Source organism: Clarias gariepinus, chromosome 8 (assembly GCF_024256425.1).
Source record: "Clarias gariepinus isolate MV-2021 ecotype Netherlands chromosome 8, CGAR_prim_01v2, whole genome shotgun sequence".
Lineage (NCBI taxonomy): Eukaryota > Metazoa > Chordata > Actinopteri > Siluriformes > Clariidae > Clarias > Clarias gariepinus.
Window position 1 is genome coordinate 21,167,194 of NC_071107.1, and position 288,358 is coordinate 21,455,551.

General features: G+C 38.2%; 12 protein-coding genes across 26 annotated transcripts in view; 7 read left to right on the top strand and 5 right to left on the bottom strand.

Annotated features, from left to right (window-relative positions):
• ccar1 (cell division cycle and apoptosis regulator 1) overlaps window positions 1–16,912 on the top strand; it is an 18,528-nt gene extending 1,616 nt beyond the window's left edge. For both annotated transcript variants that reach the window (XM_053502046.1, XM_053502045.1), the window contains exons 2-26: window positions 864–1,018; window positions 1,188–1,363; window positions 1,562–1,690; window positions 2,536–2,568; window positions 4,811–5,007; window positions 5,100–5,226; window positions 5,361–5,474; window positions 6,866–7,058; window positions 7,153–7,294; window positions 7,918–8,073; window positions 8,193–8,418; window positions 8,527–8,640; window positions 9,069–9,235; window positions 9,975–10,185; window positions 11,288–11,371; window positions 11,450–11,638; window positions 11,791–11,982; window positions 12,192–12,425; window positions 13,195–13,330; window positions 13,413–13,501; window positions 13,596–13,742; window positions 14,625–14,748; window positions 14,883–15,065; window positions 16,226–16,431; window positions 16,557–16,912. In XM_053502046.1, the coding sequence (XP_053358021.1) occupies window positions 907–1,018; window positions 1,188–1,363; window positions 1,562–1,690; window positions 2,536–2,568; window positions 4,811–5,007; window positions 5,100–5,226; window positions 5,361–5,474; window positions 6,866–7,058; window positions 7,153–7,294; window positions 7,918–8,073; window positions 8,193–8,418; window positions 8,527–8,640; window positions 9,069–9,235; window positions 9,975–10,185; window positions 11,288–11,371; window positions 11,450–11,638; window positions 11,791–11,982; window positions 12,192–12,425; window positions 13,195–13,330; window positions 13,413–13,501; window positions 13,596–13,742; window positions 14,625–14,748; window positions 14,883–15,065; window positions 16,226–16,431; window positions 16,557–16,616 (3,741 nt within the window). In that variant the 5' untranslated portion in view covers window positions 864–906 and the 3' untranslated portion in view covers window positions 16,617–16,912. The remainder of the gene's footprint in view (window positions 1–863; window positions 1,019–1,187; window positions 1,364–1,561; window positions 1,691–2,535; window positions 2,569–4,810; window positions 5,008–5,099; window positions 5,227–5,360; window positions 5,475–6,865; window positions 7,059–7,152; window positions 7,295–7,917; window positions 8,074–8,192; window positions 8,419–8,526; window positions 8,641–9,068; window positions 9,236–9,974; window positions 10,186–11,287; window positions 11,372–11,449; window positions 11,639–11,790; window positions 11,983–12,191; window positions 12,426–13,194; window positions 13,331–13,412; window positions 13,502–13,595; window positions 13,743–14,624; window positions 14,749–14,882; window positions 15,066–16,225; window positions 16,432–16,556) is intronic.
• An 11,835-nt stretch (window positions 16,913–28,747) lies between these two features.
• stox1 (storkhead box 1) lies at window positions 28,748–43,909 on the top strand. Of its 2 annotated transcripts, none has more exons than XM_053501446.1 (4): window positions 28,748–29,210; window positions 39,796–39,948; window positions 41,028–43,311; window positions 43,469–43,909. In XM_053501446.1, exons 1-4 carry the CDS (start codon window positions 28,889–28,891, stop codon window positions 43,620–43,622), a joined length of 2,913 nt encoding a protein of 970 aa, XP_053357421.1. In that variant the 5' UTR covers window positions 28,748–28,888; the 3' UTR covers window positions 43,623–43,909. The 2 variants fall into 2 exon arrangements, with proteins under 2 accessions (XP_053357421.1, XP_053357423.1); XM_053501448.1 differs by lacking the exon at window positions 28,748–29,210 and adding an exon at window positions 29,324–29,378.
• A 3,257-nt stretch (window positions 43,910–47,166) lies between these two features.
• Window positions 47,167–53,444, top strand: si:ch211-198a12.6 (uncharacterized protein LOC563253 homolog). 3 transcript variants are annotated; one of them, XM_053502319.1, is made up of 2 exons: window positions 47,167–47,295; window positions 49,969–53,444. In XM_053502319.1, exon 2 carries the CDS (start codon window positions 50,104–50,106, stop codon window positions 51,652–51,654), a length of 1,551 nt encoding a protein of 516 aa, XP_053358294.1. In that variant the 5' UTR covers window positions 47,167–47,295; window positions 49,969–50,103; the 3' UTR covers window positions 51,655–53,444. The 3 variants fall into 3 exon arrangements, with proteins under 3 accessions (XP_053358294.1, XP_053358291.1, XP_053358293.1); XM_053502316.1 differs by lacking the exon at window positions 47,167–47,295 and adding an exon at window positions 48,059–48,345; XM_053502318.1 differs by lacking the exon at window positions 47,167–47,295 and adding an exon at window positions 48,379–49,263.
• Window positions 53,445–61,616: 8,172 nt separating this feature from the next.
• ftr14l (finTRIM family, member 14-like) lies at window positions 61,617–65,308 on the top strand. Its single transcript, XM_053502651.1, has 6 exons — window positions 61,617–62,067; window positions 62,208–62,303; window positions 62,410–62,643; window positions 62,728–62,887; window positions 62,990–63,049; window positions 64,525–65,308. Exons 1-6 carry the CDS (start codon window positions 61,651–61,653, stop codon window positions 65,046–65,048), a joined length of 1,491 nt encoding a protein of 496 aa, XP_053358626.1. The 5' UTR covers window positions 61,617–61,650; the 3' UTR covers window positions 65,049–65,308.
• Window positions 65,309–68,091: 2,783 nt separating this feature from the next.
• zgc:154058 (Transmembrane protein 150A-like) lies at window positions 68,092–95,800 on the top strand. Its single transcript, XM_053502208.1, has 8 exons — window positions 68,092–68,281; window positions 68,514–68,689; window positions 71,139–71,186; window positions 71,682–71,768; window positions 77,955–78,022; window positions 85,978–86,105; window positions 92,152–92,329; window positions 93,256–95,800. Exons 2-8 carry the CDS (start codon window positions 68,619–68,621, stop codon window positions 93,498–93,500), a joined length of 825 nt encoding a protein of 274 aa, XP_053358183.1. The 5' UTR covers window positions 68,092–68,281; window positions 68,514–68,618; the 3' UTR covers window positions 93,501–95,800.
• Window positions 95,801–110,859: 15,059 nt separating this feature from the next.
• mat1a (methionine adenosyltransferase I, alpha) lies at window positions 110,860–118,186 on the bottom strand. Of its 2 annotated transcripts, XM_053501484.1 has the most exons (9): window positions 117,941–118,186; window positions 116,446–116,523; window positions 116,192–116,314; window positions 115,995–116,107; window positions 115,763–115,906; window positions 115,378–115,596; window positions 115,100–115,282; window positions 114,786–114,919; window positions 110,860–114,071 (listed from the first exon to the last, which is right to left on the bottom strand). In XM_053501484.1, exons 1-9 carry the CDS (start codon window positions 118,014–118,016, stop codon window positions 113,969–113,971), a joined length of 1,173 nt encoding a protein of 390 aa, XP_053357459.1. In that variant the 5' UTR covers window positions 118,017–118,186; the 3' UTR covers window positions 110,860–113,968. The 2 variants fall into 2 exon arrangements, with proteins under 2 accessions (XP_053357459.1, XP_053357460.1); XM_053501485.1 differs by lacking the exon at window positions 110,860–114,071 and having other exon boundaries at window positions 114,782–114,919.
• Window positions 118,187–126,333: 8,147 nt separating this feature from the next.
• Window positions 126,334–134,949, top strand: selenou1a (selenoprotein U 1a). Of its 2 annotated transcripts, none has more exons than XM_053501709.1 (6): window positions 126,334–126,439; window positions 129,919–130,098; window positions 130,843–130,934; window positions 131,021–131,161; window positions 132,450–132,614; window positions 134,368–134,949. In XM_053501709.1, exons 2-6 carry the CDS (start codon window positions 129,960–129,962, stop codon window positions 134,461–134,463), a joined length of 633 nt encoding a protein of 210 aa, XP_053357684.1. In that variant the 5' UTR covers window positions 126,334–126,439; window positions 129,919–129,959; the 3' UTR covers window positions 134,464–134,949. The 2 variants fall into 2 exon arrangements, with proteins under 2 accessions (XP_053357684.1, XP_053357682.1); XM_053501707.1 differs by lacking the exon at window positions 126,334–126,439 and adding an exon at window positions 128,413–129,100.
• Window positions 134,950–137,058: 2,109 nt separating this feature from the next.
• Window positions 137,059–146,079, bottom strand: sfxn3 (sideroflexin 3). Its single transcript, XM_053501710.1, has 11 exons — window positions 145,954–146,079; window positions 144,292–144,478; window positions 142,342–142,512; window positions 141,611–141,709; window positions 141,272–141,347; window positions 140,933–141,018; window positions 140,714–140,841; window positions 140,305–140,354; window positions 139,951–140,000; window positions 139,813–139,860; window positions 137,059–139,700 (listed from the first exon to the last, which is right to left on the bottom strand). The coding sequence occupies exons 2-11, from the start codon at window positions 144,453–144,455 to the stop codon at window positions 139,604–139,606; spliced, it is 969 nt and encodes a 322-aa protein (XP_053357685.1). The 5' UTR covers window positions 144,456–144,478; window positions 145,954–146,079; the 3' UTR covers window positions 137,059–139,603.
• Window positions 146,080–148,135: 2,056 nt separating this feature from the next.
• pdzd7a (PDZ domain containing 7a) lies at window positions 148,136–167,898 on the top strand. The gene is made up of 15 exons (XM_053502038.1): window positions 148,136–148,301; window positions 148,450–148,587; window positions 148,906–149,080; window positions 149,826–150,002; window positions 150,130–150,277; window positions 154,708–154,768; window positions 155,407–155,883; window positions 156,743–156,931; window positions 157,592–157,767; window positions 158,125–158,216; window positions 158,370–158,461; window positions 158,656–158,727; window positions 159,974–160,552; window positions 162,159–162,259; window positions 167,339–167,898. Exons 1-15 carry the CDS (start codon window positions 148,136–148,138, stop codon window positions 167,486–167,488), a joined length of 2,793 nt encoding a protein of 930 aa, XP_053358013.1. The 3' UTR covers window positions 167,489–167,898.
• Window positions 167,899–169,474: 1,576 nt separating this feature from the next.
• lzts2a (leucine zipper, putative tumor suppressor 2a) lies at window positions 169,475–222,913 on the bottom strand. 3 transcript variants are annotated; one of them, XM_053502813.1, is made up of 6 exons: window positions 222,801–222,913; window positions 201,665–201,768; window positions 174,480–175,010; window positions 173,192–173,743; window positions 172,729–172,998; window positions 169,475–171,412 (listed from the first exon to the last, which is right to left on the bottom strand). In XM_053502813.1, exons 3-6 carry the CDS (start codon window positions 174,981–174,983, stop codon window positions 170,651–170,653), a joined length of 2,088 nt encoding a protein of 695 aa, XP_053358788.1. In that variant the 5' UTR covers window positions 174,984–175,010; window positions 201,665–201,768; window positions 222,801–222,913; the 3' UTR covers window positions 169,475–170,650. The 3 variants fall into 3 exon arrangements, with proteins under 3 accessions (XP_053358788.1, XP_053358789.1, XP_053358787.1); XM_053502814.1 differs by lacking the exon at window positions 201,665–201,768; XM_053502812.1 differs by lacking the exons at window positions 201,665–201,768; window positions 222,801–222,913 and adding an exon at window positions 187,745–187,926.
• Window positions 222,914–250,985: 28,072 nt separating this feature from the next.
• Window positions 250,986–280,357, bottom strand: sema4ga (sema domain, immunoglobulin domain (Ig), transmembrane domain (TM) and short cytoplasmic domain, (semaphorin) 4Ga). The gene is made up of 15 exons (XM_053502333.1): window positions 280,077–280,357; window positions 272,648–272,962; window positions 265,329–265,474; window positions 264,675–264,737; window positions 264,496–264,594; window positions 264,279–264,372; window positions 263,802–263,915; window positions 263,442–263,596; window positions 258,132–258,307; window positions 256,110–256,257; window positions 255,348–255,570; window positions 254,395–254,510; window positions 254,118–254,272; window positions 253,241–253,302; window positions 250,986–252,671 (listed from the first exon to the last, which is right to left on the bottom strand). The coding sequence occupies exons 2-15, from the start codon at window positions 272,778–272,780 to the stop codon at window positions 251,800–251,802; spliced, it is 2,556 nt and encodes an 851-aa protein (XP_053358308.1). The 5' UTR covers window positions 272,781–272,962; window positions 280,077–280,357; the 3' UTR covers window positions 250,986–251,799.
• Window positions 280,358–283,053: 2,696 nt separating this feature from the next.
• The window catches only part of slf2 (SMC5-SMC6 complex localization factor 2), a 22,199-nt gene continuing 16,894 nt past the window's right edge, over window positions 283,054–288,358 (bottom strand). For all 7 annotated transcript variants that reach the window (XM_053502167.1, XM_053502163.1, XM_053502169.1 and 4 more), the window contains 7 exons: window positions 288,151–288,245; window positions 287,979–288,066; window positions 287,735–287,857; window positions 287,396–287,473; window positions 286,781–286,867; window positions 286,592–286,660; window positions 283,054–284,616 (listed from right to left, as the gene is read on the bottom strand). In XM_053502167.1, the coding sequence (XP_053358142.1) occupies window positions 284,074–284,616; window positions 286,592–286,660; window positions 286,781–286,867; window positions 287,396–287,473; window positions 287,735–287,857; window positions 287,979–288,066; window positions 288,151–288,245 (1,083 nt within the window). In that variant the 3' untranslated portion in view covers window positions 283,054–284,073. The remainder of the gene's footprint in view (window positions 284,617–286,591; window positions 286,661–286,780; window positions 286,868–287,395; window positions 287,474–287,734; window positions 287,858–287,978; window positions 288,067–288,150; window positions 288,246–288,358) is intronic.

Consider the following 288,358-nt stretch of genomic DNA (forward strand, 5'->3'; position numbering starts at 1 on the left):
GCTTTTGAGACTGTCGACTTATATATTTTGCATTATCACAATGGTATTAGTTTTTTTTAAAGCCAGTTGAGAGACAAGCGATCTGTCAAAATTAAGTGATTATCGGCCTATTATCACCCTTAATAATGTCTGCCTCAATCCAATAATTATTTTTAATAAAACTATGTCCTGTGACTCGGATGTTTAGAAATATAGAGCGGCCTGGCTTTGATATATAGAAAAAAAACAAGATGTCCAAAAAGTCTCCATATATAGTTGATGGTTGGATCAGCCTCTGAATAGCCTCTGAGATCTTTGGATCTACAATGCACTTGATTTTTAGCTGGGAAGGCTTATAAAAGCAGTAGGGATTAGAATCACCTGGGGCCACTCAATATGATGATATCACAATACTTAGACTAGATCTTATTGTGATTTTATAATTATGATGATTTTATAAATAATTTCAATTTAATGCAGATTTTTACAGAATTTTAAATAAACCTATTCACTCCTACCACACAGGATGCTGTGCTGCCTGCCAGTCAATTTGACTGATTTGCCATTTGAATTCAATTTCATGAGACAACTCCATGTGAGTTTACAAAAAATGGCAGTTATATAGGTGATGTTTTGTTAAAAAAAAAGTTAGCTTTTATCATACATAGGCATATACTATGCCTGTGTATAGAGACTTTTGGGACACCCTGTACTATTGTGCGTATTTACATAAGACCAATATGTGAACAGTTGCATAATGCACATAATAAATGTGTACAGGGAGATGGTCTGTGTTGTTTTTAATAGCTAAGGGGGTTGCAAAAAGTTTGAAACCATCTGGCCTGTGTGGCTGGTTTTTGTAAGTGAGCTCACCATTTCCACAGGACATAATTTGCTGCTGGTGCATCAACATCGTAAGCCATCCTCATGGCTCAGTTCGGGGGGCAGAAGAACCCTCCATGGGCGGCCCAGTTTGCTGCAACCGCGGTGTCTCAGCCAGGGCATTCTGCACAGTCACTTGACTTGAACAGTTTACACTGTGAGTAATATAAATGACAAATACTTCATTTTGTTTTTTTTTATTATTTTTGCTGGTAATCTCTTTGCATTTTCAAACTTATTGTTTGGTGTTTACTGCAGTGATTTGTGTAAACAGTGTTTGGTGCTGGAACATTGCATGTAACTTTTTTGTGTCATTTCTGCTCCAGCTTTAGGTGTTCAGCAGCCGTCTCTTTTAGGAGCTTCCCCCTCCATGTACTCCCAACAGTCAGCCTTGGCTGCAGCGTCCCTCAACACACAGTCTGCTGCCAATTACCAGATTTCCCAGCAGACCGCAGCCCTCCAACAGCAGGCAGCCGCAGCTGCCGCAGCTGCACTACAACAGGTGAGTTGGTGTGATGTTGTACAATAGTTGCGTTAATAGTTCTGGTATTTAGGCATCTAAGCTCACATTGAGAAATTGCATTCCAACATTTCCTCCCCAAGCGTTGCCTAGCTCAGCGTTGCCTAGCTCAGCATAGCTGTAACTCTATTCACAGCTGCGGTAAATAAACTCGACACTCTGCTGTGTGTTTAATTTTAGTCTCAGATTAATTCAGCCCTGCAGCAGTACCAGCAGCAGCAGCAGCAGCAACAGCAGCAGCAGCAGCCACCGCAAGCTCCCCCACCACAGCCACCACCTCAGCAGACACTTTACAATGTCCCACATCAGGTACTCATCCAATTGTCTTTTTGATAAAAAGAGCTTAATTAGCCATATACATATATATGTGGCATGAGAGCATGTAGAAACTAATCTGCATTCAGTAAATTTTATTACACAATGAAATTTATTACACATAAAAATAATATTGTCCTGGTAGCAAAAACTGATAATTTTTATGATTGTGCGCATCTTAATATAAAAAAAAAACATCCAATTGCTGTATTATTTAGCAATTTGACATCATCTCAGTGCAACACTTAATGGTTTTTGGGTGCATCTTACATATGGACAAGACTTATTTGTCTCTCAAGTAATTATCTGAATAAACCAGGAACTAACCTTTATTACTAAAAGGTTTCACAACAGAGGGCTTATCAGCTTTCCACAAGTAGGGTGAAAAAAATATCCATATGCATAGCTTTTTGCTGTTAACTGGTGTTGAGAACCTGCAGTTGCTGGTTTTAGCCTGAAAGAAACAAAAACATAAACACATAAGTCATCTAAAAAAAAATTTAGATTTAGAAAAGTTAGATTAATTAATTGTAATCACTTATATATGTTAATATAAAAATGTGTTTGTAATGTGATTTGTAAAGGTTGATTTGGACAAAAATTTGACTGCTGGATTTACAAGCAGTTGGTCCAATAGTACAGCCATGGTGATAATTTTGTGATCTTGTAGAACATTTTAGATTTTATTAGACACAGGGTCATGTACTGCTTCAACTTTGGCATTGAATGATGTGATGTTTTTTTAAGCCTCTTAAATAGTTTTTCTTGTTACCTTTTAATCTCTGATGTTTTATTATTCAATTATTTTTATGTCTTTTCTTTATTATTGTTGTTGACAGCTTCCACAGCCTCAGCCTGCTCTGCTTTCACAGGTAATTCTCTTTTTTGAAGCCTTTTAAAATTCATTATGCATATACAATATGCAATACATTATATCGGAACAAATTATATAGTATACAATGCCATATAAAAAAATTATAGGCAGCTTTATAAAAACCCACTATGTACCAAAAGCCACTGTATAGCTTGATTTAGTCAGTGTGAAATAAAACTTAATAATTTCTAACTGATAGAAAATCTTTCTTAAACCTTATTTATCTCATTAAAATTCACTAACTACTGATTAAATATGGCATTGTAGATAATGTCGTTATACTCCTGTAGTTTTTGTTATAAAACCTATACACCTACTTATTATCTAATTAGACAGTCATGTGGCAGCAGTGCCATGTAAAAACCCGCCGAGATATGGTTCAGGAGCTTTGGGTAATGCTTACTTTAACCATCAGAATGGGGAAGATGACATCTCTGTTGTTTTAGCATGATTGTTGTTGCCAGATAGGCTTGTTTGCGTATTTCTTTTATCTCCTAAATACCTGGTATTTTCTTGCTCAAGTCTCTAGATTACTCAAGATTTTCTTTTGTGCAGTAAAGCAAAACCATACAGTGTATGACAATTTTGCAGACAAAATTCTTGTTGCGAGGTCGATGGTGAATGGTCAGTCTGGTTTAAGGAGAAAAATCTTTGAATGTACTTGTTCCAAGAAAAAATTTTCCACACCTTTACCCCACCTAAGCAGAAATTGAGATTCATTAGATAGCCACAGCCTATTTGAGTATCATTTGCATGCATATGTCGACACAATTAAACATCATCTAATGGCTATTTCCAGCATAATAATGAATTATATCACAAAGCACAAGTCTTCTCAAATTGGTTTCATGTGTAAGGCAATGAGTTCATGATCCTCAGTGGCCTACCAGTCACTGGATATGAAGCCAGTAGAACATCTTTGGGTTGTGGTAGAACAGGAGAATCACAGAATAACAATGCAACTGAAAAATCTATAAGAATTACAGTCATGTCAATATGGACCAAAATATCATATAAAGATTTTTTTATGAAGATATTTTTTTTGCAAATATTTTTTTTTGAAAAAAGAAAACAATACAGTACTTGCATTTACATATTAAATAAAATACAATTAACCTTTCTTCATTTTCCCAAATATATATATATATATATATATATATATATATATATATATATATATATATATATATATATATATAATTTAAAAAAACAACTAAACAAAGAACACCCCTGTCCCACACAACCATCAAACATATTGCATAAATATAACAGTAACAGGTATAGATTTCATCAGGCAATACCTCTTGACTGGTAAAATGAAGATAAATGGTTGCCAATTGTGGACCAATTTAGCTGTACATCCTTTCAGCGTATATTTAATTTTTTCAAGTTTAAAAAAAGAACATGACATCTTTAAGCCACTGGGAGATAGTAGGACTTCTCCCAGTATTAGGAGATATTAAGCAGACCTCCAATGCAACAGTATTACACATCTCACTAATAAGGATGTGAAAGCTATGATATCTTTTTGTGTAGAATTAAGTGTAAGTAAGCGATCAGGAATCGCAATCCGAGGACAAGGATGGAGAAAAAGAAACTTTTTAACATATTATGGAATCGGTGTCAATTAATTGAAGCTGTTTTAAAAGCAAAGGAAAGCAGAAAGAAAAATCAAGAAGACAAACAGGTTGTTTTGATTAGTCGAGTGCATATTTTTAAAAAGTATTTACGAATAACTTTAACTGTAGATACTTATGAATTGCTGCAAGGGTGCACAAGAATAAGAGAGTTAGAGTATGCAATATGCATGCAGGTTTTTTATTTATTTACTTTTTAAATAGTGGACTATTAGCCATAATGGACTTGAGCCCACTTTATACATTTCTTTTCCAAGGGCAATTAGGGTACCCGCTTAGTTTGGTTATTTTACAACAGTCAATTGAAAACTGATTTCTGTAATTTCAACAGATTTTTACAATTTGGCTGCCTGAGCAACATTTGGCCTTATCTATGTTTTAAATAATTTTATTCTAATGCATTAAGTGTCATCATGCTGACCACAATTAAGATTTCCATGTTGGTTTTATTTGTGTGTTTTAAGAGTTTTAAAGGTTTAAATATGCTTTGAAAGTTGTTGAGCAGCATCATAAAAAAAATCCCTTGCTATTGCATTTGACCTGCGAAAATAATATTTCTGTATGGTTTTCTGTAATTTAAGAAATCTGTTTTTTGTTCCCCAGCCCCCTGTCGCTTTGCCAACCAGTATGAGTCTGTCGAATCCACAGCAGACAGCACAAATCACAGTATCATACCCGACTCCTCGCTCAAGTCATCAGCAGCAGACTCAGCCACAAAAACAGCGAGTCTTCACTGGGGTTGTCAACAAGTTGCATGATACGTTCGGTTTTGTGGATGAAGATGTGTTCTTTCAGCTCAGGTAAGACATGATGGGACTACTGTAAAACGCTTTTAAACAGCGGAGATTTATAAAAGAAAAATTTAGCAACACATGTTCTACTTTGTCTGTAGTGCTGTAAAGGGAAAAACACCCCAAGTGGGTGACCGCGTTCTGGTGGAGGCTGTCTATAACCCCAACATGCCCTTCAAATGGAATGCCCAGCGCATACAGACTTTACCTCAGTTACCCAACCAAACGGTGAGCAAAACTAGTTTGCCAAACTCATCCTCCACCAGAAGTCTAAGTAACCAAGCAAAATAACTGATTCTACATTGCTTTCTTTAGCTGTCCTTGCCGTGATGTTGATTACTGTGCTTTTAATCCCCATATAGCACCAGGCGGCCCAGTCCTTACCTCAAGTTTCCCCACAGCTGTCCAGCTTTTACTCTGAGGCAGGAGTACAACGCTACACTGACATACACACGGCGGTGGATTCAAGACAAAATGTAACCTTTTGTCTTTTGAAGCGTTCCTTTTTATCTTCTGTCCCTAAAGGTGCATTCATTTCATTTAGCAATTATGGCAAATTGGTTTTAAAATATGGTTTTAATTTTTCAGGTTGTAAAATAAATACACGTCTACGTAGTACTACTAACACAACCAAACAAGCAACCTCATAGCTAAAGGTTACACTTAGCAACATAGCTAAAGGTAGTTAAAAGTATAAATGCTGTATTTTATTTGCTGGTTATAAGATTTTGGAATCTAATGTGCTCTTCTCCACCATGCAGATTAGATAGACTGCTGCTTCAAACTGGGTGAAAATTCAGGGTTGTGTTTTAATGAATACGATGTGAAGAACCAAAACATTTTTCCTGTAACAACAGCAAGTTTCCTAAGCCTGCTTTATGCTCAGTTTTTCTCAGGTAGGATCCACAGAGACCCTGACCCTACAGATGAATAGCCTGTCATTTTCAAGAAATTACTTTGTGAAATAGCACTTAGCATCCTTATTACAAACCGTAATTAAATTTTCTTAATAGCCATTTAGGCATTAAATTATTGCATTAGCATCCAGGTAAGATGAGATGTACAGCTCCATTGTTTTAATTACCTTAATTCTTTCATGGCATAAATTAACTGAAATACTGCTTCTTTTCCTCCGTTATACAGGTGTTAGTTGCAGTTCTTTGCTGCCATTCCTTTGCACTCAAGATGTGTCTAAAATGTCCCTGCTTCTGCTATAGTTAAGAGCTGCGTGTTTGTGTTACGTGTCAGTTTTATTTTTATATATTTTTTTAACTACCCATAGTGTGTTTTTGGCCAAACAGTCTTTAGATGTTAGGGTTTGAATGATTTTTGTTTTTTGGTACATGAAGCTCTTATTGGATGTTTGCACTATATTAGTTTAATAGTAATGGATTAAAATAAGCATAGAGTAGCTGAAGTCTATATTGGTCAATGTAACTAACTAATTGTTTTAAAATGTAATATTCAGGATGCTGCTACATGTCCTAGTTCTGACCAGTCAAGCATGATCTCCTGCAGTCTTTCCCAAAAGACACTGTAAATAATTTGCTAGAAATATTTTTAATGCTGTCCTTACCATTTAATCTGACCTCTGGACCTGAATGATCATAAATGACTGCATGCTTATATTTAATTTCAGTCATTGAACTTTGTTTTTAAGCAATGGCCAAACACGATACATTAGTGTCTATATATTTTTTTTAACTAATTCTCTTTGCATGTTTCTTTATTGTAGGGTTCGTTGTTTCTTATTATTATGGGGTTTTGTGTTTTAACAAGCCAGCACCATAGCCAACAGGCTAGTCCCGAACTGATTGTTGTAATCTCTTGGCTCATTTGATGCTTACTTGTGTACTGCATGTTTCAGAGCCAGCCTTCTGCTCCCAACATGATGAAGCCAGGCCCATCAATGATTCAGTCTCTACCTCCACCCACCACATTCAGCGTGCCAGCACAGGGCCCCCCTCCCTCGTTACTTCAGGCTCAGCTTTCAGCAGCCTCTCTTGCTCCATTGCTCCAGAATCCTCCTCAGCCTCTCCTTCCTCAACCACCTCCAAAAGGTTCGGCAACTTAAGCGAGCTTTCCAACAATTTATGAGTTTGTGCTGTATGACAGAGTAGTCTGTATTAGCTGATTCTTTTGCTTGTCCTGTAGAGTCAGTCTTTTCGGGGGGGCTACTTCAGCCTCCTGTGAGGATGATGCCCCAGCCTCAGCCTGTGAGACGCATAGATCCCTCTCCTCGCTTCCCCAGCCGCAGCGATCGACCAGAACTCATTCTGAGGAAAGAAGACCGAAGGTCAATATCTATGTATTTGCTTGTAAATGTACTAATTATACATTATGTAGGTAATTCTTAATGCCCTTTTACATGTAGCAATAAGATAAAGCAAGAGGACAGCTAAAGAATCGTTAATATTTTATTTTAAAGAATTTATTTAAAGCCCATTTGGAGATGTTCTATAATCATAAGTTGTCTTATGTACACATGAAGGCTATAAAGCTGTATTTTCCACACTTGGTACTCTGCAGATTTGTTGAGACATGTAAGACCACTAAGGCTACAATTGACTTGAGTCCTTTGACTGCCTTTTTAGGGAGAACATTTTAAAGCAGTATTTTATTATTTTATATTTGCACAGATAAAGGCAACTCAGGCTAAAGACTTTCGGGCAGGGTTCAGTTCCATAGATGGCATTTGCATAACATTTATTTTTTCTTTCTTTAACCCTCTAGCTGTAAATTTGGGAGTCTGTTCATGATTAAAAGACAGCAGTAGCATTCCTAGAAACATCAGTTAATTGAATCGTTGGTTAATTATAATTGTAAATAAAATGATTGATTAATTGTAATTGCTTTTTGGTCCAGTTTTGAATCCTCTCATCTTTCGTGTGTGCCATTTAATTGATTATTTGCTTGCAGTCGGGAGAGAGACCGAGAGCGGAGGAGATCCAGAGAGCGCTCCCCAACCAGAAAGCGTTCAAGGGACCGGTCACCTCGAAGAGAGCGTTCTCCTAGACGTCCACGCAGAGTTGTACCTCGATATACTGTACAGTTCTCCAAGTTTTCCCTGGATGGGTAAGTGTTTTGGTGTTACTGTGTAAATTTCCTGTTTACTCTTAAACAGTACTTTAACATAAATACAAAAAACCTATTTCTATTATAGTTGCATGTGTGTGTCTGTGCTCTTTTTGCAGATATAACTGTGACATGATGGAGCTTCGACGAAGGTATCAAAGTCTTTACATCCCAAGCGACTTTTTTGATGCCATATTCACCTGGGTGGATGCCTTCCCCTTATCACGACCATTTACTTTTGGAAAAACCTGTAACTTCCATATCATGCATAAAGAAGTGGACTCTTTAGTAAAGAATACAGCTGTACTGGACCCTCCTGATGCCAATCATACCTACAGTGCGAAGGTGTGAGGGCACATACCTTTTTTTCTGAGTATTTTTTTTTTTCCATAGCATGTTTCCCGTATCATTTTTTTTGTGCATGAATGTCACTTAATGTTACTTGTGGTGTAGGTGATGCTGCTTGCAAATCCCAGTCTCGACGAATTATATCACAAGTCTTGTGCCTTGGCTGACGATCCGCAAGAGCTGAGGGACTCTTTTCAGCACCCAGCCCGCCTCATTAAGGTAAAGCCAGACTTTACATAGTTAACATTTTAATTAACTACAAACTGCAGCCAGCTTAGAGTTAAGTAATTAGTATACGGGTTATTAGTGCCAGTACTGCAGTATCTTACAGGACAACTGCCTCAACTAATATTTTTGTATTAACAAATGTTTCACTAAGGCTATCTAGTTATTCAATAGCCATCAAAGTGATTGTTGTTGTTGTTTTTTCTTCTGCTTCTGTACAATCTAAATGTCAAATGTCTGTTCTGTTTTTTATACAACAATGCTGAGTTTTTCTGTCATTGCTGTTACTGAGAATTGGGTAAACTGATGCCCATGACTTAAATGCTTTAATGCCTTAATTGCTGAATGCTTTAATATCTCTTCAGCACACTAATTTGTATAGCGCTTTTTTTTTTTTACCCCCTTAACTTGTTTCTTCTTAGTTCTTGGTTGGGATGAGGGGCAAAGATGAGGCTATGGCGATTGGTGGCCACTGGTCTCCATCCCTGGATGGAGCCGACCCAGAGAATGATGCCTCAGTCCTTATAAAAACAGCAATACGTTGTTGTAAGGCTCTGACAGGCATTGATCTGAGTTTGTGTACCCAGTGGTAAGTACAACTCTCTTACAAAGTTTTTCTCATTTTGTCTCATTTTTGTGTGTGCATTTGTCAGTACTAGTCCTGAGTAAAGCTAAAATGCTAACTAAAAACATCAGCAGTCTGTGACTCACTGCATGGTTTGACAAAGCTCTGATGTGTCAGGGGCTTATTTGTTTACTTAACTGTAATTTATTTTTTTGCTCCTTTATCTTTACTTTGCAATGTCCTTTTTGCTAATGTGTGTAACAGTCATGCCTCTATGTGGTTGAATGCACTTAATCTGTTGTTAGAAAAGCAGAGCCAAAGGAGGAGTCGCCACCATTACATTCTGTTTTATATGACATTTGACATGTTAAATATCTTATATATTTAACTTGCTTTCACTGTGTCTTTGAATATATGTCTTCCTCTCACAACCCTGTGGTTTATGAGCTATCTCTCACGAGCATCCAGTTCAGACTCTCAGTTTCTATGGGGAGGGGTCTGGCAGGAGGGCAGGCGAAAAATGTCAGATTTGTTGTTCGTTTTTGTTTATTCTGTCTGTCAATTTTCCCAGTACATGGCTGCTGTTCATCGTGAGAACCTACTGTGGAGATCTGCAGATTTATTTTCATGTCCTGTTCTTGGGTCATTTACCACAAAGTGGGCAGTGGGAATGGAGCTGTGTGTGTTTGGAAGTGTGTTGGGGTTAGGCCTTTTGATGTCTGACAGAATGTTTCTTTCCAATGCACTTCTTCCTTTGCGGCAGGTATCGTTTTGCAGAGATTCGCTATCACCGCCCTGAGGAGACTCACAAAGGGCGGACAGTTCCCGCACATGTGGAGACAGTGGTTTTATTTCTCCCGGATGTTTGGCATTGTCTTCCTACCCGCTCAGAGTGGGAAGGGCTGTCCCGTGGACTCAAGGAGCAGCTGGCAGAGAAACTCTTGGCTGAACGGAAGGAGGCTGATGGAGAACAGGCACTGAATGCTAATCCTTTTCTTTTTATTTCCGCTTCTCACAGGCACAGGAATAGACAGACAAACACTCAAATACACAAAAAACAAGTACAGGCATAATACAAAAGCCCCTTATACTGTCCCTGTGTGTCCATCCTTTTTCCTTGACCCCATCCCCTCCTGCTACCTCTACTTGCTCTCCCCCAGCTCTGCCCTCGCCACCACACCCCACCCCACCCAGCCTGCAGTCACACAGAGTGGAACAGATTAGGACATACTTTAATGAGACTGCTTCAACTGGTAAAACAGATTCTAGCTCTGCCTGTTCATAAATTGAATATAAAAAAAACTATCATATTTTATTTAGCACAAACATAATGTTTAAATTCCACTTTTTGCTTGTGTGGTCTGTATATCATTTTAATTGGAAATTGTTGACATGGAATGGCATGCTGGAATCTGGAGAGCCAGTTGTGATAAAATGTGTTTTATAGAATGTTTTGTTATCATTAATTTTATATTTTAAATCAATATCTGATGAAAATTTCTTAGTTTTTGTTTCTTGTCTGTCCTCATTTCTATTTATTTATTTATTTATTTATTTATTTATTTATTTTTATTATATACCTGGAATTGGACTGTACCTAGACTTGTTTACTTGAATTCTCTATGGAGTTTGGTTGATCCAGGGACAGTCCTCCATGACTAAATGTTAAAAATGAGGAAAAAAAACGGCATAAAAATTTAAGTTGCAATTTAAAGTTATAGGGAATTCTTATACACACCAAGTTGAAGACCATCTCTGAGTGCTTCTGTCTCATTTCTTGGACCCACTGTCATTGATTATCTTTTTGTATTCCACAGAACTGGCATTGATTGGCCGATGGGTGGGGTTTGGATCGGTTATAAAAGCTAGAGAGCTCCCATGTATACTAGAATTTGACGCATTTGGTTTGTTTTTTGTTTGTTTGTTTTTGTTTTCAAAATCCACACCTCAGTTGGAGGAGAGAATGAGGGAATATTTTGACCTTGCTTTTTGCACGGATCACCTTTTATTTCAAAGATGAAAACCATTTCAGAGTTGCCGTTTAACTTTTTATTCATCTGTTTTACATTGGTGTAGGAGGAAGAGGACAAAGATGAAGACGATTTAAAAGAGGTCACTACTCCCACTCACTGGTCTAAACTCGATCCAAAGTCTATGAAGGTAAAGTGGTGGTTAATCATGTTGGCCCCATTTGCTGTTGCGCAGCTCCTTTATTTGTATGTGTGAATCTATGTTTAGGTGAACGATCTGCGTAAGGAACTAGAGAACCGATCTCTGAGCTCCAAAGGACTGAAATCCCAGTTAATAGCTCGGCTCACTAAGCAGCTGAAGGTGGAAGAGCAAGTGGAGGAGTCTAAAGAGCCTGAGAAGGTTGAGCCTACCAGTGTGGAGGAGGAGGAGCCTTGTAGAACGGAAGAGGATCGTGAGGTGAAGGATTAATTTCACTTATATCCTGAAGATATGTACTCAATGTGTTTGTGGTTTGTGCTTTCAGATAGAACCCATATAGTAGGAAGTATTTGTCTCTGTGTTTATTTGTAAAATCTGAAGTTGAAATTTAAAGTTTGTTTGACTTTTAGGAGGAAGAACGTAAGCGACTAGAGGAGTTGGAGAGGCAGCGAAGAGAAAGGCGTTATGTTCTCCCAGACGAACCCACAATCATTGTTCACCCCAACTGGGCAGCCAAGAATGGCAAGTTTGACTGCAGCATCATGTCTCTGAGTGTGCTGTTGGACTACAGGCTGGAGGACAATAAAGAGCATTCCTTTGAGGTTTGGAAACCTGATGCACATTTTAAGAACTTCATCATGATTTGTTCAAAAGTCAGTCATGTTAATGTAACATCTCATCGTTTATTTATTTTTTTGAGTGGTGCACATTAATGCAGTACTTTGTTTTCTGTATTAAATGCTGATAACATATAAACTATTAATAAATCTTAAATGTCCTCTTATTGATAAGTTTTCCATCTAATTTCTAGGTCTCATTGTTTGCTGAACTTTTCAATGAAATGCTTCAACGAGATTTTGGCTATCGGATCTACAGAGCTCTTAACGCCCTCCCGAGTAAGGATGAGAAAAAAGAAAAGAAAGATAAGGGAAAGAAAGATACAGATAGAAAAGAGTTGGACCGGAGAGATACGAAGAAGGAAAAAGAGGATGATAATGCTGAGCCAGTCTCAAAAAGACCAAGAGAGGAAGAAGATAAGAAGAGGGTAAGTGGGAGTTTCATGCTTCCCTGTGTGCTAGTATTTACATCAGTTTAAAATTGCACTTAGTCAATTCCTGGTTATAAAATGATTGCCTGCAAATTTCAGTTCCCTTATTCACCAAGTTTCTTTTGTGAGTGTTTGTGTGGTAAAGCATTTGTGTAAATTAAAGATAATCTTCAACACCCTACAAATAGCTGCTCAATTGGTAGTTAATCCAGTTAATATTATCAGTAATTCAGTAACCAGTAAATATAATAAGTATAGTAATGTAAACACTAATAGTAAAATTGTAAATCAGTTATTAGACATACTATATCATTATTAGGTTACTTGAGTAATGGGTGCATTTGTGTAAAAGAGGCACCATAAAGTCCTGACGTGGGTGCAGAGTCTCTCTCTTTTTGAGGTTACTGCATAATTTTACATTTTAAAATACCCCATAGTTTTTAGTAATGTGGCTTGGTTTTATTTGTTTTATTATTTTTTTCGAAATGAAGGTTTGTTTTTGTTTTCTTGTTTCCTGCAACATAAATGTTCAATAATAATATGACACAATATTTAATATTTTAATTCCATTTGAATTACATTTAAATAAAGTCTGACCCGGTCATGTTCTTAAAATTAAAACAGTTCACATATCTGCCTTTGTTACATTAGGAAGTGGCTCAGTTATGTACCTGGTTTCAATTACCACTGCTCTCCAGTGAGAACACGGGCCCTATAGATTTCCATAAAAAAAAACATGCAAACACTCTTTCCTTATGTTTAACAGGATGATGACAAAGAGAGGACTTTGAAGAAAGAGGAATCCAAAGATGATGATGATAATGAAGATGAAAGCAGCAATAATAATGCTGATGAGTATGATCCTATGGAGGCTGAGGATGCTGATGACTATGATGATGAAGGTACATCTTACATACTTGCAAAGGTATGCCTTTTTTTCAATTGTACAACCAAACATCCAAACATTATGGCTATAATTCCCAGATAAAGATGATGACGATTCCAGCGGGAGGGATAGGCGGGATGACCGACGCGATGATAGAAAATCAAGAGAAAGGTCATCTAAAGATAAAGTGAGCTCTTTGTGGTCTTTGGAGGTTTTTTTTTTTAAATCAATGCTTGTTTCCTGCATTTCTAGCTCTAACTAAATGCCTCTGTCTTCTGTAGGAAGACAAAAAAAAGCAGATGGTTACTTATGACAAAGATCTCCTAATGGCTTTTGTATACTTTGACCAAAGTCATTGTGGCTACCTACTGGAGAAGGACATGGAGGAAATTATGTACACACTGGGTTTGCATCTCTCCAGAGCTCAGGTATTATGAATTTATAGCACTTAATTTAAGTATTTTACATCACTTTATAATTAATACACTTCCCGGACCAAAAAAGGTTCACACACTTTTTGCTGGATCACCTTATGACCTATCTTATGCAACATCAAATTTATTTCCATCCATCATGGGTTGATGACAGAAGAATAAAACTACTGCATTAAAGTCTACATCCCAAAGACTTTCAGTGAAGTCAGTCTTCCAGTTAATCTATAAGGTGTCCATTGGGGATGAGGTCGTGGCTCTGTGCAGACCAGTCAGTGGTCGTCTTAATTTTTGTAATTATAAATCGTTCAAAATCCATTGATATGATAAACTGTATAAACATGGTGACAATTCCAGCAATGGGTCACAGTTGGGGTTAAAGAATCAGATAAAATGGGAGGGCTATGTCAGGAAGGCATCCAGGGTAAAAACTTATCCCAAATTTTATGTGAATTGGATGTGAAACAAAGTCACATTTTCCATGTCCATAGGATATGTCTGCCAACATGGGTGAAATAAGAAGCTATGCACTGTATTAGTAAGGGTTAAATGGATTGCTGCCAGCAGAAACATAATATTTACTGCAGTAATTATTCCATCAAAAGGCTCTTGGGTATTTGCTTTTTTTTTTGACAGACATTGTATTTTTAGTATTTTGATTCTGTAGGTGGAAAACATGGTTGTAACTAGCCAGTTGTCCTGAATATACGCTCTTAAGTGATTGCCTATATAAATCCATAACCAAACCTTTTTATTTTGGTCAGCAGTATACTTAAGTTTATTTAAACAGAGGTCTTTATTTGTCTTATAACTGCTTTTAAATAATGTTTGGTTCATTGGTTGTGCTAACATTTTTCTTTTTTTTCTTCTTTTATGTAGGTAAAGAAACTGTTGAGTAAGCCGTTGGTGAAGGAGAGCTGCTTCTACCGAAAGCTAACGGACCGAGCCAAAGATGAACCCAGCTCATTCGGGACAGCTGATTCCCAATTTGAGAACTTCTTGGGTAAGTTAGCATTCGCAACCAAAATAAATTGTTTGGGTTAAAGCAATATCACCTTATAGACGAAGAAAATTAAATATAACTTATTTAAAAGTTAAATTGGTTAATTAACATTGTTTTGTTAATTTGGCATACAGGTAATCGACCTCTGCTGCCCGGTCAGAAGACAAAGCGTGAGACAGAAGACAGTGACTCGGGCAGCCTAATCGTTTACAATGGCGCGATGGTAGACGTGGGCAGCATGCTACAGAAACTGGACAAGAGTGAGAAAGCCAGAGAGGAGATTGAACAGAAACTCATGCAACAGGACACTAAAATGGGTAACACTCATGCACCAAATAGGGTCAATTTTACAGCAAGGGCTAATGTCTAAATTAATATTTCTTTTAATAGATTCCTTCCTATTTTAAGTGTTTTGTTGGCCTACAAATTAGACTAGACTTGTTTGTGCTGAAAGTTTCTCATCAATGTATGACTTGTCCTTGTTTACAAATATAGGATAATGTCTTTTATAAGTAATTGTAAGATTACTATAAAGATTTCTTGCCAGAAATCTTTACAGTGGTCCTGTTTAATGCTATTTATGTATGAACTTTACATTCTTTAGAGGATTTTCATTTTAGTGAAATTTTAATGTGGTAGCTTCTGTTTTACTACATATTGTAATGGCTTGAAAAAGTCCACTGTGGTCAGAGACATACAATGTACGTTTTCACATGTACAAAACGTACTTTGTATGTCTTTGACCACAGTGTTGGTTAATGTTTTACAAGTGCAGTTTCAGTTTTAATTGTCTGGTCAGTTCCCTTCTGTTCTGGGCCACACAAGTGTTTTTTAGTTTTTTGGCCTATTGTTCGTTGATGTTTTGTCAAACCTTTTTTTTTTTTTTTTGTTTAAATTATACAATTTGCTCATCATAACTCTTGAAGATTTTATTTATCCATTCATCATTTTACTTGCATGGTATGGCCTAAAGTGTATGGATATCTGATCATCACCTCCATATGTGCTTGTTGACCGTCCTATTACAAAACCATGGGAATTTATGTTGGGCCTCTTTGTTGTGTTAACAGCCTCCACTTTTTTTGGTAAGAGTTTCCACTTGTTTTTGGAGTCTGGGTATAATGTCATTCAGCTATAAGAGCATTAGTGACTGATGTCAGGTCAAGGGCCCTGGGATGCAGTCAGTGTTCAAGTTAATCTCTAAGGTGTCAATTGGGGTTGAGGTCATGGCTGTGTGCAGACCAGTCAGTGGTCGTCTTAATTTTTGTTAATATAAATCGTTCAAAGACATCCAAGGCCATTGAGTGCTCTCGAAATTCTGGCAATATTTTGTTGAAGAACCACGTATGGGTGTGGTGTCTAAATACTGTAGGTCATGTTGAGCTAATTGAATTTGTTTTGGGCAGTAAAGATTTCTGCTATTGCAGACAGCTGCGATGTTAATACACCGTCTCTGAAGCAGTGCTTTGTATTGCAGAAGAAGATGCAAAACTCATATCAGAAGCAGAGTCGACTAACCGCAGTCTGACGAGAGAACTGGAGCAGGTGAAATCCAATTTGAGAGAGATGGAAAAGAACCTCAGATCGTGTGAACAGCAGAGGACCTGCTACCAGCAGCAGCTTCGGAGCGCCCTGCTAAGCCTCGGCACAGTAATGAAGGACTTGCAGAAGGTTTTACCTGACGTATGTACAACCTCGCACTGAAACCTTTTGATTTAGATATATATATATAATGTGTGTATATGTATGTATGTATATGTATAAATAATGATTTTTCAATGTGTATAACAATATTTTGTCTAACATAGGATGATCATCCGGACGATGGTGACCAGAAAATCCTAACTACTAATGGCTCAGATGACTGAACTACCTTTGTGTGTGTGTTTGTCTGTCCCCAATTAAACATGTTTAAACCTGTAAATAAGCACTAAGCTCATTTATTTAGAAGTTGTTGAGTTTTTTTGTATCATTTTTAAAGGCTGATAAGGTCAAGCTAATTTAGTTTTCTCATCATCATTTTGAAAACTTTCATAAATTGTTCATTAATTTCATTTAGTAAAATTGTCATCTAGTTCTTTTGTGATATTTAAGATATTTAATTCTTGTCCTAATAAGATACGTCATTAATTTCAGAGTTCTAGTGTGTTTTTTTTTTTTTTTGTTTGTTTTGTTTTTTCTTCCCCAGTGCAACTCCATGCCTGGAGTTATTAGTGCTTTGCCTAAGTTTAATTAGCAATAATGATGTTATTTATGTGTACAAAGTATGTAGAACTAAGGAAAAGGTTTATTTCACATTAGGACCCAGGTAGAAGTGTGTATTGGATGCCGAGCCAGGCTCAGGGTTTGATATCTTTTTATTGTACTGATGCCACAGATCACATTTGTTCTGTAATATCTTTGCAAACACTTTTCTAACTTGCTGCTATCCTGGTTTGTTGGTACGCATATATGATTACGCATGCATTTTTGCTTACCCCTGAGTATATTTTGTCATCTTTTGAAATCCTTTGAGGATTGCCCTGTGTGCATGTGTCTTTTTTGGGGGGTATTTCGAAGGGTAATTTTGGCACAAAAGCTCAGTTATGTTTTTGATATAGTGGTTAGTGTAATAAACTTAACTCTTGTTCTGTACACTTAAGAAGAATTCTAAGTACTTAACAGAAAATTCCAGAGTTGTAGTTGGTTTGAATGTGAAGTGATTTTCCCCTTATTTTTTTTTTTTTTCTAGTCAGGTGTCATCTTTTGAAGCTGGCTACAAAGGGTGGGTTATAGGGAGCTTAAAAGAGCCAAACCTGGTAACAATGAGCCCAAAGCAACCAAGTGCATATTATTTTTCTAATCCAGATGTATGATCATGGTTGTTCTGTGTAAAAATAAAATGGTTCATTTTAACATTTTATTAGGCATTATACTGTTCTTGCTGTCATAGCATTCAGTAATTTTATTTATGCATTCATTTTTTTACTTGCTTTAAACGATATTGCCAAAAGTTACATTTTATTTCCACATTAAGAGACAAAAATTAACAATTTCTTAAATTTTAAGGTCACTGCTTAGTCCTATTTAAGCAGTCAAAGAAATGTAATTATGTTTCTTGAGATACATATTTTGAAACAATTAAAACCTTCAGTGGGATTTGAAAAATAAGAGTGATCACAATTACAGAACACGTCCGGATACTTCCCATTTGTTGGTGTTAATTCGGCATCTGGTGCTAATTTCTTTATTCATTCATCTATTTAATTGGCAGCCTATATAAGTTTCCAAATACATTGCAAGATAGTGAGTTGTTCTGAAATGACTGAAACTCTTTGGCAGCAGGTTGTCCAAATAAAGGCCAAAGGGATGATCATTCCAGCCCTAGCAAGAAAAGGTGGACGATCCAAATCTGTGATTTGTGCAATATTGCATCTTTATATTGTCAAAAACCTTATTCGAGTGCCCCAAAAGGATGGTTGTCCAAGAAAGACAAATGCATTCTCATCATACAGTGCCTCGACCATTAAGAGTGAAAACTGGTCCAAAGTTCCCTTTAGTGATGAAAGCAAGTTTAATTTATTTGTGTCTGATGGAAAACACTACGTTCGTTGTCAAACTGGGGAAACACTGAACCCAAACTGTCCTAAGAAGTCAGTGAAAGGTGGAGGGGGATGCTTCATGGTTTGGAGGATGTTTCTGCAGCAGGAGTTGGGCCTCTTATACAGCTAGATAAAAGAGTGAATGCAAATGGTTATCAGACTCTACTTCAACAACATGCGGTTCCTTCTCTGTCCTTCCAATTTTCAATGCCAGACAATGTGCCGTCACACAGCAAAATGGGTAAAGCAGTTCCTTGAAGCTGAAAACATTGAAATAATGAAATGGCCAGCACAGAGTCCTGATCTAAATCCTTGGTGACAAAGTTATGGCCAAGAAACCCTCTACAGTCACCAAACTGTGGAAGAGACTGAAAAAAGAGTGGACCAAAGTCACATCAGAGAAGTGTGAGGGATTAGTGATGTCCCGTGGCCGCAGATGTGCTGAAGTCATTCAGAGCAAGGGCCTGTACACTTCCTACTAGTTGTTGACCGTTATAGCCTTTGCAAATTTTTGTTGTAATCTTGATCCGTGCTACAGTCATTGCTGTTCTCTAATTTTCGTGTTTTCATACTAAATAAATTTTTTGTTGAAGTGCCCTGGTTATTTTTTTAAAGCACTGTTATATGAGCATGGTATAGCCACAACAAAAAAAATCCTTCAAATGTTGGTAGCAATGAAGACATTAATTTTGAAAAAGTGGTGATAATTTGTTCACTAATTTTTGATCACTGCACAATAAAAATTCTTTCATTTGTCTATCCCAGTTAGCAAGCATTTTGAGTTGGGACTTGAACCATCAAGATTTCAATTAGTTACATTTAGGCATTTGGCAGATGCTCTTATCCAGAGCGACTTACGTTTTTATCTCATTATTCATCTGAGCAGTTAAGGGGTTGAGGGCCTTGCTCAAGGGTCCAACAGTGGCAACTTGGTGGTTGTGGGGTTTGAACCTGGGATCTTCTGAACCGTAGTCCAATGCCTTAACCACTGAGCTCCCCCTGGCCCCGAAACAGCGCAGAGACAGAGCCTTAGGCCACTTGGTTACCAATGCCCTAACCATTACACTCACCTGCCTGTGGACCATCCCATTCCCAAACCATGGGCTTTTATATGGAGCTGGTCGCTCCTTTGCTGCGGTAACAGCTTCCACTCTGATGGAGGTTTTAGTCATTTTTTGCATATTGCTGCCAGGTATGTCCGCTAGAGGGCAGTGTTTGACAACGTAAGAGCTTCGGTCTTTAAAGGCGCTGCAAACTTGCAACGGTACTGGTGTGTCTTCCTGCAGTAGTGGAGTAGTGTTTACTTCGAATGTTTTTCATTTAAACGAATCCGGAAGTTTCCAGAAACATCAGTTTAATATGGTTGACAAAAGCCTAGATACCATTAAACAGGGGGCAGATTCTGAGTAGATAAAATTGGGCTTATTTTAATTCCCCGCTTTAGAAACGAAAGCTTCATTGTTCTCCTTTTTAAAATAATAAAAAAAAAGGATTGTGTATTGTCATTGATGAGAGCCTTTTGTTAACTAGACTGAGCTGAGTGTCAGACAGGGAGCTGTTTTGGATGAGAGTGCTTATTGCATTACATCGCAGTGCACAGAGCTGGCTTCAGGGCCTAAAGGAGGATAATGAGGAACGTTTTCACTGCTTTTTGGGCGTGTTTATTCTTGTGTGCTCTTACTTTATTTCCAAAGTAAGGGAATCTTTTTCTTTTGTAATCCAGATTGTTTCTTATATATGATATCGTTGCCATATTAAAGGGTTTGATTTGCTAAGATTCTGTCTGTTTCAAGATTCAAGATTCAAGATTCAAATAACTTTTCCTGAAGTGAACTTGAGAAACATAATACTCATTTCCTGTGAGTCGATATTACGCTGTTCTAAGCTGCTGTAGGAAACAGTGTGTGACATGACATGGTACAACCGGTTAAGGTGATCTAAACCGCCTGCCACTTCGATTTGATTCGACAATCACTCAACCTGTTCCTGCTGTAATAGTATGCCTAGCATATCTGTCCTGTTACATGAGATCTACCTCATTTTCTCAATGTCCTTGCCTTTGCAAAACCTATAAAGAAAAGTCATGTGTAACTAGAGCACTGTAGTACCTGAGCTGATGTCAAATATATTTTTGTTATGGAAACCATTATGGGACATCAGTACCGCTTCATTGATCTCGGCCACAATATCACTCTGCAGTCCAGCTGCAGCAGAGGCAGGCGGAGTGTTGTGAAATCGGAGAGTGTGCAGGTACACACACACACATACACACACTCTGAGACAGAAGGCTTTTGTGCCTCTGCGTTCTCTCAACCTCTCAGGACTGGATAGCAGGCACACATTAAAGAGATAATGCACAATTGGCTTATTTAACACAGGCTTGGTGCTTTTTTTCCCCTCCTTTTTTCTTTTCATGAGTAAGGAGCTTGGGTGTCTCTGTTGATCCAGCTTTAGGAAAAAAAATAAAAAGATTGGATGCCTCCTTGATGGTGCAGACAATTCGTTGAACAGGGAAATTAGCTGTAGCTGTACCCTGCAACTTTCTACAAATAAACACTTGTACCACTAACATGGTAAACCGCATCACGCATGGCAAACTGTCACAAGTCAGTGGTTATAGAATTGAAAGCACTCTAACATACTGTACCAAAAGTGTTTTCTGAAGTCATTTCTTTTTTTCTTTTCTTTTTTTTTTGCCTAGAAGTGCTAACTTTGGATCTTTTGCATTTCTTTTGTTTCTTTAAGGTCATTGTGTGATTGTGGCAGTTGACACTCTTTTGTATACAGCTGGACCCATTAACCACTGATCTGTGTTAGACTTACGTCTGTCTTGGACGCCTTTTTCGTCCACCCCCTTTTGTTCACACCCTGTTTTGCTTTCCTAAATCAAGCCCCTCACCATGTTCAACCCCTTCACCCTCCATTTCTTGCAAGGAATGATTGTTCCATATCATTGTCGTAATTAGCACAACAAAGCTGAGCAGTCACCCTCAGAACTTCTAGACTGCTGGCTTTTCATAATATGTTACGCTTATTTATGAGTTTGCCTTCCGAGTTATAGGATTTATTTACAGCATGGAAATTTCAATTAGAATCATCAGAAATATTAGTAAATTCAGTAAATATTATTATTTGATTTATTCAAAGGGAACAGCATGCAGTAAATCCCACCATTTGATGCAGCATACCAGGTTATAGCTTTAGGCAAATTTGTATCTGTATTGCCTTGGCAGGTCGATTAAGAAATCTATTTCCTTAAACTCAAAAGGATGACATAAATCAAGACATTTTGGCATGTTTATTTCAAAGACCATGGGAACAAAATGAATGCTTAGTCTCAGAAGTATTCTTCCCTGTGTTTCCCTCAACATGTTTTGTTCCCTCTTCCACTATTTTAAAAGAGCAAATAAATGAAACCACATTTCTGATCTGGGGTTGCTTCAGTTAGTTGGTCAGGTCTAGACTTAGCAATGTAAAGTGGCAATAAAATGAAGTCAACTGATGATCTGAATGTACTGATTAATATGGATATTACACTGAATTTTTTATTTTCCTGATCGCACCGGCATACTCCAGGAAGACAAGGCCAAGATGCTGTGACTGTGAAAAAGTGGTTTTGTGGGCTTGAGGAAACATGAAATAGTCACCATAGAGTGCTGACCTAAACCCCATTTAAAAGTCTTTGGGATGCGCTAGAGGAGTCTTATAGTTTGACTTTCATGTCATCAGTACAAGACCTCAACCAAAAATGAATGCGGTTCTGGACAAATAAATGTTGCATAAGTTTGCAGAAATAATTCCACAATTAATGTGTGCCATAATCAAAGCTTAGGGTGGTTCAATGAAATATTAGTGTCTGAGCCGAGTTTCTGTTGTTGTTGTCAGGCAGTGTATTTTCAAAAGCAGTCCCGACCACCATGCAGACATAATGGTTGCCTTATAGTAATAATGGTTTAGCTAGCTGCCTACATTTCATACTCTTCGTTAATAGCATTATTTAAGATGGGAGAGGAATTTGTATTCTCAAATATCATAGACTTTAGAAAAATGAAGGCGCACTGCACAGTTTAAATAGACATGATGACATTGAAAACCACTAACTTATATAACGTTTATTATTTTTGGGCCAGTGATACATAAGAGGAGCCATTCATAGGTGTCTTTAGTGTTGCAATTCTTATCACTAGCTGAGGCCCCTGAGGTGTCTGAAGGTTCCTTATGTATAGCTCTGCCGCTGTTCGACAGCCCCATGACCGATGAAAGTAATGTGGTTGTTGAGGAAATTATCCTGTTTCCTGGCTCTGAGGCCAGGGAATACAGGGTTACAGTGTGAGAAACCTGTACAGTTGTTTTTGCTTGCCCCCTGGGCATCTCTCACTGAGTGGACCACACCTCTGTGCAGTCTACAAGACTCCTGCAGATGCTGACTTTCCCTGCCAGCTTTACATATTGAACGATGTGCTTGCTCGCCTGGAACCGCCCAGAGCTGCAGCCGATAACCTAAAGAAGACTGAGCCATTGCATGGAAATCTACCAAACCAGTGTTGTTGTGTTACTGTAACTTGTAACTTACGGTAAGTTGTTTTGGCGGGAAGAGGTGGGTGAGGGGTTTCTGTTAAATAAAACTTTCAATGGGGCATTGCAGAAAAGGGGGAGGGGAAAATCTCTCTGAAGCACATAACAGTTAACCCACCAAGCAGGCTCTACAGTAGCTGACAATTGTTGGCAGTTATCCAGTTTAAATTAAGCACAGAGGTCATCTGACTACAAACTCTACAGCCTAAACACGAGATCTTACCGATCTTGCTGGAGCATACATTTTATACATGCAAAAAGCTTTTTTTGCACTGTGAACTCGTTTCTCCAGGGTTGAGGGTTCGATTAACAATCAAGCAGATTAGGTTAATTGGCATTCTCGTGTGTGTGTGTGTGTGTGTGTGTGGCCTGCAATGGCTTGGCACGCTGTTCAGGGTGTACCGCACCTCTGGCCCAAAGTCTCCTGGGATAGGCTCCAGACCCTCACGACCCTGTACAGGATAAGTGGAATGAATCAAAAGTTTTCTAAGTTTTGTACATTTGAGCACTTAAAAATTAAAACTATTGGATTTAATCTGCTGGAGATCTAAACCCCTCCTTTATCCTGACCAAGCTTCACTACATTCTGACCCGGAACGCTCCAACAGAGGCATTTCCTGCATGGTTTAAGTTACCCTGGTGCAGGGTCACTGGAAGCAGCAGGAGATATTTTTTTTTCAGATGCCTTAATTTTTATGAACTACCACATTCCATGTTTGATGTTGCTTTAAACATATTAGATAATTTACTTCCACATTATTGCATGGTAAACCCTCAATAGTGCAATAGTGAGATAAAAGTTGTGATAAAGCATAATTTTTATATATATTGTCTAAAGCCCAAAAGAACTGGTATTTATGATAATTTCTAATATGTTGTATTTTAAAACATGATACCGGACTGTTTGGCAGTGGTACACAAGCAGGCTTGCTTTGCACAGCTGTACTTTGGCATGATTTACCTAGCTGTGGGAACTGTTGTCCTCCACCTTCTTGATGCATTCATACTGTTATTCCTGAAGTACTAAAAGTTACACTTAAACTGCGGTCATATACAGGTCTCACCATGCTGCAAACTGAGCTATTGTCAGTGACCGCACAGGCCTCTTCTCTCTCTCACTTTTGTGCAGCTGATTGCAAAGTTGCTTTACAGACAGGGTAAAGAGTAAAGAAAAGTATTAACACATTCATAAATAAAACAGAGATATTTGAATCTTTTTCTCTGCTTACATTCTCAGCCTAGATCATGACAGTCCATAGACAAGCACAATCAATAACACTCAGAAGCAATTTGTAAGTAGGTATTAAGTGAAAACAGAATTTTCACTATCAAAGACTTAAAACATGTCAAGCATGATAAGTTACAGTCTTAAGAAGTAGCACTTTCATTTTTCATTTGGTTATTTATATTTAGAATAATGGGTTACCCTTTGCTGTAACTGTATTATTATAATATAACTGTCTCAAATATTTAATGAGTATTAAAATAAAATATAATTGAATTAAATATGAACAATACTAGTTATAATTTAAAAGTAATCTATCATAAAAGTTAATGCAAAGGCTGTTGACTGTCTTAATAAATGTCTTACTACCTTTAGACCCCCCTGTATATTTAAGTTCATTTTTCAGTGTTCTTTTAAAGATCAGAAACAAACTAACAGTTTAAAAAAAATGAAATTATTATGAACATGCTCCCACATGCCCATTTATTATTAGCCCACATCAATTGGTAGGACATTGATTTTTTTTCCCACTGAAGTTTATTGGCACTCCAGCCTGCTAGTGGCCCCTTATACATCAGTGCGCACCATAAAAATTTAACAATGAGTGGTGAAAAGTGTCTTTGATCCAGTTTACAACCCAATGCTTACACATGCAACCATCATAAAACTGTAATGAGAGAGAGAGAGAGATTTTCTCCAGAAAGCAAATTCACTGTCATGTTCAGCAGTCCTTCTTTACATTTTTTTTTTTACATTTTAATTTTTTCTATTAAAATTAGACTGCAGAAAATGGTCGATATTATATGGTATTTGGGGTCTGTTGCTGTACAACTTAAATCCACATTAAATTAGAGCTGCACGCAGGCTGCATCTTAATTCTTAATAGAAAATAAATTTTAGTGGATACTAGACTACTGATTCAAATATTTCTAAATTCTCACATTTACAAGGCGATATTTTGGATGCATGCTTAAAATGAATTGAAAATGCCACTGTACCACATGGAAAACACAAATACTGTGAACATCAGTGCCCTGAATAAAAGGCAAGACATTGTTCTTGGGTGGGTGCAGCCCGGTGCACCTTTCTCCGAAGCCCTTTATTTAGAATGGGAGATGTAATGTATACTTTACACAGAGGAACTGCAATATCCTATTCCACTAATGGACCCACATTCAATAGTAAAGCATATACAGCAGACCCTGTTTGGGTTTCATTATGCAGCTGGTCCTTTGATTTCAGGGAGCTGATGTATGAGGTGTCTCATTTACCACAGCCGTAAAACACAGATCAAACCCTAGACTTATTTTCTGAGATATACCTTGCGCACAAAAAGCTTAAACTACAAACACTGATACCCCAAAACTAGACTTGGTTAGAGGTAGCTACACCTGAAGAAAAGAAATTTTCTTAAATTTTAATACTAAATTTATTATTACTTTTTGGTTATCATGCATTGTCTGGGGTAAATTTCTTCAGGGTCAACAAAACTTAGGCTAGGGTCTGTATGGATTTTAATTTGCCATGTCAGTGTGGGTTTCCTCTGCGTTTTTCAGATTCGTCCCGCATCCCATTCTTTGTGCTATGAAAGAAACACAGCCTGTCTCAGAAACACTGGGATGAAGCAGGAATAGACCCTATATTAGGAATAGTGTGGAAGCGCAGTCCATTACAGAGCACCATGCACACACATTCACACCTAGAAGCAATTTACTGCAGCCAATCCATTCAATGGCATGTTTTTGGAAAGCCAAAAGAAATCTGAGATGAGGGAAGAATCCATGCACAAAAATTCCACACAAACCCAAACATAGGACTGAACCTCAGATCATGGAGTTTTGAGGCAGCAACTCCACCCCCTGCACCACCTATAGATTGAGTCGCTACTCTAATTGCTCATATGCATAAATGACTGAATTTGTGCCTTGTGATATCCAGCAAACTGGTGACATATTTGGGGGGTATTCCCACCTCATGAGCAGGCTCTGGATCCTGACATGGATGAAGCAGTTATTTAGGATCACTTAATAATTTATTAATCCTCCTGTGCTGTAGAGCACATTGGGCAGCAGGTACCATCGCTTCTTTGGCAATAGTGGTTTTGCAGGGCCGGGTTGCTAACCGCGTTGCTCGCCCAACCTTCCTTCTTTTTAGTCCAGCCTTTAAAACTGGCAATGGGTGAGCGATTCTGTATAACCCTCCAATCAGCAACCAAGAGCCTCAACCACCTGAGAGCAATGAATGAATAAATACATTCTAAGATCATTACCCTACATTATTATTACTATGTAGCATACATCATAGTATATTACTTGTAGGTGGCACAGAGATGTAGTGGTTAGCACTGTGGCCTTGCACCTCCCGAGGGGTCGATTCCTCGGGTATATGTGCGTGGAGTTTCCATGTTCTCCCAGTGCTGGGACACAGTCCCACAGTCCAAAGACATTCACATTATGCTAATTGGCATTCCTACATTGGCAGTATTGTTTATGTGTGTGTGTGTGTGTGTGTGTTTGTGCATGCTCTGCGATGGATTGGCAACCTGTCCAGGGTGTACCCCACCTTGTGCCCAATGTCTCATGGGATAGATTCCAGTCCCCCATCCCCCGCAACCCTGTACAGGATAAGCGGTATAGAAGATGAAGTATATCCCTGGTTTTGATTAAACTCCTGATTTAGTAAGCGAAACCATACAATACAAACCATAGCCTAATGTCTCAAAAATGTTGAACACAATGCATCCCTTCTGGAGCAAAATGAATTTAGAAACATAGGCCTTTTTTAAATGTGCATGTCACAGGTCTTGTTGAGCTGTTTACCTTTATTTAAAGTTTTATGTGTATTTTACAGATTTTATGTGAAGCATTCTGTGACTGTTTTCTGTGAAAAGTTCTATATAAACAACTAGAGCTTTACCCACGGATCCTGACGCCTCCATGCTATCATACCCTGCAATGAAGTGTGCAGTCAACTTGTTGCCTCTTTTCACACTGCTCCAATGTTTCGTCAGGCCGTACTTCTGCCTGTTGTATGCGCACCGTAGACACGCTACAATCTGATCTGGGGTTCAGTAGCTATAAGCACGGCCTGACGTATGAGGTTTTAGCCAATGTCAACGCTGTTTACTGTTACAGTTGGTGAGGAACGTCAGTATCACTTCTGTGATGGAACTACCTGTGCAAACACCACCGGCCAAACAGAATTTTTTTAGACATAGATAAACACTACTTACTTAGTAATATACATCTCAGTAGTTGCACATTCTGTACTTGAGCTCAGATTACACTGAAGACACTAAAGACTGTGTGCAAATTTGTATCTATATAAATAAAAGAAAGTTTTGTCTGTAAATTGGTCAGAACTCGCTCTTTCAATGATATCTTTAAGTTTCATACATTGGAGGACCAGAAACCAGACTCAGAAAATTTTCTATCTGTGTGTCTGAATTTAGGGAAACATTTTGCAGTACTTGGGTATCTGCCTGAAGTAAAATCCAAATGTTGAATAAAAGCGATGCTATGAACAGTTACAGTATGTGTTGGGTTTAATAATCCACTTTAAAATAAGCTACTAATAAGCTACTTGCTCAGTGTAGATAAACACCTGCACCAATAAAAATGAATTAGAAAAATGTATTTTTTTACTAAGATTAATTAACATTTTCCACGCTAATGTGCTGTGAATTTTAATGCACTGGAGTAATTTTAATTTAACTTAATCTTCTTTTTTATGTCTCATTTTTGATTTACTCCTGATTACTGAACAGGGAGTTTATTTGGCTAAGTACAACTTAATAACTTTTTTATATCCTCTCCTTTTCATTGACGTGAAAAAAACGTGATTCAAAATTACTGTCAATTTTCTAATATTTAGCCTGGCAGCACTGTGGGTTAGTGATTAGCAAAGTCGCCTTGCACCTGCAGGGTCTGGGTCCGATTCCTACCTCGAAGTCTGTGTGCAAGGTGTTAACATGTTCTCCCTATGCTTGCTGGGTTTTCTCCGGGTATTTCGTTTTCCTCCCACCGTCCAAAGACTGGCGTTCCCTAATTATGTGTGCATGAGTGTGTATATGTATGTATGCGTGCTCTGCAATGGATTGGCACCCTGTCCATGGTCTACCCCGCCTTGGTTTCATGGGATAGTCTCCAGCCACCCACCCCCAAAGCCTGTATACATGATAAAGCAGTGTAGACAATGAGTGAGTGAATGATATTCAGTCACCAATCCAGTGGAAACCAATATCATATAATGTTGTCACACCAAATTACAGTTTAAGAAAAAATGAAGGGGATCATCTTTATTCCTATTAATAATAATAATAATAATAATAATAATAGTATCACTAAATACATTAAAGCTGATGAGCTTGTTTTTTTTAGCTCCTTTCCCGCCAGGCTGCGGCTGCTAGTGTACATTATTTCATGTATTTCTGCACAGCTCCTTATATTATGCAGTCCGGTTGCATGGGAGAATGTGCTGGGACGCAGCAGCCTGTGCATGCTTATTGGCTCATGTCTGCAGAGCAAGCTTCGTGGCCACGCCCCTCCACTACGTCAGCAGCACTGGTTGCCTTGGGAGCGAGAAGCGCTATACAGACCTGTGCAGCAGCGAGGGCGCGGGCTACCAGCGCGGTCAAGCTGTTTAAGCTTTCTTTATAGTATACACAAAATAGGACGTGCATGTGAATAATACGTGGTTCTAGTGTTCGCGGTTCTATCGAGTCCCACAGTCTGAAGTGAACCATCCTTCAGCAGCAGCCATGTCTCAGCAGCAGCAGCAGCAGCAGCGGGTGGTTCAGCTGTCAGCGCACGCGCTCGCCGTGGTGCTGCGGAAGGACGACGACGACGACTCCGCGAGCTCGAGCAGCGGACACGACGTGTTCATGGAGTTTAAGTCCCAGAATCTGCGCAGCTTCTGGAATAAAAGGCTCGTCAAGGCAATGGCCGAAGTTTACTTCCAGGGCTGGATGGAAAATTCCGTGCTGCTCATTCAAGGGAGCGGCAGCAATTTGGAGGTGCTGAGGGAAGCCTGGATGCGCAGAGCCCTCAGGTCCCCCATGGGGTTCACCATCAGAGCAGTGGGTAGGTCAATACCTTACCTTACCTTACCTTACCTTAACTACCTGGTTTAGAAGGTGCAGACTATTTTTGCTGCAGGAAGGTCTAGCTCCAGTGGCAGTAGGCTGAGAATCATGGGAAGCTTTGTTTACACACACCTTTTCAAGGTCAACATGATGATGGGACATAATGGTCAGTATGATGGTAGGACATAAAAAATGAAAGAAAAAAAAAAATCCCAAAATTGTCTATCCCCTGTTGGTCAACGGTGTGTTCCTGGAGGTTTAAATGAACAAAATACCTTTTTATACTCAATCAGTGTCAAGGTTGTAAAGTGAGAACACGCTTGAATCCCATCTATGCTCAAAGAAAAGCATAAACTAAACACTCACAGAACTGCATGTACATCGCTATTGGCATGAACACAACCATTAGAAATTATCTTTTACCAAGACCTACCAAATAACTAGATTCAAGTTATATTGAACCAAAAAGGCACAGAGAGCCTCAACTTCTGTGAGAACTCAACATGCCAAAAGGATAACTTGTAGGATGGTACGTGTAGCCTTACTGTATTGTTTCCACATGACAGGAAATAAAATGTAAATGGACACTGGCCTTTAACCTCCATGTAGCAACAACACCCTGTCCACACACACTCTAGAGTATTGTCAAACTGTGTGAAATTCTGCTCTGAACTTCTTAGGTATTCAGGGTCTTGGAACAATTACTTTGCGAGAACAACATATTAAGGATCTTAGATCTTGGACACATGTTGAGGTGAGGGGTCTGCGGTGACAGTGTGGTTGTGGCAGCACACACATGGCCGATTGTGTTGAACCCACATAAAGCTGTGAGCACTGTGTGGGATCAGCCATTTGGTCCTGCTGTCAGGGCGATGGAAGGTGGAGGTCAGTACATGCAGTGTATGTGAAGGGAGAGGAGTAGAATGCTGTGGAGTTTAAGAGGCAAGGCCACACAATGGGATTGCTCACAAAGTTTGTGTCGTCTGGCACACAAATTCTTACGCTTTTGCAACTTCAAGTCAGACAAAAAGCTGTTGCGTTGGTTGGCACTTATCCCTATGGCACAGTAATTTACTATGTATTCACAAAGGGTACAGTGCTAAGTTAAACTGTGTCCAGTGACTGTCCAAGAGACCAGTTTATAAGGCCAGGTCTTTTGCTGTGGACATTTCACTTGAACCGAGTGCCTCGGTTGCTATACTGCAACAACAAGAATTAGGTTTTAAGTCCCTGACACTATATATATATATATATATTTTTTTTTTTTTACTTTTTAAATTTTAATCTTTAGCAGTCTCTTTCCAGACCAACGTTTCTCCAGCAGGGGCCGGTTAGTGCCGCTCTGTGATTACGTATCAGCAGAGGTGATGATGAATTAGCCAAACATCCCCCCCTGGTCACTCCTGTCATGATTATCAGTGTATGTGACTGTAAGTAAAGGGATAGTTGGTTCCCTGCTGCATTTAAAGCTGGATTGAGAAGGATGAAGAGTTTCTAGATATGGCATTTAAATTGATCTTTGTCACCCAGGGTCTGTCGTCCAACTGTTTATTGAGGTTACTGTAGCTAAAGACACTGGTTCAGTCTGAACATGTACTGTGTAATTTAATTTGGGGTTGTTTTTGCTTTGAGCAAAGTTCCATTATTAAAAGGCTGGTTTAAATGCTTATACCTACCTAAGCCAACGATCTTCTACTGCAGAAAATTCACCATGAATAATTGGAAGTAGATTTTGAAAAATAAGACTAAATCTTAATGATGTATGCTACAGTATATGTTTTGACATGTTTTAATTCACTTTGGAGTAAAGTCTTGTCAGGACCATCTCTGTAATCAGCGCTTATCTGGTGTAATTTGACGCTGCACCCACAATGGTTGCCTGATCTCTCTGCATTATTGAGTGGCTGCAGATCCAGCTCACAACAGTAGGCAATCTAAGTGCTAAAACATTCACACACAGAGCCATGCAGAATGCAGTAAAGTGTCTGGTAATGTGAACCACCCCGGACTTCTGTGTAATATTTAAGGCTGCCATGCATGTTCTGTCTAAAATTGTTAAATTCATCTTTTCAAGTTTTTGTTTACAAGTAAAATAGTGCCCTCCTCACTGTAAGCTAATCTTTGTGTTTTTTTGGAGAACTCACCCCTGACTGCTCGTCTCGGAGTCAGATTGCTTGGCCCCAGATCCCTATGTTTTGTAAATGTCTCACGTAGAACTGAGGGGTCATTCATCAGTGCGGGCCACGTCTTATACGTCTCCTATATCTCCGCATATTAGCCATGACTAGGCCTCATGCTGGACTGCTGTATCCAGAGGGGATCGTCATGGAGAGCTTACAGATTGAAAGTAACCCTCACAGTTAACTGGACACCAAAGGTCACCCCCCCCCTCCCAGCTTCATGAAGCTTACTGTGGACAGATAAACAGTAAATCCAGGTGTGTCCCAGGCCAGCCATCATACTCTTGTAAAAAACATAAGATTTCTAACTTTCATTAAGGGATAGCTTGCTTTATTACCTGGTCTGATATGAAAATGTTTATGCACTAAACATGCAAATTGTATTAGTAAGCTTTTTGTGTCAATTGCATACTGTCAAAACCGAGTCCTGGTGTGAAATACTTTTCTTAATCAAGATAATTCAAAACATATTAAAAAAAAGGGACTAGAATAATCAAATAAATAAAGCATGTGCACTCTCTGGATACCTTGTGTTGGAATAGAGAGTCTGGATTTGGTTTCTAAAAAAGGCTACTGCTGGAATGTTTTCTTGTGGTAACCAAACACCAAACCACAGTCTACCACAAGCAGCTGTGTGTGGTGCTTTCTTGACTTTACCGTCTTTCTCCAATAAAACCTCGTATCGTTTATCAATCACTGCATTTAAACAAACCTTGACAGCAAGCAGATGGATGAGTTTGAGCCATTAGTTGGGATCACTGGAGTTGTCTTCTCCATGGAAACTCCGCCTCTTTTTTTTCCATGCCTTGACTCAGTTCCCTTTCACAAGCTACCTGTTTTTTAACGTGAATAACAATCTTATTTGGGATTATTCATTTCGATTGTGGACACTTGGTTGGTTTTTTTTAATTTAGACTATGGATGTCTGTTTGTGCAGGAGTATTCAAAATTTGTCTGAATGTTCATTAGCAGGAAATGGGGAGTCTGTGTGGGTTGTTAAGAATGCCTTTTCTTCCTTTCAGGATGTAGCTCTGAGTCTGCCTCTTTTTATAAGCTTTAGTATGGGACGTGACCGTGGCCTCAATTGTAAAAACTGACCTCTGTCTGAAAAAACTCTGGACATAGTTTGCTGCATCCTCTTCCCATTAGCAGAAGCTTTACAATTTTATGGCCTCCAATCAATCAGAGACCTGGGCTGATAAACAAATTTAAATAGCAGACTTCTTTAGAAGTAGCCAGAATTGTTTTTCTGTCTCAAATTGCTCAACTTTTCTTATAGAAGGAATTTTTACTAGTGTAAATTTATAATCCTTCTGCACGGTGGTGTAGTGGTTAGAACTGTCGCCTGGATTCCTGTCTCTGTATGCATGGAGTTTGCATGTTCTCCCTGTGCTTGGTGGGTTTCCTCCGGGTACTCCGGGTTCCTCCCACAGTCCAAAGACATGTAGGTTAGGTTAATTGGTGTTCTCAAATTGTGCATAGTGTGTGAATGAGTGTGTGTATGTCTGTGATGCCCTGTCCAGGGTGTACCCCACCTCGTGCCCTAAGTCTCCTGGGATAGTCTCCAGGCCCTCCGCGACCCTGAATACAGGATTAGGCGGTAATGACAATGATGATAAATTTATAATTCATTGAAGATTTTGACTTCCAAGAAGGAATTCTTCTTACACTGCCATAGTTTCATGCTCTTGCCTGTCTGAAATCAAGACATAGTGTGCTTTTAACTCTAAAGCTGTTCAGGATTTAGACAATGATTAAGCTGTTAGACTGGGATAGGCCTCCCAGTGTAAGGATAACAAACTTCAAATCTGATGTAGTTCAGTCTTAGTTTGAGGAAATAGCTCTCATCTGGTGTGAATTACTGTCATGGACCTTGATTAGTGGTGTGTGAGTGTGGTAAACTTTAGGCCCCACCAGCTTCTCGAGGTGAGACCAGCCTGAAACACCTGGAATGTCTAAACATCTCAAGGAGCGAATCTTGTGAAATTTTCTATGTCAAACAAGCAGTAGAAAGCAAGAACCATAAGGGTGGGGGAAGATGCAGGGGTATGTGGCATTTAATTTTATAACATGCCTATAAAGAGAAATTGTTTTGATTGAAGTATGCATCGTAAAATGTTTATTAATATAAAATACAAGTACCTAATTGCAAAGACACTATACACATAGTCGCCATCATAAGCATTGCATTTGCGCTATCGTTGAACCCAGCTGTCGAATCCTCTTTATAAATCCCATTTGCTGCAGCTGATGCTCTCCCATTGCATGGTTTTTCTTCACTGCCGCTTTTTTTTTTGTTTAAACTTCTTCCGCCTGTGTACATTTCTCTTGCAATGGTGTCATCCCTGTAAACATTCTGTAGTGCAGTGGGAGACCATTGACTGTGACAAAGAGGATTTTGATGACGAAATGCATCGCTGTCATAGAGATTGTGTTGAGTTATTCTACCAACATATGTGATTTTAACCGCCTATGTAAGTTATTCTGACTTATTCAGCCCTCCTATATCCTGCTGATTGTGCAAAATATGTAATGGTAAAATTGGCAGGTAATTTAAGATATACCCTTTACATTTAGAGCTTTGAATTTTTTCAGCTGTATTTGCTAAGGCAAGCCATTTGGCAAATATTTGGCACAACCGTACAAATGTCAGTGACCCTCTTTTTTGTAAAATGATGCCAGATGTTTTGTAAGGTTACTCGTTTACTTTAATACCTGCACAGAATATCTAATAGTTTATTATTTATTATTCATTTTCCAAAATTTAGAAGTAACGTTTTTAAAGATGCTAGTTTTGTACCATTGAACTGATTTAAGTGATAAATCAATAGTGGTAAAGCAATCAAAAAGCACTCAGAGAAAGGTTGTTTTAAATGTTACCTCTTGCCTTTTTACTGCCCAAAATATGGATGTAGTTTTAATGGAACAGTTAAGTAAAACCATTGCCAGTATAACCATGCGAAAGCATATGTTCTCCAGTTATTTACTGCATGTGTCCACACAATGAGTTCTACTTCCTCACTTTTTTATAGTGCTCTTTTTTGTGATTCAACTAATTGACAAACATATTCACGCGTTAGAGTATCACAAAACTAGAGTGGCGAGCTGAAGAACATAAATAAAAAAGTAAAACTTGTGTGCATTATACCTGAGTCAGTGTAAAGTGTAAAGTTTCTATGCTGAAAAGAAATGTTGCCAAGCAGGAAAGCTTTAAATCTTCTTAGTTAAACCTTTTTAGTTTGGTCAGTCCTAGACTAGAATGTTCAGTTCTCTTTAAGAATCATTACTGCATACCGGTTTCAGACAGCTTCTCTTATAATACAAGATAATTATTAACACATGGAAAAAGTCCCTTACCAGTAAGACCTCACAGTTTGAGAGTACAAGGTTTCATCCAGAGCTGCAGGTTATGTCTGTGAAATTTCACATCTTCACCAAAATGTCTTCTAGCTAATCTGGATTCCACCATCAGTTTAAATCTAAAAATTTCTTTTCAAATAGGGTTACAAGAAGATTCATTGTAGTGAGTAAAGAACCATTAAAGGGAACGTGATATGCACTAGTCAGTTTTAGACATTTAAATGGGTCTCCAGTGTGTGCGTACCGACCAAAGACTTGATTATGATTTATTCATTTATTCATTTATTTATATGACACCAATCCCCCCACCCCCATTTGTAATATAAATATGCTCTAATGAAAGAGTTCTCCTCCATGATGCTTCCATGTCGGAGACTGGACTTGGCAGAGTCATTTGCCCATACAGTAGTATTTTTTAAGGGGACAACACATGAACACAAACAGTGGTATTAACATAAAAAAAGGATTAACAGAATTTTAATAATTTTTAAGTAAATGACACGGGCAAAATTCTATCGATTAGAGAGTTTGGATGTTGGTTTAGACTAAATTTCTATCAATTGCCCCGCCCTATTCCCTGATTTTATTTTATTTTTTTCAGTTTAAATCTTAACATGCCAATTAGATTTCCTCTCTAATGTGTCCCCATAAGAGAAATCCTCCCCAGCTTATTGTTTACCCCTGCTGTTCTCGAGTGGGACATGTGGCTCGTGTAGCAGAGCTCACTTACTGTATATAGACACTGAAATAGCAATTGTGGAAGAGGAGTGAAAGATAGAAAGTTTGATGTATAAAATGACTAGAGCTAGAGCATTAACAGATAAACTTTAGGGAACCTCTGAAACCTATGTTAACCAATGTGAAAAAAAGGGAAAATATAGAATCTTTAAGTTTTCCAAATAACATTTTGTGTGTGCGATCTTCACTGAAATACAGGATGTTTCATTACATGCATCCTGCTTCAGGAAATCCCTTGTAGTAAAATAAAAAACCATTAGCGTGCTATTCCACAACATACAGTAAGATGAAAGAATATCAGTGGAAAATGATTAAGACAGCTTATGATTATTTTAAGTAAATAATGGTCATGTTTTCTAAACAGCAGATCAGACAGTAAAAGCTTTGATTTCTAGTCTGCAATGTCGTATAGCGAGCAAAACCGCAGTGGAATTTGGGTGAGGGGTGGTGGGTTTCAACATCAATCCTTTCTTCAAGCAAATCAACTAATCATAGACCTGATGAGGCAGGATTTATTGCCTCTGTTCTTCCTGCATGGTCTGCACGATCAGACTCGTCCCTCTCAGTTACATAGTGAAGTTGGACTGAGACCAGGTGGAATTGCACAACTCCTGGCAGCTGTGCTGATTGAGGCTGAGTGTGTACAAGGCAGACAGAGCTGAGGGGAGACAGATTAATAACAGATTAATATACTGAGGAAAAAAGAAGCACTCGGGATTACATTGGAGATGTATAAAGGGCTTGTCTGGATTAGGATTTCAGCTAATAGTTATATGTAAGGCTGGGCAATATGACAAAAATATCTTAGCAGAATTATTTATGCAATTTCTGCAATACATAATATTTACGTATCATGATGGAACAGTTTGCTCACAAACCTCGACAGTAACACTGTAATAAAAAAATAAAAAACCTAAGGAAAATAATCAATTATCTATATAATGTCTACAGAAATGCTTTTATAGTTTATACTGTACTTTTATATAAATATTTAAAGGAGAAAAAAGTTAAATCTGTCAAAAATTTCAAGTACAAGATCAGCTGCCTAAGGTCATATTGTAATTATGTTCATTTAAAAAATTATAAAAAGATATCAGATGAGACACAATATCTCAGAAAAGCATGTTGTGACATAATTTATCATCATATAAATAAATGGTCCATCGCTAATTCTGCAGTCCAGACAAAGCTCATAAAAACTGACTTCAGAGTATCAGAGTAGATCCAGTTTTATCAAGTTATTATAATTATGCCAGTGCTCTTAGTGTTTGTGTGGTTCAGAAAGACCATAAGCTGTGTATCTCCGGGTCTAAGCACACTGTAGACGTGTGCAGTAGTCCTGAAATAGTTAAATACCATGAGCTTCATATAGGAAGCTTGCACAGGATAGCTTTTATCCAATACCTTCCCCCTCGCAGAGGAAAAAAAGTTACATTCTGAGAAATGCCTTTGCATTTGCTTTTGCTAACTACTTTTAGACTGAGCAGAGAGGACTGAAGGAAATCTTGTTTGTGGTTGTGATGAGGAATAAACCTGACCACATTAAAATGAAATCTTCATTAGCTCAGAATAGTCTCTCTCTCTCTCTCTCTCTCTCTCTCTCTGTTATTACATCAACAGGTTAATTACCTCTGTGGTTTGGTTGAGTGAAAACGGGAGACTGAAACCACACAGATGACTAAATTTACTCTAGCTGGGGTGCATCCTGTCTAAAATTATTTTTCCAGCCCAGATCATATAACCACATCTTTAAAAATGTATAACACAACTATATATAATGTAAGGAAAATAACCATTAAAAACAAACAGCTTAAAAAAAGGCAGAAAACTACATTGCTTTATTATTACCAGAGTCAAAAATTATCTGCATTTTAAATAAATTTATTCTAATTAACTTTTCGAAAAGGCAAATACATACTTTTTTTTGAAGAAGAAGTAAATCTTTGTCCTCCTATGGCTGCTTTTAGGGGAACAAATAGGTTAAAGTCAGATGGAGCAAGATGAGGACTATAAGGAGGTTGACAAAAAAGTTTCAACAGTTTGGGCAGAAGTGTGCGGACGAGCATCGTTCAAGATCATAACACCCTTGGATAACAGTTCCCTGCGTTTAATCCAAAATTTTGGCTTTGGCTCTTCAATGAGCATCTCACTAAGCATCTCACTGTAACATGTTTTTTGGATATTTTTCATTATAATGTTCCAGTACTGGCCCTTGAGAATTCCTAAAATCAGTAAACATCAATTTCCCAGCTGATTGGTTGACTTTTTAATTTTTTCTTGGTGGGCGGTTGATTGTTTCTATTCTACACTCTGCCATTTACTCTCAGGCTTGTAGTAAGACAACAACAACAATATGGTTTTAATTAGTGTATAAACACCACATCAAATTATAGGGTTTTATATTTGCTAGATAACATTCAGTGCTTACTATCCAAAGCTATCATAATGTTTTGTTAGAAAAAAAAACACCCCAAATGGAAGTCACTACTCATATTTCCTTTAGTCTTCTGCCATCCTGTTCATGTTTTTGTGCCATGCTGTGTAGTTACCAGGGTACCTGGCAGAGTATTCCTGATAAATGAGACAAAGGTCTAATAGTCTGATGGCAGCCTCAAGTTACAACGAACACACAAAGTTTGCCCTCTGGGATAGAGTGGAAATTATACTTACCCCTGGTGTAGTCACATAAATTCATTAGTTCACTCATGATTTTCCACCTGTTTCATAATTTTCCAGTGAAACACAAGTAAATTGTGAACATGGTTTTGTAGTCCTTAGCATTACTGTAAGTTGTGGTCATATTCATCTCTAAGGTGTTGTCCTCCACTCATACCCAGGGCTTGTGTTCCTATTAAGATCTGGATGTGCCTATTCTCCAGTTTGAATGATTATGGAAAAACCTAAAGTGTCCTCCTTTAGATGAAAAAATCATCCAAATATACCAACATCTGGATCATGTTGTTGTTACAGCTGGGCACTTTTTTCCGCTCCTGCCAGTGACATAAGACCCACGTTTATAGGTGGTGTGTAGTATTCTTTCCCCTGAATCCTCTCTGAGACTCCCCAGATTGTTGGACAGATTCTGCTGCTGGAAAAGACGGAGTATATTCACTCAGTTTTCAGTCCCCACTTATCTTTGTTAAAGTCATGGTGGATTTGCTGCTTGTTCTAAGCATACTTGCTGAGACACTCGTCCTTCATAAGACACCATGCACACACAAATTCAAACACCTGTTCACACCTTAAAATTTTGGGAGGAACCTGGCAAGAACATGAACAGAAATTTTACACAGAAAGTAGCCTGAGCTCTGGAATGAACTTGGAGCCTTGAAGCTGTGAGGTAGCAAAGCTATCCAGGACAAACATAAATAAGAAAACAAAAATAAGTGTCAGTAAACAAACAACTAAGAATATGAGATGCATTACATTAGTTTTTTTCACCCATCAACAGAGGGATGGCCACTTTTACTCATCTCCTGTATATAATTAATCCATTGTGGTCGGTCATTAATTATAAAAATAAAAAATAAAAAACAGATGATAATGATAGTTGGTTGTAGATTGAAATCCATGCTTTTTTTTTCTTTGCCTTTTTAGCACATAAAAAAAATGCATGATTATTTTTTCCATTGCTGCAAAATAATTTGATGACAAAAAAAATTCTGGTATTAAGTCAATTTACATTTTCCTGTGGTCAGTTGTTAAAAAGGGAGCTGCGTTCCTGGCACACAAAATCCCGTGTGGTGTAAAGTGGTGTGTTATCGTGGTTGGGTTGTGTTGGATTTAAAACTACACACACTCTCTCTCTCTCACACACACACACACACACACGCACGCATGCACACACAAACACCGAAGACATAGACAACTAAGCACTAACATTTGTGATTTTTATTTATTTTTTTACCTTTTTAAGTGTTCTGTTTTCATTTTATAGATAGATAGATAGATAGATAGAATAACTTTGACACTTTAGTTCATGTGTCCCTGATGAATATTTTCTCAAAGTTCCAAAATTCTTTCTGTTTCATAAAAATGTCACTGTTTTATATATTGAAATATTTTCCCTATAATTAAGCTGTATGTCTAGGGCAAAACATTATAATGCTTTTATCTTTTATATCCTAGCTTGGAGCATCAAGGCTGAGAGTCTTTTGTGGTTTTAGGTCTTTTGACATGTATGAAAAATGTTTTTCGCCAGAATGAAAAATGTTCTCAATTTGCTTTGATCATATTTTGTACAAATTAGTACAAGTATGAATGAAAATGAATATTAATAAAAATACTTTTTGTGTTTTTTCCCAGGTGACTTATCTCCAGTACAGATGTCTCCTATCTCTCAGTCACAGTTCATTCCATTGTCTGAGGTACTATGCTCAGTCATATCCGACATGAACGTTGCTCACGTCATGGTCAACCAAGAATCGCTAATTAATCACATGATGAAGGCCCATCCAGGTACGAAGTTATAACAGATCCATTATCAGTTTTCATATTTTTTTGTTTATTCTTTATAATGTTTCAGTCTTTATGGAAAACTTCCATGTACAGTGAAACCTCGGATTGCGAGTAATGCGGTTCGCGAGTGTTCGTTAAAATTTTTTATACATTTTGACTTGGAAAACGAACAAGTCTTGGTTTACAAGTACCGAGTATTGTGTATCATGCGCATGCGCTTCTTGTTTTGACGCCGAGCGTCACGTGATCACAACTGAGCCAATTGCTCTTTTGTGCTGCAGAATTGTGGGTAATTGTCTCCCCTGCTAGGTCTTAGTGCGCGTCTCTTACTGGTATAATCAACATTCGTGCACGGGTGTACTGTTTAATGTGACCACACTGTGCGTGTGCATAAAACATATTTTATTTTGTGTCTGTATGTGTGTGTGTACAGCGTGCGTGTAAAGCAAAAGCAAGTCTCATTAGAGAGGTTAAAAATCTATTTTCTTTCACACACACACACACACACACATACACACACACACACACACACACACACACACACAAAGACCCCTCCTACTTTAGCCTTCACAGGCACACAGACACACACGTACACTCTTTCTCTCTGCTCTACACAGAAATACTGCTCTGTCACAATTCTTTTCAAAGGTAAAGTGCAGGTTAATTTGTTTTATTTTTACTTTACAGCAGGTATTCCATTAGTGTGTTGCTCAATCAAGTGTCATTAGAAAGATTTCTTGTTATTTTTACAGTGTTTCCGTTGTGAAAACACTTATTTGCGGGATTTATTTTTACTTTTATTTAAAGGTAAAGTGCAGGTTAATTTGTTTTATTTTTACTTTATATTTTGTGTAAATTATTTTTGTGTATTTATTGTTTTGAGCTGTGGATCGAATAATTTGAGTTTCAATATTCCTTATAAGAAAATTCAATTTTGTTTATAAGTGTTTTGAAATACGAGCCTGTTTCCGGAACGAATTGTGCTCATAATCCAAGGTTCCACTGTTGTCAGATCTTCAACATTGCAATGTTTAGTTTGTTGTTCAAATGAACATTTATGGCTTTCTTTTGGTTTTAAGGAATGGCCATTCCCACTCAAGAAATCCTCTACAATGCTCTTGGTGCTCTAATTAAAGAGAGAAAAATCTACCACACTGGAGAGGGCTACTTCATTGTTACACCTCAGACCTACTTTATCACAAACAACATGGTGAAGGAGAAGAACTGGTGGACAAGTGATAATGACCCTGTCTCCCCTCCTCCCATCACATACCTGATGAGCAATGAGAGCTGCATAGATGCTGCTACTGAAGTACCCATTATGGCTCACTGCAAGTCCTGTAGTTGTTTCACACCTCAACTAACTGCTGCTCCTTCTGTCCAGGAGCAGTCTATCAGCATAAGTGAATGCACTGGGAAAAGCCTTAAGTGGCCCAGAGAACACAAGCCATCTGTTCAACACCAGTCCACATCTACGGCGGCCGATTACCAGGCTAGTGAAATTAGCAAGTCTACAACCACCAGCCGCAAGGACAAGGAAAAACCTGTGCGCAAGTTTGGCCTCAACTTGTTTCGTCGTAACACAGGAAAGAAGGAGAATAAGCTAAAGAAGGAATATGCCACTTTCTCTGGTCAGTTTCCACCCGAGGAATGGCCAGTCAGGGATGAGGATGACCTTAATAACCTTCCCAGAGATTTGGAGCATGCCATCATTAAACGGATCAACCCTGATTTAACTGTCGATAACCTTGTCCGCCACACTGTCCTAATGAAGAAATTGGAAGAGAAGGCGGAGAGAATGACAAAGGCCCTGACTACTGATAAAGGCATGTCCACAGAGATCCTGGTACCTAAGCAAAGGCACCACTCAACCAAAGCTGTTGGCAGACGATCAGCCTCTAAAGCCAATCGGAGCAAGAGAAGAGGACCTTCGGCAAAAGAGAAACAGAGAACGAAGAGTAAGGACATTATATGTGATGAGGATTTACAGGAAGATGAGCATATCGCATCTAGTCTTAGGCCCGAATTAGTCATAGATGAGCCTTCTCATCATGAGGACTGTGAGGCTTTGGATGCACAATTTGTCTATAAGAAACGCATAGAGGATCCATTTCAATCAATGCCAGGATGCGATACAGCTGTAAATCATAAAGAACAAAGAAGGAGAGAAGGCAAATCCTCTGGCCGGCGAGAGCGAGCAAGCCACAGGTCAAAGTCCTGGGATCCTCATCATGTAAAAGTGGTAGGAGAAGAAGTGCAGAAAGCCTGCATGCTATTCGACAGATCATGTGAACAGCTTCATGAAATAGGGCTGAATTTGGACTCTACAATAGATGCTACAGCAATCAAGGAACTTCCTGCAGACTATAGCTCTTACTATCCTGAGAATAGCACACTGAGGATAGAAGACAAAGTAAAACAGAAAGGCAGAGAGTTCAGCAATGGAAGACTAAAGCAGACAAAACAGGTTTTACAAGAGAGGGATTTAAAAGACGTTTCGAATCAGAATCTTGGTACAGACCTTGCCTCAGTTCCATACCAAATGACAGAGGTACCCGTGTCATGGCCCAAACCTTCAGCTCGGTGTAGAGCGTCTCTTCATCTTGTCAGCAGTAAGGAGGAATCTGACCGTTGTCCTGACCTCCTTTCCTCACATCAACAAACTGGCAGCATGGCAAGCAGTCAACATCTGGCGGACACTGAGAGGGTACACAGAAACACAAGCAATGTAGATAGTGAAGTACACACTGATGCTGAACACCATATTTACAGAAACCTTGAAGACGATGAAGATGGATGCAGCTCCCTCTGCATTAATGAGGAGCATGTCAATGAGTTAATTCACGCTGGCACATCTAGATGCCGTGAGCCGGTCTGTTTCGATGGGAACTGGGACAGCTCTTTTATAGAAGAGAACATATTACCTCTTCATCAAGACACTAAACGAGCCACACAAAGACAGCATGAATACAGATGGCCTCAAACTGAGCAGAAACCTGGTTTGTCCCAACTACCATCAGATGGCAACCCCGGGGCAAAGCCTCAACACATTGATGAAAAGCTAAATAAGCCCAGTCCAGGACACTCTGACCCGAGTGATACCCTGGACATCAGTATCTTTGATTATAGTCAAATGAGTGAGAGGGGCTCAGACACTGAAACAGTCCTTAAGTCTGCAGATGATGACGATGAACAAGCCAGCCACTGGATTTGTCACTCACAGGACTATGACCAGAATCAATCAGTGGATGCTAATAACTTTCAACCAGCAAGTCTGAGTCACTGTGATCGTTCTGGTGCCTTCATCGGTGAAACAGCAGAGAATCAAAGCAACACAGCAGACAGTGGGATTGACTCTCCCAGGTGAGTTGTTTTAAATGTTCTGGAAAATAACAACTATTTAAATACAACTGATAAATATCTAGCTGTGTTTTTAATTGTGTTTAGCCATTAGCTTACGTTTTTAAACTTTATTAGATTTCATTACAAGGACTGTACCTTTGTCTTTGTTCATTTGTAGGACACGTATGAGTCTCATCTCCTCTAACTCTGTGATACTAAAAGGGCTGAAACGGCGTAATTTTCTACAAAACCTTGAAAACCTCCACTCCAAAACCAACGGCATTCATCCTCAAAGTTCCCTTCTTCAGCTCACACCTGTCATGAATGTCTGAATAGCTTTGTGCAGATGATTTACACACTGTGCATTTAAGCTCATTTAGTCGCATCTGTATTATTGTGCATATTTATAGCTATTATGTGTAAATAGTTTTGTTTATTCAACATTGAGCAGTGCATGTGGTATTTTGGGAGTAATTGGACTTCTGAGGTATTAGGGTTTTTTTATTGTTTTTTTTTTATTTGCTATTTTAGTACCAAGCTACTCTGTTTATAAAGAGGGTTACATTAGATAAAATAATCCTTTACACTTCCAAGTTAAAATACTAAGACCTTTGTAAATTGTGACAAAACTAAATAAACAAAATTAATTAGTTATATCTGGGGTTCTGTTTTATTCATGAAGAAGATGAACTAGAAAATCTTCAGTAAACATTAAACAGAGCATCACAGTACACTGATTAATGATTACACAGTAATCTCTACAGAGATCTACAACATGCAGTAATGCATTTAAACACTACTTTTACTGTAAAATGTAACAAACGATGCTGCATGAACAAGGTATAGTCAAGGTTATACATACTGTACAGGGGAGATTATACTGCATAGTTCACATTTTTAGGTGGAAGGATTCAAGTTATTAGAACTAAACATCCAGGTTTCAAATCAGGTTTCAACGCATGACTGTGTAAAACTTTCTACAGAAATTGGCATGAGTGTGAAGAGACTCAAGGCAACGTTTGGCAAATTAACACATGCAAGAAAAATTAGTCCATGCTGGAAATGTTTGTCTTTACTACGACACCTGTATTTAATGGGATGCAATGCTTATCATCATGGTTCCTTTTTATTTTTTAAACTTTGTTCTCTGTTAAATACTAGGCACACTTATTTAGCCTGCAGTGGCTGACGAAACATGCGGAAGCTTTCGGCTGCCAGTGTTAAATTTCATTAGGGTGGGTAGTCAGAGAATAGAAAACTTCTTGTCTTGATTTAGTGGCTGGTCCTTTCTCTTTGCCAGAAATGAGGATCTGTAAAACCAATATGTCCTAAAATTGCTCTATATGACAAGTGTTGTTTTAAGAAACAACAAAAGAAGACAAATGCCCTTGCACAGAGTCACACCTTGTGGGAATAGGAAAAGAATGACATTAATAACAGCATATCCGGAATTATGTCAAGAAGCTCACACTTCATATATGCTATTGGCTACCACCTAGTGAATTTTAGAGTAACCCTCTAATAACAGTTGAGAGTTGGCAACATATAGTCGTCAATCATTTAGTCTAGTAGCTTGTCTTCTGCTTTTAGACATATCTTTCTTCAGCTCTTTTCCAAACATCAGATTTGGAAAAGAGCTCTCAAAAACCATGAAAACTACCTGCAATATTCATTTATTCATTAATCTTTTATACGGCTTATCCTGTACAGGGGCTTGGGGGCTTGGGGGCTTGGATTCTATTCCAGGGGCATGAGGCAGAGTACACTGTGGACAGGGTGTCAGTTCATCGCTACCTACAATATTTATGCTTACCTGGAAAAAATATTTCTTCAATCTGATTGCAATCACTCTGATTAGAGAGATAAAACTGTTTACATGGACGCTGATACGATCAGATGTTTGTTTACAGGCTCAAAGTATCTAATCAGAATATAACTTTTTTGACATCCAAAATGGTTCTGCCTGCTGCGAAGTGTTTCATAGGTCAGAAATGTAACAGAAGAAGAGGTATTTTTCTTCATCTTTGAGGTTAGGATTAAATTCTGTTTCTATAAATCTTCTGTATTATGATTAATTACAAGAATTTAGTCCTGAATCTGTGATTGGATAGATGCTTTGATACTGTACCAGGGAAATGGTGACCCAATCAGTACCCCTTCTTCAGCCAAAGACCAGGAGGACGAAAGTAAACAAAGGTAAAAGAGTGTTGTTCACATGGAGTTTACAGATCAGGAATGGAAGCAAAAGTTTTGATTTATAGTTTAGAGATATACTGTAAATATACATACAGTACCAGTCAAAAGGACACAGGTTTGGATTTATTTTCCACATTCAAAAACAATATTGAATTTTTTCCAAGCCTATTAAATAACACATATGGCATTATTATATAATTAGTCACAAACAACAACAACAACAGTCACTTGTTATTTTAAGATATAACTGTCAGCTGTTCTGGAATAGTTCTTGCAAGAACAGTTGAGTCAAGTGCATTTGCAAAGCCCATTAGGTACCCATGATAAAACTAGCCCTCATAAAGAGCATCCCAGAAATCAAGACTAAAATTTACCTTTGCTGCAAAGAAGTTGATTTAGAGTTGCCAGCCTCAAAAATCACCAATTAACAGGACCTTATAAAGGCTTTACAGAGCATAAGTAGCAGGACACATTTTAATATCAACTGTTGAAAGTAGGTTGTTGCATAATTCAGATGCCTTCAGAATTGTTTTACAACAGAACAAAATCAAAAGCAGAAAAGACTATGTGTGACAAAAAGTTTGACTGGTAGTGTATAAATGCCATTTTCTGCATTTCACTCATTTTGGCAAAATCACTTTTCTCTGGCACACAAGGTTGCTTACAATACAACTTTTTATTCGAAACCCACTATGAATACTTATTTTAGAAGCTTTACACTTGCACAGTGACTTAGTGGTTAGCACTGTGGCCTCTCACTTCCAGGGTCTGGCTTTAATTCCTGCCACGGGTCTGTGTGCATAGAGTTTGCATGTTCTGATCAGGCTTGGTGGGTTTCCTTCAGGTACTCTTGTTTTTTCACACAGTACAAAGACATGCAAATTAGGCTACTTGCAGGCCCAAACTGCCAGTAGTGTGTTTGTGTTTAAGTGTTATGTGTGTGCCCTGCGATGGATTGGCACCCTGTCCAGGGTGCACCCTGCCATGTGCTCATCTCCCATTGACCCTGTATACAGGATAAAGCAGTTATAGATGATGAGTGAGTGGACTTGCACATTTTACTCAAATCAGCAGGTTGTTTAAGACAGCCTAGATCTAAATGAGCAGTGAGCAAAGAACTCATGCAGAGGGAGAGATCAGCAGTCACTGGAACAAGACATAACTTTACTGCAGAACCGTCAGAGCCTCGGTTCCATACTGGAAAGTGCAGGTTTATTCATTAAACTTGTAAAAACGACACAAAAACAATTTGGGACTAGCATTGGAATGGGCGTGGTTTAAAACTGTACCACTGCCAGCCACATAGAGACATTTTCACTTTTCACTTCCTGTTAGGGCCTCAGCGCACTGCTGTAGCATGAGTATATTATAACTCTGTCAGTAATATAATAAATGTAATTAGATTTTAATAGTAGTATAATACCAAAAAGTAAATAGTTAAACATAATAGTATAAGTAGTATAATATAGTAATATAATTAATAGATTCTAAGATTCTAAGTAGCTGTGCTGTGCTTTGTACTACCGTTATATCGTATGTCTTTGAATATAAAAACGATTCACTGGAATAAGTGGAAAGACGTAAACGCTGTAGTGTTTAACGCAACCTCCTCTTTTACGCGTGTCTGATTACGGCACAATCTTGCCAGGGCCAATATGGCGGACGCGTTGACGTACAAGGCAGCGGGCAACGCGGCACCTTGGTGTAAAATGTCTGTGACATAACAGTGGGGAAAAGGCGCCTCATTGTGGCTGCAGCGGAAACACAAACCGTCCGGTGCGCTGTCCGACAAATCTAGCGATATTTAAGGTAAGTTTAGGATCACCTAGCAGTAAAAAACAATAACAACAACAACAACAACAACAAAAAAAAAACCAATTGTATTGTGCAAAACAAGCATGGGAATAATAGAACATTTTTAGAGTTTTTTTTTTCAAAACGTTGATAATAATACAATGCAGCGTGTGTTAAAATATTTTTGTCACATACGCGACCATACACAGTATGATAGATAGATAGATGGATAGATAGATATACCTATCTATATCTAGATAGGTATATCTAAGGGGGGGGGGGGGTGTAAAATATTTAGTAAAATACTTATACGACTGTTAATGTCCTAAAAGCAATAAAGGTAGTGAAAAGACAGAAAGATAGATGAATTTTACTGCAATAGGAAAAATTCCACAGTGTCAATTCATGTTTATTAATTATATAAATATAACATTTAAAGATATAGGGTAAGTGTACAAATTTACAGTATACAATTTACAAAAGTTGCAATAGAAAAATAATTAAAATAGAAAAAATATAAAACAGGCTATGCAGAATTTGCAATATAATAAGATGTGGTATGTCGGTATGACAGTATGAGTGGAACATGAAGTTGACGTTGTTTATTGTTTAGTAGTGATCTATGACCTTTTTTTCCAACTCAATTTAAATTATGGCAAGTGTGTAATATTATGTTTCCTCTAAAGATGTCACTAGTTGCACCATCGTTAATGTGCTGTGACCGTCTGAAGATAGTCATATACTGTATATTGCTCATGTTGACGTGTGTATACATTTTTGGGCCCCATCTGTACAGTTTTGCTTTAAGGAGGACCAGACTCGCGCCGGTCCGCTCTGGGGCAGTAGTGCGCATGTGAGCTGCGGATCGTCTTTTTGCTCATGCGCTTAAACGCACTTGGCGCCAGAAAGTGTAAGGAGCGAGCGCTCGTGCGGACGGAGAGTGTGAGTTTGAGAGCGCAGGAGAGCCGAGAGCACGCAAACAAGCCGAGATCTCCAGGCCGTCGACTACCACCAAAAAGCCTGCACATTACGCTCAATTCTTTGACTCAATCAAACGACAAAGAGGTTGGGAAGTCTACGAATCGTTTTTGCACTATAGAATTTGTAGATTTTTTGCGTATTTCAATTATAATCCGCGGTTTCAAGTTAAAGTTTAGAAGTGAGCCTAGCCAGCTAAGCGGCTAACTAGCGTGCTATAATGACTTATTTGTCTGGAATCCCCGGGTTCACGCGATCAAACATTACTTTATTTTACTCGGTTTTATGGTGCAGATTATTTAGCAGGTTTTGAGAATCGTAGCTGAGCACCCCGGCGGTAAGTCAGCTGTAAACGTCACAGTGTTTAATGGCGGTAGCGTGTCAGTGCGCTGAAGGTAGCGATGTGGTTTAGCAGGACGGAAGGCCATGTTGTTTCTTCGAGCTAAGAATTTGCTCTTTAACTTCAGTATTTCGCCAGCTAGCTGTAGCATTATCACCTCAGACTGAGGGCGGTGTTTAGCTCCTAGCAGCGGGGAATACTTAACCGCTTTCGGGTATTTTACGGCTCTTTTTGAGCACAAAGGGCGCGCGCCGTTGCGCTGGTGGTTATGTAAGATGGGGGCCGCCTTTCCCGGGCTTTTCGTAGGGTGATTTGGCACAGTTAGCCATTTTAATAGATTTGCGTTTTAAACACTCGTGATTCTGTGTGTAGCTGCTTATAAACAGTTGTAGTGTATTTTCCTTTTTCGTCCCAAGATGGGTTTGTGTGTGTGTTTTCCATGGCGATAGCTGCGCTGTAGCCCGAGTGGCGCAGCTTCGTGTGGCTCTGTGAGGGCGGAAGCTAGCGGCGGCCATTTTAGAGCTAGGTTAGCTCTTCCAGTCTGAGCTGCACAAGATGCCCACCGCGTCGTAATTCTCTCAAGAGTCTGAGTCAGAGATGGTAGCTTCAAGATTTAACCACGGTACCGAGAAACAAGATCAAACACAGCGCTGAGTTTAAGCAGTGTAGGTGTTGAGATATAAAATCTGATTTATGTTCTAGCCAAGCTGCTAGTTAGCCAGCTAGTTAGCTGATATTTTGTGCTTCAGGAAGCTAACTAGCTAAGCTATTTAGCCAGCTAACTTAGCCAACAATGGCATCCCTGTATGATTACTCTGTTTATACAGAAGGTAAATGCTGCAGGGTTTCCTGCCGTAAATCATAAAGAATGTTAAAAATTAATTCGTATTATCCGGTTTTGTAAATAATTATAAACAAGCTAAGGCTTGTAAGGTTTGTTTGGTCTTCGCTGTAACAGGTATACCTAGCCAGCTAAGTTAGCTCAAAAATAACTCTCGGCTAACACTAGCCCGTTTTTAGCAAAACAGAAGTTTGCTAACTAGCTTAATGGTAATATCCAGGTAGCCTTGATGTTTTTGTTGTGCTTCATTACTTCTACCTTTTTTGTTTTATATATGAAATCTGTTTCTATCAGTAATTTGTCTAGTTTAAAATGTAGTGTTTGTGTGTTAATTAACATCATAGTAGCCTGATGCTCAAGCAGAGTGCAGTAATCTTCTGTTTTACAGGTTCAACCAGAGCGCTATACAAAAGTCTTAGTTAAGAGCTCCATATGAGGATTGCTCAGGATTTATCCTGAACATACTTTTTTACTTGTGTCTTTTGTGTGCAGGAAGCATTTGTAAGTTTGTGTTTTGTCATCCCAACAGGCCAGATCCCTCCTGGCTCGTGCTGACCCGAAAGGTCCCAAGCATTTCTTTATTCTGAGGAAGCGGTGCTCCTAGAGCAGCGCTAAGTTTCACTTAAACGGGAAGACGGAAGTCGTCAGGCTGGAGTGTGTCCTGATGGCTGAGTCAGAGACTGAGTGTGACACACCAGGCCTTGACACGCTGGGGTCTGAGTGTGTCATAACTCACACGCAAGTCGGTGACTTGCACTATGCAGCGGAAACTGAGATTATGACCCAAGAGGATAAGAGGCTTGACCTTGAAGCTATTCATGGAGATCTTGGGGCTGTGGCCTGTGTGGACGCCGTAACGGAGACGGACCACGACTACATTAAATCCGAGCATCATGATCCGCAGTACAACGAGGCTTTGCTTGGTGAGGTACTGTTGAAGGCAGATATGGGTGGAGCTGCAGAACATGTAGTGAAGGTTGAGTCAGACCATGGAGGAGAGCTGACCGTGGAGTCGGAGAATGGTGTCATCATCCACGAAGCCCAGGGTCTTCAGTGCAACGAGTGCGGGGAGATATTCGGCAGCATCAACGATCTACATCAACACTTCGAAATGCACAAAGCAACCCATCCTTACATTTGTATCCAATGTGGTGAGAGCTTTGCAGTGGAAACTAGTCTGAGGGGGCACATGAAACTACACATGAAGGAGAAGGGCTATGCCACCACCGGTGTGGAGCTGGTTGGTAAAGGGGTGATTGACGCATTCAACCTCAAACCACATCAGATGATGCACTCTCCTGAAAAGCCACACAGATGCTCTGAATGCGGGAAGAGCTTTGCTGCAGCCATCACACTCAGAGAGCACATGAAAATGCATTCTGATGACAAACCCTACAAATGTACTCAGTGCCGAAAGAGTTTTGTCCGCAGGCGCCATCTAAAGAAACATCAGGAGCTGCATGCTCGAGAGAAGCCGTTTACCTGCCCTCAGTGTGGGAAAGGCTTTGCTACTGCTTCTAATTTAAAACAACATCAGAAGACCCATGTTGGTGACAAGCCCCATCGATGCGCCCAGTGTGGCAAGTGTTTCGCCGCAGCAGCCACTTTAAGAGAACATCAGCGAATCCACTCTGGTGAGAAACCCTATAAGTGCAACCAGTGCAGAAAGAGCTTTGTAAGAAAACGCCACTTGAAGAAGCACCAGCTGGTGCACCAGGGTGGCAAGCCCTACCGATGCTCTCAGTGCGACAAAGGTTTCAATCACTCCTCGTCTCTGTCACGGCACCACAAAGTCCACCTTGAGGCCAAAATGTACGCCCAGCCTGATAAGGAGTTCCCTTTTGACACTCCGATGAAAAGGGGCATGCACACAGGTGAAAAGCCATATAGCTGCAACCACTGTGAGAAGAGCTTCAATCACTCTTCATCTCTGTCCAGGCACCAGAGAACTCATTCAGATGGGAAAACCTACACTTGTGCCCATTGTGGCAAGAGGTTTAATCATTCTTCTTCTCTTGCAAGACACCAGCGTGTCCATTTGGACGAGAAGACCTCTTATAGTGCTATTCCTACAGGAAAGGGATTCCCTCCTACTACCATCCTGAAACAGAGGATTCTGCAGAGTGAGAAACCTTACAGGTGTTCTCAGTGTGGAAAAGGTTTCAATCACTCCTCCTCACTCTCAAGGCACCACAGAATTCACATTGATCAGTAAGCCCACTAATAAGGTGGCAGTGGTATTTTACAGTTTGCCCCAGCTATGTTTCAGGCCAACCTCGATTAATTTTTGTTTTCAAAGAACTAGGATAAAAGAAAAATCTAATGTTTATTCTGGGCCTATAGAACAGACCTTGAAGCTATATTTAAAAAAAAAAAAAAGATCTTCTGGTTAAGTCCTTTTAGTTTTTAAGAGCGATGAAATTCAACACCTGATATGATTAACACTGATCCTGCTCAATGTGCATATAAATTTTGCTGCCTTTAATTTGACATCTGTATGATGTAGCAATTTCATGCTTAATGACCAGGCCAGTTACATTCGTGCTCATTCTCCTGGAAAACAAATTGGCTGGATACCCGCAGATCCTTTTGTGAGCTTTAAAAATATAATTGGTGACCAAGTAAAAAACAAAAAAAATTGAACGACTGGAGGAACCTACCACCATACAAAGTCCATGTATCTTTACCCATTGTGTCGTCTTCATGGCCTGTCCAGATACTATCATTTGTAAATAAGTGTTGATTTTTATATACATATGTATAGATGCGTGTGCAGTTCTTTTACACATTAAGCGTTTTTGTATGACCCAGTCTATCCAAACATCTTTATTTTGACATTAGGACAGTGCTTGACAGCTTAACTGGCTCCAGGCAAACTGTTAGCAACAGTGCAAGTCTGCATAAAAATGTTTAAAATTACTTAAAGTTGTCACTGCTGCTTTCAGCAGCAATGAAAATTAGTTGATCAGGGGGATACTTACCTGAACAGGAGAGTTAACTTGTAGCATACATTCAACGATGAGCTTGGGGTCAGGGAGCTTTGTCTCAGATGAGCTGCAGGCAGGTTGGACTCGTCAAGAGTGGCGACTTTCGTCGTTCTGTTTGAATTGTCTGATTTACAGACTGACTTCAGAATGTTTAGTTTGACAGATTATAAATCATTGTATACATAGTGTAATTTGATCTAAATGTTCCCTCTAAAGCATTGCTTAATTTAGTTCCCTTTGGTACTCTACAACTTGTTACTAATGGGTAAATTGTGCATATTTGCGTTCAAACCTAACATTGCTCTAGGAATAGTTCAGACATCCATATATATAATCTGTAGTTAACTTATATTCTGGGTATGCAGCAAATTATCAAAATTTAGTGTAATAGATTGTGTGTAATTATCAGTACAATAAAATAGCTTGCTCTTGATTCATTTCTTGCAAAATTCCATGAAGATACACTTTCTACTTAAAGTACTGTGTATGGGGGAAGATCTTTTACATACTGATGTATTTTTTTAATATGGTTTGGGTTATCTGAAAGGGACAAGAGGAATACTGTTTTTATCGGCGTGAACATTATATTGAACTTTTCTTTCCTTTTTTTTCATTTGAATAATTGTGCTTCAACTCATAGCATAGGCTTTTTCATTGTGTTAGATAGGTGCCTTACTGCATGCTGTGTAGAAATGTATGTTGAGCTGTAATAGAAAAAAAAGGTTTGGCTCTTCTCCCTCTGTTTGCATACTAACCAACATATTTTACTTTTGACTTTAGGTAATTTCCATTTTGCTTTTCTGTATATGAATATATGTTTATGCTGTTACCGCTGTCTTTTAATTTCTGTCCATCAGCTGGTCTCATTGTAGAAAAAAGCTAAAGGTTAAAAAAAAGAGAAGTTACAATGCCTTTGATCCATATTTTCATTGCCCTCTTAAGTGGTCAGATCTTGTTCCATGTCTTTGCTCCATCTTTGAGTGGCACACATATGGATGAATAAAGGTTCTTGACTACCTTTTTGTTTGTTTGCCTTTTTTTTTTTTTTTTTTTTTTGTGTATTCTCACTTTAAACAGCTGTTTTGTAACATCTCTAGTGAGGAAGTCTCTTTTGATGTTTTTTTTTTGTTCTGTACAAAGAGAATGGTTGGTTCTATCACAGGAAATGTTTGTCCACCCAGATTTCTAAACAATGGTCTACTAATTTATTTATTTGTATATAAATGTAATGAAGGACTAACACAACTTAACCTGTTTTAGAGGTTTTCTTGTTTGCCTGAGCTGCAATTTGTTTTTGTTAGTGTCTTGAATTAATGCAACGTTTCAAAACCTTAGTCATTTTTTTTTTGTGTCATAAGAACACCTTTTGAAAGTGCTGTCGTCTTTAATGATTTGTGAAAGAGAATGATAGCAAATGAATCAATCTTTTGTTGAGTGTCTCAGTCAATGGAATCTATGGGTCAGTTTTTCATTTCAGAATGATTCAAACTTTTTAAATTATTTGGGTGAACTTGCAAACGTTATGTGGTCTAAAATTGCAATCACTACAAAAACAGCTTTAGCATTAAAGCTTAAACAATGTGAGTGATATTGTTTGTTTCCAAGTTTATAACCAGCTGGTGCGTTATTGCCACCTACTGGATTGACGGGAGGGTTGAGGAAACTTCCGGCTCTGAATAACGAGTCCAATGCGGAAGTGGCAACACGTGCAGTTTCTAGAATGTGCACTAGGGAGAGTCAATCATAAAGCCATATATTAAAATGACAGTAATAGAAATGTTTACAGAAACATTGTACAAAAAACGGTCTTTGGTAGTCGGGTTTCCCATTCATGCCAACGGGGTGAATGTGTGTTACTCATCAGTTTATTTTGTGTGTGTATGTATATGTGTGTGTGTGTATGTGTATATATATATATATATATATATATATATATATAGTATATGGAATTTGAGCCACAGCTGCATATTGGGTATGAATTACGGAGTTCAAATTCATTAGCTGGTAAAATAGCCAACATAGCATTTTAGCTAAGCTGAAGCTAGGCCCGCTAGCTTGGTGGTGGTGGTGAGTGAGCATAGTAGGCAGGTTCCAGGCAACATTCAGACTCTGTTCGCTCCGCCCACTTGCCCATTTATGGAATAACCCGGGGTTAGGCGAAGTCACTTGCCAAGATGGCGACGCCCAGAGCTCCCACATCTGAGCTCCACAGGTCACATATGACATCACTGATGGTTTGTCCAGTTCCTTTTGTAACAATTTAGGTATGAGTCACTATATTTAAGCAATCGGCGTCACAAGTAACACAATGTCATTACTTATTCGAAGTTTTAATACTTTAAAAAATTCGAAATATAGCTGTTTGACAAGTTAGGGAGTACACATTAGTGTCATCAGATTGAAACTGATTAATTCAAATAGATAGTCTAGCTGTATTGAAGATCAAATCTCTTCTATCTTGAATCACGTTGGCTTTGTGTAAATGCTAGGGCCAAAAAAAAAAAACCTTTATCACAGTTTTAGTGTTCACGTTTGTAGTTGATTTAGTTTGCCAGTCTGTGATAATGCTTTTCCTTTACCATGTTATGATTGTACAGTGATTGTTATAAATCTTCTTTGTATAGATTTGTGTGCCTGTATGTGGCACATCATTTCTCACTCACTCACTCACTCATTGTCTATACTGCTTTATCACTTACAGACTTGCATGAAGCCTTGGGGGATGAGGTGGGGTACACCATGGACAGGGTGCCAATCCATTGCCGGGCACACACACACACCTGCTTATTCACACATTAGATCCAAGGCGACAGTGCTACCCACAACACCACTGTGCCGCCCACATTGTTTCTGAGCTTATGAGATACTTTATGAACAGACTCTTTAGCCTGGTAACTGCAGTCATATGGTTTATATCTTTTGAAAACCAGTAGTTCTAACTCCCCTATATTCCCTGTACATTATCTAATTTGTGTTTTCATGTATCTAGCTTGGCATAAGTGCTAGCAGCGAAAATTCACAAGACCAGTGGATCATGCCGTGTCATAGTAGTACAAAGGGATGGAATGTGTGCATAAACTCTTCTGTTTTCTATTTGCCTAACCAAAGTTTTGAACACTTAGATAGGCCGGCCTTATATAGATAATCTATTCCTATCTGACACCTTGAAATAAAAAATGTGTAGAAACACCCAGTCCCTGTTAAAAATAAAACTGCATGCTATATTTACATCTCTCGCCAAAAAACTTGAGTAGATACTCAACAAAAGCAGAGTAGGTAAAATGTGAATTAATTAATTGGCTTCACTAAACTCTTCTGCCTGCCTCATGTTCTCATGCTCCTTCTGATGATTGACAATCACGAGGCTGACAGATTTTTTTTTTGCCTGAAGCTGGTTCAGGATGACTGGCATGTCAGAGCATTCCTTAACATGAACATCTACAAGATCTTATGGAAATTGATGCTTTATTACTTTTACACAGTAAAAATTATGTAAAATTGGTTCTTGTCATTCCATGAAGAAAAGTCTTAAAACTACTAAATCAAAAAGTTCAATAAAAGTAGTTAGCTAGCCTAGCTAAATAACAGCTAGTTTTAACAGACTAAGAAAGAATATAGAACAATATTAATAAATAAAAATATTGTTCTACAGTTCCACTCAGGTTAATTTTCCCGTTGGATGAAACAAAAATGGCAAAAAAATGACATCATACATAGCGTTGTGTGTTTACCCAACTCATACTGCTATAAAGTTACTGTTAGCTATGTCTCGGTGCCAATATAATTTATTGCTAGATGTGCAACTAAAATAATCAATTGTAGCATAATTGTTCATTTATTCATATTATTATTAACTTTTTATCCTGATCAAATTGCAATGGATCCTAAAATTATCCTAGTTGTGACATAGGAATATACTTTGACGATGGGATATCAGTCCATCGCAGTACATCAATGAAATTAATCTGCAAGCTTTACCAATAGGTTAACAGTATGTGTTTACTTGTCGCTGGTAATTAGAGTGGCACAGGGTCAGCGGGTGGCATTGCTGTCTCATCATTATTGATACTGAGCTCAGGTGACTTTTGTATGTTTTTTCAATGCCTGTATAGCTTTTTTTTTAGTTATGCAGAACTGCAAATATTACATTGCATCCAAGTAATATTAATACCTGTTTAAAATCCCCAAGAGAAAAAGTTTAAATAAATTAAAGTTAGACTAAGCAATCAAACATTTTGATTGAGACTTTCAATTAATTTGATATTGCTTTGCTACAATCTATTACGTCCCAGCCAGTTTGCGAGCTAGGGTAATGGTGCGAAATATCAAATTACAAAAAATTAAGAATTCACGGCTCACTACTTAAGCAGAAATAATACCAAACCAGTGTCTGTTTGGAGGTCTTTCTCTGTCAACACTCGCCGCCTGCTGAAAGCAGAGGCAGTATAAATTTGTATTTTAAATTGAATTTATTTTTATTTTTTCATGTATTTTGTCTGAGCTAATATTGGGCGCTTGTATGCTTATAGTCTAAAGTGACATCTGAAACCAAATGTCAAAATCAAAAACAGCAGTAAAACTGAAGCACATTGATGTTTTGATTGACAGTCATATCCTCCACCCCTGACTAAGAAATTATAGAATTTGGCCTCTATTACTTTAATTGTACTTGTGTTCTAGGTGGCAAATTTCACAATTAGTCTAAAAACCAAACTGTCACTTTAATGGTCCTATTTATAATCGGTAATAGGTTGTTATGGTGATGTACAGTTAAACCTTTTTACCTAAAAGTATATATTGTAGAAACTGTGCCCTTTCCTCAATAAAAATGGGATTAAAATGAACATACACATAAAATATATTACGTTAGTTTATACCAAAATTCCTTGTTTATTTCTCTTTTCATACATATAGCCAATGCCAGTTAAACAGCTGACAAACACAACACAGAACCAGGCAGAACATTCTTAAGTTCTACTTGATCTTCCATGGTTAGTTTTGAAGTGATTTTGGGATTAAAGTAAAAAGATAAATAGTCACTCGTATATAGGAGAAAATGCTCATGGATCCAGACGTGTGGGCCGCCCTGTATACACAAGAATGAGGGCAAGAAAATACCTATTGACAAAACATCCAAAAGACCTTCAGAGATCGGTCCTCACTGTCCTAACGAATGTAAACTATGTTGTCAGAAACACTATTTCAAAACAGAAATCCGTCATAACAGAATACAAGAAGCACATTTAGTTTTTGGGAAAAGAGCTAGCCTCTGTTATTCCATAAAATAGAGAAATAAATGACATTTATTAAGCTGTATACTTTTTACATTTTCCCAAACATTGTAAATTAATCTCCTTCCAACAGAACTAATTTGAGAGTTTTAACAGGACTGGGAGAGCAGGGGTAGCCTGGTGGTTAAGGAGTTAGTCTGCTGATCCAGGGGTTTCCTCATCAAGCCCCAGCATCAACGTTCTTCACCGTCAATGAGTAATTCCACTTATAATGGAACATTAAGCTGGCAACCTGGCTCCATTAAAGATTGTAGGATAAACTGTGTATATCTCCAGCATTGGTGGAGTATTTGTTGCCTGAATGTTTATGCAATTATAACAATCATTAATATTGCATTCAAGTAAAACTAAACCACTTAAACAGTGTCTTAATGTAAAACAAAAGAGATAAAAATACAAATTTAACTAGGCTTAAAGATTTATAATTAGGTTTGGAATAAAGAAATAGACTAGAACTATTGTTTAGCAAGAGTAAATGAAAGGTTGTATCTGAACAGATCTGAAGAAATACTGGACGATGTGAGCTTTAGGATTTTGTATTTATGGCCTTTCTTTTATATTAGTGAAGGTAAACTAATTGCCTTTTCATGTACCTCATAAATGATGATATGCACTGTATGGCAAAAAATATGTGAACACCTGACTATCAAAGCCAAATATACCTGTTGAACATCCCATTACAGATTTAATCTGGATTTTACTATTATACTAAGCTCCATTCTTTTATTCTACAATACGTTTGACTAGAGTGGAGCATGGCTGTAGAGGTTTGTTTGTTCCTTCATCCACATGAGTGAGGTCAAGCACTGATGTTGTCCAGTTCATCCCAAAGGTGTTCAGTGGAGTTGATATTAGGGCTGCTTTGGATTTTCCTCCAAACCAATCTTGTCAAACCATGTCTAAAGAAATTTTGCTTTGTAAACAGGGCCATTGTTAAAATGTATTAGTTCAAGCGAGGGGAAATTATAATGCAGCAATTTGGGAAAGAACAACATATGGGTGTGATGTCTGGTGTCTACATATGTTAAGGCTTAAAATATATTAGAATAGCTACTTTGGTAGTTGAATCTCACAATAATTCTGGGAAATTAAATGAATTTTAAAGTTAATTAAGCTCTATTTAAATTGAAGTTCTAGGTTTATATAAAACATTGGGCTGATGAATTAATAAGACAAATTTAAAAGATGAACTAGACAAGGTGGGGTTTGGTGCTTAGATTTTAAATACGATTAATTATACAGTAAGGTACATTGGTAATTTGAAGATGAGAAAATAAATGAATTAAATTGGGTTTCAAACCCTTTTTTAGGGTGCTACTAAAAATATTGTCAAAAGCCATAATTTCACAAGCGACATTCCTTATTTGTGAATGGTTTAATTCCCTATTGTGCACATAATTATTTTTTTTTCTATTTATCTACTTTTACATATTTTCTGTTACTGTTGAAAATTGGTCATAGTTTCATAAGAAGATAATTGTTTTCTTATATAGATGAAGAAATATTCTCCCTTATATTTTTTATTCTCATCTAAAATGGAAATGGAGAAGAGTTATTAAATAATGCACAAGGTTATTATGAAAACTAAAATTTTATGTAAAATATTGTCAGAAGACTTAAAAATATGACTTCTTGATTTCATATAAATTTTATAACTGAGACAGACACTGAATAGAATAACAGTAAGACTCACTGTGGGATTCCTCTTAACAACAAATCATTATAATAAAACAGACAGGAAACCACGTCGCTTTAATCTATACATATAATAAAATTGTAAAGTTGGTGTGTCTATACATTGAAGATATTTGCGAAACAAAATGGGGGGGGGGGGTGCATAAGATGAGTAATAGAACACACCAAGATGGTTTTTGAAATTTTTGTCTGTCTGTCTGTCTGTTTGGGCACGAATAACGTAAAAATTACTGAACAAATTTTAATCAGGTTTTTATAGATGTATTTGGCCGAGCTTGAGGTAACATATAGACTTTGTTTCATTGCAATCAGCTCATAAGAAGATAAAATATGTTAATATAAAATTAATATAAAATTTAAAAGACACCCATATATAATGAAAAAATCGATATTAAAAAAGTTCATCTCAAAATTCAACAGATGGCACTATATGTTTTTTTAATACTGTACTTGCTTATGAGTGTGCAATTAAATTTCAGGTGAACATCTAGTACTAAATAAATATATAATATGGTGGAATTAATATATTGTAGAAAACAAGGTTGACTGAAGTGTTAGTTTAATAATAAATCTTTTCGGCTTAGATAAAATGTGTGCATTTTCTATTTATGGGATATTTATAAATATCTATCTATATCTATATATTTATAAGATGAAAATTTCATGTGTAGATTTTAAGACAACATTATGTGATTATATTTTGTGTGTATAATTTTGGTGATTTTTTGGTCATAATTTGAAGTGTTCATTTATTTATGGTGTACTTTAATAAAGTAAACTCATTTTGACACACAGATCGCACACAGTTGACACTATTCATGTGAAGGAAGGAATCTTACCTATATACCTATTATTGTTATTAATGTATTCCATTATCCATAGAGACTCTGGAGTTCAGTTTTTAATTTGTTGTCTTATTTACGAAAGCATTTATTTCCTGGACCTTCACACAAGGTGAAGAGTTCTGCCCATGAGTATCCCTGCTTAAAGGGCTAGTTTGGCTTTTTCCAAGTCTGTTTTAGGTCATAATTGTAAGTACATTACCATACATCATGGTTGTTAGAAATGTTCCTGCTTTGTTCACAGACCATAAAGTTCGTCAACTGGTACACAAGTACAGTGTAAGTAATTGGAGCCAAACACCACAACCCTCGTTCCTTGCAAAAATGCATACCAAAGTTCAGCTGAGACTGTTCTTATTTTTGGAAAACATCATGGGAAACTACAGATTATCCAAAATTATAAAGATACCAGATTCTGATTATCTTGGTCTCTGTTTGATAGATTTCATAGAAATATATCATATCAAAAAAATCACATATTTTGACCATATTTTGCTTTATAGTCAATGCAACAAAGATAACACAGAGAAGTGAATATACAGTGGAACCTTGGATTACAAGCATAATTTATTCAAGAAATAAACAAGAAATCTCTCTGATGACACTCGATTGAGCGACACACTAACGGAATCACTGCTGTAAAGTAAAAATAAAACAAATGAACTTTAAATGCACTTTACCTTTGAAAAGAATCGGTTTCTGATTATACCAGTAAGAGATGTGCTCTAAGACCCAGCAGTGGAGAAGATTACCCACAATTCTGCAGCACAAGAGAGAGAAAAACCATTGGCTTAGTTGTGATCACGTGACGCTCGGCATCAAAAGAAGAAGCGCATGCGTGATACATGGTACTCGGTACTCATAAATCAAGACTTGTTTGTTTTCCAAGTCAAAATTTATTTAAAATCTTTACACTCGCAAACCGCATTACTCGCAATCCGAGGTTTCACTGTATATATCAAGCATGAAACATGTTCCATTCTAACTTAAAGAACTATACATTGGTCCCCATCAATTATCATTGATACCAGACCTTTTATTTCTACATTCATTTGGCTATTAGTGGTTGAAAACACTTTTTCCAAACCTTAGCATGTGAAACTGAGTAGAAACCAAATTACATTGTTTCTTTTGGTATTTTGGTATTTTCATATTTCCTCAGTCCCCAAATTTACAAGCATCATGTTCCTTATCTGAACATTTTGTTGGTATTGGAACAAGGTTTCATCATGACACACCCTCTAGGTTTAACCTCAAACAAGGCATACTGGTTTACTCTAGAAAAACTGCATTGTTGACATTCTATTCACTCATATAAAACCTGTCACACAACAGTTTCACTGAAACTACACAACAGTCAGCGATCAAGCCAGTGCATTTTCAAGGAGGAATTAAAATGTCTCGACGAAGCAGTGTGGCAGGCCAGAGCCGTTACAGCTCTTCTGGAAAGTCCCAGAGATCTGAGTCCCATGGGAAATACAGCAACCCCAGATCCAACAAGCAAAACAGCCAGGGAAATGTACTCTGTGATTTCTGCATGGAAAAAAAGATGAAGGCTGTGAAGTCCTGTCTCACATGCCTTACCTCATTCTGCGAGACTCATCTGCAGGCTCATTATGATTACCCAGCTTTAATGAAACACAAGTTGGTGGCAGCGACAGGGCAGCTAAAGGAAAAGATCTGCGCAGAACATGACAAACTGCTGGAGGTCTTCTGCCGCTCTGATCAGATGTGTGTCTGTGTTCTGTGCATCATGGATGAACACAAAAAACACGACATTGTCTCAGCTGCAGCTGAGAGGACAGAGAAACAGGTGAGCATTTCTTCAGCAATACTTTACTAAAGCATTCCTGGTTATGTTTATTAATATGTTCATATTGATATAGCTCTTTTTTAAGAAACATGCAATCCTAAAGTGATGATGGGCCATAAACTCAGTATTATTTCCTGCAGAAACAGCTTAGTAGTAAACTAATGGCTTCTCAGCAGAAGATCAATGAGAGGGTAAAGAAGTGGCAAGACTTGATGCAGGCTACAGAGACTTTAAAGGTGGGGCTTTATGAGAAACTATTAGTCATATTTCTGCCGTACTGTGTTTATATCTTATATAAACTTTAGTAACACAAGTAAACTCACCTTTGCTGATTCACCACAGCACTCATCTCAGAGTGTGTTGGAGGAAAATGAGAGAATATTCACAGAGATGATGCAAGCTCTGGAGAGGAGGTACGCTGACGTAAAGGAGATGGTCCGAGCCCAGGAAACAGCCCTGATGATTCAGGCTGAGAGACAATTAATGAGAATGGAAGAAGAAATCACATTACTGAGGATGAAACACAATGACCTGGAAAGGCTTTCTCACTCTGAAGATCACATACATTTTTTACAGGTATGGGTTCCTACATTGCCATTAAAAAAGACAGTTGCAAGCTATTAAATACTCAACATCATTAACTCTCTATTCTGGCCACAGAGCTGGCAGTCTCTTTCAACACCCTCAGGATATGAGGACTTGTCCAAATTGACATTGGCCCCACTTCACTCTTTTGATAACGTTAAGAAAGCTATCTCTGAGCTTAAGGTGCAAGTAGAAGATGTAAGCAAGGGAGAACTGAATAAGATCTCAGCTGCAGGTTGGTAAAATACAACATCATTTGTGTAAATGATTCCTTTTCAGTGATTTTAAAAGTAATTAGTTGAAAGTATTAAAATGTGACTTGCCACTTTCTTTACAGCAAGAGAAGTTCAAATTCTGCAGATTCTGGACCCCAAAAAAAGAGAGGAATTTTTACAGTGTAAGTTGGTTGGTTCACTGCAGTTATAATATACTGCATACGAGAGCACAGCCTTAACAAATATTGGAATATAAACTAGAAACCAAAATTTTGGGTAAACATAACTTAAGTGATATTCACAACTGCAAGTATTCAGGTCATACATAAAAAAGCCACTTATAAGTATTTAAATGTACCTTAAAGAGCATGAAATGGGAGAGGAGCAAGCGAGAACAATTTTAACATCTTCTGGAATAGAAACTGAGAAAAATGAGAAACATTTATGTAAGAAAGAAAGACATTTATTGTCACAGAAACAAATCCCACAGTGCATTTTTTTTTGCATAACTAACTAGTTAGGAATCTGTGGTTTGAGAGCAAAAACAGCCTCTGGAGCAGCTGACTAGGATTTAAACACCTTTAACAATAAACAGCTGTGTTCTGTTTAGGCTCCAACCTGGATTCAAGCGGTGAAAAAATCTTAGAGTTGGGTTTTATACCCTAAGAGTCTTAACAATCGAAGAACCATCTAAAATATTTGCGAAGCCCAGGTATACAGTACAGTATAGGATCCAGTATGATTTTAAACATAAAACATCACCTTTTGTTAGTTATTAGCGCCCCCTAACGTCCTAAAGTTTGTTTGGTGCTTAGTAAAAAATTGTGTTCTTGAATGTGGTATTTAAATGCATTAAAAAAAATTGCTAGGCATATCTCAGTCAACTTGTTTTACAAAGAAGTACATGAGAAAGTCAGAGTTAACATTGCAGGTCTGTGTTTACAAACTAAAGATGGTGTTCAACAAAATTCCACATGTTCCCCATAAAATGTCAGTAATGCTGTTGTGCAACATGAACAAAAACAGTGGCTAAATGGCTTTAATTCAATCCCAGCACTCAACAGATCTTGGCAAATTAACCTGCGAACCTAGTTAGGACACTAAAATACATGCTTGTAATAATTTGTTTTGTAAGTAAGACTTTTTAGGGACACAAAGTCAAACTATAAATGCACAAGAGGGGCATGGTGGCTTAGTGGTCAGCAGTGATGCCTTGTACCTCCAGGGTTGTTGGTTTAAATCTTGCCTATGGCCTGCGTGCATGGAGTTTGCAGGTTCTCCCTTGTTTTGTTAGTTTCCTCTGGGTACTCTGGTGAGAAAGTATGAGTATGCATCCTGTGATTCAAGGCTTTCCCTGCCTTGTGATCTAAACTTCCTGGGATGCATACCAGGCCCCATAAACCTACCCAGAGTAATTGGTATGGAAAATAAAAAAGATATAAGTACATGTAAGCCCTTATTGAAATCCATCGATCAATTGAGGAACCTCATAGAGACCTGAAGTGGGAATCAAACCTCTATCCTGGAGGTAAAAAGCGACAGTGCTAACCACTAAGCCACCTTGCTGCCACTAATACAAATACATTTACAATACATGTAATTAATATATGTAATACTAGCTTTTTAGCCATCAATTGCTTTTCTGTTTTATATGCAGATTACTGTCAGCTTTCACTGGATCCTTTAACAGTTCACCCAAACCTACACCTGTCCAAAGGAAACACAGTGGTGCAAATGAGCAGTGAGCAAAATTCTTACCCTGACAACCCAGAGAGATTCGACCACTGGCAGCAAGTGCTGTGTAGAGAGGGTATGACCGGCAGCCGTTACTACTGGGAGACTGATTGGAGCGGCACAGAAGTAGACATTGCAGTGACTTATAAGGAGGCGAGCAGAAAGGGCAGCGACAATATTTGCAGCTTTGGCTGGAATGACAAATCTTGGAGTCTGTATTGCACTGAGTCAAAGTGCACCTTCATGCACAGCAGTAAGCGTATCTCTTTAACAGCGCCCAATTCATCAAGAATAGGAGTGTATTTAGACCACAAAGGTGGAACACTTGCATTTTATAGCATCTCAGACACAGTGACTCTTATCCACAGAGTACATACCTCATTCACTCAGCCACTCTATGCAGGGTTTGGAGTGTGGGGCTATGGAAGTACTGTAAAGATACTTTAAAAATGCTTCATGTAGTTAAATACACTGGGGATATTTTATAAAAGCATTTGATTTACTTATTTGTAAGACTTTATCTCATACTCACATGCTTATTTAAATATGTTTCCTTACATAAATTTAACCACAGCGTTTCAGGTGCAATAATGTAAAAAGAGAGAAACCACTCTAGATAACTAAAGAACTGAAAACACCACAGCAGATACATAAAAAAAACACTAGATGGCGTTATTTGTTCTCTTTGTTACAGACACTGATTTTAAAAGCCAAATAAGGTTTAAATAAATTAATATATTTCTTAGTTAATCTTTGACTCTCTGTTTATTTGTGCACTTTTTCTCTTTTATTTATTTGTCTGGTATATATTTTTCATGCATTAAGTAACATATCAGGATCATTTTCCCTAAAGAGGTGAAATAAAGATCTAATAAATGACTTGCTCCAGTCAGGTATTCAGAGGTTTAGTCAGATTTGTTTATTTAGCTTCTTTCTTTACAAATTCAACATCAATGTTTACAAGTTTACCATGATAACCCTTTTGAAGTTTTCCAAATTACAGCTGTAGAGTATGGAGTTTGCATGTTTGTTCTTGGAGGGTTTCCTTCAGGTACTCTGGTTTTCTCTCACAGTCCAAATACATGGTTGATTGGTATTTTCAAATTGCTCGTAGTATGTGATTATGTGGGCTTGTGCCCTGTGACATATTGGCACTCTGACTTGTCCCTGGTATAGACTCCATATCCCCTGTAACCCTATAGAAATAACAAATGGATCGATTTTATGCTTTTTTAAGTGGATAGATGAGCACATATTTGATGCGACACATTTTAGTTTGAGAATAGTTTGTGAATATATATATATATATATATATATATATATATATATATATATATATATATATATATATATATATACTATAACATTTCTAAACAAATGAAAAGAGATCTTTACATAAAAAGTATATGTCCCCTGATTTTTTTATACCACAATTAAATATTGAACTTAAAAGTAAGATGTTGAAAATGTTTATCATGGCGTGGAAGTACACGCTACATTTTCTTAACATATACAAGTAATATGACTGTTACTGTATGTTAATTTAAATGATTTTGGCATTAGCAAAACTAAGTGACAGCACTTTCCGCCAATTTTGTAGAATGACCCATAAGATGTTTAAGAAGAGAAGCATAAAACCTAGATCATGTATGGATTTAATGATCTAACGATGCATAAATACTTATGGAATAATGCCCTCTGTATATGTTCATGTCATCAAATTGTTAAGTCTTAGGAAAACGTTGTAAAACACACACGCATATCATTGCACCATGGGCAGGCTTGAAGTCTTGTGAACTGAATTTAGATTTATGTGGCAGTGGAGACACAAAAGCGGTGATCATCAAAAAGGGGTGTGACAGAGACATAGTGAAAAAAATAAGAATAATTTGTAAAAAAGGGCCCATTGCTGCCTTCACTGCAAAATACACTATATGGACAATAAATGTATTTGCCTAAACCTGCAATAACATAGTATCCAAAAAAAGTATTTTTAAAATACATATACTTTAATACGGAGATGGTCCCCCCTTTGCAGCTAAAACACCTTCCACTTTTCTTGGAAGTCTGTCCACAAGATTTTAGAGTGTTTTTTAAAGAATTTTGTGCCTGTTTATTCTATAGATCAATAATGATTAGGCACTGATGATGGACGAAAAGGCCTGGCTTGCAATTTCCGTTCCAGTTCATCCCAAAGGTGGGGCTGAGATCAGGGCTGAGATGTACGGACCACACCGAACTCATCAAATCGTGTCTTTACAGTCCTTGTCTTGTGCACTGGGTCACAGTCAGGACAGTATAGGTTGGAATAGAAAAGGGTCTTCCCCAAACTGTTAATAGTATTAAGATTTCCTTTCACTGGGGATAAGAGACCTGATTAACACAACTGAATTCAATAATTAACAGGTTTGGTCAAATATTTCTGTCCATATAGTGTTTGTGTCAGAGTGTGAGAGCCTGGAAGACGCACCCTGAATATCCCTAACCCCAACTAACTACTATTTAACATCACAACTGTCAGGTATTTACCTGATAGTTTTGTTGTAGTTAATATTGATGGTGTTTATAAGGGACCACCACTAGAGGTCACGGTTTCGTTTGTGTATTTTTTGTTTTGCAGACTCAGTTTCCCAGAAGGCACCTCGGTCAGGTCTCACCTGAACCGAGGTAGCTCATTACACCGTCTATAAATAGTTGCTTAGTATGAAAAACAGGATCAAGCATTGTTTGTTTAATTTAATTTAATTTAAGTTCTGTGTTTATACCAAGGCTCTAGTTTTGTAGTAGATTTGTTGTGTTTCAGGGTGTGGAGCTGATTCGGTGTCGTGAAATGTTGAGGGTGTTAATGTTTAAGTTAGTATTGTTAACTGTGTTCCCCAGTTAAGATTTCCCTGTGTTTTTAGCTTTTGGTAAGTTTAGCTAATTATATGTTTGGCTAATGTTCATGTTTAGCTAATTGCTATGTGTCTGTGTCTCTGGTCCCGTTTCAGCTTCATGCTTATTTGTATGTAACGTTACAGAGCCTGTGTTTTATCATAGAGTCTATGTCTTGTATGTAACGTCTTAGAGCGCCGGTGTTATAGTTTAAGTTTGTTTTTTTGGTTTTGTTTCTCTATTGTGCATGTTTATGTTTTTTTTTTTTTTTTTTTTTTTGCATTATTAAAAGACTCTTGTTGAACACCCCTCTGCGCCTATCCTTGCCCGTTTGTGCCCACGGCAACAACTGCCAATACCACCCAATCGTGACAGTGTTTTTGTTTACCTACTATGTTTTCTTTTATATTTGATTATAAATGCAAAAAGATGTATTTATAATGTCATCAATCTTCTATAATTACTTTGGCAACAAAAAACACGATATTTTTGTAACATTCATGCTAATAAAGCCCTACTGAACTGAGAGAGACAGTGTTAACTGAGGTGTAGAGTAGGGAGGAGGAGGGGCGGAGAAGAAGAGAAGCAGCGCCACACAGAACCGAGGACCCTCTCTCTCCCTCACACACACTCAGTCCAAACACTACAACACGACGGGTTTACACGCGGAAAACGATTCATAAGGTGCTAAGTCCGGGGGTTCGACTTGACCCCGCTGCTGCTCGTCGTCCTGTGTGCTGTTTTACGATTTACGCGTGAAAAGGTGGGGAAAAAAACGTCTACTGTACATCACCGAGATGGACAAGGTAAGAGAATAAAATTACACAGCACACACACACACACTTCTCTTGTATTTATTCGATGTATTTTTAAAAGTGTAAGTTGTTTTGTTTCGCGTCTGGAAGTGAAATTCAGAGATTTTCCTGTAGCGCGAGCTCACTGCGCGCGGACGTGCTGTAAAGAAGCGAGACGCGTCCTGTGTGTCTCCTCCGCTCATCCTCGTGTTCAGTGGAGGAACTCTTTATCTCGTGCTCACAGGTTCTGGTCTCGGTGATGAACACCGCCATGAAGTGACATGTGAGTGTTGGTGAGGAGGTGGAGGAGGAGAGGAGGTGCGAGGCTGGGGACTAGGCAGAGGACACGATGGTAATGTCAGGGTGGATGATTCTGCCCATCAGCCTGCCCGTCCTCACCATCACCGGCATCTGGGTTGTGTGAGTATCCTTCTGACACACACACACACACACACGTAAGCGCTTTATTTTGCTTTTTTTGTTGTTGTTCCTGTTGGTGGTTAATGTCTTATCCTAACCTTGAATTAAATTTGATAGGTTCACAACCCTGTTATTGGATATCTGTTCGAATAAAGGCAGTGTCTGCTTCCTGCTCGAACTGTTATGCGATAAATTTAATCCAAGAAGCCATTATGATTAGGTTATAAGGTAAGATCTAGTGAGGAGTTTGTAAATGGCTTGTCAGGAAATTGATTCCCATTGAGTAATTGTAGAGTTGTGTATATGTGGGCCACCATCATTTACAAAAGTGTATCTCTGATTATTTTCTGTGTTCCATGTGTTTTGAGTTGTCCTGACACAGGAAGATTTGTAAATTACTTGGATGATGAATTTTATGTAGCCCAGGGCATATCGGTTAACATTTTTAATGTGAGAGGTACTACTACTACTACTACTACTAATAATAATAATGCATTTTATTTATATAGGCACCCAAATTTGCCTCCCAATTCAGACAAAAGATAAATGATAACATTGAGTAGTAAATAACATTAAAACAGTATTAAATAAAACAAAAGACAGTGTCTGGAGATTTGAGTGCAGCCTTATCATGTGACATAAGCGTTTCTGAATGAATAGGTCTTGAGATGAGATTTAAATGTGCTAGATAAATAATATTATAAATATTATATTATTGTAACTTTAGAGAGAGACATCACTGTGAATAAGAACGCTGATAAAATCCCAGGCTTGCAGATATTTATCTATTAAAATGCCTTGGCATTATGAGAAACAGTATAAGAGAAAGGAGGAGATGTATTTGCTGAAACGAATTATAGGAAACATCAGGAGTAAAAAGTTTGTGTAAAGTTAAAAGGCAGAGAGATGTTGTGGGTTAGGAGCTAGAGTTTCTCATTATTTGCAATGCAGATCTAGGAGGTAGGCATAACAAAGGTTTGGCGTCTTTTAAGTTGTGATAATAGTATACTATTATTCCCCCAATGGAATACTCACTATTTACGTATACTGGATTTCTGATTGGTGCGATAGTTTCTAAATGCACTCAGGAATCCCCTGTTTGCCCTCATCCAGCAGTGCAGGGGTGGTTACATAAAACATGAGAAAAGGAGTACGACACAGAGGTGGAGCACTTAACCACACTTTCCAGAATATGTCAGCTATTCTCATTGGCTGTCAGACCAGCTTGAGCAGAGCTTTCCACATCTCCAGTAGTGAAGGATGGCTTCCAATAAACGTGGACTACTTGTGCTGTGCCCTAAATAGCTGCTCCCATGGCTCCTGTTGACTGGTCAAAAGACTATAAAAACATGGCACAGCGATTTATTAAACACCCCAATCCTTCACCTATAGCTAAAACATTCTGATTTGCTAGCTGGAGTTATTTTGCCTGTTAGCCCACCTAATGGTTTGTTTCTTAGTTCGCATAATTTAGACCTCTATGCTGTCAATCTTTCCATTTAGAAAAACTTTCTATGTAAATGTTTCTGTTTAACATTTCTTTTCTGTTTAAAATTCGAAATTAGACAAGACAAGTTTTTTTTGTACACGTTATTACTCTATTATGAAAAAGGAAAGGGAGTCTTGAAAAAGCCGTACTCTGCCATCTGCTTTCAGTACCACAGATTCTGTAGTAAATGGCTGGCCAGTGATGATAGTTTCAGTGGTGACCTGGTAATAGTTTGTGTGCTTATTCACAAAAGTGTTTGAGGCAGATTGGAGTATGTTTATTTACCAAATGTGGTTTTACTCAGCGTTTAGTTGTAATATGGTCTGAAAGTGCATTTTACTCTGTGTAGAAACATACATATGTACATGTATATTACATACACCTGCACACAAACAAACGCATTGAGAGATGAAAACAACCCTAAGTGGCATTTAACCTGCTTCTGACCCTGCAGTCTGTCACATGCAGTTGTATTGGACAAACGTAAATTATGTTCACTGGGGAATTGAGACATGCACTGACAGCTTGGTGACAGTGCAGGGACATATGCATGCATGTCCTCCATGGTGTCTGTGTTTCCTTGCAAGTCTTATGAAAGTGAGAATGTAGACGTTCAGGAGCCAAGCACTGACTGCAATCCGATGCGCTTTTGTTCACTCACTAAACTCACTGGAGGGTCATTATGACACTGGATAGAACATTCATTGACCTTGATCTTGCTGCATCAGCAAGAGGGAAGGTTTAAATATTGTGACAGTGCTGGTGAAAAGTAAAATCAGTACAAAATCCTGGAAATGACTTACCTTTAAAAAAAAAAAAAAATACAGCAAGCAAATGACAAAGTTTTATTACCCATAAGCACCTTTTGTGGTATTCATCTTTTATTTATGTGTATTGATTGGGTAACAGGTTTACTAACACCCCTGCTTCATTAATTTGCTGTCATATCTTTTATACCAGGTATGCCATGGCCCTGTATAACCAGCATGTTTGTCCTGTGGATAACTGGTAAGAGTCCGACCTTACAGTTCTGTTCACGTCATTACATCGCACAATTGTTTGCTGTTTAACTGCAGTGAAGTATCTGCTCCATTTATTACCCAAAATTTATGTTTTAGTTAACACTTTATTTACTTGACTTGTGTGTAAGGATGCTATCTCAGATATTGGTTACTAGAACCATGTTATTGGTTAACTAAATGTTTGGCTTTATCAAAAATATCAGATTGCATTACAGTATTTTTTAGGCACGGCTTTCTACTATTCTTTGCTCTGAATTGGATTGAAAATTAAAAAGAAGTCCATAACATGACATTTGCATAACATAGTGTTTTTTTGTGTGTTTTTGTTTTTTACTGAGAATGCTATGCATCCATCCCAGCATGGTATTGTAGCACACAATATATGTAATGGATTGCAGATGAGTTTAATATGGCTCATGTAATATTTTAATCAACACTGTTTACATTTTTGATTTTGTATTTTTCTGTGTATGTGTTTCAGGTTATATAATCAGTCATGTGAGGAAGATTTACCCTTGCAGAGGGGACCAACGCTATGCTGTACTCTGGATAATGTGCCACTTATCAGGTCAGTCTGACACAGTCTTGATATTGTTTAAAGTTCTATCTTATTTAAAGAAATAAGCATAAAAAAATGTTGTTTATTTATATTCCATCAATTCCATATATGTTTCAGACATTTTATATCTATAATCCCATTAAATCATGCATATAGAACAAAGTGTGTATCCTAAGCGGACATGGAAGGGTAGTTGTGTTTTTTTGGAAGTACAGTTGTTGTGCAGTGAGTGATGGATGGTCTATACCAGGATGGTGTTATCCCTAGTGTAGTCAATAGGAAGTCATTTGTGATCACGGGTTAGAAGGGGGCTTTACATTCTTGCATAAGGACAAGAATTTACTTTCATTCTTAGATAACATAAAGAACAGCTATCACAATTATACAAGGAGCTTTTAAGTCAAACCTGGGACTTAAAACTACCTCTATTTCTCTGTATAATTCTCTGTACTTGTGTTTCACAAGTGACCATAAATGTCGAAAGTTTTCTCAGTACACCGAAGCCATGATCTGACTGGATGCTTTACGTCTGAAATACGGGCCTCCCAGGAAATCCTTAAATGGGAAAAGTTGTAGAAATGGCTTGAAATGACGTCAGGACTGTATGAGGGTCCTGAGTTCCTGTAATGTGCAAGTGGTTTTGGTGAATGATTGTGTGTACAGTTTCCGTAGACAAGATGTGTCTATTTTGCAAGTTAGCGGGGACTTATCTGTAAATAAAAAATAAAAAAACGGGCGTTCCCATGCTGAATGTTCACAGAAACGACTGAAGTGGGCCATCATGGCCAAGATTGTCATTCACTGACGTTCGCACACTAAGTTGTCCTAAACGTCAATCGGTTTTTATCCTTCATTCATGAAAAATAATTCCCAGTCTGACTTGAATGCCCCTTGTAAAATGTTAGTTTGTTACAAACTTAAAAATGTGTCGTATAGGTATGTATGTAGTGTTCTCTCATTTTAATTTCTATTTACATATTTGTACTCTCACCATTCAGCGTTACGTAACAGTTTTGTTAGATTTTTATCTAGTGCATCTTCCGTCTTCAGTATAGAGAAATTCGTTCATAAAAGATAAACAATTGGTAACCAATTGACTCAGATCTTTTCGAGAGGCATGCGTATTTGCTTCATCTTATTGTAGTTAGCTGTTTATGGAAAGGAAATGTGTTTGATTTTTATCTATAAGCCATGTGTGCACTGCACTCTGCTCCAGTATGCTGACAGGGTGTATACTGTCTTAGGGTTCTGGAGTTGGTATCAAGATAACATAATATAATTATTGCATACGTATTGCTTACATATGTTTTTCTTCCCTTTTTTTTTTACTGAGGTCTCTATTGTTTTACTTCCTACCATAACGGTCTCATGTAACACCAAGAAAAGTGTGCAAGATGTAAGAGAAAGTGAAGGACAGAGAGAGCAGGAGAGCTTGAAAGAACAGGAACACAGGACTATTCTAGCATATTTGTTTAGTGTGCTGCTTTCTAGCACCTTGGTGTCATTGTTAGGGGGTCGTTACATTGCAACGAAGGCCATGAAGTTCTCACTGTTTCCAAAAAATATGAAAGAACACAAAAGGAACACTGTCAAAATGAAAAAATATGCATTTATCAAGTTCATACTACTTCCTAGACACGTCCCTGTCATGTTTTCAATGCGTCTTTTATGTTGTCACTAATTTACTATCATGCACATGATCACATCCTCATTGGGTCCGTTAAGATCGGACCGAGTTGTTCCTGTATTCCATCAGATCTACAATGTAGCATGAACCTACCAGTCCCAAGACGTCGTTGTGAGAACTCCTGCATTCATCCCATTGAATGTACCATCTCAATGACAGTTCAGTCAGAACAGTATCCAATATTTCCTGTCTGCACCATGCTTGTAGAATGTAGTGTTAATTTCATCAACGAAAATAATAAGGAAAAATATTCGTTGACGACCTTTTTTTCCTGTGCCTAAGACGAGACGATGGGCCCATTTTCTTTATATTGAACCGGAGAAAAAAAGCCGATGTGTAATAATGTAGGGGAAACGGTGTGGGCGCACACACACCTGAAGAGACACATCAAGACATACCATAAAAATCTAGTTTTAGTACCTCTTTGTTGTAATTATGGTATCAGATGTTAATATAATTATGTTGTAATGTATTTTATTTTATAATTAAACCGTTGCCAAACCCGTTAAGCTAATAGGATAGCAAATGATTGTGACCCATAGGAGCTATATATAAAAGTTTTTAAACACTGTATTATCCATACTGCTTTTATTATTTTGTAGTTAAAAATATGGACATGCAGCAGTTGCTGTGATGGTTAAAAATAAATATAAGTAGCTAAAAACAACAGATGAAAATTTTACATTTTAAATGTTAAGATAATTATTTTGTAAAAAACTTAAAATTATTTTGGCTAGACTAGATTGACTGTAGGATTATTTAATAATATTCTTTATGTTATGTTTTCATTGACTAAAACTAGACTAAAATACTTAAGGGTTCCTCTGACATTTAATCGACTAAAACTTGACTAAAGAAAAATAGTATGAGTTTGACTAAATATTATAAAAACTAACAGGGACATTTATCTCGGACTAAGACTAAGATTAAAGGAAATTTACTGCCAAAATGAACATGTCAGTAAAACTCCTAAGAGGTGTTAGTTATGCTGTTAACATGCTTGCATGCAGTGTTAATGCTGTCATTCATACTTCCTGCATCTTGCTTCGACCACATCCTCACCCGGGTTATTTGAATATGTCTAAAAAAATTGTGTCAAGGCAGAGCATACTATCCTTGCCAGTTTCTGGTGTGTTTTGCCATGTTGTACAAGTTCTTACTACATTCACCAAGGACATAGTGGGAATATTGCTCGGTGTGACGGCCCCCTTAGTGTGGAGTCTGAGAGATGTTTTCTTTGGGCTTGTGACTAGTGCTAGTGACCATGGCACTGGGCCTGCTTACCAAAGGCTATCAAAACAATTTTCAGCATTTAATGCAATTATTAATGGATTTTGTGAAAGTGCTTAGAATAAATGCATGACATTTATTTTCCACCCCTTTTTTCTTTTAAATTATCTCCTCTGTAATAAAAAAGAAGTGTAGTGATGTCATAAATATATTCATTTACTAGGCAACGGAAACTTTCTGTGGCGGATATACAGATACGATTCTGTTTGCCAAGCTGTGAACTTTAAATATTTAATGTGACCATTATGTTAATCATGAATATATTAAACATATACACACATGGATGGCTTTGACACAAATCCCTCAAGGTTTAAAGGAAAGCTTGGTCATACAGTAAAGGAGTAAAATGTCAGACCTTCAGTAAATAAAATGTGCCAAGTTTATTGCTCAGTTGCACACATATTGTTCTTTGCACGGTCCACCTTTTTTTGTGGATGTGTCAATTAAGTTGAGTTATGTTGTGTCTCAGCAGTTTGTGATGCTGTGATACAAACAATGAGCTTTAGGGGTGATAAGGACTTGAAATAACTTGAAACTGACAAAAGTTATAATACCTAATAATTTAATAAACATCGACTAATGAAAATCAGACATTGCTTTTTTTAAAATTGTGATTCAATGAAATATAAAAAAAATAATGAAACTGGCCTGGTTGGTAGCCCTAGAAAACATTGAAAATATTTTGACCCTAGTGACATGTTAAACTAAAGTGTATCCTGTAAATAGCATCACACGTGCCTTCAATCTTGCAATCAAAAATCAATCTTCTGTTTGTATCATAATGTGTACTACACTGAACACTGGATCAGAGAAGGGAAAGGAGAGAGTCTATGAGACTGTAGCCAACCTTCCTGCACATAGCCACAAGAGGAAAATTACATCAAATTAAACAGAAGGATAACATGAATGGTAAGCAAAAAGCCAAAGACAACTTCCAAAGAGTTTTAAGGTCCAAACATACATCAGTGTTGGATCAAACCATTCGTCGCAGTATGAGCAAAAGTGGACTTAATTAAAGGGGACCCTGGAGAACTTCACTGTTGAAAGAAAATAATAAAAATCCAGACAGGAATTTGTCGGAATGCATATTGACAAGCCACAATGCTTCTGGCAGAATGACGTTTTTACAGATAAGACAAAACTGGAGTCACACCAGCTGTATGTTTACAGAAACAAAAATAAAGTTTTCAAAGACAAGAACACTGTTCCTGCCTAGAAACATAAAGGAGGCTCAGTTGAGTTCTGTGGCTGCATTGCTGCATCTGGCTCAAGGTGTTCATTGAAATCTCAAGACTATCAAGGGCATTTTGGAGTATAACATAGTGCCCAGTGACAGAAATCTCAGTCACAGGTCATGTGTGCTCCAATAGGATAATGACTTAGTCACCCAAGCATGCCTAAGGGCTAAACATTGGACTATTCTGAACTGGTGTTCTATGAGCCCTGATAAAAAAAAAATCCCATCAAACATCAGTGGAAAGATCAGAAATGCAGTCTGTGGAGGGGACATTTCAAAATTAAAACAGCTGGAGCAGTTTGCACTCGATGAGGGGGCTTGTTAAGAGGTGCAAAGTCCCACTGACAGCTACAGGAATTGGTTGATTGCAGTGATTGGCTCAAAAGCTTTGCAACAAAATATTAGATTAAGAGTCTCATAATTTTTGTCCAGGCCAGATTAATTTGTTCTTTTTTTGATTATTATTATGTTGAATTTCTGTTTGAAAGTGTTGTCTGATTTTCACGAAATTATTATTTATTATTGCTTTATTATTTATTACAGTTTCCACTTAAAGGATAGGTAACAAGATTTTAAGTAAATATCCATTAGCTTAAAAACTGGTTAATTAAACCTGCACAAATCTTTGTGTAAAACTCCTGATTTTAAGCAATGAGTTTTTACTCCAAATATTGACTGTTTATTTTATTACTCTTTATTGCTCTTTATAGAAGTTTCTTTTAAGCAGAAATGTTTTCAAAAGCATCTTTTGCTTATGCCATATTGTTTTTATGTGCCCAAGACTTTTGCACAGTACTATAAGTAAAATAGTTGTTAGGTTTTACTGAGCTTGCTGGAGAATGAGTTCTTCTGGTAACTTCGTCACACTCACTCCTTTGGATTTTTTTGCAAATCCCAGGAACGTACATTAGCTTTTTGTTTCTATCTAAAAATTGGTCTGTCTTGTTGTATTTTTTTTTCTTTACTGCCATGCATACATTCTCCTTTAATGTTATTTATTTATTAATTTGTAAGTTATGCAGTGTATGGAAATACTGAATGATTTTGTAAATAATTATGCAGACATGATGAACATATATAACAATTATATTATGATGTAGCACGACTGCTCTTTGTCCTATCTGTCAATATAAACTAGTAATATTTAAATGTAATTATTGTCCCGTAATTATTCCAGTTTCCAAAGCAATTTGATAGTGCTTTCCAGGCAAAGGAATTCTGCCATCTTTCTCGTATATTGTTGGGACAAGGGTTGGGTGTGTGTAGGAGAGATAGGATGCGTGTTTATGCTGGAATCCTAACATCCCTTCTTCCTGGCACTGAGGTGTAGTAAAGTGGGTAAAGGGTCAGACTCAGTGAAAGAAACAAACATGCAGTTTGGAGTCTACAGAAGACCTTTATGAAGCTTGTATCACATGTGCATTGTTTGACCTAAATATGAACCGGATATGAGGTTTGTTGTGAGCAGTATCATGTACTATGAGAAGGAAGACACTACGTGGAGAATTGACAACAGAATTATTTGTTTAAAATATATTGTAAATGTGGTGAATATATTGGAAATTTGGTATGATGTAATTTGTAGATAGATCTGTTTTTTTTTTATTTTTGAGTCTGTGTTTGTTACTTTTATCAGTGAAATTTATTTTATCCAAATATCTGACTTGAAACCTACTTTTATTGTATTTTGCATCCTCCTATTTAAGTATTTTTTGTGTTGTGGTGGTGAGCTGATAGCTTGATGACTCTGTGTGTCCCTTCTGCTTTTTCTTGATGCACTTCTCACAGGAATTAAAAATATGGCCAATTTTTTTTTTTGTGTGTGTCTGTTTTTAAGCCTCAAACTTAAGTATTTTAAGTATATGTGCAGAGCTAATATTCTATAATATACTTAATTCTGCAGTGATTGTAAATGAATGCATCTGGGTAGTTACTAGCCTGGGTTTGTGTTTAAACCTTGCACTGTTTTTTTTTTTTGTAGCAAGTGTGGCACTTTACCTCCTGAAAGCTGCTTTTTCAGCCTTATTTGCAGTACGGGATCCTTCATGGGTAAGTATATGTTTATTACACACATCATGAGCAGGTCGTTTGCAGATATTATGTCTCTTTGCAATTTGCAATGCTTTTTCAAATAATTGGATCAAGATATGCAAGAAATATGATTGTATTTTAGCAATAAATGGGACACTATGTACTTTACATTTAGGGTTCCTAGCAATGCTAAAGTCATAGCTAAACATGACAGAAAGAGTGTCATGTATACGGACAAAATTAATCAGACATTGACAATCAGACTTCCAAAACAAATAAAATTGCATGTGGTGGTTTAGTCTTGATATGAAGTTTATATAACCTAAAAGAAATCAATCTGAAGTGCTTTTGAATATCCTGCGTACACAAAACACTCTGTGTCTAGGTTAGCCCTTTATGGTGCCTCCTGTATATAATGATTTTGTTATTTAATATACACTGTTTGGCCAGGCAGTGTATATAATGCCTTTAATATTTAATATAAAGTGTCTGGCCAAAAAAGTCACACCATCTAATATTTCATTCGATTGCCTTTGGCTTTGATTACGGTGCACAATGTGGAGGCTAATTTATGTGTTTAAATGATAACTCATGTTTCCCGAATCACTCTTTCACAATCTGAGTCTTGGCATATGTCTGTCACATCAGAGAAGAAAAGCTCTATTTATGGAATAACCTGGTCATTCAGTACATTCAGGTAGTCATCTTGAAAGGATTGTATAATGGGCACTGTGCATGCTGGATCAATCACTTCATGTGCTTCCCTTCTTACCCTGACACCTCCATCGCTCTGGAATAAGATCTGTCTGAACTCATCAGACAACATCCAATCTTAATTTTTTTTCCAATCAGTATCACTAACAAGTGGTTTTCTTATGACCACACAGCATTTTAGTCCCAGTCCTTACAATATATGTGGAAACGCTCTTGCATTCACTATGCATTCACTATACTTTTAAAATATACAATCGTAATGTCTATTAAGTTGGGCTTTTTAATATTAACAAAACAAAAAGTATGTCTACGTAAGCATAATAATATTTTTATAAACTTAGTGACGATTATAAATTGGCTAGGATAATGGGATAATAGGATATAAAAAAGTCTACACAACCCTGTCCACATTACAGGTTATTGTGATGTGGGGGAAAAAAAGGAAGCCAAAATGACAGCTCATATTCCACCTTTAATGTGAATTAAGCAGCCAGCAAAATTCAAGTGGAAAACAAATAGAAGAGTTTTAGGGAGAAAGAACCTGGTTGACACATCTACTAACTTGGCACATCTTGATTTGGCAATTTTAACTTACCCTTTTTTTTCAAAAATGCTTCAGATGTACGAAAAATGATCTTCTGTGCACAGCCCTCTTTAAATCTTTCCACTGGTTTTCATTTGGATTTACATGTTCGCTCTGACTAGTCCATTCCAAAAGACGGATCTTTTTCTTTTGAAGCCATTCCTTTGTTGACTTGGATTTGTGCTCTGGGTTGTTGTTGTGCTGGAATGTGAAAAACCTTTTTGTTTCAGCTGGTTAAGATGCCTGCAGGTTTTGTGCCAAAATAGATTGATATTTAGGCTCTAACTATTTTTTATGCGCCACATATCACAGACATGTGATGAATACAGGGATTGTTATCACATGAAGGGAGTGACTAGTACTTGACAGATATTCCTGCAGTTTCTTTACTGTTGTCGTCAGACTCTTGGCAGCCTTACTGACACATTTTCTTCTTGTCCTTTCCTCTGTTTTGGAAGGACATTCTGTTCTTAGTAATATCACTGTACTGCCCCATTTTACCACCTCCAGTGTTCTGTGTTACAGCTAATATTTTGGGAATTGTGTGTTCCTCTGTGTTGATGGATAGCATTTTTCACAAAATGAATCTCAACATATGTGCAGGTCATTCAAGTTCTTCCAATCCTTTAGTCAAAGCATTTCTTTATAAACATTGCTTTGTGCATGTTACTAAATCCTAACTTGCTGTGGACGGCGATTTTAATGCTGTACAATACAATTGTGTGCTTCCAACATTGTGGCCAAACTTTGTGGAAAAGTCAGATAGACAGGTGTGATAGTCAGGTGTCAGTTTTGGTCTGTGTTAATGAATAGTATTTTTTACAAAAAGAATCTCATACATGCCTTACAAGCTTTTTGTGGACTCTGGTCTCGACAGTTGAATAAAATTTGTTAAGGTTTCAAGAAAATTCTACAGAAACAACTGATCTCTGTTTTGAATGACTCATAATCACTTAAATTTGACAGATATGTGATAAGTGCTTTTTTTTAGGATTTGAATATTAGCGTTTGTAATTATAGCATTTGTAATTGTATTATAAAAGGGCATGCACATTCTTGTGCAGCTGTGCAGCCAGGTTATTTTAGTTTTTTATTTATATACATATATTGTTTTTTATGTTTTTCCATGTTTTTGGCTGCTATTTAACATTAAAGGTGGATTTTACATGATTTATGTGCTTTTTGTACATAAGTTAAAACATATATTATGATTTCAGGTGCACTTTGAACAATACATTTAATATAAGATGTTACTTCACATCAAGTAATTTGTGCAAAGCAAAGCAGCTTTCAAAGGCTTTAAGGGACAACATAAATAAATAACCCAATAATGGAAAATACTACACTTAAATTTTCTGTACAGTTGGTTCAAAAATATGCAGGTCGGGAGGTCACAGACACACACAGACAGGTGCACCATGTCGAGTCACTCAACACACTCTCAGGGTAAAGAGATAGAAGGTGACAGAGAAGAGAGCTGTTATTTGAAAAGAGTTGCAGTAAGACCTGAAAGCAGCAGCAGAAGAACAATAAGCAGTGAACTATACAGAATTCTTCTGCTTAAAGAAAGAATCACAGAGAAAAAGTTAAACCAAAAATAAATCTAAGTTTTTATGGAGTAATATAGCTCGTCATTTTTATATATTGAACAATTTTTGTTCATACATATGATCCTAAGACCGACATATTTTCATATTGTTACAAATAATGAAAAAATATATGTAAATAAGGAAGCTGTTAGTGGAAAGTGCACACATGCTTATGTTCTGTGTTCAGTATGCCATTTGGATGAATAAGGGCCAATGTTAGTTTTGCTCTTCAGACTGTTGTGAAAAACAAAAATGCATAAGGAACAATATCATATTTGAGTCAGATCTTGATGTAGTGTAACTGTAGCTTCTCAGTCCCGAGAGTTCAAAATGTGCCTTGAACTGAGCACTTTCAGTCATATTGTGACTCGCTAAATTTGACAGGGTGCTGCAGAGGGAAGGTGGTATTTAAAATACCCAGAGCCTGTGGCAGCCAGGTGTCTTTTACTACACATCTAAGAAGCTTTTTGTGAAATATGACCTTTGACCTACATAATTTAGTCTAGCAGTAATCTCTATAGCTAACGAGGTCTATGTTTTTACGGAAACTTTCAGTCGGTCAAAGCATGGCTCCGTTGCAGTAAGACATGGCCCTGTTATTTCTGTGTTGAACCCATTACAGTAAAGCTATATAGCTTTGGAGGAAGAAACTAGATATTTTTGTCCACAAACATTTTCCCCATTATATCAGTATTATATTATAATAGTCACTTATCTGATTCACGGATATGTTGGTGCATTTCGGACAGAGCATGCAAGCTTAGTTAGCACTAACTCCAACCCTAGAGTTAATTTCAATTTAAATTTCTACTATTATATCACATGGTAATAGTATTAACTATTAGGGGCTAGGGGTAGCTCAGTGGTTAAGGCGGTTTGGAAGGTCCCAGGTTCAAACCCCACAACCACCAAGTTGCCACTGTTGGGCCCTTGAGCAAGGCCCTTAACCATCAACTGCTCAGATGTGTAATGAGATAATAATAATAAAAAAATTATGTAAGTCGCTCTAAGAGCATCTGCCAAATGCCTAAATGTAATGTAGTATTACAACCTTCTTGGAGCTCATACCAATTACAGTAAAAGTGTCAGTGATGGCAGACTGGAAAAATTAGGCTTGCCTAGTCATGTTTTGGCAAGTTGGTTATGTGGGGAAAGCATGTTTCTTTCTGATATCAATAGGCTGCCAGGCCAGAGATAAACAAGTGGCCATTTGCACACAAAATGTTAGTCATTAAGCATTATGAAGCACTGCATTGTGTTTTTTTTTTTTGCAGTGTGCTATGGAGTGGTATGCACCAACACCCATCCTACTTTTCTCCACTAAAGATAAACCTATACAAGAGGACTTTCTAGGAATGGTTGTCCAGTTTGTGGAGACCGTACACTAGCAGAATTAATACTTTTCTTGATATGTGGATATCTAGAAGGACATCCTTGAAGGATCTGCACTTGCTCCCTTCCTTGCAGGTTACATAATAATCACTGTTTTTCACCCTGTGGTGGAGCTCTCTCTGAAACGAGTGGAGCACAGGAGGAAACATCCATCAACATTAGAACACAATAACAAAGCACCACAGGAGCTGACCCAGGTCTCTGGAGACACACAGGCAACCTATCATCATACTATAAAACACTGCTTCTCTCCCATCTTCTTTGATTCTGCATAGTCATTGGCTGTACTTGGGCAGAGTCCAAACAGACACAGAGAGACGTGGAAGCCCCAAATTATCCTGATTCTCTTAATATGCTACATATTGCTTTTGCCCATTTAGCCACACGTTTGTTTTTTGACACTATTTGGAGCATTAATGTTTTTAATTTATAAGATTATGTTGTGCGTCTATGTAGTTTGTCTGAAAAAAATATTTAAAATGTTTTTAGTTTTTTAATACAGTGCTACAGTATTTGCGTAATTTTGACAGTGAATCCCAAGCCACAGTGGTTTTAGACACCAAGTACACCATATTGGCCAAAGTTTGTGGGCACCTGGTGATGTCACCTGTATATGCACTAGTTCTCCTTAGTTATTTTGATACTCATGGATGAATTTCCATCAGATTTTGGAGTGTGACTGTGAATATTATTCTATTCACCTACAAGCGTATTAGTCATGTGATGTCAGGCTCTGATGTTTGGTCTCTGTGCAGGTCAATCAAGTTCTTCCAATTCCCTAGTTAAAGCATTTTCTTTTAATGCTGTACAATACAACTGTGTGCTTCCAAAATTGTGGCAAAACTTTGTGGAAGAGTCAGATAGACAGGTGTAATAGTCAGGTGTCCACATACTTTTGGCCATGCAGTGCGTTCAGTCGCTCCTTCACTATGTAAAAAGAATGTTTCTCCCACTTTTAATTAACTAAAGTCTGCAAGTTACAGCCATGTAATGGCAGCACCCACAAACATGTCTTATCAACTTTAACACTTGTAATGTGCCACGTGTGTGGCTAACACAGTTTTAACAACACTTGTATTGTGGTTTTTTAAATGTTCACTAATCTTTCCTCAGTCAGTTTGATGGCATCACCTGTGAATGCCTGAGCGATGGTGCAGACGCTGCAAGCTCTTTTACAGTAAAATTGGAGTATTACTTAAGAGAGAACCGCTTAATGTGCCTCAAGCAACTTTCTAAAACTTGGCATAGTTGAAATATATATTTTGAATGGAATGCCAGGCTATGAAAGTGTGCAGATCACTTTTTTATTTAAGTTTTTTAATTAAGTAATTTTAAACAAGTCCATAATAGTTCTCAAAGTATATATTTGTTTAGATATATTAAAATTAAAGTAGAAAGCCCTTTGTATAGCACATGTATAAAACATAGATGAAGCGAATTAGTTTTTCTGAGGTTTAATTTCTGTTTAATTTTAATTGCCAGCTCAACTTCTTCTAACACAGTAGGCACTAGGAGTAGGAGGTTGTAGCCGAGAGGGCACAAAGTTTGCTCTTAATATAAAGTCCAAAAATGAAGCTAATCATAAGGAATTTGTTCTATAAAGGTAATCTCTACTATTAATTTGGCATGTGTGACACACTTGTGCATTTCAGGTTCACCTGTTGCGATGATAGATTTTTCTTGTTAAATGATAGGAGACTACCTATGATGGCTACACTACCAGTCAGAGCCTGAATGATGCAGCCTGCAAAAGAAAAGATAAGATAAAATAAGATACGATAAGATGTACTACTTTCCACAGTGGGGAAATTTTATCATTTCAGCAGCAAAGAACAATGTGCAAGCATACAGTAAAGTAGTGACAGTTCCGTGTATTAAGTCAAAAAGAGAAAAATAGACATAATTAAAAATAAATTAATTGTTTATACACAGTACAGTGTATAAATACAAAGGAAGGGGGGGAAAGCAATACAACACACTATTTACACTTTTAATCAAATCAAATTGCACTTATTAGATCAGACTTTATAATTAAAGGCATAAATTTTCCATATTATTAAAGGAATGCATTCTTTAAAATCAGAGCGTAGTCACACAACTGAGTTGTATTTGTAAACTATACAATTTGTAAAATTTTGTAAACTATGCGTACCTTCTACCATGATTTTTTTTTTTGTTAAATAGCATTATATTCATGAATTAATTCAGTGCTTGACTACATGATTTTGGTCAATACATTTGTTAGTGTGTACTTGACAGCATAATTTTTGTCCTAAATTTATAAGTAGTTTAGTAGGCTTGTGTTGGATAGATGGCTCCCAAAATACCCCTGCTGGTCTTTTACTATCTGACTGCCTTATTCCCTGCCTCTGGCTCTGACCCAACCCTCAGTCTTTTAGGAGGAAACTATGAAAAAGTAAGACTGCTGCATTTGTTTAAAGTCAAACGCAGGGTTATTTGTCTCTGAGGTGTGGTTTGAGCTACACAGGAAAATGATGCTGGCCAACAGCAGCATGTGTCATAGAGAGAATCCACCCCCACCCCCCTCCATGTCCGGCTTTCTCAGGACAACAATTCAGCTCTAGGAAATGTGCACACACCCTTGGCTCTTTAAGGTATTGTATTGACCTTTGATGGTCTGCAGTGCAGTGGTTGGCCTCATGTCAGTTAGACCTGGCAGATGTGTTTTGCTGTACCATCATTTCACTGATATATTTAGCTCACAGTGAATTGTGAGGTGTGCTAGATTTACACTTGTTTCCTGTTGCTGTATTCACTATATGCCTTCTTTTTTGGCGAAAGCCACAGCTTATGTCTGTTACTAGACCTTCCGAGAACAATGCTCTTGAGAGCTCTCTCCAAACAACATTCTAAGCTAATGGTGTAAACAAGCATTTTTTAGCTACAGCTGGGCTTTGTTAAAAAGATAAAGGCTAATTTCCTTTGCCCGGACGTGCTATTGCTTTTTCCATGCTTGTAACTTCTCTTACATTATTTAGGCTCTGACAGGAAAGTGTGATGCCCACACACATTCTCTTATGGTGCTTCTCCCATAAAGTACAATTTAAACAAGACATCCGCAGGTTCTATATCTGTGATAATTTCGGATCTGTTTCCTTTAGACTGTGAGATTAATGAGGCTGTTACTGGCATTAAGACATTAGCGGCTGTTTTTTTTTCTTTGTGGTTTTTCCTAGCTGACCAGCTCCAGTTAACCCTCAAATTAAGCATTAACTCAACAAAGTAAACAGCAGAGCACACCATAGCAAATGGACCCGTATAAGAGCTCTAAGCACATAACAATCAACCTTGTTCCCCCTGCTGTAGGCCTCTTTTCCCTTCCCGCCACCTCATACCCTCACTCTTCCAGGAAAAAATGAATAGTTTCTGGGGAAACAGCAGGCACAAGTTTTTGTCATGCACAATCTGGCACAGACGGCGCAGACCAGACAGAAATGTACATAACCAGTGCAAAGATTCTGTCCACATGGGATGATTAAAAAAAGGAAGAAATATTGGGAATTAAATATAAAATCTAAGGATTATGTCTGGAATGCTTTTAGGATATGGGTGCTAAATTTTGTATAGACATTATTAAAACAGCATCCAGCTATATATTAAGCAAAAAAAGCACCAATCTATCTTTCTCTTCTTTGATCTTTGTGTGATTTATTATTATTTTTTTTCTATTTCAGTAATGGTGATAGTTTTGCTGCATTATGCTCACGTGATTGAAAGACGTCAGAACTGCGTGTTAAATATGGCGAGTCTCTCCACTGGCTGGATCTGTTCTGTGGGACTCATCATGGTGGGCAACTTCCAGGTGAGAACAGTTGGGCGTTGCATATACACCAATCATCCGTAACGTTAACAACAGGTAACATTAATACATGGGAAAATCTCAGTGCTGGCCACAGTAGAAAGGTAACAAAACATCTAGTGTACCATAGCCACCCGCACATGGGGCCCATCAGAGAACCATAGGACACCCCTAGAGGCCCTGTGGATGCTCAGCCAGGATGGCCAGAGTTGCTCCGGTGGCACAAGGGCAACCTTCACAATAATGGTCTTCAATTTTTGTGTTGTTATGTTATGGCTGATTGGTATATATCAGCTGCATCTTTTAACCTTCTGCAGCGTAGAACATCTATAAAGTGCACCATGTTTGAATAAATTTACTTTTTAGAACCTTGCAAATAAGCAAGAAGTTTTAGAACCAAGTGTTCAAATGGTCTTAGTACTGTGATAATTTGTAATAAGAAATGCCACGCCGAATGTTGTAGCACTTCAGGGTAGTTTGTCCATATTAGGTTTATGCTTATAACTAAATTCAGACATGTATTAATTAAAACAAAATACTATGTGCGGTTTACATCATGTTTCTGTTTGACTAATAAACATCAAAGTGTAGTCACTTCTTCATCCATTGAAACACCTGCTCATTTATGCTGTTACCCATCAGCCAATCATGTAGCTGGGGCATAATGCATACAATAAAAACATACAGCTTCATGGTATTTTTCATATATGAGTCAGAATGAGGAAAAACCCATGTATGGTTTGAGTCATTTAGAAATTACTGATCTCCTGGGATTTTCATACCCAACAGTTTACACAGAATAATGGAAAAAAAGCACTGAGTGGGTGACAGTTCTGTGGGTTAAAATGGCTTGTTGGTGAGAGAGGTGAAAGATCAGTCTGCTTTAAGCTGACATAAGATAACTCAAATAAGCACTCTTTACAACCATAGGGACCAGCACTGTCAAAATCACACCATAAGTCAAAATCACTGAGATGACACCTCACAGACTGTTGTTTAATCTAAATGTTAACTGAAGCTCTTGACCTGTATGATTTTCTGCAATGCACTGCTGCTACATCATTGGCTGATTAGCTAATAACTGCATGAATGTTCAGGCGTACAGTTGTTCCTAATAAAGTGCATAATAAGTGTATGTTATGTAAGTTAAAAAAGCTAGCTGCAGATTCTGATATACGTTGCTGATATAGATTGCTCGTGTTAATGCCACAGTGTTGGCTCCAGTTTGAGGACAGTGTTTTGGCTGGACTAATTTGAATAGGGAAAGGATTCTGTGTGTAGTACGTCAGTGGCACCCAGGTGTAACCTATATCTGTGCATTTCCAATCCTGAAGGGCGTTCTTTAGCTCATCATCACGAATACAAGCCATACAGTAGATGCTTGTTTCTACCAGTCCTAGGAGGTCACAGTCAACCATTCATGGATATAATTACAAATGTACAATTTTCAAATGTGCTGGTCAGACTTGTCAATCTGTCAGGTTTTATGACAGGTACTTCATGTTTGTTCTAAAACATCTTTTAAAGTCTGTATGTGCAGTTAGAACTGTAAATATTTGAACATTGGGTATACAGGATAAAGCAGTAGAGATGATGAGTGAGTGAGTCTTAGTAAGCGGCATAACAGAAAAGCGTTCGACCCGACATGTCAATTTGCTAACAATCACCTGATTTGGATGTAAATGGCCTCAAAGTAAAACGGAAAAAGTGTGTACTTTTATCTACTTCTAACTCCTATATACTACCTTGGTAGACAGTTAAAATAACATGTCAGTGTTCTAATATTTAGGGACCTGAATGTGAATTGTAAAACCTTTAGTTGATTTGCTCATGTTTAGGTGTGGTGCATAACAACAAACTGCATTCCATGATGTTAATCTGTAGCTAGAATTGTTATTATACTGCAGGTTATGTTATATGTAAAGTTTTAAAATCTTAGGCTTAGTTCTCCTGCACATGGGTATCCATCTATATATCCACCTAGGAACCTTTGTAGTCCAACTAGGGTTTGTTGAGGCCAATGGTGACCATTGTATTTATTTCCATTTTTTGCAACCTTGGTAGGCCTCTGGTCAACATTTACCCAATCATTCACACACTAAGGGCAATGTCTTTGGATTGTGGGAGGAAACCAGAGTATGTGGAGGAAACCCACCAAGCATGACGAGAACATGCAAACTACATGCACACGAACTTCAGGGTGGGAATTAAACCTTGACCCTGGAGATCCAAGGTGACCGTGCTAACCACTGAATCATTGTGCCGCTTGTACATGCATATATTTAAAAGTATATTTTCTTCCTTAGTTCTCAAAAAAAAACATGCATGTCAAGGCATGTTAAACCAACAGGTGGGAATAAAACCCTAACCTAAAGCAATTTTGGCCAATTAGAACCCTGAAAAAAAATCTCATTTTGATGTCAAACCCAGGCTCATTCTCTTACAAACCAAAAACCACCCTGAAAAAATGAAGTTTCTAAATAGCTTCCACCTGTAAGCTGTTTTTCAAAAGGTCCATATTTCAGTGACCTAAAACAGAGTTTGTGTGTGGACGAGGCTTAATCTTAGTGACCCTGTTAAAGTTTGATTACCTGTTCATCTAAAGGTCTCTGTGCTCCCTGACTGTGTACTGTACATATTGTGCTGAGTGTGGCTAGATGTTTATGCGCCACTGGAAGAACAAATTGACCTAATTGGTGTAGATGAATGCAGCTGTCCTGTTTAATGTGTTACACTTTAATCCATTAGTAGGGAATCTATTACTAGTTTGCTGCTTTGTTTTAGCTTGTGCTTACACATACACATGTATGCGAGAAAGTGTTCGGTGCTTCTTATACTGTACCTCTGTAGCTATTATTCTTTCTCTTAGCTGAGATGAAGCTCTACTTCGTCTTACCGTATTTCTGCCTTGGTGGTTGCTGTTGTTGTTGTTTTCTCTTTTCTTTAGGACTGTTGTTCACAGATTCATAAGAGACTCCATAATCCATTTGGGCCCATCGAGAATCTATCTACAATTATTCATGAATCATTGTTGGCTCTTTAGTGATAGAGTTTTAGGCAGCTGTAATGTTTGGACACTTGGCTGAGTGCCCAACTCGCAAGCAATGCAGGGAGGTCGGCCAATAGGGCACCAGTCAGACATTTTTATGGGCCAGTTACCATAGAGACAGAAGGGGAGAGCAAGTTCTCCTTCTCATGGTATAACCGTCCATGTCCTAACTATAAAAATTCATCAACCGGTTGTCTGAGACGGTATACTAATTGAAAGTCTGTGTGTATCCCTGAATTTGCAGGAGAAGACCCTGGCACATTACTTCCTCAGTCAGTCTTTTATTTACATTGCAGTTTTTATGATATTCCCTTAGTGCTAATTTGGTCTTATTTAAATGTTTAGAGATTCTGGATTTGTACTGCTTGACACGTTCAAAGGTTGTGTTTCATTTTGGGAATGATTACTGCAGTCCTGTGTGTCTCTAGGACATTAAAATCTCTTATTTGCATTGATGTCTCTACGTGTGGAAAGCAGCACTCTGTGCCAAGCACAAGAGTTCCATGTTTGGTTGGAATACATGAAGTCTGCAAACCATTAAGTCTGAATGTGTGTTTGTGTGGGAACTCTTCCACACAGAGACCTTTTAAGAAGGATGTGTGTACACAACCAGTCTCCGCTTACTCGTCTGTTCACGTGACTACTACCTGCCATATAGTGGTCCAGTGCAAGGTCTATTAACACAGACTGAAATGTGAGTAGAGATTCCAGCTGCCAAATTCCCCCCCCCTAACCACTTCATAGAAGTTAAGCTGATTCCTGGGAATCATTCCGTTCCCATAAAGTTTTGACAAAGCCTTATTTCTTAGTTGAGCTTTAAAAGAACTTATACAACCCTTGTACGGATTTATTTTGAAGAATTGAACTATTGTGTCCTAATAACCTGGGAAATAGATAGACTCTAGATTGCCATCTGACGGAACGAAAACAAAAGACACGATTTCGTTTTAGTATCATTTGTTACGAAATAGGGGAATTTGCTCTGTGCTTGAATGAGTCATAGGTGCTGCGTGTGTCTGTGTTGAGTTTGGAATGAGAAACATCGAACAGACACGCGAGCCAGAGCGGGAAAACGAATTCTGGACACCACATCTGCACCTCATCATCCAGTCCGCGTGTACTTTTCGAGCATTCCACTTAGATGCTCGCCATGCAGGATGTCAGTATAGCCAACTCATTAACTCCAGTCACCAAACACGTAATATGTGTTATTCCTTAAGGGAACTTTATATAATAGATCCTTTTGTCTGAACTTTTACCAAACGTTTATAAATAGACATTCCTCCATTATCCTTAAAAAGGGGAAAAGGAACTGAGAAGAGATGGGCTGTGTGTAGGTACAGGTGTGCAAGGTGTGAGGAACTGCAGACTCTAACAAACCTGCCTGTGCATGTTATGAAAACAGTGCCACGTTGCACATTCTCCACCATCATTAGTGACATTTATAGCTTTTCAAAACATACTGCAGATTCCCCCCCTTCTTTGTTACTAATAAGATAGATAGATATCTACATAAAGCATACTTTTCTGACCGGATTTTTTTTTTTTGTAAGTCTGTGTAGTACAGTATGTTACTTTTATATATCCCTCTAGATCCACTTTGAATAAAACCAGCAAATTAATCCAGCTTGTTTTGCAACATGGGATGAGACTGTCTAGATTTTATTCATCAATGCACAAAACAAGCCTTCTAAGATTAAGAAGTAAGCCATCTTATTTTTGAGTCATTTCTTACATGTTGAAACGAAACCTCTCATATCAGGTCTGCACAGTGCAACTTTTTTAAAAGGAACTCGTGGCTTGTGAAATGTGGCTGGGACCAACTCAACACATAGATGTGTAAGCTTGTTTTTAAATTTGCTAAACACTCAGTAGCAGAAGATTTTCAGTAATGTGTAAATAAGCACAGAACCATTTACAGTTATGGGTTGGAGAGTTTAAGCTGTAGGAGTAATTCTTTGTGAAGCCTAGCATGAGTCAAGTTATGTAGTGGAAAGATCAAAAGCAATAAGTGAGCTCTGCTGCTCTCTGCTGGCGAGGTTAACAAGCGACTTATGGTCCTACGGCTCAAAAAGAAATCTGAGCATAGATTGCTGACCTAAAGTTAACGCCACATTTCTGTGCCTTAAAGGCATCGACTTCATCTGCTTGGTATTTCAACACATATAGATAGCGTATAGTTATCTCACATGCTCTATGGCCCATACAGACTTGTTTGAAATGTACTGACTGGGTTTGTTTCCATACCACAGCTTTGTGTACTGACAACTGAAAATAACTTCCAGAGAAGTCTGTCCATGCTGTAATTACCTCTTGCGCTGCATGCTGCTTTTAACATACTTTTGGGAAAAACTGTTTGCACGTCACTTGGGAAATTTATATAAAGGCTATTTTTAAACGTCTCTGCCTCACATAAACCACAGAATCTAAATAATGCTGAAAGCTAACTTAAACTGTTTTGATGCCACCATGACACAACATACACAGATGAAAATACTAAAATACTATTTTTTTTTTTTTCACATTAGTCTGTGTAGGGGGAGTGCAGGTGGTCGTGTGATGTATTGATGCTTATATCAATACATGTTGAACAAGAAAATCAATTCAAGAAGTTAAAGAGTAGATTCTCTCATTTTATTTTTTTTTACAAATGTAAGAGAGATTACAATATACATTTTAATTTAGTAGTATCCATTGTTTTTTAAATAATTATGTTTTAAATTAAAGCAAATGTAATAGTAAAGCTATGGGTTGACTGTGTAAAGTTTTTAAAGTAATTTGACACTTTTAGTGCTGTGCTTAATACAATTCATTTCAGTATAGTTTATAAACACAATATGCTTAGATAGGAACTGTAAAATTGCTATAGATTAATAGTCATCATATGTACAGCATTTGTCTCTGTTCTTCTGTGCTGCTCCATTATTATGATTTTAATCATATGTGTCTTTAGTTTTAAAGAACAATTCTGCATGCAATGTATTATCTTGTGTGTTCCAGGTAGATAACGCAAAGGTGTTGCATTATGTCGGGGCCGGCGTGGCCTTTCCTACCAGCATGCTGTTTGTGAGCGTTCAGTCCGCACTCACGTATAGACTGGCCAAGACTCAGGGTGAGTACAGTGTGGGCCATCTGCGTCTCATCATGACCCTGCTGGCGTTCATAGCCCTGGTGCTCAGTATCCTTTTCTGCTATAGAAATGTTGGTATAACTACAAGGGGCGTTCAGTTCAAACCAGGATTTTTTTATTGTGCAGAATAACATTGGTCATGAGAGGTAAAAACTTCCTTTATTTCTTTATATTTAACGCCTGCTACTCTAATGTGTTTCACTAATGTTTTATTAGTGCTTGTATACCATCAAGGCAGAAGGTCTTCTCAGTAGGCTGGAGCCGTAATCATACTGCCTGCTTCATGTCTAAAAAGCTGGCCTCCAAGGTATTCCTTTAATGTCCAAAACATTTTAAATGGCTTGGAGGGAGGTCAGGACTGTAGGGACTGTAACAAATGTAACGTCCAGCCAGGTTCATGTAGCATGAAATTGGTGCTCATGAATGATTGGTTTCCACAAACCAATGAGTGTTTTCTACAAGTTGTTCGACAAGTTCTCCGTCGATTTTTAAAGGTCAGGCATCTCGCTTGCCGAATGTTTATTTAAAACGTTTGCACAATTGATGTTTATTAAAAAAAAAAAAATTTATTATGGCTAAGAGTCTCATAACTGTACTGTGCTTAAAGTATTCTGAAAATGTCAATCAATTCAGCTTCATTCACAGTCTCGGTTTGACTTGAATGCCCTTTCTGATGTAATACTCTATATGGCCAAAGGTTTGTGGGATGATCATGCTCATATACTCAATACTACAGCATCCAAAGACACCTTAGACAATTATGTGCTTTCAGTCAATGTATATTAGTCTAAAGGTCAGGTGTCATACTGACACATGATTGATAGGGCAGCTGTATGAATGCACAGATGTTCCTAATAAAGTGAATGCTAATGTAAAAGTATTTTTCCATTAATGTTACATTGTAAGTTATGAATTTTTAGGGCATGTGGGATTTCTTTTTATTGTGACAATTCCTTAACTCAGTTGTTCCCAAGGTGGAGTTTTTTTTGTGCAGGAGAGTTTTGTCCTGCAGCATGCCTCAGCCATCTTCGAGTGGGTGTTCTGTGTCATCATCATGCTGTTTTATGGCACGTTTGCTTTTGAGTTTGCCAGTATCTCCAGCAACACCATGATGGTCCTGGCCAGAGGAGGAGCACTAGGTAGCAACAGCCAAGACCACAAAATAGAATCTCTTAGTGGAACTAATCAGCACCAGTCTGAGAATATGTCCATGCTTTAACCTCATAGAGGGAGAGATGGCACAGGACTGCCCTTGCTACTCTCTCTCTCTTTTCCAGTTCCTTATACACATACAGTACATCTACAGTAGGGTGCAGAGGACAAGACTAGCTCAGCAGAGGAATCCTGGCCTACTTCTGTTTTTAATCTGAGCTAACTTTTGCCAAAGGACTTTGCACATATTTTTGCACATTGTTGAGACCAAATAATTGTTCAACTTCAGTGTCATTCATTTGTAGCCCATAAAAGAAATGGCTGTAATGCTTCAAGAAACAGTGTTACATGGACTATATGGACTTATGCAGTATGTGTTGAGGCTTTGTGGATGTTCATGACATTGAAAGTGTGAAAATGTGATCTGTTATAATTTAACAGAGATAGCGGTCAATAACTCATTACTTCAAGTTCGACTGGACTTCGAGACAATACTGTGCCAGCCCTAGTTGTTTCATGACAAAGCCAGAAATGTTTAACAAACTATGGAGTTTATTTTTGCCTTTTATATTCAACCACGTCGCTTATATCTATGCCTTTTAGTTCTGTTTGATATTCTCAAACACAGGTGCTTTTTGCGTTTTGCTCGTTTAATATTCTGTTCAGGGCGACTATCAATACCATTGTGCCTTATGAAACGGGGCCAAACAAAGCTGTCTAATGGATACCATTAATAATCTCTAATTCTGTGTTGTTTATCATACTGTCAGGGACATTGTCCAAGGTTTCAAAACTACTTAACTTTATATTAATGCAGAGCGTTCCCATATTTGCTGTATATTTGACTTGTTGGTTTGTAAATGTGATTATATTCTTGCTCATCTCTGTGCCTGAGGCCAGTATACCGAAACACATTGTTTGGGATGTTTGATTGGTATTTGACTTGATTGAAGGTCTGTTTACATTTTTTTCTCCCAGTTTGGCTCTGAACCAACTGCAGTTTGGAGAACAGATTTCACTTAGCAGATCCTCCAGATGCTGTTCCTATACATTACTTTGACCTTTGAAGATTTCCGTTTCATTAATCAGACGTAATTTTCTTTGATTTTTACACCCTTGAAAATTGATTGATTGTGGTGTATTGTGATCATAAATGCACAAGTGTCATAAATATGATCTGTTGATAGTATGACTTGCAGCAGGACTACAAGTCTCTTTCACAAAAAGCCATTTTTGCAGTAGATATCATCTATTACATACTGTTAATTTTTATGTTGGATGCTAATTTAAGTGCCCTTAAACAGAAATCCTGTTACCCATTCTGTAGTTACGTTTATAAAATATATGTATAATTTGCTTCACGTGTCTCTATCAGCCAAAGGCAAGGTGTAAATCTAATTCAGTGCATCCTGTTGTGCTTGTTTCAGTTTCTATAGTCAAATCCTCAGGAAAATCTGTTACACCAGCTTGGAGTCTGTGCTTTGAATAAAGTTCAATTGATCAAGTATTAATTGATGTGTGAACAATTTACAGTAAAACTGGCAAATGCTTGAAGCATATTTGCGATTTTACTAGTGGACTCTAAGTATTACACCTGATTTGCAAAAATATCGACACTTTTATGGTCTGTGTGTTCCATGTAACAGTTTCCCTGTTAATGGCTATAAATGTGCAGTAGCTCTAGGATATGCTATTGCTCTGTCCAGCACAGGGAGAATATCAGGAGGATCCTTTACCTTGATTTGCTAGTGATGACAATATGAGGGCATGGCTCTCTGTTGTCTTAACCTGATTCACTTTTTGAGGTATAACTTCAACCCAGGCAGAGAACATTTTGCTGAGCATACATTCGGAATTCGTGCACACAGAAAGCAAGTACAAATATACAAAGTCAATGCAGATGTGCAAATACACATAGAAAACAAATATTGGGTAGAATAACTGATATGCTGGCTACTAAAAGGCATCTTCCTGTGCCTTTTTATTAAACCAAAGAGTGAAATGGTTTTTGATGTTTTATTGTACTGTACGTTTGCCTTAAGCTGAGCAAAAATAAAGAAAGTATAAAGAAAATATGTATTATGTATTAAATATGTATAATATGTATTTTATGTATTATCAGTATGAACGTTTAGGTGTATATATTATATGCTTTTTTAGCCTATACTTTTATTACTCCAGGAAAACAGATGGAATGAATCCATGGTCAACAATAACAAAGAATTGAAGGATCAGATGAGATCAAGACTGATCAGCAGTACGACTAATTTCTTTTTGTCTTTTTTTTGGAAATTACATTAAAATATTTAGGCATAAGTACTGGGCTAATTTTAGCATTAAGATGTAAATATAATCCTTCTGATAAAACCTGCCTTCTGTGTTATGATTGGTTACAAGAATTAAGTCTCATCTGTGATTAGTTAGAGGACATGTCGTACTGTCCAGAAATCTGAAATGTAAACAGTTTGCATTGTTTGTTTTATGTGCTTGTGAAAAATACAGTATGCTTTCTGCCTTCAATCTTATCTTTGGTAAGTGAAACGCATCCTCTATTGGGCTGAGAGCAGGTGAATCACTTGGCCAGTGAGGAATGTCCCATTTCTTTGCTTTAAGAAACTCTTGGGTAGCATTCACTGTATGATTAGGAAAATGATCTATTAGCAAGATGCATCAGCATCCTGTTGGTTTTGCTGCATTTGGCTGGATCTGAGAAGAGATAATAGCCCTATAAACTTCATCAGCAGTCAGGGCCTCAATAAACACCAGTAATTCAGTTCAATTGGCAGGCATGTGTGCTTATGCCATAACAAGCCTGAGCCTCCACCAGGTTTCACAGATGATGTGAAATGCTTTGGCCCATTCTTCATACTTTTCTCTTCACATCATTCACAAGTTAAATTTGGTTTCATCACTTTAAAGAATCCAGCAAAAGTCTCCTGAAAATCTAATCTGGACTGTCTGTTCTTGAGCGTTTACACCTTGTTGTGAAGCATCTGTATTTACTTCTTAAACCCATCTCTTGACTGTAGACTATGACAATGACACACCTACTTTCACAAGGGTGTTCTTGACTTGGCCAGATGTAGTGAATGGTTTCTCATCCATTACAGCAGTCCTCTGTGGTTTTTCAGGTCTTTTGTTGCTGCTTGTTGAGCAATGTTCCAGATTGTTGTATTGGCCACTCCTGATGTTTTTGCTATCTCTTTAACGGATTTGATTTGTTGCATACATTTTTTCAGCTTAATTACGGCCTCCTTTACTTGCATACAGTAGAAACATATTGAGAGTTTGAGTGAACAGCTACCAAATGCTAATGTAATACTCCATGCCTCCATCTGCTTAATTAGACATGGAGTAACGAGGGAACAAGCCACACTTGGCCATGCTACTGATTTCAGCTATTTGTTCATTTTGTATAAACCCCACAAAATGAAGATATGAAAATATTAATAATGGTTAATGCCACACTTTTTTCAAACCCTTTGAATTAAAGCTGAGGCACGAAAGCAAAAACCTGAAAGGAACCAGACTTAAACAAGTCTTAATGGTATTGGGAGACCATAAACAAATCCATTCTATAACTGTTGGAAGGATGGTAAATATAAATTTTACTTTACACCAAGTCCATTTTGTTGAGATTACCAACTGTTCATTAATGGACTTTTGGATACAAAATTGTTTACAGAATACAAGCAAGGCCAACAGAAGTCATGACAAGACTAGAATGTCAGCATAACCAAAAGAGAGCAAGAAGGAAACAAAAATGTAACAGTAGCATGGGACCTTTAGGCAGCCAGATATCTCTCCATCAACAAACCGAAGTGAATTTTTACCGAAGTGGTAGGACAAACAGCATCTAAACACAACAGTTTATCAAAATACACTGTGACTATCACTGCTCCTGACCTGCTACTTAAAAAAAAAAATGTCACAAAAGACTTGACTAAACAAATGATTTAAAAGCGCACATTGCTTAACTTGACAGCCTCTGACTTTGCGACAGCTGTGTAAACACCAAATACAAGAACCCTGAATGGATGTTGTTACATGCAGAGATGATTTCTGTCTTCAGTGTGATGATTGCTCAGGGACGATTTCTAATAGACTACCGACATTAAGTGACCTTAAAGAAAAAAAAACGGAGGGTTGTTAAGCCTGTCTGTTTACATTCAAGACCCTCTTGCATATGAAATACAAAGAAAAATATAAAATTTCATATAAAAATGTGTACGATCCAGACTAGATCAAACTGCATTTTGTATATGTGTAAGTCTAGGTGAGGTTTAATACCATTGACACAAATGGACTTTTGGTTAATACTCAAAATCGTTATAGATTAATAGATTATTGCCCTGATGTGAGTCAGTAAATAGTTCAGCCATGTTTAGTTGGTTAGGCAAAAAGCCTGTTGAAATGGACAATGTAGATACTGAGGATGCTGAATTTATTACAGTGGAAAACCTGAACGCTTTTGGTTGTGTGTATATGATCATAAAAATAACCTGTAATTTAACCCCGAGCTCTTGTTGAAGCACATCAAGTTTCCCAAGTATAATCGGAATATCTCTGGAGCTCTAAAAGTAGTGGCTTGGCTGCTTGGAATGCAGCTTGTACTGTATATCAAGTAATGGTGTTATATTGATGAATAGAACAGAATAGGACAGAAAAACATGACACATGAATCACTTGTCGACGAAGATATTTTTGCCTATGCTTCTCATATAATTCAGACTTTTTCATGAGTGAGGAACAAGGAAGGTTTCTTTATTTTTTATTTAAGACACATGTTATTAGAATAACTGATGCAAAGATTAAGAAACAACTACAATGTTATTTGATGGAGCCCAATAACAAGACTACTCTATATATTTCAGAAGAATTTAGTTATCCTTGAATTCGAAAGAAAAAAAAAATCATGGTTTTCAGGTAGTGACATTTCAAATAAATAAAACTATTTCTGTTGAATTTACTTCAGATCCAGTGCCTTATTTTCAGTCAAACAAAACAAGCACAAAAAAACAAAAAACAGAAGTTTATCTGGTATGGAAGGAAAGTAAATTTGGATTATATTTTGATTTGGATTGAACAATCAAACCAACAGCAATCGTTTAAATTTGTACTGTAGTTTGACTATATCTTTTAAAAGTGAATTTCTTTTAATCAAGTCCAGGTTTGATACTTAATGTGAAGTGAATTTGACTGAAATGTGTTTACAACATCAGTTGTTGTACAACTTAAAGTTATTTTATAACGCTGCAAGTTGTTGGTCAGGTTGCAGCGTTTGTTTGGCAACCTTCACAATACTATCATGAAAGCTTATTGCATCTGCACTATGGTGCAAAAGGATATAAGAAAAAGTAATTTCTATAGCCATCAAGCAGTTTTTGGTTAGGGGTATGGCTCAGGCGGCTAACACTCTATGTTGTTAATTTGGGTATCTGAGGATCCAGGTTTGTCCAAACCCTGCTCGGATAAAAATGGGAGGGTTGTGTCAGGAAGGGCATCCGACATAAAACTTGTACCAAACATTTTGTGCGGATCAGATGGTCCGCTGTGGTAACCCCTTGACGGGAGCAGACAAATTAACATTTTGGCAAACCTTTTTTTACAGTTAGAGTTTGCTTAAAATGTGTAATGTACTATAATTGTCTTATTTATTAATAAATAACATTTAATCGTTAATTAGGTTAGGAATGAGCTGTCCATCAAAGGGTTTATCTCCTTTAAAATAAACATAATGTCCTCACTTATTATTGCTTAGCGCAATAAGTTTTCCTTCATAGAAGAGATTATAACCTAAATATAACATAACATCATAATTCTATGTCTTTTAGTGGCTATTTTGTGGCTCATTCAGCACCTTTTTTCAATGTATTTTATGTAAAAATTCTTTAATTATTCCTTGAATCCAAGAAATCCTACAAGTCTTCTTTCAAATGTTCAGCATCATCCTTATTCAGTAAAACCACCTGTTGAACCGGTCACACTGCAAGATAATTTACATAATTTGGGTAATGACAGGTTTTTTTTCTTGTTCTTTTCTATGAACTTGTGAGATTTTTTTTTACTTAGAAATTGCACAAAAACTTATGTATATAATAGTTCTATTGTATTTAAAATAACTCACAGGCTGATTTTGCTAAAAGATTTTTTTCCCCCTGCCTGTCTTTAAAGTAACCCAGATTGAGTGGATATTAAAAGGTAAATATTACTTCCTGTCGATAACTGCTTTCAGCATTCACTCTACCTTCTGTATGTATGTACTGTATGTATGTATGTACTGTATGTATGTACTGTATGTTAAAGTTATGGTAGTATTGCAGCAGACAGTACTTGTAGGATAATCATATAATGTAACCCAATAAAGTAATTGTTTAGTGATACTAAAGCTAGTTTCAATGAAAAATCGAAACGTTTGGATTTCTGCTGCTAACTTAAAACCCAAACGGCAAAGATACATGTCGGTAACATAGCTTACTGTAGGTCAATGACGATAAAAAGTGCTTATATGGAAGCCTTGCTGGTGTGGGTTAACACGAAGGATTTAACTTCAAACTGTGTATTTGGGTTTTCGTATATGTCAGGTAGAACAAAAGTTATCGTTACTTTTATGAAGGTTAAATCTTACCGGAATATGGGAATGTCGTCACAAAAACGAAAAACATTAGGGCCCAAGCACTATAGGGTGCGCAGGACCGTCTTGTTTTCCTAAGGGTTATTTTTTTTCACCTTTCTGGGGTTTTTGAGGGTCTTAACATGCTCAAAAACTCTTGAAAATTGGCAGACAGGTTGGAATCTGCTACCATTAGGATGCCTGAAAGTCGCATGGCCCGGGGCCCTCAGGAGCCCTCACATGAGATTTTACTTTCTAGCTCATACACACATGCATATATGCACATGAAATCTGGTACACATTTAGAGCTCATTGAGCTGAACAACTTTTGCCGGTCGTGGGCTTAACTCAACAGGAAGTCAGTTATTTTGGGTAATTTGCCAAAACAAACCCAATGGATTTTGATATACTCCTTCTAGGGAATTTATACGATCACCACCAAACCGGGCCTATGTGATCTAAAGACATTGAGGATGGATCTCCAACAGGTCAGCCGTGATAATGGCTTAAACTTATGCTGAAAAGTGGCTAATTTCTTTCCGTGTGGCATTATATTGAGTGGCATTATATTCAGTGACATCACAGTCAGTCACATCAAAGTGTGATGCTTTTTGTCCCCCAGCATCTGCGGCCTATTCCACACATGTACACATCACAAATGTTAACACTCATGCACACTCACTTACACACGCACGCATGCACACACACTCATACACACACAAATACACTCATATCTCACACATACACACTCACATATTTCTTACAGGCACACACATCTCTCACTCACACACGTACTGTACACAGACAGACACATAAACACACACACACACACACACACACACCACAAATGTTAACATACACACACACACACACTATGCTATTTCTTCTCATTTTTTTCAAGTTTGTATAGCTGGTTAAAATTAAAAAAAATCAAATCATTATATCGCCTATTTAGTGCGGAAAAAAAGATATGTCACTCTATACTGCACTATCCTGAATTCTATATATGTTTATAAAAACAAGCAAACCAAATAATGTGTAAAATTCTCTAAGGTTAATCATGCCATCTTTTTTCTCACACCCAATCATAGGGTAGGGAGAATTGGGAAACACAATTAGACCACACCGCATCTCAATGGCCACTGGGCAGGAAACCACAATACAAAAAGAAAAAACCACAAAGAACAGGCATAACATGCAAAATTAATGGAGGGACCTACTGTATATTTCCCTTATTTGTTAATGGACCACTTTCCAGTTTCGTGGAAACCATGTGAGAGAGCTAGAGTTGAACAGCGAGAAAATGTTTACAATTTGGAGTATATAAAATGTAAGTGAATAATCAGCATTTTATCATTTAGCATTTCATCCCCATTCCAAAAAAACCTAAAATCACAGGACTTAATGACTACAGACCAGTCGCCCTAACATCTGTGGTCATGAAGTCATTTGAAAGACTGGTGTTGGCCTATCTGAGCGACATCACAGGACCCTTACTGGACCCCCTGCAGTTTGCCTATAGAGCAAACAGGTCTGTTGATGATGCAGTCAACATGGGACTGCACTTCATCCTCCAACATCTGGACAAACCAGGGGCTTATGCAAGGGTCTTGTTTATAGACTTTTCTTCAGCTTTTAATTACGATCATCCCAGCACTGCTTCAGACCAAACTAAACCAGCTCTCTGTTCCTAGCTCTATCTGTCACTGGATCACCAGCTTTCTGACAGACAGGCAGCCACACCACCAATACTGGAGCCCCTCAGGGATGCGTTCTCTCCCCACTGCTTTTCTCCCTGTACACCAATGACTGCACCTCTACAGACCCCACTGTCAAGCTCCTGAAATTTGCAGATGACACCACAATCATCGGCCTCATTCAGGACGGTGACGAGTCTGCTTACAGAAGTGAGGTTGAGCAGCTGGCTGTCTGGTGCAGTCTCAACAACCTGGAGCTGAACACGCTCAAAACAGTGGAGATGATTGTGGACTTCAGGAGGAACCCACCTGCACTTCCCCCACTCACCATCATGAACAGCACTGTGACAGCAGTAGAGTCATTCCGGTTCCTGGGCACGACCATCTCTCAGGACCTGAAGTGGGACATTCACATTGACTCTATTGTTAAAAAGGCCCACCAGAGGTTGTATTTCCTTCGCCAGCTAAAGAAATTCAACCTGCCACAGGAGCTGCTCACACAGTTCTACTCAGCCGTCATTGAATCCGTCCTGTGCACTTCAATAACTGTCTGGTTTGGCTCAGCTACGAAAACAGACATCAGAAGACTACAAAGGACGGTTCGGACTGCTGAAAGAATTATTGGCACTGCCCTGCCCACGCCACAAGAACTGTACACATCCAGAGTGAGGAAAAGGGCTCGGAACATCACTTTGGACCCCTCACACCCAGGCCACCTTTTATTTGAACTTTTGCCGTCGGGTCGACGCTATAGAGCACCTAACACTAGGACAGTCAGGCACAAAAACAGTTTTTTTCCCCAGGCAATCTACCTCATGAACAGTTAAACATCAACTGTCAATAAATATATGTGCAATATTGTGTACAGTATCACAGTGCAATATACTGTATAATACCACAGATTTCAGATATTTATATAACTTATTTAAAAAGTATCTCACACCCTACTCCATTTGATGTCAAATGTTTTTTTTTTTTTTTTTTTTTTTGTCGTGCTGTTTTTGTCTTGTCATTTGTTTTCTGTTCTGGAAGCTCTGTCACTAAAACAAATTCCTTTTACGTGTAAGCGTACTTGGCAATAAAACTCTTTCTGATTCTGATTCTTTCTGATTATTCGTAAAAATAAATAAATAACCAGACTTCACAGACAAGAATGTTGAAACTTTTCATTTAAATTAGTTTAGTACCATACAACTTGCCTGAGTAACAGTGTTGTTTACATGACACTATGAGCAATTTCCACTGTCTCACTATTTTGACTTATAATTTATTTTAAATGTTAAACTCAGCTGGACCTGACATTATAGAGCCGTTTAACTTCAAATGTAATTCCTTGTGCATTCAAATCAGCCATGGTTCTCCCTTTGTTAAAAGGAGGTGACCCTTATGAATTAGATAACTATCGGCTGATTTCAAGGTTATCAGTGATGGGTAAAGTCTTTGAGTCTTTAGTAAATGATCAATTTAAATGGTTTTTAATGGCAAATAATATCTTAAATGAATTCCATTTGGGTTTTAGGTCTGGACATAGCACTGTAACAGCAGCCATGTTTGTTTGCACTTGAGTGAAGACCAGGTGCTGAAGGCAGTCATGTGTACAGTATGTCAGGATGTACAGTACTGTGCAAAAGTCTTGAGCCACCCCTCATTTCTTTATATTTTGCATCCAATTAAACAGACTTTCTAGTATGTTTTAAGGTAGTCTTAAAGAATAGTACCTGTACCTGTGCAGTTTCAGAGTGACTTATAAGTCAGTCAGGAAGAATAAATATCTAACTTAAGGCAAACCATTTTAGAAATTGCACAAAAAACCTGCTGTATGTACCTAAAAGTTCTGTTTCAGTGAGAAACAGGTGCAGATGATGACAGATGATAAGGACTGGTGATGCTGAATGCTGAGTGCTTGGAACAGACGAGGGGAAATGAGATTGCTGCTAAGGTTGTTACATAAACAACCAAATTTTAAACTTTATCTTTAGGGCCTATCTTTTCAGCCTCTCATGGTAAATAATTTATTCCTTTTTATTTAATTTAATTTAGACAATCAAATTAAATTGATTGTAATATAAATAAAGGAGGGGTGGCTCAAGACTTTTGCATAGTACTGTAATTACTGACAGTGTTTTTGAAGTGATCTTAAAAAATATATATCCTATATCACCATAGGATGCTTAGTTTTTGTGTATTTTGCACTAATATATATATATATATATATATATATATATATATATATATTAGTATATTAGTATAAATATATAAGTATATTAGTATATATATATAATTCTTTTTTGAAAACCCTCATAAATGTTAAAAATAAAAATGTTGTGCATGTGTTACTGTATTTAGTCCCCTTTCATTAGTTTGCAAGTTGATGATAATTTCCCTAAATAAAGCAGAAAAGTGTAAACCTAAATTAATTTAAAATGTCATATTCAGCTGAGGTTGAACATTAAGAAATTGTTGGCCACATTTAAGTAACCAGTTCAACTTCAAGTGCAAGAAGGGCAACAGCTTAATTATGCAATATTAGTTTAGTTTTCTAAAAATGAATGCAATTTACAAAACTCTGCTTCCAAATGGTATAAGCATGTACATGTAAGATAATTAACTGTAGCCAATACTCTACGTTTAAAAGTGTATCCTTGCTAAAACCCAGTAGGTTTGTTGATGATGGTTTACATCATATTGGTGGCATATTGTTCTTGTGTGTTTGTGTAAATCTGGTTATATCAGAGACGTCCAATTCTGTTTAGTACAGTATGTTTATGCTTTTTTTGCTAATCTGTTGTCATACAGGTTTAGCCCACATGAAAACTCCTTAAACAAATAACCCAAGATGACATGAAATTAAATGGTCAGTATTCATTGGATAACGATGATTTCTTCTCCTAAATTAAATCTCAGTGGTCACAGAGTACAGAGGAGCTTCGCAGATATCTTGCATGTATCACAACAAACTTATATCCTTTCATTAAAAACTGTCCCTAAAACCCCAACGCTTGCTGGTCTGTACCTGCTGTCTCTGAGCGTCTGTGCAGCTCTACTGGACTGGTCTTCATTGCAAAGCCAGCAAGACTGAACTTCAACTAAAAATCAACTCTTGCTCAATATGGACAACAAATTTGTAAAGTAAAGTGTCCATTCTAGGACATCACTCAGTCCTTACATGCCGTATACAGTACACAAAACCTTTGTATTGCTACATATTGTAGCAGTTGTAGTTCTTTTAGTTATTCAGGATATCATTGTTCACCCCAATATATATTTTGATGTAAGGAAAATTATTAAATTGTTTGTTATTTAAGTCCACTTTTATTCTAAGCCTTTTATTGCCAGTGCTTGTGAAATCTTCCTTTTAATGTGGTCACACATTAAATGATTTCCATTTTATTTTATACTTAAATGTAATTTTGTTAGTATATAATATACTTTCTAAAAACTAATAGACTTTCTTATATAGTATGATTATTTTATATTTTAGTTTTTAATTGCATTTAATTCTTGTTTATTTATTCCATTTAACTCTGTCACGAACTAACCGGAATGATCAGAAGACTTAGCACTTAGCGGTTAGCCCTTTGTAGCGTGGATGGTAAACCCAAACGCGGAAGCATGCGAGTAGGCAGGATAGCCACGCGATTTAGTCTAAGGACTCTCACGAAAGGGGAGCAAGGGAAAAACACAAATTTAACCCGCGTCCTATAAGCACACACTCGAATCAGAAAGTAGACCCAAGAAAAGTGAGTACTCACAAAATGGCAGACAGGCGATCTGAACCAGCATCGGGCGAACTCAATGACTGAGTGATGTGAAGCGCCATCTTGTCTCCTTTTATGCTTCCTGTTTTAGCGACCGTTCTACTTCTGGGTCCTAGTGCCGGTCGCAAAACGGGTGTGTGTGACAGTACCCCCCTGTCCAGGACCGACTCCCGACGGTCCTGGGGTGGAGGATATCGGCGACGGTAGTCCCTGATAAGTTCCGGGTCGAGAATAAACCGGGCCGGAATCCAAGATCGCTCCTCGGGACCGTAGCCTTCCCAGTCGACCAGGTATTGGGTGCCTCGGCCCCTAGTGCGCGAATCGAGGATCCGACGTACGGTGTAAGCAGGACCACCGTCAATGATTCGGGGAGGAGGAGCAGGGGGGGAGGGTGGAACCATAGGAGAAGTGGTGAAGGGTTTCAGCTGTGACGTGTGGAAAACCGGATGGATTCGGAGCGCCGCAGGCAGCTGGAGCCGGTAGGTGACAGGGTTGATGCGGAGTGTGATGCGGTATGGGCCGATGAATCTGGGTGATAGTTTCTTTGATTCTGTGCGGAGATGCAAATTCTTTGTTGACAGCCATACCTTGTCACCTACATTATACATTCGTCCCGGTGGGTGTCCGCGATGTTGCGTAGCGTAGCGGTGGTTGACCCTTTGGATAGCTTGATTGGCTTGTCTCCACAGCCGCCGACACCTGCGGACCAACTGTTGGGCCGACGGTATGTCAATCAAATTCTTGATGTTCGAACATCGAAGGCTGGAAACCGTGGCATACCTCGAATGGACTGAGATTTGTGGCCAAAGATACATGGAGGTTGTGAGATAGCTCAGCCCATAAGAGATAGCGGGCCCAGGAGCGCTGACGATCGGCAACAAAACATCTTAGATAGCGCTCCAGTTGTTGGTTGGTCCGCTTCGTCTGACCATTAGTCTGAGGGTGGTATCCTGATGACAGACTGCAGGTGGAATTGATCCGACGGCAGAAGGCCTTCCAGAACCGGGCAGTGAACTGGGGCCCCCTGTCCGAGACGATGTCTTTTTTTTTTGTGAGCCACCAGGTGCACAGCTTTGGAGAACCGATCCACGATGGTCATAATGGTCGTCTTCTCTTCTGAAGCCGGCAGGCCCGTGATGAAGTCGACGGCAATGTGCGTCCAGGGTCGGCGAGGAACCGGTAGTGGCTGGAGCTCACCAGGCGTCGGCTGGTTGGTGGTCTTGGCCCTGGCGCACACTGGGCACGCCTGAACGAACTCTTCGATGTCCTGGATCATGGAGGGCCACCAGAAGGCGCGTTGGACGAACTGGAGGGTGCGTCTGGTGCCGGGATGTCCAGAGATGGGTGATGAGTGGCCCCACTCCATGACGTCGCTCCTGACCGCTTGAGGCACGTAGAGTCGTCCAGGCGGCACACCTGCCGGTTCGGTCTCCGCTGCCTGTGCCTGGCGGACTCTGGTCTCTAGATCCCAGTGGAGAGGTGGGATGATTTTTGAGGAGGGGAGGACAGGCGCGGGTTCCGCCCGGGTGACTTCCCCCTCGTATTGTCTGGAGAGGGCGTCGGCCTTGGTGTTCTTGGACCCCGGGCGATAGGACAGATGGAAGTTATAATGTTCGAAAAACAGGGCCCACCGCGCCTGCCTCGGGTTGAGCTGCTTGATGTTCTGGATGGTGATCAGATTCTGGTGGTCGGTCCAGATGATGAAAGGCTCGCTGGCGCCCTGGAGCCAGTGTCGCCATTCCTCCAATGCCCACTTTATGGACAACAGCTCGCGGTCCCCTACTCCGTATCGCTGTTGAGTGGGATCAAATGTTTTGGAGAAGAAGCCACAAGGGTGTAACTTCTGATCTGGACCTCGCTGGGAGAGAACAGCTCCGGCGCCCACATCCGAAGCGTCCACCTCCACAACGAATTGTTTGTTGATGTCTGGATGGAGAAGGATTGGAGCGGTGGTGAAACGTCGACATAATTCATGGAAGGCGGAGATGGCGGTGGAGTTGAGGTGGAAGTGATGAGACGATGGACGGGTCAGGGCAGTTAGGGGTGCTGCAACTGTACTGTAGTCCCTGATGAAGCGACGATAGAAATTCGCAAACCCGAGGAACCGTTGAAGCTGCTTGAGGGTCTTGGGTAGGGGCCAATGACGCACAGCTTCCAGTTTCTGCGGGTCCATGGCCACACCCTGGGGCGAGATGACAAAGCCCAGGAACGTGGTGGAGCGCTCGTGAAAAGCGCACTTCTCCAACTTACAATACAGTTGATGGGCGAGCAATCTCTTAAGGACCGCCCTGACGTGTTGGGTATGTTCTTCAACTGTTCGTGAGTATATGAGGATGTCGTCCAGGTAGACGAATGCCCACCGCCCCAACATGTCTCGAAGGACATCATTTATGAAACTTTGAAAGGCGGCGGGGGCATTACAGAGTCCGAAGGGGATAACAAGACTTTCATAATGTCCAGTGGGAGTGATGAAGGCCGTCTTCCACTCATCGCCCCCCCCCTGATACGCACCAAGTTGTAGGCGCTCCGAAGGTCCAACTTCGTGAAAATGGTGGCACCAGAGAGAGCGTCCAGGGCAGAGTTGGTAAGAGGCAGAGGGTGTCGGTTTTTGATGGTAATGTTGTTTAGCCCCCGATAATCGACACATGGACGAAGTTCACCCCCTTTCTTCTTTACAAAGAAGAACCCTGCGGCGGCGGGCTAAGAGGAGGGCCTGATGGTACCTTGGCGAAGGGCATTCGACACGTATTCCTCCATCGCCCGTGTCTCGGTGGGTGTAAGAGAGTATAAATGGCCGCGGGGGGGGAGTCGAGCCCGGCTGAAGGTCAATCGCCAGATCGTAGGGGCGATGAGGTGGAAGATGGGTGGCGCGTCTCTTGCAGAACACTTCAGCCAGGTCTCGATATGCTGGAGGGATGGCGTTGGTGTCGACGTCGGGGGCCTCGTCCCAGCCGATGCCGGTAGGCGAAGTTCGCTGCAGGCCGGTCCCCATTGTAGAATCCGGTTCTGAGTCCAGGATATGAGAGGGTCATGTTGTAACAGCCACGGATGTCCAAGGATGATGGGTGGTGATGAAACGGATGATCTGTTCATGATGTTGCTGGATGATCAGGGTAATGGGTTCTGTCTGGGTGGTGATAAGGCTAGATGATAGGGGCCGGCCATCTACGGAAGTGATGCGAACGGGCTGGGATAACGCCTCAGTCTTTACCCCCAGTTCTTTGGCATAAGAAGAGTCAATGAAGTTACCTGCGGCACCGGAATCGATGAACGCGGTGCTCCTGACTCGTTTGTGGCCAAACTGGAGGCTTACTTGGACCGTGAGACGGGAGATATTGGTCATGGTGGCGAAGAGTTGGAGGCGACCCGGTGAGCTCTTCCCCTCGCTCACCGGGTCTGGGCGTTTTCCGGCCGGAGAGGACAGATGGCTCTGTGGTGGGCTCCTGACCCGCAGTAGGCACAGAGTCCCTCCCTGAATCGCCGTTCCCGTTCTGCAGCGGTCAAGGAGGCGCGTCCTAACTGCATGGGTTCCCCGGCTCCGGTGTCAACCACGGCAGAAGGTGGAGAACCGACAGGTCCATGAGTGGTGGAGGTAACGGTGGTTAGGGTTCGTGGAGTGGAAAACGCGAAGGTGGGTGTTGGCGGCAGGGTTCTCGGGGCTGGCTTCGGGCGAGATAGGAGGCGTTGGTCAATTCGGAGGGCGAGCTGAATCAAACCCTCCAGGGTGGCAGGAAGCTCCCGCCCGGCTAGCTCGTCTTTTATCCTAGAAGCCAACCCCTCGTATAAGGTGGTCCGGAGCGCGGCGTCTCCCCAGGTGGTTTGTACGGCGAGAGTGCGGAAATCAGCCGTGTAGCGGCTCACGGACGAACTTCCCTGCCGCAGGTGGTACAGCTTGGTGTCGGTCTCCACCTCGCCCGCAGGGTGTTCGAATGTTAACTTCAGCTGACGGGTGAATTCATTGTAGGAATGGGCGGTATCCGAGTCAGCACGAAGAACTGCCGTGGCCCACTCAGCTGCCTGCCCCGACAGCAACGAGACAAGGAGAGCAATGCGCAATCGATCGGTGGAGCATTTGGTGGCATTGAACTCAAACACCAGATTGAGAGCAGTTAGAAAAACACTGCATCTCCCGTCCGTGCCATCCCACTTATCCGGTAGAGCAAGAAAGATATCAGAAGTAGGAGGGGGGAGGGGGGGCAGAGCTGCGGCCGCTGCGACGGGCGGACGGTTAGCTGCGCTAGCAACAGCCTCGCGAAGGGCCGCGTTCTCCTGTCGGAGCTCCGCCACCTTGCGGCGCAAGGCCGCGACGTCTTGGAGGCTCCGGCGAAGAGTAGCGAGCTCTCCGTTTAGCTTGTTGATTAGCTCGGCGTGCCGATCAACCACGTCGCAAAGGTGCGCATAATCCGCTGGGTTTACCGCGGAGGACTCAGTCATTCTGTCACGAACTAACCGGAATGATCAGAAGACTTAGAACTTAGCGGTTAGCCCTTTGTAGCGTGGATGGTAAACCCAAACGCGGAAGCACGTGAGTAGGCAGGATAGCCACGCGATTTAGTCTAAGGACTCTCACGAAAGGGGGGCAAGGGAAAAACACAAATTTAACCCGCGTCCTATAAACACACACTCGAATCAGAAAGTAGACCCAAGAAAAGTGAGTACTTACAAAATGGCAGACAGGCGATCTGAACCAGCATCGGGCGAACTCAATGACTGAGTGATGTGAAGCGCCATCTTGTCTCCTTTTATGCTTCCTGTTTTAGCGACCGTTCTACTTCTGGGTCCTAGTGCCGGTCGCAAAACGGGTGTGTGTGACAAACTCTTTATTAATGTATTTTATATCATTTTTATTCAATTTAAAATACTAATGCAATCTTTATGTTTAAGTTTAATTTGGTAAAGCACTTTAATTTATACGGCAGATCTGAATTTAAATATAACAGTATATACAGTTCATGCTCTTGCCCTGTTTCTATTGCCTGGGAAAAGTAGTAGTTGACAGTCTACCTACACTGCTGCCAAAAGTTTGGGATCACTTGCAAATTTCTTTTTTTTTTTTTTTTTGGTTAGGTATTTATTTTCTACATTCTACAACATTATTGGAGATTTCAAAATTATGAAATAACATCCGAAATAAGGTAATTATGTAACAGTGACAACAACAGAACAGTCAGTGGTTAATTTAAGACACAGAGGTCAACCTTTCTGGAATAATTCTTGTAAGAACAGTATTGTCAAGTGCATTTGTGTTCCCAAACTTTTAAGCGGTCGTGTACACCAAAAACAAGTAAATAAGTAACTTTTACTCAAATTACATTTTAAATAAGTAACATTCATTCTTTTGTTTTTCTTGATTTTTTTTATTGACACAAGTAATTTTTAACATAACTACTACAGTAAATGAATTTCGCACTCTTTTCACTTCCACTGAAATATGCGTACAGATGATAAGCCAATAGATGAGCAATCCAGCACATAAACATTTTAGTATGGAATAGCCATGATGCAATAACCTTCGCAGATTAGAGGTTCTTATTAAATAGCTTTTTTAAATTTTTTAAAATAATAATTATTCACAATTATTTACACAGATAAAATTACAGATGACAAAGATAAGTCACATCTGAACAGAACTGATAAGAACAGGCAATACTTGGCCAAAAAAAGGAGTAGCTTGAACTTATAGAAAGGAGAACTACTGTAGCACATCTCAGTCAGACAGCATAATTTAGGTTTTAGCTGATTATAGACACACATTGATACACTGGTGTATGACTTTTACTGTATACCACAGTGAATCTGTAAAGCAGATCCTATCCTAAGATATAAGATAAACATTTCATTTCTTAAGTCATGAGTAATAAGGCCGGTAATGTTTTTCACATCAAAAACTGTTTTACAACAACCTTGTTTCACTTTAAATACTATAATGGTCCAACAATTCATACCCATGTTTCACTACAACCTAAAAAAAAAAAAAAAGTTAAAAGCAGTACTAAAGTATCGGGTTAAAATTGAGCTGCACAGCATGGACAAAATACCATATTCCAATTATGTTTTTTTTTCCATTTGCAGTATAGTACAACAAATACCCAGTATAGTTTATAATAATGATAAAAAAAAGAAACAGCAGCAACAACAACAAAAAAAAAACAGTATAGTGTTAAGACCTGAATTACAGCATAATGAGCAACATTATTTGGTTGGTCATTTGTATAGTAAAGCTCCTTGTAATGCACGATAAAAATAAAAAGCAGCAGGTATTTTTCTGAATATGAGAAAGACACAGCAATTGTGCTTCAACTAAGTAGTCATTCATATTATTAATTGTAGTATATGACACTATAGTGAAAACAGCACTAATCTGGATGTTTGAGACCAGTTGTAACAGATTTTAAGTGTAAGTTTCATCTAACTCTCAGTGGAAACTGCTGTGATACTTAAGACATAAGAGACAGGAAGTGTCTGCATTTACAACCTATGTATTGCTTAATACAACTGAGATAAAATGGCTGTGTATTAAAGCTGGTACAGAAATCACTCCCCGAGCAGCAACATTCTCCATGTTATAGGTTGTTTCAAAGGCAGTTACTTTTGTGGAATTTCATGCAAATGCTCTTAACAGCTGTGTGAACCTGGCAAATGCATGGTAAAATAAAACAGAATGGGGACAAAAGTGATGAATTTTCTACACATATGAAAAAACTGAAAACCTGAGAATACACTGTATGGTATATATATATATATATATATATATATATATATATAGACATCTGACCATTGCACCATGTTTGTTTCCCCTACCTCGGAAAAGTTGGAAGGACAGTAGTATTTATATCCAAAAATTTTGACATAATTTGAAATATGAATATCTAAGTAACTACTTGTCCTAGGCAAACAAAATTGAACATGTTAAAAAATGAAAAAAAAAAAAGCTTTACAAAAGTTCAATATGCGCACCGCCTGTGACAAGACACACATCAAGTCAGTAGTCCAGCTCCAACACATTCAAATTCAGCGAGTCCCTCATGTGCTTAACTGTAGCATGAGGAACATAATGCTTGCTGACTAAAAATAAGATGCTTTTCAAACACCTCATATTAAAGGTTCTATTGCATAGCAACTTAGTTTTTACACATCTCATTAAACTTTAAGATCTTTAAAGCCATAATTGGCTATGTTGTTAGCGAAATTATGTAAAATTTTTGGGACATCCTGTATATCCATCCATCTATCTAGTATCCTCTGTAGTCCAATCCAGGGACCAGGGAGGCCAATGATGACTATTTAATTTATTCCCATTTTGTATGATCATGGTAGGACCTCCAGTCAACATTCACACACACATTCACACACTACAGGCAATTTGGGAATGCCAATTAGCTTAATCTGCACATCCTTGGACTGTGTGTATATATATTCTACCGTTCAAAGTTTGGGGTGACTTGCAAATTTCTTTGTTTTTGTTTAGTGATTTATTTTCTACATTCTACAACAATACTGGGGATTTCAAAACTATTAAATAACACATATGGAATTAGGTAATTACGTAACAACAACAAAAACAACAGTTAGTTGTTATTTTAAGACACAGAGGTCAGCCTTTCTGTAATAGTTTTTGCAAGAACAGTATTGTCATGTGCATTTGCAAAATCCGTCAAGCACCATAATGAAACTGGCTCTCATGAAGGCCATCCCAGGAGGGCGAGACCAAAACCTACCTCTGCTGCAGACGAGAAGTTCATTTAGAGTTATCAGCCTGAAAAATGACCAATTAACAGCACCTCAGATTAGAGGCATTATGAAGTCTTTACAGAGACACATTTCACCATTAACTGTTCAAAGGAAATAAATGCATTTTTTGGATGCCATCAGCATTCCTTTACAATGTAGAAAGAAATAAAAATCAGGAACGATCATGGAGTTAGAAAGTGACCACAAACTTTTGAACGGTTGTGTATGTATATATGTGTGTTCACATTTTAAGATCTTAAGCAGGGATCTTCAAATATATCTACAAAGGGTCAGTTTCACTTGTTGAATCAGTTCGCCTTGGTCTCCAATCAACTATTATGTGTACTTCCCACATGGCTGGTTTAAAACCCTGCACCCACACAGACTCCTTGCATACACTCCTTCTGATCTAGTGGAAAGCCTTCTCAGAAATTATTAAAACAGTTAATTGTAACAAAATCTGTTCAGAAAAGCGTATATGGGTGTGATGGTCAGATGTCCACATTTTTTGGCCATACTTTTGTATTGACAATTCTTTCTAAAAAAAATAAAAATAAAAGCAGACTTTTACACTAACAGTTCTCATTCATTGTTGAGCTTTGTTTCAGATTGCAGTGGCATTCATGTGGTGGGATGAATAAAGTGAGAGCAGGACAGGAGATTGCAGGATTGCTCTCAGTTTTCAGTTAGAGGTCTTTATAGTTGTCCTATGTGCATCTCTTGTGCCTTGCTCATCTTAAACTGAAAGTAACTTAGGAACTTCCCAGGGAAATTCAGCCCGGCCAAAGTGACCATAACAGGCAGTCTGCTCATAAATCGGCCTCTTCAGCTTTAGGTCCCTGTTAAAAAAAAAAAATTATCACGGCTTATATTTTAACATGCTCAGAACGCACACACATATCCTTTTTCGTGTATGAGTTCATTGAGAAGGATGACTAGTTAGCATCACATTGATTAATAGGAGAGAGAGTAATGCTGTCCTACTGACTGAAATCCTGGTCATGAATGGCTATAGCATCATAGTGCTTCAAATTTACAATCTTCCAACATCAGGATGTACCTTCACTGCTTTTGGGTTTTCTAAAAGTAGCATAATTAGCTAAAAATACCCCGTCATATTTAGTTTGTCAAGCTAAAAACAAACAACTAATTAGATTCTTGAAATTACTGGAATTGGGTCAAGAACTGTCAATATGGGAAAACTGTCTATTTCATGAAGAAATGTGGTCAGAAAACCTGTTTAACCACGTTTTTGGGATGCTCTGTAGAAGACTTTATAAAGTGGTTCAAACCTCCCGAAACCTAATTTCCTGTCAACATAATATCCTGGCCAAAACATTTATGCAACTCTGGGCAAAAAAATATGCTGTGGCATTGCATGAGGTTGTCAACACAATTTTAAGGTGAGTGCGCAATTTTTCTTTTAGCCAGGCAGTGCATTATTCAGGACTACTTTATATTATATGATAGGAATAAAAACATGCATCCATGAGAAATGAGAATGGGAGTTAAAAATGTTTAAAATAAATGTTATACTGGAAGTAACATCTTACCTAACAATAGCACCGGGCCTTAGGTCAAAGTTTTTGTTGACTATATCAAGCAGTTCCTTCTCTGTCTTCTCAGATGAACCAAAGGTAAAAAGCGAGACAGACAACGGCTCGGTCACTCCAATAGCATAAGACACCTGAAAAAAACAAACAAAAAATGCTTACATTTGTATAGATATATATTTTATTGTTTTATAACTCATTTCTTATTTATCTTTACACAAGACCACATTTTCCTGCACTCTGCCCTGTTTTGCTGAATTGTAATATATTTGTGCTCCATGAAGAACCTTTGCACAGATAATGTGTTATCTCACCTGTACAAGAACTCTCTTGCAAAGTTTAGCTTTGACCAGAGACTTTGCCACCCAGCGTGCAGCATAAGCTGCAGAGCGGTCCACCTTGGTGTAGTCCTTTCCAGAGAAGGCTCCTCCACCGTGGGCACCCCATCCACCATAAGTATCTACAATGATCTTCCTTCCAGTGAGTCCAGCATCTCCCTAAGATTCAGCCAAATTAGTACCCAACCTGTTGCCTTTGGTGCTTTAATTTGTGTATGAATGTAAGTTTCAAGAAAAACACATGCATATCGCACCTGAGGTCCTCCAATGACAAAGCGGCCACTGGGCTGTAGATGGTATACAGTCTTATCATCGAGATACTTAGCGGGCACTACAGCCTTGATAACTTTTTCCTTCAATATCCTCTTCTGCTCCTCCAGTGAGATGAAATCATCATGCTGGACTGAAATAACCACAGTGTGCACTCGCACAGGAATCACAGCTCCATTCTCCTGCTTGTAATGAACAGTCACCTGCAGATACAAATATCCCTTTTCATCTTCTAAGAGTCTTTCTCACCACAGTTATTTTAAGAAAACACTCATCATCTTGCTCTTTAGGAAAGGCAACTTTAGCAGATAAGATGTTTTTCATGTAATCACATTTGCAAATAAAGCTACCATAAGGCTTTATTCTAACCTGTGTTTTGGAATCTGGACGAAGCCAAGGAATAGTGCCATTGTGACGCAGTTCAGCCATCTTGGCATTAAGTTTGTGGGCAAGGACAATGGTTAAAGGCATGCATTCCTCTGTCTCATCGGAAGCATAACCAAACATTAGACCCTGCCAAAGCAGATGTTATAAAATGATCAAACATTGTAGCTATACATAATTCACTAATACACTTTGTTATTCTCCTTTTAGGTCTTACCTGGTCTCCAGCACCAATGTCCTCTTCATGCCGATCAATATGTACACCCTGTGCAATATCAGGAGACTGTTGCTCAATAGCCACCAGTACATTGCAGGTCTTGTAGTCAAAACCTGAGGTCAGATAGAAATGACGCACAAACAAAACATTAGACTTTTCCAAATGACAAGAAACTCAGTTTGTCTGGGTATTCTTACCTTTCTCAGAGTCATCATAACCAATTTTTTTGATGGTGTCCCTCACAATTTTCTGGTAGTCCACACTGGCCTTGGATGTGATCTCACCACACAGAAGCACCATACCAGTCTTACAGACCGTCTCTAATACATAGGATAAACAACATAATAAGAGGAATATCTACTTAATACACCATAACTAGTTAGTTAGCTAGTTAGTTACGTAGTTCTGGTCTAACAGGCAGTAGACAAGAGTTTATTCTGTATTTACTCACCACAAGCCACTTTGGCATCAGGATCCTGCTTTAAATGTGCATCAAGGATCGCATCGCTGATCTGGTCACAAATTTTGTCTGTAGAAAGCAGGTAAAAAATATTTAAAAAACTATTTTTAATCAAAGCATTAATAGTCAGTATTTTCTTTCAGACTTGAGACATTGACTATAAAGTCAATGATTCAAAGCTGGACAAATATATTCAAATGTTCAAATAATATTCTTAATTGGAAATATTTTCTTTAATATGTTTCTTTGTTATAAAACCTAAGAAGATAATGTATACTTTTATTTTTTAATTCTGAGCTTCTTATGCCTTTATTCTGGTAAGTTAAAATGTCACTGGTTTCTGATGCTAATGGAATGTAGAATGTAAAAGCAGGGAAATGCATTCACAATTTCATTCTTTCCCTGCTTTCTGCTGCACTCCATACTATTCTGCAGTGAGGCAACAGCTTATGTGTATTACATCAGAAACAACAGGGGCAAACAAACTCTAAAGCTTCCTAAGATCTGAACATCAGTACAAACCTATGGAGTCATGTCTACGGTGTGTTTAAAGAGCAACCAGAAGGATAACGCATAAGTTGTGCTATTTCGGCACATCAGTAGCTCATATCATTTGGTTTCAAAGGTTGTCCAAGAGACCCTAGGGATTTATGAGAGATTTATATCACTCACTCTGTTACACATTTCAGTGCCAGTTAACATTTGTATCTTTTGGAGTAAGTGCAAGCCAGCGATGTATTTTAGTCAGTTTGGATTTTCCGTAGGCTGGTTTTGTGACATGAGCCAAAAACAGTCCCTTCTACTGATAATAAATCGTAGGTCTGGCCAATTCCCACACCACACCGCAGAAAAGTGGTTTCTTAGTAAAAAATTAACATTGTCTGTGTCAAGGTCAATTCTGTGAACGATGTGATCAAATGCACATGTAGCTCATGTATTTCATATTTAAGTAGTATAATATCTCATATTTAAGTAGTCTAATAACCTACATTGTTAAATACTACTGAGTGGACTGTGAAAGTCAAATAAATAAAAAAAGCACTGGCTGCTAGTTTGTAAAAAAAAAAGAAAAAAGCTGTAGTAGTCACTAAATGAAATACCATCTAAATATACGTTTGAGTGAGCCAATGTCTAAAGTTAACCACATACTTATAAATGTGCATAAATCTCATTTTTAGCCCAATGCCAAGTTCACTGTTAGTAGTTACAAATGTACTACATGTAATCTAATCTGTATATTTATTCTGTATTTTCGTCTCTCATGTGAGACACATGAGCAAGCACTACTCAATACACTCTACGACACCTGCTGTGTCAGCAAGTAGCTGTTGGTCTATTTGCACGTGTGAGGCTATACAGCTTAGGAAATTACAGACATTCAAGCAGGATTTGACAGAACAGCATATGAGAAGCATTTAATACTCATTATAGGGAGGAATTACAAAGTACTAAGTACAAATGTTTAATTTCGAAATTAAAGCCTCACCTGGATGCCCTTCTCCCACTGACTCTGATGTGAACATGAATGAACCATCATCTGCAAAGTCATTTAGTATTTCCATGTTTGTAGTCGAACTTTGTAAAGTTTAGGAAATAAAAGAAACTCTTTAAAGGGTTTTTGAAAGCAGCCAAAGTGTATTCTTTATATCTTTTTATTCTCAGATCCTACAGTCAGTTCAATGAATATCAACAGGTCTCTAAGCAAGCATGCTCCTATTTACGGCCAAGTGAAACACACACACATGCATATGTATTATGTGAATCAGTGATGTTGAATGTTCCAGGGGGAGTTGTTGGAGGGAGGGGATTCAGAGTTTAAAGGCACACTGTTAACTCTTTGTTGTCTGACCAGAGTGAAGAAAGAATGGCAGTGGGATATGGGTATATGGTTGGGCTTCTTGCCCTGTGATCAGGTTTCTATGAGTATCTTAAAATAGCAGTGCTGTGCTCCCATGTGTAAGACTGAGTTGTGTCTCAAGCCTTTACAAAGCACATATAGCTGTATTTTATTAAATGAGAGGATATAAAGTTTTAGATGTTTACAAACACTTAATAATAATAATACACACAATAACCTACACATCAATATTTGGCTGTAACATGAGACCTGAGACTTGATTACATCTAGTTATAGACTGTGCACTGAACAAAAGTGTTTTAAAAGTGCTTTTAATACCAGGTATGCCAATCAGTGCAGCTTTTTTTTCTTTCTTTTTTAATTACGGGGTATGTCCATTATTTTGCAGCATTTGTCATGCACTGCTATTTGTACCATTATAAAATATGGTTATTACACTTTTCCTCACCATTCAGTTAACAATGGCAATGTTAACTATGACTAGTGAAGAGTAATCACAATTGCTACTAATAAGTATAATATCCACACCCTGCCAAGTCTCCTGCCCTGTATGTGGAACTTAATCCAGGGAATGCTGTGCCCAAGAAGAGCTTTGACCTCACTTTTATTGCATGATTCAGTTCACACGTTGTAGATATATGCACGAGAGAAGTGAGAACAACTAAACCCAGTGCTAATTTTCTTTTTATTAATAGACAGTTATGGGCAAAAATTGTTGGCACCCCTGAAATTTTTCCAGAAAAATCAAGTATTTCTTACAGAAAAGTATTGCATTAACACAGGTTTTGCTATACACATGTTTATTCCCTTTGTCTATTCCCTTTGTATTGGAACAAAACCAAAAAATTGAGAAATTTGACATAATGTCACACAAAACTCCAAAAATGGGCTGAACAAAATTATACATTGGATAAGTTTGTTGGTAAATGAGACTAAACTGTGTAGGGGTAAATATAACATTGATTATGTTACAGCAGGGTCATGCCAGGGTGTGGTTATGTGTCAAATGATTCTAAAAGCTTCTAGCACCCTCCTTGCTCCTTTGACAAGATTTATTTTTTATGGTTAACAACTGACCAAAAACGGCAGGGCATGGAAATCTTGGATACTATTTGTCAGTCTTCCAAGCTAAAGAAGCTTTTTTCGCACAAAGTACCAATGCACTGCTACATACTGCTATTTAAATAAAATTTTTGATTTGTACAGTCAATCTGAGGTGGTACAGATGCTGCCAGCCCTTTTTCACCACAGTGTTGATGTGACAGGACCATGACAGGGTCTTCGTGATGAGAACACAGAGGTATCGGAACCAATTAGATTGTATGTATTTCTCTAATGAGACACTGTTGTCTCACTTATGAAACATCTAAATTTATTCTACTCAAAGCATCAGGAGTGATCAATAAATATCAGTGAGCCTGCTTCTAAAACAACCATTTAAACCCAAGCCATGACACTAATTTCACTTGTGCTTGACCAATAAGTTTGTATGTTTTTGATTATGAGGAGAGTGTTGCTTTCTCTACACATTGCCCTTTACATCACCTTGGTAATCTTGTTTCCTCTGTTACTCATCTCATCTCAATCTGGCCTTCTGATTCCGGGATTGTGACACCTTCAAGAGCGGCATGGTGGCTTACTGGCCTTCTACTTCCAGGGCCTTGCACCTCCAGGATCAGGGTTCAACTCCCATCTTGGTATGTGTCCGTGTGCTGGGTGGGTTTTCTTGGGGTATTCTGGCAGATTAGGAATGTCAGTGACAGTTTTGGGTTTGTCTTCATAGCTCTTACAGTGTTTCCTTTATCAGCTGATGTTGTTTTTTATTGGCTGACCAATGCTTGTGCAAGGGCTCTGATCAATTTTCCCTTCTGTGACAGCTTAAAAACTTGGCTTGTCTGGGCAAAATGTTGGTTATAATTTTTAACCTAAAGAATTAAACTAAGAGTAGACATTTAGACCTTGGCAACAAGGAACACCTGCTCGTCACATGTTCCAATGTTTCTGATCACTTGAAAAATGTTTGGGTTCTAACAAAAGGTCCCATGTTCTAAGATGTTTAATATATCTGCATTTACATTTAAGAAATGGGAGCTAAAAACTTGATCTAATGTCCCATTTTCATGATGAATAGAATTTTTTTGCCTTTCTATTTAATACTTTGCTGTTAAATACTTAGAGTGGGGACTGTATATACAACATTTATTTCTACATTAAGTAATAAATGTACTGTGGACATTAATATGTGAGGTCAAGGCAGGACAGTAAAAGAAGAGGTTAATGACTAATCATTGAACTGAACTGAACAACTTTTGCACACATAATCACTCTGAGTAAACGATAACCATATCAATGACCTTGCCAATACTTTACCATGTAAGGAGCCCTGCCGACAGAATTAAAAGGAGAGCACTAAATTCATTTACATTGCTATTGTTAGTAAATAAATTGTTGCCATTAAAAAATATATAAATTCCGGGTGCATCAGTAATATTTCTATGGTCCAATTATAGATTTAAACTGAGCTAAAGGTTAATCTATGATTTGAACTATGCTCGACAAGCATGATGAGGCTGGAAGATGATACAAAGTGCAACATTTCTAAGATAAGAATGGTATAAAGTCTCATCTGACTCTGTTTTGTTGGTGAATATTGTTCATTGAACAAACTTTTTTTTTTTTTTTTTTTGCTAGATTACAAATATTCCCAGGAAATTTTTATTTCTTTCAGTACTCATTCCAAAGTCACTAGTGGTCTCTTATACTAGGTCATCATTGTATTTCATTGCAATAACAAGCAAGACTAAACAGGTTAGAAAAATTACCAAATGGGCAACTTTCCTGCTATTTCTAAAGTTTAAGGCTATGTTGCATTGTGTGTACATGTTAAATGCTCAACATGATGGAATTTTGCCTATTCCTGCTTATAGTAAGGTTATGAAAGTGTTCTTAGTCACTGAAAAGGGGACTTGGAGCTAGTGTGATGTCGTTTTATATTATGAACGTTTTAGACTATGATGTTGTGATATCTGTACTTTGCTCTTCCTTGACTCATGCTGTAGCAAACATAACGGAGTCCTGGCTTCATTTCCATGTTTGTGTTTGCTGCAACTGTGCCATTCTGCCAAGCTTACAGAGGAGTGTGCTGAACCAGCCAATGCCCTACTGATGTTGTTACGATAAGAGGGTGGAACCCATATCCTTATTGCCAATAGGCTCTTCCACCAACACCACCCTAAAAAAAAAGGTTGGTTATAGATTTTTTCATGAAATACACACAGCCAATAGCATGTTTTGTGAACCAAACAGCTGGAGCTATCGTTTGCAGAATAAATGAGAGGCAACATGAAACACCAACACGTCACATGTTCCAATGTTTTTAATCACTTGAAAAATGTTTGGGTTCTAACCAAAGGTCCCATGTTCTATGTTTAATACATCTGAATTTATATTAAAAAAATGGAAGCTAAAATTTTGATCTAGTATGATTTCGTTGTTTTATATTATGAATGTGTTATACTATGATGTTGTGATATGTGTACTTTGCTCTTCCTTGACTCATGCTGTAGCAAACATAACAGAGTCCTGGCTTCATTTCCATGTTTGTTTTTGCTGCAACTGTGCCATTTGGCCAAGTTAACAGAGGAGTGTGCTAAACCAGCCAATGCCCTACTGATGTTGTTACGATCAGAGGGTGGAGCCCATATCCTTATTGCCAATAGGCTCTTCCACCAACACCACCCTAAAACAGGGCTTGGGTATAGAATTTAGAATTCTATATACTATAGAAATATATGCACACAGGCAATAGCATGTCTTGTGAACTAAACAGCTGGAGCTATCGTTTGCAGAATAAATGAGAGCCACATTAAAAATAAAATGTGCCCCAGCCTCTATATCTGCTTCTACAGTATGTGAACAACAAAAAATTGAAATCTATAGCTCATACATATAGAACATATTTGTCATATCCAGAATGATATACAGTAATAAACAATATATTTGCAAATTTTTAAATAAAATTTAATTTCCAAGTATTTTTATTAATTAAGAAATAGATGGAAAAGTTATTTCCACGCTTCTGCGAACCACATTGCATTAATGATTTCATATCTCACTAATAATCCTCATTGTTATAATTATATTGCCAACCTACCAGCAATTAACTAGCACAAGATATCCTAACATTGGGTAATTGTCACCTAATTACAGCAAAAGGATACAAGTTGAAGTAAAGGTAAATAAGGCGAACTGGGTAATCATAGAAGGATCCCTGTGATGCTTCAGTAGAAATGCTACAGTGGAATGCAGTAGCAGCTGCAGGCTGGAGTGGGGTATCACTGCACCTCCCTCTCAGCACATTACTCCTTACAGTAGGGTGCAGCATTGACTGCTTCTCTCTCTTTACTCCTCTATAAATAACAGTTAGTCCCAATCCGGGCACACATAAATTTAACAGTTTTTAAATGTCACTGTACTGTATATACAGTTTTTTGTTGTTGTTGCTTTAGTGTGCTTTAATTAATTACTTGTAAGAACAGATGCAAGAACAGCATTTGCTTCAAAAGATTTTCTTAACTTTACCTCTTATAGCTATCAATTTAGGTCAAGAGGTTCTTAGCTCATCTTAGATTAGGTTAGCAGGTTACAAAATATTTTTTCCCTGTCTTTTTTACTTTCTTTCTTTTATTTGAAAATGAAAGTATAAATCATAAATAAAAAAAAAACAACAGTATAAGTATAGCATATCTCTTGGACTAGTTCAATACATGCAGCTACACTCATGGGGAAGACTGCTGACTTGACAGCTGTCCAGAAGATGATCATTGATACCCTCCACAAGAAGGGTAAGCCACAGAAGGTAATCCTTGAAAGGGCTGGCTGTTTGCAGAGTGCTCTATCGAGGAATATTCATGGGACATTAGCTGGAAGCAGCAAGGATGACCGATGCCTTAAGAAGATTGTTTAGGAAAGCCCATTCAAGATAGAACTTGGGAGAGCTTTACAAGGAGTGAATGAGGCTGGAGTCTATCAAGATCCACTATGCAATGATGTCTTCAGTAAATGGGCTACGACTGCTGCATTCCTAGCATCAAGCCACTCCTCAGCCTGAGACAATATCAGAAACATCTTACCTGGGCTAAGGAGAGAAAGAACTGGACCACTGCTCAGTAGCCCTCTTTTCAGAACTGGACCACTGCTCAGTAGCCCTCTTTTCAGAACTGGACCACTGCTCAGTAGCCCTGTTTTCAGATAAAAGTTAATTTTGACCTTTATTTTAAAAAATCAAAGCCCCAGAGGCTGGAGAAAGACGTTGTGAAGTTTCCACAGTTTGTGATAATTGGTTAGTGGTGGTCCACTGTGTTTTTATCTCCCCCAACCTGAATCTCATAAAAAATCTATGGGCTATTGGCAAGAGGTGGTCAACACCTGACCAAACAATACAGACAAGCTGAACGACGCTATCAAAGCCTGGTGTTCAGTAATGCGTTAGCAGAGCCACAAGCTGTTCGCCTCAACTCTGGGCCGCATTGAAGTAATTTATGCTAAAGGAGCCCTAACTAAATACTGTACTGTGTGCATAAATGGACATTTATTTATTGGAAATACTTTTTGGTTGATCTTAGGAAATATTCTAAATATTCTAATATTCTGAGATCTGTAGAAGGATTTTGCCTTTTACTTAGTGTGCACTGACCTGGCTGCAGCAGGAATCACCTTTGCTGCATTACTACAGAAGGAACAGAAATAGACTAAAATAGCTAGCAGTGGGTATGGGATAAATACTAAGACTTTGAGCAGCAATGCAACAATGAAATGCTTTACCTAGACATACTTAGTGATGTACACAAAATGACCAAGGTCTTGGCTGATTTTTCTTTTGATTTTCCCATGATGTGAAAGAAAAAGGCACCTAGACTGAAGATAAGCTTTAAAATGTAATAAAATAATGTCAATTAGCCTACCAGAAGCTTGTATAGCCATGACATAATTTTCTGGAATTTTCTACTGTGTTCGAAGGTATAGTCACATGTAAATTTTTGACACACTGGAATTTTGGATAAAGTGAATTATAAGTAAAATGAAGTAGATGTCAAAAACTATACATTGTTAACATTAAACTTGTGAAGTTAATGGCTTCATCCAAAGTGTATGTAAATTTCTGACTTAAACTGTATGTGGACCTTTCCCAAAGTTTTACCTCAAACCATTTGGAAGTTTAAAATTGTCCTGAATGTCTTATTAAATTAGCAAAAAAGAGAACTAAATATGGAATGGCATAATCAGCAAGCATAATTGGGTGTGAATAGTCATATGTCCATTTACTTATGGCCCAACAGTGTATTTTCTGTCACTCAGTCACATGATACTCTGTGATATGCAAATATTACATTTTAGAGATTTATCATTTAAGCAAATGTTAAGGACATAAGGGACATTTGCTCCTGGGCATAAATAAAACACTGGACCTTCTAGCAACTTTCCAAGATTGGCTAGATTAAATGCCATTGCAGGGCCAAACCTGCAACTGATGATGCAGATATAAATTTGAAATGGAAAAGAATGTCCTGTCACAAATGGAAAAGAAGATAAGTATGATATAGCTGGGATCTTTTACAGGCTACTGACATGGGATAATTATGATCCCTTGACGGGAACTGCTGTAAGACCTAGAGCATAGACTTCTCAGTATACAATTACACTTTGCACATTCTGTGTAATTTATAGATTTTTAAATATTTCTATTTTAATTTTATTTTTTATAAATCTGTAAATGTGTCGTTTTGTACATTCCATCCCAAATAAAAAAAAAATTCAATTTAATTTTTTATTGAAAATTATATCTTTTGTTTAACTGTATTATAGTGCAATTTTCCTTTTATTGTAGTGAAATCTTTCTAGTCTGTCCTATCATTCTATTTAAGGTCTCAAAAAGTCGTATAGCATTTCACTGCATATAATACTGTGGATGGTATATGTTTATGTATTCTGGTCTCTATATTTGTCCCTAATGTTATTTGTGTTTAATTGATTAAATAATTAAACAACAAATAATATAATATTACTATTATACCTATTTATAGATGGTCTGTGGAGTAACTAATACGTGCTACATTTTTTTTGCAATATCTTGATCCAGTACTAAAGAGAATAGAAGGATACATATTATTTACCATAAAAAATAAAAAGAATAAAGGAAAAAAGGTCATAAGAGGATAGTTTTGAGACAACAATAGGGGATGTTTCCAAGTGGAAAATGTTCTTCAATTAAAAACAATGTCATAAGAATGTTAAACTTTGTTCTTCTTTCCATTAAATGTAATTGGTTAAGAAGTGAGTTAATTTCCATCATAAATATTATATTAAGACAGGTTTGCCTTTTGAAATCTTTGTTTATGAATGAAAAATTTTACATTTTAAACACAGTAATTAACCACATGTTTAGGTTTATTTTCTGAATTTTTATAATAAACAATTATCTTTAATATTTAAAGAGTGAGATACTTTTAGTTGGTCAAAGAGATATATGTCCCACCTAAAAGTATAACTTACAGGATTAAATTATACAATTAACTATCCACAGTTAAGAGAACTAAAATAAATAGAAGATATACAGTATTAGCGAACTTACCAAAGAATATGTTATTAAATAATAAAAATGCACAGAGTAAACCGACGAATAAATAAGCAAATAAATAACTAATTAAAAGGGGAAAACACTAACTAAATAGCTGAAAAAACACGGTGTTTCATTTAATAAATGTGATTGTCGAGACAATACCAGAGAGGATTTGTAGTTTTCTTGATTCTAGATTTAATGAGTTCAAAGGGTTTTGTATTTTACAAAAGAAAGGTAATATTTTAAGAAGTGAACATTTTCATTTAAGAATGTAGAACTTTGTCATGTAAATATAAAAATTGATTTCTTACATGGCGGAAATTATATTTGTTATATTTACTTAAAATGGCTTCAGCGGAATGACGTCATGTCGGCTCGTGACCTTCCTCCAATCCCTCAGTCAGTGCGATTGGTTTGGTCTGGCGGTTTCTCTGGTCAGTGTTTCTGAGTTTGATTAGGCTGTACACCCGGAAGTGTCTTGCTAGACAGTGCATTAGCGCCAGAAACAGGTGGGTGTGAACATGTAACGCAAAAGGTAAAATATTGCTAAATCATTTTCTGCTTACAGGTAAGACTTTTTGCACCACGGTAAAACGGAAAAGTTAAAGCTTTTTATTTATTTATTTAATTAGCAATGTCCAGCTTTAGCACGAAAGCTAAAGCGTTAAATGAGCAGACGTTACAGATACTGTAGTTAGTCTTAGCAAGTTAAAATGGCACTTATACGTGAATATTACAATACTTTTGAGAAATACACAGCTATAACAGTTACAACTTCATCCTGTTCTGACTAAACTGTAAGGTTGCTTAACTGAAGCGTCAGTTATTTACCTATTTAGTTTTTTAGTGAGTAATTTTAGGTAGGGTTGCCAACTCTGAAACGGAGATAAGGGACGGAGGGTTATTAGTCATTTGGTCTGATTTGGTAGAGAACAGAACAGTAAGCTGAGGTAGAGAAGGGATTTCCTTCTATCCACTGACAGTTTGCTTCCGTTTCATACAAATCAAAGTTTTAGTTGTGTAACCTGTAAAACAGGAGTAGGAGTAGCTCAGTGGTTAAAGTGTTCGACTACTTGTTTGGAAGGTCCCAGGTTCAAACCCCTGCATCACTTTCATGAAGACTTTACAGAAGACTTTAAGCACGTTAAACAGTGACAAGATAATTCCTTTGAATAGGGCAAGTTAAGTTTTAAAGGAGGCAGTATGTCCATAAATTAAGATCTTGGCCATTAAAAGAGTTCCTGGAAGGCCAGTGTTTCAGGCGTGAAGCAGGCAGTCTGATCATGACTCCAGGATACTGAGAAAACTTTTTGACCTTTATGGTCTCAAAAGCACTAGTGAAACACTGGGATAAGTGGATTAGGATAGCAGGGGTTTATATCGAGAAATAAAGCTATTTCTTACTCTCATAACTGTTCTGTAATTTGGCAAATTAAAAGTACTAGTTTGACTTGAATGCCCCTCGTGTATGTAATGGAATTATGTTTTACCCTCATCTTGTGTGGAGCCACACATTTCCAGGTGATATGCGTAGGTAATGCTAAAATGCTTTTATATAAAATAGTTAAGCATTCATGTTATTGTTTAATATAATTGAATCACACAATAATGCATATTCCATACCATTCACAGTGGAGAACACTGAGGACACATGTATTATATACATGTATAATTTTGAGAATTGGCTGTTTTCATATTTCAGCATCTTGCACCCATTTATTTAAGTGTAGGACTTCAAGTTCCTTAAACCTTTAAAATGGCTCAAGAGAATAACCACACAATCCATACATCAGATAAGAAAAGATTTCTTGAAATTTAACAGGAAGTAGTTTATTTAGAGCATAGTGGTGTTTTTGGGCCTGTATCTGTATTACTGCGTGAGAGGCTGTAAAAAGGGCTTGTATTTGGCCATGTAAAAAGGAGCGCAAAAGAAGCAAAAGGTTCTCGCTCCTGAAATATTCATTTTTTCATTCCTGTTTAGTATTAAAGGTGTAACTTTTAACATAGAAAGTCTACAATTGCAAATATTTTTGGCTTGCTGACAATTGGGTTCCATGTTTCATTCATATTAACGTATTAATGTGGAAGCTTTTACAAAATAAAAGAAATACGATCCTCAGAGCTCAAAAAACAGCTACCAGATTATCCTTGTACAACCAATTAGCAAGGAGTAATTTATGCTATTGCTGGCAATATCATGTTTTACAGAACAGAAAAGGTAACCGTTTTTTTTTTTTTTTTATTAACTGGCGAATTGCATATGCTGTTTTAGTAGACTGACAGTATCTTCCTCGTTTGAAACTGTTACTACAGTAGTGTTAATGAGATTATTAGCTGGTACAGCAAACTGTTACTTTGAGGAATGTAGCTATTGGCTTCAAATATGAAAGCTCATTAAATGAAAATAAAAAAGAAAAAGGGCAGCGATATAGAGGGTCAAACCAAATTAAAAAAAAAAATTTTGCCTGAAATGAATTTTAATAAAATTAAATATAATTCCAGTTTAACATGCAAACTGATGAGATAATGTGAATGTGCCACTCCAGTGTTCGTTATTGGCTACTAATGTCAACTTGTGTCTGACTGATTGACATGACACAAATCTTGTGTGAACACAGAACCTTATCCAATTAGCATGCTCTTAACAGCATTTTTGGTCATTCTGAATGCACAGATGTACTAGCTTTACAATCTGTGTTTGTATGTAGTTTTTTTTTGTAATTGAAAATTTTAATTGTTTTTGGAATAAAATAATTTTGTGCTTTGCAGAATTGTCTCCTTGAGGTTTTTTTTTGTGGCAAACAATGGTTTGCTTAACTAAATGCAGAAGCTTCCAATGGCCTTTATACAAGTACAGCCTGTGTGTTTATCCCGGTTTCTGAGAAAAAGAAACTGTTTTTCTGAGAAAAACAGTAATTTTGCTAAGAATCAAGTCTATTGTTGCACCTCCTTCTGCAACTCTACAGCCAGCTACCCTCAGCATCAAAAAAAGAAATTTCAAATTTTAATAAATAAAATTCACCCCGAGTATCAGACACTAAACTTTGTTGGACATCAATCTTCCTTTAAGTCACTTACTTCTATTAAAGCTGGCACCTTTTGTGTGTATTCAACAAATCGGCCAGAGCCAGAGGATGAGAGCAGCCAGGCCACCATCTATAGACCTAAAGGTACTGCTCCAGCCTGCTCAACAGTGCTTCCTCTGCATGTGCTTTCATTACGGTGTGGTTTAGTTTAGCTGAGGATGTAACAGTTTACAAAAAAAAAATATGTCTAAAGTCAGTGTTCACATATAAGAGAAATTTACTTGTTTTTTACTAGTAAAATTTACATTTTACTTATATAGCTATTTCAACTATATACATTAACTTAAAGCATCCTTACAGAAATCTGGATATGCAATTCAAATAAAACTTTTTTAAAAGTTTATCTTTAATAAGAAAGCCTTACCCCTTCTTAGGGGTGACGGTAAGAAGGTAAAACTTCCTGAGGTGACTGGAAGAATTCATGAGGGAAACCAACAGGAACTTGTATGAGTATGATTTTTAGTTTAGTTTTAGGAGTAGTTTCTTAATTTAAAAACTATCCAACTAAAATGAGGGTAAACCGTTTTTAAACAATACCATATTAAGGCTAAAAAAGGAAGAACATCAAAATCCATCTTTAGGCTGTCTAATAATAAAAAATATTATTTAATGCAAAATTTCTTGGCAGCCAGTGTAGTGTGGATAAGACTAGAAGTGATGTGGTAATATATTCTGGGCACTGTTGCTGCCACATTGTGGACTAACTGAAGCTTGTTTAGTCACCTAACTAGGTAACTAGTTCTAGTAAACCCAGCATATGCTTTTCTGTACAAGTTGAAAGAAGTTGCTCAGCATGCTGCATCTAACGTTCTTTACATATTCCTTAACTTCTTTAATCCTTTGTTTCATATCTCGCTTTGTGAAAACCATCTTACTGGTCTTGTTTTAATATTTTACTTCAGCACCATCATCCATCGTGGAGCTGAGGGCAGCCATCGTGGACATGTGGTCACTCAGCCTTGGAGCTGTGGGTGCTGCTGTTGTTGGCCTAATTCTGGCTAACACAGATTATTTCCTAACCCAGCCCGAGTTTGCTACTCTAGAGTATTTGGGGGATGCTAATCTCAAAACCACTGAAGGAGGTAACTGGGATTTTATCTTTTTCCACACATCAATAGTGAATATTTTACTTTAATTTAACTTTATTTATTGCAATAACGCTTTTAACAATGGTCATTGTCGCAAAGCCATGACAAAATATGTGGCAAAAATGCTTGGTTAAATAAACGTGTTTTTAGCCTAGACTTACACACTTATTTTTAAACAGTGACTAAGATTTAAACAGTAATTGGAAGACTATTGCATAAATTCGGGGCTTTGTAAGTTCTTCCCCCTGCTGTAGTTTTAATAATATGTTGTACTGACAAGCAGCCTGCATACTGTAGTTCGATTGAAGTAGACGTTGCAGTTTGTAAGACACTAGCAGTTCATTCAGGTGCTGTGGCTCGAGACCTTAATAGAAATATCTTAAAATGAATGCGAAATTTTACTGGGAGCCAATTCAGTGTGGATAAGATAGGAGTGATACGCTTGTAACTTCTGGTTCTGGTAAGCACTCTTGCTGCTACATTCTAGACTAACTGGAGCTTGTTTATGCAACTAGTTTAACATCAGACAGTAAGGCATTACAGTAATCTAACCTAGAGTTGAAAAGCATGAACAAATATATATATATATATATATATATATATATATATATATATATATATATATATATATAAATCTTATCTTACTTCTAGCTGCATGTGATTCTAGCACCAGTACTTCTGTCTTGTCGGGATTAAGCACAAGTTTTAGGAAATTATGTACTTTTTTTATGTATTTAGATGAGAAGGTATTTAAAGCACGAACTCTGTGGGAGACGTCAGGAGCAGTGATAATGGCTGTACGGAGGCCTGGATGATTTTGGTGCAGAGAGGTAAGTCTGAGCCTGTAAGCTTGTATTCGAGTTTAGTAAAGAAAGGCTTTCTCATTGCTGGTATGCTTGGTGTACTGTCTCTGCAGGAAGCTGCTGAGCTATCCTCTCTGAAGCCCCAACTGGAGAAGCTTGGGGTTCCTTTGTACGCTGTGGTCAAAGAGACCATCGGTACAGAGGTGCAGGATTTCAAACCACACTTTGCTGGCGATGTCTTTCTGGATGAAAAGGTTAGAAACGCTGATGTTTGTCTTAAAAAAAAAGAACCTCTGTACACTTGCTCATTTATGCAAGCCGCCCAATAACGTGGCAGCAGTGCAATGCCTAAAAACATGCACAAACAGTTTCAGAGATTCAGTTAATATTTACATCAAATTTCTAAACGGAAGTAAAATTGTGACCACTGTGGCTTTAACTGTGCTATGGTTGTTGATGGCAGATAGGCTGGTTTATTTGATTTCACAAACAGCTAATATTTTGGGATTTTCACACACAGCAGTCTCTAAAGTTTACACAGTGAAAAACATCCTATAAGTGAAGGGGTATGTGGGCTAACACATCTTGATGAGAGATCAGAGGAGACTGGTTTGAGTCTTGAATAATTAAGTTTATCGAATAATCATTCTTTACAACTGTAGTGAGCAGAAAAGCATCCAAGTTTGCAAAAAATATTTGACCTTAAATTGTAAGAGCTACAAAAGCAGAAGACCAATGCTTTATTGACCAAGAACAGGAATCTGAGGCACAGACTTGAAGAGGATGAACAGTGGAAAAAGACCAGGGGCCTCATGTACAAAGACTTGATTGATGTTTTAATATTCTTTCCGGCAGCTTGAAGTAATCTCGCTCCACCAGTAATGTCACGGTTATAGTCACAGAGATCACACTTTCCCCAGTATGACGTTTGATTTAAATATTAGCTAAAGATGGGAAAACATATTGTGATTCTTTTGTTACATATCATGATTATGTTGTGTGGCAATTCATGTATCGCTATACTGCCTCCAAAATATATTTTTAAGAATATTTTAATTTATACATGTTTGTATTTGAAGTGGAAAAAAATTTGACCTGACTTTATAGTCCTGTAGGTGCTAAACTCTTAACTCTTCATCCTGAACTCAGCACTCTGTGTGGTCGGAGCAAATTATTTGCTAAGTTTGTTCAGGTTTGTAACAAATTTTTTTTTAACATGATAATATTGATTAGGGACATTTCTAAAATTTTGATGCTAACAGAATTGCCATGCAAATCCAATCGCACTTTTATAATATCCTATAGGAAGGTCCCTGGTCATTCCCATCTCTAATATTAACTGAAGCCCTTGACTTGTATCTATATCATTTTATGCACTGTACTGCTGTCAGATGACTGGCTGACTGCATAACTGCATGTATGAGCAAGTTTACAGGTTTTTGTTTAAAGTGGACAGTGAGTGGTGTATCACAATGTATTGCTTTCATTTTCTGTAGAAAGAACAATACATGTACATTTAATATGTTTTACATATGCTTGCAGCAAGTGTTCTATGGTCCTACAATGAGGAAAATGGGTTTTCTTGGTTTAATTCGTCTGGGAGTTTGGCAGAATTTTATACGAGCATGGAGGTCAGGTTACCAGGGAAACACGCATGGAGAGGGCTTCATCCTGGGTGGGGTGTTTGTCATTGGATCTGGCAATCAGGTAACTTCATTAGGACAATTTATATTATGGCCAAGAATTTGTGCACACCTGGTTACAGAGGCATGATTCATTATTATTATTTTTTTTAAGGGGGGACAATTACATCCATGGTATCGTCACATAAAATTTTATTTGTTTATACTAATTTATAGATGGATTAAATCTAAAAGGAGTAGGTACAGAGAATGAACGTACGATGTATATAATATAATATAAGTGTGTATACATGTTTTGGCTGACTCTGTGTAAAGGAAATTTTCTTATATAAAATAAGTTAATTCTACTCCCTTCCTCATATATTTGAAATTAACGTGTTAAATGTTCTATGCTGCTCTCTTCCTGTCTTCTTTTGCATCTGTTCCTAAGGTGCTAACGCTCCCACCCTCACCACCTCATTTTTTTTATGCCTCTCTCTTTTCCGCTCTGCCCCATAACCAACACCTCCTGGTTCATCTCTGGATAAACACTTCTCTAACTTCTAATCTTTTGTTTTTTAGGGTTTTACAATGTTTTATGTTCTTTGTTGTAACAGATGTTGATGGCACAGGCGTTTGGTCAAACATAAAAACTCTACCCTTAGATATATATTTAAAAAAAAGTACAGAGACCTTTCTGACAGACAGTTTGTGCGATTGACTGTCTCTCTTCTGGTGCCAAAAAAGCTGTGCAACTTTAAAACTTTACACTATGTATTTGAATTCCAATTTCAAATATTTTTATATTTCAAATATTTAAATCTATTATTTGTCTGGGATGCTGTAGTAATAATTTTATTTGACAAGTAATAATAAAAACAACTTAATGATAGTGTTGGCTTGTTGTCCTTTGCTAACATTAATCACCTGAGTTAATCACTGATGCCAAAGAGACTTTGCAAACAGACATTCTGAAGCTGTTAGTAATTTATTTTTAAGCACATTTATTAGAGTCATACTGTTGTCATGTCATGAGTTGAGATTGGTTGTTTATACCACATTTATCTGCTCATAACAGCTCTGCTTGGCTTCTATAGCCACGCTGGTAAATGCTCAAATGCTAAAAATGCCCTAAAAAGATATGGGTGTCTGCGTACACCAATCAGACTTCAATAAAAATATAAACAAAAAAGTGTTTTAGTAAAGCTAGTAAAACACCAGAATTGAACAGTTTCTACAGCCATTTAATCTGAACATTTTTGAAGGGTGTACAAATTGAATGGGCATGACACCTCTGGCTGACCATCACACTCTCATGATGACTTTTCAAAGATTAATGCAACAAAGTTAGAAGAGCACAGTTGTTAATACTGTTAGTGCAGTGCTGTAGCATTGCACTTTCCATTAACGGGATCTGTGAGTCCCAAACAACAGCATGACCGTGTCACTCAGGACAAAGCGAGCTCTATGACCTAGACCTCCTAACCATACGTCAGTGCCTCACCAGGGTAAATGAGCCGATCCTCAGGACCACACTCCAAAATCTCATGGAAAGCTTTCCTGTATGTGTGGAGGTTATTGTAACAGCCAAGAGGGACTGAAAAATGGAGTGGGATGTTCAACAAGCATATGTGTGTGATGGTCTATGTGTCTGACTTTTGGCCATTTATTACCTTTTAAACTTACTACATAAAATGTTTGAGATATTCTATACTATTTAGTCTTGCAAAGACAGAAAGTAGAATTGCTTTAATACAGTATTTTACTCTTTGACCTATCAAAATAGTAAAATTAATCAAAGACTCTTGTTTAATTTTTTACTTTTCTCCTGTTCACAGGGAGTTCTTCTGGAACACCGGGAGAAGCAATTTGGAGACAAAGTCCACAAAGAGTCCGTTTTGCAGGCAGCTAAGGAAATAATAGTTCAGAAATAGAATGCTTGATCTTGTTTGAAGATTATAATCAGATTACTAAAACACAGTAAATCTAAAACATACAATTTTTCAATCTTTATTTAATCTAGTCTTAATTCATTTAAAGCTGTCAATGCTTAGGAGAGCACATGGCCTGCTGAACTGACACATTGTCATAATCTTCCAGACAAAATAAGCATGTCAGTAGTGATTACAATTGCATCATTTGCATTATTCAGGTACATCGTTCTTTTAAGCTGCTGTTTTGCACTTTAGAAGTTGTAATTCTGTTGAGCATTTCCTCATTCAGTCAGGTTCTCTTCACTGTTTTCTGCATGGCTGCTGCTAGGTTTGTTTGTTTTAATGATGGTCTGACTCAAAACTCCTTAGTGAAAGATCAGATCTGAAGCCTAACATGCGATCCTGCTCACCAGCTTATGGTTAGTGGACAGTCAGTGATCCTGAAAATGGAGCATGATATTTACAATAAAAACAGTGTCATAAAAATGTGTTGACTTTTCTTTGTATCTGAGAAGCTGGAAGATAGAATGTGTTGAAAAGAATAAATTATTGCCCAAAAATTAATATTCTGAATCTGGTAGGACATAAATTCTGATTACTGACCACACAACGTTTACATTTCTGAACAAAAGATCAGCTAAAATATTACAAGTATTTATGCTTTGAACTGGTGGATCATAACCAGCTTGTAAGAACTGCTTCAAAATAGCAAAAGAAGAGATTTGCAATTTATTGAAAACTGCATTTAAACTCTCAGACTGTTCATCAGCTGATCAAAAGACCATAGCCCAAGAATACACACAACAGAACTAAAAGTCTCAAAAAAGGACCCAGTCGTGTGTAGCGCCACCGTTCTTGTTGATACAGTTGTGTTCAAAATAATAGCAGTGTGTTAAAAAAAGTGAGTAAAGCTCCATATCCATATAACTTTTCATTTAAATCACACAAATGCATTGGACACCCTGCACAGTTTATTCTGAATCACAACATGAAGAAAAATGTGCTAAATGTATCATTAGTTTACAGAAAGTGAAGGAAAACATTAGTCTGTTCAAAAAAATAGTCTCATTACTCATCTTTACAAAGTGGTGAATTTACAGTTTAAACAAAAATGCTTGAAGTTTAATCTTTTTTGTGCATCTCTCAACTAATATTTAGTTGTATAACCATGGTTTCTGAGAACTGCTTCACATCTGTGCTGCATGGAGTCAACCAACTTCTGGCACTTTTGAACAGGTATTCCAGCCGAAGATACAGCATTTTTTGTCTTAGAAACAGCATTTTTAATGTCAGGCCACAAGTTTTCTATTGGATTAAGGTCTGGGGATTGGACTGGCCACTCCATAACGTTAATGGTCCGAAACCAAGATGCTGCTTGCTTACTGGTGTGTTTGGGGTCGTTGTCTTGTTAAAACACCCATTTAAGGGCATTTCCTCTTCGGCATAAGGCAACATGACCTCTTTAAGTATTCTGATGTACTTAAATCGATTCATGATCCCTGAAATGTGATAAATAGGCCCAACACCATAGTACAAGAAGCATCCCTAAATCATGACGCTGGTGCCTCCATGCTTCACAGTGTACTGTGGCTTGAATTCAGTGTGTGTGGGTCGCCTGACAAACTGTCCACGGCCTCTAGACCCAAAAAGAACAATCGTGCTTTCATCAGTCCACAGAAATATTGCGCCATTTCTCTTTAGGCCAGTCAATGTTTTCTTTTGGCGAACTGTAACCTCTTCAGCATGTCTTTTTTTTTTTTCAACAATAGGACTTTGCGTGGGCTTCATGCTAATAGCGTTTTGGTTTTGGTCTCCATTTTAAAGCATTTGATATCATTTTAGCAGAGCAGCCTATCATTTTCTGCACTTTTTTGTATGTTTTCCCATCGCTAATCAACTTTTGAATTAAAGTATGTTGTTCTGAACAATGACCTGTTTTGAGAGAGAAATGCACAGTTCAACCTTTTCTGCATTTATCCTTAAATTTGTTTTATCCTTAATATAGTTTGACACCTGTTTTTAACAATAATTTACCTCTCTAGTTGAACTCCACACTGCTATTATTTTAAACATGCCCCTTTTCAATTAATGATTCAATTACACAGAATCAGGTGCATGCAAGTCATGACTGTCGGATCTGTAGTTTTCTATTACTCTACTACACCTCAAAGTAAAATATTTACAATGAAGAAATATAATTCCTCCCAAAAACAATTATTGATCTGTTTACCGTTGTTGTACTGCTATTAGAAGTAACACTACTGTAACTTCAAACGGGCGTTTCGGCATGCGTGATGCATCTGTTTACAGGAGGCTGATGGGAACGTCGCTCCATGTGGTCATGACGGGCATCCACAGTCTGGAACGGATATCTGTTTTTGTAAACTTCTCTTGCCATCCATCCCTAAACATTCTCAAGGGGATTTATATCAACATGCAAGATGGTCCAGAAGTGCAACATTATTGTCCTGGAAGAAGTCCGGTGGGCTATCTATCATAGCTATTTGGCAGGACAAACTCAAATCAAGACAGAAACAAGACAGAAACCTCACATCTTCAAGAATTTTCTAAAAGACCAAACAGTAGATAATGCAATACTTGTGCTATAATTTTATTAATCAGGTGGTTAGTTACATACTATAACTGTTTACAGTACATTCACATAGAATAATTCAGAAGGCAATGTGTTTCAGAAAGCACTTACTTCCTAACATATCTTCTCAGTGTTGCAACACTAGTGTTGGATTCAAGACATTTTGTGGAATTCCAAATCTAATTCTATGATCTGCGTTTAAGATAATAATCTGCTCTGAACTCAACAAGCTAAATTGACCACATTGCTTTTGGGCATTTACCATAAGTGAAAGACATAAAGAAAATAAAAAGGAAACACTGCCAAATTTTGTTAAAAATATCCACAAAAAACACTTCATAAAACTATCACCTGTCTATAACACTTTACGAACTATATTTGATCTTGTGCTCGAAATGCAATATGATTTCCAGAGAGGTGTTCTTAATAGCATAATAATAGGGTTACGGTAAAATTTTTGGTACATCAGTACAACCACATCCAGAAACACATAAATAAATAATTTTATGTTGCATCTATCATGGCTTATTTCTGAACTGTATCAGCACAAAGACTTTATATCCCACTGACATTTCTAACCAAATATATATTTCAGTAAATGTTTCACATGTACTTATATTTAACTTTATATAATTTAAGGGTACAGTTTGAACTAAAACAATTGTCAATATTTTAGAATAGTTGTGCGTTGATCAGTGATGTATGGTGTCATGCCAGCATTATACTTTTCTCCTGGGAAATATCTAAACAAAAGGTTTTATGCCTGTACCACTGCCAATGTCGAATTAAAACAATGCCAGGCTTCAATAAGTGTACAAAATGTAGAATTTACTTTTAACAATTCCTGTTCTGGCTACATGTACACAGTCAGCCAAAAAAATTATACACACTTCAGGAAAAGAAAAATAGTATGATGTATATTATATTAATATTAATAATATTATCATATACATCAATAAATCTAGTATTAAAATTGTTTTATTATATATATAGTTTTTTGGCTGACTGTATTATATACAGTACTGTGCAAAAGTCTTAGGCACCATATTATATGCTGTACCAATTTTGTTATATATGATTATCATGTCTGCATAATATGTACAAAATCATTCAGTATTTCTATACATGACTTAAAAATTAATAAATAAATAACAATACAGGAGAATATATGCATGGCCGTAAAAAAAAAAATATTGCACAAGACAGACCAGTTTTCAGATGGAAGCAACCAGAAGAACTCATTCTCCAGCAAGCTCAGTAAAACATAACCGCTGTTTTCCTATAAAACTGCACAAATCTGTCTCTAAAACTCCTGACACTCCAAATATTGACTTTATTTTATTACTCTTTATAGAAGTTTCTTTTATGCAGAAATGTATAAGTATCTTTTGCTTATGCCATATTTTTGTATGTGCCCAAGACCTTTGCACAGTACTACAAGTAAAATAGCTATTAGGTTTTACTGAGCTTGCTGAAGAATACAAGTTCTTCTGGTAACTTTGTCACACTCGCTCCTTTCTATTTTTATGCAAATCACAGGAGTGTACATTAGGTTGTTTGTTTCAATCTGAAAACTGGTCTGTCTTGTTCTATATTTTTTTTCTTTACAGTCATGCATATATTCTCCTGTAATTTTATGTATTTCTACATTTTTAAGTTATACAGTATATGGAAATACTGAATGATGTTGTACATAATTATGCAGACATGATTAACATATAATCCACATATACATAAAGACTTTTGCACAATACAGTATATATTCTGGTCAAAAAAGAAACTAAACATTTTACACATTACTGTACTGTATAAAACTTCAGCAGTTTTGACAGTCGATCCACAAAAGCAATCTACAATCATAATATAATCTTAACAATAAATACATGGACCACTCAACTTATACTAAACAGTTAAAACAGCACCAGGCCCAGACACACGCACTGACTTAAAATACAACTGACCACCAATTAATCACCAAAATGTTATGATCTGGATGTGTTTACAAAGAGTGTGTTTAGATCTCAGCTTTCCGATAAATTCCTATCCAGAGTCTATTAGGTCAGTGCTGCAAAGGACGTAGGGGTTTAGAGCACTTCCATTGCGCACACACGTGAGCATATAATAGTTCGAAATAATCCTATGACTCAAAACTGATGACTATTCCTTGTAATTGAAAACTGTGGACAGATGTTTGGTCTGGAAAGTTAGGAATAAATATTCTCGATCTAAAAACCCTAACAAATCAAGTACTTTTGCAAATAATAAATAATGATAAATAGAATTTACATAATAAAACTATTTGGGACTGCATACAATAGCACATAAGGGGTCTGTCATCATAAATGCATCATTTGCTTTAGGTACACGTCAATCAGGATTGCATATCATCTCAAAGGAAAGTGCAGGTTTGACAACACACCGTTCTTTTTTTAACAAAAAACTAACAAAACAAAAAAAAGAAAGAAAAAAAGTTACTCTTCAAGTTGTGTCCACTGAACTTATAGCCTGTACTTTACAGACTGCAGTTTGGACTTTGGAAAAAGTCCCCTACAGGCCCTTGTTGAAATAAACCACGGTCGTGTTAGGACTGCTCTCTCGTATCCTTTCCTGAAGCTCAGGCTCCAGCCTGCTTACCTTCATAGAGCTACACACAGATACACAAAATCATTAACTCTGCACTCAGGGATACAAACAGCCAAACGGACATTGACAATCTTTGGAAATAAATGAGCAATTTGTTTAGGGCAAGTATTTACCTCTTCTGTGGGAACAGGGCACAGCACAACGGAGTAGCAAACACCAGACTACGAGAGTGGAAACACAAATTTAATAATGGGCTATGATCCCATCATTTCACTGCCACTGATATAGCAATCGTTATCAACAAAACTCACCAAAATCCCACAAGCCCGACCTGTACTGGGGCATTGAGCACTGGGAAGCGCTGAAGGGAGAGAGAGAGATACGAGTTTCACATGTTTTACTGAATACAACACTGATAAAAGTCTAATCTTTGGTCAGATTATGCATTAAAGTTAGCAGCTTCGTGTCCTGCCCTACATACAGTATTCTTGTTTTTAGCCTCTTATTTGCCATCGTACATTGTTACATAATTTTATATAAAAACTAGTGGTGGCACAGTACAAATGTGTGACAAGCATCAAAAATTAAACAATCCTTATCAGATACACCAGCACGGCAAAGACTGGTGACCTGCAAGCTAAACATTAAGGGCATTGTGACTTTACCTTCATGAAAGCTTTTTTCTCCAAGGCATTCATGATTACAGGAGGAATAGCTGTAAAGAGAAAACAGAAAAAAAAAAATCCATAAATGTTCTTGGTCAGCAATCATTATTGTAATTATGCATTCTTGACTACTACAGCCTGTAAAAGCTGAGATGGCCATGTGGACATCCATGTGCAACACACACACACATACATACTATATATATATATATATATATATATATATATGTGTGTGTGCTCTATATTGCACTGAGTTCTTGTAAAATATTCATCATTAAACTATCGATTATCCAAGATTGTTAGTCCAAAGGCTTTTGCTCACACTTGCTTTATTCACCCAGGCCCAAACAAGGCACGATCCTTGATTAAAACATTGAAAGGAAAATGATAAACGGTTCAGGAGCTTTACCCATGGCTGGCACTGCCATGCCGATTCGAGACACCACCACCTGTACAATGGCCTGCTGAGCAGCACTGGCAGACTCTCCCAGGCGATTACCCTCCTCATCAGTGACAGGAATGCCGTACTTCAGTTCCCTAAATGAAATAAATAAATGTTGAATGCTCTCAACACATGTTGCTGCGGATAAATACTTAATGATTCTTGAAGTAAATGATCTAAACCCACCGTTGTCTCATGAAGGGAATGTTAATGCAGTTTGCCGCTGCCACTGCAGCAAATGGAACAAACCGTCCGATAATAGCTGGCAGGTGCTGGACAAAAAAAAAAAGGGGGGGGGGTCGTCATAAATTAATAGTTTACTGTCCAAGAATTACAGTTTTAAATGGTATTTCTCAGAAAATAAAGATTTGACTATCATGCAGTTAAAGGTTCATTACATTTACACCCAAGACATCTTTGAATGTATGAGGTAAAAAGTGTTCCGTATTGCACATTAAACAAAAACAAGCAAACAAATAAAAAAAACGCAAAATTATATGTGATGCGAAAAATTTTAATGTTCACCTTGGTAAGTGACTTGAGGCCAAGGGCAGTCACTACAGCTCCAGTTGTTGCACTGACATAGGCTGCTCCGAGCTGACTGCAAAAGCCAAGCGCAAAGAATAATGTTAAATATAAGGTGAAAACAATATTAAATTAAGCAAGTCAAAACAATATAGGTAAAGTTCAGCAATTTAGAATAAATGCTTAGGCCAAAAACAGAGTTTTTGATTTCCCATCCCTTTTATACCATTATGAGTATACACATGCCATAATTGATTACAGGTGCTTAACCGTGTAGTGTGGGCTGAGGTGCTATATTACATAACTGTGGGTAGGAGGGTTTAATCAATATGTTCTTACTTGACAGTGAGTGGCGCATCTCCACTGCGGTTTGTGTAGTTGACGATGGCATTAAAAGACTGGTTGACCCACTGCCAGAACACGACTGCTGGAGTTGTCCTAATTAAGAGGAAAACATGAACACTGAGGGATTAAAAAAAAAAAAAATGCAATATATAGATGTGTGTAATGTGTGGTATTCAATAATATCCCATATATAAAACTTACAAAAAAAAAAAAAAAAATCCCTAGGTGCTAAGAATAATTCAGTCAGAGCTACAATGTTTTCAGTTAATTACGAAAGTTCTCTGGTAAAGGTAACCCATAAGATACCAGATGGAGTACAGTTCAGATTCATAAACAAAATATACATGGAATGCAGACTGACTACTGACAGCATTATTCTTCTCACTTCCCCTTATCTTGAAACTTCTTATATAGATCAGTACAACATGCCATAAGATCGTCACACCACAGCCCTGTGCAAATAGCAGACTGACAAATCAGACACACAATTTCGCCCACAATGATCACGTGGTTTTATCCTCACAAGCTAGTCCCAGCTAGCTCAGTACTGCTGGAATTAAAACAAGTTACAAGTCAAACACACTTAAAGATCAAAATTACATCATTAAATGTCAAACTATTATTAAGCTTGCAATAAAATATTGTATTGTGTACCATACGGCATAAAGAGGGGAACAAGATGGATAAATCTTTCTACTTACAACACATAAGCACAACACCCTTACCTATAAAATGTGAGCATGCAGCCTGTGATGGTCATGTTCATTGGCACTTGTGCAGACATGCGACCAATCAGCAGCATCTTCTCACCCGTATCAGGATGAAAGGCAGAATCGTAGATGTATTTGGCTCTCCATAGCTGATCCTCTGTCAGGCCTGGTCTTACAATTCCATTCCTGTGTAGGAGGACACAGCAGTTTTGTTATTTTAACACCTCAACACTCACAATTGCCACCAACAGCTTCATACAGAGATGTTACTTACGATACTAGAAATTACATACTGTAGCTGAATATCTTACACTATGGAAACTCTACAATTATGTTGTTACAACATTAATTGTACAGTGGAACCTCGGATTACGAGCTCAATTCGTTCCGGAAGCAGGCTCGTATTCCAAAACACTCGTAAACCAAATTTAATTTACCCATAGGAAATAATGGAAACTTAAATTATTCGTTCTACAGCCCAAAAAAATAAATACATAAATATAATTAACACAAAATATAAAGTAAAAATAAAACAAATTAACCTGTACTTTACCTTAAATTATTTTTTTAATAAATCCCGACAGATAAGGGTTTTCGTTTGTGCACGCAGGGTGTATGTGTGTAAAATGTGCACGCACACACACACACACACATTAACGGGTAGACCGTTTTTGAAACCGTTTAAAAATTAGCAAGGAACATTCCTAGTCACACTCACGTGAGCGCATACTAACAGGATCACTGCTGTAAGTAAAACAACAACAAAAAAATTAAACAGCTTCTTACCTTTGAAAACAATCGCGACAAAGAGAAGTTTGTGTGTTTATTTGGCAACCTGAGAAGAGGGGGGCTGAAGGGGGGCTCGCTTGCGTTTACAGCCCCCTTCTCTCAGGTTGCCAAACAAACACACAAACTCTCTGCCTAACACAGACACAAACACACACGCGCACTCAAAAACACTGCAAGCACTAAGACCCAGCAGGGGAGACGATAGGTCTCGGCTTTACAGCTCCCCTTCTCTCAGGTTGCCAAATAAACACACAAACTTCTCTCTGTCGCGATTGTTTTCAAAGGTGAGGAGCTGTTAAATTTGTTTTTTGTTGTTGTTTTACTTACAGCAGTGATCCTGTTAGTATGCGCTCACGTGAGTGTGACTAGGAATGTTCCTTGCTAATTTTTAAACGGTTTTAAAAATGGTCTCTCCGTTAATGTGTGTGTGCGCGCGCATGTACATCACACACACACACACACACACACACACAGCGTGTGTGCGTGTGTGTATTCACTCAGCAGGAGAGGCAATTACCTACAATTCTGCTGCAAGAGAGAGAAAAACCGTTGGCTCACTTGTGATGATGTAACGCTCGTTGTTAAAACAAGAAGCGCATGCGTGAAACATGATACTCGGTGCTCGTAAACTAAGACAATGCTCGTTTTTAAGGCAAAAATTATTAAAAATTGTTGCTCGTCTTGCGAAACACTCGTAAACTGCGTTACTCGTAATCCGAGGTTCCACTGTACTTCAATTTGCTCAATTGTATTTTTAACCGCACAGTTGAATTTTAAATTCTGATTGGTTGAAAAATCTTAATTTATTTTCTGCAACATCTGCTCTTATAATACTTCTGGCTGAAAGGCAAAATCGAAGTTTATATTAATGCGCTGGTTGGAACACACATCCTATATGGCTAAAAGTACATAAAGCAGACACCTAACCATAAGATCCATGCATGGTTCCTCCATAAACTGCATAAAGTTTAAAGCACAAAATTGCATGGATTGAATTTGTATGCTATGGGATGAAGTCCCCTTCACTGGAACATCATAAAATGTAATAAAAATGGTTAAAACTATAATGGGCTCTTCTTTAGCAAATAAAAATATCAGTGCGAGCCAACTGCTTTTGGTACAATAAGATCCACTTTAGGACATTCGGTGTGCACCTAATGTAACCCCCCTGCTGACCTGTAATCTTGCACAATGACTCGTGCATCCTCCAGAACCTCATTTGAGAGCAGCACGTTTCTTGGGTCCGTCACCATGAAGAAATGTCTGGCTCTGCCCATAAATGTTGTCTGGTCCCATTGTGGCTCCTTAATGTTTATGTTCAGTGGCAGATCCCCGGACATCCTTCCTCTTCTACTTCTACTTTCTGTTCATGAGAAAGACAACATGTGATGCTGACTCATGTCTTTATGTTATACAAAGAGACTGCTCTCAAAATAAAACGATCAGCCATAATATTTAAACCACTGACGGGTGAAATAAATAACATAAATAAACATATACCATAATTATCGCTTTACAACAGAACATGTTAGGGGTAGAATATAGGCCCAATACCCTGTACATCACCTGACCCCTTTACATCACCAAATGGGGCGACAATGGGCACTTGTGTATCCGGACTGGAATATGGAGCAATAGACAAAGTTGACCTGGTTTGATAAATCTTGTTTTTTTTTTAATTTACATTATGTGGACAGCCAGGAATCTGTGTGTTCCTTACCTGGGGATGTTTTTCTTGGGAAACCTTGGGTCCTGGCATTCATGTGGATGTTAATTTTACATGTACCACCTATTAAAACATTGTTGTAAACCAAGTACATGCCAACAGTCATCCCAAGTGGTAGCAGCATCTTTCAGCAAGATAATGTGCCATGCCATACTGCAAAAAAGGAATGGTTTAAACGGTTTGGCTGATGACAAAGGGGTCAAGGTGTTGACAGGGCTGCTAAATTACCCTAATCGAGTATCTGTGGGATTTTTCTGGACAAACTAGCTTAGATCCATGGAGACCCCATATCACAACTTACAGAACGTAAAAGATCTGCTGCTAAGCTCTTGGTGCCAGAGAGACATGGAGTTCATGTCCAAGGGTCAGAGTGCTGTTTTGGCAGCAGAAGAGTGTACTTCTAAAAAGTAAGAAAATGCTGATGTTTGGAGCCATGACATTTGCAATTTTAGACAAATCAGCAGTTTTCCTGTGCTTGAGACATCAGAAAAACCGCGAGACCTTCATTGATACTCGTTTCCTACTAACACAACGGCAGTAAGGACAATCCATAATTCATAAAAAAAAAAAAAACCAAAGAGTGAAATTAAGAATTTTGGCAAATAATCAAGTTTGTAGCTTTAAATAAACCTTCGATTCCTGCCTCTGGGTGCATATCAGAATCAGAAAGAGCTTTGTGGCTAAGTACATTTGCACATACAAGGAATTTGTTTTGGTAACAAAAGCTTCGAGAGATTACACCATCACACATAACACGAAGCTAAGCGAAACAACAAGCAACACAAATATCTAAAACTGCTAGGTATTAGCAAAATATCTATAGCTGGGCTAGCCAACTACAATTATCAAAATCCTATTTCATTTCCCCTTGCAGATATCACACAACTGAGCATTTAATAGCTGGTGTTGCATCTACTAAATGCTTTTCACTTTTAAAGTTAAGCTAAGGTAACGGAGGCGCTCTAGGTCACGAATAACATCCCGGCGACGAGCCTACATAGCCAACCTAGCTAGCTAGCTATGCTAGGTGCTCTTCTTGTTACTTTACAAAAGACCTATCGTCCCAGTTAACTGAATAGCTTGTTTAAATCGTCCAAACCCCTTAAACATACCTTTACTAAAGTCGAAAACAGCTCAGGAAGCCTGCAATCTGAAAGACTTCTCAAACGCCGCTTTTCACAATCTGATGTGCCCGATGTTGAAGAGTAAGCGCGCGCGAGTGTGCGTGTCTGCCTACGTCAAGGCGGCGGCCTGGAGGAACCCGCCGATTGGTTGATTGGTTGCAGCGCACGTGAGGCGGGGTTTGACGTCACACAGCACGTTACGTTTTTGTCCGCTATTTGCAGCAGAGCCGCCCATTGGCGCGTGCAGCTTAGGTTCAGAGGCCTGGGTGACCTTGTGATGGTTACAGTTACAACCATGTTAAACTGGAGGAGGAGTATTTTAATGCTTAGAGTACAGTTTAATGCTTTCCTTATGATGCACAGCTGTAGGCAGCTGTGAACGACAAAGTCATACTACGAGTACTGACATATACGCTTACAAATACCTTTACAACTATATTCAACTATATAATAGATCACACATGTCCCATAACATGTTACTAATCTTAGGCTAATATTTCGTGACATAAAACCAACCTCATCATCTATTATATGAGAGAGAGAGAGAGAGAGAGAGAGAGAGAATAAGAATCTCTTCTGCTGAAGGTCAGACACATAGGGACTCCTTCCTTTGCGTTGCATTGACGTGATCTAGCCGGTAGGCGGAGGTGTAACTCCACAGGAAAAGGTCTTTTCATCCCAACATTGTTCAGTCTTAACAGGCCAAAGTATTAAAACTGCAGCTTAGAGTAATATCTGTCGTGTCTATACATCTGTCTATTGGATACAATACTGATTATGGTATAATTAAATTGCCTACACATTATGTATGCTAGTGTAACACTCTAATGCCATGAGGAACGATTGTTATTCTCTAGATCAAATGATTTTACAGTGGTGACTTTAAGCTGAGGTAATCCAATCAGCCTGGCTGAGAGGCGGGGAAGATCACCACTACACTCACTCCGACTCAGGTGAGCTCATTCAGCACAGAATGGAGACAGGTAATACTGACAGTGCTCATTTGCTTGTAACTTTTATAGCTTGTATGTTTAGATTATAGATAGATACGTTTAATTCAAATGACTGGAGACATTCACATATCGACTATTTATAATTATAAAAGTAGCAGTTATATAACCATTTTCAACTCTGGCTTTATTGGTGTGTCTGGGTCAAACCTTGTTTTTAATAATTCTGGGATCCAAATAGTGTTGAACTATAACTTGACTTGTTTTTCTTCTTTTTTTTTAACTGTAGAACCTGGCCTTGATGATCTTTTGAACTAAGCTAAAAATTAATCCTTATTTTAACCAGCCCAGCTCATCGCCACATGGCAAGTCCAAGCATTGTAGTGGCGTTCAGTCCAGTGGAAGAGTTCGCATTGTTTTGATTTTAAAATGGCAGCAGATAATTTGCCTCTTTTTGGCAACTTGGTGTATGAGCGCTGTCCACGGTGCTGGATATAAACACCCCACGGGATGGATGCTGCTTAGTCTGTCACAGCTTTTCACCTTACTGTAGGACTTAGCTGCTTAGTCTTCAACAAAAAATTCGTTACAATACTAAGCAGTTATGCCTTTGTTTAAGGTACATATTTATTAAACTGGGGGAGAGTGTAGGCAGTGTAACCATTTCCTTTCTGGAATGTATTACCTGCTCATATCACCTTACGTCCCTTGGGAAATCATCGACATTGCAAGCTGCTTCTCGCGGATCACCCGTCCTTCGTCATCTTGGTTTATGAGTAGGTAAAGGTCAGGCAGAAATAGATAAGTAACTATTGTCATGTGTACAAACTGTAAAGGGTTACTTCAGCTCTTGCATACCCAGTGGATGCTCTTATTCTGGACAAAAAGATCAAATGAAGTGGTTACAAAAAATATTCTAATAATCTCAAGACTTACGAACATATATTTAATATGTTTTCCTGGAAGTCTACTTAGATCCACTGTTATTAATTGCTTTTCATCTTGGACATATTTTGGAACCTTGCAGTTCAGGGAAATAGTTCTTGGAATATAGTGCGGGACCCATTACGGTCTTGTTTGCTGGTGCCATTTCAACATATCTTATGGAATCTGCTCTCTGCGTCTGACACTGAAATATTAGTCCTTCAGTCTAGTTGCTCCCTTTTCTTGTTGAGCCCCAATCTCTGAATGAGGCTTAAAGGACGGATCTTGATCTCACCATGGCGATGAGAGACATGACAAATGGAGCCAATCCTAACACCCATCCAGGAGGACCAGGAACCTCCACTTTGCCGCGTTACTTGCACAAGAAGCAACAGCGTCAGAGAGGAATGCGATCTGCCTCCCCAATGGGTAGAGTCATCCTCATCAATGCACCTGTGGATGGTGAGCACATGTATAATCATCAGGGCTGATGTTCAGTTCAATTAAAAAAAAAGTAAATACTTCCTATAAGGTTTGAAATGAACATTTGAAATTATGTGAATTTTCATTTTACAAAGTGTGTGTGGTGTGTGGTGCTGTCTGGCTGCAGGTGGGGATGATAGTGAAGACATCCACACAATCACTGTAGACAAGAGTGAAGATGGTAGGCTGGGTTTCAGCGTGCGCGGTGGCTCAGAGCATGGCCTGGGCATTTTTGTTAGCAAAGTGGAAGACAATAGCTCTGCAGGTAATCATACATACTGTACACTGTATTAAAACATATATTGTATTACAAACTACACTGTTTTATTCTGTTTTTACCACATTAATAATGGTAAATTATATTATATTATATCTCCATACATTATATTAAGACTATCTTATTGATAGTCTTACTTTTGTTACAATATTCAACATAACTGCATTTTCTCTTTAGTACAACCGTACAGGTCATTGTGCACTTATTTACTTATAACAAAAATAGTTTTCTCTTGAGATTCTTGGGTCAATCTTTAATGTAAAATTGTGGATTTCATACCTGAAATGCTTTTAACTTGTGCTGCAGAATTTGCAGGGTTGTCTGTTGGGGACAAGCTGGTGGAGGTGAATGGGATTAGCCTGGAAAGCATTACCATGAGCAGTGCTGTAAAAGTTCTTACAGGGAACAATCGCCTGCGTATGGTGGTTAGACGGGTAGGGAAGGTGCCTGGAATTCGTTACTCTAAAGAAAAGACGACGTGGTAAGGAAAGAATTTTCATCTTACATTCAAACATATGATTGTTTGTACAATTCTGGAGAAATAATCAAATGTTTGATGTAATTTAATATGTGATAAATCATATTTCCATATTTTAAAGCAAGCTACTATATACATTTTCTATTTGAAAAAAAAAAAAATTATGTGCATAATTATTTGTAGCAATTTTACAGTCTGAGACTTTTTTATAAAAGTGATTTTGACCAATCATATACTTTGATGCAAATACAAATTATTAAGTTCTGTGTCAGTGAGTATGTGTCTTACTGGACATATACACATATTAAAAGGTCATTTTCAGTCTGCCTGGAAACTCCTGTTAATTATGAATTACTAATTAATTAATCCAAATTAATTACATAAAGAAGACTCATTAAAGCTCTTCTAGCCCTGTCACCATCCTCTGTCTTTCATGCCCAGCAGTGTGGAAACCCACTGACTCTTGGCCTTTGCTCATTGTCTTTCCTGCCAGCTACTCTTTCACCATACAATGGAGACAGGGCTTACTACCATTCCATTAAGTAATATTAATGTTGTACTAGCATGTGTTCATGGTTAGGATTGAATGGTTTTGTATATGTTCATCATTTTAAAAATCTTGTTATGTAACTTAGTGTAACATTATGTCACAGCCTGCATTTACTAGAAGTGGGTTTTGAATGTGTTGTGCAAATGCAGGTAATTATGTGTACAGGGATGTGCTTTGTAAAAATGTAATTGTGTGTAGGGTGGATCTAATCCACCGGAGGATGGTGGTGGAAGAAAATGGTCGCACGCCCTCCGAAGTCAGCGCGGATGGAGCTTTACGCCGGATAGTGCACCTTTACACCACCTCAGATGATTACTGCCTGGGCTTTAACATACGTGGTGGTAAAGAGTTTGGCCTGGGCATCTATGTCTCAAAGTATGCCCGAAGAAGAAGCTGTATCTTTGTGGTTTATATTTAATTGGATTATTAAATATGTTCATGCTTTGTAGTCCCTGTCTTAGCCAGATGTTTTAGAGCCTGATTTTTTTTTTTTTTTGTTAAGACTGGACCCTGGTGGCTTGGCAGAGCAACATGGTATTAAAATGGGAGACCAGATTTTGGCAGCAAATGGAGTGAGTTTTGAAGATATCACTCACAGCAATGCTGTGGAAGTCCTGAAGAGCCACACCCATGTCATGCTCACTATTAAGGTAAGAGCTCTCCTCTTAGGGTTGAGCTTGATTAATTGGCAGAATTATAAATGAATTTAACATTTTCAAAATTAACCTGCACTGGCTTTATCTTGGTTGAATTTAATGCAGAACATAACATTACAATATATTATGGCAATACATTATGTACTTTATGAATAATTTACACTGGATAGATTTACATTGGATAGTGACATTGTTTATGGAATATGTCAATGAATATTGTATTTAAAGTCACTTCTCTGTTGGAAACTCACTCGTGTATTCTAACACATGACATAGACAGATTGCTAATATTAAAAAGGCTGATAGATTAAGAGAGTGTAATCAGAGATCAATATGTTTTTACTGAATGGCAACTCTATTGGTGCATTCTTATCAAAATGCTGAAGAGTCCAACTTTGTTTTGGAACATTAACCCCAGGCTTAAATATACAGACTCAAAACATCATGCAGAGACATTATAGTTTATATAGTATACTGCAGTTTAATTTATTTGTTATTGGCACAACTAATAATTTGTGGGTGGCATAGTGGTTAGCACTGTGGTCTTGCACCTTCATGGTTGAGGTTTTGATTTCTACCTTATGTTTGTGTCGATGGACTTTGCATCTTCTCCCTGTGCTTGGTGGGTTTCCCCCGGGTACTTTGGTTTCCTCGCACAGTCAAAAGACATGCAGAGTAGACTAATCGGCAAAGTGTACTCTATCTTGTGCCTGGCATCTCCTGACCCTGTATGGTATAAGTGATATAGAATGTGAAATAATGAATACTTTGTGACTCCTGGAGAGAATAACAGCTTTAAGTCACTTTCTATAATATTATAAATATAGACCCTGTCATGACCATAATTGTGATATTTGTTATCTGATCGAAATATTTGTATGAGTCAAAAATCTAAAGAGTATATTACCTTTATTACAAGACACTGTAAAGAAACAGAGGTCTCATTAAACCGAGGTTTTATTAATGAGCAAGTACTGACAGCTTGGTGTGCAAATTAACCTAAAGGCTCTACAGTTCCTCTCACACAACATTCGTTTTGTTTTTTGTACCGGCTAATAATTAATTGGTGTTATTTCCTATAATATAAACAAACTCATTTAAATGACTATGACCCTAACCAGGCATTTAGTAAGGACTACCGCACTTTCATGTTAATGAATGCGGTTTTTCTTAAAAACATTCTTAAAAAAAGAACAAGGTTGTGACACCAAAAATTGGTTCTGCTTTGTTACAGCATTTCTTTGCATGTACCTGATACTTTCGTCCAGTACTTCATATATTTGAGAGAAATAAAACAATTTTAGTGCATATTTTATCCATGTCAGTATGGGTTCTCTCAAGGTCTATGTACTTGCACTTGTTATGATTTTATTGTTTTTTGCGCATTGCGCACCATGCCAGCTTGGGGTTGGTCCCATCTCACACCCAGTATGTCCAGGAGAGGCTTCTGGTCACTGCAGTTACTGAAGATGAATGAAGTACATGTGAACTATAGTTATGTCATTTTAAACATCTTTCTCTCATTGCTTGTTTGGGAACTTTGGATCATTGCATATACTATTGAATAAAATACATTTCGCTTGTTTGTATAAAGGTGCCAATAATTCTAATGGTATCCTATGTATGCCTGTGGGTAATTTCTAATGGCATAGATAGACTCATATTTATTTTAGGATTTTGTGCTGAAGCACACAAACTTTTGTACTATGAGTTAAACACAGTTTCTTATTGATCCCATCAATGAGCCTGAATAGTAAAGGAGACAGCTGGCATTTAGTCGTCACATTTCTGCTTGCTCACTTTACTCAAGAGAGTCTCAGGTTCCGCCTGTGAAAAAGTGCCAGGGTATGTGCATTATTCACCAGGCCAAAGGGATCAGATTATAATCAGCAGAAAATGTCTTTTTTATGGCCTTTCCTTGACCTAGCTCAATTTGTTGCGGGTTGATAAATCAAGCTGACAGTGTAAGCATGCTAGGTTTGCTATTCCTGGTCATTCCTTCTGTTGATATCAGCACACTCCTGTGACACTAATCCAAACAGCGGCAGCCGATCAGTAAAAAGCAGCATGTTGTCCTAAAACAAAGTTGAATGACGAATTATAAAATCAACACATGTTAGAAAAGGCCTACAGTTACACTATCCTAGTTTTAATGAGCATCATCGAAGCTCCCTTACTATAACGTCAGATTTGCTGATGGTAGATCTAACATTATTTACTTCAACAGTTATATAAATGTTACACTAATTAGCAGGTGATTAGTGAAACCAGTAGAAAATAAAATTAATTAGTTTTGTTTTGTGAATTGAGATTAATAATATAGGAAACCTTCAATTAATTAGTCTGATTGAATTCACTTTACATAAGTAATTAAAGATGAGTTTTTTTCATGGTTATTTCATATGTTAAAGCTTAATACCAACCTTACCCAGTGTATAAATAAACTTACTGCTGGCATTGGGAAGGCAGATTTTCTTTCAAAAGCTTGAAACATTTTTTATTTCATCCTGCCAGGTATCACTCTCAGTATCTGAGAGGAGGATAAGTGATTTTTTTTGCTAATATTTGACCATAAGGGTATTTTTTTTTCCTGAAATGGCACATAGCCTATCTGCCATGCTTCACTTTGCTCCAATAATTGTGACCATCATGTTACCCCTTCTATTGACTGCCTGCACATGGGCGATAGGTTGAGCACAGTGTTATTGGACTCAGTTGATTTTCACATAGATCTCATCATGGTATGACTATTTTTCAAGTTTTATTTTGTTCAAGGAAAATGTGTGCTAAAAACTGCTATGTTAGAATCATATTGCCTAGTGAAAGGTGAAATATTAGAGAGAAAAACTGTTAGCAACAATCAGAGGTGGGTAGAGAAGCCAAAAAACGTACTCAAGTAAGAGTAGCTGTACTTCAAAATAATATTACTCAAGTAAGAGTAAAAAAGTATTCGGTGAAAAGTCTACTTAAGTACCGAGTAACTGTTTCAATCGTAATGGCCGATTATTATTTTTAGAAATTATAATAATTATATATTATATTTTTGATATTCCAAAGTTTCTGTTTCTTTTGGCAGATAGAGAAGACACGACAGTATGAAGCTATTCTTTTGCAAGCGAAACATGCTTTGTATATGATGCCAGGGATGCTGGCTGGATTTTTTCCCACACTGCTGTCTGACAACATGTGGTTATTGTTATTGCGGCTAATTGGATTGATTATTGTTGCACCATCGGATTGGTGAAAAAGTCATGCGGTAGATCTACCGGCGGCATGTGTAGTAGTGATGGGAAGTTTATATCACTTTAGTGACTTGGTTCTTTGAATCTTGTTCATCAAAATGAACAAATCTAGAACAAATCAGTCATTTAGTTAATTTCATTCTTTTGATTAGAAATAAAATTAAATCTTACATTTTCAATAAATAGACCCTCAACACATCTACTTTCACAAATTTTGGCTTTAGTTTCAGTAATGAAAATATTTTAATGCAGCTAAGGACATATTATTATAAACAGCTCACCTCCCATATCTTCTAGTCTGAGTTGTTTGTTCTTTCGAATCTAGTGCACTGCATAGCGCCTAGGGGAGTCACGTGACGAAAGAACAAACAACTAGGACTTGAGGACTCATTGAAAACCGTTAAATTCTGTTTCCTGTGTACTGCACTGCATAGCGTCTATGGGAGTCACGTGACAAAAGAACGAACAACTCGGACTAGAAAATTCGTTGAGAACCATTCAATTATTTTCTTGTACATAACCTATGGAGGTTTTGCGATTATTCGCGCATGCAATTGCGAGTTTGATTCCCAGGTGATGCTGTAAGATGTAACCTCTGATGTAACCTCTCGCAGCCGGAGTCCTAGAGAGAACTGATTGGCCTCTCTCAGAGGGGAGGGATGAGAGGTTCTTAGTGCTCCCACATTAATCACGGCTCTACAGTCAATCAGGGGCGTCTTTGAGCTCACGTGAAAAACACGTGATAGTCTTCGGCCCTCCCGACTTAGTGGTAGTAGTAGCCTTAATGTGGGAGCCCACTAGTGACGGGGAGGAATTGGACCCCGCAAAAAAGAATGTATCGTTCATGAATGACCTATCATTAATGTGTGGAATAAATGGTAGAAAAGTAACGAGTCGAGCATAGCTGAATGTGGCAGAGTAAGCGTAGTGTTTCCTCTTTGCAAATCAATTTACAAATCAAAGTAAAAAGTATAATGCCGTAAAACTACTCATAGAAGTGATTTTTTTTCACAAAGTTATTTAAGAAAATGTAACTCGTTACTCTACCCACCCCTGGCAGTAATATCAGTGTCATGAGGTAAAAATATCTGAACAATACAATGTGATCTGATATTCTGTTCATGGCTCCACTTTGGAAACTGCTGTTTACTGATGTTTGGCTTTTTTTTTTGGCTTGTAAAGGAGGCAGGGAGGTATCCTGCATATAAGGAGATGGTGGCAGAATACAGCTGGCTCAATAAATGTACGTAAACTGTTTAACTTGTTAACTGTTTAACACTACTTAGCATTTTGCTATTAGCATTTTGCCTTCTTACGTCCTTTTTTCTCTTTTAAGGTCACAAACAGTCGTGTAAGCATTTCACTGCATATCATACCGTGTATGCTTGTGTATGTGACAAATAAAAATGAACTTATCAAAACTGGTATTAAATTACATAGCTTCAAACTGAGACTACAAGAGCGAATTCCTACCCCTCTGGTCTTTCACTGAACTTGTCCCTGTTGTTTTTTTGTTTTTTTTAATTTATCACGTCCAAAATATTTTTATGCCTACATTCAGCTATTTATTTATGTGCCTATGTATTTTGACTTGGGTAGAGGGAAGTTTGATTATGTAAGAATCTATTTAAACAATGAGTGGTATGTGAACGTTGGACATGTGCAGAATTTTTCCTGTTTTAATTTGTGTTGGCCCAAAACAGCAAATTTATTTTATAATCTACTGGATAAGCACTTACTGCCAACAGTCAGGTGAATTATACAGTTCTCAAAAATATATGCAAATCTATTATTTAGTTTTTAAGGCATTTTAAAGGCTAGATATTTGGGTGTTTTCTCCATATTCAGAATTCAGATTCAATTGTATCTCTTTTGTCCCAGTGGCTAATGGGGGACAACCAGCCTCCTCTCAGGGTTCAGACTCCTACTCGTCCACCTCCTCTCTGTCCTCTGGGACACCGGTCAGTTCCCTCAGTGGCCTCTCTCAGGTCATGTTCCCCCCTGCATTTGGCTCGGAGATGGTGGATGTGTGCATCTCTACTGAGGATAGCTCATCTCGCAGGCCCAGCTCCGATCGCACCGAGACAGCCATCCAGACTGACCCGCTGGATCCTGACACATCATCCCAACCACCAAGGGTCCTCCCTACGGACACTAGCCGGGTGGTTGGTGAGACTGTTCTTTTGAAGGATACAATGATCAGGAGTAGCAGTTTTGATAAGAGTCGTGAAGCACGACAAAGAACACTTTCTGCAGGAGACAAGGAAATTTTGGACTCTCCAAAAACGGCAGTGCTAATGGCTCTCAGTAAACCTCGCAAACCCATCCGACGATCCCAGAGTCATATCACTGTCTCAGGTACAGCTGTGTGCTGAGTGCATGCTAGCTTTTGCCTGACCTCTGAAACCTGCTTGTAATACATGTTTACGTGGTCAGCCCAGCCATGTTTCCATGTCTTTTAAATTCCTTAGAAATATGATTGACCTTTTTTAAGTGACATATGACTTTAAAATGCTGCAAGCCGTATGTGTAACCTGGCAGATTGGGCTTCCACACAGAATCTTTTATTTGCACTATGCATAAACTAAGAAACATTTAGTAAACAATGATTTGATGGGCATCAAATTAATAGTGAATGCAATAGTAGAAGTTTTTTATTTTTTTTTTTATTACATAATTAAAAATATGACTCATACCCTCCAGTTGTCACTGATTGAAAGGCAAGATAGCTGAAGCAGGCAGGTTTTTGACATTTTTATTACTTTAGTCCGTGATAAATTTGCATTTTGAAAATTATGGAGATCATTACCTATCAAAACTCAGCTGCAATAACCCAAAAGATGATATGCATTTTCCTCGAAAGACCAAAAAAATAAAAAATAAATAATAATAATTATAATTATATATATATAAATATATATTAAACTGTTTCAATGCACAGTGCTGTTTTATATATATATATATATATATATATACATAATAGAATTTGCTTTACATAATGTTATACAGAGTGGGAAAGATTTGTAGTCGGGGGTTGCAAATCCGATATTATTAGAAGTAAATTTTAATTACATCAGAACCGAACAGTATTTATATCAATGCTTTCTATTTGCATAGCTTAGCTAAAGCCTTGTGTTGTTATTATCTCATCCTTTCAGTTGTTACATTTACTGCATGCTTAGCCAGGTCTTAAGTTGAGAATTTTGATATTGAACAGAGGACAAGCAGAAGAAGAAACAGCAGCAGGCAGTGAAGGCTGAGCCCTCTGGAACCACCCTGCAGCGCTCCAAAACCTTTGTCAGTCTGCTGTTCAAAAGTGGTCGACGAAGAGACAGATCGGCCTCTAGAGACAGGAAAGATATGGGGACAGGACAGAGGCATCGAGCACGTTCCAAATCACCAGCAGGTAACAATTCTTTTAGAAAGGCCCAATGAGTATGTACGCATATGCAAAAGGAACAGCCAATGCACAGATCATACAGACAGAAGCACACACGGTTGCATTTACAGTAAAAGGCCAGCAGGCAGCATAAAGCAAGTGTTCAGAGGCTGGCTCAGGGAGATTCACTTTGCTGTTAATTATGCAGTAATTCCCATCCAGTGGCTTTTAGTCTTCCTGCAGTAGGTCAGCATAACTAATGATGAATTATGTGTGTGCCAGAATTGATAATAATTGCGATTATACAGCAAAACCTGCTCATAACATTGCTTAGTTTTTATAAGCTTAGAAAAGTATCAGAAAAGGGGATAGTATATGGTAATTATTTAAGCATTAATGTCTTAAACATCCAGACATATCTTTCTGGTTGGTGTCACAGTGTTATACCTATGTATTATTACCATAGTGTTATACCTTTGTATTATCATAAGAATACCTATGTATTATTTTTAATCTATTTTACTATATGTATAGCATTAATATTACCCTATTGTAAAAAGTCATATTTTGGCTTCTTTCTTGACTATGTATAATATGCCAACTATCATGAGCATTACATATAAAGTAATGTATGCATAATCAAGACACTCTGAACTTTATTGCTGCTTTTTTGTGATTTACATAAAGGTAAAGAGCGCAGACGATCCATAATTAATCTCCTGAGTTCTCCACGGGAGACGCGTGCAGGAATGTGGGAGCCCGAGGCCATGCCCAGTCCTGAGACCATGGCAATGGTGGAGAGCATGGCGTGCAAACTGCTGAGTGAGGATGAGGTGGCTGCTGTAATGAGACACTGCAACCGGGTGAGCATTGGATTATGTATTTATCCTAAGTACAGTATGTCTGCTAAACACTGCAGCGTGGAGTATAAAATGCGCATGGTTACAGATATGTCAGTAACGTTTTGTTCACTTTGTATTTGAGATATGTTTTATCTGCTTACTGTGCTTACAGACAAACAGATTAACTACGTATTGAACTATGATTAAAATGGTTTGAATTAGATGATACGGCAGAGACAACACATAAGTCATGCTATGTCATGGAGAGAGCATTCAAAACATGAGAGCATGTACTCAGTTGTATTTCGCTGTCCATAATCACTCGAGTTATGTTAATAAATAAGTTAAGTAGGCCCCTTCTTAGTCTTTGTGCTGTAGTTTTTGGCAGAACGGGTGGTGGAAGACTTGGTACGCCCCCTGCTGGCTATCCTCGACAGACCTGAAAAGTTGCTGCTGCTGAGGGAAATCAGGTCAGGATGAAATTGAAACAAATGCTTACCAATTTCAGTTTACTAACTTCAATTAGAGACATGACATATAAAAAAAGTTCACGGTATCTGGTCAGTGTGTGTTTTTTTACAGCGCAGTTTGTTTTTTCATCTTTAAAATGTTCATGTGTTTAGAATGATCATCCCCCCGACAGACTTGGGTCGGTTTGACAGCATGGTAATGCCATTCGAACTAGAGGCCTATGACATTTTAAAGAGCCGCTCTGGTAAGACAGTAGAATATTGAACGTTGCAAATGATATGCTTTAGTTGCAAGACCTTTTATATATTTCTAGGTAAGATATATTTATGGCCTGAAATAGTATACTATTTGCTTTAACCATTTACTCCACATCATTTTACTATCTCTACCTGGGCTGTATGTATGTAGAATATATGTATGTGTGCTGTGTGTCCTCAGTGCGCTCCCCGGTTCTACGTTCTCCCCGGCATGGTGGAACTCCACGTCGCCATCTGATAACACCCATTCCAGGTAATTCTTCCAAAGCTGGATGCTATGGCGATCCCTTTCTCCATGATTATAAAATCTAATCAAATGTCCTATTACAGTCATTAACCCTCCTTAACAATCCCGCCTCCACACGCAAACAATTCTGCTTTATCTAAAGCGTTTTATGCCTTACATTCTGTCAATATGGGCTCTATGGAGGAAATCGTGTGGTATACATATTCCATTCATGAAGATAACATTCATAGGACACTTATCTTGAGAAACACTTCTCTGACTGTGTAGAATGGTCAGTTAGACCCAGCCATCTCATGTGCCTCTCCTGACCTCTGGGTCACTGAGCAGAGCAAGGTTAGGACCTGCTGCCGTTGTGCATAGTGGCAGTCAGTTAATGCCTGTACTCTAGGTCTGTGAATCGTGAATGGGAATCGGTTGTGAAATCCAAGTCAGGCGCCTTGCATTGTTTAACCTTTTAAAGACTGCCTACACAAGTCTGGAGCTTATTGCTAGTCTTTTTATTTAATGCACATGGCCACAGTAGAGTAATTCAAACTCTTAAGACAAGGCTTGTGAGTTCTGATCGAGGCAGTCACTACAGTATTTACAAGATCGTGACACATCAACATCTGTACGTGAATGCTATTAATCTCATTTTGCAAAGTACTAGATAAATGAAAGATATATATATAATAATATATATATATATATATATATATATATATATATATTATATGGATTACCAAATACATTTTCCCTTCTATTTAAATACCTCTCAGGGAAGCCTAAGAACTGTAATCTGATTGCTGTATATTGCATAATGTGCAAATGAGCTCATAACACTAGTTAATCCTCCTAGAAAATAGTTTTTTTTTCTCTAGCTGTTGTAAAGGAGGGTTAACGATTTATAAAATCATAGATTTTCATGTTTTTTTCTCTCTTTAAAGCCTCCAACATAAGCAATCATGCAGCATGTATGTTGTAACCTCATGATCTGGGAAGAGCTTTGGGTGTTGAATGTTGATTTGAGAGACGGATGTACAGTATTTTAACTTGTCTAACTAGTGTGTCAGACTTATCAAAGAGTAATATGATTTTCCTCTGTTTTACATTTGTATCGGAAGCTTTACACCTGCACTTTTATCTGACTTATAAAAGATTTGTATGTTGCATGTGGTTATGTGTGCTTTTGTCTATCCTTGTGTATGATCATATATTTGTAATCATATCAGTTAATGCACTCCTAAGTGTGGTTCTATCTCTTTTATCTTAGACTACAGAGGAGGATTCCAGCTGCAGGCTGCGCAGGACTTAGAGCGAAATCGACAGCTGATGCAGGAGCTGGAGAGGCTAAAGCTGGCCAGCCTCCCGACTGGAAAACTTCCTCCTCCCAGAGCCTTCACACCTCTGTTGGACATACCTGTCGACAGCTACATTTCTGGCTCCATTCGGCAGCGCTCCTTAAGCCCACCTCGCTCCCAACAGCTGCGGGATGAGTCCCATCACAGCGCAGAGCGACAAGGTCATTCTCCTAAAAGACAAGAACATGATTTGCCCCAAATGGCAAGCTACGATGGTACCAGTCCAGAGAGGGGAAGATCGCCATATAGGAATGGCCATGGCAAAAGTACAAGGGCTAGATCTGGCAATGAAAAAGAGGTTAAGTACACAGTAATGAGTGCACACAGGAGGAGCAGAACGCCACTGACGCAAGTATTTGGGCCAGACATGCTGATGGAAAGGGAGCAAGCAAATGGACATGCTGCTTCCAGAGAGAACAGCCAAGACCACCTGTCAGTGCAGGAGTATGAGCTGACAACTGTCTTCATCTCTAAGAGCAAACAGTCTCTGGGTGAGTGTGGACAGGTTACAATGTTTTGGTCAATTACACCTTTTTCTTAAGAACTTAAAGTCAAAACCAGAGCTCAGAAACACTAAACACTGGGTGTAGAAATATTATAAGAAAGCAGTTTATTGTTTTGCATCTTATTATGCTAGGCGACACAGTGGCTTAGTGGTTAGCATTATCACCTTGCACCTCCTGGATCTGAGTTTGATTCCCGCCTCCGGTTTGTCTGCATGGAGTTTGCATGTTCTCACAGTGCTTGGTGGGGTCCTCCTGGTACCCCCGGTTAACTCCCACAGTCCAAAGACATGCAGATTAGGTTAATTGCCATTCCCAAATTGCCCGTAGTGTGTGAGGGTGTTTATACGTGTGCCCTACAATGGATTGGCACCGTGTCTAAGTCTTCTGGGATAGGCTCCAAGATTCCCGAGACCCTGTAAAGTCGTATAAAGCAGTATAGATGATAAGTGAGAGAGTGAAAGAGTGAGCCTATTTCACCTGAACATAAATATTCCTACAAGAAAAATGTCATGTTAATAATTTGATTAGTGTCTTTACCAGTAGGGGTCAGTGAGCAACCTTGTGCATTCACAGAATAGCGGCAGACCAAAAAAAAGGTGTAGATTGATTAACATGCAAGCTTAGGGAATATTTAAGGTTCATGATATAAATTTGTGACTGTCTGACAGAAAAGAGATAATGATAGATAATAGATACATTTTGTATATATACATCTGTTCCATAATGCCTGGTACAGAGCAGCACTAAAAGTAGAAGACAGATCTCGCCATGCTGTTGTGGAGAGTAAAAAAAAAGTATTCAAATTTTAGTTAAACGTTGAAGTATACATTTTAAAATGCTTAAATAGAGTATTGAAAAGTTTGCTTGCATGGACTTTAGAAAGTCATAGCAGCTGACCATGGCCGGGGTAGCTCAGTGGTCGAAGTGTTGAATTACTGAAGGTCTCAGGGTCAAAACCCAGCACCACCAAGCTACAGTACTACTATTGAGCCCAAACATAGCCATTAACCCTCAACTGCTCAGAAGTAAAATGAGATAAAAATGTAGGTCGCTCTGGATAAGGGCATCTGCTAAATGCCGTAAATGAAGATGTCAGTTTTTGCCTGATTCAGTGTAGTTTCATTTTTCTATATTGTTGATGCAAATACATTTACTATTGAAATATAGCTTACAGTCATTGACCAGAGAGATGAAGAGATTTTTGACATTTTTTAAGTTTATTTAAGACACATAAAGTTAAGAGCAACTTTTTTTCCCTTCGAAATGTTATTGCATACAAGTATACCATTGCAATACCACACAAGCAAAGTAAAAATATCCCCCAAATAATACTGATGTATAGCTGAAGATACATCAGTATTATTTGATATATATCAGTATATATCAGTATTATAAGATTTGCCCAAGATCAGTGTTTTTTGCTTAATAAATAGAAATTAATGATGCAAACCCCCCTTTTAAATACAGAAACAATAGCTCTACATAGGAAGTTCTACACAACAGTTATTGGAAGGTTAGGACAATTTATGAATAACAGTAATTTAGTTTGGAAATTAAATCATATCATTTAGTGATTTCTCTCATCTGACAGGTATCAGTATCTCAGGGGGGATTGAGTCTAAGGTTCAGCCAGTGGTGAAGATTGAGAAGATATTTCCTGGAGGAGCTGCCTCCACCAGTGACGTGCTGAAGGTACGGTGCCCACTTGATTTGCTCCTCACTTCTCAGTTTCTGGTGAAGAGTACAGCAGATACGACATGAACTGAAGGCACTAATGACACCATTACCCTGAATCAAATTACACTATACCGTGCCTGCTTCACGTATCGTATCACGTTTCCCATGTTTTGCTAAGACTTTCACTAAAACCTGTGGAAAAAAATCTATATTAAGATTCTTTAGAAATTTATGTGTAGAATTGTATTAGCTGTTCCATATGATTGACAGCTTGTTTAGCTTCTGGTGCAGTTAGTTTGTTCTTTATAAATTTTCTTTAAATTAATCATTTGGTCTTTTTTCTATCAAGATGTAATCTGTTCTGCTTATGTGTGTTGCTGACTTAAAATTAATATTTTACAGAAATACTAAAAATAACAAATTGCCATTTTTATCGGTATACATACCTAGATTGCATGTTTCTGAAGATTTTCCTTTGGAAAATATCCAAATTATTTACCTCTGGAAGGTATCATTTGATGGCTTAACGTACATTAATCTAATAAATGTACTACCTTCTGGCATGTCCTCTAACCGTTCTCCATAAACATATCCTTGACTGTCTCTTAGACACAAATCCTTGGATAGCACCAAGCAAACCATTCCAGCCCTGTCAATAGCTTCACAATACAGTATATAGAAAGAACCTCTTTAACTAATATATGTCTGGCATTGAATTTCATGACTGATAGAGTAGTGGCTATATGTTATGTATGATAATGTAGGTATACAATATGTTATCATAAAGAGTAAGATGCACACAAATATTTGCATATACACTGCCTGGCTATTAAAAAAAACAAGATTCAGTCACTCTTAACTTTGATTACAGCCCAAAATGTGGTGGCCAGTTCAGGTGTCGAAATGATTCCTCATACTCCCAGACTTACTCTTTTACAAGTCCTGAAATATGCCATCAAAGGAAAAATGCGCTGATGTTATAACCTGGTCATTCAGTGCATTCAAGCAATCCGTTGACCTAGACCTGACCAACTGAAGCAATCCCAGATCATAACACGATGCCTCCAGAGGCTTGTACAGTGGGGATTATGCATGATGGGTGCCTCACTTCATGTGCTTTACTTCTAAACCTGATGGGATTCCTTTATTGCAGTTGCACATGGTAAAGTGAAATTAAGTAAGACCCTCAGTCTTGCATACAAATAAAATAAATAGTATTATAAATACTGAACGATGTGGTCAGACAGTAGTATACAATAAAAATATAAAAAACAGCTACAATATTTCACTTTAAGATATTGCACGGACGCTGAATTGCAGTTTGCCTATGATTTAATGCACCTAAAGCATCTGGCGGAAGGATAGCAGGTCAAACAGATGATGTCCAGTACTGTATATATCTGCTGTGGCAGCTAGAGCAGAAATAAGCGCTGAACTGAACATCACAAAGGCCAGGGTTTAGGGTCACTAGAGGTTACGGGAAGATACCTGTCACTGGAAACTCCATCAAAGCAACCTTCAATGCTAGGTCAAACCTTTGGAAATCCCTAGTGTACAGGCGTGTGTGTGTGTATGTGTGTGTATGTGCGCTAGGTGGCCTCTGCCTTGATGGAGGCCTATCAGGTGTCAGCACTTCCTAGCTCTGCTGAGAGTGGCTCATGTTGCAGTCACTCTAGAGATCCTGCGTCAAACTTTAGCCCCCCAATTTCCATAGATTCCTTTCACCTCCTGCATGTGATAAGGCCTGTATGAATGCACTAAAATAATCTATGAGTTTGTGTTTTGACACATATCAATGGCCACCATATCACTTGCTGGTGATATAGTATGGCTACCCTATTGCAACTGCTATCATGTGTCTGTTCTGCAATTCCACTCCTCTGTCAGTGCAGAGGAAGTGCAAGTAATGGCTTGGTAATGTTAAAACACATCCTGATGTGCTTTTGTTCAACTGATAACTGCCTTATCAATGCAGCGAGCAGTGCCTACACACAGCTAGCTTCTGCCACACCTTTAGAGTGTGCAAGCCAAAACTTGTCACATCAGTTAAGAATGCAGACGGCGAAGAGAGACCACATTCATGTCCACATGAAGAAGCAATCATTTAAAAGAGTACAGCTGAAACCTCGACAAATTTATCTTTTTGATTTAACACCACCAGGTCCAGAAGTATTTGAACAGTTGTAGTTATAGTGTATATACAGTATGTTTTTTACACAGTCTTTCCATTTTCACAGGCTCAAAAGAAACTGGACAAACCTATATTGATAATTATTAGGATTTTCTTTTCTCACACTACGCTACTATAATATTTTTATCAGCAGTAACATCAATCAATAAACACTAGTGATCAAGTGGTAGTCGTACATGTCCAGGCCATAACACTACCTCCATTTTTGGTTGTTTAATGACGATGATGTGGTAGCCTTTTGGAACATGAGCCCTTCCTTTTATTTTTTTCTTTCCCAAATACTTCTGGTAAAAGTTAATCTTGCATCAGGACTTTTTTTTTTTAAGTCAAATCTGGCGTTCTGTTCTTATCTGTTATCAGTGGTTTGAATCTTGAGATAAACTCTCTGTATTTACATACATGTAGGTATCTCTTGGGTTGATCGTAGACGTTGACAATGATGCTCCTACTTTCTCTAGTGGTTTTGACTTGTCATGAAAGCGTTTTTTCTTCACCAAGGAAAGAATTTCGCAATCATACACTTTAGATGAACTTTGTAGCCTTCAAGGCCGTTTGGTGTTGCTGCGCTCTCCAGTGCACTCTTTCGTTTTAAGAAGAAACTCCTGATCTCTGTGATTTGTTTCGTTTGTTTTTTAGCCTAATGATGGCTTCCTTGATTTGCATTGACACTTCTTTGGACTGCACGTTGAGAGTTCCCATGAACACCTGCCAAATGCTATTTTAACAATATTGGAATTAACTCCAGAGATTTTATTCTGTAAATTTGTCATGACATGATGAGTTAACTGAAATCAAGGGCCGTCCAATTATTATCCAACCCGTGGAAATGTATAGACTGTGTAAAAAATGTTAGATTTTGCTTTTTTTAAGACAGTGTGCCTTTTTTTGTTAAAGACCTTGAATTAAAGCTAAACATTTACACTTCAGTCTCATTTTGTGGACCTGACTGTATATTTAGAAAAGATATTTAAATATGCTGATTAATGCATCACATTGCATGTAAACTGAGCAAACTGGATAAATGCTGCAAACTGAATGTGTGTGTGTGTGTTTTAATTGGACACATGATAGACATTGCTAGAAGCTGTTGTTCTGTAAGGGAACTGCCTCCTTTCACTTAGCTGTCTCTGAAGCTCTTTTTCAGCTTTTTCTTACCCCTGAGCAAGACCTCATTATTTTACACGGGCTGAACTCAAAGGTTCAGGAAAAGCCCAGGGTGATGTTACTATTTAGAGAAACCATTTAGATACAGTATGTGCTTTAGGAAGCAGTATGGCGTTATCACTGAATGTAATGACCATTAGGTGAACCTACAGAAGTGGTTCTTCTGTAAAAACTTCCGTAATCAGGTTGCAGTAACATATAATACAGTATTTCTCTGCGAGAGGGAATTAAATCAATGAGTTTCTTATTTCTTAAATAAATATTATGTGAATTATAGGAAATTAAAATAATAGGATAACTGTAATCACATTATACTTTATATAATGTGTGTGTGTGTGTGTGTGTGTGTATGTATATATATGAGGATGTGTGTGTGTGTATATATATGTGTGTGTGAGGATGTGTGTATGGATATATGTGTGTGTGTGTGAGGGTGTGTGTGTGTGTGTGTGTGCTCTTATTTAAAATTATTCCATAAATGCAGGCTGCCATAAATAAAGCTGTAGGATAAACTAATCTGTATTTATAAAGAAGGTAAGACAGATTATGGCTTTTAGGCTTTAGATTATGTTTTTTTATTTTCTGTTCTTAGTTATGTTAATGCACCTTTTCTGAAAACTGCATCATGGCTAAACTCAAACTGTTATAGAGGCAAAGATAGAAGATAGGGTGGTAGAGGTGTCATTTTTTTATAGTATGGAAAAGTAACAATACAGTAACAACTACAGTAACTAATCAAATTATTTAAATTCATATAACTACATTATTTTAAGCATTTTGTAGGTAGTCGTATTTCATGTGGTTGTCGGATGCAGGTTGTCATTGCTCTGGCCTGTGGGAGGAAAAGTGGAGGGAAAACACTCTTGATCATAGGGAAGGGTGAAGAGATATTTCCTAGCAGATGTATCCTGGAATATGGGAATGACGGGTGAAAGGGCTTTTAGAGGTCTCAGTTTCGTGTGTATGCCGTCATGAGAGAGGGAGAGAGTGAGAGAGAGAGGGAGAGAGAGAGAGAGAGAGACTGTAGTGGCCTTGAGTTCGGGGTGATCCATCGCTCCACAGTACTGGTATAAAGCAGTATGTCATGTGGGAGAGGTCAAGTCAGATTTATAGCTGTGCAGGACGTCTTGTATATATGTGTACAGGATGAGCGGGGCGAACAGAAACTGATTAAACAGTGTCCTAGAGTGCGAGACGGATTAGGTTGGCTTATAGTTTCAATGTATGCCATGAGGCATTCAGATTCAACAATGGAGACCACATATTGAGATAAAACAGAAAGCTTAGGGCATTAAGAAGACATGCAACAGGACAGACCCCTTTTATGTGCTGTATATACTGTAACGGCGCTGTGTTTGGAAGACTAAATCTTCTGTTTGTTGTCTTATCAAACCCCTGGTGAGCTGTGTTGTTGCGCAACGCATAGCTTGCCACGTCTGTGTTTTGTCTTCTTTCGGTTACTGTGGATGCAGGTAAACACACAGGGGTAATAGACAGGGGTGATTTACTGGCTTGGTTGAGCTCACTGCCAGGCACTGAAGGAAGCGAACAGAGGAAATAAGTAGGGGTTTGTCTTTCCTGTCATTCCCCCTGCATCCATGTTCAATTGATGTAAAGCTGTCACCAGGCTGACAGAAATATGTAGGGACTAATGTGTAGTCAGGGTGGGAGATATGAATGGGTGTGGAAGGAGTGAGTAAATCCTCCAAACATAACCCTTTTCTCTTCTCTGTGTGTAGGCCGGATTTGAGCTCGCGTCAATTGATGGAGAATCACTCCAGGGAGTCACACACCAGCATGCAGTGGACGCCATAAGGAAGGCTTTCAGCAACAAGGCCAAAGAACCCATGGAGTTTGTTGTCAAAATCCCCAAGAACCTGAAAGACTGATTTAAATGATTGAGAGCAAAATCTGTTGTACCGTAAGGGCGGACTAATCCAGAGTTTATACTGTACAGGCTCTGAACAGAAAACAGAAAACCTGACAGAAGGTATGATCACAAGGAAAGCGCTACGGAAAAGCAATGCTGTGACTCTACAGTGTGAAACTGAACCAGCATGCCCAAGGGGTGACGTTTGAAAGAGAGTTTCTTCAGAAAGTGTCTAGTCAAAGACTAGTTTTTTTTTTTGTCCTGTATCACTTTTTGCACAATCAATTTATAATCTTTGAACTTTCGGATCGAAGTGTTTATATCTGGAGACATTCTTTGACATAGCTTTATTATCAATGCTAAAACATGTTTATTTAATATCATATTATTTGTTCCCTTCCTCAACCGTGACATTTGCTAGTGCAAGAAGTGTTTTTAGCATTAATCAACTTTATAATACTTTCTCAGAAAAATAGGAAGTTAAAAAAAAAAAAAACATTACACACAAAATTTAATCTGGGATTTATACTGAATTTATTTTGCCATTTTAATTTTGCTTCATCTTTTTTCGGCCCTTGAGGCAGTGCTTTGAGAACATAGCAAATGGCCCCCATACACACTTAAGAAAAGATTGATTTTGCTCTGTTTTTAATGAGATTACATTACACTACATCTTTACAGTGTGCCTTAAATGTGTATGTTACTAGTGCACTAGAGCGTCTGAAATCCTCAGGGTTCAGAACAGGTACCAAATGTTATTAGGTCATGGTGTGGTTCAGAGAGGGCAGATTAGTTGTCAAGTGATTTTCTTACAAAAGTGTAATATTGTGTATTAAATACTAATATTAACTTAAAGTTCAAAATTTGTTTAGCAGTGTATCTTAGCTGTTTTACAATTTGTTTATAATGCTTTCTTAGAATTAAAATATGTACATAATAATAAAAGCAATAATTGCAGCACGACCCACTTGGACTGGTAAGTGACTGATTTTTAATCGAAAAACATTGTATTGCTTTTTTTTTTTTTTACAAGAAATGTACAGCATGATAATATACAAGCATACTACAAACATAAAATGACAAAGACACACAACATACATGGATAAAAAAAAAAAAAAAAAAAAAAGACGTTATGTTACCTTGCTTTGGTCTATTCCCAGTGGCTATACCCTAGACAGAGATATTATGAAAAAGAAATTAATACGACAGTCAAAATATTTACAGGTGTGTTTCAGTCATGGGTATAAAAAAACAGAAAAACAGAATTCACTGGGAATAAACATGTATAAACTGGGAATAAATGCTGATTGTAAAAAAAAAAAAAAAAACAGACCATATACAGAAACATGTAAAAAAAAAAAAGCAAAAAGTCTGTTCAGAGAGGAAAAATGCTACTGCCATCCTATTGATCAGAGGACATATGATGCTGTGCTGCTCTGGTTAAACACATCTCTGAGGAAGTGACGGGGTAGAACTAGATTTATCTGACAACAAACACATTAATGTAGTTAATGGAAGATTTTATGGCAATTATTTGTTTAGAAACAAAAATTCCCAGAAATTTTGATTAATACTGCTATTTGAACGGCTTTAAATACTTTGGAACTGAGATTATATTATTCATGTGCACCACATTATAACTGTGGTGCACATGAATCAAGACATCTACATTGGACTGATGGAGAATCACTTGCAGTAAGCAGTGAGGATAAGTTTAAAACCAGTAAGAATAATTTGCGTATTTAATAATACATATGAGGGTGGAAACTGACATGAAGGATTGTTGCAAGCATTTGTAAAAGTGAATATGTCAAAATTTCCTAACATCAAAACCATGACAGAGTGGAATTTTCCCATCAGTCAGTGAAATCTACATAGCAAACCTGCCTTAAAAGTGCCTAACAAAATACTCCTGGCAAATGACTCCACTGGATTTCTTCCTTAAGAGTGTGAGATAGAAAACTGTTACCACAAAATAAGCTAAGCCACTATATATATATATATATATATAATATGCATATAAAAATATATAAAATATACTCCATTCCTACATATTTAAAGCGTTTGTTCTGTAATAATGAAAAATAGTGTATATTGTGTATATTTTCTCCTATGTGTCTATTTTCTTTGTTAGAATTTCAGAAGCTGGAAGCAAATCTAAACTAAGGTCTATGAATACATCGTCTTGTCTACGCTACTAATGAGAGCAATGGCTCTGCCCACTGCGGGCGGAGCCATTAGATCCAAGTTGTGTGTGATCTGAGTAATCTCCTCAAAGATCGCTATAAATCATATCTTCAGACAACCTGATGACAAATATTATTAAATCATGCACACATGCTATTCACACTCTCTCGTGTGCATCACAATGTGGTGCATTGTGCAATCTAGAAAAAAAGAAAAGATGAAATATCAAATATCATCATCATAAAAAATAGTAATTCTAGATAAAGTGATTAGTATTAGTGATTAGTCACCCAGTGAACTCTGAGGACAGATGTTATTCTTTGCGTTTGTGTTGCACCCTGACATGACAACAGGCACTATACAAAATATGGGTTTTGTGTGTGCATGTCTGTTACTTAAAGGTAAGAACAATCCCAAGACTGAAGACAACAAAAGCAGACGGAATGATGTGGCAATGCACTTTAACAATGTAGAATTCGAGCGTGCTGCATTAGAGTTACATTAATATTAATGCTGATAGTAAGAGGTGGAGGAAAATCCATTAGTGCAGGTGCTCCTCTTGCATTATTGCCTTTACTGCATCTCAACACAGCACAGGATATCAGTCCATTACGTAACAGGAGCTGCATATTTAAATTGAAATCAGGCAAAGCACACTCTGCTTTCTGCAAAAGGAGACTCAAGAAACTTTTCTTTCTGCATGTAAATGTGTTCCCCAGATGTATATATCTGCGTAGAAAAGACAAGGCAACTGCAATTCTCACACAACACGACATGGATGTTTAAAAAATACTGCAGCCTAGGCTGTATATCCACCCTGGCTAGATTCTGAGGAGGTGCTCTGGTGATCAGTGCACTGTAAAGGACACAGTGGATGTCAGGCAGTGTTTGAAAACAATTTGAACTGTCTGTGACTAGGTCATTTCCTCTAAACAGATTTGAGGACACAGTGGAGGACACGGAGCATTTCGATTGAGAACAAACTGAACACGGGTTAGATCTCGGTGGCAGCAATTTCCTCAAATCGGAGGTCATGGCGCATGTCAAACTCCTCCATGTCCCTGTTTTCTAGCTCTAGACTCAGCTCTCTCATCACGCGCTCCAGCTCCCGGTTGCGGCGGTACATCTGGATGTAGTTTTGTTGTAGCTGTTTCTGGTAGCGGATCACCTTGTCTTTCTCCTCCTGCCAGACACGGCGCTCCTCATCAAAGGCGTCCAGCTGCTCCTGTCCATGCCTTCTCTCCAACACCAGCTCGGTGCGCAGTTGCTCCATCTGCAAGTGCAGACCAGGCAGAGTATCTGTATTCTGCTGCTGCACCCTGGTGACATCACTTTCGTACGATGGCAGCGGCTCCAATACCTCCCGGAAAGCGGGGCTGTGGACCTGATTCAGGCCACCCCCAACGCGGCTCTGAGGCAGAGGAAGGCTCATGCACTGGCCCTTGCTGTTGGGCAACGCCAACACATCTCTGAGTCGGGTGGACTCCATTTCAAGCCGGCCCAGTTTCTCACGTAGGAGCTCAGCCTCGCTCTTGCGCCGCTGCAGCTCATTCTCACATACTTCCAGTTCGAGTGTGCGAGTTCTTGCTGCTGCCTGGGCCTCGTGTGAGCGTGTCTGGCTGGCCTGCAGCTCAGAGCGAGCTTCTCGCAGCTGGGCCTTCAGGGCCACAATCTCGGCTGCCTTCTGGCCCAGGTCAGCCTGAACATCCTTCAGCTGCTGCTTCAGCAGAGAGATCTCTCCAGACTTTTGACACACCTGCAGTACAGAAACATGGTGGAAATTGTTTAATCCTAGATTCTTGAGTGTCACTAAAAGAGCTTTAATAAAGAACATTAAATAATATCCCGATAATTGGCTGTTTATAATTGTGATAATGGGACAAATTTCTTCTGCAGATACATCTATATAAATAATAGAAAGGTTTTGTCTGTACATTGGTCAGTAAACTCTCTTTCAATAATATCTTTACGTTTCATACATTAGAGGATCCGAAACCCGTTTCAGATAAAACTGTCTGTCTGTATGTATATCCAACCTATTTTGCTACAGCATGATGCAAAACTGGCTCAACAGAATTTAATTCTGAGAAACTTATTAGAAACTTGGCCAGTTCTTCTGTATTTGCCTGAAGTTAAATCTGTAAAGGGGAGTTATGACCAGTTTTGTGCCAGATTACCTGACAGCCTTTTTTTGGGACAAATACAGCGCATTTGCCCTCAAAGTAGGCATGGCGATACACGTCACTCAACAGAGCCATTCAACATGATAGTTTACTGTAAATACGGAGTATGGGAAAGACACAGAAGTGACCGTAATGCCTAAGTCCTCATGGGAAAACAAACAAACATGAGACACAGTGTGGCATCAAAAGTGAATCTTTAAAGATGAATGGACAGGTCATTGTATGTTTATTCCTCCTGTGGAAATTTTAAAAATAAGATAATGCCACTATGGGATAAAACACAGGGTAGAGCAAACATCTGAAGTGAGCGTGTGTAAAATAACCAAACTGAGCCACTCAAGTACAGTAGCAAGTAGCCATCATCAAAATTGTAAGTAAAAGTGATGTTATGAACAGTCATGATTTAATAATCTACTTTAAACAGGGAGTGTATTTAACTAACGACAAAAAAAGGACAACTTAGCGACACCAAGGCATAATATACTCAATCTTCCAAGACATGAACATGGGCTTTAAACCTGAAGTAATAATATCACTGATTATATTAAAGCTGATTAGCTTAGGTTTTAGCTTTAACCTTTGAACTATTTCTAAAAACTCTGTAGCCGTCAACGATGGGCAGAAATAAAACAAATTGTGGCATGCTGCCTTTAAAAATAAATAACTTTGAGGAGGTAGCAGCACCCTACTTTCGACTATATTATGTTTTACCTTTAAAATAATGCGTAAAAGATGCACATGGAGAATATATTTTGTACTGTTTTGCTTTTTCAGCTTTTTGCCTGGCATGGCTTAATGTCTTTGAATGAGGCACCATGACGTACAGTCCGGAACACAATCCTAGAATTTATTGGTGACATAAGAATTTTAAAGCAGTCTCTATTCTTACCTCCCACTTGGTCTCCTCTAGACGGGGGCCTAGCTGATTCTGCTCCCTTTCAATGGTGGCACATCTCTTTTCCAGTGTCTCTCGCTCTTGAAGCAGCTGTGAGAAATCCTCCTGCAGCTTCTTCTTCTCCTGTTGGAGCTGGAAGACCTGCAGCTGCAGCACCTGCTGGGCCCGTTGTGCTTTCTGCTGCATCTGCTTCATCTTGGTTGCAAAGCTATGCCTGAGCTCCTCCATCTCCTGCTCACAGCGCTTTTGCTTCTCCTCGTACACCTAAACATCCAGAGCCCATAAAGAGAGCATTTTAATTATTATCCAGAATCTAAGAATTCTGTCAACTGTTTTATGATGTATGTGTGACATAAATAAAGATATTGCAGCATATGTATTAATTACTGTAAAGAAGTATTACAGGAATATGTGGTTCTGTTTGTCCATTTGTGGTTTTGATATGTAGATCACAGACCTGGCAGATGGCTGCTTCATTCTCGTCCAGGTTGTCTCGGAGCTGCTGCAGCTCCAAGTCTCTCTCCCTCAGCTTTTCCTCCAGCTCACGAATAATGCTCTCGTACCCCTCTGGGGGAGCAGGAGAACGCCCGCATGAGCCGCTGTCTGAGAGTGGCTGGCCTGTGCTCTTGCTGGACGAAGAGCGGCCACTGTCCGAGTTAGTGTGGCCGTGTCCTCCTGTGGGCCGTGTGGACTCTGCGCTTGTGGACAGTCCCTCGCTCTGCACCAGGCTGCAGGCTGTACTGCTATATGTGGGCAGGCTAGAGAGTGAATTGCGGCCAGAATCTGACATGCTGCAAGTCTGACTGTTTCGAGCGTTGCGACCACTGCCGTACGAAATATGTTTCTCTGTGCAAATCATCCCAGCTCCGCCTGGAAGTAAAAGGTTGAGGCTGCCGTGGCTCTCGGACAGACTGCCCCCTGGTCGTGGGGAGAGGTATTGAACTGAGTTGCGGTTCTTGGATACTACAGGCTTGAAGGCGGTTGGTCGGATGACAACCTTCTCCATATTCTGTAATAAAAACAAGTTGTTTCAAATAAAAAAATAGATTGAACACATAATCTGTTCATATAAATGCTACTCTTTTATTAATTCGCAACAAAACAAAGCCGTATTTAGCGACAATTGAACTTCCTCTGTGACTTTCTGATCAGCCACATTTGTGTGTTTCCCCCTCTTTCCCGAAGAAAATTAAACAAATCATTTCAGTCCGATCTGGATAGACAGATTTACAGTAGTCTCCCAGAACAAGATTCCATTTTGAATCCTTTTGGATTCCATCTTTTTTTGAAATGCACATGCAAAGTGGTTCTAGCTGTTGGGTATTGTTTAATTATGAATACAGTGATGACAAAAGAAAATGATGAAAAATCATACATCATGTGAATATGATAGAATTTCTGGCCAATATGAACAAACATTTGTCTGACTACACTCACAGATTTCATATTATGAATCACAGATAATTTTTAAGATGGACACCCTTACTAGTTGCCAGAAAGTATCATTTGGAGGGGCCATAATTTACATTTAATACAGTGAACAAAAGGCTAACAAGGTATTGGAACTTTTGTCACAGCGGGCAGTGATCAATCAACAAAAATAATTTGCCATTACATACAGAGAAATAATGCTGGTAAATGCACTTTTTAGGGGTGGGGTAGGGTTGATAAGAATGTCTTTTTTTTTAACAATATCAGACCAACAGTATATTATAGTGCAGTGATTCTAAAAGTCTGGAACTCACTTTCTCCAGCTTGCCTGAGACAGGGATGAGTTTTGGTGGAGGGCCTCCGATGTTGGTACCATTCCCAGTTCCTCGGTTGTCCTGTGTTTCCTCTGGGTCACTGCATGGGCTGCCAACTTTGACATGGTTATCATTCCAGTCATCCACCACCTCATCACTCATGTATCCATAGTTGCCATTGCCGGCAGTCAAAAGGGTAGTGGGTTTGTTCTTGACAGGCAGAGGAGGCTGGTTGTTGATGAGCTCCTCCTGAGAGGTGGCCCTGCGCAGTGTGCCCTCCTGCTGCCGGAAACAACTCGTGGCTGGCAGGGGCTTGCGAAGCCTGGCACTGAAATCACTTACAGCACGGCAGTGGCGTTCCTGATAAGTGCGTCCAGAGATAAGGCTGCTGACAGAGCCCATGGTGCCTGAGGTTGGAGAGTGTGATACGCTGTGGCACTGCCGAAGATCAGCACTGGACTGTGGTTGATCAGAAGGCACGGGCAGTGCCTGAACCAAAGCCATGGCGACTGTGCGCCCAATATACACGATCTGCACAGACACAAGGAGAGAAGCAAAAACAATGAGAAATCATTTACATTTTTCTTTTTTAATATTATTTCAGATCAACCTGGTGACAATGAATATGTGTGTTTCAAAGTAAAGAGCATTATTTAAGCTGAAACACTATATATCATCTAAAAGAAAATTAACTGAACTGTATAAGACACATCTGTAAACAGTATGTAGTCATATTTGTTTTGTGGGAAGCTCTTGTATTTACTGTACTATGCAGCTGTGTGCTCTGAGCTGTGTTGTCATGTGCACCCCCTAAAATAATTTAGAACATATAAAACAGATGACTGCATATCCCAATGCCGGAGGAACCAATCTGTTAGGCTGGTAAAGTAGTAAAATAGTTTGTTCCAGATCAGAATGATCTGAAAAAAACATTTTTAAGAGGAGTTTGTTATAAATTATTCTAGAGGTGCACATGACAACACAGCTCTTAACACAAACAGCTAAAAAACAATCCCTAGAACCATGAGTCTCTTTGACTTTAGTTCCAAGCAACAGCATATGACGAGATTAGTCACTGAACACAAAATCACTATGAGGTCTTATTCGTTGCTTGCTGTTTACCCTCTTGAAACTTCGCCAAATACGACGTGTCCTTTTTGTACAAAGGGAGCTAGGAGATTCTGGACACAGCAGACGGAACAACATATAACGTTGAGCAAAATTTCCCTTTATATAAATGAGAAGCAAAGTAGTTTGGCAAAAACCAACAGAAGTGAGGGGCTGTAGTATGTTTTGTTCTTTAAGAAACAATAAAATAGGCAGGGAAAGGTAAAGAGGACAGTTTTACCTTTAAAGAACACAGTTCCATCCCTGTCCACCAATGTTAATATCACATCCTTGGGTAACTCATTCCTAAAGCTTAATTCTTTCAAGCCCCTATATTTGCACTACTGCCCATGTCGGATGATTTGATACTAATTTTAAATGCATATAAAACATACAACAGTTTGAAGTTATATGGAATATATGCCCTTCTAGGTTGATTGTAGATAAAGTGATTAGAGTAAAAGTCTAAAAGGTTGCAACCTTAAATCATAACCATCTGACTAACTGACCCAATGCTCAAACATTTTAGGCTGTATTATCATACAAAAACCAAACACACACTCATTGCGTTAATTCATCAACAAGCATCCATGCATCTAGCATCTTGATGCTCTCTCACATTAGATCCATACCTTTCTCGTCTTTCCTTAGATGCCCTTTCCTGCTCTCTAACTATTACACAAAGTTGTTTCATGTGTCAGAGATGCATAGGCCTGAAGAATTGGGTCTCATTGGGCAAGTTTAAGTTATCCCAAAGATATACACTTAAGAAGAAGTTATAATCCCTCACATGCATTCATCACATGCAATGTGCGTCAACCCTTATGCACAACTGAATAAATTGAGATTATAGATTTTAGCACGTTTAATTTGTTTTTTAACATAAAAAAATTGTAAAGGCAATAATAATATTATTGCAATAATATGTAAGGCTACATAAAAAAATTATGATTTATGCCCACTTTGCCAACATTTATAACAGCATTAAACAAATACGTGTTCAAAAATTAATTAATCACTACACAGAAACAGCAGTTGCATATTACTGTTAGTGCATCTGTTTACAGCCCTGAATTAATCCAAATATGATGAGAAGAAATATTGCCAAACCCTACTATTGTCTTTATCAAGAATGAAATCCGTGCCAAAGCATAAGCCACTGTATTTGCCCAAAAGAAGAACACAATGAGAGATTCTGCTTTATTTTAGTTTATGAATATTACAGAATTTGATAGTTTACCACTGAAACTTCAGACACTTTGTGCACCCCTACTGCAATATAACTGCTGTCCCCTTTTCTGGTAGATTCTCCACCTCAGCATTCTCGCCCCCTTATCCATTTTCACCAGCCCCTACTCAAACAGTCTCACTGGGCTTAGAATAATAAGATTAGTGGATCCAGAAGAACTGTCTCCTCTCACTGCTTTTCCCTGACATGACCTTAGACTCCTGTTTCTGTTACTGATACTCTCATCAAAACACTCCATCTAAAAAAGTGCTCCATCACCCTGCTGGATTCTCCTTAACATAAAACCAGCCCAATCAAATTAAAGAGACCCATTTCCAACAGGGAAAGCATCAGCATGAACCAAGGGCTCGGCTATTCCTGTAACTGCAACATTTTAAATGCATTCTTTTTAAAACACAAGTTTCGGAGCAAAGAACAGAGCAAACTGGTAGTCTTGGTAGTAGAGCAAAAGCAGAACCAGCCATAACCTGGTTAAATATCTTTGATTATAATAGATATTTGAGCTAAAGTTAAAAAAAAAAAATTCCCTGAAGTTTGTGAGACTGTGACATCATTTTCTAAATTACACTAGTAATTAAGGGAAGTGGCTCTAAATCAAAAAGGAAAACCAAATGTCTGCATGCTTATTAAGTTGTAAAACGAACTGTCAATTTAATTAAATTTTTGTGCATTGTGATTTAAAGTTTGATTTGATTCAATAACATTAATGTTGATTGTCTGATTTGTCCAATTTTATATTTATTAGAGGAATAAACAATGAAATACTGTGAAGTATCATATAAGCCAATGATCTTTTTTCCTGCCAGTGTTATGTTCTATGTTCTCCTGTAAGTGTCAGTAATATACCAAATGCACATAAACAATAAAGATACAAGCAATTGTGAAACATTCAGGAAAATTGTCTATTTTAGACCATTGTATGTTTACCCAAACATTGATTAAACAAAACAAAACAAAACAAGATATTAAATAAATTAAATAACTGATTAAATCACACTGCTCTATTACTAATAATACAGGTCTTAAAATGGCAATAAAGTTATGATAAAATGTGGAATCGCACATCTGGAACCACACCATATGTGTATCGTTCCCCTTAGATGGAAAAGTGCTATTACACAGGCATTGCAGTACTATTGCACCAAATGGGTTCCTGTTAGCCAAACAAAACAGGTCAATTAGAGTCATCCAGTGTGTGTTTTATCTCCAGTGTGACAACAGTGAGGTTGCTGTGGGGAGCCATCACAGGTGTTTCTAATCAAATCCACAGTGCTAGCCAAAGTTGTCCACAGAAATCTTGTTATGATAAGTCTTAATAGCTGTAACGCCGCCGGAAAGGATTAGCTACGAGGCATGAATCTCCCAGGAACCATTCAACTATGCAGTGGAAGCTGGGGGGAGAAACGCAGAGGCTGAGGATGGATCGCAGCAAAGTTCAGATCTTAAAATCCCCATAGCCTTAATCCCATTTGGACACAGACACGTCTTCTGAGCCAGGTTGTTTGATGTGTATTCAGATCCTGATCAAAGCTTTTTCCCATGCAAATACTGGCTCTGAGAGTCTTCTGTCCCATACCACTGTTTGCTCTATAAACTGGAGACTCGGAATCTTGTTTCTTCAGAGGGGTGCATGGTGACTCCTCTACGGCTAATCGTAGCTAAAAAATGTTAATGAGAGCACATCCCAAAAACTTCAACACTTTGTACTGATTCGTAAATAACTCAGGCATACAATCACTTATGCTTAAAATTTACTTAAAATTACTTATGCAATCGGTTATGCTAAAAATGATATTCAGTGTATTAATCGTTATGATTTTTACATCACAAAAACAAGCAGCAATAGAAACGCTAGGAATACTATCAACTACAGTTAAACCTTGGACTGCGAGCATAATTTGTTCCAGAAATGTGCCTGTACACCAAAACACTTGTAAATCAAGGTGAATTTTCCCTATAAGAAATAATGGAAACACTGATGATTTGTTCCACAGCCCAAAAATATTCATATAAAAATAATGAATACAAAATATAAAGTAAAAATAAAACAAACTTACCTGCACTTTAGCTCTAAAAAGAACCCTAAAAGAGCAGTGTTTCCATTAGTGTGTGTATGTGTGTGTGTGTGTAAAGGCGAGAGGAGAGGAGGAGGGAGGGGCTACTGTGTAGGACAATTTTCATACACAAATACACACACTCTATTGGAAATACTGCTTTGTTGCCGTTCTTTTCAAGGGTAAAGTGGAGGTTAATTTGTTTTATTTTTACTTTACAGAAGTGATTCTGTTAATGTGTGTGTGTGCGCGAATGTCATGGATTCTCTCTAATGACGTTCGCGTGCACGCACACACACTTTACGGAATCTCTGAGAGAGACTCTAGAAACTGGATCTTTGACAAGAAATAATTGCTTTTGCTTTACGCGCATGCACACACACATGGTCATAATGTTATACTAAACAGTACACAGGAAGAACCATTGGCTTAACAGTGATCACATGACACTCGGCAGACAATGCACATGCATACTAATCATATATCAAGACCTCGTTATTATTATTAAGTTAAGAAGTTATTAATTAAAAGTTATTAAGTTAAAATTTATTTAAAAGTTTTGCAAAACGCAGACCAAGTTACTCGCAGTCCGAGGTTCCACTGTATTACTTCGATGCTGCAGAGCATTAATATTAATTAAGGGTGTACCAGTACACATATTCTGTACCCTACCTAACAGGACAACTGATTCAGTGCGTGTTTTAAATGAGTACAGTCTAGCTTTAAGTTGTGCCAGGAGATTTTTTATTCATTAATTCAGGTTATTCAAATTAATGGAACATGCAGCACATCACTAAGGACTTGTAATAAAATATTAAATGTCACTTCGAAGATATGGAATTTGCACTGGTTTAAAAAATATATTGCTGCAAAACATCTTGATTCATGTCAGAATTCTGTTATTTTCCACTTTGGCACCAAACGCCACTATGTTACCAAACAACATGCTATTCAACTAACTGGGATAAGTGCGTATATTTTATTTCTTAAACGGTGGAGAAGCAAATACTAAGTAATACCTTTACATACCATATCATTTATTTATTTCAGTATTTTATTTGTAAAGATTTGTTTAAGGATATAAATTATTCTTATCACTTTTTTTTAAAGGTAAGAAGTTTTACTTTGTGTATTTCTCCCAGCAGCCATGTTGATTTGACGTCACACCTGTAAACAAGACAGGAACTCGGATTTGGGAATAATACTCCAGATTGACTTATCTTGTGGCTCTATTTGATGCCATGGAAGACACTGTCCCCATTTAAGAAAAATAATGGAACTGAGTTTACTGTAAAAACATTATTTTTATGTTTCACAAATATCCTTTAAGTATCCCTTTTTAAAAAACAATTGCTTGCACTATTTGCTTAGATAGTGCTGTTGGTCAATGTTTACGAGTTTGTATTTTTACTTAAATTTATAATAAATTAAAAGAAATTTAATGTATTTTTTAACATCTAAAAAAATGTACTAAACCATGCCTTCTAAACCAAGATACATACAGTATGACCTCTGTATATCATTATACTCCTGCTATTGATTGTTCTTTAAACTGGGATCAATAACTAAACATGACAGCTTTGAGCGTGTATTTTACAGCAATGTGAGGACACTTCGACCCTTTGACCTTATTCTAGCTTCCACCAGCTTGTCACTCTTTTATTACTTTACCAGTCTGTCATTCTTCCATTAATATACTGCTCCACAGAGTCCCTGTTTATCACACTGCCTGTCTATAAGTAATGCTTTCAGATTCTTACTTTTTTTTAATTAATTTCATTATCCCTTTTTCCCCTATTTCTGCTACTGGGAATCTTTATTTACACCTTTAGTCGTTTTCCTGTTAGCCATGTGCTTCTTTGAACCTTTCTTACTTCCTATTCCTGTACCATGCTGTTTTTTCGTCAATTTGATTCCTCACCACACATACATCAGGATGCACTCCTTCCTGTTTCTAAAGTATCCGTCTGATTGCTTAATTATCTTAATCTATCTTCTGAATTTCTGCCACGTCCACTCTCCACTGTTGTAACAAGCAGGTGTTTGGTGTAAATCAGAGACAGGAAGCCATATGAATCTGTGATTACAGTCCCATGCACACCTCTACATAACACCAACCCCTCCAGAGAGCTCTTACTGAACATCCAGCACTGTGACTCTTTGCTGCAAACTTCCTGCCAGCTGCTCCCCATTGTCTCCCTCCATCAGATAGCAGTACTATCTAGCGACAGTCTTGGAATGATACACCAACAATCCTTCGTTAATACACACAAAATGTCTACAGAAAATTTTTTTGCATGTTTTTAAGCAAGCTGTCTCCTGTCTGGAAGATAAACCATGGGTAGATATCCCTACAAGAGGGTACATAAAGCACAGGACAGTGCTGTTCAGTATGAAGAAAGTACTAAGAAGGAAATTGGTGCACTATGCACTACTGAAAGTTGCTATTTGTTGCTCATATACACTATGGTGGTGGCCAATAGTGAAATTCAATGTTTTATTGATATTCTAATTTTTTTTAAACAATGACAACATAATAAAAAGAATTAGTTTGCAAATTGTATGTAAAGAAAGTGCTATACAACAATCATCGTTTAGTATGAAGTCATTTATTCTTCAAAACCTGCTAGATCCATCTTGTTTCACAGTACTGATATCACTTGCTCAATCCATGCCTGCTTGATTGCTTTCTAACAATCATCTACAGAACACTATTTCTTGACCGTCCTGTCTTATTTACCTTTGGCCGGCAGTTTTCTGTTAGGTTTAGGTCAGGAGACGACTAAAGGTTTGTAGACACCTTACCGCTACCCCCATGTGTGATTGCTGAAATTCTTATTCCAGACTTAGCTCCCTCTTGTTTTTATAATAATTTGCACATGTCTGGGATGGCTTACCACTAGATTTTGAAGCTGGATGTTGAGATTTGCCCATCCAGCCACAAGAACATTAGTGAGGTCACACAGTAATATCAGGTCAGGAAGCCTGGGATGAAGCCTGCATTCCAGTGTATCACAAAAAAATACAAAAATAAGGTCTCATCTATATGAAATATACAGATACACTACCCAGTCCAAAAAAGGCATACACTAAAAATTTGTATATTGTTTTTTATATTATTACGATACCTATGTGCCAATTCTATTTGTATTGTGATTCTATAGGTATCACGATTATATGAATATCCCAATTCGATTGTGGTACACAACTGAACTGATTTTCCCTCTATCTCCACTAATCCATGTGAGAACATGATGCATGCTTATGTCCCCGGAACATGATGCATACTTATGTCCCCAGAACCAGTCTTTCACAGTTTGAGTCCTAGAATATTCCATTAGGTAAGAAACTCTCCATTAAAGTGATACCTTGGTTATTTAGTACATTCAGGACATCATTCAGGTCTTCAGCTTTTTGGTGTTGAGCAACTTAAACAACGGTGTTGAGCAACTGAAACAACCCAGATCATAACACATGAGCATGATGGGCGCGTTCCCTTCTTACCCTGAAACATTCATCGTTCTGGAATAGGATCTTTATGTCCCAGAGCAAACTGAGGCCTTTTGTCTCAGTAGCCTCAAGTTTAGTCCTGTGAGCTCCAGTAGCCTTGCATGTAGAACTGCTCTTACTTTTACTATTTAACACAGCTGTGATGTTCTTCATCAAGTGTCTGAATGATCTCTGGTCATGGTCTTTCATGATTTTTTTTTTATCTGATCACATTTTCATTTAACGTGGTTCACCACGATACCTCCAGTTTTAAACAAATTCATGAACAGTTCTTGGCTCTCTGTTTCTCTGCTTGAAGAATGTCCTTCTGAAAAAAAAATTCTAAATGAATTGCTCTGCTAGCAAATACTCTGGTGTGGTATTGTAATAGTCTTTCTAGTCATATTCCCAAACAGGTTGGAGAAACCTCTCTGACATCATTAAAATCTTACTATTTTCGCACAGTGGGCCCTAATCTAATAGGGAAAGCAAGGAGTCATACTGTGCTCGGAACACACTCTGCTGCTGTTACCATGACACACAACATTGTGCAGCATAATCTACACAGAAAATGTAGAACGGAGCTTTTGGACTGCCAGAGAGCTTTGGATTGACTTAAGCTGTTGAGTTTCGGCTAGAGTTCATAGAGCCAGCCAGCCTCAATTATTAATTAGTTTCACCCATTCCCAGTGTTCTGCAGACCACAACTATGGTTTGTATGCTTTATGCACACTAACACTGGACTTGAATGTCAGCTTTCTAAACAAATGAAATCTCCTTGTAGAGCAAACTCAGAGTAGAGAACTCTGACAGCTTAGCACCAAACATCACACTACTTACGGGTTCTGGGTGGCCTAACAGGAATTTAAAAAACTTCCATTTTACAAATGGAAAAGGTCAATAAGTCATAGGATGCATATCAAAACTCACTGGCAGCAAATAACACCTTTGGAGCAAAATGTGATTACCAGAAGCGAGGAACTATATAAAGAGCATCCTTAAAAATATGCAGCCAGAAGTAAACAAAGATGATCACAAATAATGTTTATTTTTCATAAAGCAAACGCCACTGAGCAGCATGGATAGATAGGCTATCTTCAGCATCAGGATTAGTACAATAAAAATATATATCTGCCTGTTCCAAATTTTTCCAAATAATTTACAGAGTGATTGTATGATTGGATATTTCTATCTTAAACGAACAAAAAAAAAATTTTGAAACTCAGATCACATCCTGGATTTTTATTATAAATCCAAGCTAAATGGCAAGCTTATGAGTCACAAATTCTTTCAGTGTCTGTTTTCTTACAACACTAATAAAAACACATTCGAACCTCTCAAACTCCACTGAAGTCCACTGCTTCTAAAATGAATCTCAGAAACCAAGAAGCAAGAGAAAAACCTTCAAGCAGAACATTATAAAGCTTCCACCTCTTCTACTGCTCTACTAAATGACTTAACCCTGCTCTCTGTCTTACTCCTGTATCTCAGCGAGAAATCAATGGATTAAATTAAAAACAAAGTCTGCAGAACAAGGGTAATTGGTAGACTGTGTTTTATCATTGCCACCCTGTTGCTTTTGTGAGCTTTTGTCTTGTGGCTGTTTGGGGAGGTTGCCATGGCATTTGAGGCCTACATGTGTGTAGCCCGGAGGTGAAAGCTACACCAGAAGAAAAAAGTGTGGTACAGCAACAAAAACAGTGGGAGTAACAAAATCCAAGTCAGTAAGAGCATGCAAAAGACAAACACAAGGTACAGAGAGAGACAGAGAAAGAGAGAGAGAAAGAGAGAGAGAGAGAGAGAGAGAGAGAAGAAAGTAGAATGTGACACTTTGACCTAGTTCCATCCTACCATTTCCTCACTCATTTACTAATTCACCGAACTCCCTATAATCTATTTAGAAATGATTTTTCTCTCTTCTTGCAGTTCTTAATCGTTCCCTTCTCTTCTCTTCCGTTTGCCATGCCCTTAAGCCCCTACTTAAATCTGCTTTCACACCTGGCTGCCTATTTCCTGCTAGCCATGTCCGTCTCTTGTCTCTCTCATTTCCCATTCCTGCATTGTGGTGTTTTTTAGACTTAACGCAGGGAGGCGTGTGAGACAAACAGCATCTCATGGTGGGTGGGATGAACAAAAAGGTGATAAACAAGAAGCAGGGAAGTGATAGAAAGTAAGCAAGCTTTTTAGCCTCTCAAACCACATGAGCATGTACATGTTTTTTTGGAGATGTCATACAATTCTCCCAAGGAGACACAGTTTTTCATGCCAACGCCATATTACTGCCTCTCTATATGCCTCATGCTACCCTATCCTGTCAGATACAGCAGGTGCCATCCCCGACACAGTATCATGGAACATGACCTGTCAGTCAACATTATGGATAGAGCTTTTTTCCCCCGCTGTGTATAATGTAGCACTTGGCCCCAGCCAGTTGAATCTGTCCAGACTTGTGTCAGAGAGACGTCCAAGATCTGCTGCACACTGATCACTCCGAATAGACCCGGAGGATCTGTTGTCAACAGGGTGTGATAATGATCTGTGTAGGGTTTTTTTAACAATGGGAAGACATTTTTGGTTACAATTCCAAACACTCACTGCGGCACTACTTAAATAAAAAAAAAGTATATATATATATATATATATATATATATATATATATATATATATATATATAAAAAAGTATATATATATATATATATATAAAAAATATATATATATATATATATATATATAAAAAGATTTTTATGTTATATATATATATATATATATATATATAAATATATATATACTTTTTTTTTATTTAAGTATGTCTTATTATACTATATATATATAGTATAATAAGACATAGTATAACATATGATCCAGAAATGTGTTTTGTGAACAGCTTGGATGTAAGCTTATGGTAGTGAAAAGTTCTCAGATGTCTGTTACAGCCATTGGAAGCACTATTCGGCCTGCGTCTCCTCAGCCACTCCTAAATACCGCAGCACAAATTTCCAACCGCTAATGATTATTTATCCCAGGCCAGCGGTCAGACACGCAGACACTGGGAATAAGAACATCTAGGAGAAGAGCTGTGGTCACGCCACACTAATGTCCCTCTCCTTGCTCACTGCTGAGTGGTCATTCTGCTAAGATGCCACTGCTGGGAGAGTAATGAGGCAAAGGAATGCTTTCTTTCAGCACAAGGCATTCAAAATAGTCTGGACGGGTCAGTGAGCAGCATTTATTACCGTATTAGATATCAGCTGCAATCAGCAAGAGTGAAACCAACAAGCAGACCTGTCTCTAACCATGATTACTACCAGAGAGGCATAATGATGCTCCTCATCTTTTTTGTCTCTGGAACAGGTGTAGGCAAAGCTGAGCCAGAACATGATTAATATGTGAGGGGGATTAATATTTCCACGTCCTAAACCTGTGCTTATGGACCCATGATAACCCATGATCATGGTCAGGACAATTACATAAACAAAGAGTGCAGTAAATGAAAATTTCCTAAAGCAATTTAAAGTAAATTACTATATCATCTATTATTACTGTAGTGGTTTTTTTATTATACAAACAATGTTAGACAATAACCAGGATCTGAATTAAAGCCAGATCGGTGTTGTGTGCATAAATAGAAGTCATAAAGCAGTAGCAGGAAGAAGAAGCAGCAAATTAATTCCTTAGCAACCTGAATCAAAAATATGTTTACATGGATATAGAATCTTAAAAGTGCATACACAGTGAAGAATGCAGAAGCCACAAACAACAGGAAAAAAATCTAGGTTTCTGGAGTTTGCAAATATGCAAATGAGCCGCAGCGAGAGCAGCCAAATGGGCCTGTGGACTGTGTCACTGCAGATTCCAGGCGAGCTCAGACGGAGAGGAAAAGTATGGCATGGAAAGTTCTGATTCAGCGCAGTCAGCTGGGTCCAAGACGGGTAATGAGCTCTCCTTCCTCACACACACATTTATATAAATACCTGGCCTTTCCTCAACAGGAGAGGAGAGGTTACAGAAAAAAGAATAGGAGAAGAGAAGATATGAGAAAAGATAAGACAAGAAGGAGAAGTTACTGTATGAGATGGGGGAAAAAGATCAGAGAAGAGACAAGAAGAGAACAGAAGAGATGAGAACAGCAGAGAAGAGAGGAAAAGAGAAGAGAAAAGAAAAGAAGAGACAAGATGAGTAGATAAGAGAAAAGAAGAGACGAGAAGAGAAGACCTGATTTAAAGCTTCCACTATCCTATGTGCACTGCCACCCCAGATAACATCAATTAATGTCACTTTTAGAAGACATTTTAACTAGGTTTGTCCACATAAAACCATGGCGAGGTTCTATTGACCGTCAATTTTCCTTAAAAAGAAAAAGCCAAAGTAAGCATGTAAGGGTTCAATTTTAAGCCGTCTCACATAAGCGAGTGATTTAACACATCTATTATTTTCCAGCAGAGTGACGCAAGCACCTTCTCCTGGTGATCTCATCTGCTTACAGCAGTGTTTGCAGACTCCTGACTTGTCACAGTCTCTGCTATTTTAGGCTCAAGCTGTACACAGGTCTTCCACTAAGCTGAGTCAGACCACAAACTTCAGCTCCTAAATACCAATAAAATCAGGAGGCACACGATAGACAAACTTTATAGCAGGGCTTCAGAGCTGACTGGCATCACCCGAATAAATGCCTGACAATAAAGTGACATCAATGTTTTTTAAAACTCTCGCCAAAAATACTTTTTAAGGTTCAAATTCTTTGTATAGTCTCAAAATCACCCTTTAGGCCAGTTTTCCAGAGGATTATGTTGTTCTAGTACTTTACATTGAATAACCTGTATGGTACAGTAAAATAATATCTCTTAACCTTCTCTCTTCAAGAGATTCATCACTTCAGCTCTGTACACTTACACAAGCAAATTCAGTATAAGTATGTCCATTACTGCTGAACGCTTCACTGAGAGGATCAGCTCATATCGGCAGTCCTCTAACATCCGACACCCTCACACACACAAACACCGGACAGTCAGATTCAGCAAACACACACCAGCAGGCTACGATGCCAATACACAAAGTAGACGTAGCACAACGCTTTCTGTCAATTCAGCATGCCTTCATTTTACCAATAATCCACATCCGGATAAACACACTCCACTCATCGACGAAGAGCACAGAGCTGTTTTCTTTTTTCCATTGTCTTTTAGATGCCCCACCTATCAATCACTCTGTTTTCAGAAAGTTAATAATTCATCAGGATAACTTCAAAGCACCCAGAGTTTTGTCAAAAAATCAGCAGCAATCTGAACTCTGCAACAGAGAGAGTGTGAGTGATTTGTGTGTGCGTATGTGGGTCTCTCTATGTATGATAGTTGTAATCTCAAACATACCCATTGTGTCCTTCATTGTTACTTCCTCGCGTCTCTGCGTCCAGTCCTGGGGCAAAACTAAGAACACAAAATAACCTTCATTCTGCTCTTCAGCTTCACTCCCTCTCTTTTCTTCGTCTCGCACACTCACATGCTCCCGCTCTCTCACATAATCACACGCACACACATACACACACGGTCTCTTCCTGCTCCTCCTCCTGCACTCCTTCTCCTCTAGTCAAACTTTCCTGTCTTTGCCCACTGCAAAGCCCCTTTCTCTCCTGCACTCCTGCTCTGCTGTCCTAGCACCTCCCCCTCTCCCTGCCCCCTACCTTTCTCACTTTGTGTGCAAGCTGCCCTCCCTCCCTCTTTCTCTGTCTCTCTCAGTTCAGAAGAGCTCTCTCTCTCTCTCATACACACACACACATAATCCTTTCTCATGCTGGGGCTCAGTCTCTGCCCATAGAGCTCTCTCTCTCATTTTCAATTTCTTTCTCTCTCTACATCCTACACTTTTCTTTCTGGAAAGTAGGGCTACTTGGGATAAACTCCCTTCCTGTTTTAAATCGGACTCTAAGCAACTACTGTGATTTAACCAAATGAAGCTGACTTATGATGACTGTTTCTCTTTCACTCCCTCATAAACTCCTTTCTAGGTAACTTCCCACTCCCTAAGAAAGTCATGCCACGCTGAGACTCACAGACCACATTACACAAATGAAAAAAATGAGGCATACAGACAAGTGAAAGACATACAGTATAGTCACTGTGTTGCCCTATCATTGCATACATGTAAACAGATGTAAAAGCAGGACACGGATTTGGCATCGGATATTAAAGTGTCATCCAGAAATACAGCACGTTTTCTCTGAACCTGGTCCAACCTAAGCAACCGACATGCTATGACTTTTTGTCTAAAGGAGTTTGTAAGGAGGGAAGAGTACATTCATGTGCAAGTTTGCTTTTCAAAGGGCCCCAGTCTCCCTGTGTTCTGGCTGTTACCACTCCTCTCCCTCAATTACTGGCTATCGCTGAACTGAACAAAAGCAAAAGAAGCACAGCATGCTAACCTGAGCAGAGAGTCATAAAGCCAGCGGATTCTGTGGGGGGCATTAAAGAGAGCATTTAAGTGATTAATGAACATCTGTGTCCTCCGGGGAGGTTATCATATGAACATGAACTGTCGATAAACTCACCAGCAGCCTTAACCTGATATATCCTATATTAAGTGCTGTATGTGACTACATTCATATACATATACACATACAGGCAGGATTGTCTGATTGAGAACATAAGTGTATTTTTGAGCCAGGCTTTTATGGAAGGTAAATAGAGATAATAATTCTACCTCAGTCCCTGTGTGCAAAGGACCCCCTTTTTAATTCAACTAATGCCTGCTCCTGAAGAAATCATCTGCAGTCTGTCTGCTCTAAGTTCAACTTGTAATATATGATTGGTTCCTTTTTTTCCAAAATGCGATATAAACTAATTTTACTTACACCCAAATGACTCTGATGAGGATACAGCATTTACTAATTATGAATGAAAGAATGAATACCGAAAATGGATACTTACCGCTAGAGGGTGGCCCTTTGTCACCCTGCAAACTTAACAATTTTAGGGTTCAGGAAGTTGACCAATAACATGTTGGTTATTATTTTAGCCAGTTGAGAATAGATAAAGCCCTCCATAAACAGGATGATTTGGCCTGTATATGCCACAATAATTTGCTACACAATATGCTCACTTTTTAAAGGGGCTCGCTATGGCTCAGCATCATATATAGACCAAAGACAACATAACTGTTAGAATGATGTAGTCAGAAAGTGGTTATCAGTTAAAGTAGGAGAGATTGTTTGAACTTTGGACCAAAATATTATTCGAAATTCATATAAATGATTTGAAAATGAAACCAGTCATTCAACCAGGTAATCACAGCATGTTACAAAACTTTATAACTATTTTATACTGTATATTTAAAAGAAAAATAAATTACAGTGGTTATTACCTCTGATTGCGAGTAACACGGTTTGCGAGGGTTCCGCAAGATAAGAATAAGTTTAATACAAGTACTGAGTATAATGTATCACGCATGTGCTTCTTGTTTTGACGCCGAGCGTCACGTGATCACAACTGAGCCAATGGTTTTTCTCTCTCTTGTGCTGCGGAATTGTGGGTAATCTTCTCCCCTGCTGGGTCTTAGTGCGTGTCTCTTACTGGTATAATCAACATCTGAGCATGCGTGTACTGTTTACTATAACACTGTGACCACGTGTGTGTGCGTAAAACATATGTTATTTTGTTTCTGTATGCGTGTGTCTACACCACGCGTGTACTGTTTCTTATAACACATGTGTGTGTGCATGCGTGTAATGCAAAAGAGAGTCTTATTAGAGAGTTTAAAGATCCATTTTCTCCCTCTCTGTTGTTATGTGTGTGAACAAGCACATAATTTGACACTGTGCCCCTTCACATACACACTCTCAGGAGGGCATTGGTTTGAATATTCAGCTCTGTTATATCAATAGTATTAAATCACACACTGGATGCAAACTAGATGAATAAGAAACTGTTTAGAATTTTTCCCAAACTGGGTTCACTGGGAAAATGAAAATAAATACAAATAAACCAGCAACAATGAATTGCTGTTTAAGCCAGCTTAAATGATTTAAATATTTGTCCATTTAACAGAATAGAAAAAGGACTTTATAAAAAAGTGAGAAACTTTAGTAGACACTACATTAGTCTAATAATGAAGATTTCTGTGATGATAAGGAAACTGCTCAGCCAGAGACAATAATCGAGACATCTGTGTCACTGTTTGAAAAATCAATAGTCTGCACCAACCTTAGCTCGACCTGTACCTACTGGATCAGCTCACATGATACCACAGTCAAAAAAGTCTTGCGATATTAAGCAGCGCTAATTAAGGATAGAGTTTGTCCAGCTACGCTATACTATCACATGATTTTTATTGATATTGCCACCCTGCTGATCGTTCTCGCACCTCTACTGCTGTCTACGTGTCTAGTTCTTGTGCTGAGTTTAGAGAATTCTGCCCTCTCTGAGGGTATAACTTGTCTAGACAGCTGAGTAAAAAATATTATCCATTATAGATTTTGATTTTAAGTCAATGTAAGTGTGAATGTGCCAGAGTTAATATCCCATCCTGTATGAAAAATGTCAGACTACAATAAAAAAGTGAACGTATTTTTAGTCTGCACTCTCAGTGATGTACACCCGTAGGTTAAATGCGTGTTTAGATTTAGATCTAAGAATCTGACTCCAAGAGGTTTAATTAATTAAATTATATGCACTAAATAGCCAACAGCTGATTTAATTTTATTATGCACAGCCTTACTTAGGAAAATAAATATCCAGAGGGGACTGGTGGCTCGGTGGTAGGTGACTTGCCTGCCATGCGGAAGGACTGGGTTTGATTCCCAGCCAGTGCCCAACCCCAGCCACTGGATGCAGTGCCGGTCTCAAGCCTGAATAAAATGGGAGGGTTGCATCAGAAAGCAAAAAACCTGTGCTAAGCTTGTATGTGTGGACCAAATGGTCCACTGCGGTGACCCCTTGCTGGGAGCTGCCGAAAGAACAACAACTTAAGAAAATATCCCAGGCTGTCCTGCTGCTCTCCTATTTACTATCTAGAGAAACAAACCAATTTTGAAAAAACGTTTCACTGATTGTTTTTGCATTTACTGTATATATTCAGTAAGCAGGCTGGGGGCAGTGGTGGCTCAGGAACTTAAGACTCTAGGCTATTTATAGTAGGATCTGGGTTCGAGGCCCGCCGCCGGTGAGTTGCTGCAATCGGGTCCTTGGGGAAAACACATAACCCTACACTAATCTATATTACCCAGCTAATGCATGCAGTGCATCCCAAAGTCCCGGTAGACATCCGGCATACTGTAAAACTTATGCCAAGTTGTGTGTGACATAAGATGGTATGCCACAAATAGTATGCTGTGGCAACCAATTGACTGGGAGCAGCCAAAAGACAAAAATATATATATATTTTTTTGTTAATTAATTAAAGCCAGAGCCTCTTACACATCCTCAGCCCACATCTGCATAAGTGCTTACTGCTAGACTTTCTCTGATTGTATATACTGGTGTAATGCTTTTTATGTATTCAGACCCATTCTATGAATGTGTCTATGTATCACCCACCTCTAGCTGTCAAATCAACCTGCAGGCATGAATCCTTTGGGTTGTTGAGAGATCTTTAAAGGTGGCAAAAGTTCATACATTATGACATGATCATTGTAAACTATATATCATACATCCATGAAAGACAGTTTACAATGATCATGGCATAATGCATTTATTAGGTAAGTATTTCCTATCACATCAGACTGATCAAAACTTTTTTTTTCCATCCTGTAGAATTCGTGTGCTTCACCAGCAATATGGTGGCATCAACAAAGTGACGTCAGTAGTTACATCACTTACACAAGCGCTACAGTACAACTTGCTTAGCAGTAAAAAATAAAAGTGAAGAGGATTATGGTAATTTGCCATACTGTGCATTGGATAATTTGACTTCTTTATTCTCTTGTGACCCTGTATATTCTATGTACTTTATTTGCATGCTCAAAGTCAGATAAATAGAGAAAGACTTTTTTTTAATTAAACTGTCTAGATTAAGTTACTAAAACAGTTGCTAGAATACATACTGTATCACTATGGTATACAGTATGGTATATCTGGTATATCTGGTTGTGTGTTTTGCCAACTATTTCAGTCACATGTGCATGTAAGTGAACAAAAAACAGCAAAAAACAAACACGTACAACCTGGACTTTAGCATATTCCATATTATCACACAACTGACAGATAGGTTATTGAAGGTGGTTTGGCAAAACTATTCATGGAGGCTCAGGGTAACCTCTTGTGTGTCCCTAACACCTTTCAATCCAAATCCATTTCGTGACCAAGTAAACATATAGGAGGAAGGCCTATAGGAGGCTGTTTCTCAGATCTCTGTTCCTCCTTCTTGAGCAGAACAGACCTGAATGGAGCTGCTTCAGAAAAACTAATGAAGTGGCTGGTGGAACAAGAAACTGAGTCGTGCTCTGATCCAACATACAACTTGCCATCTGATCAGTGGCACAAAGCGAAACACTCAGTCTTCTACAAAACACTTAACCCCTCGTCTACTGGGGGTTGGGGGTGTGAACGAACATTGGGGACAAAGAGCTAAAGAGAAGGGTGGTGAGTAAAAAAGAGTACTGCTGTACTAATGAGCTCCACATCACACTTCTTCCTTTCATGATTTTTACTTGCTCTGCAAACTTTTCCACTAAAGGTACTTAAATATTCAACTGATGCAAGGACTGGATGTGGATCAAACAACACGGATGGGCAAAGCTAAAGCTTCAAACACCATGAAGACAGTTATTGAAAAAAGAGAAATGTGCCATTTGGAATAAAATGACAATAAGAGTAAAACAAAGACCATCTGGTATTACAGGAAACATATTATGCAGTTTTATAATATCTCAAACATTAACATTTAACAAATACTATAATGCTGGGTAGTATAGGGTGTGACAACCCAACAACAGCTGGACTTGAACCCTGATCCGGAAAAATAAAACAAAACCTAGAGCCACAGACACCTGAGCCACCACTCCCACAGCTTACATTTAATGTATTCTTTAAAAAAAAATGCCCCTTCAATGTAGCTCAAGCACAAAACTTGGGTTTTGTCCAAACTTTCATCTAGAAGCTTTTTCTAATGAAACTTGCTGTTGATGATATTGCACCTGATGATGTTATAACGTGCCATTATCACACTCAAGCACCCTGCAGTTATGGGAAACCATTAGGGTCTACCTTAATCATATGATTAATTTGCATGAAAAAGTAGTAATGCATTAAAATTTATAGATTAATCACATGCGGTAACGTGGTAATATTGACAGCCCTAGTTTAAATATACAGTACATACACATACATATTGCACACACCAAAGTGTGCTGGCATGCAATGACAATGAACTGTCTAACAATTATATCTTTTGCAGCCTGCTACAGAAAAGCAACAACAGAGAAAGAGAAAGAGAGAGAAAGAGAGAGAAAGACCCATGATAAAAAAGATCAAACACCGGGAAAAACATAGTCCACTTTAATAAAGAACGGACCTAAATGTAACTAGGAGACTGCAGCAACATCCTTCCTCCACCCCATCTGTGCTAAAGAAGAGAGCTGACAGAGGAAACCTTATGTATCCTTTGACCCTGTTCTGTTCCACAGAACTTCCATTCTTAGATGCTCTGCTGGAATGGAGATGTGATTGTGTAAGTAGAGCCTTTAGAAAGGCACACAACTTGTCCTGCGGCTTGCACAGTTAATGTATTTATCATAGAGCAATAGAAACAATCTTGCTTCTGTACTGTATACAGGAATAAAAAAATGGAATCTACAGTACTATGAAAAAGCCTTGAGCCACCCCTTATTTCTTCACATTTTGCTTCTAAAGAGGCTTTCTTGTTTTTTAAAGTAAACTTGAGGAAGTAGTCTTGAGGAATTTTTGGCTCTCATTTTAGACAGTTTTTTGCTCTCTAATTTTTAGTCCAGTACACATACTTGACCAATTTCAAATAAATATTGTTTTTTGTTAAGCCACACAGTGACTTGTGAATCATTTAAACATAAAAACTATCTAACTTAAGGGCATGGACCAGTGAGAAACAGGTGCATATGATGGCAGATGATCAGGCCAGTAATTAGTATACTGGTGATGCTGAATGCTGAGTGGTTGGAACAGACAAGAGGAAAAAAGATTGCTGCTGAGGGTTTTACATAAACAACCAATTTTTAAATTGTAACTTTAGAACCTTTGCAGCGTTTAAATCTACATCATTTCATTTAATATGAAGAAATGAGGAGTAGTTTAAGACTGCACAGAACTGGACATTTTAATACAAAACACATAAACGCTCATATAAACTTGATGTTTTGTAAAATGATGTTTGTAAAATAATGATTTGTAACAGTAAACAAGGTCCAGCTTGCTTCTCAAATATTGTCCACATGTATACTTTTACCCATTACTCTTTAATTAGGACTAATGAGATGAAAATCTTTCGGGAGCAGAATTTATGAATACTTTTTTCAACCTATTTTCAACTACAAATGCACAACACAACTTCCTATTCACTACTGGGAACACATATGTGTCAGGAGTTTTTCCCCCTCGACAAATGCAAATGCGCGCCTGAGATGCATGAGTTTTATTATTGTATATTTTGGCGTGTACAGTACCATACCTTTTCTAAAAAACAAAATCTAATCTAGACACATTCCAATTTAAAAGTTTCTTTGCAAGTGATACATCCGTTCAAACCAAAACACTGCTCAACAATATGACAACCATCTCAAGTTATGTACATGATTGTCAATAAGACATAAACATTGACATAGGTTTTAAAGAATAGTTGGGAAAAACAGTAAGACAGCAAATATGTAATCCTAGGAACAAACCCAAATTTGCTGTAAATTATGGTGTTTAATATGATTACGTCCTAATATTAAAACATAACTTGTTTCATGCTGCGTCAAACACACATGCAAAAACAATAAAAAAATATCCATCATCTTATATAATTGTTGATAATATATTTGCAAAATGTACAGCTGCTAAAGAGTATCACTTTGATTCTTAACCTAACCTGACGTAATAGACATGAAAAAAAAACTGGTTTATTACCTTTACACAGGACATTACAGCTTCCATATCAGATTGTGTAACGCCTGAGGTCTTACATTAGCAAGGTCCAGACTGTGTTTTTTTATTTTATTTATTTTATGTGTGCTAACCTCCTGGAGAAGTGCCTTGGCCCCGCAGAAAGGGCTCGGCAAACAGACAATACGGCTGATGAGAGAAACCACAAGGATGATCAACAGTCCCGGTCTAGCCACTCTATCATGACTTCGGTATGCTACACCAAAAAGCTAAATATATGCCTGTAGCTGTTTGATATAAACCAATAGAAACTACTAAAATTCCAATTAAATTTGAAATCACAGTAAATACTGACAACTTCCTATAGCAAAAGTTTAAATCTCATAAAACCCACCATGGTGGTCATGTGGGCCAAAATAAATGCACTTGTATGGCTGAATAAGAGAGGAAAGAACATAAGGATTAGAAGTGAGAATATAGCAGAATCTGCAGCCGTTCAGCACAATAGAGGGAAACAGGTTGCAAATCACTCAAGGACACAATATCGGCATCGGCTTTCTGTTTTTATGGGATACAGCAATGAGGTAACACGTGGCACCTATTAAAAAGCACACACACAAAAACTGTACACACACATCTGCTCTCTCTGTAAATCTTGAGAAAGTTGGTAGCAAGCAGTATTTCAAAGGTGGCTTTTTCTACTTCACTGCCCAGTCCTTTTTCCATTAACTCCCAGCACGCACTGTGCTTTTGTTCCTCTGACATATAGTAAGGGGCCAGAGCCACTTAGTGTGCCAGGCCTAACAGTATCTAACAGCATATAAGCATAACGAACGTAAAATCAAAAACCTCTACACACACAGATGCATAAAAAACAGTTTCACAAGTACAATTCACAAAGTCACACATTGGGCCAAATTTATTTCTGAAAGACAGCTACTTTCATCACAGAGGCAAAATAGAAGACCAACATACTGAAATGTCCTGCTGATTATAATGCAATAGTGAGTGATTGTGTATCAGCACAAACCTCACAGCGAAGAGAAGAGAAAGAGCTAAAGAATGTCATGGTTAGTCTGCTGAAGGAAAGAAACAGTTGTTGTGACGGACAGGAGAGGACAGAGCAGCTGCCAAGCAGACCACACACACTTACTCACACTCCTGGGGAGCTCATGTCAATCACTGGCGGTTGGGGTGCACACACATTGACTGGGCAAACCCTCAAGGGCCAGACGTGGACCAAGATGAAGCAGAACCCCTTGGAATACTCTGGTAACAGAATTAATCTCTACAAATGGTGTCTGCATGTTTACTCTTTTTAACAGTGGGTTTTGTAAAAAAAAAAAAAAAAAAAAAAAAATTAAGCATGTTAAATTTTATGACTGCTTTACAGAAGACAAGAAGATGGTAAAAACTATTTCAAAGCATTTAGAGTAAAAAGATTCTATGTGAATACTATGTGAATACTAAAGAGTGTGTGAATTATTTGCGAATATCTGGGTCCGACACTCTCTACACAATCTAAACACCATGTCACGGTCCCCCCCCCCCACACCTCAGTAACTAAACTGTTCCACCAATCACTGCCCTCTGACCTCCCAGCCCCTCCTACATTGCCCTAAAGCCTGCCTAATATCCATTCTGGCTGTCACACATTGCCCTGGTAATCCATCACTATCCTGACCCCTGAGGCAAATATAAATAAAGAACTTCAAAGAACTAACAGAAATCTTTATTTAGATTTTTACTATCAGGTCTGACTTGATTCATGAGACCAACTTATACTATACAGTATATACCCAACATACACTGCCCGACCCAAAAAAGTCACACGCTCCATCTCCATCTTGATTGTAGCATGCATTCAACATGTTTGTGCAATGTCACAACATTTATTTCTGCCCAGAGTTGCATGAATTTCTTTTGTGTTGATTATGGAGAGTCGCTCTATAAAGGCTTCTCCATCACATCTCCCAAAGATTCTTAATGAAGTTAAGGTCTGGACTCTGTGGTGACCAATCCATGTGTGAAAATGATGTCTCATGCTCCCTGAACCACTCAAATATTGAGCTCACTATTCAAGCCCGATGAATCCATTGATGGAAAATCCTGGTCATTCAGTATATTCAGGAAGTCAGCTGACGTCATTTTAGGGCACACAACGTCGTTGAACCTGGACACGAGTAACAGAAGCAAAACCAGATCGTAACACTAAACTCAAAGGCTTGTATGGTAGACACCAAACATTTAAGTGATCTTCAATCACAATCATTAAAAAAAAAATTTACCGACCAGATTTTGTTCTTAACGACAATGGTTCATCATTATACTACCAGATTTTAGTAATGCGTTTCACAGTTCTTAACACAATTTTAGGATTTATGGCAATCTCCTCAGTTGTTTTCTTTGCTTGATGCAGGCCAATAAATTGACGCTTCTGAAATGGAGTAACATCTTTCCCATGACCACAGGATGTCTTCAGTCATAATTCTTAAACAAAAAGAAGCTACTAACTGCATCAGTTAGGGTTCAATAACTTGTTGATAGCAACTCCTGTTGCTAGGGAGCATAAATATTGGACTTTGGAGAAATGAATGAAGGTCATGTGGTCTGATGAGTTCAGATTGATGGGCGAGTCAGGGTAAGAAGGGAAGCGCATGAAGCGATGCACCCATTAATGCGTAGTGCATAATGCCTCCTGGATGCCTCTGGATGCAGTGTTATGATCTGGGTTTGTTTCAGTTGATTAGGTCTAGGCTTAGCTTTATTATGTGGTAATAAAATAATGCCCGCTGAAGACCTGAATGTACTGAATGACCATGGTATCACATGGTATCAATGGAGTTTTCTTCCCTGATAACACGGGCATATTCCATACCTTAAATTGTTAAAGTGCAATTAAAAAGAAATAAAATCTAAATGTTGAGTAGAAAAGTTTTGAGCAGTTTTAACAGCGTACTGCGCATGCGTCAATCTGTGGGTGCATTTTAAATCCACCACTGTTGCAATTTACTGTTTACTATAACATTGTAACCACATGTGTGCGCGTGTGCGTAAAGCTTTTCTTTTTGTCCAAGTGTAGTGACTGTTCTTTAGTAACTCTACTGCAACAACGGTCTCCGGGAAAAGAAAACGTCAAACAGACTGTAGCAGTGTGGAAGATGAATCTGTTTAGAGGAGTGATTCCACTAAGGTGTAACTTTGTGACCATGTGTGTGTCTGCGCGTAAAGCAAAAGCAAGTAACAATAGAGAGGTTCTTTGTTAAAGTTCCAGAGTCTTTCTCTGCTAGAAAGCAGTGACTCCGTTAGTGTATGTGTGTGAGCGCAAGTGTCATTAGAGAGGTACTTTGTTAAAGAAATTTCCCAACAGCAGTGATTATATTTGTGTGGTTGTGAGTGTGGGTTTGTGTGTGTGTTTGTGTGCAAGTACACAGTAGTCCCCTTCCTCATCCTCTCATCTTACTTCAGCTTTACACAAACACACATCGGAAACACTGCTCTGTCGGGATTCTTTTCAAAGGGAAATTGCAGCTTAATTTTTTTTAATTTTACATTTTGTATTAATTTTTACATTTGAATATTTTTGGGTTATGGAACAAATCAGCAGAATTGTTTCTTATCGGAAAGTTTTTTGCTTTGATATACGAGTACTCTGATATACAAGCACGCCCCCGGAATGTATTACTGTATACTCGCAATTTAAGGTTTAACTTTACACCACAAATCAAATGTTGAATGAAATGAAAATGTTGAGTAGAAGTGAAGGTATGAGCAATTACTGTATGTGCCAGATTATAAACCGCAAGTTTAAACAGAGTACTACACATGCGTCAAACAGAGTCTGTGTCTTAAATTGACCCCTGGACAGAATTTAATGAAACGTTTGCAGTACTTAAAAATGTGCCTGAAGTTTAACCTCTATCTCATGTTATGGGACAGTTATGGGTCCCCATGTCCAGGACAATCATGGTTTGGATTTAATAATAATAAAAAAAACTAATAAGCTACTTGCTCAATGTAAACACCTGCAGCAATAGATATTCATTAAGATACATTAAAAATCTAAATCCATATTTTACTGGGACAACTTAATATTTTCACCGCTGAAATAACAGCACTGAAGTGGAATTTTACGTGCTGGAGTGGTTTTAAGACAAAATGTAATCTTTATCCGATATACTTTTTAAATTTCTTAGCTGTGATTCACTCTCCGATTACTGAACAGGAAGTATGTGGCTGATGACAAAAGAAGTACAACTTAGCGTAAACAAGGTGTAAGATACTCCACCTCACAAAATGTCATTTCTTTTGTATTAATAAGTTCTGCCATAAAGAAAAATAGGCAGACATGTTTGTGGGCTTCAACCTGAAATAAGAGTATCACTGATTACATCAAAGCGGATCAGCTTATTTTTTAACTATTACTAAAAACTCTTTGCCTGTAAGCAATGTAGGCTACTATATTATAAACCAGAACTTTAAATCATAGATAGACAGTCAATTAATTTAGATTTTTGGACGGTGTGATATTCAATTCATTTAGATTTAATAGCTCTTAAGTTTACTGACTGGTGTGTTACAAACAGCTATGTTTCTTGCAGATTTTAAAGTAATAGCATTAATAACTACTAAATTATTTAATAAACATAGAAAGGTTGTGCATATTTTGTTGCTGATCGCTTAAATGTCATGTTTCATACAAAGCAGTCATATATATATATATATATATATATATATATATATATATATATATATATTTCTTTCTGCTCAACTTCTATTTCACACTCCAGGTCAGTAGGTGGCAGTAATGCACTAACTGCCCATAAACTTGTGCAATATTAAAGTATTTGCACAAGATGCAAGCCATTTGCATTTGGGCAAAACGTGTGGGACATGTTGGAGGAATTCATCAATTTTAGATCGTTTAATGTTTGTAAATAGAACAAAAGACGACCAACTGATTCAATTAAATCAGTTCTGTTACACACCTGACCATCACAGTCATGTGAGCTCTCCCTAAACTGTTCCAACAAATTTGGAAGAACATTGGTAACTGTGAAACTAAAATAGCTGATGGAGAAGACACCATGATTTGCAAAAGTTGTATGAACGCAAACGTCCTGCACAGATCCTTGACCTCAACCTCATTGAACATAATTGGAATGAACTGGAATGCTGACTATGTGCCAGGCCTCCTCACCTGACATCAGTGCCTGACCTCACTAATGCAGTTGTGGCTGAATGGGCAAATCCCCACAGACACATTCCAAAATGTTTGGAAAACCATCCCAGATGAGTGGAGGATATTGAATTAGCAAAGGGGGACAAAATCTGGAATGTGCTTGAAAAGCACATGGTTATGACAGATCAGCGGACCTTTTAGCCCTGTTTTAGCCCTGTCCCTGTTGAATCTTTTATGAAGGGAATGAATAATCACTATATGGCAAGACTTGTACTGTAATTTAATCAAGCATAGCTGGAGGGTTAAAAGAGTAGTTTGGCATCCTTTACAACTGACCTCACCTCTCAACATTTAAAGGTGGAATTTTACCAGAAAGCTAAAAGTTTAGTAATGAACTATTCCTATCTTCTTCTATTCTATTGTGATTATGTATAAAAATGGGACAATGGAAGAAAATACATTAACATAAGCCACATGGACATGTACAGTACTGTGTAGAAGTGCTTGAGCCACCCCTCATTTCTTTATTTTTTGCTTCCAAACAGCCAGAGTTTATTGTAATGTAAGGTAGTCTTGAGAAATATTTCTCCAAGCTTCCTGAAGGACACTATAGGCTCTCATTTTGGGAACATTTTTGACTGTCTTTCTCAGTCCTACAAACTTTTTTAAGAGAGTAATGTAAATAGTTACTTTAAAAAGTAATGTCCCCCAACACTGGTGAATAGTATACTGCTGACGCTGAATGCTGAGTGGTTTGAACAGACGAGAGGGGAAATGAGGTTCTTGCTCAGGTTTTTACATAAACAATCTTTTTTTTTATTCTATCTTCAGGTACTTTGCAGTCTGTCATCAGAAAATATTTGTTCCCATGCCTTTAATTTAATATATTTAATATACATAATTTAATTTGGATCAAGACCTTTGACCAGTACATTTTAATTAGAGAAACTTTAGCTACTTATTAGCTTTGTTTGCTAGACCCAGCAGTCAGACAGCTTATTCTGGCTCAGAAAAATATATCAATTTCGATTTTCTTCACGAAACAATTTTTTAAGTGTTACCTTGCTGAACTTCAGCTCTTAAAGACTGATGAGACTCAGGGCAGGAGGACAGTTTACACATCCCCGGAATACCACCACAGGCTCAGCTTTCTCTTCACACTCACCTGCAGGGATACATACACACACTAGTTGTCACAACTTGCTAAACCCTGCTGAACTGATAACTGCACTACTACAGATAAACAATGCCACTAGAGCACAGAGGGCAGAACTAAAAGACACACAGACATACATCAAACAAACACACCCGTACACATGCACACAGCGAAGCATTGTGTATCTTCGGTGAGCAGTATCAAATATCAAGGACTTAGAACCGTAGAAATCAAAGCTCCAGAGACACTCCCTTTTTTCCCTCTTACTATATGTTGTTTTCTTAATGTATGAAAGTTCAATCTAACACACCTGCCTTTGAGTGTTAACCACACAGCAGTGAGATGTAAAGGCTGCAATTAGGTTATAAAGAAAACATGATGAGGTCTTTGCTATAGGGAGGGCGGCATGTGTGAATGAGTTTCAGCATGTCCCTGAGGACACGGAGGAGAAGTGAGATCAGAGGGAGTAATGGACGGAGGGAGGGAGGGAGAAGTTCATTGGCAAACAAAGGTTTTGCTCTGTATGAGCTGCAGTGACTTTAAGCCCTTCAGCACATCTGTTCCTCAGTCTGAGCAGCAACAGCGGTTGCAACACACTGCCACCCAGTGGACACTTTCTACCCCCACATCCCGCCCCCTCACACACAAACACAAAACTCCATCAGTGTCACTCTGAAACCCAAAACAGCTTCTAATATGCACAGATAAGCGCTTCAGCAAGCCACAAGGGACGACAGCTATGCTTTTATCAGCAAGAGTGTTGTGCATAGCACATGAGGCAAGAGTCTTTCTCTAACTCGGTTGCACACTCATCCAAAAAACGCAAAATCCAATAGGGACACTGACTAGCTCTGCATTATGTGTCTGATCTATTTGCTTGAAGAAGATATGTGGCTTGTGCTTGTAAGACAAGCGTGGCTGGTTGCATTAAAAGCTGTCGAGACTGTGAGATCTGAAAAACCAGATATTCAGAGTAGTTCATCCTTCATTAGCAAAGAACTTAGGACTGGAGCAATAGTTCATTCATCCTTGGTAACTGCTTTATCCTGATCAGGAATATGGATCCCTTGAGAACATGCAGACGAGAGGGAGAACCTAGAAAACTTTACACAGTAACTGGAGCTTAGAATTAAACCAGAAACATCAAGCAGACTATGTGGTCAGGACTACTAAAAAATAATAACACAATGGAGATAAACACTGTTCACGATTACATTTTCTGATGTAGATGATACTAATTCATATCAACTTGAGAGATTTGGCAAGATAAATATTGGGTTCACCTATACTTTAAATTACTCAAAAACAAAAGAGTCCCTACACATTTAACATTAATAAATAACTTTAAATAAAACTTTTTTTTGTCTGCTCCCGTCAAGGGGTCGCCAGAGAGGACCATTCAATCCGTACACAACTTGGCAGATGATCACAGTTATCTTTAATATCATAACAATATCATCTTTGAGGTCAAGGTGTGATCACAGAATGCAGATAGACTCTTACACCTGCAATGCATACACAGTACCAGTCAAAAGTTTTAAAAGTTTTAGATACTATTTTTTTCAACATTCTATAATAAAACAGGAGATTTAAAAACTATGTAACAACACATGGCATTAGGTAACTGAGTAACAAGGACCACAATCAGATGTTATTTTAAGTCACAAAGGTTAGCAGTTCTTGCAAGAACAGTATTGTCAAGTGTATTTGCAAAACAGATCAAGCAGCATGATTAAAGTGTCTCTCATTAAGCCCATTTAAGGAATGCAAGATTACTTCAGATTAGAGCCGTTATGGAGGCTTTATAGAGCATAAGTAGCAGACACATCTAAATTTCATCAGTTTAATCTTCGTCAGAGATTATTGCATATTTTTGATGGTTTCAGTAGAGAGAACATTTTTTTTTTTTAAATGAGTCCAAACTTTTGAATGGTTGTGTGTATGTAGATGCCTCGGTTTTTTCCTTCAACTTGAGCGATAGTAATAGACAAAAATAAAACAATTAAATACTAAAATTCCAATTAATATACACGTGTCATTTCATGCAAACTAATAAAATACTGCCATTAATTCTAATGTGATCTCACATGACTCACTAAGATTGGAAGAAACCTCAGGTGTAACCTCATTGATATTGGATCAAGATTTCTGACTTGTTAATTTTTATCTGCCAGTCTGAGGACACTGAAGTCGAGGTATTAAGCAATCAGAAGAATGAGCACAAACAAGTGAAGCAGCCTCCACATTTACTATTACACCCTATTAACCTCCCCGGTATGGACAGCTTCTGTGAAAGGCAGCAGGACAAAACAACACTAATGATATACTCCATTACTGACACACTGTTTACTGTATAATTGTAATTAACCTCTTGGTTAAATAAGTCCCTAGACAAATCCAGATCCAGATATATATTCCTCACTCTCATAAATTAATACTTCTTATTATAGTTTCACTGTAATTAGAGGATTATTTAAACTTGGTCAGACGAAAAATAATCTTCCAATACAGTATATGACTACACTGCTACTAAGAATTAGGATGCATAAGTGGAGCTTTGTTAATAAAGATGTAATGATGATCATCCTTAGTTATAGCCATGACATTTATACTGAATCTTTGCACAAGGACGAACATTTTCTACCTTTTTACTTTGCCTATTATATTGAATGTGTGTGGAAGAGAAAGTGCGAACAAATGTGACTACTGAGCAGACGAAAAGTTTTCAGACCCTTTTAAGTTTTCACACTCATCATAAAATGGATTCAAATCCTTATTGCCTTTTATTTTATATATATATATATATATATATATTGTAACGGGTTTGACACCCGGGCAACACCACAAACACGGACATCTGTCGCGGTGTTACGGAAAAGGGGTAATTTTATTGGCATAATGAAGAAAGAAAGTGTTAAAAGGAGAGAGGAAGGGGAAAAGGGAAAAAAGGATGCATGGGAAGGTCACATGTGCCAGTGGACAGAGTGGCAAAGTGGGCCCACGAGTGCAGTGGCTCCTGCAAGCTTCCTTAAAAAGCAGCTCTCCTGGTCAGCCGAAGACGCTCCTCCCAACTATCATTGGCGCGGTGACAGACAGGTATCTCCCGGACACTCCATGCCTGGGCGGCTTTCCCGGCTGGGAACGGAAGCCTTATCGTGGAACACAATGCTGCTTTTTCTTCTTCAGCTGGAGGGTCAGAAAATTTGATAGCAATGGCAGCCTTGAGTCCTAGCAAAACTTAGCAAAACTTTTTTGTTTTTGGAAGATCTCTCCAGAGATGCTCTATCAAGTATAGGTCCAGAGTCTGACTGGGCCACTCCAGTACCTTTACAGAGTTGTTCTAAACCACTCCTGTGTTTTCTTGGTGGTATGCTTAGAGTCATTGTCTTGTTGAAATGTAAAGCTCTTCATGTTTTCATAGCTCTTTATTTTTCTGCATCCATTTTCTCTCTATATTGATTAGTCTCCCAGTCTAAGTTGTACAAAAACACAGCATTTTCACAGCATGATGCTGCCACACTGTGTTTAACTATAGGAATGCTTTTAAATAACCTGATGAGGATTTTGTTTCTTGTGGTCTGAGAGTCATTCAGGGGCTTTTGGCAAATTTCCTGTTGGAAAGACTGTTGGTTGTTTCAAATCTCTTCCATTTAAGAATAAAGGAGGCTCCCACGTTCTTGGGTGATGTCAATGCTGAAGAAATGTTCTTGTATTCTTCCCCAGCTCTGTGTCTCGACACAATCCTGTCTCACATGTCTGCAGATAATTACCTTGACCTCGTGGAGGGCTGTGCAATTAATCGAATTTTGATTTCAATTTCGATTTCGGGTGTAATCGACAAAAAACTATTATTGACTTTTTAAAAAAGTTTTTGTGACCTGCGTTCTGACGGGCGCGCATCCGCACTTTCCCCCCTTCCAGAAGCCCGAACTCTCTCACTCTATACTGTCAGTGAAGAAGTTGCGTATGTGGTATCTGATCGCATTTAAAAATCAGCGCGAGTGAAGATGGTAGAAAAAGAGCAGCCACAGAAGTCTTTGGTTGTTGTTTGGGAACAGTTTGGATTCGAAGAAGCGGACGTGGATCAAAAACATTAGATGCAAAATTTGCTACGTGGTTGTGTCGGCACCAGTTGGTAACACCACAAATCTTTTAACCATTTAAAATTTAAACACAGTCCGACATATGACCAACTAATAAAGAAACAGAAAGAACGATGAACAACCCCCACAACATCCTCCGCAACACAGTCATCCACTAAAGACACGCTCTTGAGTGCAACTCCGTATCCATACAGCTCAGAAAGACACAAAAAATAACAGATGCCGTTGCATACTTTTTAGCCAAAGACTTGTGCCCTATTAGCATGGTTGAGAACGAAGGATTCAGGAAAATGATAAATACTCTGGACAAGCGTTATGCTTTGCCATCTTGACACTATTAATAATAATTTATTATTTATAATTTATTAATTATTTTATTTAATATTTATATTTATTACTTGTTTTCAAAAGATTTTGAAAGTGCACTACATTGTTGATCTTGTTTGCCTTTATCTGTTTTATCTGTCTTAATCTGTTTTAAGGAGAATTCACTATTCTGTTCAATAAATGCAACATATTTCCAAAGTCAATAAGTAATCGTTCAAAATAATCGTAATTATGATTTTTTTCCATAATGAGCAGCCCTACCTTGTGTCTTTGTTCTTACTCTGGCATACACCATTTACGGTAACAATAATACAGACAGGTGTGTGCCTTTTCTAATTATGTTCAGTGAATTTCTGTTAGGTACAAGTGCATGCCAATCAAGTTAAGAAGCATCTCCTGGACCTCTGACAGAATAGCACACACAAGTGCTCAGTTGCAAGTGTCATGACAGAGTCAGAATGCTTATGTAAATGTTTTTTTTAGTCTGTAACTTTTTTTTTTTTATAAGTTAACAAAATACTCCAAACTCCTGGTTTTACTTTGTCATGGAGGAGAACTGTGAGTAGAATGATGAGAAAAAAAGATTGGAATCCATTTCCAATCAGGTTTTTCATCCAGTGTGGAACATAACAATATGTGGAAAATTTGAAAGGTCTTCAAACGTTCAGTTGGCGCTGTAATTGCTTCATGGTGAATTTCGTATTTTAACTTAAGATTGTAAGCTTTTGCCTGTTCTTTTCTCACACTGATACTGAAACCTTGGATATTAACTGCTAGTGATCACCTTCGTTTTCCTCCCAAGCTCTCCTGCCCATCTGCTCTTTCTGCCTCTCCACAGTACTATGTACCACATCTCTATGTAACTCATCTCATTTCTCCCCTTAAATAAATCCATTCTGTTGTAACTTGACCCAGGTCTGTCCACACACTTTTCCACAGTGCAGTCCCAAATTCAAATTAAAACACTGGCTTCACTGCTACGATTCTAGATTTAAAATGATGAGGTTAGGAAACAATTTGAGGTTAATCAATTTAGAGTGTTACTGCTGCTTTCAAAATGTGCAGAAAGACATTACAGTGGACAATTCAAAAGAAACTGGGAGTACACTGACCAGAGGAAGATGTAAACATGAACATTTCAAGATTTATGTTTAACTAACTAGCACCTATCGACTCAGAAACTTTACTTCATCCTTTGTGATATGGAAAGTGTACAGAACAAGTGAAAAGTAAAACAGTGTATCAGTGCCTATTTCTCAAAAAATGTTGGATTCAGCCATCATAACTATTATTTCATTTTTTCTTATATTGTAAATATCTTTAGTTATATTATGTGCAGATGTCTGCCCAAACTATTTATTTTTCCCCTGCGTTGGTCAGTGCCCCTGGTTCCTCAATATGCTTTTGGCATTTTGAAATACAGATGCTTAGAGTTACATAACCCATGGCACCAGCTGGAACCGTTTCATAGCGTCCTGCTCACACTTCGAGCTATTTATAGCTTTGTTAGACCTAATTATGCCACAAATATAATTGCTCTTCATGCTATTTTCAACCTTGGTGTCATTTAGACTGAGATTAGCTTAGGTTCTCTGATTCCATTTATTATTTAAAATAATATAAAATAACACAAAAAAACATCTACAAGAAAAAGAACAAAGCCTTGACTTGCTGTCCCAGTTTCTTCTGTCTTTCATACATAAAATATGACATGTTTTATCTTTCTCTTCTGAGGTTTAATTAAATGGAATTATCATGGAGACAGTAAACCTAATGAGGTTATCACTGTCTGTGAGTTAAGAACAAGCTTAAAAAGACTCAGAGAACAACACACACCTATCGCAGCTTATGTAACAAGATGTGATTTGCCTCTGAGACACCCAAAAGTGCACATGAATGAGTACTAAGAGTACTAGTTCAAAATAACTTGATTTGGATGGTAATTAGAATTAAATGATTTTCATATCCAGCGGTGGTCAAATGTTGTTGTGCCTAGTCTGCCACAGCAGCAGAAACATAACTAAATGAAAGACAAATTGTTTTAAGATTTTCGACGTGCTTGTAGTGACACAGACATTTGCAGTAGACTAGGTTGCAATTCATCAAAAATAAATAAGCTTTTGTATAAATAAATAAAAGCTTATGTTCCCCTGCAATTTTTACCCTTCACTCATTTATATAATCCAAATTTTATGTGCCTTTGACCATGTAGTCAGTTTATCATTGTGCTTTATACAAAACAGTGGGATGGCCCTGTCTCAGCAGGAAGAGGAATATCTGTTGGTTGTTGGTTATTTATAGATTCATTCTCCATAAAACTGCTGGAATATATATCACTTTTCTATTAAACTGGAAGGTCAATGTCTATAACACCCAACCAATGCAATCACTCAGTATAAATTACATTCATTCTGATCTAGGTAGGACTGTATTAAGGATATGGTGTCCGTAGTACACAGGGTTTTCAAATGTTTTGCTGTCTAATGTTTAATTATCTAATCAGAAGTCTTGATACATTTCAGTTCCCTATTGTTACGTGTGGTGCGGTATGAACAGCCGCACCATGAGATGTTTTAATGATAAGAGCCCTGTCACAGGGCTTTAGAGGGGGTCAGTGAAATAGGAGTGGTGAGAGTGCTCATGATACGCACGGGAAGACCTTTTCATTTGGTGATGGCGTGAGATTATTAATTAGAAACTAAAAGGAAACCAAAGAAAAGTGATAACACAAAATAACCAGATCGCCGCCGTGAGAATAGACAAGGCTCTGGAAACTAAAACAAAAACTAATAACCTCTCGAAGCCTAGACCCTTACCGAGGATTTATTTCACAGAAAGGGAGAGTTTGTGTTTTGTGTGTAAACTTTATACTTAACCTGAGAGCGCACACTACACGGATGCGTGACGTTCTCTTTCACTCTCTCTTTCTCTCTCGCTGGGTCTTTGCCTGTGTCTTTTTCTGCGTGCTTATCGTTCTGTCTTATCTTGTCTTATCTTTGGCCCTGATAACTTACCGGTGCTACCTAAATGATCGCACGAAGTGGCCAAGGTATTAGGACCCTTATATAAACACGCCAACAGGTGCAGCTTGGTCAGGCTGATTGCATGACGGCGGCGTTGCCTGGAAACCGCATGAATAAATGACCGCGCCTTTGCCTGTTTAGAACTCCGCGTGGTAGCAGCCTGCGGATCTGCCCGTTCTGAACAGTTTATGCGCGGCTCTGCCGCTTGCGCGACCTGCGTCGTTATACCTATATGTAAATAAAAAGAAGGAAATACTTACATAATCACAGAACATAGAACATTAATTTAATAAATACCTTTAAAATGATATCTCTTTAAGAGAGTAGGAGAAAATAACACCAGTCATTAAAAACCAGACAAAAGTGGTAGAGGTTATACTGTATAATGCTACAAACATGAAGATTTCATACCTTGATCCATAGTGACTTATGAGAATAGTCAACGTTGCCTTTACTGTCTGGTGCTTTAAGACATGGTATTAGCATCATTAACACAGGATTGCACTGATTTTAGATAGCACTTCAACCATGTTAACCATGTGCATAGAAATGTATAACATGTCACCTTACCTATTTCCTAAGTAAGACATTTATATCAAATTTTTTACTAAACAAGGGGCTGGGGTATGAACTGTGAGTAATTGCTAACACTAGGATACAACATAGACACAAAACTATAATTTAATTATAAAAATTATAACCAATAAACACAAATACGAACCAGGTCCACAAAGTTGGCAGTAGGAAGAGGGTCCTGGACAGTCATTAGAAAATGGAGCTCCCATCCAAGTAAAGCCAGAAGGGAATCAACATCCCTTAGGAAGCAGTGTAAAGCTCTCAGAATGGCAGCAGAGCAGAGTGATTATGGCAGAGTGATGGTGGCAGAATGATGTTTTTTAGAAGGGCAGGCTGGCAGAATGATGTTCTCAGAAGGGCAGTGTGGCAGAGTGATGTTTTCACAATGGCATGGTGGCACAGTATCTGATTTAGGATGCTGTAAAAAGGTGATTTTCTCTGCAGGGTAGGTGGGGGGGTTGTTGGGTGGAAAGTCTTTCGTACCAGAGTGTACGACAGAGGGTGACCCATCAACTAAAGGCTTAAGCTATACTGTCACATCGCTCTTTCACCACTTGGTTGACACACCCATTGAACCTCCGGCTCAGGCTGTGCTGGCATGATGCCATCAGGTGTTCAGCTGCCTTGCTTCAGCTATCATTACTATATAACCCCCCTGAAAAATGATGATTACAGCAGGCTTACAGGAGCTTACCGATTTTAGTATATATATTTTTTTTATAAAATATGTTTTTTTTAAATTGGATAAAACAAAAAAATTGTTGCAATGGAAAGGGTCACGAGGGAGGTCCATCCGAACCCAAACAAGCACTCCATAAACACTACATATAACAGCTTTCTATATGGGTTTTCTCATCCACATAATACAGTCTGCAGAGGCCACAGGTTTTGCATTTACTATTTTATCATGTCCTACTTTTTCCATGTTTTTTTACAAGTTGAAAATAAATAATTGACTCCTGGCTTACAAGTGGTGCAGCGTTAAAGTAATCATCTGGAGATCTTACTTTTGAAAGCGTATCGGCCTTGCTCTCTTAGGGTGGGAGGGGTGGCATATTTGCTCTCCCACATCAATCATAGCAACACTAGGGAATCATGGGCATCTGTGAGCTCACCAATGCGGAATGGATGGGAATGGATTTCCTCTGAGTGTGTTACAACATTTCCTCATGAAGCTAAATAAATATATAGATAAATAAATAAATTAATTAATTAATAAATAAATAAATAGATAAATTAATAAATAAATAAATACAAGAATAATGCGTGCAATAATTGTATAAAACTGAATAGAAACTGTATAAAGCTTAAGATGTTTGATTCAGTAGCACTACCAATACCTCCAGGATAAACTCATTAAAAGTACTGTAGAATTTAATTCAGATCTGAAGCTGATTAAAGAGAAGAATCTGCTTGAACACCAGACCTGGGCCAATGGCGCGGCGTCAGAACTCTGCAGGTCCCAATCCCGTCAGGCACCCATAGGATGAGTCTAACAAGCATATTCAATCCATGGAGGCCTCGACCCACAACCCAGGGGACCCAAAGGATCCACTGTCAATGTCCTAGTGCTTGAGGTCTTTGACGTCTCATGCCTGAAGGGCCACAGTTCCCCTACAAGGGGAACCCACACAATATTGATAATGGAAGAATATAATAATAGCAAGCATAGTGTGTGTGTATGTGTATGAGAGTACATTTTCTAATGTACATATAGGGATCTGAGTGTGACGAGTACACAATGTTTCACTGGGGAGGACGGACCGGTCTAACAGCTCAGTTCACTGCATATAAATGTCTCTTCCTCTATTTCTCCACCCTTCTTCATATTGTTCTACTTTATCAAATCACCTAAAGCTTAAATTATGGCATAAATAAAAAATGGAAATGATTCTATAAACCTAATCCAAAAGAATTTTCCTGTCTATTAGCAGAGCATCGAATAAAGATCTGTAACTCATTGTCAGAACAGAATGCTTCTCCATGGCAGACCAGGTCACTATAATCTCAGTTCAGACTTATCAGTCAGAAGCCGTAGCAGCCATTTAAAGTTTAAAAGCCAGTAGAACTACAGTGATTAATGTGTAGCCAGCCAGCAGGCTTCATATCTCTTTAGGAAAACCAGTGAGGTTTCTGGGGTCTCTCTCCTTAACATTTTGATTTATACCAAGCAGGAACAGAAGGCAATGAGATCCGCCTTTCTAAATCCTTTTAATGTATGATTCCTAACCCAAAATAAATTATGATAATGATGATGGTGCAACCATTTCACAGATCTTGCAGCATGGTGCGTGTGGTGTGCATGCTTCAGTGGGATTATTTTATACTGAAATCCAAAATATTGAACCGAAACATTTGGGGTCAATACTTTGTAAAACACTGCGGAGAGAGATGAGTCTCCATACAGTCATAAAGCAGCATTTGGCCTGGCAGCGATCCCAAACGCATCTGTCCTGATTTGTTCTCTATTCTAACACTGCAGTCACAATGCGATGCTCAATTAAACCCTGACCCATTTCTCTACAAATCCCCTCAGACATGGTAAGTTGGGTTAGCACATACCCTCTGTAGAGAGGAAATTATCATATTTTTGCTTGTTTAATGGCCAATTAACAAAATTATTACATTTGCTGTCTCTGGGTAAGTGAATCTTTTATTATAAAAACTGTTACTCTTCTGAATGAAAATTTTAAGAGATCAGCAGTTACTCAAATCAGCCATTCTGATGTATTCAGCTTCAAACAAAACTTGTGATGAAATTTGTAATGAATAAAGGTTTAAAACTGATGTAGAAGAATGTGTAGAAGAACCCAAGCAGAATATAATGATGAGACTCTTAGCCACAGTAAAACATTTGCATGGTGCAAATCTTTTAAAGGTCAAATATCCATGAATGACGATCCCAGCCAAGGTGGCTCTGAGCCCACTGCAGTCATTCCCATGAACATTAAGCAAGTAGAACGAACACCTGATCATTAAAATTGATGGATAACATGTAGCCAACTTCTAAATGAGACATCTGTCTATTGGAACTGTACATGCAATCATTCATGAATGCCAATTGTACATTACAGGAATTCAGCTGGGAGTTACCTCCACATCCCCTGTACAGTCGTGACATTTCCACATGTTTGAGCCATTAAAGGAGTTCCTGGGAGGCTAGCAGTTAAGACATAAAACAGGCAATCTGATCATGGCTCTGACATACTAATGCAGTTCTCCTAGTGTTTCACTAGGGCTTGGATATATAGTGGGAGATTATATAGAGAAATAAAGATTTTAAATAAAGGTTTTACTCTCATTTCTGTGCTTTGTTATTCCGCACTAAAAAGTGGACAGTGTGTGTATATCATAGTATGACCTTTCTACTTATCAGTCACATACTGACACCTTTAATTCAGACCTTCAGGTCCTCACTCTACACACACATACACACAGGCCCTTATTCTTGGCATGTGTAGAAGTCCTCAACAGAACAGCAGCATCATCCAAAATCAATCTTTCAAAATACACAGAGGAGCCAGAATGTCAAACAGCACGAAAGAAAAATAAACCAGAGATATGGCTCCGGAAATTTGTTTTGAGCTACTCTGTTTAGCATTACAACTATGACATGGTGATTTGAGCCTGGGAACTCTCAATTTCACACAAACTATGCTGTAAATCTAATCCTCTGAAAGTGTAATGTGGACAAGCTGAGGTGAATCGCCTGCATGTGCACTTTCAGTAAAGAACAGGCCAGCAGTTTGGATGAAAAGAGTTACTGCAGAGCTAGAACTAAACTTTGGAGCTTTCAAGCATAACTGTTAAAACACAGCTATTCAAAAAGGCCATTCTTTGGGGGCTCTACAGCAAAGGAGCAAAACACAGAGGTGAGGGGGAGGGAGGACTGTGTGAGACAGGGATGTGGCTAAAAGTCACATAATTCATATCTGACAAATGTGATTAATCTATATATCTGGGCATTTCATGTTTATCTGTAAGTTTCAGAGGCCAGTTTCTAATTGAGACAGAGTATACAAGAAGGAGGAACTAATGAGGCGTTAGTACCAAAGCTGTGGGTCAGTTAGTAGCACATGTTGGACGCAGGAGGAGGGCAGAGCACTGCAGGGCGTCTGACACTCTTCCAATAAATTCCATCCACAAACAAAGAGCACTCTATGAGCCCCTAAATTGTGTTGAAACTGGTTTATAATACAATAAACACAATTTAAGTATAACCAAAAAAAAAAACTTTAACTCTTCCAAGATTTATATTTTATAGCTTTACAATGACAGGGAGGTACAAAGTGTGTGATGTATCAAGGCTTTGTTTATATATTCATCCTAGGGTCAAGTCCTCTTTTGGGAAAATTGGACATGAGGCAGAATACAACTTGGATTTGATGATCTGGGTTTTGTAACATAACTTATTGTTATACCTTGTTATTCTTCTTATATCTCATGCTATGGGATATTTAATGCAACATGAAAACTAACTTTGCTAATACTGTATAGGCCACAATTTGGGAAAAACTGGGCTTTTCTGAAGCTGGACTGAAGTTTTTCAGTGTTAGTTTTCACCAAACTGTTTATTTTATTATTATTATTATTTGAATTTGACCAGAAATGCAGTTATCAAAAGTCACACCAGAAACAACCCAATGTGTGCATTTAATCTGGACATGCTTATGAGTGCATGCTTTATTGTGATCCACACTACTGGAAATCTGTATACCAACCCAACCATTAAGCAAAAGCTCTGTGATCTACATGCAGAACTAGAAATTACTGCAGCTGTGCATATTTGAATCACAATAGCTTGAATTGTAGGAGCCACATTTACCAAAAAGACAATATACATGTCCCTATCTATACACAATGTCTCAGTGTGTGCCAGAGGATTGTAAGTAAGGAAAAATGTAAGTTCCATTTATTTCACTGGCATTGTCTCCCACTCATTACGCATAAACACTGCCAAGTCTGTGTCACATCAGAGCATTCCTCTCTGAAAGCATGATAGTTACAGAGAGATGTTGTTCTGAAACAGAGGCATGCGCAATGTTGTTATAATGGAACACACTAAGGGCCCTGTTCATCTGGACCACCTTGGCCCTGGGAGAAATTGCCTGCTTTGCCACCATAACTGTTGTCCATGACCTTGTTAAACATCCACAGTGGCTTGGGAACAGCGATGAGGTCAACAAGGTCATCATTATCATCTGCAGCCACTGGGTAGCAATTTGGGCTTTAGTGTGAACGCACACACCAAGTTCACGCTGTATGTCAAAGGGTCACACTGGGCCCCAGACAGTTGAAGACCATGCTAAGAGCAATGCTGAAACAACAAGCTCATGTTACAGCACTGATACAGAGGAGGACATCGGTTAGACACATTTTTCCTCGATCTACTGAACATATGCCATGCAGCTGCTAATATTAATAAATTGAACACTTAACACGCACTCATACACGCAAAAAATATTGGACAAAATACAGTAAATTACAGCGGTGTATTTTCCCTATAAAAATGCCTTTTGAAGGCTGAAGTATGAATGAATTCCATAACATTTAACTTTAAGTATAATAGTACTGTATACTCATAATGTTCTAGATTCTATAGATGAGTGAGAATTTTGGCAAAGCCCATCAATTTAAGCTCTCTTTGTACATATACTGAACTCTCTGTAGAGCTGTTTGCAAACTTGCCATTTCTTAAATGCATTCCTCTCCTGTACAAATCTTTATTCTCCTAATTACAAGGCAGCGGAGGTCATACATAAGCTGAAGACAAGCAACACTCTATGCAAGTATATTAGTGCCAAAACTCTTCAAAGCAAAATAGCAGGTTGCATTACATGAACTGAAAAAAACCTGTTGCAATAAAAATGTTTGATTTTTTTCTGCATTGCAATTTAATCTGAATTGAAAAAAATCCGTAGAGCATTTACAATGTTTGAAATTTTTTGTGGTTGTATATTTCAAGTAAAAATGTAATTCAAGCATTTAAAATTCAATGCAAAAATATTCAAGTTACTAAATTGCAGTTCAAAAATATTTTCAAGTGTTAAAAATACAATCTTTATTATTTTTCAATCTTACAAATTCAGGTAGACAAAATTCAGGTAATAAAATTACTTCCTGCTCCCTGTGCAGTCTACTTCTCAGAAACTACTTACTGATTGGAACGCAGCTCTCTTAACTAACAGGCTGGGTTGCCAGTCTGCCGTAAACACTATATTCAAAGTAAAGCCAGCGCTCTTTCATTCCCACGCGAAAGCGATGGGAATGTACAGTCACATTCAGCAACAAGAGGGGATTAATTTCCTCAGCAGCAGCAACAACATACGTTTACACTTTGTTAAATTTATATTGCTTATAAATAAAGGTAACCATAAAAACTTTGTAATTAAGAAAACGTAAAGTGTGGATAGTACGGTTTAATGTCAGTCTTTTTTTGTCACAAATTATTTTATGCAACGCAATTACAACATTTCAGTTTAATATTTAGTATGAAGTCATAAGTCTTTATGTAGTTGTTTTAGCAGTTAGTAGTATATATGTATGTGTGACTGTTTCATATATGTGTACGCAAGTGTTTCATATGTGTGTGCATAAGTAAAGGTTGATTTAATATTTTTTGTATACTGTACGGTGTAACAAACTCGCTACTATTAATATTAAAACAACTGCCTGTTACAACGGCGCCTCATAAATACCTTTCGCACTGTGACTTTGTCACATATAAAATTGTACATCAATGGCTGCACTGCACTTAACCCCATTTCTCTATTTTATTGTAATTTATATTTTTTTATTTATATCCTTTTTAGATCTCTTGTAGTTTTTGTCCATCATTGCACTAGTAACTCTGGTCGGTTTTCACATTACCCTGTGTATACGGACTGTTTGTAAGATATACAGTGTACAGTCTATAACCTGTCTTACTGTTATTGTCTCTAAAGCTGCTGGATATCTGGAATTTGCTTTGAATATAGCGTTAACGGCAGAAGAGTCATTTTAACCGTTTATTGTGCAACTGGCAACCCAGCCTGTTAGTTAAGAGTGCTGTGTTCCGATCGGTAAGTAGTTTCTGAGAAGTAGACTGCATATGGAGCAGGAAGCACACTTTAAAGTACACTGCGGCACGAACAGCAGCAATCAGCACTCCACTGCTCTTCCTGTGATATCCCGGATGTGAAGACCTGAATTTTAGCGATGTGAATTTTAGCGACCTGAATTTTGTTCCCTGAATTTTGTCGACCTGAATTTGTAAGATTGAAAAATAATAAAGATTGTATTTTTAACATTTGAAAATATTTTTGAAATGCAATTTAGTAACTTTAATATTTTTGCATTGAATTTTAAATGCTTGAATTACATTTTCACTTGAAATATACAACCACAATAAATTGCAGTGGCAAAAATTTCAAACATTGTAAATGCTCTATGGATTTTTTTCCATTCAGATTAAATTGCAATGCAGAAAAAAATCTAACATTTTTATTGCAACAGGTTTTTTTCAGTTCATGTAATGCAACCTGCTATTTTGCTTTGAAGAATTTTGGCACTAATATACTTCCATACACTCCCAATTACGCACAGGTCCGGAACTCAGGAGTGGGCTTGAACAGTGAGAGTAGAGATATGTTAGGGGCACAGCAGAGAGCATAGCGGGAGAGAGAAAATATTCAGGCACAGACAGTGAGGAGCCTGTCTCATAGCGCAACTCATGCAACACGTAGAGCAACAGTCTAGGATGTGAAAGCAGTTATGAGAAGATATCACATAGTGTCTCACTTTCCTGCAGTGGGGAAAGCACGCAGATTTCATGAATATGGTCCACAAAATCAAGTCAGGCACAAACCTGACACACATTTCATAATGTTTTCCTTTTAGAGCACATTGCGTGTTCCTGAAGTGCCACTTGATAGTGCAGATTCCTGCATAATGAAAAGCAGGCCATGCTTAAGATTGCCAACAGTGGTCTCTCTCTCTCTCTCTCTCTCTCTCTCACTCTCTCTCTCTCTATGCACTCTCTCTAAGCACTTTAAGCTTGACTTTGGAGATATTAATGCTAGGGTTATGTGAATTCAATATTTAAATGTATTTTTGCAATATTTGGCTTAACACTAATACAGCTTTCATAAATATCTCAATACAGAGCAATGATTAAAAAAATAAACTTCCAAAGGCCCTAAAGCTTCAAAACCATAATACAGTACATTAGTATTCAATGTTCAGCTCACTATATATGTATAAACACTGCTGTAACTCATGATACCTTGTGGACAAGATAACAAAATGGGACTCCAAAGCAGTTAATTACTTAGTGCATACAAATTATCAGGATGCAAACAACTTATAATTCTAATTTCAAGTAAGGCACTAATCCACCCTTTTTTTTTAACAGACATACATTTAGAAAGAAGCACTAAGTAACAGGAATGTTTCACTTTGTAAGTTTGCATAAAAATATGAAGTTAATTAGGACTTTTTCTTACAAAGATATTAGTGGACAATGAGCCAAAAAGACAATGAACCAAAACTGTCACACAAAGTGCCCTAAATTCTCAGCAATACTCTGTCTTTAAAAAAAAAAAAAGAATTTAATTGTTAAAATTAATGATATAAGACAATATTAGATATTCTGGTACATATGGCTATCTTATTAAAAATATAATATACTTTATCTGCTAAAACAATTACTCCCAAGTATCAGGAGAAAGAAAAAGTTCCTACAGCTTATTTTCATTCCATACACAGGAATAAAAAACCTCAGGGCCTTGTAGAAACTCTGGTGCTGGTGGATATTTCTGTCTTCATGTTCATTTTAGTAAGTAAGGATGTGACCATGCAAGACTGTAAGACAGTTTGTCATGTCTTAGTTAGAGTAACTTCATAAGTGAACATGAGGAGTACACTGTCTGGCCAAAAAAATCCCTGTTTAGATTAAAATAGGAAAATATTTAAGAGGCTTTAATTGGATAATTAGCTGGGAACAATTATTTAACCCTAACGGATGCAGTAAGCAGCTTTTAATTTCTTAAACAACTGATAGAAACAGAAGATGCAGCCTGTAGTCATGGTAAAGATGTTAGTGTGTTTCAGAAAGGTTGAATTATTGGCCTGCATGAAGCAAAGAAAACAACTAAGGAGACTGCGCTGTACTGGAATTTGGTTAAGAGCGGTCCAATGTATTATTATTATTACTACCTGGAGGTATAGTGTTGATCCGTCAACTAAGGTCATGTGGTGTGATGAATCCAGATTGACCCCATTCCAGAGAGATGGGTGTGTCAGGATAAGAAGAGAACACATGAAGCAATGCACCCATCATGCATAGTAGCCACAGTACAAGCGCCTGGAGGCAGTGTTATGATCTGGTGATCCTTCAATTGCCCATGTCTCGGCTCAGCAATGTTACGTGGCAATAAAATAAAAAGTCAGCAGATGACCTGAATGAATTGACTGACCAGGGTATTGCATCAATGGTTTTTATTTTTCCTTGATAATATGGGGATATTCCTGGATGACAATGACAATATTTATCATATATATATATATATATATATATATATATATATATATATATATATATATATATTTCAAATTTAAAGAATCAGTAAAAGAATCCCTCGAAATTCCTGACCACAACTCTAATGAAAGCCTTTGGAATGTGCTAATGGAGAATATATGGACTGATTGAACTCTCCCATCATCAATAAAATATCTTGATCAAATATTAAAGCTATAGTGTTATGACATTGTAAAAGGTTGTTGAAAAATTCCATATTATAATTAAAGCTGAAGACGATCCAGAGAAAGATTAGTGTAAGAAACTTTTTTTCCAGGCAGTGTATATGACAACTTCAGACACCACTCTCTGCAGACACATAAAAAGGACAAAATCACGCTACTTAAACTGCTGCAACGTATTCATACTGTATTTGAATCAGACCAACTCATTTTATTTCCCCAATGATTTTATTACTTATTTACTGTATCATTAACTGGCTAATAAAATCAAATACAAGTGGTGTTTTTTAACTCAAGCCATCTTCAACTACCTTTACAAAAAGAGACACTGCATCAGTGTATCCTTTAACCTTAAAGCTCTGAGCATTTTAGCCATTATTTGTTTTGCTATTATTTTTTAATTAAACATATATAGGGTTTAAGATTGTGCACTACGGAGTGCTATATCAGCCCTAAATAGACGAATATGCTAATTTTGAAAGTTCTACATTTTTAAGACACCATTCCCATACTTTGTTAGTATATTTACCCTTTATAAAAGCAATGATAACTTTTGTTTTACCTGACGAATCCAAAAACCCAAATACACAGTTTGAAGCCTAAAGCCTCCTGGTTAACACATGCCAGCAACGCTTCCATACAAGCACTTTTTTTTAAATCATCATAGACCTTTGCTGTGTTGCTGGCATATATCTGTGCTGCTTGAGCTTTAGGCTCTACACACACAGGCCAAAATATTACAAATGAGAAAAAGAGGAAAGGCTTACAAAAAGGTCCAGCCAGTTTCATACATCTTTTGGCATACAGGCATATCAGCATGCTCCAATGATTAATTCCAAAATGTAAGGTATACAAAAGGTCTAATAAAGGGTTTTTACTTGTTTTTAGTATTTCTTAAACCTTACCTTCAGTCCCTTGCAAGTTGAGAGTTTAAATATCTCCAATATAATTTCACCATAGTGAAATTTAACCCATATTATATTATACCCATATGCAATGTGAAGTTAATATGTGCATGAAGAAGGAAAGTTACATGATGGCTTTATGTCAAACATATTTTTGGTCAGTGTTTCCACAAACCTGCACATTCCTGGTTCAGAAATGGTTTTGTCTGTCATCCATAAACACTAATTAATCCACCTACTTCAACTGTAAAAACTGTTCCAAAATCAGCTAGATTGTGCCTCACTCAATATGTACAGTACAGTAGGCTTAAATATACATAAGCTTCCTTCAAAAGTTAAAGATTCAAGGTGCATTGCAGCATTGTGACCCACTATATTGTATGTTTAAACATAATAACTTTACTTATCAAATGATTCGAAGAGATTCTTTTCTTTTTCCACAGCCTGAACCGTGTCCATCCTGAATAAAAAAGAACAGCCCAAACAAAAAACTCCTAATGGACATAGCTGAGAAAATCAATGGGCTTGTAAACTGATGCTAGGCTGCAGAAGCCCCTTTCACACAGCCTGTTCACGGCAGGACTGTTGTAGCTTCATTACTCCTCATCGTTGTGTATAAAGGAAAAGAGCCAGAACTTAGGTCACTGTTGTTGCACCTTTAAGTCATCCACATTGGGGTCAGGTGGATTACTTAAGGCAAGCATTTATACATGATCACTGTATGAAAGTGATCAATGATTCTTATTATTCACTTTAAGGGAGAGAAGAAACAGAGGATTTGGTAAGGGACAGTTTACAGCATAGCTGTTTAAATGCATGTAAAAAACAGGGATTAATTTGTTTCATCAATTTTGCACCAAATTAAACTGTAAACGTATAATAAAATTGTCGTTTCTCCAGCTGCTCCCATTAAACAGACCATGAACTGATCCGCACATTTGACTTGACTTTAATTTAACCTTCTTATTTTTATCTGGGCTCAAAGGGAGCACTAAGGATGGCCTGCAACCTAGGTTGTGGATGGGTTAGGGAAATTGGCTGAGACCAAATTCAGACCTTCCACACGACAGGCGAGAGAGAGGCTTCTACAAACTTGTAGGTTCAATTCAATTAATTTTTTTTATGTAGTTCTTTCAACCATGGTCATTATGCAAAGTAGCTTTTACAGAATCAAAATAAAAATTAGTAAAAGGAGTATGGAATGATAAAAAAGTTATTTTACCCTTTTGAAAATACTAACATTTTTTTCCACAACTATAGGATACCTCTTCTTAGAGATATGTGGTTGTTTAAGAAATTAAAACAACTCACTGCATCAAATGCTGTTAAGAGAACTTGTACCTGCTTTGAAACAATCAAAGTCTCTTAAGTATTTCAAAATATAACATCAACTGCAAACAATTCCTGCTATACGTTATCACCCAAACGAGGACTCCTTGTTTAGTCTGGTTCCTCTCAAGGTTTCTTCCTATTGCCATCTCAGGGAGCTTTTCCTAGCCACCGTCGCCCTCGGGTTGCTCATCGGGACAATCTAATCATTTTGATTCATACACATTCACATTTCATACAAATTCCCATAATTTTCTTTCGAATGGCAATAACAATTGTTAAAGGAGCAATACAATTATTTAATCCCAACAATGCCTTTTTTTAAAAAATATTGAAATAACCGACATATAGTTTCCAAAAAAATCATCTAACTTTACAGACCAAAATAAAGTAAAAGCTGAGCAATGTTGCTCAGAAGAATGGGTCCAGATGTGCAAAGCGGACCTGGGGGGGGGGGGGGGGGGGGGGCAAAATCTTTCGCAACCAAAAAATTCTTTTGTACCCTCAAATATTAGATATATTGAGTGCATACAGTATATTGTGCAAAAAAGGTTGTAATGTTGAAAGTACTACTGGGATAAATACATCTGCACTACGTCTCCAATAAAATAACGTAACAAAATAAAATCTAACAAAAGGAAGAATCACGAAACGTTATGCAAAGGAGAAAACAGAGACACAGAACACTGTTCTAGTTTCAGCCAAAAGTGCTTGAAGTGCTCTTAATAGTCTTTACACCCGAACACAGTCGCACAGTGACCCCCCTCCACACACACACACACACACACACACGAATAAGTGACAAAACCAATTTACGCCGAATTATTAGCGACCGCGTTAGCATGCTTTATTACACAGTATTTAACGTGAAACGCCTTACAAACTCGCGTTAAATCTAAACCCTGTCTAACACGGAACAACGTCTGCTACAGCTCAAAGTTAAAAACTACTTAACAAACTAGCTTTAACCCTATCTATTGCGTTATATCCGATATTTAACCATACAGGACAGTTTAACAAGTCAACAACAGGAAACTTACCGCACGCTACAGAGACGCTCCGACGCGCAGAATTCCCAACACAACTAGAGCGCGTTTCAGTCCCGGCGCTCGGCTCGCTTCCCTCCTGTCGTGTCGAGTGGCGGAGAAGCTGCAGCACGGCCGCATCCTCTGTACTGCACGCTCACTCTTTATGGAAAGCCATTAGTGTCTATACTTCTGAAACCTCAAGTCCATACACATCTATTGTCGGGTCATGCTCCAAACTCCGCCCCTTTCTCTGCTCTTATAGACCTTTTGCATTGTCACGACCTACAGTCGGCGGTGATGTAACCATCCTACTGGATTCCAACCGCCGTTAAACAACAACAAAGAAGAAGAAGAAGAAGAAGAATTCAATAAAATTTTATTTGTATAGCGCTTTTAACAATTGGCATTGTCTCAAAGCAGCAAAAGAAATGATCACAATCAGAAGAAAAGAAGAAGTAATCACCATTCAAGAACTAGGGAGAGTAGAAGGCAAAGCATAGTCTTAGGTAGAAGGTAGCATTTCATGTTTTTTGTTTGTTCGTTTGTTTTTGGGAAGACTGGACTGGAAAGTCGGCTTTAAAAGACAGGGAAGTTGAGGATAGGTGAGATCTATAGGCAACCAAAGGTGTGGAGCGGTACTAAGAGGGAACATGTAAAGAAGATAAAGTGTGTAGAAGTGCCAGATGCTGAATTTGCGAGTTCGAGGTACAGAACAATGAGGACAGTATTAAGGAGGAAAGCTTTAGACTTGAGAAGGCTGGGCTGGAAAATCAGCTGTAAGAGGTCTGCAAGGTGAGGGAGAATGAAACCTACAGTTGCCAGTAATGCAATCTATTGGATTCCAAGTGCCATTAAACAACGAAGTAGAAGAAGACGTCATGATGTTGTTTGGCACTTCCGGACATCAAAATAGACATTATTTAAAGGATTCCAGTGTAAAACAAATACATCCGCAAATTCCCCACAGTCATTTCTATAAATTAGTACTATACTGAAACGTGGATCTTTCCAGTTGTGCAGTAGGGTGTACTAACAGTGAAAGCATGGATAATATTTTATTCTACTGTATACAAAAAACATGAGCTGTGATCAGATCAGCTAGTAGTTCCCTGCAAAGTCAACTGCACAGGGTGTCCAGCCCATGTTAAGTCTGATTCCAAACAGCGGGAAGCGAAACTGCTCTGTTCAAAAGGGCCAAATTAAGGCATAAGCCCAAGCTTAAACAATTATGCTGTTAATGCTAACACAATCTTATCTTAAGTTAAGTAGCAGAGCAACTTTTAACAAAGTTGTTTAGAGTGTCTAACATGGCAGGGGCAGCTGGTTTGCAGTTAAACTACAAGTTAGAGCCATTATTCTTTTTTCAGTACCTAAGGAGTTTGCTTGTTTGCTTTTAACTTTCCATTGTTTTGCATCCAGCTAAAACTGTCACATAGTCATGGTCGAAGATAAACTCTAAAAGAGTTTATTGTTGTACATGGCTGCCACAAAGCCAACAATTTCAATCTGTACATACTGAGGTGAGAACACATAACAGTACTTCTTTCAGAAGTAGAATGTGCATGTAGCATTGTTATTTTAATTCATCACCACCTACTGCTGAAGGACTTCCCACTGATCCCAACCAGATTAGGCACTTTTGTTAATGAGTTTATATGGAAATAGAAGCTGGGGCTGTGTTAGCTCAGTGGGTTAGGACTCCAACTCTTACTAATCAGAAGGTCAGCATTTCGAGCTACAACAAATTACTAATGTACTAATGGGCCCTTAAAAAAAGACCTTAACCCTGTCTGCTCCAGGGAAGCCGTTTCAGGACTGACCCTGTACTCTAACTTTCTAAGCTGGGATATGCAAAGAAAAGTATTTCACTGTTCAGCAATGTACGGTCTCTCACCCTCTGGAACTGTGAGTATGGCTTGAGGATATTAACTAATGAAACAAGATTTGCTGACTCAGCTTAGCTAAAATACTTGTGCTAAGTGTTAGAACAGAACCCAGAAAACATTTTCCTCATTTTCCTCTCAGTTTCCTCACAATTTTTGATTAAAATTCGATATGCCAGACAAACCTTTAAATACGTATTCATGCCTATGACAAACAATACTCAAGCACATGCACTTTGATCATTTCCCCAGTCCAGTCATTTTATTTTGTTGTGTTTCACCAGCGTTCCTCAGGTTTTGACTGGCAGTGGCAGCTGGTATGGGATAAAACCCAAAAAGTAAAAGCTGAGCAATGTTGCTCAGAAGAATGGATCCATGTCTAAAATGCTGGCCTATAGTGACTAGTTTAACGCTAACAAAGAAAACAGGGGGCATTTATTTAAGGTATAGAAAAATAATGTAAGGTGTAATCATTCCTTTTTCCATTTAAAGATAAACTTTAAGATTATTTGAAAAATGACAAAATAGTCATTAAGCATTATCTGTTTGTTAAGACTATCAAGTCAAGAAACTGCTTACTATGCTAAATCCTTGTGACATCTTTTATTCATAAACTCTCCAACCTGAAAGCATAACTCATGTGTTGATGGACAACCAGGTGCAAGCTGAGATTGCACCATATTTTTATTGAGACATTCTCATTGCTGAAAGCTATGACAGGCAAAATGATTTCTGCAACACAATCTTTGGCCAGTCATCTCACTAAGTCAATGCGAGTGACATGAAGTCATTTTTAAAATATGACATCTTTCAGTTTAAATAGATTTGCATCACAGAGGTTCCAAGTCGCCGTAGATAAGCATGCAACCAACTGCATGTAGATGAGAAGTGGGACTTTACATTTTCATCACCTACTTTACATGTAAAATAATCTGTTTATGCATTAATGTTGAACATTTGTTTACTTTTCATATGTTTGTTAATATCCCTGAACTGATACTTATCTTATTTAATAGAAAACGAGAACAAGCTCATTTAAGCAGGGACCGATATAAAAGTAGAAATGCAGTGATGTATTTACACACCAGCATGTAGTGAATTATCAGTAAACAATTAAACAAAGTTTATTTATTTATTAATTTACAATTTATAGCCACATTTAAGTATCATTGTAAGCCTGGAGGAAGAAATGCCTGTGCAACCAGTGCAGGACAGTCAAGCAGCCATGCAGCCATGCAGCCATGCAGTAGTGACAAGTGCCTCAGCTCTCTAAGACAAGAACCAGTGCACAACTCCAATAAGCAATCTGTCTGAGAGTAGTGTCCTAAAAAGCCCAAAAACCACATATGCCACTTGATAGAGCTGGTAGACTAAAACCTGCTGAAGAACTCAAGCATGTTCTATATGTTTTAATATGGATGTGATTTACTATAAGTTTTGTATTCTTCATGTTCTACATGCTAGGATAAAAATATGTTACACAATTAAATAGATCACTGTCATGAACGGGGTGTTGTGGCAGGTGTTGAACGCCGTGGGCGGAAGGAGCAGGCATAGAGGCAGAGGGGTGGTGTAATCAAAAAAAGAGTCTTTTTAATAATAATTAAACAAAATATAAATAAAGATACAAACAAAGAAACAAACAAACTTAAACGATACTTAACTTTGTGCTAACAGGAGCTCTCTGGCAAGACACAGACAAGGGGAGAGACATAACACGCCCTGCGGCGAGACACCTAACACGCCCTGCGGCGAGACACCTAACACGCCCTGCGGCGAGACACCTAACACGCCCTGCGGCGAGACACATAACACGCCCTGCGGCGAGACACATAACACGCCCTGCGGCGAGACACATAACAGGGGGACAAACACAACAGGACATAAACGAGGTGTGGAGCTGAAACGAGACACTAGGGAGAACAGGAGACACTAGAGACACTGGAGACACTGGAGACACTGGAGACACTGGAGACACTGGAGACACTGGAGAGGACAGGAGACACGTAACGACGAGACGAGAGACCAAGAGAGGGACAGGACAAGGGCTAAAGACATGGCAATCAGCTAGGCATGGCTTCTAGCTAAACATGGTTAAGCATTGCTTAACCATGGCAGTTAGCTACACATACACCTAGCTAAGCATGTCTTCAGCCCCAACATGCACTAAGCTATACTTACCTACTAGCTTAACCACACTAGGGAATAGGGGCACAGAAACATAGACAAAGACTACCCGGTGGCTAGGCGAGGCAGCCCTCCAAGGCTAAGCGAGGCAGCACTCACAAGCTAGTCGTTACTCCGAAGCCCGGAGGGACCGCACTCTAAACCTAGGCACACTGGGACGCTAGGGGGAGAGGAAACACAGACAAGGGATACCCAGTGGCTAGGCTAGGGGACCCTCAAAGGCTAGGCTAGGGGACCATCAAAGGCTAGGCTAGGGGACCATCATATGCTAGGCTAGGGGACCATCATAGGCTAGGCTAGGGGACCATCATAGGCTAGGCTAGGGGACCATCATAGGCTAGGCTCACTGGGCAACTCGGGGGAGAGGAAACACAGGATAGCTAGAGACACAGAAGGGCTATGGCTAGAAGCATGCTAGTACTGTAACTGTACTATAAACTCAACATAGCATTTAGCTAATCATGCTCCTAGCCACACATACACCTAACTGCTTACCTGCTCTAGCTAACCACAGGAACACAGGAGGACAGGACCGAATCAGCTCCACTAACACAGACACACAAAACATACACAGAGACATTGCCAATAAGAGAGCCCAAGTTAACACAACTAAAATCAAAATACAAATTAAACAAATAAAAACAAACCAAAATGCCCACATAACTGACAGTGGTTATACCCAAAAATGCTCGACCCAGTTTCCCAGTCTAAACAGCTATTTATAGATTGGATAATGGCTACCTCGGTTCAGGTGTGCACCGCATCACCTGACCGAGGTGCCTGCTGGGAAACTGAGTCGGCCAACAAAAACTACAAACTAAAAACAGTGACCTCTAGTGGAGGACCCTTACAGTACCCCCCCCCTTAAACCGCTCCTCCGGAGCGCTATTGGTGGTCCCAGGGCACTTCCCTGGTGTCCCTTCACCCGACCCCGACGGGCTAGCTCCCCTAGTCAACTGTGTGGCGGAGGCAGCACCGGATCGCTGTTGTAGGCCGGGCGGAGGGGGCAGCACTGTATTGCTCTGAGAAGTAGAGCCCCTGAAGACAGTGCTGTGTTGTCCCCCAATCCGGGCGGCCGATGCAGTACTGGCTTTTCCTCCGCCGTGCAGCGGTGGGTGCCCGACATCGAAGCCGGGTGCTGGACGCTGTGCTGGGGTGTCGCTCCGAAGGCGGTGAGCCTTGAATAAGGGCTACTGGACGAAGGTGGGGGCCTCCACATGAGGCCTGCTGGTGTTGCTGGGACCTCCTCGAGGCGCTCGGCGGCTGCTGCTGCTGGGACCTCCTCGAGGCGCTCGGCGGCTGCTGCTGCTGGGACCTCCTCGAGGCGCTCGGCGGCTGCTGCAGCGGTGGCCTCCCCGTGAGGCGCGAAGCGTGCTGCAGCGGTGGCCTCCCCGTGAGGCGCGAAGCGTGCTGCAGCGGTGGCCTCCCCGTGAGGCGCGAAGCGTGCTGCAGCGGTGGCCTCTCCGTGAGGCTCGAAGCGTGCTGCAGCGGTGGCCTCCCCGTGAGGCTCGAAGCGTGCTGCAGCGGTGGCCTCCCCGTGAGGCTCGAAGCGTGCTGCAGCGGTGGCCTCCCCGTGAGGCTCGAAGCGTGCTGCAGCGGTGGCCTCCACGTGAGGCCTGAAGGGTGCTGCAGCTGTGGCCTCCACGTGAGGCCTGAAGGGTGCTGCAGCTGTGGCCTCCACGTGAGGCCTGAAGGGTGCTGCAGCTGTGGCCTCCACGTGAGGCCTGAAGGGTGCTGCAGCTGTGGCCTCCACGTGAGGCCTGAAGGGTGCTGCAGCTGTGGCCTCCACGTGAGGCCTGAAGGGTGCTGCAGCTGTGGCCTCCACGTGAGGCCTGAAGGGTGCTGCAGCTGTGGCCTCCACTTGAGGCCTGAAAGGTGCTGCAGCTGTGGCCTCCACGTGAGGCCTGAAAGGTGCTGCAGCTGTGGCCTCCCCGTGAGGCCTGAAGGGTGCTGCAGCTGTGGCCTCCACGTGAGGCTGCCGCTTTAGTCCCAGCCCCCTCTGCTATGCCTTGGTGGTCGAGCATTCTGTCATGAACGGGGTGTTGTGGCAGGTGTTGAACGCCGTGGGCGGAAGGAGCAGGCATAGAGGCAGAGGGGTGGTGTAATCAAAAAAAGAGTCTTTTTAATAATAATTAAACAAAATATAAATAAAGATACAAACAAAGAAACAAACAAACTTAAACGATACTTAACTTTGTGCTAACAGGAGCTCTCTGGCAAGACACAGACAAGGGGAGAGACATAACACGCCCTGCGGCGAGACACCTAACACGCCCTGCGGCGAGACACCTAACACGCCCTGCGGCGAGACACCTAACACGCCCTGCGGCGAGACACCTAACACGCCCTGCGGCGAGACACCTAACACGCCCTGCGGCGAGACACCTAACACGCCCTGCGGCGAGACACATAACACGCCCTGCGGCGAGACACATAACAGGGGGACAAACACAACAGGACATAAACGAGGTGTGGAGCTGAAACGAGACACTAGGGAGAACAGGAGACACTAGAGACACTGGAGACACTAGAGACACTGGAGACACTGGAGACACTGGAGACACTGGAGACACTGGAGACACTGGAGACACTGGAGACACTGGAGACACTGGAGAGGACAGGAGACACGTAACGACGAGACGAGAGACCAAGAGAGGGACAGGACAAGGGCTAAAGACATGGCAATCAGCTAGGCATGGCTTCTAGCTAAACATGGTTAAGCATTGCTTAACCATGGCAGTTAGCTACACATACACCTAGCTAAGCATGTCTTCAGCCCCAACATGCACTAAGCTATACTTACCTACTAGCTTAACCACACTAGGGAATAGGGGCACAGAAACATAGACAAAGACTACCCGGTGGCTAGGCGAGGCAGCCCTCCAAGGCTAAGCGAGGCAGCACTCACAAGCTAGTCGTTACTCCGAAGCCCGGAGGGACCGCACTCTAAACCTAGGCACACTGGGACGCTAGGGGGAGAGGAAACACAGACAAGGGATACCCAGTGGCTAGGCTAGGGGACCCTCAAAGGCTAGGCTAGGGGACCATCAAAGGCTAGGCTAGGGGACCATCATATGCTAGGCTAGGGGACCATCATAGGCTAGGCTAGGGGACCATCAAAGGCTAGGCTAGGGGACCATCATAGGCTAGGCTCACTGGGCAACTCGGGGGAGAGGAAACACAGGATAGCTAGAGACACAGAAGGGCTATGGCTAGAAGCATGCTAGTACTGTAACTGTACTATAAACTCAACATAGCATTTAGCTAATCATGCTCCTAGCCACACATACACCTAACTGCTTACCTGCTCTAGCTAACCACAGGAACACAGGAGGACAGGACCGAATCAGCTCCACTAACACAGACACACAAAACATACACAGAGACATTGCCAATAAGAGAGCCCAAGTTAACACAACTAAAATCAAAATACAAATTAAACAAATAAAAACAAACCAAAATGCCCACATAACTGACAGTGGTTATACCCAAAAATGCTCGACCCAGTTTCCCAGTCTAAACAGCTATTTATAGATTGGATAATGGCTACCTCGGTTCAGGTGTGCACCGCATCACCTGACCGAGGTGCCTGCTGGGAAACTGAGTCGGCCAACAAAAACTACAAACTAAAAACAGTGACCTCTAGTGGAGGACCCTTACAATCACACACTAAGGCATTCTCTAAATCCTGTGTATTGGATGGTGAGATTTATCTAATTCCAGATGTGAGTAATTGTGTAGAAAACTCAAATCGACAAATAAATTTATATAAATTATGTGCATTATCTGCATATCTACATAAAAAATAAGTAAATTAAGCAAATTATTGCGATTAACAAAATGCTATGAACTAACAAATTTGTATGAACTAAGGCCATACAGATAATACATAAATGTATCTAAATCAAATAGAATGTAAACCGGGTATATTTTTGCCATCATAGAGAGCAAACATGGATATAAAAGGAACCAAACAGAGATATTTACTTCTGAGATTTTCTCAGCATACATAACCTTTTTTTTTTCATTAGTGTTAAACTAGTCACTATGGGCCAGCATCTTTCAGACAGTTTTATCCAATACCAGCTGCCACTGCCAGTCAAAACCTGAGGAACGTTGATGAAACACAACAAAATAAAATGACTGTCTAAATCACATAATCTGCATTAAGTTTAGTTTTATTGTAAAGTAAATAACACAGTAAGTAGCACTATGTTTTTCTCCAAACATTTGGCACAGTACCAGGTTTTGTATTTTGATCAATTGATCAATTAAAAAAGTATAACATGTGACCCAATTTGATGCACAAAGGAACATGGTTGGCCTTTAGGCAAGGGATTATCTGCATATTTCAAAATTCATTCATGAACACACTGTTGGAAATACTGTCCTCTATCGTAATGTACACATGTCTCTTTAAAACAAGTCGACACATTTTCCCCTAATTTAATATACATAAAATTATTATTTTTATATTTCTATGTACTTTTTTTTTTTTTTTATCAAAAGCCACTAATACATGTGACAATAAACATGCAAGATACCCATCTATCTAAAGAGTTAAGTAACATATAGGGGCATTAAAAAAATTATAAAATAGTCAGTTGTAATTAAAATCTTATTTGATATGAAGTGCTCCTGGTAAACAGGGCCATGTACTCTTTTACAGAGAGCTAGGGAATTTTAGGATTAATGGCTAGATGCTCTTTAAAAAGTTTAATCTTCAAAAAGGGTTATGATGGAATTTGCATAGTAAATGAGGTTTAGAGCTACAACTTACAGCCATGCAGTGGATTAACACTAATTAGCTCTAATTCCACTGTGAGCCAAAACTACTGGTTGATCACAGATCCTGATCCCTTGGGAAAGTATCTATGGAGGATATTATGGTTTCACTTTTATGTGTGTTTATTGATGCACACCTTGGCAAATGCTGCTATCAAAAAAGCTCACACTTTTTTACAGCTATAGATTTCAGAAAGCAGCATTCTTTTCAGGATGTTTGATGCTGGTTTCCATTGAAATGCACCAGGAATTGTAACCTGTACACAAAAATCTATTTATAGTACAATATGCCACCATGGAAAAGCCACCATTAGGAACTGTATAATGGGCAAATTTTCAGTATGGACGTGGCATTTGGACTCATATTAAAAAAAAAAAAAGCCTCAGATAAAGACAAACAAAACCTTAAAATTAATTTATTTGTTACATCCTGGAAATATCTAGGATTAATATCAGCATTATGAATGTCACATTATACAGATACAGACCTTGCTTTGGAGTGCAGTCATGTTGACAAACTGGTGTTTGGGTATTGTTCAAGGATTTGGGCTAGACCCCTTACTATCAGCGAAAGGAACTTTTAATGCTTCAGTATACCAAGACATTTTGGACAATTTCATGCTCCTAACTTTGTGGGAACTGTTTGAGGATGGCCCCTTTCGCATCAGTGCACAAAGCAAGGTCCATAAAGACATGGACGCACGAGTTGTGTGGAAGAACTTGACTGACCTCAACCCGATGAACTAGAGTAGAGACTGGGAGCCAGGCCTTCTCATCCAACATCAGTGTTTGACCTCACAAATGTGCTACTGGAAGAATAGTCAAAAATGTGTCCCGAAAAACACAATTCTAACCCTTGTGGAAAGTCCTCCCAGAAGAGTAGAAGCTGTTATAGCTGCAAAGGTAAGCCAACATAATATTAATCCTATGGATTAAGAATTAGATGTTACTAAAGTTCATACCCATGTAAAGGCAGGTGAGCAAATACTTTTGGCAATATAGTGTATATTAGACAGGAAAATGGAAGATCTATGGAAAACATTTTGCATAAACTTCCCTCATGTCAAGAGACTTGGGGCACACTGTAGTTGCCGAATAGTGGTCTGTTTAAGAAGGTTCTGAAACTTCAAAATTGTGAAATAATACACGTGCACATTTACACCCATTCTTATTATTCATAATGTCATTCGGTAGAGCTGCTTCTGTTTCATTCATCCAAAAAAATTAAGAAAGAAAATATAAAATTTTCTGGAGTTTAATTTCTGGGGTTTATACGTATTGATGTTTGACTTAATATGTTAGTCTTTAGATTGTATAAATACAAAAAAGTAGAATAAAATCATTTGCAGTCATGGGACTGCCTATACTGCTTGAGACTTTAACTAATATCTGCATAAAATGTACCTCAAATCAGAGCTTCACTCAAATTTAATGACAAACTGGAACAGTAATATCAGTTCAGTGTATAAAGAAAATTAGTAGCGGTGATAAGTCAAGTGTACAATATCATCTCAACAGCAAGGATTATTAAATATATCTATCAGAGAGTGATTTGATTTTTGAAAGGATCCAACTGCTTTATCACCAATTTATTTATTAAAGTTTTTTTTTGTGTGTTGATTGATTGGAGACTGAAAACGTTTTTTAAATAAAAGTTAGGACAGAGACACATAAAGCTTTGGATAGGACAGTTTAATGTCATTGTGCTAAACAGGCTTTGGTTATTATTTAATTATACATTTTATATATGTACAAATTACTTGTTTGTAGTTCATTCGGCTGTTCCTGTCGGAGGGTCGCCACAGCGACAGCTTTTACATTGGATGCCTTTCCTGACACAACCCTCCCATTTTATCCGGGCTTGGGACCAGCAGTCCATCCAGTGGCTGGGGTTTGAGCATTGGGTTGGAATTGAACCCGGGCATCCACATGGCAGGCGAGAATGCTACCACTGAGCCACTTATGCCCACACATTTGAATAATTAGTTAAAATTAGTTAAAATTAGTTAAAAATTTGTTTGAATAATCTTTCTTATAAACAAATTTACAAATTATAAGGCCTCTTGCAGAAAATGAAGTATAACATTGATTATTGTTTATTATATATCAGTTATCGGTTTTAATGTACGAATGCTGTCTCCTTATGATCAGTGGTGCATTACAACTATCAGAATAAAAATATTTTTTATTTCCTCAACTGACTTGTTTGACTTGAAAACATTTTCTTGAATATTATCTTCCATTTAATTAGTTTAACTGCACTTTTACTTCATTTGCATTCCTCCTGCATTCAGCCGTAAAATAAAATACTTACATAAAGTGAAAGCTTTCTGTAGGGCTTTCTGTTTTAGTGTGGCACAGTGACGAGTCAGTGAACCGTAAAAGCAGTTCCCTGATTAGCTCAGAGGTGCTCGCTCCACTTTAGAGTCCTGATGTAGCTAAACTAAGCTCTCCCTTGACTCACAGCAGGAGTTTGGGTGGGCCTCCAATCCAGACTATTCATGATTATCTGAATGAACCATTGTGAACATAAAATGGGACAGTTTGAGCGAAACTGGAACCTTTCCAGTTACATGTTATTATTTACATCATGGTCATAATTTTTTTTCATAAACATAATCCCTAATACAAATAATGTAAGTTGTTGAAGAAGTTTATTCAATTTTAATTCAAAAGTTTTGAAAGTGTCCAAGATGTATCCAAGATGCAACTAACTGTTCTCAGTGAAGATTAATGATAAAACCTCTTTCGGACTCTCTCTCTCTCTCTCTCTCTCTCTCTCTCTCTGTTGTGATTCTGCAGAGAGCCCCTCCCCCCCACACCCCCCCTTCTTACTTCGTGTGTATGAGCAGAGCTGTGTGAGAAGCAGGCCCTGCTAACAGTGTGGGTGGACTCAGATGTGTAAACACACACACAGAGGATCAGAGACCGGCATAAACACAGACACATGCAAACACAGATGCCACGTACTACGTTATCTCAGAACACACCAGCAGTCAAGGCCCGGTCAGCTCAGATCTACAAAGGTTCAACGCTTATGTCTCCAACAACCCAAAAGTTTTATATGTTTGTGTTTGGAGAAGTTTGTTAACTATGAGCAATTGACTGTAGGCCTTTTTAAGCCCCAGAACAAGTGTTAGCACCAAAAAACACAGAAAGCCTCCATGTGAATTATAGCTAAATGTAAGCAAGGTTGACATCAAACAAATGGAGGTTCTTCTCTCGATTGCTATTTAGCAAGGGAAGAAATATGAAGGCCTTGCCTTCAGCATCAGTGACATACAGTTTTCGTTCTCTCCTGGGAATAAGCTGCTGATAATAAGATTCTTGAGAGAGGGCAATAATGAAAATAGATGAAAGACAAGACAGCAATGTGTTCTAGGATTTAGGCAGGTTTATGTGCGCTACAGATGAGAAAAATCTAAATTGAACAAATGGGAAGATTCCATTTAGTGTAAGTGAGATTGAGGGAGGGGGTGTGTTGAATACAGGGCTTGCCCATACTTTATTGCAACATTGGCACTATGCAACACATGCTCTTGAATTTAACACACGTACTGTAAGTAAACCCACATGTGTATATTTCATTGAAATGGCATACACTGCCTAGCCAAAAAATAATAATCGCACACTATAAGATTTCATTCAGTCATGTATATCTTTGATTATTGAGTGAGTACACAATGTGGTGGCCAATTCATGAGTGGAAATGTTTCCTCTTTCTCCCAAAACCAGTCCTTCACATTTAAAGTCCTGAAATATACACACAGCATCAAAGAAGAAAAAACTGATTGATGTAATAATCTAGTCATTCAGTACATTCAGGTTGATAGCTGACTTGTATTTTATTGCCATATTATGTTGCTGAGCCTAGACCTAACCTACTAAAGCAACCGCAGATCATAACACTACCTCCAGAGACTACAGTGGCTACTTTGCATGGGATGCTGGATGGGTGCATCGCTTTATGCTCTTCTCTTCCTACCAAGTGCAAGCCATTTTTTTCTGATTGGTCTCATTAAAAAAGGGGCTTTCTTATGGCCAAACATCTGGCCAGGTGCTTAGGTGCAATCCACTGAGTTCTAAACACATTCTGTGTATGTGTGAAAATGCTCTTACTTTCACTATTAAACATGATTTAGTTTTTACTTTTTTTTTTCTTTTTTTTTACAATGCAACTTGCACTGTACCAAATGTTTAAGTGATCTCCATTTATGATTTTTTTTCACAATGTTTTTTCAGCACTATTGAGCTTTTGATAATGTGTGAAGGATTTTTAACTGATTTCCAGAAATATTAAATCTTTGTTTGTTTGTTTTTTTGCCATATGCAGCCTAATTACTTGACCCTTCTGAAATGGTTACTTTTTTGGACAGCCTGTGCATATGCCACATAACTAATGATCATATCAGTATTGATCTCTAGTTATATGGCACTTACATTAATATATTACTTTATATATAAAAGAGTAAAAAAACAAAGCAGACTACCTAACTTATAAAATGACACATGATAACTCATATGTAGGATAGTAAAGGAGAATAAAGGATAAAGATAATAAAAGAAAAATAAGCATTAGGACAACAGACGAAGAAAAGTAAGAGAAGAGTTTAATTCAGGGGCAGAGAGTACCTTCCTGGTGCAGTGGACTACAGCAGCATTCTGCTCACTGCACTGATGAAAAGAGACAGGGACAGAGGCTAGGGAGCATCTGTTTTTAGATCCTGAGTTTTCCTGCTAAGCTTCCATGTCCTTCCATTACAGCGGTCCTCTTAGCAACCTTTTGACGCTTCACATGCCCTCAGCAGGGAGCCTGCAGCACCAGCACTGCCTCATACATTTTACAAAAGGAAAACTCTCAAAGTTGTCACAGGGTCAGCAGGGAACCGATTAATTACTGCAGGTGAAGCTACATATACAGCTGCGGTGTTATGTAACACACCTTTGCATGAAACATCACATAGCATCCTCTAGGGAAGAGAAAGAAAAGAATTCAGATTGGTGTATGCTGTGAAACAGATTGATGACAGTGGTTTATCTATTGCATGAAACCATAGTTCTGTGACTAAGTGGAAAAATTCAGGGATAGTGAAGTTTCCACTAAGTAGTTATAAATTTAAGTACTACCTCGTGAACATAAGCTCATGTGTACGACGTCTATAAAAAGCTCCAGCTCACGCTCTGGTCATTCTCATCAACCTAATGGATCTGAATAGTCTGACCTACTGTTAGACATCCTGATGTTATAGACTGCCACGATGGTTTCCTTTATGTCCAAGTAGTCATGAGGATGTTGATACCTCATTCAATGTGGAAGATATAAAATGTGAAAGATATAGAAGATCCTCATAAAAGTTGAGGCCGGCATTGTGAAATTGTTGAGAAATCTTTTATTTTTTTTATTTTTTTTTAAACATGATCTGAATACCCCTGGTAAATAATAGTTTACACATGACAAAGAGTGCAAGTAAGCTGACCCACAGCATGGCTGTGATCTAATGATCTGATGATTTTGAGTATAAGCACATAATTGTGAGGGCAATATTGCTTATATACATACAGTACAATAAGAAAAATATGTTTCTTGTTAGTAGGTTTCTTTTAGACATAATTTTACCAAATGTTCTGTTTATTTTTACCTCTCTAGCAGAAATAGACCCGGAACAAGTCACCGTCACTTTATTATGCATAATATTCCCACTTCAAATACCATGCTGATTTTATTATTTAGAATATACAGAAAATGTGTGTGCCAAAGAAGCTACTTCTAAAGTTTATGCAACATGAAAGTGACCGATCTTAATAATTTAAAATGCTAATTATTCATATTTCTTTATGAGAATTAATACTAAACTTGGTGTAAGCTTCTAGACATATATGACCTATAAAAATTTATGCTTAAATAGGTTTTAATAAAAGCTTAAAAAGCAAAAAAAATTAATAAAAATCTGTAGTGTCCATAACCATGTCAAATTAATGTTGCAATATCTTAACTGTTTTGCATTTTAGAATAATACACTTTTTCAGGTGTATGTCTTTTCTTGTGTGATCTAAATTGGCCACTTTTATCTGAATGACAATTAAGATCATTGAAGGATTTTGAATTTAAATGTTATAGACACTACATAAAAGGGTATAAAATTGTATTGCAAATGTGCTTCTTTTTATCTGATAAAAATATATGAGTATGCATATTTACAAAAAAACTAAACAAAGCATGGATCAGGAGATAAGCAGCATTAAGAATCATACAAAATGATATGATATAATCCTATCTGAAAATTTACTTTTTCACGTAGTTGAGACACTTTTAGCTGCATTACCATGTTTTTGCCGAATGCAATGCCATGCAGAAATGCAGTGTAGTAAAAAGTACAGATATTTGCTGTAGAATGTAGAGGAGCAAAACTGAAAACAGATATGTGAAATATGTAAAATATACTTACGTACAGTAAGAAAATAAATTACCTAACACCTCTTGATGTCACTAACGGTACTAGTAATTGTTTGGAACTCAGTGAACACAGACAAAAGCCCCATTCCAGTTAAACAAAAGATAAGCATTCTTGGAAAACCACTCTACCAATAAATAAGTGGGCTGGAACAAACTGCTGAATAATGTAAATGATCAAACAATAAGGGAATTCCAATTTTTTTTTTTCTGTTTATGTTCTATGCTGGTCTACTATATGACAAAGTCTCTGTGAATCTCTGGCGGAAGACACCATCTAATTATGCATTTGTCCTCAATACAGATTATACAACATGAATACTTTTAGATGCAACTTCTGTTTTAGATGTGAACCAGTCTAGTGCAATACAAACTCTCTAGTCTAGTGTGTGCAAAAAGCTGTAAAACTGAGTCAGGATGTCTCCTCCCAGGCCAGGGGGATTATGTTTTGCCTAAAAGCACTTTTGAGTGTAAAATGCACCTCTGCATGTGCTTAGGGTGGATTTTCTTGAGGTCAGTGTAAGACGGCAAATATTAAAGACAAGATCACAATGACAACATTAAACTACTATTTTAACAATAAATACCGTGACCGTGGCTGGAGTGTTAATGATCAGTGTAAAGAGGCAAGAGGCAGAAAATGAAACGATAATATGGTTTCTACATCGATTCCCAAATTGTTTAATTATGCTTCATTGCTTCAGTCCAACGTATATGACCTACCGTGAAGAGAAATGTACTTTTTAGATCTGACGTTGAGTATACGTATTTTACAACAGCACATGATGATGATGTACTTATTGGCCTGGTCGTTTTCATCATCTGCACTGTTACATCCATCAGGGGAAAAAAGGGGAAAATATAATAACACCAGGATCGCTTCCAGTGCAGCTGTTCCTTCTTTCCTTCAGTTTAAAGGCTTCTCACTTTTCACATGTCTAAAGATCAAACCTAGAAGGCTTTCATCGAGAATGAAGATTACAGTTGCCACATGTACTCCAAATGGCACTTGGGCACTTTTTCTGTGCTGAATTAGGACTATGGAAATTCACTCTGTCCTGGTGCTAACACCCCCCCCCCCCTCTCTCTGTCTCTCTCTCTCTCACACACACACACACACACACCCACAGCTGCACATATCTTCTAGTTCTGACATAATTTTGTAGTTTTCACATACAACGCCTTCTAGATTCCAGTGCCACAGAAACTAGAAAGGTGAAAACTAGAAAATAAAAAAACCCACGATGAGCACTTTTAAATGCTATTTGACATTCCAGAGCATCAAGCCAATTCTCAGTAAGGCCCCAGTATAAGTACTATAGAGTCTGCAAGTCTGCATTAGACTAGATGAATGGAGAGAAATTTGGGAATGCCTAGTGTTTACATGAAGCTCCATGCTCCATGGCCACTCACCGTAACCTCCACCCCTGTTATACCAATCTTCAGACAAGGAGGACAATCAAATGTGATACTTCTGCACAACAAGCATGTCGCCACTCAGGCCTCAAGGATAACTATGGAAGCTCACTTTATCTAAGAAATGCTAAAAGCAATTTTCCTCTGGCACACACAAATACATGCATTGTCTCGAGATTCCAGTGAACTGACCAGTTAGCTTCCTGAGAGCTCTCGTTAGTGAGGCCCTGCTTGCACTTGGATCAGACAAAAACAAGGGGCCAGTTGGGGTGAAGACAGAGATAACAGCCAAGAAATAACACAACTCTGTGCTAAAGTGGGACATATTTTGACCCTTTCTGGTTCCACATATAACCCAAATAACCATTTAAGAAATTTAGCAGTACTCAAAGGTCATCAGTGAAATAATGGCAAGCTTGGAATATTTGCACTCACTGATCCATGCTGAGGTACTGATGCTTGTTATGAGGAGAGGAAATTGATTTGAGGTTCTAGCAAGAAGCCAGTAGTGTATTTGGCAATGAGCATAGTGCCATAGAGCACTGTGATGGATTGATCAGCCATCTACAGTGTATTCCAGTCTCATGCCCAATCTTTCTGACATAAGTAAATGAAAATACAACTATAACATCAACCGTGATGTGTGTGCTTCTGTGATTAGTTTTAGCATGCAAAATCAGAACCTTGTGAAAATGACACTCGGTCAGATCAGTCATTGTTCAAATGTGCTAAAACTTAAAGGTCCTATTATAACATTTTCAGGCATTTTTATATTATTCAGGAGTGGCCTATAAAGCACATCTTGACACTTGATACTCTTAAAAGCATACATTATATTTTAAAATAAAATGTTGCTGAGTGTGGTGGTACGGTGGCGTAGTGTTTATCACTGTTGCCTTGCACCACCACAGTCGAGGGTTGAATTCCCATCCCAGTCTCTATGCATGTTTGCATGTTCGCACATGCTTAAAAGGGTTTCCACCAGTTACTCTGGTTTACCCCACAGTCCGAAAACATGCAGATTAGGTTAACTGCCATTTCCAAATTGTCCGTACTGTGTGTGCACCCTGCAATGGACTGGCACTCTGTCCAGCTTATGCCCACGCACTGTGCCCAAAGTTTACACTTTATAGTACACAGTATAATATATATATATAAATAAACACTTATTGAGTGCTACGTAAAACATTTTCTTAATGCTGAATTTGTCCCCTGAGTTTCTGTCAACACCATCAGACATTTAAAAAAAATAAGTAAAAAGGCAATCCTGTGGTCAGTTAAAACTCCCAGGATCTCTTCGTGACTTCCTGTTCGTTCCATAACCTGTTCAAAAGTTTGATCCTTTTTTATATTTTAAAGATTTAACAGTTTGAAATTATATTAATAATGGGAGAATTTCTAGTAAAATGTATTAATTTCAAGCACATTAAATACGCATCTAGCAAAACCAAACTGGCTCCCACATTCATTTCAGAACTTATATAGCATAATGTGGAATTTTGTCAACACCATCAAACGCTGTCATTTGACAAATAAATTCAAAATAGATTTTGTTTTACTGTTTTTCCTGTTTAAGTAAATTTATTGTTTTATTTAAAGCATGCATACACACATACATATTCATTCACACATTATTTATGTGTCTTTGGACTGTGGGAGGAAACCCGAGTACCCAGAGGAAACCCATCAAGCTCGGGGAGAACATGCAAACTCCATGCACACAGAGGCAAGAATCAAACCCAGAACCTGGAGGTGAAAGGCGACAATGATCACCACTAAGCCAACGTGTCGTCTAAATTTAGTGGTTATAAAAATATGAATGCTGGATTTGAAAAGAGTTTGATGTCAAAATTTGTTTACATTAAAAATGTTTTGAAGATGTCTCTCGTTACAGTCGGTGAGATACGCCTGTGATACGCCCACAGGATAACACAAAAGCTGATAATTGCCTGTGACATGCCCACATCATGACATAAAAGCTGATAATCTCATATGACTACTTGTGTGAACACCACCGCCCAAACAAACAAAACAAATAAACAAACAAAATGTCTGGTAACACTGTCAGGTAAGTATTTTTGGTGTTTATTTATTTATTTATTTATTTATTTAGTAAATTGTTCCCACCTCTAGTGTATTTCTAATGAAATATAAAATTTCTTAACATTAAAAATTATTTTATTAATAGGATTACTACTTTATTGTTTTTTGGTAAAAACCAAGGATGGATTTTTTAAAAATATGTTTTTTTAAATACTTTAACTGTAACAATAAATACTATTAAAATGTACTGCATTGAGTTTATTTCTTTCAAATGAAAAATGTTTTGTCCCAGTTCCCAAGAATGACTGTTATTTAATAACGTGTTCAACAAAGTTGAGAGCTCTTCTCACATAAAAACATCAGATATGTTTTAATATAAGACAACATTACATGACAGTACATGATAAAGCGAGGTGAGATTTAACCTCCATGTGAAATAGTTAACCTGCACCACTAGATGGCGATATTCACTCAATAGTAGTACTTTGTGCACAAACATTGGCTAAAACTAGGCAAACAAAAGCTTCAGCAAAAAATATATATAAAAAATGTAGGAAAAATAATGTTTTATTATATATTGATACATGTATTGGTAAAAGTTTCATTCAGGTAGAAGTAAAGAGTTGATGGGAAAAAAAAATGTCAGGATTACTAACTCAAGCAATACTGTTTATTTACTTAGACCTACTAATAAACAGTCTATTAATAAATGCAGTGTACATGGAGTCTGTGCTAAATTTCTCTCTCTCTCTCTCTCTCTCTCTCTCTTAAACAAAGGTATCAAACACAACCCTGAAGCTCATTTTCCTGGCCTAAAGTTGATTCCTGCTACCAAACCACACCGCTCATACAGTATGTATTATTGGACAATACTCACTGTAGATTTAGTATCATTAGTTTTTTTTTTTATTTTACCAGCTACTACACTTTTATCCCAACACTGTTCAGGTTTGGATCAGATTTGGTTCATCAACACTCTCCAGACCAACAAGTAAGCAGGACATTCCAACACTACATAACACAGAGGTCTCAGAGACATGTTAAAAATGATGTCCTCTGTGTCATCACAGCCCTATGATAACATTTTAAATAAGTTTCTTGAACTGCATTACATGTTACAATTATACGCTAAGGTATAGCACGTTTTAATTAGATGTGCAGAGTAAGTACTCACCTGTGGGTCATTTGGAGCAAATCTAATTCAATTCCAATGGCTTTCCTGAACATTTCAGTGATGAAGTAACCATTAAAGTCAGGGGTGGGACGACAACAACAAAAACAACAACAACAACACATAAAAAGTTAGAGCAAGTTTTATCACTCTCAATTAAGAAGAAAATAGCATGTTCCCTGCTGGGATTACAAACTGGTGCTCCACATGCTGAACTTTACTGCTGTAGAAATATAAATTATGTTCTATTAGAAGTGCAAAGGTGACTAAACAAAAGCTGCAGTACTCCTGTTCTGAACAAATACACCGCAAAAATAAACGTAACGATTGGACATCTTAAGTGAAGGAAACATTAGGATAACCGAGATAATAAAACCATTTCTGGCCATTTTTATTATTTTCAAGAACAGCATTGCTTTATACTGTTGGTATTACACTGCAGTTTTTGTATTTTTTTTTGGTCTGGAAACCTGCTGGAAGAAAGCAAGATTATTTTTTAAAAATGTAAAAAAATAAAAAATAAATAAATAAATTGCTGTTCAAATTTGGAAAAATTACAAATAGAATTTATAAACATAAAATATAATTCATAAATATATTTCTACTTTTATTATATATTATTATTATTATTGGGCACTGGTGGCTCATTGGCAGGTGTTTCGCCTGCCATGCGGAAGCCGAATTCCCAGCCAGTGCCCAAACCCCCAGCCACTGGATGCAGTGCCGGCCCTAAGCCCGAATAAATAGGAGGGTTGCATCAGGAAGGGCATCCGGCATAAAACCTGTGCCAAGTTCTTGTGCGGACTGAATCTTCTGCTGTGGCAACCCCTTGCTGGGAGCAGCCGAAAGACCAACAACATTATTACTATTTTACATTTTTGTTACAGTTCTAAACAAACCTGGCAAATGATTCATCATCCAAGTGTGGGATGCTGTGTATACAGTATCTTCTAGATTCCAGATACGTTTACTTGATATCATTTTTTTTTTTGCAGTAAGGACATTTCCCACACTGTGGATTATGGATTTCTTCAGGATGTGGCTCACTTCCAGCATGCATCACAGTGACCGCTGAGATGATAACAACAAGACAGAGGAGCCAAAACTCTGCATGATAATCATCAGAGTGGAAAGTGTTTAAGGCCCACTGAATGTTTATTCATTTTTTTAAATAAGGGCTATATTCAAATGAATTATGTTTTTAAAGTAAAGGATGTAAAGTGCTTAAAGTTTGGAGGAAGTAAAAAAAAAACTATTTTATTGTTACTATTTATTTACATATTACTTACTTAATCAAAAAAATATTAAATCTGTTTTTTAAAAATGTGATTTCATAAACTCAAAAATTTACCATAAAATCTAAACAAAAATAGTCTTTTGAAGTCATCTGAGTTGACAGAACATCATTTGTGCATAGCTGACAAAATCTTTTGCAAGAATAATTTTTATTATTAATATTATTAATAATAATAGTATTATTAATACTATGGTTGTGAACCAAAGTTCTATGAATACTTACATTTACAATACATCAAAGTGTACTTTTCTAACATAATTCTTTGCAAATAAGAGTTTATTAAATAATCACATTCATAATGAAAGTGGTGGTTGTTGTGAATTTGTCACTTTTTCCATCATCACATTAGAACAATTAGGGGTTGTCCATGTCCATGTCCAAACCTAAATTATCAGAGGTCATCACCCTTGTTTTGTTCTCATAAAATAAAAATCATGACAGGGGTATAATTCAGTCATGCAGTTTACCAGGCTGTGTACAATGAGCAGGTTTTCCATTAATGGATTTTTTTTTTCTCTGACAGGCATATTCCAGTGTGACGATGCTAAGATTCAGGTTCAAATAGTAAAGGAGTGGTTCGGTACACATTAGACATTATTTTCACACATGGATTGGCCACCACAGAGTGCAGACCTTAACTCCACTGAGAATTTTTGGGATGTGCTGAAGATGACTTTACACAGTGGCTCAACTCTTCCATCATCAGTACAAGATCTTAGAGAGGAATGAATTCGACGCTGGATGTAAATAAATTTTGCAACTTTGCATCAGCCTTTTGAAATTATGTTATGGCAAATTTGTGTGCCTTAATCAAAGCACGGCCGAACGTGTGGTCAAAACGAAATAAAGTTTTTGATGTTTTTTTTGCCTGGGTAGTGTATGTAGATATATCCCTCTCTTTCTTTCTTTCTCCTGATGTATAGCATATACATACACACAAATATATACATATTTACATATACGTACACTGATCAGCCAGAACATTACAATGCTAAGCATTATGTCCAGTATTACCAGTGTAGGTTCCTCTTAAGCTTGTGCAGCTCTGGTCCCTCAGGGCATGACTCCACAAGGCCTCTGGGGGCGTGCTATGGTCTTGGATGCCAGTGTGGCAGTCTTGGGCTTTTTGCATGCATGGCATGCATGTGGTGCACTCTGTGTTCTGGTCCCTTTCTATCATGGCCAGCATCAAGATGTTTCGTGCTACATTGGCTTTTCTGGAGCATCAGAACACACTGAAGAATGATGGATTTCTCACTGTTTGGAGATGGGCTTAAACCTTTCCCAGATTAATGATCAGCTGAGGTGCTTCTCCGGGAGTCATGTCTGATGTTCCGTATTCTTTCCATAACGTAGATACATGGAGTACTCCAGAACAAGAAACCACCAAATGTTCTGATTTTATAGAGGTTGTCACACCTCTTGATGATTAACCAGTTTCTGGCATTTCTTTGGAATCATCTGCCTTCTCATTAATCTCATTGCTCAATAATGATTCCTCAGATATGATACCGATAATTATTTTGGCCCTGTTACATAAAAACATAAAATTGAAATAGGGTGTATTCTCTCTCTACAGGATGTACTGTCTCAATGTATGTGTGTCTCTAGATACAAATATATGTACTGTATATATATGCCCGGCGATGGATTGGAGCCCTGTCCAGGGTGTACCCCACCTCGTGCTCCAAGTCTCCTGGGATAGGCTCCAGGCGCCCCGTGACCCTGAATACAGGATGAGGCAGTATAGACGATGAGTGAGTGAGTGAGTGATATATATGTATATGATCTGATGCATCTGTATTTATGAGAGTCATAACATTATAAACATTTTGCTAGCCCAGTTTTGTCATTTTGTTTTTATTTTAACTTATCAATAAACCACTATTTCGAAAGTCAGTACTCCAAGTGTACTCGAAGAAGAAAAGGCCCTTGTTGTTTTGACACAGCCGTGACAAGTAGAGGAGGAAAAGGCAGAAGTGTTCTGGTTTTTCTGGTTGAGCACTGGGTGTTAACGGGTATAAGAAATTACATGTGTGTTATGATGTAAAAAAAATGAGTTAGGAGGTTTAAACTGTCAAACAGGACTTTCAGGAGTGAGTTGTGTATTGCGTGCAAACTCTGTTTAGTTGATTGCAATGGAAAACTTCTTAACGCTATTGTTTACAACTACGTAGTAACGAACAGTGAAAGTATACAGAACAGCATCAGTACAGGAGCAGGGAAAAAAACTGAATTGAAACTGAAGCTTCAGAATGTATCAAATAGTCTTCCTGTTTTTTTTTTTCCTTTTAGATCCAGATTGGTGTAGGTGAAATCTGCCTGTTTGGCTCGAAGCCCATCCACTCATACAGAGCCCAGCAGAACTTGGACCTGTACTCCGCAACATTTCTGAACTAAAGGAGTTTTCTAAGCCAGGTTGCTTAGCAACTAGTCTGTACAGTATGAGCTCCTGCAGTTCCCTCCTGAGTGTGTGTTTTGCCTGCCTCAGCACGGCAGCCCTAAATCCTGTTCCATGGCTCAGCCAGAGCCTTGAAAACCAAATGAGAAGGTGATACCTGAGGTGCAGCTGTGCCGGTGACATTTGCAGCATTATGTGGGAGGCCTCGCTGCTGCAGGAACTCATCACTGCATTGTAACTTTAAACAATGACAAGCGAGAGTGTGTGCCCGAGCTATTAGATTTTACACACACCACATCATAAAAATCTGTGATTATTTATCTTGCTTCCCGGATTTACAGAGAATGTGAATCGACCTAAATTTGACTGCAAAAACAAATGTTGGCACAGGAACAGACCAAAACTTTAAGCATTTCACTGTGTCTGTATAGTACACGCAATTTCTGTCAGAGGTCATGCATGAAAATCCATTTAAAAAAACAGCATTCCATCCTTTTCATTTGGTATTTTTAGTTTATTTTTTGTTTAGTTGTGAAGGTCTTTCATGCTGGTGTGACGCACACATACAGCATGTTACTTAATCCTAGCACTTCACTGCACTCCACACACTAACCAAAGAGTGATTTTTCTGATTGCACGATAAATTTTTTCAGTTATTGAGCTTAATTGTGTATCTGAGGCAGTTGATGCTATAGGGTGCTGATCTAAGGGTTAAGGGTTTGAGCCACACCACAACTGTGTTGCCTCTCTTGGGCAAGGCCCTTATCCTTATGTCCATACAAAATCACCTTGCCGTTGCCAGATCCAAATGAGAAAGGTTGTCAGGCAAAAACTATGCTATAGATGTGCTCAACAACACACAAGGAACAAATAACTTTTCAGGATCAGAAATGCACTGTTATGTGACACCATTCTGTCTTACCGTACCTGAAGCACAACCTGCAGTCACTTCACTTTCACCAAACTCAAATAATATGATTTACATAACCTGCACGGATAGGGAACAGTGAATCTCAACACCAAAAAATTGCCCAACAACTTGGTAGTTTTTTTTGTTGGAACCTGTGCTAGAAGAAGATAATAATCATAAACATCATTTTGGAATTTCCTTCAGGATCAATAAAGTCTGACTGGTCTAGACTAGCTGGTCATGCACTGTTACATTACCAGAAACGAGTTTGGTTTCCAGGCAACCATCACATGAGATTGGGCAGCACACCGGAGATTTCCCCTGCCTAGTAGGCTAACTAATGTATTTGTGTTCTTTCCCCCACAGGGAGGCCTGAGTTACAAGCTAGTTGGTTTGACAACTGGTTCTCAAAGAGCACTTGGTAAATGACACTTGGTAAAACACAGGTTAACTAAAATGAGGACGAAAGAGAAAGACAAACTGAAACAGCACAGCTCACTTCAGCCATGACCTTGTTTTGACACTTTGACAGCTCGATCCCCACACTGATCAAATTTTGCAATCCTTTGTTGCATGCAAATTTACATGAACCCAGGCCAGGAAAGTACTGCACACGCCCTCGCTCCAAGCGACAAGGCTGACTGACAACTGTCACAGCACAAGAGTGATGTTTTGAATGAGACTCCTGTGCTAAATAAAAATCTGTTATCCTGAGTCACAACATTACAGGTACTACAGGTACCTAATTACCCTTTCAAACCTCTTACAATTGGGGTAACTCTTGTACTTATAGTGCATGCTAATCATAAATCTTTTACACAAGCACACACTTTGTAGTAATTATTATCAAATTCACCATGGATTCATTGACGAGGGCCATCAAAGACGCTCGTAACGGCACAATCTGTTCCAGCTCGTTCCCACAGGACGGTGAGAGTGTGGCGGTGTAATGTGGTGTATAGATGCTGGTCTTACATAATCCTCCTAGCTCGATGCCAGAATTGAGCACTGAATTATCAGTGGGGTGTGTCTGATAAAGCCTAACGTACGCAAGAGTTTCCTGACTACGTCATCAATCATAATTTCAAAATCAAAAATCCTAAAAAAGGTTTTAAGACATATACCCTAGATTGTTTTATTCACAGATCCACGGCACACATTGGCACACTGAAAACAAACCTGTTACACAAAGGAGAAGATGAACGTCTGTTAAGGAAGACATATTAACAAAGAGAGAGAGAGTGAGTGAGTGAGTGAGTGAGTGTGTATGTGTGTATCTCTCTCCCTGAAGCAATTAGGGAGTAAACAGAAGTGATACAGCATGACTATAAAACACTAAACAGGCAGAACAAGCTATTCCACCTTAATTTCCTTGAACATACTAGATGGGTAGCCTGAACTTCAACTATCTTAAGAGGTGACAACAAAATATGTATCGCACAAGAAAACAAATAACAGTACATCATTTGATTTAACCTGCCAGTGATAACACCTAAATACTGCTTAATAATAATAATAATAATAATAAAATCTTATTGCTATTTATATTGTTTTAGTTTTTTTCTCATATGAGCCAGCATAGAATCATCTGGAGGTGTCAGCATTGTGATTGAGATGAATATACACTTCACATTACACAAACCTTAGCTCATGTTAATTGCGTTATCAGCTCTGAAGCACAGTATTCTCTCTGGAGTCATATTCATTTCCATATTTAGCCTGTGTAGTTGAGGGCAGGCCTGTCTCGACGCACACACGGCTCTGGGTGACTGAGTGTTTCCCACAGAGAGAGAGAGGGAGAGGGAGAGCAGGTCAAAACTATACACACTGACTATAATTTCTTTCAGTCTTGTCTGGGCACAACTTGAAACTGCTTCTACATGCAGATCCAGACACAGCCTACACACTCTTGCCTACTACTGACATGGCATACAACCATTTTCTATGAGCACCTGAAATTTTTAGAGGTTTTTATTACAAGTTCTCAAGATATGATGTATACTTTGCACTTAAAGGATGTCAAAATCCAACTTGCAATTTGGTTGCAAAAAACATAAAATTTAGACATATTTCATTACTTGCACAAATGTTTAATAAAATAAACAATATAATATAAAATAAAAAGATACAAACCCATTATTTAACACCCAGTGTAAATGGATAAGGTTGGAAAGAGGCAAAGATCTGATAAAGGTTCACTCTGGAAGGCAATGTTAGCTGCAGGACTATTAACCCACAATATTTTAAAGCACTTGGGCTTCTGTAATTTCACATTAATAAATCCCTCATGTTAAAAGTCCACTGTTCTTAAAGTGCTTCATTTCCTTTGACACTGGCTTATTGGAGATTCCCTCCACTGTATCAAAGCATGAGCCGGCAGAAAATCGTTCTTCAAACCTGTAAAGCAGATATTAAAAACAGTCAAAGATGATTTCACAATAATTCACACACAGTCAAGGCTTAGCAGTGTAAATGTTTCGGGAACATATAGTTAGATCTCCTGCGACACTCCTTTAACTAATCAGAAACAAATTGTTGCTAAATCTCTGTAATGACTTTTTTTGGAACAGTCTCCCAACACCCCCCCCCCCCCCCCCCCTTCGTTTTAATTTTCTTTAATGTGGCTTAGTTTCTACTCCCTTTGGTTTGAATTAAGACCACGTTCAAGATACAGTCATGTCCTGGCATGCTAGATGTAATCTCAGACATCTTTCTCACTACTAATGCTAGAACTGGGGGATGTCAAACAAACATCACATGTGGTGCCTCAGAGGGAACAAAGTGTATGCACACATCTGTTCTCGTCATTGCATTGCGAAGAAAAGAGAAGCAATTTGTGAGATAAGATGATGTGAGATTTAGGGGACAAGGTAAGGTTTTGCAAAGGTGAGGATAAAAAAGAGATATGTGGAAAGAAAGGAGTAATTAATTGTGTCTTTCTTCTCTTTAAATGAAACCCACCAACACACATGGTAAAAAGGAAGAGAAAAGTTCTCCTAGAGAAAGAGGGGGTGGTGGAAAATGAATGAGAGAGAAATAGAAAAAGATGGATCAGCATAGCTAATCTCAGCTGCACTCTGAACCTATGGCCTTGATGTTTCCCTCTTAGTGGTACTGCAATCTGTGCACTTCCACAGAAATAGCAGAAGTGCTCCTCTCTCCCTTTGTCTGATTAGAGGAAAAGAGCGACCTCATTCCTTTACGCAATAAATACATTTTCCAGGAACAAATTCATTTGATTAGCTGTAACACTCTAGAACAGTATTCATTATCCTGTAACGACATCATACTGTAAGAATGTTCAATTTTAATCAATTTTAAATAAACAGAATCTAATTTGTCATTACAGCATTGATCTAATTGACCTTTCCCTCTTTTGAAAGATGGCTAGTAATTGGGTATTTTCAAGAGAGTCATAAGCTCACCTCTGTTTCTCTGTTGTCATGCTTAACTGGAAGATCAGTCTTTCTGAATCTCCTGCGACGTCAGACGGGAATTGCACCAACACTTGGTCACATAAGCTAACCACATAAGACAGAATGGTTCTGAACAGTGTGGAGAAGAATTGTAGTTTACTGTGGAATGTCTTATTAGTGTCTTTTTTTTTTTTAATAGTGATTAGTAAAGCATTTGACTCTGACCCAGTAATGATGTCGAGTTTTGAAAAATCCTCAATTTATCTTACAAAACCAGGACTCTACATCTCCTCCCGAACAAGCATCATTTACAACAAAAGGCTTTTGCTCTTAAAGTGCATCTCAGGAGTTAATACTATAATTCTCCAAAAAAAAAAAAAAAAAAAAAGCTACACAAACTGAAGTCGTGATGTTAGTGGCTTTCAGTGTTCAGTGGTGCATTAAATGCAGTTCGTTAAGACAACAGTGTGATCAGTGGTGACATAAATAGCAGACAATCTTAATAGAAAATATTGACATTTAGTGCAGTTCTGCACTATTGCTCGAAAGCAGCCACATGAAAATGAAACGCTTTTTTTTTTCTGAAATTGTTAAGACTCCTGCCAACAGTTCCTGTAACCAATAAAATAAAAAAAACATCATAACCCCGCATTGGTCCTGTCCGGATCTTTTCCCTCTATATTTCCGGAAGCATTAATGTTTTCACCCCACATGCAGACTTCTGTGCTGAATAGCTGCTGTTCCTCACCACCTCCCATCTCACACTCCCAGTGGAGCACAGTGCTATTATTATAGCAACAATCTTCTGAGGTAGATTACGCGTTACGTGTGTGTGTCTCTACTTTTGTTCTGTTCTTGTTTTTCATGTTCTGTGAATCTCAAACTAAGAGAGAGGACTGAAAAACCAACAACAGGAGAAATATGAAACAGAATCTTTTATAATCTTTTTTCAGCCAGCCTATTATCCAATTCAGTTTGTATGTCACATAGGCTGCAGCTGAAACACAATTCTTTCTGACCTTTAAGAAGGTACCGTATTGTTTCTGAAGTGTTATACTGAGCTCTCGTCGGGTTTGCTACACAACTGTGTGTGCTTCCTTTTCTCCAGCATCTCGTTGAGCTCCTCTGTAAAAGAGTAATACAGCGGAGATGAGGGGTCTCCATTGGTCTGCCTGAGTAACACGTAACTATTGCCGTTCATTTTGCGCAAGACATTGGGCAGCGTGCTCGAGAACCCGTTGGTGTAGTCCAGCTCATAGTTTGCTGGAGGTAGTGGAGGTGCTGGAGGAAGCTCTTTATTGAAAACCTGGGCTTCTCCAGGAACAATCTGTAGCAGTCCATCATGTGTGTTTGTTTTCCCGTTACAGTGGCTGGAGATAGTCTTCAGCTCCATGCGGTCATTCCTCTTCCTCGTCTTGTCTGCTTGGGCTGCTGTCCTGAGAGAGTACTTCCCCCGTTTGCTCTGGACACAAAAACCTATATAGAGCAGCACTACAGTCAGGACCAGGCAAAGTCCACCAAGGATGGTGATCAGAGTGATATACATGGCCTCCATGTTCTTCATGGACTGGGACTGTGGGGGATTGTGCAGGCCTGGGTCTGGATTGCTGTTGTTGGATTTCTGAGGTTGGAGGGTTGACAGGGGTGATGGTGGGTATAGGTGTACATTTAAAGTGTAGGCGACTACATGGATGCGGACCCCATTTTCCAGGGCGAAGCAGCTGTAGTTGCCGCTCTGCTCTGGTCTTGACTTAATCACCAGCAAGCCATCAGTACCAATGCGATAGCCTGAGTTCAGCCCGTAGCCCTGCAGCTGCTGCTTGTTCCTCGTCCACTGTGGGGATGCGAGATTGGAACTGAGCTCACACTGTAGAAGCACGTCATCCCCTGCCATCACTGAACGAACGCGATGGCTCTCCAGGTCTGAAAATAAAATCATGGCAGTCAGTGGTACCTTTTTTTTTTTGTATGCAAATTATTTTTTGACACTTAATCTTAAGGATTATGAATTGAGTATTCAGAACTGCTTAACAATTGTGAAACTTAGCACCACAACATGCCATTAATTTGCAGAGTATTAGAATGCTAGCAATGTTGACAACTTTTATGGTGTAGCAGCTTATTGCTTAACTTTCTGACTGTGAAGTACTAATAATGAACCAAATTAGTATTTATCTTGAGATGCAAATAAATTATAAATTGCAATCCAGACCTAAATATCAAACAAAACTTGCACAGGGTGTTTAAAACGTGTTCAGCAGATGACTTTATCCTGAGCAAAAGGCATGAAGTGCTTTGTAGTCTCTATTAAAAAACATATTTTTATGGTCTGGGTCTAATACCATCAAGCCAAACACCGTTATCACTTGATGCTGAAGCATGCACTGAATATAAAAAAAATATGCTGCTTAAATTCATGCATTTTAGGTAATAAATGCTCTTCCTTTTACTCTGCTCTAATTATTTCAGATATGATAAATCACTATTTATACCATCTGCTGCAGATTTTACACAGCCTTCTTTCCCATTAAGGATGTCTTGAGTCAGATTGGATCTGTACATAATTAAAAGAAAAAAGAAAGACAATCGTTAGTTATATCTGAATCCATACAGAACTTGTGAGAAATATTCCTATAGGTGAAATACCCAAACTTGTTTCCAAAGCATAGAAATGTATAATAGTTACAAGGGGCATTCAAGTCAAACTGGCTTTGCTTGTGCAGAATAACAGGACATCTAATAAATTAAAAACTAGCTTTATTTCTCTACATAATTTCTTCTACACTAATGCACTTATCCAAGCACTTATTTCACTGGTGCTTGGATACCATCAATGTAGAACGTTTTTTCAGTATGCCTCAGGAACGATTGAGCTGTTTTCTTTATGTCTGAAACACAGGCCACCCAGGAACTCCTTTAATGACCCAAAAATGTGTAAATGGCTTGGAGTGAGTTCAGGACTGTACAGGGTATGGTAATAACTCCGGCAAATTTCCTATAATGTGCAAGTGGTGTTTTGTGAATGAGTGTATGTACAGTTCCCAAAGAACAGCTGAATCTCTTCCGCAATTGGCGACAAGTTTGCATCATTCAAATATTTTACTGCACTCATCACCATACTGTGCTTGAAGTCTTCTGCAAATTTCAAATCAGTTTTATGCCCTCTTTCAAGATATTTCATCAGTCTTGGTTTGACCTAAAGACCCCTCATAATAATAATATTGAAGGCATACATATGTTAATATTTAATAATATTAAAGCATCTTAAAGAGACATGGCCCATGGATTCAGGAATAAATCTGTAAATGTGTAAAAAAAAATAAAAAAAAAACACCATAAAGCACTCTAAACCAAAAGCTAGACCAGTACCTGTCCATGTGTGAGGTGATCTCCACACATTCAGCCCCGTCCCAAGCACAGAAAGGGTCCCGTGCTAACACGCAATCCAAGCAGGATGCATATTTGTGACATGTGGACAACGGCAACTGCACAACACCGGAGGGTGAGCCCACATACACACTCATCTAGAAGTGAAACGACAACCAGACACAACATCAATATAGAGAATCACATTTTAAATTAGTTGACATATTTATGCTTTGTTATCAGCAATGGTTCTGTTGAAGAAATGTGTCCATTTACTAACCTGTTTCTGAGAGATGACTATACTATCTACAGGCTGTGGCTCGTTAAACAGCTGCAGCTCTTCAATAATGTGGAGCTGACCTTTAACTTCTACTGCCCTCTGAAGCCAACCTTCATCTGCAGCATGCAAAACATCCATTATTATCAATGATACAGGATACCACCATTGTATGCCTATATACAACTACACACAGACCCTTTCCATAATTCAGGAAGGCAAAATGAGGAATTTCTAACTTATCAGTTATGAAGAGTGTAAGAGTGTTCTTGTGTTTTCATTTTTGCAGGGTTAAGGCTGTTTAAATTAAAACCTGTTTAACGCCTATGTGATTCATTCAGGCAAGTAAGAACACAACAATGAAAAACACATGCAAACCAAAACAACCAGTCTTGGAGTGTAGTGAGGAAGATATTCGATCCTTAATCAGGCCAAGTGTGGGAAGTGAAACAAACATGGTGTGTGCTTTGGGATATGGGTGACATTTTTAGTAAATGCAAGCTGCGCAATTGATTCGCAAGATGTAAACATAGCCAAAGAACAATGCTGTACTGTTCTGGATATTTCAACTGACAAACAAGAAAACGAGAAACTAAATATAGAATGCGAAAAACAATGTTTTGTGTGATATCATTTAAATGTTTATAGTTATCCAGTCATTTACTTGACTAGTGTTGGGTGCGTGTTCTATATGCTTACATGATTTTGGATTTTTGCATCATCTTTAGTAATTTCTAGACACTTGGTGAATGTTTAAAATCTTCCTTTTTCCAATGTCTTATTCCTAACCGGTAAATAAAAGTGTTTTCATAAGTTTTTTAATGCTTTCATGTTAGTTTAATATTGTGCCATTTTAAATCAAAGCAAATCAAATCACGGACAAAACCAAATAAATAATTCTCTTCTCTCATTTGGACTGTACAAACTAAAAGCTTTGGAAGCGCCATAAAACACACCTGTCCCAATAAAAAGCATGTGGTATGTCTGGCCATCTAAAGCAGGAACTTTGTGCACAACTATTTTAGTGTAGTCTACAGTCCTCCGGAACAGCAGGGGGCGTTGTCCTAGAGGCAGAATCTGTCGAGACATTAGTGGATGACGGCGTACGAAATGCAGCACATCGTCTGGCAGGTCAGTGGAAAAGTTCATGCCTTTTTCTCGGAGTCGATCCGTGATACACTAAGGAGCAAAGGCAGGTTGGGTTTGAGTCAAACTGCAAACATATTACATGATGCACCACCTACTGCATTTCCCCAGCCTACAAACAGGACAGAGCTAAAGCCACACAAGTGTTCCTGTCCCATGCTGTTATACCATACACCATTATTATCCCCTAAAAATGGCAACATGTCAATATGTAAATGTTTAGACTGTAATCAACAAGCTTAAAGCACCAAATTATGGCAGTAAACACAACTGTGTACACAAGCTGAACGGCTATTGAACATGACCTATGAAATGTCATATCTGCAAAGGCGCTAATTATAAACGTCTTGGAATCTTGACATCTCTTTTATTCTTGATCCTAATCTCCATGGCAAGGAGCTATTATGCTGTAAAGCATCTCATCTTGAGGCTTCTCTTCATGCTCACTTTGCTCTCGTTAATCTAATTGCAACTCTCTGTCCATGCTACATCTGTCATGTAGGAGCACAAAGCGAGCAGGTGGAGCCAGATGGATCAAGATAAGCAGGCAAAAGTAAGAGTGCAGAGCTTACCGAGCCAGGTCTCGGATCAGGGACCTTCCCTGTGTACTCGGTCACTTTGGTGCCAGAGTCCTCCGGGTTTTCCATGTAGGGTCCTTCAAAAACCTGCTGGACATCTTTGATCGAGTAGCGGCAGATGGCCGAAGCTTTGACGTTTTTCCTGTAAAACCAGAAGCGTGTTTAACATGACCTCATAGCAACAGTAATACAAGAGATTTGGGCATGAGATGAAAATCAAGCAAAAACTCCAGCAAATGCTTAAAAATATGAATGAGCATAATAATAAATATGTTCTATTATTATCTAAATGATTCTAGGCAACAGAGGCTAGGAGGCAAAAGTTTTGAATCACTTAGTGCAGGTCTGATTTTTACAGTTTTGAAGTGGGTGGGCTTGCTTCTGCAGCTAAAGAGACTTTCTGCCCCTGAGCCTCAGCTGATCTCTTTGTTTCTCAAGGTCTTGGTATGTTGGCACAGACGCTCCATAAGCCAGTGTAGTCATGGCAACATGAAAATAGATTACAGATGTATAAAAAGATGTCAAAGAGATATAAAGGAAGGTAGAGGGACATGGGTGAGAGTGGGACAAAGACAAAACTGCAGCAAGGGCTGCAGTACTTTCGGCTGACAAGGGAGTAGAAAGGAGAGAGGGGTTGGGTGAAATGAGCGTTATATTACCAGTGACTGAATAAGAGGGAAGAAAGGGAACATTAGGTGAGGAATAGAGTCAAGTTTCATGAGTTACAGCTTTTTTGAGTAAACCAAGCACTATTCCACTAGAATTTTGGTGACTATATTGTTTATAAACTACATACTTTGTACAAATAAATGCAAATTTAATGTAAACAGGGCTAAATTAACCAAATGACCTTATTTTAAAAGAAATAAAAGAAGTAGTACATCAGTAGTCCCTGACAATTGACAACTTGTGTAAGGCTCCATGGGGTGTTTATATGGTCAGATCTCGTCACAGTAACTCAGCATTAGCCCTCTTAAACACATGCTGAAATCTGATTGGCCAATAGTGACCTTGTCTTCCTCAGCAGATCAACAAGAGCACAGATTACATAACCAATAAAAAACGTATACAAACTTTCTGGTCAAGTTCATGGAATGTGGCCACCAAAAACAATTTGACCTGAACTTGAGCAAGCATCGGACCATGCTCAAAGTAATCCGTCCTGCACATTTCTTTTTTTTAAACCTTTCCGAGTCACCTGGCATCAAGCATTTCTCTGTCCGTCCAGCACTTTTCTTTTTTTTTTTTTTAACCTTTCCGAGTCACCTAGCATCAAGCATTTCTTTGTCCGTTTCTCTGTCCTTCATTTATTCATCAGCTTGCGGTTCACATGTCAAATCTCACACCAGGTGCCAGCTCATCAAAACCGCTCTTTTCTCAACATATAAATGAATAGGTTGCGCATTACAGAAAGTAATGTTTTTCCACTACTATTTTATACTTGTACTTTTTTGTTAAACAAAGGCAGAGCTTTAGAGATTCTCTATGGTGCATCCAGAAATCTCTTCAGACCGACTGACCTGCTTTATGAATAAAAGATAACACAGACCTCAGGCAGCCAGAAAACCTGTCAGCCATTCTTCCTGGGATTATGCTGCTGGAGAGAACTTGTGAGAGCTTGTTTTCAGACACATCAAGCATGAGGGGAATGGCCAAATGGGCATATGCGCTCATGAACAAACTAGCACCTTACTACATTCACATATGCTCACTCATCACTGAAATGATCCTTAGCAGAGCATGTCACAGCCTTCATTCAGGATCTCATCAAAACCAAGCAACCTCTGCATCACAGTTTCTTTATAACTACTGAAATGTGTCATGTGTGAGCTACTTGCCTAAAACCTAGCTGCCTGCTTGGTTCAATCAAGAGTTCACACTGAAATCTGATTTTTTTTTTCCAGGGGGAAAGCAATCGGGTCTCCAAGAATTAGGCAATGAGGACTAGATGATTTTCATTTCACTATAAAAAAAGACAGTAAATGAAATCACAGTGTACAGACTTATTGTGCTTACCATTCCAAGCCAAAGATGCCATACAGCATGGTGTCTTCAGTCCTGGGGCCCTCCAGCACAAACATACTGCGTAAAACATTGAAGTGGAACTCATAGTCAGGCAGTGAACAAACCAGTCGAGCCTTCAGGAATGATGTCCACTTCTTTTGCAGAGTCAGGCGACCTCCTCTGTCACTCTGCAGGAGAAAAGAATGAGGGGGAAAAAAAAAAAAAGTCTGAAAGCATGCACTTACTAATGAATGTTATTCACACTACTCAGAACAAGACATATGAAAAGGGTTATAATTAATAGTAATATAAATAATAGATAAATAATAGGAATTGTGTTTACTGCTCAAAAAAATTAAGTCTACAGTCAATTAATTATTAATAAAGAAAATATGCTGTTCAGACTAATTAAAGGAACACTTAGTCCAGATTGACTTGAAGCATACGTACACATACGAGGAGCCTTCGAGTCCAACTGGGACTTAAAAAGTGGTTCTATAAATTTTTTTGATCGGTATATTTTCTTTATTCTGACTTTTGCAATGACTTCAGGTTCATAAGATGACAAAAACTAGCAAACCCAGCATTAAAGGCAATCCTGCTATTACTTTACTCTTATGTATTTTTATTATTAGACACAGAAGTAAACTCAACAGTATAAATAAATGATAAATCTATTATGGAAAACTAAAGCAAAGGTCAAATGCACAATACACCCAAGTCAAGCATGAATCACTTATTTTGCTCTTAGCACTGTAACTTAATTCTGCTGCAAGTTGGATCGTGGAAGAGTAAAGCAGGTTGGACGGGGTGGGAAAATATATTGTACATGCAGTGGATTGGATTTAGCAATTTTCATTTACACCCTTATTCCCTAGAGTAAAACAGCTCTTATTGGACACTAAACCAAATGCCTCTGCATGCATTCTTCTCCCTGCTGGGCACCTCCCCTGAGCCAGTGTGTTTAAACAGGCCCTGCACTTTAAGCTAAAGTAAAATACACTAACCCAAACACCCTCCACTATAACCATCAAAATAATATCCCTATCTAAAAATTAGTTCTCCTTAAAAATCATGTGCACTTGTACGCAAGCAGAAAATCACCTTAGTGCAGTTAAATGTTTAATGCTGGAAAAACTGTAACCATACTTTGGAAACAGTACCCACTTATCCTCATTACGAATTAATAAAGAGAATTAAAAAATAAACACATTTTTCAGATGCATGTGTATTCAGATGGTTGTAATAGACTAATTGTGGCATGTAAAGACACTTGTGCTGTGCATTTTGCTGCTAGCGGGAAGATAATAAAGGATAATCTTCTCATTAAAGTGATCCTGCTGTGTGAACTGACAAAGAGGGATCACGAGTCTCCCACAGTCCACACAGCTTAATTTATAGTACATGGTGCATTACTTAAAGACTAAAAGACAACTTTTCAGTTTTAAGGGGTATGTGCACAAAACAGCGAAAGCATTACAGCGCAAAAACTTTAAGCCCAAGGTTCCGTATACATAGGTTCAAGGGTGGCTCTGTCCCCATATGGGATAACTGACTCCTCAAGACCTCTGTGGTGTACTGTGACAGACCCTTTGGGGGCTGCGGGTTGCGGGGTGGGCCTTTATGGATCGGACTTGTTTATCCGGCGCATTCCCTGAATGCTCGGTCGGATTGAGATCTGGGAAATTTGGAGACCGGATCAACATCCTTGAATGCTTTTTCTGCTGAGCCCCATACATGGCAGGTAGCTGTGCACTGAGTGTTCTGATAGTTTTCGATTGTGGCCAACACTGACCATTTTCAGCAGTTTGTGCTGCATTGGGTTTCTTTGTAGAATCAGACCAGACAGACTAGACTTTGGTGCCTGTAAGCATAAGTGAGACATAGGTGCGCATGATTCTGTCACCAGTTTACTACATAGTGGGAGTGCAATGTGTTCACTTCAGTTGTCATTGGTTATAATAGCTGATCAGTATATGTCTTAGTTCGATGTAATCCACATGTCAATAAACAGCCCCCTGTGACAATGTCAACAAGGCATATACTGTAACAATGCAAAAGTTTTAACATCAAGTTTCCCTTGAATGTCAGATGATGTCTTTCAATTTAATGATGAGTCAATCGCAGCAATATTTTATAGCAGGTTGAAAGGATTTGCAGTTCACTGTAGAGTCAGCTTTGCAAATGCAGTAAAAAAAAAAAAAAAAAAAAAAAAAACTTTGCAAGTGCATCCTGACCTTGAACACAGTGCCAAACTTCTAATGAAAACCATGGCAGAACATCCAGGCTGAGTAAACATAGTCATGCTTTAATAAGCTTGGCCTTTGTGAGGAAAATGTAATACTTTATATCACAGTGACTCCTGAGAATGGAGAGCAACAGTGTGATGGATGAATAAATGCTTATAAAAGAAAAAGAATTGCAAAGCTGACAATCACTGAGTGAGAGCAATGAGCTTACAGTAATCTGAGACTGGCACTTTGAGTGGAGTGAGTAGAAAAAAGCAGCATGTGAGAGAGTGAGTCTTGGCAACTTGGCAACTTCACCGATGTGAAAACTCTATTAAGGATCGTGTTAAGCTGCAAAGAAAAGGAAACTAAAGAGGCTTCAGCTTTCTGCTGTGAAGAAAATGCTTTGGTACACACATGCACAAAACAGGTCAAAAGTTTGGAAGCACCTTCTTATTCAATGTTGTTGTTTTTTTTATTGTTTTCAACATTTTATAATAATTCTAAAGACACTGAAATTTTGACAGACCAAATATGAAAATTTGTAGTTATCAAAAAATGTGTTCAATAACCCAGAATATTTTAAAAATATTTTCAACTCTTTAAAGTTTTGCTTTTGCTTAGATGACAGCTTTGCACACTCTTGGCATTCTCATAAAGTATTCACCTAGAATGGTTTCCCAACAATTATGAAGGAGTTCCCAGAGGTCTTGTGTCAAACCAACTCAATTAAATTTAGATCACATAAATGTGGAGGCCAGGTCATCTGATGCAGCCGTCCATCACTCTCCTTCTTGAACAAATAGTCCTTGCGTAATCTAGATACGTGTTTGGGGTTATTATCCCGTTGAAAAACAAATGATTTTCCCACTAAGTGCAAACCAGATGCAATGGCATGTCGTGGCTGTGGAAGCCATGCTGATTAAGTGTGTGCTCAATTTTGACCAAGTCACCAACAGTGTCACTAGCAAAGAACCCCTCGCCATCAAAACTCCTCCATTCTTCACAGTGGGAATCACACATTTAGAAACTGTCTGTTTACCTTCTCTACAATTAACAAAGACTTTGTGGTTAGAACCAAAATTCTCAAATTTAGACTGAGACCAAAGGACAGTTTTCCCACTGATCTAATGTCAATCCCTTGTGTTTAATGACCGAAGCAAGGCTTTACTCCTTGTTGTTCTTCCGAAGTAATGAGTTCTTTGATCATGAAGGCCTGACACACAGTCTCATGTTGAAACATGTTTGCTGCTTGAACTCATGAAGCATTCATGTGGGGTTTAAGCTGAGGTGCTGTTTCTGCTGATCGTATCGTGGTTTCTAAGGCTGGTCATTCCTATAAACTTATTCTTTGCAGTAGTAGCAGCTTTAAACCTTACTTTCCTGGGACAGTCGTCCTGAGAGTCTGTTTCATTACAGTGTTTGATGGTTTTGGCAACCGAATTTGGGATACAAGTTCTTGAGATTTCTTGTATTGAGTGACATTCTCTCCTTGAAGTAATGATGGACTGTTTTCTTAACTGATTGTTTCTTACGATATAAATCAACTGATGTAGATTACGAAGGCAAGAAGTGTCACAGATTTATTCTTAACAAGACAGACCTGTGAACTAAAAACCATTCTAGGCGACTAGCAGGGGTAGCTCAGTGGTTAAGGCATTGGACTACGGTTCGGAAGATCCCAGGTTCAAACCCCACAACCACCAAGTTGCCACTGTTGGGCCCTTGAGCAAGGCCCTTTCCCCCTCAACTGCTCAGATGTGTAATGAGATAATAATAATAATTTTAAAAAAATGTAAGTCGCTCTGGATAAGAGCGTCTGCCAAATGCCCAAATGTAAATGGCTTTTGGACAATCTAAAATATAAAACATATTCTGGGTTGTTTAACACTTCTTTGTTTATTCTATATGTGTTCTTTCACAGCTTGGATGTCATTTATATAATGTATTAAAAAGAAGAAAAATTAAGAAAAAACACTGAAGAAGTAGGTGTGTTCAAACTTTTGACTGAGTGTGTGTTTGTGTGTGTGTGCGCATGTGTGCACGCGTGCAATAATGCTACACTTACTCCAAAATCTGTCCGAGTGAAAATGCACTAAATATAATAGAAACAGTCCATTTTAAAATTTCCATACTAGCACAGAGCCCAGATTGCTCTGAATAACTTTTGCACAATAAAAAGTGAATATCAAACTATGTTTTTCTGTTTTACATTCCTATAAAACTACAGTCTGTCTAAAAAAAATTACACAGCATCACTGCTGCGTACATTTCTGCACAACCACCTCAGTGGGCATTTACATGCTTTCCACAGATCATACATTAATCAGTTTTACATGGAGTAAACCTACAGTAGGGGTGAATCTCAAATACAGATGAAAATTAATTATTAATAACACTGATACTGACAATATTCCAACATAATTTACAGGGAATGAAAAAGGGATACGAAAAAATACATCAGTTGTTTGTTTGGGTGATAGAGAGAGAGAATAAAACAACTTCACGCAAAATGAAAACAGAATTTGAGGGCCCCGTTGATTAATCATGTCTGGGTTTTTTTCGTGTGCACATTTCTATACAATGAGTGGAATTTATCATGTTTTGCTTATGCATAAGGATTTATATATGTTTGCACACTCATGCTTAAGCGAAAACCACTAGAAGTAAAAAAAAGTTAACGTGAAGTGACTAAACATAGCTTTTATATCACATACCATCAGTCAGACCAGCATAACTGAAAGTAATTATTGTTTTTCCGAGTTCACAAGATGCAGATCGATGACAGAATGTAAAATAAAAGTGTATAATAGGAAACAGGCAGCACCGTGAGCAAGCTCCTGTGCTTATTTTAAAGGAAGCTGCTTACCATATATGGCAAATTAAGGGCATTTCTTTATGCAAATGGACACAGTTATGCACAAGCACATTGTTTTACAATTTGTGGGATTTTTCAATAGTCAATGCATCCAGCTATGTGTTAATTTACTTAAAAAAAAAATTGTCACCATAAAAAGATGCGTTTAAAAGTATTTTTTTCAGATTCTATTGTACATCTTGCAGTGGAGATGGGGGAGAGTAGGAATGTATGTACCTTGCACACGCGGGCCACTCGGGCCACCTTGCTGTAGCTGGAGTACAGACTGTGTTCCTGACTCTTCTCCGTGAAGAAGAAATAGATTTTATCATCGTCTCCGACAAAGCTATTCGCACTTTCCTTCACCAGTGCCGACTCCACAAAATCAGCCTCTGCACAGGGATCAAACATTTCTCTGTTAATATGATGTGTGTTCAGAATGGAGAAAAATGACCTTAATCCTCACTGGGAAAATTAAATGGAAAACAGTTATGAACATCACTATGCAAATCCATGGAAAGCCGTTAAACTGGAAAGTATCGGTCTATAAATACACTGTGGAGCGGATGTATTTTCCATATGCTGTAATGCACTCACCATACAGCCAGCGAGTTGGGGCTTCCTCTGTTCTCAGTGTGGGGATTGGAGAGTTTCTACGAATGTCGGGAGAACTCCAAAACTCATACTGAGAAGCTGTGTACATTTGGCCATCTGAGAAAAAGAATAGGAATATGCATGAAAGGTGTTTACAAGATATAATATATGATAAACTTCTAGTTATGTACTTGTATGTTGTTACAAGCATATTATTATTATTATTAATTATTATTAAGTTATATAATATTATTTACATATTATCTAAGTGAAGTAAAGTATAGAAAATTAGGACAATCATGAACATCCTACAATGTGGATTGAAACTAAGAGATCTTCATTATTAATAACTAGTTTCCATGCAACATAAAACTACTTGTTCCCCTTGCTATAGTTACAGTTTCACCTCCCAACCTCAACATAGCGATACGCTAAGTCTTTACAGAGTTAAAAAAAAATGGTCCTGATTTTTTCCCTTACCAATAAGCAGGCCAGTGTAGCCTTTAGCAGGGTCATATGGACACCTTTCTCGACCCTCCTCAAACACAGAAGACATTTTAAACTCCCTACTATCCTGCAAAGACACAAGGGAATACAGAAACAAACAATCTATAAACAATCTATTTAAACACAAAAAATTAAACAAATAATATCAAAGCTAAAATGCTTCAATTAACTTCTTTAATATGCTACTCACAATATATGTACACAATGGGCTAAATGCGTGTGTTCCACAAGTATACAAGTGGGTGCTGTTGAATCTCTGCAGGAATCGGATGTGGTTAAAACATTCAGTCTGCAACAAAGGATAAATTTGTCAGTAAGTTGGAACAGGATAAAAGGATTTTTATCTTGATAAGGAAGGACGATATTAACCTTGTTATCTTTGCCTTTGTTCAAACAGAGCTTTTTCTGGGTTTCAGGTGCGTCCCAGTCAATCTGTAAGTGGAAAAGATTAACAGGCTTATTTAATTGGACAAAGTGTTATGCATTTACTTTGAAATCTTTATATTCACAATACACATGAATAGAAACACCCGGACCCCTGTTCATTCATGCAATAACTCAATCAGCTAATCATGTAACAGCAGTGAAAAGCATAATACTACATGGATACAAATCAAGAGCTTCTGTTCATGTTTGCATAAAAAAGTCAAATAAAATCATCTCAGTGATTTTAACTGCTAGTGCCAGACTGGGCTGGGTTTAAGTTTTTTTTTTCCCCAGAAACTGCTGATCTTCAAGAACGTTCACACTCAAAAATGGTGCCAAAAAAAAAAAAAAAAAAGCGAGAGAGATAGTTCTGTAAGTATACATAACTTGGGTGATAAGATGCCAAAGGAGAATGTTAAGAGTTGCACTGACAGGAAAGCACCCTTTGTAATGGAGTATAGCTAAAGGAATTATAAAAGCTGACTTAACTGTAATTTTTGATTCTGACAACAGAAAATCTACAAGGCTGTTTTGTCACTACACAGTGGTCTCATATGGTTAATCTTAAAATGAAAAATCTGCATGAGAACTACTTACTGTGTCACTGAAACTGGAAATGTTAGAGGCCTGCAGGGCGTACAGTGCTCCTCGAGCACCTACATACAGCAAACCTGGCTCCTCCTCCAGCAGCAGGGTACTGTAGTTCTGAGCAGAGCCATTGAAGCGGCTGCACCCCCACAGCTCTGATTCACAAACACACACACAGGTCATATTAAAGCCACAAACTGCTAGAATATTCAAATTAGTAATTTAATTCGCTTGCATCAAAAAGTTTTACACCAAAAGAAGGCATATCCAAGGAAAGTACTGAACGAGAAAACAATAAACTTGTCAGTACAGTGGTTATAAGGTAAAGTACACTAGAATTATCTTTCCATCACTGCCCATGCAAACCAAACAAAATTAATGATTAGGGGAGGAAAAACAAGCATGAGAAAAAAAAAAGCTGAAGCATTTGTTTACAGCGTACTGCTATGAGCAGTCAGAGCAGCCCATCCTCCATTTATACAGCCGCATTTTTTCCTATAATTAAAAGATTAGTCTTGTAGCTCACTCTTTTAATTCATTGTTCATATTCTTTAATTAAGCCCAATAATATAGTTTAATTAAGTTTTCACAAAAAGTACTCAATGATATTCTTGGGTTACATTCATGCTGCAGGCTAAAGTAGCTGTTTTTCCCCCCTTGTATATGACTCAGACCTTTTTTTTCCTTTCTTTTTTTTAATAATAATAGTGCAAACGGCACCGATAACACGGAACTTAATCTTTTTTGATTTTATGGAGATCCGTCATTATATGATCCTAAATTAAATTTGGGTCTAATTATTTTGCACTGCAACCTCAGTCTGAAGGGTCAGAATCAGAATCATGTGACTTTTCTATCAATATCAATCCAACTAATCATTTGTTTTATTTTTATGGTAGGAAATAATGCTGAAGAAGGATTTCAGAGGTAAGGTAATGAGGTAATGAACCTCATAAAGTAGGAGATGATGTATATGTAAATTTCAACATTTGAGTTCTTGTACAAGCTAAATTAAAAGCCATATTTTGCAACTGATCCATGTTTGAAAAAATATTAAAAGAAATGACCGTGGCCATACGAGAACCTGGCTACAGTGCCAAAAAAAGCTGTGAGTTTATAAGCAAAAGCTTTTAAGCTTGACAGATAGTTCCTTTATGCGTGCCGGTCAGTTGAGGAACTTGATGTCAAATATGTGTGTCAGAGTAAAAATATAGCATAAACAGCTTTAAAAATATATATATATATATATTATATTATATATATATATATATATATATATATATATATATATATATATATATATATATATATATATATGTGAATTCTGTAAATGCAATAAAATTTCAAAAGGACATTCTATACATAAGCAATTACCCATTGGGATTTAAAAAGTTTTAAAAATGCAGTAATCCATGCAAATTTTTATCAAGTCAAGATATTTCAACTTTTCCCAAATTTCTGTGATCTCCCATGAGCAATCAAAAAAGTGGACTGTTTACAATGCTTGCTTAATTATTTTACATAGAAAAACATTTTAATGGTGATGGTACAAGTAATGGTTATGTTGATCCTGTACTCCAAGTAACAACGTGAAATAACGTCACAGAGGAATTAGAGCACAGTGAAAATTTTTTTTCGCATATCCCAGCTTGTTAGGAAGCTGAGGTCAGTGCGCAGGTTCAGCCATGATACAGCACTGCTGAAGCAGACAGGGTTAAGTGCTTTGTATTTTTGTAGGGCCCAACAGTGAGAGATGGAGCAGGGGTTTAAACTACTGATCCTCTGATCAGAAACCAACATCCCTGGCAGGAAGAGCCTTAGAAGCAGTACCGAAAAAGATTGCATGTTGCTTCAGGAATGCTTAAGCAATCAACCAGAGGGACACGGATGTCAAACAAAGCCAAAAAGCGACAGAGAGAAAGAGTGAGAGAGAGTAAGAGAGAGAGAGCGCAAACACTGTGCTCTACGATCCCATGCTGACGTTGCTCTCAATTTTACCTATGATTCACCTACCACAAACACATTAGTCATGTTTCTCTCCGTAAAATCAGCTACAGTGTTGTGTCTTAAACAGGGTGTGTATCTGCATTAATGTACAATATATATGTAATATAACACATTAGATTTAGATTAACTTATCTAAAAAAAAAAAAAGGGTCAAATATAAGTTTACAAAGCACCTTGTCTACTTGTCTATACAAATACGCATGCTCTGAATACTTTAATCCCTTGCGGAGATAAAGCAGCATGCTCAGAAACGTGAGTCAGCAACACAATCTCCAACCCACCTTCAGGAATACAAAGTTCACCACTATCACATCACAGTACATGGGCAGAGCCTAGACTTGTGATGTGTCTCACATCATTCCCTCTTTACCATAGTGTATTATTTATGACGCAGACATTCTGTAAGCTTCTCAAGAGCTTCTGTGGACATGTTATTCTCCCAGGATACTTAAGTGCTCAACCAACGCTTACTACTTCAAACCACAGTGCATAGTGATTTCTTTAAGCTCACATTTTAAAAGTCGGAGTAGTTATATAAACTCTCAAAGAAATTGGTGTTTAACGAGCCATAATGTCATCAGACACTTTACAGTTATGTGTTTAATACAGAAAAGGTTTAAACCTCTTTCTTTTTATGCTTTCCGTTCATTGGGGAATTTGTAACATCCACATTGTTTATGTAAGGACAGGTTATGATGATGTGTTTCCACTACACTCACTAACAACTGTCTGAATCCAGACCTTCACTGCTGCCTTATATAGTGCTCCAAACAAGAGAATCTAGAGGTGTAACACAATGATCTTTTTATCTACATGTATCTGTTTGGAGCTCAAAATGTATGTGGTTGTATCAAGATTTGCACAAAAATGTCTAGGAATTCTTTTGCACTCATTTTATAAATGATAAATTATATGCTGTCAATAATAATAATAATAATAATAATAATATTGTTGTCACATCCCAATAATATTTTCTAATAAATTTAATTTAAACCCTTCGCCCTCTTGCTCAAAAAATGTTATTTGCACACCTTTAAATCTCAACCAGAAGGCTTTGAAACCCTTTCTGGCATATTTCTTTCAAAAATAAATAAATAAATAAATAAATAAATAAATAGAATGCACCTCCTATTCACATTTGTTCAATCAGAATAAAGTATTCATATTTGGCCATAAACCTAGTACCGTCTATATGGTGAATATTACCAGACACAAGACTGAAATGGCTTTTAAGAATATTACCAAAGTGGTGCTTTTTCCCTACTCTGTGTCACAGACAGATTTCTTAGTACATGGGTATGACTAATGTTACAAAGGTGGAGTGTGGCCTTAACAGTGCCAGTAATGAGAGGACTCATTTCCTTGAGCCTTAAGGTAAAATAATAAACTTTGAGGTATATCCTTGTAATGGTAGTTTTTCTCTCTCTCTCTCCCTCATGTACGAGTATATACAAAGTACAAGCAAGTGCTAAAGCTTTTAGTCATGTAGTTGATTTGTAATATCCTGTTATAGTAAATTATCCTGCGTTTAAACTTTAAGCTCTTACACTTATTACTACAAGCATCCTGTGTATTCTGCATATTCCTTATATCCATACATCCCCACAGCTACAAAACAACATGCCCATACACGTGGCCATTCATTCCAGGTCCTTTATTTACAGGTATGTCACACGCAGGCTTCCCTGACATGGACTTGTTTAAGTCATCAAATAAGCCGTGTTTCGATCAGATACACGCATTCCACTGAGGCCATTCAAACCAGACTATAATTACAGGAGGGAAGTTCAATGGCTTCCACAATATTATCAGCCTGAAGAGGACAAGGCAAGGCAAGCAATGAGTAGTAAAACACACCAGATTCAACCACAAAAACAACAACGACAATGCAAACACACACAGACAAGACAGACGAGGCAAATCTTTTCTCAGACCTGCTTCGGAACATCTGGCTTTCAATCACCTTATTGAATAACATGTGACTCATGTTCATACGGTAACAAGGATGTGAGAGAAAGCATAGCAAACCCACAAAACAATTCTATTACAATTATAGAATACTATATTACAACCCTTTAAAGCTAAATGTAACTTCTAGAGTAACTGCTTTTACCGTTATTCTGACATGTAGCTTCATCATCAAAACTGAAATAAGGGCTTAATGACAACTGTGCAAAAGTCTATGTGCAAAGAAATTTATTTTCCTTGACATTTGAATGAGTGTGCTAAATCACGACGCAGACTTCAGCATGGAGTCAGAGGTACGTGCTGGCTCTGTAACACTGGGGAGCATAAAAAAAATAATAAAAAAAAGGCTGTGGAAATTAAGCTGCCACACGGAGAGTGTCATGACAGTGTTACACAGCATAACACTTTGGGAAGATTTGAAGAACAGGTGATTGAATTTTCTGCCATCCATCCACATACACATGCTGCGACAGTCCTACGTGCTAAACCCCAACTAGATTCGAGATCACTGAACGGACAGCTGCGAGTTAACATGTGTACTTACAGGATCGCAAGAGATATTGAAGTCAAACAAAAGCAAATGCTGACAAACAATTTCCAGCCAAATTGATCATTATAAAAATCAAAAACAGAGCTAGAGAGAGAGAGAGAGAGAGAGAGAGAGAGAGAGAGAGATAGCAGAGAGTGTGCGTGTGTCGCCATGAAGGAATGTTTTCTGAGTAAACATCTTTGAAGGTCTCACGAGGATCAGAAAAGGCCAGAACACAGTGCTCACTGCGACATTTTTTCTTTTCCATTATCCAAAAACTGATGCTTGAGAAATTATTGAGTGCATGTCAGCACAGCGTACATGCTTTGCTAGACCACGTATTCGGTTGGCCTTGTTCTCTGACATGCAAGTGTGACTGTCCTCTTGAGTGTGCCAGATGAACTCTTGCCCATTCAGTCTTGCGTAAGTGTTCACTTTAGCCACAAATGGTTCTGTTCAGCCTTGCCTGTTAATTACCACACTCAGAACAATGTTTTCTTCCCACAATAATTTTGAGAAAAAAATGAAGGCTTCTTCTGGGGAAAAAATAAAAAATACCAGGAAGGAAGACTAAACAGTAAACAGCCTGAATTTAATCTCACATTAATAACCATCGCTCCCTCCTACACAACTCCTGAATACTAAAAGCACTAAAACCTTATTATCTGGCTCCAGTATAATATAATGTACATTTTTATAGAGCCTCATCATCTCTTTCATCGAGCCATCATTCGAGCACTTTCAATCGTTCCATCCTTGATACTGATTTAATTTAGCCGGATTGTTGTACACCAAATGACTAGAATGGTTATGGTATAGGAGTGCTTCAAGATTTAAGAGAGAGAGAGAGAGAGAGAGAGAGAGAGAGAGAGAGAGAGAGAGAGTGTGTGTGTGTGTGTGTGTGTGTGTGTGTGGAGGTTTTTCTATGCGTAGGAGAGCTGAGTGATGATGAAATCCATCTATGGCTACTTTGCCAGTTTCGTTTTAGCTAAAGTAATTACACATACTAAAAGAAACCCACACAGATGGTCTTGGAGAACACAGACGAATGATCTTTGCATCTTAAATGCATGCTTTTTAAAAAAAAAATTTTTTTTTTTTTTTCATTTCCCTTAAAACTCATTTGTTTAACAATATTCTATTCCTTAAAGTATTAGTCATTTCCAGTTTATTGGTAAGGGTCTAAAGTACAATTCCAATAAAAGATTTAAAATCACCTGTGGTTAGCAAGGATAAAAATGGATAACCAGAAAGACACCAGATTATTGATTATATGACGGATTATAAAACCGATACAGATGACTGTTAAACATTTGAATGATGTAAATGTTTTAAAAAGGCTGTACATCAGTAAATGACGATCCTGATCGTGGCGCCATAATCATTCAGCCTCAACGCCTGATCCCTGAAGTTTGATGGATAACGCATCCTCAACTTATGGAAGAGATGCTTTTGTCTTTTTGTCTCTACACACAATTATGATGAACACCACTTGCACATTACAGGAACTCTGCTGGCAGTTATTACCACATCCCCATACAGTCCAGATGTCACTCCATCCAATTTTTACACGTTTGACCCATTGAAGGAGTCCCTGGGCGGCAAGCATCATCATCAAAAGATCATGGCTCCGGGGTACTGAGAACCTTTCTACCTCGATGGTAACCAATCGAAAAGTCCCGGTTTGACTTGAACACATTTTTTTAATGTGCTTGTTGAATTAAACAATGTAATTTTAAGCAAACCACATTAAATCACATGGTTCAACTAACTGAGCATATTAAACGTGTGAGGTAAAAACAAACCTGAGTACCATCGGATACTTTTATATCCTGAACAAGTTGCTAAGAAACTTGAACATATTTTTCTAAGCTAGTGGCTGATATAAAAAGAGCAGATAGATGCCTCAGGAGGAGGTGAGAGAGTAGAGGGAAAAAAAAGCATAGTATGTGGGTGGATAGAGGATGAATGATGGGGAGATAGGATTACATGCACGTACTTGCCTAATATAAGTACACACAACAGTTGCGTCAGTGCTAGCGTCACTCATTTCCAACTTTAAACATGCACTTTTTTTGTTGTTGTTGCTTTTGCCTGCCAGTTTGCTAAGCATTCCGGTCATCAGAACAATAAGCCATCCTTGAGCATGTGTACAGAGTCAGAGCTGTTACGCATGGAGTTTTTTCTGCTCTGGGGAGCGCTGGAACACTTTGGATGGTTGCTTTGGGGATGATTATTTCAGGCCTGGGAAAGGTTTGCTCTCATCATATTTCTGGAAGTGAAACATGTGTCTTGGGACTTTTGAAATCCATGCTTGCTTAACTCCAGGTAGGAGAGGTTCGAGTTGGTTCGATGTGACTCTGCTCTATACACAATGTGCCAAAGAGAGTGGTGTGCTCACCCTGACAGCTCCACTCTCTAACTAAGAAAGATGACATTCCTTATCAACCAATCTTGAGCAATAATCTTACTGTCCTCTTTTAAAGCGTGAAATTTCTTTTAAAGATGCTCTAGTGGGCCTCACATGTAGTGTTCATAAGAACCAAGTATTAGCCTCCTTTCTTCTAGATAAAAATAAGAAAGAATATTCTTGTGCTACTATGATACTTAAGATAAAAATAAACAAAAAAACGCAGACTTTTCTTGATGTAACCAGGTAAATCTATTGCTTTATATCTGCCTCTAATGCTTACTGCATTACTGCTCAAAGTAAACCATGACTAAAAAAAATAGTAACATCCAATATAACATTATATCACTTACAGGACAGAGTCTGTTGTATGTATCGCTGCTGCTTACTTTTGCGTGTAAATGTGAGTCATACCATTGAAAAGGACCGTAGTTCTGGGAGTAACATCCAGGTCCAGAGGAGGTGTTAAAGGATAAGCCGTCAGTGTAGACATAGCACACAGCAGCTGCAGGCAGGACAGCCATGTAACGTTGCTACTCATCCTCATCGCCGCTCTTTTCACCCCAAAGAGGTGAGCACCTCAAATACACACTCCCACACTCACACCTTCAGCACAACACGACAACACCCAGACACAAGACACACACACACTGGGATCTTTTCGATTGTCTCCCCGACAAGGTCCCGGCAATCTTAACTATTTTCTTATCATCCTTCCGGACACTTGACCTAAAAACAAGCACAAAAAAAAAAAAAAGTTAGCTGAGGCAGCAAAACACAGAAGAAATGTCACAGTACAAACTAGAATTCGTGAAAATAGCCAGCTGAGCAGAGTGTCGAGTTTTCAATATAAAAAAAAAAAAAACACACGTAAACAAAGATGAAATATCCCTGAGCATTATGCTCAATCTGATAGACCTGTTTTAAATAATGTTAATGGATGATAGTCTATGAAGGCTGCAAGCCTTTAGATGTCTCAATTCCTTTCTATCTCTATCCCTAGAAATAATATACGTATTCAAATGTTTTACTTATGGTTTGCAAATGGCATTCCCCGAACCCCTGACGTTAACTGTATACTTTAATAATACCTAATTTGAATGCATCCTTAAGGCTTTCAAACGTGATGTAGTCATTTTCAATATACAGTGTGAGGTGTTTTTCACTTTACTTCTCACTGGCACATTCCCTGCAATTCCTTGACAGCTTGAATACATCCGACATAAAAGATAAGCCCGGCATCTACTGCGCATTCCTTATAACTATTCATGTTCTTTCTACACATCCCTCAATTAAACACATCTGTCATTGGATACAAAAACGTTTCTCTTCTTGGACTAGAGATTAATTCCTAACACATCTATAAGCTATAAAAAAAAATTGAATACGAACACTAATCCTGATTTTTTTTTTTTTCTTGAGGTACAGGTATTTACATAGAATCCAAACGACATAAGCAGTAAATACACCAAAGGTGTAGTGATGGACTCTTGACTCTTGGAGGCTTGTGCAGATCAAGTATTCACAAAACTACCAACGCGTCATTGTTATCGAGTATCAGATGAAAGAACAAAATTCCTGTCTTTTATTTGCCTATTTGTAACTAAGATTACCTGATTTAAGCAGCACTGCCCAGACACGAACAACCTGCTATGGTGTAACCGTGCTCATTCTGTGGGATAAAACTAAACCTAATCTTGCTTTTTAGCTAGCTGGCTACGGATATCTTACTTGTTCACTTATTCACTTATCATCTATACCGCTTTATCCGGTATAAAGGGTCGCGGGGGGCCTGGAGCCTATTTCAAGTGACTTAGGGCATGAGGCGGGGTACATTCTTGATAGGGGGCAATCCATCACAGGACACACACACGCTCATTCACTCATTCCAGGTAATTTGGGAATGCCTAATCTGCCTGTCGTTGGACTGTAGGAGGAAACCGGAGTACCCGGAGGAAACGCACCAGGCACAGGGAGAAAATTCAAACTCCACACAGACTACACAATATACTATAATCCCTCTCTCTTACTTCCATTTGCTTTGTTCTTATTGTCACTTGAGCTTACACACACAGTCACCTGACTGGCCAAAGCCTGAAGTAAGGGCATGATTATGCGATTATGACATATATTCCATGTAACAGTGTGGTCATAGTCATAGGTTTACATATATATATATATATATATATGCCATGTAACCATGTGGTCATAGGTTTACATATGCCAAAGATTTGACTCTTCAGAATTGTCAGGAATATCCAGGAGGAGAAGTTTTTGTAACCTCTGATTCATTTCTCGCAGTTTTTAAACACGGAATCCTGTTTATTTTAGCTCTTTAAAAGACTAGGTACTCAGTACTTGATGGTTACTCAAGAGTACACCAGCTCTGTAAAACACACACACGTCCTGTACGATGTGATTTAGAAGGACAGTTGTTCTACACTCCCCCTTTTCCCTTCACCTCTCTCCCCATCATACTTACGCGTTGTCCTTCCCTTCTATAAACACGCCAGTACACTCCCTCGCTGTCTAAGATAAACACACGCTTGTTCCCATTAAACAAGCCTATGCACCAGATGAGAGCTGTTTTCTTTTCCTTTCTAACCCCTACTGCCCTCTAAGAGGCCATGCACCCAGTACCCTCGTAGTCTCCTTCTCCCAAAATCCCACACAACTAAATACAAGCATCTGTGTCACTCTCTCTTTCCCTCTCCATCTCTCCCTACGCACCCACACATACACACGCATGCTGCATTAGAGAATCAGTAATACGCAACGCTGGACAGTTATATTGGTTCAGCATCGGCTGCTGTGCATCTCCATGACTACCGTTGGGCTGTCACAGCTGGTTGAGAGTGTGGCGTACAGGTGCAGTGTAACCAGCTTTTAATAACAAGCTGTTGCACAAGCAAAACAGGATGTGACAGGAGCCCAGGAATTTCTAGCACAATTACGACCACTGCCAAAATAACATCTAATCCCTTACTAGAAAGAGCAACCAGTGGAACTGCAGGAACTCGCATGCCTGTGGCTGACAAACAACTAGGCATTCGTGACAGCAATTAACTTATGTTATGTGCAAACATTTGTCCATCGTCTGGTCTTAAGGTTCCTGAATGTTGTGCCTGACAAGCAGGGAATATTTCACACCAAACTGAAGCACAGTTATAATCATTTCTAAGAACTTTCATACTAAACAACATGTCACTGTTGTACGAAACTGATGTTCGACAATAGCTGTTGCTTTAAAAAGCTTTAATGTTTTCCTTTTAAAAATACAAAATGTCGTAAAAGTCAGAAATCAATAGAAATATGTAAAAAAAAAAAAAAAACATCTGCAGAAGAAAATACAGAAAGGTAAAGACAAAGTTTATGTCATAAATAATAAATATATAAAGATGTATGTGCCACATTTTAATAGAATCACAAAATTTTCAAATGATATCTCATCATAGGATTCGACTGATCCATTTCAAATCAGGTTCTGGTTTAGAGCATGAACAAAGATTTTTTTGTGTTTTTTTTTTTTTTTTAAAGATGATCTTGTTACAAATCGCTTGCTGTGAAAGATTTCACAGACAGATTTCTTACTCATGGGGCCAAAACAGTAGGAATAAGAATCTAGTTCTATCTGCGCGTTAATAATGAAATTATTGTGGAATATAAAAGCGTGTTTTCATTATCAATTAAAAAAAGGAGTTTTGAAGCTTTGATTTACATATGGTAACTTTTTTTTAAATACCTGCCCAATGTTTACTCTCAGATCAAAGTCCCGAGATAAGATAACCACAATTGTCTACAATCTACAACGCAAGTGAAAGTATAACAAATCTAACTGGTTTTAAAGTTACTTTCTTTTAAAATGTGTTAATAAAATATAGCAACTTTTTGCTGGTACATTTCGTCATCACAAAAGTCAGTGTAGAAATTCTAAACGCTGCACCTAGCAGGTATATCTCAAATAGCACTCTCAAACAATCCTAAAGTGAGTTAAAGGGTGGAGGAGGAAAAAGAAATTCAATTTGTTAGTAATACAAAAGGCTGCCCACATTTTGTTCCATGTCCACAGAGATAATCCCTCAGCACGTGCCCAAAAGAGGTGCAAAAAAGTAGGCCTTGGAAATCACAACTCTTCCAACCTTACTTCTAAAGTATTCAAGTCTGACTCGCACGTCCTCACTTCTGAAAGGTCAGTCCTCCATCACCCGCTTACACAGGAAGAGCTTATATTAACCACAGCTGCCCATCAAATTCTCACAACATCAGCAGGTTGAACAGAAGCAGTAAAATAGTAACCGGATCTCTTTAATGAAAACTTTTCAGTAACATTAACAATTTTACGTCAGAGACCGACGTTTATAATAGCAGTTCAGTTTTGATACTCTGATGGATGAGTAATAGTCGATCTAATCTACAGCTAAAAACAGACACTTTTTCAGCTCTGGTGAATAAAATAATGACTGACAATATTAACAAGAGTGCCTTTGACATGTTAAAATGATAACATTACTGATTTATAAAGACTCTCTTGATTTTTGTGTTTTAAAGAAAGCTCCATGTATCTGATGGAATCTTTTCTAGTACATAAAAATGTCTGAGTGAAAACAAGGCACTGTGCTTGCTTGTCTTGATACAAACTGATCCACGCTTATTTACTGGCTCAAGGAGCCTGGGAAGCCTTGTCCTTTTCCCATAAAGGATAGAAAAGGACTCTGGTGAGCTATAAATGGAAACTAAGAGGTCACATTATCAGTTCTTTGGCAAAAGAAAATAAGAAGGATTGTCTTTCTGTTAGTCTCTCTATGGTGCTCTCTCTCACAGAATAAAATAAGTACTCCCCAAACACAAAGCTCAAAACTTACGAACTTTAATCAACTGTTAATTATTTTGTTTTGGCTATTTTGGCACACTTTTTAGTCACATGCAGCCTCTGATGTTTAATAGATTTTTTAAAGAAGAAGTAATACAGTAGAGCCTGCAACTAGTGTAAGCATGATTAAGCCTGGTTCTGTGCAGTTTGAAAAGAGATGACAGATTTGTTGCTTTATGAAATTCTTACGCTTCAGATGACAAGCTTCTATTTTGAGCAGGATCTGTATGAAAATGAGACAGAAGGGCTGCATCACATCATATTTTGAAGCATGATGAGTTTAACAAGTCAGGATGCATGAATAAATATTGAGGTATTGATACCCAGAACCTGCTAAATTTACCTCCAAGGTCTGGCGTGAAGCTTAACCCACATACCAGGAAAATGTTGCAGTGCCACATGACAGCTAAAGTTTTTTTACAAGTGCCATACTTAAAATCTAAATTGTGTAAAATCAGGTCAATTAGATTTACATAGTCACCTAAACAGCCTTAAGGTGGTGATAAAATTATTTTCTGTAGAATTTCAAAATACTTTTTGTATTAAATTCCAGTATAACTAAACTACTTTCTTCAGTGACTGCTAGAATAACTAATTGTTTTTAGTTATTATCATTCAGCCCTGTGGACAAACAGTCCTACATGTGACTGCCTTCTATTATGCACTAAGTAGGTTAACCACACCTGATTTAACTCGTCACCTTAAACCAAGCCCATTGTAAGGTCAGCTAAGTGTACTAGAGCAAAGAAAACACAGTGCATATCCGGTAGTGGATTTGGGAACAATTCCTCAAACAAACACCAACACTGGCTAGTTTCACTATGCCTTATATGCCTTATCTGATCTTAGTGCATTGTCCAGGAAAAACATTGTCCATATATCAGTATCCTTACACCTGCAAGCTAAAAGAAAAAAACAACAACATAATCTTCAAATATAATTTTTAGACATTTTCATCTCTTACTATGTGTCTAATTTAAACTTTGATTAAAAGTTCAACCTTTTTTGCTTAGAAAAGGTTACAGTAATGCATTCTCATTCTGGAAAGCTGATTTAAGGAGTCAAACATGAGACAGATCAGAGGAGAATGACCAGACTGGTCTGAGCTGACACGAAGTTCATAGTAATAGTCACATTATCACTCTTTACAACTGTCCTGAGCAGAAAAAGCATGTCAGAACACACAAAACATCAACTTTCATGTTGATTGGCTAGAACAGCAGAACCATTTTTGCCAGACAAGAGCAGAAATCTGGGAAAATTATAGACACAGTCTTGCCCAAGCTTGTTGTCTAAAGACTGGGAAAAGACCAACAGGTGATTTATATTAAATTGTCCAGTTTCTGTCAGTCTGTGTCAAAAAAGGCCTTAGATATAAAGCCTTAGGTTCTTCAGCTCTTGTAGGACAAGGTTTGATGTTTTGTGTACGCTGGAGATGCTTTTCTGCTCACCATGGTTGTAAAGAGCAATTGATGTTTTATGTTGAGTCTGTGCCCATTATAGCCTCAGCATTTTATCATTCATAAAATGACTAAAGGAAAAGAAAACCTTAACCAATCAGCCAGTATATATTCAAGCACTCTATATCATAATATGGGTCTTTTTGAAGTGTAAATAAACCATACATTTAAACCTTTATGCTTAGAAAAGGTGATCGTTATGGTATTCTGGGTAACTGCTCAAAGGTGTCAGACAAGGTTTAGATTTCTATTAGAAAAAAAAGTGTGTGTGTGTGTGTGTGTGTGTGTGTATAAGGACTTGATATCAAGGCCATCAAAATACCAGCAGCTGCTCCTTACAGCTCCAGGGTCCCAGGTTTGCTCCTGAGCTTGTGTTACTGTCTGTGTGGAGTATCACATGTTCTCTCTGTGTCCGTGTCGATTTCCTTTGGGTTCTCTGCTTTCAATCCACCCTCCCACCTGAATCGGTGACTCTATATTAAACAGTTGGTGTTGATGCGTGTACGAAAGTGTCTATGTATGCATGGTGGGTTTCCTGTAATGGACTGGTATCCTTGTATTCCCTAGTTGCACCTAGAGAACCTAGGATAGTCTCTGGATCCACTACAACCTTGACCAATATTAAGTGTCAACTCAACACAGATGGATGGTGACAAATTTGGAAATCAATGTAAAGCATTAAAGAGATCAAAATAATATTTTAGTAGCTAGAAGGTTCTCCTCTTGAATCCTGGATCCTTAAACTGCCTGGTCTGCTTGAATATTGCTTTATAGAAAAGTTTCTGCTAAATCACCAGTAATAAACGCAGGACCCTCTACAGCCCTGATTCTGTTCGCTCTTGAAGTAGAACAGATCACATCGTAGTAAGTCTTTCATGTTTCAACCTGATGTGCATCAGACACACACCAGAGGCAGATATAACAAAAATCAACTTTAAGTTAGTTAAGAACAATGTGGCCAATTAAAAATAAATAAATAAATAAAAAACAGACCTGATCACATATTGCCTCTTAAAAATAAGCTAAACTAATGTTTTAAAAAAAATAAAGTAATGCAATCAGCAAATACAATCTGAATTCCATAACTGCCAAATATCATCATCGAGTAAGTAGAGTGTACAATGGGTATAATTACAGTCATTATTACAGTCTGCATGTACACAGTGCTCTGTTTGCTCTGCAGCTTCGCTTGTGTTTGAGCTGCAACGAGAAGGTACTGTAGATAAGCCTAAAAACTCAGTCAGTGAAGCGACCAACTAAAGACTATCTCCCTTCCTTCGATTAATGATTAACTAAGTCTCTGATTGGGATTACGGGTTAAAGGGCTTGATCGATCATTAACGTGACAGGTAGCTGTACATGTGGAGTTTTCGAGCATTAATTGGACTATTAACCGACGGCTAGGGAATGCATGTGTGTTTTGTTTTATTACAAAAACATTAAGAAAAGTTCGTTGGCGTATAAAACTGCTTATTATAAAAAAAATAATTAAAATAAACCCTCTTTAACGTACCTTGGTGTGGTTCCGTTTACCGTTTTCACGTTTCAGTTCGACAGCGGAAAGTCCACAGTTAAAGAAAAGCTCCTGAGGTCTGAACAGAGTGACTCAAACTGCGAGGCGTCTCGGGCTAAAGAAGGCGTCACTCACTCTCTCTCTCTCTCTCTCTCTTTCTCCTTCTCTCTCTCTCTCTTTCTCTCTAGCGTGAAATTCAGGCTCAGTCCCAATCCCCCCTTCCTATTGGACGCATAGTGCGCTATGTACTGTGATACATTAAACACACCGCAGATCCTAGAAGCAGTTTAGCTTCAGGCGTGACCGTTGAGTCGCGCAGGTAAATAAGCCACGCCCTCCCACGCAACTGCTACTTCCGTTCAATAAAGCAGGCGCTCATTTAAAAGCTTTCCGAAAGTTTCGGAGTAAAGTTCTAAAGCGAAAGAGCCCCAAAACACGACGCGAAAAACAAAAAACGACCCGGCTAATGCGTCCAGTGATAAACCGTGTTTGGAGAACTCGACTACAGGTAAGAGACGGAACTAATCACAAAGAGGAAATTCATACAATGTTACCATAAAGCTCTTACATAACACGCAGGAAATAATAGCACCTTTCCTTATCTTTAATCTCATTTATAACCTGGACAACGTGAATACAGTGCATCTTTAAAAAGACATATGGTACAGAAATGGTGTCAAATTATCCACGTCTGTCTCTAGAATTCATTTTACTTCATTCATCTTCTAAACTGCTTAACCTGTGTAGAGGGTCGTGGGGGCCTGGAGCCTTTCTCAGGAGACTAGGGTACACCATGGACAGGGTGCCAATCCAGTGCAGGGCACATACCTGTACACACACACACACACACACACACACACACACAACGGCAATTTGGGAATGTCAAGTAACCCACTCTGTATGGCTTTGGACTGTGAGAGAAAACCAGAGTACGCAGAGGAAACCCACCAAGCACGGGGAGAACACGCAAACGACACGCACAAAGACCGGTGACATGAATCGAGCCCTCGATTGCCTGGACTTGAAAGGCCACAGTGCTAACCACTAAACTGCCACTTCAAATCACCTAGACACCAAAACACCAAGAACAGATATTAGGATGTAGTCCTGGTAAATGATTGGGCTCTGAGCAGTTATATGGTCTACAGAAATAAATAGAATATAGTGTGTGTCTGCCTAATGTGTCTGATAAAAAAAATGGAATGTATTCATACATAGTATGTCACTATAACTAGATCTTTTAGAATCTATCTTTCAATCCCATCATTTTCCATAACACACATCATGTGTAGAGTCAGGGACCATATTCCAAGATCAGGGACCAATGAGGGGGCACTATAAGGTCCCCATTCATACACTAAGGACAATTCGGGAACGCCAGTTATTTAATCTGCATGTCTTTGAACTGTGGGAAGAACCCAGAGGAAACCAAGCAAGCACGGAGAGAGCATGCAAATACTCAGACCCAAAGCATGAATCGAACCCTCGATTCCCCAGATATGCAAGGCCACATTGCTAACCACTATTCCACTTTGCCACCTCTTTATATTAAAGAAAAGACACTCACTCATTTACTCAACGAGGCAAGGTACACCCTGGACAATCTATCTTAGGGCACACACATACACTATGGGCAATTTGGGAACGCCAATTAGCCTAATCGGACTTTGGAAGGAAACCGGAGTACCTGGAGGAAACCCACCAAGCATGCACACAGAGGCCTGCATCGAACCTGCCTGTGAATCGAACCCAGACCCTGAAGGAAACCCACCAAGCATGCACACAGAGGCCTGCATCGAACCTGCCTGGGAATCGAACCCAGACCCTAGAGGCCTCCTAGCCATATGCCGCCTTTGGAAAAGACAAATTTTCAACAATCTTTCGTATTCCCTCATTTTAAAAAAGTTTAAGGCTGATTTGCAAGCCAGGAATGCACCAGTGTCTTCTCTTCTTTATCAGAAGTGAATCTTTGTCCTCATAGCACTGCTTTCAGGGCACAAAACTGGTGAAAGTCCAATGGAGCAAGATCAGGATACAATGTTGTCATGAGGCGTGGGCATGGACACTTGTATGACCTTCCTTGAATTTCCCTATCTATACACTATTTTGCGACAACACTTTCTCCATACTGCACACAAAGTATTTGATAAATAACAGAACCAGGTACACCCTCATTTTTGCTCACACTGCAGTTAGAAATGAACTGATGTAATATGTTCACACCTGCACAGCAGTGACTGCCAAGACAGTAGCATTGAATGGAAAGCGCTGATAAAATCGCTTATAAGCTGATAAGACAGAAGTTTTAATATAAACGGACTGTGGATAATTTTTGACTCACCCTCATGATTCTTGTTTAGATGTAACGTTTTAAAAGAACTTACGTGCACATTTCTAAGTACAAGAGACCAACTGTTGAAGCCTTCAGGGTGTCACCCTTGCACAAAAGAAAGGTATGGTATACCGTCCTAAAAGTGCATGTAAGGTGATTTGTAAAATACATTTAAAATCCACTGCATTGCAATAAATATATTCTTAACATCCACTGTATTGCAGTTATTAAATCAGCCAATCATCTGGCAGCAGGGCCAAGCATACATTTCTGTAGGTAATTTTCAAGAGCTTCAGTTAATGTTCACATCAAACATCAGATCACAGAAGTGTGAAAAACAAACAAACAAACAAACTGTGAGCCGAAGGTCTGCAGGCTGAAACACCTTGCTCATGAGAGATCAGAAGAGAATAGCCAGACTCAACCGACAACACACCTTGATGCGGATTGTCTACAGCCACAGAAGGAATTTTTTTGCAAAGCGCTGCTAACACACAATTAGTAAACTTTATGAATGTACAGGTGTCCCTAATAAAAAGTGTCATGAAAGCACAAATAAAAACCATGACAGACATATTGTACTGCAAAATGCAGTTATTCAGCTTAAAAAAAAAAAAAAAAAACGACAAAAGTTAAAGAAAGGAAAAATGTGCAAACTATTTTATTTTAAAACAATTACATAAATATTCATAACATCATGTATGTCTGATGTATACATACAGTGTGAACCAAAAGTCTGGATGCACTGGAAAAATTTATTCATAAATTTCAATAACTTTTCAATTACAAAGACACATTACAAAAAATTAGATTTGGTCCTTTCTATGCCACATTTTATACACATTTAGCTAGTTAAAGCTGATCATTACAGATGAATTGTGCAAAATTTCCCCAGGAAAATCACTGAGAATGACCTCAGGAGTATCATAAAAAAGTGGTTTCATCCAACTACAGCGTTCCTTTACTGGCATCAAAGTAAAGATCTGCAGTTCTAAATTTAAGTTAAACCTTAAAGGAATATGAATAGAAATTTTATATAGTAAATTTAAAATTGATAAATATAAAAAAAAACCTGTAGTTGTATCTAATATTCAGCATTAGCATAATCAATTATACACTATTTAGCCAGCAATTATACTTTCTTTTGCATATTATAACAAATGTAAACAAATTATTTATGGCCATAAAAAACATATATATTTTGATGTACAAAGTGCTTTACAGTTTACCTTCATGTATTTCACTTTTTACTTATTTTGCTCTTATTTTTTCCAGAAATATACTGTACACACAGTTTTAAGACACAGCAGATACCTTGGCAATATAAAAAAAAAAAAAAAAAACACATTAAGATATAAGCAGCTTCTATAAAAATGAAATGCTGTGAGAAAAAAAGAAAAAGAGAAAAGCTCCCTCTACAGGGTTTTTAAGACAGTACAGTGCATCATGCTTATTATACAAATGTGCTTGAGAATAAGTCTCTTTCACACTATGACACAGTGACTTTATCTGGGGATGTCAATGCCTGGTACAGTTGTATTAATAACAACAGAGACAGTCTACATTTCTCTGAAGAGTTAAAAAAAATTACTGCACAGCTTTAACTGTGTTAGGCTGCTTTTATACATTTGTGTGATGCTGGCAATTTATATTACAATTAGCCAATTAATAGTTATGTCTAGGTGAACATGTCCAGATTTCATTTAAAAGTACCTCTTTATTTGTTTTATGTAACAGATCTGCATCATCTACTTTGTCAGACTCATCATTTTCTCCCCCGGCAAGATCTCCATTTTTTTCTAGAGTCTCATCATCTTTAAGAAGCTCTTCTTCATCTTCATCCTCATCAGTCTCTACTGATCCATGAGAACAACTTCTAAGCAGTTCATCTATTAAAGAATCATCTTTTTTCTCCTCTGCTTCTTCATCATCCTGATTTCTAATGCTTTGTTCCTCTTTTATGTCAGATGGAGCCTCCTGAAACTCTTCAATCTTTTTTGGAATCTGTTCAACACTGTCCTCTAGCTGTTCCTCACTCTCCACGGGTACTTCATCTTTTTCTTCCATGCACTCTTCCTCTTCCGACTGGACAATATCAGACTCTTCAGTCAGTGACTCCTCTGCATCTTCCTGCTCAGTAAATTGGCTCTCATCCTTTAAAGACACTTCATCCTCAGGAAGAGGTTTCCAATAATCATATAGCTTCCCCTGGGTTTAAAAGAAAAAAAAAAGAATTACAGAACGATGCCCCAGCACAACACTGACAGCAAGACACTTTGAGGTATGTTGGGGTAGTTATCTGACTCGTCACAATCAGCTTTGTTTGCTGCCTGACCGCATAACTGCTTACAATGAAATAAATTCCTTATCTCCTAAAGGAGATACAGTGCAGGGGGGTTAGAGTTTGTGAGAGCCTGGTAAATCAAGGCCACTGGACAAACAAGAATAGCATGCAGAACCAGTCAAAAGTTTGAACAGAAGTTTGGAATAGTTCTTGTAAGAACAGTATTGTCAAGTGCATTTGCAAAACCAATCAAGCACCATGATGAAACTGGCTCTCACAAAGACCTTCCCGGAAAAACAAGACCTTAACGTACCTCTGCTGCAGAGGAGAAGTAAATTTATACCTCATTTCCACTACACTGGTGCTGGTGCCAGGTGCCGGTTGTGGTGCTCGGCCGGTGCTGGACTGGGAACCACCGAGAACCGGCCCGCATTTACACTAGACAGGAGCTCAGCGGGAGCTGCATGATAACACGTCACAGGCCACGCCCACTAAACAGAAACGACTATGGCCGAAGTCAGTTTACTGGTTATTCTCCAAACTAGTATTAAAATGTATTTCAGTATCCAAAAGCAGTTTATTCGACGTGTTATAAGTGCTAAAAGTCTTTCTTCAGTTTTTTTAGCTTATACATTATTTGGTCGGTTGTTCGTGTGAAGCCTGCGACTATTAGTTCTTCTCTTATTTCCTCATACACTTTTTTTCTTTCTTAAAGCACTTTCCAATTTCTGCTGAATCTCGGCGAATGTCCAAAATGCCAAAAAAAAACGCCTTTGTTTCATCCGCGCTCCACATTAACGGACTTTGGGTCTCCGCCATTTTTTTTAACGCTCCCTAAAACTCCGCCCACCGCTCGTGACGTCACGGGTTCTCGCAACTAGACCAGCAGAGTTTAGGGGCCAGTTCGGTGCTTATTTTTGGGCACCGTCCCTATTTTTTTTTTGTGGAAAAGCGCGGCTCTGGTTCCAAAATTGGGAACCAGCACGGGAACCAGAGCAGTGAAAAAGGGGTATTAGAGGTACCAGGATCAAAAATAACTAATTAACAGAACCTGGTGTTATGAAGGCTTTACAGGGTGTAAGTAGACATCTCAATCTCAACTGTTCAAAGGGGATTATTGCATATTTTGGACACCTTCAGTATTGCTTTACAATGTAGAAAGAAATAAACATCAGGAAAGATCGTGGAAATAGGTGTGTCCAAACTTTTGACTAGTTGTGTGACAAACTGGTTAGATGAAAAAGATTATGCATTTTTATAATATCACAAACTGACATTTAAAATATGTTTCATATTGTAACCCTGTCTGTTCCTCTAGTGGTGACCATGTCCATTATCTCCATTTTAACTTGGCTAGTGCATGCTTTGGCAAAATGTCTTTCTTCTGTTTTTAACACACCCAGAGTGAATGAGTACAGTTGCCATTGGTCATTAATTAGGTGTGCTGTTACACTGGGGTAGTTATGGTTACTCATTTACAGTATGTCTAGTGGCCTCCAGTAAAAGCTTTAGGGTCTTATATTTAATGTACTCTTGTAAAAATTAGTTTCCTTTAAAGGTAGCTCAAGCACACAACTTTGGGTTTATCCTAAATTTTATCTAAAACTTTTAATAATACTTGATGTTCAGCGCACCTCGTAAAGTTTCCTCAGTCATCTCATTATCCACATTAAACGTGCCATTATCGCACTCAGTCGGGTAACAGCGCTGCCATTATGAGAAGCCATTAGGATCAAACTTGTGTTTTATGCTCAATTTGGATTTAAAGGAAATGGTAACGTGAAAAATTACTTGATTAATCACATGCGTTAAAGATTTAATATTGGCAGCCCTAGCAAAAGGAATCTAACAGTATTTTTAATCATTCTATAATTAATCAGATACACAAATGTGTCTTACCTCTCGGGGTCTTGATCTTTGTAGAAGCACTTGCCATTTGGTATATATTCTAGCAACAAAGTCCTTAACCTAAAATAAATAAATAATATGTTATGAATATGGTTTTCTTTTCTTTATTTCCTTTTTCAACTGAACAGAAAGCTCATCTTTTGAGGAATAATTCATTGAAGTTTTAAAACATTACTGTACCTTACTCCTGTAAAGCATTTTCTCACTCTCCCTGATGTCGCACTTAACATGTTTCTCTAGTTCAGCGGACAGCAGCAGCAGCTCGTTCTAAAAGAGAGATAGCACTGTGTACAACTGGCCAAGTACAACTCCAATAGAACACAAGCTAGTACAGTGTTCCTGTGCCAGTCCACATTCTGAAAACTCCCACAACCTGACAATTAACTTATCTATGCTCATTATATCAGTTATGCCAAACCAAAATGGCAGATTGTAAGTGAATACACTGTTCCTTTAATAGTGTCAAATGACAAGCAATAAATGTTTACAGCATCACAGTGCTCAAAAGACCAGAACTGCTATTCAAAACTGACACTGAGCCCTTACATTACTAAGAACACTTAAAACACAGAATTCCACCTTTCCACCCACAAACCATCTATTAACCTTTGATTTATAGACTATAGCAGTTTATTTAAGCACCTTCTTAGATTTTCTTTTTTTAAAGAACGTTATCCAAGTTTTATAGTGTTAGCAATGGAGTGATGCCACGCAGTTGTCTCTATTGACAGGACTATTCAGCGTCTCATGAATACGCACAAACAAAGAGATCCTGAACCAAGATGTGATACTTACTCTCTGTGTTGAGGGTAAAAACTCAAAATTTGAGGCTTCATTTGTCAAAGCCAAAAGGCTATAGCAGAGGTAATAAGCCTAAAGAAACCCAGAATGTGTAAAATAAATGTGAAAAATCCATACTACAAAGTAAAGAAAGACAAAATTATGTAAAAATAAATAGATGTGAAACATCTGTAATCACAAAATCATGCACCTTAAGGTAAATTAGAAATAGCACAGATTTTATAATATGTTATAAAAAATGTTTGAAATACAGATGTAAGCACCATTTTGTAAAAATTCTTTGTTTTATATTATGAGGAAAAATGCAATGCTTTCCACATGCTCGGTGTTCACCTGCTGGTCTGGAGTAGTGGCAACATCATCAGACTCCTGTGGCTCTGTGATCTTTGCAGCCATCAAGCCCTTTAACAACATGGAGGGACGCATTCGAGGTAGGTAACGTCTCAGATCGGACAGCTGTGTGCAAGCCAAATGTAAGAATTGTATACTCTTAGTAAAATTAACAAGTTACTCAGACCAAATTATTAAGACTTTATCTTATTACAATATAACATAAAATAATTTAGATTCTTCTAACCTGAAATTCTGTGCATGATGGGGTATAAGTGCATCTGTGGTTTAAGAGTTTAGAGATGACCGACACACTCACGTGCCTCTTCAATTGCCTTCGTAGTGACAAACAAAATGACAATTAATATATTAAACAACATTAAAGGAGCATAATTAATTTTATAGAATAATTTACATACTTTCCCCGACCACTGTGAGGGAGAAGTTGTACCAGTCGTCTGAGGTTGTGGTGATCCTCACTGAGATTAGTAATGGCCTGGCAAACCTTAGGCAACTGCGCACAAACAAAAGAAGACGACGTTGAGAGATAACACAAAAACATATGTGTTTATCGGTCTGTACAAGGCACTGTTTGCAAAGCAAAACAAGATCAAAGTGTGCAAAAGC

Bases quoted from the DNA above. Each gene is read 5' to 3' on its own strand.
- stox1 (XM_053501446.1), top strand. From the start codon at position 28,889: ATGTCTCAGCAGCAGCAGCAGCAGCAGCGGGTGGTTCAGCTGTCAGCG. The intron at 29,211-39,795 runs GTAGGTCAATAC...GTTTTTTCCCAG, and splicing joins GTTCACCATCAGAGCAGTGG to GTGACTTATCTCCAGTACAG. The intron at 39,949-41,027 runs GTACGAAGTTAT...TTTGGTTTTAAG, and splicing joins CATGATGAAGGCCCATCCAG to GAATGGCCATTCCCACTCAA.
- si:ch211-198a12.6 (XM_053502319.1), top strand. From the start codon at position 50,104: ATGGCTGAGTCAGAGACTGAGTGTGACACACCAGGCCTTGACACGCTG.
- ftr14l (XM_053502651.1), top strand. From the start codon at position 61,651: ATGTCTCGACGAAGCAGTGTGGCAGGCCAGAGCCGTTACAGCTCTTCT. The intron at 62,304-62,409 runs GTGGGGCTTTAT...GATTCACCACAG, and splicing joins AGGCTACAGAGACTTTAAAG to CACTCATCTCAGAGTGTGTT. The intron at 62,888-62,989 runs GTTGGTAAAATA...CTTTCTTTACAG, and splicing joins GAATAAGATCTCAGCTGCAG to CAAGAGAAGTTCAAATTCTG.
- zgc:154058 (XM_053502208.1), top strand. From the start codon at position 68,619: ATGGTAATGTCAGGGTGGATGATTCTGCCCATCAGCCTGCCCGTCCTC. The intron at 71,187-71,681 runs GTAAGAGTCCGA...TATGTGTTTCAG, and splicing joins GTTTGTCCTGTGGATAACTG to GTTATATAATCAGTCATGTG. The intron at 78,023-85,977 runs GTAAGTATATGT...TTTCTATTTCAG, and splicing joins CAGTACGGGATCCTTCATGG to TAATGGTGATAGTTTTGCTG.
- mat1a (XM_053501484.1), bottom strand. From the start codon at position 118,016: ATGGAAATACTAAATGACTTTGCAGATGATGGTTCATTCATGTTCACA. The intron at 116,108-116,191 runs GTAAGAATACCC...ATCTGACCTCAG, and splicing joins TTATGATGACTCTGAGAAAG to GTTTTGACTACAAGACCTGC. The intron at 114,920-115,099 runs GTGAGATAACAC...TGTTTTTTTCAG, and splicing joins GCAAGAGAGTTCTTGTACAG to GTGTCTTATGCTATTGGAGT.
- sfxn3 (XM_053501710.1), bottom strand. From the start codon at position 144,455: ATGTCCGGGGATCTGCCACTGAACATAAACATTAAGGAGCCACAATGG. The intron at 142,513-144,291 runs GTCAGCAGGGGG...CCTCCTACACAG, and splicing joins GTCATTGTGCAAGATTACAG to GAATGGAATTGTAAGACCAG. The intron at 139,701-139,812 runs GTAAATACTTGC...ATCTGTGTGTAG, and splicing joins GCCCTGTTCCCACAGAAGAG to CTCTATGAAGGTAAGCAGGC.
- pdzd7a (XM_053502038.1), top strand. From the start codon at position 148,136: ATGGCGATGAGAGACATGACAAATGGAGCCAATCCTAACACCCATCCA. The intron at 158,728-159,973 runs GTAATTCTTCCA...CTTTTATCTTAG, and splicing joins TCTGATAACACCCATTCCAG to ACTACAGAGGAGGATTCCAG. The intron at 162,260-167,338 runs GTACGGTGCCCA...CTCTGTGTGTAG, and splicing joins CCACCAGTGACGTGCTGAAG to GCCGGATTTGAGCTCGCGTC.
- lzts2a (XM_053502814.1), bottom strand. From the start codon at position 174,983: ATGGCTTTGGTTCAGGCACTGCCCGTGCCTTCTGATCAACCACAGTCC. The intron at 173,744-174,479 runs GTGAGTTCCAGA...TTTTTATTACAG, and splicing joins TCTCAGGCAAGCTGGAGAAA to AATATGGAGAAGGTTGTCAT. The intron at 172,999-173,191 runs GTCTGTGATCTA...CTGGATGTTTAG, and splicing joins ATGAAGCAGCCATCTGCCAG to GTGTACGAGGAGAAGCAAAA.
- sema4ga (XM_053502333.1), bottom strand. From the start codon at position 272,780: ATGAGGATGAGTAGCAACGTTACATGGCTGTCCTGCCTGCAGCTGCTG. The intron at 263,597-263,801 runs GTGAGTGCATTA...ATCCCTGTGCAG, and splicing joins CCCAACTCGCTGGCTGTATG to AGGCTGATTTTGTGGAGTCG. The intron at 255,571-256,109 runs GTAAGCTCTGCA...TTTGCTCCTTAG, and splicing joins CTGATCCGAGACCTGGCTCG to TGTATCACGGATCGACTCCG.